The sequence below is a fragment of the Oncorhynchus kisutch genome, linkage group LG27 (genome assembly GCF_002021735.2).
Source record: "Oncorhynchus kisutch isolate 150728-3 linkage group LG27, Okis_V2, whole genome shotgun sequence".
Classification (NCBI taxonomy): domain Eukaryota; kingdom Metazoa; phylum Chordata; class Actinopteri; order Salmoniformes; family Salmonidae; genus Oncorhynchus; species Oncorhynchus kisutch.
The window spans coordinates 9,540,316-9,758,974 of NC_034200.2; the positions used below are offsets into that span (position 1 = coordinate 9,540,316).

A 218,659-nucleotide genomic window follows, 5' to 3' on the forward strand; every position below is an offset into this window, starting at 1 on the left:
CAACTCTCTCTACAAACACTAACTCTCTCTACAAACACTAACTCTCTCTACAAACACTAACTCTCTCTACAAACACTAACTCTCTCTACAAACACTAACTCTCTCTACAAACACTAACTCTCTCTACAAACACTAACTCTCTCTACAAACACTAACTCTCTCTACAAACACTAACTCTCTCTACAAACACTAACTCTCTCTACAAACACTAACTCTCTCTACAAACACTAACTCTCTCTACAAACACTAACTCTCTCTACAAACACTAACTCTCTCTACAAACACTAACTCTCTCTACAAACACCAACTCTCTCTACAAACACCAACTCTCTCTACAAACACCAACTCTCTCTACAAACACTAACTCTCTCTACAAACACCAACTCTCTCTACAAACACTAACTCTCTCTACAAACACTAACTCTCTCTACAAACACTAACTCTCTCTACAAACACTAACTCTCTCTACAAACACTAACTCTCTCTACAAACACTAACTCTCTCTACAAACACTAACTCTCAAAACACGGCAAACCCGACTCAATATCTAATCATTCTGTCACAACACTAGCACATGTTTTCTGTCCAAGAGGAGCATATAGTCAATCATAGCACAACGACTTTCAAAATACTAACAGTTGATGGCATTGCGAAAACTGCAACTGTTTCCTTTTACTGTAAACCACTCTACAGTTTTTGGGTTGAGTGTCGTATGTGTGCATTTTTGGCAACATACTATCTAAAAGTGAATGAGTCATATTTACTTCATAGAATGTACAGTACAATTTTTTTTTGTAAGTGACGGAATTGCTGCCTTAAAAGCTTTATTAGCAACATAAAATTGCTGCCAGTGATCAACAACACATCCAACATACATGGCCTTTGGTTCCAAATGTGTACAAAATAAAACACAATTATAGTAAAAACAAGGCACAGAAGGGAAAAAAACACAAAAATGCAGTCCTGCTCTAATCTATACCATCTTCAGCAGTCTCGTCCACGTCACATCTTATGTCGTCTCTCGCTATGCACCTTGGATAGAGACGCTTGTCATGCCTTACCCACCCCTGGCAGTCTTCAGCTGAGATGTCTCTGCACCTTGGATAGAGACGCTTAGCAGGCTTTACCCACCCCTGGCAGTCTTCAGCTGAGATGTCTCTGCACCTTGGATAGAAACGCTTGTCATGCTTTACCCACCCCTGGCAGTCTTCAGCTGAGATGTCTCTGCACCTTGGATAGAGACGCTTGTCATGCTTTACCCACCCTGGCAGTCTTCAGCTGAGATGTCTCTGCACCTTGGATAGAGACGCTTGTCATGCTTTTACCCACCCCTGGCAGTCTTCAGCTGAGATGTCTCTGCACCTTGGATAGAGACGCTTGTCATGCTTTTACCCACCCCTGGCAGTCTTCAGCTGAGATGTCTCTGCACCTTGGATAGAGACGCTTGGCAGGCTTTACCCACCCCTGGCAGTCTTCAGCTGAGATGTCTCTGCACTTTGGATAGAAACGCTTGTCATGCCTTATCCACCCCTGACAGTCTTCAGCTGAGATGTCTATGCACCTTGGATAGAAATGCTTAGCAGGCTTTACCCACCCTGGCAGTCTTCAGCTGAGATGTCTCTGCACCTTGGATAGAGACTCTTGGCAGACTTTACCCACCCCTGGCAGTCTTCAGCTGAGATGTCTCTGCACCTTGGATAGAGACGCTTGGCAGGCTTTACCCACCCCTGGCAGTCTTCAGCTGAGATGTCTCTGCACCTTGGATAGAAACGCTTGTCATGCCTTATCCACCCCTGGCAGTCTTCAGCTGAGATGTCTCTGCACTTTGGATAGAAACGCTTGTCATGCCTTATCCACCCCTGACAGTCTTCAGCTGAGATGTCTATGCACCTTGGATAGAGACGCTTGGCAGGCTTTACCCACCCCTGGCAGTCTTCAGCTGAGATGTCTCTGCACCTTGGATAGAAACGCTTGTCATGCCTTACCCACCCCTGGCAGTCTTCAGCTGAGATGTCTCTGCACCTTGGATAGAAACGCTTGTCATGCCTTACCCACCCCTGGCAGTCTTCAGCTGAGATGTCTCTGCACCTTGGATAGAAACGCTTGTCATGCCTTATCCACCCCTGGCAGTCTTCAGCTGAGATGTCTCTGCACTTTGGATAGAAACGCTTGTCATGCCTTATCCACCCCTGACAGTCTTCAGCTGAGATGTCTATGCACCTTGGATAGAGACGCTTGGCAGGCTTTACCCACCCCTGGCAGTCTTCAGCTGAGATGTCTCTGCACCTTGGATAGAAACGCTTGTCATGCCTTACCCACCCCTGGCAGTCTTCAGCTGAGATGTCTCTGCACCTTGGATACAGACGCTTGGCAGGCTTTACCCACCCCTGGCAGTCTTCAGCTGAGATGTCTCTGCACCTTGGATAGAAACGCTTGTCATGCCTTACCCACCCCTGGCAGTCTTCAGCTGAGATGTCTCTGCACCTTGGATAGAGACGCTTAGCAGGCTTTACCCACCCCTGGCAGTCTTCAGCTGAGATGTCTCTGCACCTTGGATAGTAACGCTTGTCATGCCTTATCCACCCCTGGCAGTCTTCAGCTGAGATGTCTCTGCACCTTGGATAGAAACGCTTGTCATGCCTTATCCACCCCTGGCAGTCTTCAGCTGAGATGTCTCTGCACCTTGGATAGAGACGCTTGTCATGCTTTACCCACCCCTGGCAGTCTTCAGCTGAGATGTCTCTGCACCTTGGATAGAGACGCTTGTCATGCTTTTACCCACCCCTGGCAGTCTTCAGCTGAGATGTCTCTGCACCTTGGATAGAGACGCTTGGCAGGCTTTACCCACCCCTGGCAGTCTTCAGCTGAGATGTCTCTGCACCTTGGATAGAAATGCTTAGCAGGCTTTACCCACCCCTGGCAGTCTTCAGCTGAGATGTCTCTGCACCTTGGATAGAGACGCTTGTCATGCTTTACCCACCCTGGCAGTCTTCAGCTGAGATGTCTCTGCACCTTGGATAGAGACGCTTGGCAGGCTTTACCCACCCCTGGCAGTCTTCAGCTGAGATGTCTCTGCACCTTGGATAGTAACGCTTGTCATGCCTTATCCACCCCTGGCAGTCTTCAGCTGAGATGTCTCTGCACCTTGGATAGAAACGCTTGTCATGCCTTATCCACCCCTGGCAGTCTTCAGCTGAGATGTCTCTGCACCTTGGATAGAAACGCTTGTCATGCTTTACCCACCCTGGCAGTCTTCAGCTGAGATGTCACTGCACCTTGGATAGAAACGCTTGTCATGCCTTACCCACCCCTGGCAGTCTTCAGCTGAGATGTCACTGCACCTTGGATAGAGACGCTTGTCATGCCTTACCCACCCCTGGCAGTCTTCAGCTGAGATGTCACTGCACCTTGGATAGAGACGCTTGTCATGCCTTACCCACCCCTGGCAGTCTTCAGCTGAGATGTCACTGCACCTTGGATAGAGACGCTTGTCATGCCTTACCCACCCCTGGCAGTCTTCAGCTGAGATGTCACTGCACCTTGGATAGAGACGCTTGTCATGCCTTACCCACCCCTGGCAGTCTTCAGCTGAGATGTCTCTGCAGCCGGCTTCCATTGCATCCAGGAGGGACATTTGGTCATGTGGCCGATGATCATACACTTTCCACCTCCAGGTAGAAAAACATTCCTCAATGGGGTTGAGGAAAGGCGAGTAGGGGGGGAGGAAAAGGGAAACCATTTTTGGATGGGCTGCAGACCAGTTTGTGATTGGTGGAATGCTACATTGTCCCATGCAATCATAAATGCCCTCATGTTTCCTCCCAGCTGTTCTCTTTCTGCTTCTGGCACCAGTTGTTGGTGCAGGTCATCTAAAAACAAAAGGCACTCAGTGTTGTAGGGACCAATCTGGCATTTCTGCAGGACCAAACCAGCACTCGAGATTGCAGCACACATTGTGATGTTTGACCGGGCACATTAACTTTTCCAATTAACTTTTCCCGATGACGTTTCTTCCCCACCTATGTGTTTTTGAAAGGTTAAACCCTGCTTCGTCTACATAAATGATTTAATGTGGGGTCTGATTAGCCTCCAACTCCATGATTCTGAAAGAAATCAAACACTATGTGTCAATTATTTTCAGTGTGTCCTACTATATGTGCTGTAACCCATGTTTACATGTAGAGTAGAATAGTGTAAAACTCACTATAGAACAAGACATATTGGATGGACACCATACCTGGACATATTGGTGCCGGAGTTACTGAACCCACTCACTGTCCCTTTCAAAAGGAACTGTGTACAACTGTTTCATTCCAACTCTGTGCTTGGTCAGAGTCTGAGCGATGGGAGCCTGATGCTTTCCACACTGTGAAATACCAGGTTGTCCTCTACAATTCTGGTCTGAATTTCTCTCAGTTTTAATTGCATTGTCAGCAATGACCAATCCTACAATGGCATGCTCTTGGTTTTCACTGATGAGCTTTCCTCTTCTCCCCCAGAGAGAGAAAGACGTTGCGTCCTTTAGAGGAACAAATACAACATATGTATTTGCATTGGGACTGGTGGCCTACAGTTACTGTGGGACATAGCAACAGTAATGATAGAAGAAGCCTTTGTGAAATGCATTACTTACCTGTTGGTTTGCTGAAAATGCTGGATAATGGAAGCCAAGGTTGACCATCTGAGATTGGGCTGGACTCTTTCACCAGCCTCTCTCAGTGATAGACCCATGATTGCATGGGTCCAGTATTAGGCTGGACTTTTTCACCAGCCTCTTCTCAGTGATAGACCATAGTATTAGGCTGGACTTTTTCACCAGCCTCTTCTCAGTGATAGACCATAGTATTAGGCTGGACTTTTTCACCAGCCTCTCTCAGTGATAGACCATAGTATTAGGCTGGACTTTTTCACCAGCCTCTCTCAGTGATAGACCATAGTATTAGGCTGGACTTTTTCACCAGTCTCTCTCAGTGATAGAACACGGTTTATCACAGGGTCCATGATGGTGGCTCTTATTTCATCAGTGACAACAGCTCTTACTCTCCTTTGAACACCACCACACATTCTTACACCTCTCCCCCTACCTCTCCTTCTCCCTTGTCCTGGTCCGACTACTCCTTTTCCTGGTCCAGCTACTCCTCTGCCTGGTCCAGTTACTCCTCTGCCTGGTCCAGCTACTCCTCTCCCTGGTCCAGCTACTCCTCTCCCTGGTCCAACTACCCCTCTCCCTGGTCCAGCTACTCCTCTGCCTGGTCCAACTACTCCTATCCCTGGTCCAGCTACTCCTCTGCCTGGTCCAACTACTCCTATCCCTGGTCGAACTACCCCTCTCCCTGGTCCAGCTACTCCTCTCCCTGGTCCAACTACTCCTCTCCCTGGTCCAGCTACTCCTCTGCCTGGTCCAACTACTCCTATCCCTGGTCCTGCTACTCCTCTCCCTGGTCCAGTTACTCCTCTGCCTGGTCCAGCTACTCCTCTCCCTGGTCCAACTACCCCTCTCCCTGGTCCAGTTACTCCTCTGCCTGGTCCAGCTACTCCTCTCCCTGGTCGAACTACCCCTCTCCCTGGTCCAGCTACTCCTCTGCCTGGTCCAACTACTTCTATCCCTGGTCCAGCTACTCCTCTCCCTGGTCCAGCTAATAAATCCAAAGAGTCCCCTTTTTACTGTGTATGTCCATGTAATTGAGAGAACTTCAACATCTGGCTATGTCTTCGATTGAGATTAGAATCAACTGTGGTTGGTCTATTTTACACAACTTACAGTAAATCAGCTTTTTCTCAATGTTTCAATTATCTGTTCATTCAAAAATGCTTATCAGCTGTTTCAGTATAGCTTTTGAGCTGCTGTTTGTTGCAGAAGTAGAGGCTTTATATTATATTTAAGGTTTTGAACACTATGTCTTCATTTCTGGCATGCTGTGTTCAAGCATTTGTAATTAAGACAAGAAAGATCCATCATTTTGGCATTGCGTAAGCTTGTATGTTAAGAAAATGTAAGCATTTTAGAAACCTGTTGCATATTCTGTGAAAACAACATAAATTGCGTTGATGATATGGTCCACAACAGACAGATGTTGTGCTAATTGTGTTTAGAGTTTTGAAATGTGACTACAGATTATAGAAAAGGATGTTAGCGATTGTAAAAAACTGTAAAGGGGTGTTGTATCACCACGAGCTGCCAGAACAGCTTCAAAAGTGCCTTGGCATAGAGTCTACAAGTAGACATAAACCATACCAGGAGAATGCACCCCACATCATAACATATACTTTGTATCCCTTGTTAACTCAAGTGTTTCCTTTATTTTGGCAGTTACCTGTATGCCTATGGGGCTATGCATGCAGAATACACCTGGAATACACCTGGTTTATTATTCGTTTTCCCAAACTACATTATTTTGGGTGTGACCAGGTTAATTGATCAATTGATCTGAATAGCGGTCAGTGAGGTAGTGGTCTAATTTCATGCTCACATTTCAAACCCGTGCAATAAACGGTATCATTACATCACCCATGGAATGCTCAAACCGTGGAATGTTGTCACGAGATTACTACAGCTAAATTAACACACGGCACGCCCCAACCTTTAGCACAAAAAGACAGATGGGACACACTACACTAGACTAGTGGGTTTGATGCAATCGTCTCAAATTGCACCAGCTTTTTTATTTAATGTATTATTATATTATTATTATTACTTATTTTCATTTATCAGTCCAAGTCGAAGTGAATTTATTGAACAATAAAATATTAAATGTCTTAAGAGGAAAATACAGTCTATTCCTGAGCATCATTGCCTTTTTATAGTGTATCAAAGCATACTTCTTGGCTTTACTCAGCCAGGACCGGATTAAGAAATCATAGGCCCTTCATCTTGGCAATAGCCTATCTCAAAATGAGCTACTTTGAAAAATAGTGCTGCTGTTAGCTACAAATTGGGAGGTGTTGAGAAAAAAATGGTTTCTATTAGTTCCACAGACAGATTAGTCTTCTGATTTCTAAACTGTACATGCAAATATAAATAAATCTACAATACGAGAACCGACAGCCCCAGTCAACCATAGAAATATAATCCATAGATGGCACTTTCCATTCAAATCAGGACTGGCATCCATTGCTACTGTACCCATTAGTTTAACAGTCAAATTGCCAGGGTAAGAGGTTACAAAACCTTTTTATGGATTATAAATCTATGGCCACAAGGAACAAGCTGTAGCCTATATTTGGTGTGTATACTGCCCAAACTGCAGCCTTGCTGACTGTAGGCATACAGGTAACTGCCAAAATAAAGGAAACACTTGAGTAAACAAGGGATACAATGTATATGTTATGATGTGGGGTGCATTCTCCTGGCATGGTATATGTCTACTTGTAGAATCTATGCCAAGGCACTTTGAAGCTGTTCTGGCAGCTCGTGGTGGCGCAACACCATTTTAAGACACTTTATTTTGGTGTTTCCTTAATTTTGGCAGATACATGTATGTGCTTGTGATACAATTTATTCCACAGTTTTCATAAACTATTGATCATCTGTTGCTAAATGTTGCACTCTGCTGTATTTTGAACATTGAGAGCGGGCTCCTGTAGTTGGATAAAAAAAACAATTATACATTTAAATGTTTTTATTTTTGTTTATTTAATTTTTTTGCCTCTTGGGCCGTCTACTGGCTTGGGCCCAGCCCGACGTCAACCAATAATTTAATGGCCTGTAGGTTCTCTCTGAGACTGAAACTGGAAACTGGAAACCCTGAAGCAATAATCCAATAATTAGCCTAATCCAAATGCTGTAATCCTATACATTGTGAAGGCCAACTAAATATTCTGTTTCCTAGATTGTCTATAGGGCCTCATATCAAATTCCAAGTTTTTCACATCCCATTGTTCACCAGGTGAATAAAAATCATAACCAAATTTGAAACACTGTGTGTAAACTTTCCCCCTTTCCGCTGATCTGACATCAGTTTAACACGGACTCTCTCACTCTCTCTCTCAGACATCAATGTAGTGCGCTGCCAACGCACAGCTCTCTGCGTCCTCCCCCAACAGGACGGGTAGCCTATCCTCATCAGAGAGGTCATTTGAAACCTTGAATAAAGGTTTCACATTTAGGGAAATTACACTCTCTAATTGTTTTATATTTTTTTAAACATTTTGTCAGGAAATGCAGCTGTCTCAGGTTCTGCTGTGGTCCCGTGGTTGCACAGCCTTTCCTCTAGAGGGAGCCATGTTTTCATGTGTCTACTCTTCTCAATGGCAAGGCTGTGCTCGCTGAGCCTGTACTTTGTCAAGGTTTTTTTAAGGTTTTGATCAAGAACCATGTTCAAATAGTTTGCCAAGGTGTACTGTCATTTTAGAGCCAGATAGCACTGCATTTTGCTTTGTGCTTGTGTTTCCCAATAAGTAATGTAGATTTGTTTTGATTTTGATGTCATTTGGTTAATTCTGATTGATTGGATGTTCTGGCCCTGAGACTTCAATGTGTTAGTAGAACAGGTTTGTGAACTCAGCTGGATGAGGGGACTCTTTTCTCTGCTCAGCTCAGCTCTTGGCATTGCATTGCGCTGTATTTTAGATGTTTCCAAAACTTAATTGCTCTTTTTTAAAATATTTTTTTACTAGTGGATATTGGCCTAATTCTGTCCTGCATGCATTGTTTGTAGTTTTTGTCGTGGCGAATTGTTTCAAAATATAACACTTACAAGAACTTGTGAATTCAATATAGGCTTTTAATACAAACATACAGTATCAGAAGCCGAGCTGGTCCGCAGAACAACTCCCTTCCCTAAGCTCTGGCTCTGTATTTATACACATACAACATATGAGTCCATCTCACATGGAAATGAAGTTACTTCCCTCAATCCATCTGCCACCATTATCTTTCTATCTGTGCTTCCTGCTTGTTCACGCCCAATAACGCCCATATCGGCTTTCAGTTAAGATATAATGGTGGCAGGACCTCTTCATGTCCCAAAAATAATACATGCCCATCTTATCCTATGGGCCCCTTATGTTTAGCTTGGTGTGTTCTCTGGTATGTCTGTCCTTATTAGGACTCGTAGACTATGTGTCTCTTCTAACATTCCTTCAGCATCTTCATGTCCTAAAAATAATATATGTACCATGTCTATAGTCCATCAGTTGGTCATTTGGCTGACCCCCTCCTTTGTGTGTCCCTCTGACCTCGGTATGTCCAGCTGTCCTATGCACTCATGGCCTTGCTTTGGTTTCCTGTCCTCTACAATAGACAATGCATTTTACCCTAAACATTTATGCATTTTATGGCTTTGGCCATTACGTCTGTTATTTTTTTGTTTCCTGTTTTTACCAGAATGGCAAATGCACTCTAAGTGTGTCCTCTTCCCCTTGTGGTCTAATGTACACCTTTGCTCTACAGTATTACGTTTATCCCTATATGTACCGTTTGCTCCCACATTTTCCTCTGGACATGTAGGATAATCTTACAGAACTCTGCATGCAGGGTTTCAATGGGGTCCCATTAGGTGAAATCTTGTTTTGCAAGTGTGCCTACGGGGAGTAGGTCTGAGACACTGCCAGTACAACAATCTCTCCCTCAATGTCAGCAAGGCCATGGAGCTGATCGTGGACTACAGGAAAAAGCAAGGGAAGCACATCCAGGATCTTAATACCAGGCAATGTCTAAGGAAGGTCCAGAAAATTGCCACATATTTCAGCCACCCAAGCCATGGACTGTTCTCTGTGCTACCGTCAGGCAAGCAGTAATAGAGCATCAAGTCTCAGACCAAGGGGCAATTAGACTGTCGAATTGCTAATCAATGGCCACCCGGAGTCCTGGATTATCTGTATATCTGTAGACTATATCCCACCATATACACTGCTGCTACTATCCTTTAACCCTGCGTACATGTGAATATCTACATCAATTACCACGTATCCCTGCATATTGTTATGGTATTGGTACACCTTGTACACTGAGTATACAAAACATTAAGAACACCTGCTCTTCCCATCACTTAGACTGACCAGGTGAATCCAGGTGAAAGCCATGATCCCTTATTGATGTCACTTGTAAATCCACTTCGATCACTGTAGATGAAGGGGAGGAGACAAGTTAAAGAAGGATTTTTAAGCCTTGAGACAATTGAGACATGACTTATACTAGAGGTCGACCGATTTCTCTGTGTATATCAATGATGTTGCTCTTGCTGCGGGCGATTCCCTGATCCACCTCTACGCAGACGACACCATTCTATATACTTTCGGCCCGTCTTTGGACACTGTGCTATCTAACCTCCAAACAAGCTTCAATGCCATACAACACTCCTTCCGTGGCCTCCAACTGCTCTGCAGGTGCAGGCAGCGACCGGTTGAAAAGCATGCATTTGGTTTTACTAGCGTTTAAGAGCAGTTTTCATAACAATCGTAAATCGGTATTTTTGGGAGCCGATTTGCCGATTAAAAAAAAGTTTTAATTTGTATTTTTTATACCTTTATTTAACTAGGCAAGTCAGTTAAGAACACATTCTTATTTTCAATGACGGCCTAGGAACGGTGGGTTAACTGCCTTGTTCAGGTGCAGAGCGACAGATTTTCACCTTGTCAGCTGGGGGTTCCAATCTTGCAACCTTACAGTTAACTAGTCCAACGCAATAACGACTTGCCTCTCTCTCGTTGCACTCCACAAGGAGACTGCCTGTTACACAAATGCAGTAAGCCAAGGTAAGTTGCTAGCTAGCATTAAACTTATCTTATAAAAAACAATCAATCATAATCACTAGTTAACTGCACATGGTTGATGATATTACCAGATATTATCTAGCGTGTCCTGCGTTGCATATAATCTGACTGAGCATACAAGCATACAAGTGTCTAAGTATCTGACTGAGCGGTGGTAGGCAGAGGTGTAAACATTTGTTCAAACAGCACTTTTGTGCGTTTTGTCAGCAGCTCTTCGTTGTGCGTCAAGCATTGCGCTGTTTATGACTTCAAGCCTATCAACTCCCGAGATGAGGCTGGTGTAACCGAAGTGAAATGGCTAGCTAGTTAGCGCGCGCTAATAGCGTTTCAAACGTCTCTCGCTCTGAGCCTTGGGGTGGTTGTTTCCCTTGCTCTGCATGGGTAAAGCTGCTTCGATGGTGGCTGTTGTCGTTGTGTTGCTGGTTCGAGCCCAGGGAGGAGCGAGGAGAGGGACAGAAGCTAAACTGTTACACTGGCAATACTAAAGTGCCTATAAGAACATCCAATAGTCAACGGTTAATGAAATACAAATGGTATATCAAATCAAATCAAATTTATTTATATAGTCCTTCGTACATCAGCTGATATCTCAAAGTGCTGTACAGAAACCCAGCCTAAAACCCCAAACAGCAAGCAATGCAGGTGTAGAAGCACGGTGGCTAGGAAAAACTCCCTAGAAAGGCCAATACCTAGGAAGAAACCTAGAGAGGAACCAGGCTATGTGGGGTGGCCAGTCCTCTTCTGGCTGTGCCGGGTGGAGATTATAACAGAACATGGCCAAGATGTTCAAATGTTCATAAATGACCAGCATGGTCGAATAATAATAAGGCAGAACAGTTGAAACTGGAGCAGCAGCACAGTCAGGTGGAAGTTGAAACTGGAGCAGCAGCATGGCCAGGTGGACTGGGGACAGCAAGGAGTCATCATGTCAGGTAGTCCTGGGGCATGGTCCTAGGGCTCAGGTCAGTTGAAACTGGAACAGCAGCATGGCCAGGTGGACTGGGGTCAGCAAGGAGTCATCATGTCAGGTAGTCCTGGGGCATGGTCCTAGGGCTCAGGTCCTCCGAGAGAGAGAAAGAAAGAGAGAAGGAGAGAATTAGAGAACGCACACTTAGATTCACACAGGACACCGAATAGGACAGGAGAAGTACTCCAGATATAACAAACTGACCCCAGCCCCCCGACACATAAACTACTGCAGCATAAATACTGGAGGCTGAGACGTATAGAGGGAAATAGTCCTATAATTCCTATAATAACTACAACCTAAAACTTCTTACCAGGGAATATTGAAGACTCATGTTAAAAGGAACCACCAGCTTTCATATGTTCTCATGTTCTGAGCAAGGAACTGAAACGTTAGCTTTCTTACATAGCACATATTGCTCTTTTACTTTCTTCTCCAACACTTTGATTTTGCATTATTTAAACCAAATTGAACATGTTTCATTATTTACTTGAGGCTAAATTGATTTTATTGATGTACTATACAGTATTAAGTTAAAATAAGTGTTCATTCATTATTGTTGTAATTGTCATTATTACAAATACATTTTATAAAAATCGTCCGATTAATCGGCATCGGCTTTTTTGGTCCTCCAATAATCGGCATCGGTATCGGCGTTGAAAAATCATAATCGGTCGCCCTCTAGCTTAGACCATTTCAGAATGTGAAATAGAAAGACAAAAGATTTAAGTGCCTTTGAACACGGTTTGGTAGTAGATGCCAGGCACACAAATTTATGTGAAGAACTGCAACGCTGCTGGGTTTTTCACGCTCAACAGTTTCCAGTGTGTATCAAGAATGGTCCACCATCCAAAGAACATCCAGCTATTCATTGGAGTCAACATGGGCCAGCATTCCTGTGGAACACTTTCAACATCTTATAGAGTCCCTGCCCCGACAAATTAAGTCTGTTATGAGGGCAAAATGGAGAGGTCCAACTCAATATGAGAAGGTGTTCCTAATGCTTGGTATTGCGTCATTCTTGTGTTTTATTTCTCATGTTTTTGTAGTTTTTTTCTTCTTCTTCTAACGCTGCATCATTGGGAAAGAGCTTGTAAGTAAACATTTCACTGTAAGGTCCACACCAGTTGTATTCGGAGCATGTGATAAATCAAATTTGATTTGATGAATAAAAGATTAATTGGTTGCTCCTTGATAATACAGATGAGTACACCCTACTGGACAAAAAGCTTACAGCTTCTGGCATTTCCAGGCGGTCTCCAAGTACTAACCGGGCCCGTCCCTGCTTAGCTGAGATCAGACATATTCAGGCTGGTGTGGTCGTAAGCAGGGCCGGATTAATGCAGAGGTTTACCGGGGCTGTACAGAAACCCAGCCTAAAACCCCAAACAGCAAGCAATGCAGGTGTAGAAGCACGGGCACAGGCTCATGGGTGGCCTAAGAGGCAGCAAAACATTTCTTTTTTTAATTACAGAAATATATGACGTTGCCCTCTTTGGGTAAAGCAAGCCCCATCCCCCTCTCCCTGCCTCCTTCAACTAGGCTGCTGTGGTCAGAGAGGTCGTACATTCCAGGAAGATCCTGCCTCATGGCCACACAGTATAGAGAGTGAAGTTTCATAGAGAACAATGGAATTTCTTCCACTTGAGGTCCGAAAAACATTTATGTTCCGGAGAAGGTCTAAAAGTTCGGTGAAGAATCCAGCTACGAACTGGTCCGTTTTTTACATTTTGGTGAGGCTCATGGGAGACGGTGCGGCCACATTACCATAACGCTGTTTATTTAATAGCCTCAGATATGAGGTTTACATCTAATTGTTGTATAAGATGAATGAGTCAGAATGATACTGTTTGTAAAATTGTGTAATGTGATTTTGGACTTTTTAATGAAGGAAACTCCAATTCCCTTTTGAATGGAACTAAATCAGAGGACCGCCCATGAGCACAGTTATGGTCGGGCATCCTGGGACAGGCCCTTTTCTGCAACTCCTACCTAAAACCCCAACTTTGAGAAATTCTCACTAGACCATGTTTTTCTCCATTACGAAAGGACAAAGGTTGCAGACCATTGCTGAATCTTTTAACCATACCACGTGGTTAAACTCTTAGACTATCGATACCGACAGAATAAGAACAAGTCTTTGATATTAATTACTAGTCTGTAGCTAGGAATTCGGTATCATTGAACGTGAAGAACGACAACCGCCGAGACATCGATTCTACAACAACATGAATGAATGTCACTCTGAACTATCCACGAGAGAGAGAGAGAGAGAGAGAGAGAGAGAGAGAGAGAGAGAGAGAGAGAGAGAACAGAAACTCTCCAACAGAAACTAACTTTTCAACACGATCAAGACGACACACTGAGCGTAAATATATTGATTGATTGCAATTGTTCCATAACGAGTGAGCGTTCATGTGCAAAGGATTAGCATTTCAATTGTTCTAATTATCAACTGTGCGTTGTCTTCTCAGTCGACCCCCACTTCCCTTTTGTACAACAAGTCGCCATGCCGGTTTAGCCCACTAGGGGCACATTCCCCTATCATTTCTTGTAACCATATTTACTTTGTTTGTTTCTTTATGCATTTCTGTGAATTACTTAGTGAGTAAATAAATGATTTAAGGCAATTGATGTATGGATGACTCATAGTGAAGACTGAGTTTGTGCAGATAACCAACAATTTACGACGTTTGGAATGAGACTAACGTGAGGTAAAGTAAATAATTCATTCATTCGAAGACTAATTGATCAGATATAAAATATCTGAAAAGTTATATTAGGAATTTATAACTTTGTAATCGGAATATTTTCCTTGGTGCCCCGACTTCCTAGTTACTTACAGTTACATGTTTAATCGCATAATACTAATTACAGAGAATCTTTGATAAAAACTAAGTCTTCAATTTAATGATAGTAAAGACACGACAGTGTACATGTATTTGATTTTTTACTGCAAACGCCAAACACAGGAAGACTCAGGATCCCACTCTCACTGAGTGTAGACAGCCTGCTGCTGCTGCTCTGCTAATCATCAGATGAGCGGAGGAGATTAGTTAGGCGGTCCACATGGGTAACTGGGGGGCGCTGCTTTAAAAAAAAAACGGCATAATAAATCAATGTGACTGGTCAATTGTGTGAGTCGGGGGCTGGGCCCAAGATTCTAAAAAATAAACGCAATTTTTTTTTATCCAACAGCAGAATCCCACTCTCAATTTTATAAATATATCAGAGAGGATAATTTAGCCACAGACGATCGAAGGTTTATAGAAAAAAATAACAGTGGATTAAGACTTATCCCAAGTATATACAGGTATCTGCCAAAATTAAGGAAACACCAACATATAGAATTTTAAAAGGGTGTTGTGCCACCACAAGCTGCCAGAACAGCTTTAATGCTTCTTGGCATAGATTCTACAAGTAGACATAAACCATGCCAGGAGAATGCACTCCACACCATAACATATACTTTGTATCCCTTGTTTACTCAAGTGTTTCCTTTATTTTGGCAGTTACCTGTATGCCTACAGTCAGGAAGGCCGCAGTTTGGGCAGTATGCGCACCAAATATAGGCTACAGCTTGTTCCTTGGGGCCATATACATATAATCCATAGTAAGGTTTTGTAACCTCTTACCCTGGCAATTTCACTGTTGAACTCATGGGTACACTAGCAATGTATAACAGTTCTGACTTGAATGGGAACTGCCATCTATGAATTATATATCTATGGTTGGTTGCGGATGTCTGTTTGCCTTTTGCAGATAAAAAAAACAGTACAGTTTGCAAAGCAAATGCCTACTGCTGACAAGAGAAGCCTAATCTGTCTGTAAAACCAATAAAAACATTTCTTTCTCAATAACTCTCAATCTGTAGGTAATCTGTAGCTCATTTTGAGATTGGCTATTGCCAATACGAGGGGCCTATGATTTCTTAATCTGGCCCTGTTCGTAAACCAAGAAGTATGCTTTCGTACACTATAAAAAGGTGATGATGAAGCTCAGAAAATATTATGACATTTAACATTTGATTGTTTAATAAATTAACTTTGACTGGGACATGGACTGAAAAATAGCCTACACTGAACTAGACAAGGACATTTCCTGAAGAAAATATGTGTGCTTGCTTGTCTTGAACAGAATTTTATGTTGATTGAATCTATGCAAATCCAATCCATGAGGGGCCTCTGGCTTTCTCATCCAATGGATTTTGAGAAAGAGTTGAGGCCCACGGATGAGGTGGGGGTAAGATGGCGGGTAGGAAAAAAAGGAGAAAAGTGGAACATATAAGTAAATATGGGAATGGTGGATCACACAGAAGACCTACAGAAGGAAATTGGAAGAGCTATAGAAGGAAATTGAACAAGAGTGAGTTAACTGTGGTGGCAGGTGCAGTGTTTTGGAGAGAATGGATCCTTGCCTTCTGGCTGATCCATATGTGGTATCAGGTTGGGTAAAGAAGAGACTGGGGAATGTTGGATCTGTGAAAGTGACTCGTAGTGAAATCGTGTAGATTTGTTGCGTCTTTGTCATCCAGAGGGAGCGTGTGCCACACACCACTTGACCGGGGACAAGAATTGTGACGTTTTTTTCCTTTCCAGAGCAGGGCGCCATTGCAAGGAGTGATAACTGGAATGGTGAGGTGTTGAAGAAGATCAACTGAAGTTGAAGATTCCCTGTGACGATTGTCTGTGACGCTCATCATTTGGTGTGACGCAGAGAGAGCGTGGTGAAACAGAGAACACACTATACTACTGACTTCTGATGAAGTCAGGATGTGTCAGTTATCCTTTGATACCTTTTACTCCAAATCCATTAGTGTTTAAGGTGTCAAGCGTATGGTCATGTGGCAGCAGTGTGTAGGAGGGAGATTCCTAGATGTGAGAAGTGTTTAGGAGGACATGTGACAAAGGAATGTGTAGTATCGGTGGAAAATGTAGTACTTAGGTGGACATGATTTTACTGCAGAAGTCAGTTAGCATTTGCATTTTTAAAAATGTTTATCCTCAAGCTAGGGAGAGGCGAAGGTCGAGTCACGCGTCCTCCAAAACATGACCCGCAAAACAGCGCTTCTTAACAACCGCTCACTTAACCTGGAAGCCAGTCGAACCAATGTGAGGAAACACCACCACGAGTCCCTAGAGGACGCTGAGCAAAGTAAAGCCCTCCTGGCCAAACCCTCTCCTCACCCGGACAATTGTGCACCGCCCTATGGGACTCCCGGTCACAGCCGATAATGACATAGCCTGGGATCGAACCCCAGGCTGTAATGACACTGCAACACTGAAGTACAGATGAGGCCAAAGTAGTGGAATGATGTTGAGGTTTTAATGGGTGCAAGGATGGTTGGCAGCGCAATTTTTTTGATGAATTCAAACTACGGAATAGTAGGCTGATACATAGCCAATACAGAAGGTGGCGACATGCACCTATGTCGTACTAAATTCTCCAAAATATTAAATATAAATGCAGAGGACACTATTTCCGTATTTTAGGGCCCATAATGCAATCAGGAAATTGGTGTGGCTTCACATTGTTTCCAGATTTGAATGAAATGGAGGAAATATGCAGTCGAAGTACGAGAGTGGATACAAATTCATTGCTTTAACTAATTATGACAAATGTTAAGAAAATATTGAGCAATGTAATAAAGTAATGACTTTTCAAATAAGTTACCTTATTCAGTTATGTTGGCTGACAATTTGTTAGCTACCCTGTCCTTACGAACCACATAGCGTATCATTACAGCAGTATGTTGTTAGCTAGCTACCTAACGTTATAGTTGACTACTTATACATTACATTTGCCAGTATATTAACTATATGTTATCTAACTAACTACACAACGTTTATTGACTTGATTAATCACGCCATTGTTAGCTTAGCTGGACACTAGGGTGCTTTCCTAAATTCGCTCTGGCTATCTACTCCGATTTCAGAGCACTCTCGTCTGAGTACCAGAGCGCAGAACAATGAATTAACGTTAGCTAGTAATTTGTTACGCTAGCAAGAGGTTGCATAGCAACAACATCAACTTCCGACGAAGTGTGAGGACGCTCAACTGAAAGGATACCGTACGTTTACAGTATACTACAATTAACTAATAGTATGTAGTTTTATACTCATTAAATATGTAGTATGGGTATTCGAACACAGCTACTGTCTCGCCCCAGCCTCCCTCCTACTGTGTTAGTGGGGGGCGACCCGTAGACTTTGTCCTTCGCCCCCGCCTTTCGGGCACGGGTTTTCTCTGGTGCATAGCAGGTGGAAGCGACACTGTGTGCAAGCTAGCAGCCTGCTGTGCTAGCGGGAGGTGGGGGCGACAGATAGACAGGCCTTCCTGGCTGGCCAGACTACATAGAGATCAAAGACCAGGAGCAGATCCAGGGCCTGACGAGAGCCTGCCAGCTAGCCAGACAAATACTGTTGCTGGCTGGACGCAGATGTTCCTGTGATATAGTGAGATAGAGTAAGACATTCCACGTTAATAACATCCTTGTTTTCATCTCTGACCCCAGGTTGGCATGACGACAGAGGAGATAGATTTCATCGTCCACCAGGAGACGATTCGTCACAACGCATACCCTTCTCCTCCTGAGATATGGGGGTTTCCCCAAATCAGTCTGCACCTCGTCAATAACGTGGTCTGCCATGGCATACCTGACACCCGGCAACTACAAGATGGAGACATTATCAACGTTGATTTGACCTTGAGTTTTATCCCTCTTATGCACAATCCACATTCCTGATCCTCCTCCCCCATTCATCAGGTCTATCTGGAGGGTTACCATGGTGACACCTCCTAGACATTCCTGATAGGCTGTGTGGACGAGGTTGGGCAAAAGCTAGCAGAGACAGCCAAGAAGTGTAGAGACGAGGCTATCGCTGCCTGTAAACCTGGGGCTCCACTGTGTGTTATAGGAAACACTATCAGATACACACACACAGGATTGTGTAATCTACTGTCCCTACAGTGGTATAACCCACTCCAATGGTTTCCATGCCATGTCCCTACTTTATTGGACATGGCATAGGCTCCTACTTCCATGGCCACCCAGTCATTTTGCACCACGGTAAGTACAACACAGCAACAGTTTTCTGTGGTTCACCTACTCTATGTTGGACAAATCCGAAATATCTCTTTCATCAGACAGCTAATGACAATGATATGACCATGGGTGAAGGGATGTCTTTCACTATAGGTCAGTCACATTTCCTATGTATATCAGTGTGTATTGATGTCAACTTTAGTGAGTGTGTGTGTGTTAACGTTGCAAAATATCCTAATTGACATTTCACTTTTTTGTCTGACAAAATATTTGGAAACAATATAATAATATAATTTATTTGGACTAGGACTTTTCAATTCATGAAATCAAATTGATTACAATCAGAGGAGCACATTATTTGCTATGATTGACATCATCATAAGATTATCCTGTGTTAACGTTGTTAGGACTGCAAGGTTTGCAGAGTATCGTACGTCTATTGGGCTGATTATGTCATGATGGGATGTTATTGATGCTGTGTTTGGCTTCATAATATTTTCTGATAATCTCTAATGACATCATCCTCCAGCTCTACATTGTTAGCGACTTATTTTGTACTCGTTCTTGTTCAATTAGGAACCATGTCCTATTTATATCACTGAGGAGACTGATTCTACTGACGTGATGTATTTTAATGGGATCGGGTAGGATTTTGTCAGTCAAGGCCTTTTTCTACTTACCCAGAGTCCGATTAAGTCATAGGTACTACAGTAGCGTTAGCGCAAATGCTAACTAGTATTAGCACATTGACTGGAAGTCTAGCTGTTCCAATAGACTGCCAGTCATTGCACTGGCGCTAGTTAGTAACTTCCTTCAAACTGCATGCAGGGATATAAAAATGGTATCCATGAGTACATCTGACTCTGGGTAAGTAGAAAAAGGGGTTGATTGCCAAAATCTTGCACTATCCCTTTAAAACCTCTTCAGGATCTTACCCCCCCCCCCCTTTTTTTTAGCACCTAAAATGACATACCCAAATCTAATTGCCTGTAGCTCAGGACCTGAAGCAAGGATAGGCATATTCTTGATACCATTTGAAAGGAAACACTTTAAAGTGTGTGGACATGTGAAATTAATATCGGAGAATATAAACACATTTGATCTGTTCCATCATCTTTGAAATGCAAGAAATGAGCCGAATTCATCAATTGATACATCTTCAAGTACATAACTATAGAGAACATACAATATGCTATTGTAATATTTTTTTTTAGTTTACACCCTCCCAGGAATGTCATACATGATGGATAATTAGATTCCCTACAGAAAAGACACTAACCTTCACACATTTAGTTGTGTGGGTGGAGTGGGTGTGGGGCCAGAGAAAACAGGGGTTCAAACTGTAGTTCCTACATTTGAATATAAAAATGGATTTATCAAACAAAACTATGCTACATTTGATATCTGGGACCCTCAGGATGACAAATCAGAGCAAGGTTACTGAATGGAAGTACATTATTTACCTTCAGAGGTGAATGTATCAAACCAATTGCCATGGTAAAAGCGTTTTGATGTGCACTCTCCTCAAACAACAGCATGGTATATTTTCACTGTAATAGCTACTGTTAATTGGACAGTGCAGTTAGATTAACAATCATTTGAAGCTTTCTGCCCATATAAGACATGTCTATGTCCTGGACAGTTTGCTGTTACTTACAACGTCATTCTAGTCACATTAGCGCACGTTAACAGCAAACATCCTGGTTTAGGGACACCGATCCCGTAGAGGATAAATTCCATAGGCTACATTCTTCCTTTCTGTACAACATGGCACATTTGTTACACAATATTGAATCTCAACAATGTTAATCTCAAACGTGTAGGAATTCATTGAAATAAACTAGTCAAAACATTGGAGTACAACATACACATACAGCTTTTCCCTTTTGCAGGTTTTCAGTATCTTTGGTCCCGTAAATTGACCCCACATCATCTGTAGGACTAGATTGCTGATGTAGTACGGGATTCAGCTGGGAGAGTGCCACAGTCAGATGAGTACCAAGAGTAGTTACTGTAAAATGACGGGGCACTTGTGTTCGGAGGCATAAAGTCCCACTCTTTGCTTATCTCTGTAATCCTGTGATTCTGGGGGCCCCAGTGCACCGCTGTTGGTCGAGGAGAGCTGCTGGACCGAGTGGAGTCACAGGGGGTCTCCTGCTGTCCTGGTGGCATCTGCCCGTTTCTCCACAGCTTCTTCAACTTGGAGCGACGGTTCTGGAACCAGATCTTCACCTGGGAGAGGAGTAGACATGCAGGGAGAGGAGTAGACATGCAGGGAGAGGAGTAGACATGCAGGAAGAGGAGTAGACATGCAGGGAGAGGAGTAGACATGCAGAAGTATAGGGGATGTTTGAAATTCCCATCATATGTACAAGCGCACTGCTACCTCCAGTCAAGTACCTTACATCTCCAGCAAGGATATTACACTTATATACAGTGCACCTACAGTTTACATACACTTAGGTTGGAGTCATTAAAACTCGTTTTTCAACCACTCCACAAATTTCTTGTTAACATACTATAGTTTTGGCAAGTCGGCATCTACTTTGTACATGACATAAGTCGGAGGTGAACCTGTGGATGTATTTTTTAGGCCTACCTTCAAACTCTGTGCCTCTTTGCTTGACATCATGGGAAAATCAAAAGAAATCAGCCAAGACCTCAGAAAAAAATTGTAGACCTTAACAGGTCTGGTTCATCGTTGGGAGCAATTTCCAAACGCCTGAAGGTACCACGTTCATCTGTACAAACAATAGTATGCAAGTGTAAACACCATGGGACCACGCAGCCGTCATACCGCTCAGGAAGGAAATGCGTTGTCTCCTAGAGATGAACGTACTTTGGTGTGCGAAAAGTGCAAATCAATCCCAAACTGCCTTAAAAAAGCCAGATTACGGTTTGCAACTGCAGATGGGGACAAAAATCATACTTTTTGGAGAAATGTCCTCCGGTCTGATTAAACAAAAATAGAACTGTTTGGCCATAATGACCATCGTTATGTTTGGAGGAAAAAGGGGGAGGGCGTGCAAGCCGAAGAACACCATCCCAAACGTGAAGCATGGGGGTGGCGGCATCATGTTGTGGGGGTGCTTTGCTGCAGGAGGGACTGGTGCACTTCACACAATAGATGGCGTCATGAGGAAGGGAAATGATGTGGATATATTGAAGCAACATCTCAAGACATCAGTCAGGATGTTAAAGCTTGACTCCAAGCATACTTCCAAAGTTGTGGCAAAATGACTTCAGGGCAACAAAGTCAAGGTATTGGAGTGGCCATCACAAAGCCCTGACCTCAATCCCACAGAAAATGTGTGGGCAGAACTGAAAAAGCATGTGCGAGCAAGGAGGCCTACAAACCTGACTCAGTTACATCAGCTCTGTCAGGAGGAATGGGCTAAAATTCACCCGACTTATTGTGGGAAGCATTTGGAAGGCTACCCGAAACGTTTGACCCAAGTTAAACAATTTAAAGGCAATGCTACCAAATATGAATTGAGTGTATGTAAAAGTCAGACCCACTGGGAATGTGATGAAAGAAATAAAAGCTGAAATAAATAATTCTCTCTACTATTATTCTGACATTTCACATTCTTACAATAAAGTGGTGATCCTAACTGACCTAAAACAGGTAATTTTTTACTAGGATTAAATGTTAGGAATTGTGAAAAACTGAGTTAAATGTACTTGGCTAAGGTGTATGTAAACTTCCGACTTCAACTGTATGAAATATATTTAACTTAATTAATATAATGCTATTTAAAATCCTCCATCATGGTCAGAAAATTAACATAGCGCACCTGTGTTTGTGTGAGTCCCAGTGACGCGGCGATCTCCGCGCGTTCAGGTAGCGCCAGATACTGCCTAATTCGGAATCTGCTCTGGAGCACACACAGCTGCAGGCTGGAGTAGATTGTTCTAGGCGTCCGGGCTTTCTTTGGATTTCCCTTTACCATTCTGACTTCTGTCTCCTTCTCTTTCTCTGAGAAAATGTGTATGATCATTAGCAGGCTTGTCATTAATCTTGGTTAACCCAGAACTAAAATGTTGTGTTATTTGGTCTGTTCACGGGAGGTAAGCCTATCATTGATTTACACAATATAGCCTGTGCACTAGGTTTAAAACAAAACCTGGCATAAAGAACCAACACAATGTTTCTGAAAAGTACAGAAATTGCCACATCATAGGCTACTAAAAGGGAAAGTATAGGCTAGTCATAAAAGGAAAGTTTTGGCTTTGGCTTTCTGACTGTTCTGCCCTCTCCACTTAATTTACTGCTGCCTTGCTCTCACTTGTGGATGTGCATAATTGTGCTTAATTGCTTGTTATTGATTTATCCACATTTTGGAGCAGACAGTGTAATTTAATGATCAATATGTATCATTCTGACATCTGGATCCTTCTCATCTTTCTGTGAGAAAGAACAAATAGCTTTATGTTCATCTTCTACAAAGGAGTGTATTGCCCATTAGCTGTCAGGTTTGGATGTGCCTGTGCGTAATTGATGCATACAAACTTGGGAGCAGAAAACTGTGAAATTCAGTGATCATGGGCACATCTACACTGGAATAAACAGGTTCGATTATACAATAGATATGAATCACGTTACGCACCTGTGTCCGTGGTGAGAGAGGAAGAGCCCGTATATGATCCATAACAATCATATGAGGTTGGGAACCCAAACTCATAAATCTCGGGACTGTAGTGAGCGTTATTCCCATTATAACCACCGGGAAGAAACGAATTGACTTCAAACTCGAGCTGATGCAGTTGGTTAGGGAAGAAATTGCCCCCTGTAGCAGTTGAAATCGGTAAGGTTGGATATTCCTGTGATTCGTGCATGCTGTAGGGAGTTGATTGCATAGCTGTGGCAACAGTCTAAAGTTATGGCACCATATCCCTATGCAAACCTGTGCGAAGTCCTCCAGGGAGAATTCTATTCAAAATGTTGTTCTCCAATGTTCAAGTCTCCATTGATTGCCTCTCATTCATAAATTGATCAGATTGCCCAAAGTTATTGTGATAGCCCGAATTGTAAATAATAAGTCAACCGCTCTTCTGTTTTTAGTCCATACTGTAGCCTATATGTGGTTGAGTGGTGTCATCTTCTGGTATCCAGGAAAACGGAATGAATCTGCTCCTCTGGATGAGACAGTCTGTGGTATGAATAGTCTGGTGTGACATGAACCGGGAGACGGGTGGGCAAGAAGCCAAAGAAAAATCTCCTTGACCTTGTGCACCTTGTCTTCAAAACCCTTATAATACAGTCATATATTGACAAATGTTTTATATTTATTCTTTTTTTTTATGGGGGGGGGGGGGGGGGATGGACAACGTTAACCTTTTCACGCAAATAATGTTGAAGGCTTTGGATAATTGTAGCGCACTCTCTGCTCCAACTCACCTTCAGATGGGCAGGAGGTGACGGCGGCATCTGGCGGTCTTCGTGTGATACTGCTACAAGCCGCCAAACACTTCGCCACCCTGTACACACTTGATAATTACCGATGGCGCCAAACAACCATTACAGCTGACTGAGATGACAGGGGGTATATTTACACTCTGTGTGTGCCCACCACACATCGTCTTACCACCTACTCGACTGTAAATACAAAACATTAGCAAGAGCTTCTTAATATTGAGTTGCACCCCCTTTCACCCCCAAGAACAGCCTCCATTCGTTGGGTCATGGACTCTACAAGGTGTCGAAAGAGTTCCGCAGGGATGCTGGCCCATGTTGACTCCAATGCTTCCCACAGTTGTGTCAAGTTGGCTGGATGTCCTTTGGGTGATGGACCATTCTCGATACACACGGGAAACTGTTGAGCGTGGAAAAACCCAGTGTTGCAGTTCTTGACACACTCAAACCGGTGTGCATGGCACCTACTACCATACTCAGTTCAAAATCACTCACATACTTTGTCTTGCCCATTCACCATCTGAATGGCACACATACACAATGTCTCAAAGCTTAAAAGTCCTTCTTTAACCTGTTTCCTCCCCTTCATCTACACTCATTGAAGTGGATTTAACAAGCGACATCAATAAGGGATCATAGCTTTCACCTGGTCAGTCTATGTCATGGAAAAAGCAGGTGTTCTTAATTTTGTGTATACTCTGTGTGTAAATCATGATCAACAGCAGCAACAGCAAGTGTGGCATAGACTAGGCTGGGCTGCATCTCAATAGTCTAAAGTGGCTTCCTCTTCTTCATCTGCCTTGATCTGAAAACACAGGCTAAGTGAAAGCAACAAGGTGGATGCCCACCAGGAATTGATCATCACCTGTCTAGTTCCAGGTCATTGCCTTCACATCAGTGTTGAGTCATGAGGATGCATGTAGGACTACTGTACCTGTTAAGGCACGTAACTGGCCAGTAGATGGCACTGCACTGCTATTTATGCTCAGTCCACTGAGTGTGAAGAAGTGACATTGACAACTGTGTGTGTGCCACAGCTTCTACCAACATGTCAGGATCTTGGCATGTGGTCGTGCACTCACCATATTTCCACAGGGCCGCCGGTTCAAACCCAGCTCTGGCTGTTCCCTTAGTCGCTACAGTGTGTTGTTTAGGAAAAGAAACACAAACATGAAGTTTACTGCTACTATATTATCAAAGCAAAGTTGTGTAAGCCAAACGTATGTTTCAAATCAAACTTTACAGTTACCCAGAAACACCAAGAATCTATTGCAGGGCAAATTCCTGGAATAGTTGAGAGGCTGTGGGTGCATCCTTCATCCTTCTGTTCTCTGTTCTGGTCCCAGGTGGCTTTGATAAAGCATTAGAAGTGTGTTCAGAGACTATCCAACCAGAGCTTACTGTAGTGCTGAATAACAGATCAGAGATCATCTTACCATACACACACATACATATACACTGAGTGTACAAAACATTAAGTAGACCTTCCTAATATTGAGTTGCACCCCCCTCCCTTTGCTGTCAGAACAACCTCAATTAGTCGGGCCATGAACACTACAAGGTGTCGAAAGCGTTCCACAGGGATGATGGCCCATGTTGACTGCAATGCTTCTCACAGTTGTGTCAAGTTGGCTGGATGTCCTTTGGGTGGTGGACCATTCTTCATACACATGGGAAACTGTTGAGTGTGAAAACCTCAGCAGCGTTGCAGTTCTTGACACAAACCGGTGCGCCTGGCACCTACTATCATACCCTGTTCAAAGGCACTTAATATTTGATCTTGCCCATCCACCCTCTGAATGGCACACATACACAATCCATGTCTCAGTTGTCCCAAGGTTTAAAAGTCCTTCTTTAACTGGTCTCCTCCCCTTCATCTACACTGATTGAAGTGGATTTAAGAAATTACATCAATAATGGATCATAGATTTCACCTGAATTCACCTGGTCTGTCTAGGTCATGGAAAGAGCACGTGTTCTTAATATTGTGTGCGTGTGTGTGTGTGTGTGCGTGTGACAACCCTTACAGTATGTTTACAGTATCCTGAGAGTGGAGTATGTTGTGTACATTAGCTCCACTTTGAGGGAATTGTACCCAGGCTTACTGCAGACAAAAGATTTGACCAATTCACTTCTGGTGTGTGTATCTAGTGCCAGTCATGAGTGCATGTGTGTTCTTATGCTTCTGTCAGTGTGCCAGCTACATAGGTGTGTTCTTCCTGTGGGAAAGACTGGATCAAATAAAGGAGTTATTCTGCTTGTTTGTTCTCGCTGTGCAGGTTCACTCATCTCTATATCGTAGGAATCTGGTCCATGCTCAGTTATCTGTAAATGAAGGGATTTTTTAGATCCGATTATGACATTACCTAAGCAGTGCCTGGCTAAGGAGAAGCAGAGTTCCCTTCTGCTGAAAAGATAGGACGCACAAGTATAGTGAATGAGTGTGTAAATAATATTAAGACACATCAGATGTTTCAGCATTGTCTCAACTAATGTTTTTTTCCTAACTTGTCAGATTTTGTAAAGCTTGTTGAAACAGTGTAAAACAAACGTCTTTTTTTAAATTTTATTTATTTTTTACAATTTGTTTCTTGGTTTTCACAACATTCAATAAATCTGTCATGTGAGGTTCAATAATTCAATTTTACAAGCACAGCAAATGTAACTAGAAACATTCAGCATACAGATACATCACACGGACATATTATACCATACAATAACACCTGCATAGACAGTACATACCAACACACCATTCTAGATGTCACCTCAGATCACACACCATATGCACAACAATAAAAACAAACTTCCTTAACAGAACAATTTGGCAAACTTTAACATAGTATGTGGTTTTTGGGGAGAACACACACCACAACGTTTTCATTTTCAACATTTTCTTCTGGTCAACTGTTTTCCTCAGTAATGTGCGGTATGTTATCTCGTTTGGATAAGACAACAGGGTGGGGTTTTCTACTTCGCTGTATTTCTCAGAGAGTAATAGTCGTGTCCCTGTACAGTCAGTTCCTGTGAATAAGTTAGGTAAATAAAAAGGTTGCTGTGCTGCATCTGGCAGACTTGTGGATCGAGGTTTGGACTGTGACACGCAGCGCTACGGTGTTGCGCTCAGAATCACTGGCCCGCCAGGGGAATAAACCCGTCAACATGATGCGTCTCTGGTGAGGACAGGAGCCAAAGCTCAGCCATCGTGTTTGAGGAGAATTGTGTGTTTGTGTCGACCTGTGAGGGGGAGAGAGGTGAGAGAGAAAGGGTGAGATGGACAGGGAGGAGTAGGGTTGGGTTTGGCTGGGATGACTTGAGGGAGGAACGTTGATTTTTTGGGGGGAGAAATAGGGAAGGGTTAGGGTGGGTTTTGGGAGGGAGAGGGAGGAGTAACTGCAGGGTAAGGGAGGGGCGGGGTGAGGTTTTGGATTGCGATTAGTGGAATTCTTTCTTTCTCCCTGTTTTTCTCTCGCTCTGCATGTTGGAACAGATTCTCTCCTCTGCGCTGTTTTCTCTCTGGCCCCTTTTTCTTCATGTTTCAGGGGGCTGTAAACCAAGGGAAGGACAAACACACACTGTGAGATTCAAATCACCTTTAATTTGTCACACACTCCGAATACAACAGGTGTAGACTTTACTGTGAAATGCTGACTTTACGAGCCCTTCCCCAACCATGCAGAGTTAGAAAGTAAGGAATAAAAAAGGAGATAGTAACACAAAGTAACAACAACGAGACTATATACAAGGAGTACCAGCACTGATTCAATATGCAGGGGAACGAGGTAGTTGAGGTAATTGTACATGTGGGTAGGGGTAAAAGGTGACTCGGCAATCAGAATAGGTAATAAACAGGGTAGCAGCAGTGTATGTGAAGAGTGGGAAAGTGCATCTGTGTGAGTGTGTGTGGTGTCAATAGGCATGTGTGTGTTGGAGTGTCAGTGTAGCATGTGTGGGTAGTGAGTTCGCATAGAGCCAGTGTAAGAGAGTCAGTGCAAAATATAAAAGGCAGTCAATACAAATAGTCTGTGTGGCCATTTGATGAACTGTTCTTATGGCTTGGGGGTAGAAGCTGTTCTGGAGCCTTTTGGTCCCAGATCCTCAGCGATGTGGACACTGATTAAGTCCATGCTCCCGACACACTCCACTTCAGCCCTGTCGATGTGAATGGAGGCGTACTTGCCCCTCCTTTTCCTGTATTCCACGATCACCTCCTTTGATTTGCTGACGTTGAGGGAGGGTCTGTTGTCCTGGCAACACACTGCCAGGTCTCTGACCTCCTCCCTATAGGCTGTCTTATCATCGTCGGTGATCAGGCCACCTACCACCGTTGTGTCATCTGCAAACTTAATGATGATGTTGGAGTCGTGCGCGGCCAAGCAGTCGTGGGTGAACAGGGAGGAGGGTGGAGGAGGGTCAACGTGGTGGATGTGTTGTTGTCTACCCTCACCACCTGGGGGCGGCCCACCAGGAAGTCGAGGATCCAGAGATTCACAAGAACTTTGGGGCGTGCCAGTCATTGCTCAAGTGTGGAGAAGTGTTTACTCAAGGTGGGTCAAGACCAGTTCGTCTAGGGTCACAGTCTAGTACTAGGTTATGATTTTGTCCTTAGTTGGGTCACAACCTTGGGGTACAGTTGTTGTTATGAGCTCATCACCGACTCCACTGGCCCACTCGGTAGTATGGGTAAGCATATGTTGTTCTCACACCCTGGAATGAATGTACAGTTGTGCATAAGCTCTGGGCATTCTGCATACTGCATGTCTAAGCTCCATATGATCCATATGACAGACCCTGGACACGTGTGTCTAAGCTCCAAATGACAGGGGGAGGATTAACAGAGGAAGTTCCCCGCCTCAGTGGGCAGACACAGCTGCTCTGGGCAGACACAGCTGCTCTGGGCAGGAGGAGGCACACAGTTCTCCCTACATGGAGGGGCACCAGCTATAGAATTAGGACCAAATAGAACAGACATTCCAATTCAAATGCAATGTTCTACTGTGGCAAACTCGATCCAAACATTAAGGCAGAGGCCATTTATGCGAGGGAGATCTATCTCTAATTTCATAGGGAAGAACTCAAAACATAAATGGTTACATGTCCCTTATAGAGTGGGAGGTGATAATACAATCATATTGTTTACACAACAGTTACTTGATACAAGCAACAGTTCCAGAACACAATGGCCTTGTGTAAGGGTGCAGACATAACAGGAGCCTATGAAAGGCATAACGTCACAGTCCATCGAAGAACAATAGCGCAAGAAGTTATAACGGCTCACCAACAGCAGTTCCACAATACGTGGAAAGGCTGTGTTACTGTGCATTTAGGACGATGTTAGTTATATACATTATCTTTCTGTGGGACCAGGTTAACTTAACTCTACAGTCTTTTCGTTCAAATGGGGACAAGGAGGATTAAGTGTAAAAAAACAACACATATGCTCACATGCGGAAACGCACACACTCCCACATGGTAGGCGGTGTGAGGAATGCAGGTTATATGAACATCATGTGTGACCGTCTGCTTGGGATTAGCTTGTCTTACTAGAGGGGGGTCTGTCCACCCCCCCCCCCCCCCCCCCCGTCCGTCCGTCCGTTCAAGATAGAGATCGTTCTCTACTCATCAGCAAATGTTGCAGACAATAAATATACCAGACACTCACAGTCCAAGTGTGCATAGGATTTATGTGTGTCTGAGTATGTGTTAGTCAACCTGTGAAATCACACCTACCTGGGACTGCCCTGCCCTAGACCTCAGGAATCCTTGGTCTCCATGGTGACTCGTGGAATCCTTGGTCGTGGCCGTGTCTGGACATTCCAAGGGACTTGTGCGGGAAGGTACAGATTAAAAACCTGAGAGAGAGAGAGCGAGAGAGAGAGATGTAGACAGGCTGTAGACAGGATGTAGGGTGTGGCGGTTGATGGGATAAGCTCTCCATCCAAGTCAGAACATACCATAGCGAGGACACACCTCCCTGACCTGACTATGTTAAGAGTGCAGAACCTGTGGGCAAGTTGAGGCAGGTGTGAGGGTCTGACAAGTCAACCGACACACATTCACTCATCCCTCTGTCAGAACACACTCACACCCACACACTCGCTCCAGGAAGGCACACATGCACAGTCACAGCCAAGGGGAGCATCCAGGTCATTACCTGTAAAAACATGAGGAGGTGACCAGTGTGTGTGTTTGTGTGAACATGTGTTTGTGTGTGTGTGTATGAAGAGGAGACCAGCGGAATCAGGTTGACTGTTGCTACCCATAACATTTAGCCTGCAAAGAGCCCGTCTCTAAGGGGTGTGTCCAGACCACAGGCTTTGTCATGGGATCCTTTGAAGTGAGAGCATTGTCATTAGTAAACTCAGTGAAAGTAAGTTACTGTAAGTTCCTTAAAGCGGCACTGCAGTCAAAAGCGTGTTTTCCTGTTTTTACATTTCTACATTATGAGGTCAAAATAACACTCGGAAATTGTGAAAATGATGATAATGCTATTTTTGTGTAAGAGCTGATTGAAAATAAATCCTGTAATTTCAGCCTGTTCAGGTGGGATGGAGTTTTTGGCCAAGATGATGCCATAACAATCTGATCGGATTATTCTGACCAATGACCAGTCATCTTTTATTTGCATATGTATCCTCTTACTTTTAAGGGGTAAGCGGGGTAGGCTCCTAGAGTCTAAATGACCCTATCCGCCAATAAGGTTTGTGAATTTAAATAAATAAATGTGTATCAACACGCCCACATTTCAATAGCAAAAGGAGGCTCAGGGAAATACATTTGGAGTAATTTTAATGAAATATACACACACAGTGATTTGTCAGACATAGCATAGCATAGCATTTTCACAATTATTTTAAAATAAGTAAATAATAATAAAATAAAAAAGACTGCATGTGGGCTTTAATACTAGAACTTATCATTACTCATTGGGTATCTATTATTACATGTTTTACTTTTCATTATTTCTCTATTTTCTTTCTCTCTACATTGTTGGGAAGGGCCCGTAAGTAAGTATTTCACTGTTAGTCTGCACCTTGTTTACGAAGCATGTGACTAAAACACTTTTATTTGACTCCCTTCAAACTAATTAACAGTCATTCTGACTGCAACATTTCTAACAGTGTAATTAATATATTTCATATATCGCAAAAATAATTATTTGGTTGTGTGTGGTCGAAGGAATAATCCGTAGAGCTCCGAGGGAGGATTGTGTCGAGGCACAGATCTGTGGAAGGGTACCAAAAAATGTCTGCAGCGTTGAAGGTCTCCAAGAACGGTGGCCTCCGTCATTCTTAAATGGAAGAAGTTTGGAACTTCCTAGTGCTGGCTGCCCAGCTAAACTGAGCAATCGGGGGAGAAGGGCCTTGGTCACTGAGGTGACCAAGAACCCAATGGTAACTCTGACAGAGCTCCATAGTTCCTCTGTGGAGATGGGAGAACCTTCCAGAAGGATAACAATCTCTGCAGCACTCCACCAATCAGGCCTTTATGGTAGAGTGGCCAGACGGAAGCCATTCCTCAGTAAAAGGCACATGACAGTCTGCTTGGAGTTTGCCAAAAGGCACCTAAAGGACTCTCAAACCATGAGAAACAAGATTCTCTGCTCTGATGAAACCAGGATTGTCTCTTTGGCTTGAATGCCAAATGTTATGTCTGGAGGAAACCCGGCAACATCTCTAAAATCAAATCAAATCAAATCAAATTTATTTATATAGCCCTTCGTACATCAGCTGATATCTCAAAGTGCTGTACAGAAACCCAGCCTAAAACCCCAAACAGCAAGCAATGCAGGTGTAGAAGCACGGTGGCTAGGACAAACTCCCTAGAAAAGGCCAATACCTAGGAAGAAACCTAGAGAGGAACCAGGCTATGTGGGGTGGCCAGTCCTCTTCTGGCTGTGCCGGGTGGAGATTATAACAGAACATGGCCAAGATGTTCAATGTTCATAAATGACCAGCATGGTCGAATAATAATAAGGCAGAACAGTTGAAACTAGAGCAGCAGCACAGTCAGGTGGAAGTTGAAACTGGAGCAGCAGCATGGCCAGGTAGACTGGGGACAGCAAGGAGTCATCATGTCAGGTAGTCCTGGGGCATGGTCCTAGGGCTCAGGTCAGTTGAAACTGGAACAGCAGCATGGCCAGGTGGACTGGGGACAGCAAGGAGTCATCATGTCAGGTAGTCCTGGGGCATGGTCCTAGGGCTCAGGTCCTCCGAGAGAGAGAAAGAAAGAGAGAAGGAGAGAATTAGAGAACGCACACTTAGATTCACACAGGACACCGAATAGGACAGGAGAAGTACTCCAGATATAACAAACTGACCCCAGCCCCCCGACACATAAACTACTGCAGCATAAATACTGGAGGCTGAGACAGGAGGGGTCAGGAGACACTGTGGCCCCATCCGAGGACACCCCCGGACAGGGCCAAACAGGAAGGATATAACCCCACCCACTTTGCCAAAGCACAGCCCCCACACCACTAGAGGGATATCTTCAACCACCAACTTACCATCCTGAGACAAGGCTGAGTATAGCCCACAAAGATCTCCGCCACGGCACAACCCAAGGGGGGGGGCGCCAACCCAGACAGGATGACCACAACAGTGAATCAACCCACTCAGGTGACGCACCCCCTCCAGGGACGGCATGAGAGAGCCCCAGCAAGCCAGTGACTCAGCCCCTGTAATAGGGTTAGAGGCAGAGAATCCCAGTGGAAAGAGGGGAACCGGCCAGGCAGAGACAGCAAGGGCGGTTCGTTGCTCCAGAGCCTTTCCGTTCACCTTCCCACTCCTGGGCCAGACTACACTCAATCATATGACCCACTGAAGAGATGAGTCTTCAGTAAAGACTTAAAGGTTGAGACCGAGTTTGCGTCTCTGACATGGGTAGGCAGACCGTTCCATAAAAATGGAGCTCTATAGGAGAAAGCCCTGCCTCCAGCTGTTTGCTTAGAAATTCTAGGGACAATTAGGAGGCCTGCGTCTTGTGACCATAGCGTACGTATAGGTATGTACGGCAGGACCAAATCAGAGAGATAGGTAGGAGCAAGCCCATGTAATGCTTTGTAGGTTAGCAGTAAAACCTTGAAATCAGCCCTTGCTTTGACAGGAAGCCAGTGTAGAGAGGCTAGCACTGGAGTAATATGATCAAATTTTTTGGTTCTAGTCAGGATTCTAGCAGCCGTATTTAGCACTAACTGAAGTTTATTTAGTGCTTTATCCGGGTAGCCGGAAAATAGAGCATTGCAGTAGTCTAACCTAGAAGTGACAAAAGCATGGATTAATTTTTCTGCATCATTTTTGGACAGAAAGTTTAAGATTTTTGCAATGTTACGTAGATGGAAAAAAGCTGTCCTCGAAATGGTCTTGATATGTTCTTCAAAAGAGAGATCAGGGTCCAGAGTAACGCCGAGGTCCTTCACAGTTTTATTTGAGACGACTGTACAAACATTAAGATTAATTGTCAGATTCAACAGAAGATCTCTTTGTTTCTTGGGACCTAGAACAAGCATCTCTGTTTTGTCCGAGTTTAATAGTAGAAAGTTTGCAGCCATCCACTTCCTTATGTCTGAAACACATGCTTCTAGCGAGGGCAATTTTGGGGCTTCACCATGTTTCATTGAAATGTACAGCTGTGTGTCTCTACGGTGAAGCATGGTGGTGGCAGCATCATGTCTGGAGGAAACCCGGCAACATCTCTACGATGAAGCATGGTGGTGGCAGCATCATGTCTGGAGGAAACCCGGAAACATCTCTACATTGAAGCATGGTGGTGGCAGCATCATGCTGTGGGGATGTTTTTCAGTGGCAGGGAATGGGAGACTAGTCAGGATTGAAGGAAAGATGAAAGGAGCAAAGTACAGAGAGATCCTTGATGAAAACGTGCTCCATAGCACTCAGGACCTCAGACTGGGGTGAATGTTCACCTTCCAACAGGACAACGACCCTAAGCACACAGCCAAGACAACACAGGAGTGGCTTCGGGACGAGTCTCTGAATGTCCTTGAGTGGCCCAGACTTGAACCCAATCAAACGTCTCTGGTGAGACCTGAAAATAGCTGTGCAGCGATGCTCCCCATCCAACCTGGCAGAACTTAAGAGCATCTGCAGAGAAGAATGGAAGAAACTCCCCAAATGCAGGTATGCCAAGCTTGTAGTGTCATACCCAAGAAGACTCAAGGCTGTAGTCACTGCCAAAGGTGCTACAACAAAGTACTGAGTAAAGGGTCTGAATACTTATGTAAATGTAATATTTCTGTTTTTTATTTTGAATACATTTGCAAAAAAAATGTTTTTGCTTTGTCATTATGGGGTATTGTGTGTAGATTTATGAGGGGGGAGGGGACTATTTATTACATTTTAGGCTCTAATGTAACAAAATGTGGAAAAAGTCAAGGGGTCTGAATGCACTGTGTCGATATGACAGCAGTCAATTATTGTCAGTGTTTGCTGCTCTGTACAAACGATTGCGTGACATGGTTTCTCCAAAGAAAGGTAGACTAGGCTATCCCATACATTTTGTGCTGACCATTGTCACCGACTTGTTCTATCCAAATGATGCTGTCCCATCCTCGCTCCTGTCTCACCACTTCATTTGGTGCCGAGTGCCTCAGAGGTCTAAGGCACTGTATCTCAGTGCTGGAGGCGTCACTACAGACACCCTGGTTCGAATCCAGCTGTATCACAACCGACCGTGATTGGGAGCCCCATAGGGTGGCGCACAATTGGCCTAGCGTTGTCCGGGTTTGGCCGATGTAGGAAGTCATTGTAAATAAGAATTAGTTCTTAAACTGACTTGCCTAGTTAAATAAAGGTTCAATTAAAAAAAAAATGTAAATGGTGGTAGCCCGGTTCAGCTTTTTTGTGCAATAGGCCTCAAAGGTGTAGGCTATGGCTCAGAATCAGAAGAATAATCATCAGAAAGGTCCTGATTCATTTCTTCCCCACCATCTGTGTCATTTTCATTCAGATTTTGTCAATTACGCTCTCACTGTGTGCTCCAAGTAGACTAGTGTAGGCTGATAAAACTTGGACTGCTGTTCTTCATTCACAATTGGGGATTACATAATTGTGCATCATTCGCCTCCGCTCACTCAAGACACTCATCAAGTTAATTTATCTCATCTGTTGTTATATGTGTGACATTTATTTTGGTAGGCCTCTAGTTTAGGTTCAGTTTTGAGACAATTATCGGGGGTATTATCAACTGGGCACAGCACTTTAATGTCAGGAGAAAGCAGGCTCTACTGTCAGGAGAAGGAGCGGAGCAGGCTCTACTGTCAGGAGGAGCGGAGCAGGCTCTACTGTCAGGAGAAGGAGCGGAGCAGGCTCTACTGTCAGGAGAAGGAGCGGAGCAGGCTCTACTGTCAGGAGGAGCGGAGCAGGCTCTACTGTCAGGAGAAGGAGCGGAGCAGGCTCTACTGTCAGGAGAAGGAGCGGAGCAGGCTCTACTGTCAGGAGAGGGAGCGGAGCAGGCTCTACTGTCAGGAGAAGGAGCGGAGCAGGCTCTACTGTCAGGAGAAGGAGCGGAGCAGGCTCTACTGTCAGGAGAAGGAGCGGAGCAGGCTCTACTGTCAGGAGAAGGAGCGGAGCAGGCTCTACTGTCAGGAGAAGGAGCGGAGCAGGCTCTACTGTCAGGAGAAGGAGCGGAGCAGGCTCTACTGTCAGAAGGATGAGCAAAATCATTCAAAAAAGTACATGCCCTCCTTAAACTGTTGATAACTCCAGTTCTGTTTTTAATATTACAATTCTAGCAACGGCAGTGTGTTATGTAGACTTATTTGGGAAAATCAAGGACAGAGGGGGCATGACTTAAAAAACAGCAGAGTAATAAAACAATTAAATTCATGTTAAGACAGGAGGCTGGGGTTATTACAGGGTGTGGTTAGAGACAGAGAAGATTTACGCCTGGCAAAACAAGTCATAGTGATAGATTTAAGAAGGGTTGGGGACACAGCAAGTAAGGAAGTATGTGGATGAGGAAACAAATATCATATACACATACATATGTTCAGCCTCACACAAACACATATGCGCATAGGCACACACACGCACATGCACGCACACACACACACAAATGTTACCGGGCCCTAATTGGTGCTCGTTGAGGCACATTTCTCACTGTCACATGATGCTAATGTACAGTTAACCCTCAGGAATGCAGGCAGTGTGTGTGTGTGCGTCTGTGTGTGTTTGTGTGCGCATATGTGTGTAGGGCTGCGTGTAAAGTAGAATCGCCTGACCAGAATGAAGGGAAGCTCCTGTCTTAAAGTAACTGTCCAGTTAAAAGCTCATATTCTGTTTGCGCATAACTAAATAATGTTGTTGACTCGTCCTTTACTTGTTGTGGCCAGAGCATTAATTAGAGAAGAAACTGAGTAAAACCCCATCAAACAAACCGTTTAAGAAAACAAATGAAATTTGCTTGGATAATGACATCATCCTCTTTTGCCAAAACAGGCCCGAATGTGATTGGCCCATCAGCTTTTTACTTTTTTTTAATACAAATTCTCAGGTGGGAAGAAGGATTCTTCTCGAGACTAGAGGAGACTCAAGCTCAGCAGTGCAGACTCACTACACACAATCAAGCTAGCTAGCAAGCCAATCAATCCACAGCTGGTGTTAGCAATAAAGACTAAGCCTATGCAACGACTATCTTGCCAGTTACTTCTATTTCAAAATATGTGATTTGTAAGAGTGGCCTGCTGGCTGTTTGGAAGCAGTCAGCTAACGTTAGCATGCTAACATTAGCTATTGCTGCTAGCTGGCTAACCAACAAGAAAACATGTCAGATCCTCCAGACAACAACCATCTCGCCATTCCCTTCTATTTGAAACCCTTTGTTTCTAGCCTAGCTAAAAGTGTTATGTCAAGAAAAACCTTAAGTTATTGACTGATATACAGCAGGTAGCAGCAGTAGCTAGCTAGGTAGCTTCACGGCTAGCTAGTTATGTAGCTAACAACACAGAAATTCGGAATATAGTGACAAAGTTCAGAAACAACTCATGCTAGTGAAGTAATCAGTCTGTTTAACATGATTTTTGAATGACCTCATCTCTGTACTCTATACATACAATTATCTGTAAGGTCCCTCAGTCGAGCAGTGAATTTCAAACACAGATTTATCCACAAAGACCAGGGAGGTTTTTCAATGCCTCGCAAAGAAGAGCAGCTATTGGTAGATGGGTAAAAATAGAACAAGCAGACATTGAATCCCTTTGAGCATGGTGAAGTTATAAATTACACTTTGGATGTTGTATCAATAAACCCAGTCACTACAAAGATGCAGGCGTCCTTCCTAACTCAGTTGCCAGAGAGGAAGGAAACCGCAGCTGTAATCGCTGCCAAAGGTAATTCTAGCATGTATTGACTCAGGGGTGTGAATACTTATTTCATTTTCAATAAATTAGCAAAAATTTCTACAAACATGTTTTCACTTGGTCATTATGGGTTATTGTGTGTACTGTAGATGGGTGAAGAAAAAAACGTATTAATCAATTTTGTAATACAACAATAATACAACAATATGTGGAATAAGTCAAGGGGTATAAATACTTGCTGAAGGCAGTGTTATGCTGTTATAGTAAAGTGCTCTAGTAGTTCCATCGTGCGTCCTGAATCCATCCATACTATTTGACTTGGTGCAGCCAGGCTCAGGCAGTCTGCCCCAGTGCCCTCACTTGGGAACTAATTTCAATATCTAACTGTATGTGCATCTCATTGGCTGAGCTGTCAAATATATATTTTGTTACCAGTACACGCCCAAACCACTCTGTTGTTTCCTAACAGGCCATGCATGGCCAAGAGAAAAGCTGCTTTTTAATATCCTTAATTTAAAAAATTTGGAAGGACATCTATTTCATTCATATTGTAATTCATTTTAGGTCATCTAAAATCTACAACACTGGACAGATACTTTAAATCACTGGAACTAGGCATATTAACTTTCATCTTCCACTTTTAGATGCTTCTTCCCATCAAAGTTTTGTCCCAACTGCCTAAATGAAAAAGAATAGAATAGAATGCAAGTGAAGTAAAGTTGTAGCTCTGTCTGTCAGATATGACCTGTGTCCTAAGGTAAAAAAAAAACACAAGTCTCAGCTGTATTGCTGGAGGTGTGTGTCAGTGTGTGTGTCTCTGTGTGTGTGTGTGTGTATAGTTTGAGGCCACACTTAATGTCTTTGATCTTTTCAGACTCTCTTTGCCTAACTATTTTGTCTGTTCCTCTCAGGCACAACACAATCCTTGGACAATGCCTCGTCTCTCTGCAGAGCGGACTGGGGAGAACCGGTTTGACAACTTCTTAAAAAGAGAACAGTCTTTAAACTGGGCCCCCTCTTTCTCCATGTGTGTGTGTGTGTGTGGGCTGAGCCTCCAGTGGGAGCTGTAGAGAGGCATGACTTAGGGCAAGATCAGATAAGTGTGCGAGAGAGGAATACATTTGGGACAAGCATACTATTACCCAGCAGAACACATCACACGCACGCACGCACACCACAGACAGACACATATACACACACACACACACACACCACAGACAGACACATATACACACACACACCACAGACAGACATCACTGGCGGTCGGTGCCGTTTAAAATTGATTATTTATATTTCATGAGCATGGCCTCATTCCTATTGCAGCATATTGGATGACTGTCATTCATATTCCATTCACCCAGCTCAATGTAACATCGATAGGTTAATGCACAAATTTTCCCTGTACCCATCATGAGGTTGCTACAACCTAGCCGATGAATGAACGTTTACAACGTACTGTAGGTGCACAGGTCGAAATAATTTTGAGTAATCAAAGTGACAGGCATTGACACATTCGATACCGCCTTGCACTCTAGCTGATCTAGAGTGTAATCATTAGTCCAACATTTGCAAATTAGAGTTTCTATTGAACATTTTCAGTTATGTTTATCCCCATTTTGTTCCGTTTGCTTCCGTTTAAGAAATACGTTTGTCAGCAGAATCGGCGGATTGAATACACCCCGATCACACACAAACAAAGTTCACTTTCATTGCAGCCACATAAAAAACCTGATCACTTCGCTCACTTTGCTAGTATACACAGTATAATTCCTTCTCGCAACTATCTACTCGCTATCTACTCGCTTGCGGACCTTGAGCAGGCAAATAAAACTTTCCAAGCCAAACAATCATACTGCAAACCGCTACACTATCAGTTTTGCACATCGAGAGACTGACATTTTTTCCCATTCCTCCTTGCAAAACAGCTTGAGCTCAGTGAGGTTGGATGGAGAGCATTTGTGAACAGCAGTTTTCAGTTCTTTCCACAGATTCTCGATTGGATTCAGGTCTGGACTTTGACTTGGCCATTCTATCACCTGGATATGTTTATTTTTGAACCATTCCATTGTAGATTTTGCTTTATGTTTTGGATCATTGTCTTGTTGGAAGACAAATCTCCGTCCCAGTCTCAGGTCTTTTGCAGACTCCATCAGGTTTTCTTCCAGAATGGTCCTGTATTTGGCTCCATCCATCTTCCCATCAATTTTAACCATCTTCCCTGTCCCTGCTGAAGAAAAGCAGGCCCAAACCATGATGCTGCCACCACCATGTTTGACAGTGGGGATAGTGTGTTCAGGGTGATGAGCTGTATTGCTTTTACGCCAAACATAACGTTTTGCATTGTTGCCAAAAAGTTCAATTTTGGTTTCATCTGACCAGAGCACCTTCTTCCACATGTTTGGTGTGTCTCCCAGGTGGCTTGTGGCAAACTTTAAACAACACTTTTTATGGATATCTTTAAGAAATGGCTTTCTTCTTGCCACTCTTCCATAAAGGCCAGATTTGTGCAATATACGACTAATTGTTGTCCTATGGACAGAGTCTCCCACCTCAGCTGTAGATCTCTGCAGTTCATCCAGAGTGATCATGGGCCTCTTGGCTGCATCTCTGATCAGTCTTCTCCTTGTATGAGCTGAAAGTTTAGAGGGACGGCCAGGTCTTGGTAGATTTGCAGTGGTCTGATACTCCTTCCATTTCAATATTATCGCTTGCACAGTGCTCCTTGGGATGTTTAAAGCTTGGGAAATCTCTTTCGCAAGGCACTGTATGTCAAACAAAACACTTTTAGACTTTTACTCAAGTATTATTTTACTCAGTGACTTTCACTTTTACTTGAGTAATTTTTTATCACGGTATCTTCACTTTTACTCAAGTAGGACACCCGGGTACTTTTTCCACCACTGCCAAAAGATTACCTTGACTTGGAAGAGTTCCAGTGTTGGATAGCCATAGCCAGCTAGCTAACATAGCATTCCTCTCCTTTTGAGCCGGGTGTTTGAATAGGCTAAACTAGCTAACTGCATTCAACAAGCTAAGTGAAAGTGAAAGTTTTAAAAAATACTACCAATTATAGCGATCTCTATCTTTCTCTCAATCTCTCTCTATCTCTCGCTCTCTCTTTCTCTCTCTTGCTTCTTAATTTAGGAAGAAATGAATTTGTTCAAAACTGTTGTCTTTCTCTCTCTTTGAATCAACTACTCACCACATTTTATGCACTGCAGTCGTAACTAGCTGTAGCTTATGCTTTCAGTACTAGATTCATTCTCTGATCCATTGATTAGGTGGAAAACATGTCAGTTAATGCTGCAAGAGTTCTGATAGGTTGGAGGACTTCCTCCGGAAGTTATCATAATTACTGTGTAAGTCTATGGAAGAGGCTGAGAACCAGGAGCCTCCTAGGTTTTGTATTGAAGTCAATATACCAAGAGGAGGACAAAAGCTAGTTGTCCTCCGGCTACACCATGGTGTTACCCTATAGAGTGCTGCCGAGGCTACTGTAGACCTTCATTGCAAAACAATGTTTTAATAAATTATTTGGTGACATTAGAATGTATTTAGTATAGTTTTATCTAAAAAGGATAACTTTTTTAATATTTCACTATTTTAATTTTTATGAAATTGAGGAGGATGGTCATCCCCTTCCTCCTTTGAGGAGCCTCCACTGATACACACACCACAGACAGACACACACATCTCACAGACAGACACACACACACCACAGACTGACACACACATCTCACAGACAGACACACACACCACAGGGACTGTAAAATATGTGTCATAATGGTATATACAACTGTTCCATAAACAGAAACATATTAAAGCTGCAATATGTAACTTTTTATGCGTCCCGACCAAATTCACATAGATCTGTCCTTCTCATTGAAAGCAAGTCTAAGAAGCGGTAGATCTGTTCTATGTGCGCTATTACTATGCTTTCCGATCTTAAGTTTCGTTTTGTGTCTTTTACTTTCGGTATTGTTCACCAGTTTCAAACAGCTGAAAATACTATATTTTTGCTTATGGAAAATATATTTCACAGCGGTTTAGATTGTACAATGATTCTCTACACTGTACTTGCTTGTTTTGTCACATAAACTGAAATTAGGCAAACTAATTAGAAGTTTAGAAACCAGGAAATGACGGAGCGATTTCTGCATTGTGCACCTTCAACCATTTTAGAGCTGGTTGTCAAACATGTGTCTCAAAGGCTTTTTTTGCCATTCAATGGACCCTCAGGGCAAGTCCTTTCCTAGAGACATCCACTTGCAATTTAGCAGCCTAAAACAGGGAAATAGCCATATATTATGAGGGTTGTGTATTAGAAGTCCAGTGTGTAAACAGACATCTAAGCCAGACTTTGATAAATGATGTCCGTTTGACTGGCTCTGTCTGGCTCTGTCAGAGGAAGTACTTCTGAACAACAATAGCCTCACAGTACAGTGAGTGTGTGTGTACCTGTGTGTGTACCTGTGTGTGTGTGTGTGTGTGTGTGTGTGTGTGTGTGTGTGTGTGTGTGTGTGTGTGTGTGTGTGTGTGTGTGTGTGTGTGTGTGTGTGTGTGTAGTTGAGCCCGACACTGGAGTTCCATGGACAATAACACAGGGAAGGAAGCCCTCTCCGTGGTACCAGGATGAATAGGGAATGGGGGAAATTCCAAAGGCTCAGAACCTTCACACGCTTCAAGGTTTCTGTGCTCTGGAATCTATTGTTAACAAAAATTAGCTTCGTGTGTGTGTGTGTGTGTGTGTGTGTGTGTGTGTGTGTGTGTGTGTGCACCATTGTGCAGTAATACTTCTGTGCCATGGGTCCCCTCTGCCACATATCTCACTCTGAGGGAATGCTCACACACAAAGCGGGCACATTTCTTTGTTCCTACTGCCAGTTGTTGAGTCATAGCCTGTTGAGCAATTGTGTGCAGCCTTCAGTGTAGTGTCTGAATGTGTGTGTGTGTCTGCGTGTGTGTGCGTGTGTGTTTGCATGTGTGTGTGTGTGTGCATGTGTGTGCATGTTGGTGTGTGTGTTTGCGTGCGTGTGTGTGTGTGTGCGTGCATGCATGAGTGCTGTGTGTGTGTTTGTGTGTGTGTGTTTGCGCGTGTGTGCCTACTAAGGGCTGGGACGTTGTTAGTATATTTTTTGCATAAATAACACTCGCACAACTCAACAGGTCCAGACCAGAGTGTGAGACTGAGAGATGGCAGAGACAGTAACTACCTGAATTACGTCATCAATCACATACTATCTTAAAGGACAATTCAACCCTAAAACTATCTTTTGGTATTTGTTTCATTAGTCCATTGTTGATATTGCCCCAAAATATTTTGCATGTCAGCAATCAAGTTTTCAAGATATGTAACTTACAAAATACAGAAATATAGCCGGTATGATGCATTTTGCATCATATGTTGCAAAACCCGTATATGAGAGAGAGAGAGTAATATAGTAAGATTTTAGGAATGTCTTGTTCCTGAATTAGAGGAACTGTCAATTCTCTTATCAATGAAATAGAGAGGCAGTTAAATGTGCTTTATCAGTACATGCAGGTCTGAAATTTCATAGTTTGTTCCTGTGGTAATGTGTCAGACTGGCAGTTATAGGAGTGAATATCAGTTATATTATTTAGTGGAGACAGGTACATGTAGCCACCAATGACCTGCATCTGTCAGTAGAGGAATGCATAATGCCTGCTCTCCCTTTCTCAGATTACCTGTCACACGTTCTCTGTTCTTAGTGATCCGAAACATACAGTTGAAGTTGGAAGTTTACATACACCTTAGCCAAATACATTTAAACTCCGTTTTTCACAATTCCTGACATTTATAAAAATAAAAAAGTAAAAATTCCCTGTCTTAGGTCAGTTAGGATCACCACTTTATTTTAAGAATGTGAAATGGCAGAATAATAGTGGAGAGAATGATTTATTTCAGCTTTTATTTCTTTCATCACATTCCCAGTGGGTCAGAAGTTTACATACACTCAATTAGTATTTGATAGCATTGCCTTTAAAGTTAAATTGTTTAACTTGGGTCAAATGTTTCGGGGTAGCCTTCCACAAGCTTCCCACAATAAGTTGGGTGAATTTCGCCCCATTCCACCTGCCAGAGCTGGTGTAACTGAGTCAGGTTTGTAGGCCTCCTTGCTCGCACACGCTTTTTCAGTTCTGCCCACACATTTTCTATAGGATTGAGGTCAGGGCTTTATGATGGCCACTCCAATACCTTGACTTTTTTGTCCTTAAGCGATTTTGCCACAGCTTTGGAAGTATGCATGAGGTCATTGTTCATTTGGAAGACCCATTTGCAACCAAGTTTTAACTTACTGACTGATGTCTTGATATGTTGCTTCAATATATCCACATAATTTTCCTACCTCATGATTTCATCTATTTTGTGAAGTGCACCAGTCCCTCCTGCAGCAAAGCACAGCCCACAACATGATGCTGCCACCCCCGTGTTTCACGGTTGGGATGGTGTTCTTCGTCTTGCAAGCCTCCCCATTTTTCCTCCAAACATAACGATGGTCATTATGGCCAAACAGTTCTTTTTTTGTTTCACCAGACCAGAGGACATTTTTCCAAAAAGTATGCTCTTTGTCCCCATGTGCAGTTGCAAACCGTAGTCTGGCTTTTTTTATGACGGTTTTGGAGCAATGGCTTCTTAATTGCTGAGCGGCCTTTCAGGTTATGTCGACCGACATAGGACTCGTTTTACTGTGGATATAGATACTTTTGTACCTGTCTCCTCCTGCATCTTCACTAGATCCTTTGCTATTGTTCTAGGATTGATTTGCACTTTTCTCACCAAAGTACGTTCATCTCTAGGAGACAGAACATGTCTCCTTCCTGAGCGGTATGATGGCTGCGTGGTCCCATGGTGTTTATACTTGCGTACTATTGTTTGTACAGATGAACGTGATACCTTTAGGCATTTGGAAATTGCTCCCAAGGATGAACCAGACTTGTGGAGGTCTACAATTTCTTTTTCTGAGGTCTTGGCTGATTTCTTTTGATTTTCCCATGATATCAAGCAAAGAGGCACTGAGTTTGAATGTAGGCCTTGAAATACATCCACAGGTACACCTCCAATTGACCCAAATGATGTAATTTAGCCTATCAGAAGCTTCTAAAGCCATGACATATTTTTCTGGAATTTTCCAAGCTGTTTAAAGGCACAGTCAACTTAGTGTTTGCAAACTTCTGACGCACTGGAATTGTGATACAGTGAATTACAAGTGAAATAATCTGTCTGTAAACAATTGTTGGAAAAATGACTTATGTCATGCAACAAGTAGATATCCTAACCGACTTGCCAAAACTATAGATTGTTAACAAGAAATATGTGGAGTGGTTGAAAAACATGTTTTAATGACTCCAACCTAAGTGTATGTAAACTTCCCACTTCAACTGTAGCTGTATAATCCCCCAAACACACACTCACGTACACACACCACATGCACACACACACACTCCCGTACACTCTCTCATACACCAACAAGCTCTCACAGTCTTACTGCAGATTCCGAAATTTGTCCATAAAAGCCACATTTTTACGCTAGTTTGCAGCGAGCATAGCATGTTGTGCTGTCACGAGACAGTCATTCAGCCCTGAAGCACAGTAAATATCCCCTCTGAACCTGTCTCATTTTGGTTGACTTACGTAAGACTGTGTTGTCCTGTTTAACCATGCTGTCCTGTCTTCAGGTTGTTAGTGTTATGCTGGGTGACAGAGCAAGGAGGCATCAATTACTCCTTAATGACTGTAATCAATACACCACTAATCAGTAGGATCTGCTTGCTCACGTAGGTGCTGTGTGTGTGTGTTTTTGCGTGCGTGCGTGCATGAGTGTGTGTGTGTTTGCGTGCGTGCATGAGTGTGTGTGTGTGTGTTTGTATGCGTGCAGGAGTGTGTGTGTGTGTGTTTGCGTGCATGCATGAGTGTGTGTGTGTGTGTGTTTGCGTGCATGCATGAGTGTGTGTGTGTGTGTGTGTGTTTGCATGCGTGCATGAGTGTGTGTGTGTGTGTTTGCGTGCATGCATGAGTGTGTGTGTGTGTGTGTGTGTGCGTGCGTGCGTGCGTGCGTGCGTGAGTGTGTGTGTGTGTGTGTCAAACACTGCTTTTGTATGTTGCCACTGCTTTCATATGATGTCATGTTTATGTCATAGGATTTAAACCTATATTGAGAACTGGGATATTGTAAATCAAATGTTGTAAATCAATGTTGTAGATATTGTAAATCAATATTGTAAGTCAAATGGCATCCCTTGGGAGATGCCTCATCAATAATGATCTGTCCTTGTTTTATAATGAAGGTACATTTATGCATACATCTTTTCCCAATACAAGTCCTCTGTCGTTCTGTTCAACACAATGACATGGGGAATTGCTACTGTTGTCCTTCTGTATTCCTCCTGTCCCGTTCAGACATGCCAATATGGCCTCCCCGTTTAATCCTCTGTACCCAAGGGAGAGACGAGGTCAGAGGTCACTGTTCTACTAAAGCCCCTCAGAGTTATGGGAAATTGAGTCATTGATCAGAAAGATGATCTTCCTAACTCTGTGGTACCCCAGCGTATGCATGCACACACTACATATTGATGATCTGCTGTGGCTATCTCAGTGTGTTGAGTCAGATGTCTACAGTAGAGGGCTGAGTCAGCAGTATTGACTGTATGGACCAATCCTGTCTGTCCCTGTATTAACCCCTACTGTCTGTGTCTAGACTCTATGCTGACGAAGATGGCGCTAGGCAGCTCTGCTTCTAGCTCCTAAGCAACTTTGCAGTATTTTGGGGGGAGGGGTGTTATTTCTTACATTATTAGCCCAGAAAGTCTTTTGTGTTATTACATACAGCTGGAAATAACTTTGGGAATACAGAGTGGTGGTAACTCTCCAGCATTCCGACCAGAAATATGACTTTCCCAAATTGGATCCTTTGTTCGTAACCCCCCAGGGCAATTGAACTTATCCTAGAGGCTGCTCCAAGACACTGCGGGTGAGAAGAGGTATTCGGAGTGGACTTCTAGTCCAACTCAAGGGGTGGCACACCATCCACCACTTCCGAGTATATTAATTGCTAATGTTCAGTCCCTGGACAATAAAGTAGACGAGCTCAGGGCAAGGATCTCCTTCCAGAGAGACATCAGGGACTGTAACATACTCTGTTTCACGGAATCATGGCTCTGATATATTGTATCTGGGGATATTACCAAAGGAAATTTGAGGAAAACACTAAGTTCTATGTAAACATTGCCTGTAGTACTAGCTCTTCAAAAACTCTCGACCATTGTTACTCTCCCTTCCGGGATGGCTACAAGGCCCTCCAACGCCCTACCGTCTGCAAATCAGATCATGACTCCATTCTGCTCCTATAGTAAGCAACTCAAACAGGAAGTACCTGTGCGAAAGTCTATTCAACGCTGGAATCCGTGCTTCAAGGTTGATTTGATCACGTGTACTAGGATATGTTCCGGGTTGCCTCTGAGAATTACATTGACATATACACAGACATGGTGACTTGAGTTCATCAGGAAGTGTATAGGGGATGTTGTTCCCGCTGTGACTATTAAAACCTACCCAAACCTAAAACCTTGGATAGATGGCAGCATTCTTGCGAAACTGAAAGTGTGAACCACCGCATTTAACCACGGCAAGGTGCCTGGGAATATGGTTGAATACAAACAGTACAGTTACAGTACGCAATCAAACAGGAAAAACGTCAGTACAGAGACAAAGTGGAGTCGCAATTCAACGGCTCAGAGACGTATGTGACAGGAACTCCAGACAATTACAGATTACAAAGGGAAAACCAGACACGTTGCAGACACCGACAAGCATTTGAATGATTTGACGTCATTTTATCTGTGGCCAATGACCTTAAGCCTTCTTGGATGGGCACTTCTAATGTAACTCTATGGCAGAACCCAAGGGGCTTGAATTTTCAAGCTCTCCCTGTAGATTTTGCAGTGACGTAGTGTCCCCATGAGTGACAGAACACTGAGCCAATCACGGTGCAACTAGAGAACATTACCAACCCCAACGCTCCATATTTTTCGCTGGCTGCCCCACCACCACAGAAAGTACTGAGCTAGGCTGAAACACCTGCATTTTGGAGCTGCCTTACTCAAGAAAGCAAAAAAAAAGAGACCATGTTTGTATGCAGCTTTATTAACTCAATTAACTAATGATTATTTATTGCTAAACAGATGGGGCTCCTCTGTTCAAGATGTCCACCATTGTTCGTTGTACCCGAAGAAAGCAAAGGTAACTGAACTAAATGACTATCACTCCGTAGAACTCACTTCTTTCATCATTAAGTGCTTTGAGAGACTAGTTAAGGATCATATCACCTCCACCATACCTGACACCCTAGACCCACTTCAATTTGCATACCGCCCCAATAGCTCCACAGATGATGCAATTGCCATCGCACTGCACACTGCCCTATCCCATCTGGACAAGAGGAATACCTATGTAATACTATGTAAGAATACTGTTCATTGACTACAGCTCAGCCTTCAACACCATAGTACCCTCCAAGCTCATCATTCAGCTCAAGGCCCTGGGTCTGAACCCCGCCCTGTGCAATTGGGTCCTGGACTTGCCGACGGGCCGCCCCCAGATGGTGAAGATAGGAAACAACACCTCCACTACGCTGATGCTCAACACAGGGGCCCCACAAGGGTGCATGCTCAGCCCACTCCTGTACTCCCTGTTCACCTTATGACTGCATGGCCACGCACGCCTCCAACTCAATCATCAAGTTTGCAGACGACACAACATTGGTAGGCCTGATCACCAGCAATGACGAGACAGCCTACCGAGAGGAGGTGAGGGCCCTGTCGAAGTGGTGCCAGGAAAATAACCTCTCCCTCAATGTCAATGTCAACTTCTCCTGAAGTCGTGGACTTCAGGAGACAGCAGAGGGATCTCGCCACTATCCACATCGATGGGACCACAGTGGAGAAGGTGAAAAGCTTAAAGTTCCTTGGCGTACACATCACTGACAATCTAGAAGGTGGTCCACCCACACAGACAGTGTGGTGAAGAAGGGGAACAGCACCTCTTAAACATCAGGAGGCTGAAGAAATTCGGATTGGCCCCTAAGACCCTCACAAACTTTTACAGATGCACAATTGAGAGCATCCTGTTGGGCTGTATCTCCACCTGGTACGGCAACTGCCCCACTCGCAACCGCAGGGCTCTCCAGAGGGTGGTGCGGTCTGCCCAACGCATCACCGGGGGCACACTGCCTGGCCTCCAGGACACCTACAGTACCCAATGTTACAGGAAGGCTAAAAAGATCATCAAGGCCATCGACCACCCGAGCCACGGCATGTTCACCCTGCTATCATTCAGAAGTCGAGGTCAGTACAGGTGTATCAAAGCCGGGACCGAGAGACTAAAAAGCAGGTTCTATCTCAAGGCCGTCAGATTGTTAAATAGCTATCAATAGCCGGCACCTACCTGGTTACTCAACCCTGCACCTTAGAGGTTGCTACCCTATCTACATAGGCATGGAATCACTGGTCACTTTAACAATGGAACACTAGTAACTTTAGAATGGAACGCTAGTCACTTCATAATGGAACAATAGGCACGCTCTCTGTAGTCTATGTGAGCAAGACCTTTAAACAGGTCAACATTCACAAGGCTGTGGGGCCAGATGGATTACCAGGATGGGTACTCAGAGTATGTGTGGACCAACTGGCAAGAGTCTTCACTGACATTTTAAACTTCTCCCTGACCGAGTCTGTAATACCTATATGTTTCAAGCAGACCACCATAGTCCCTGTGCCCAAGAAAGCGAAGGTAACCTGCCTCAATGACTACCACCCTGTAGCTCTGACTTCGGTAGGCTTGAAGTGCTTTGAAAGCTGGTCATGGCTCACATCAAACACCATCATCCCAGAAACCTTAGACCTGCTACAAATCGCATACCGCCCCAACAGATCCACAGATGACGCAATCTCAATCGCACTCCACACTGCCCTTTCAACACCATAGTGCCCACAAAGCTCATCACTAAGCTAAGGACTCTGGGGACTAAACACCTCGCTCTGCAACTAGATCCTGGACTTTCTGATGGGCCGCCCCAAGGCGGTAATATTGATATGTTAATTAATTCCATTCTTTTACTTTTAGATTTGTGTGTATTGTTGTGAATTGTTAGATACTACTGCACTGTTGGAGCTCGGAACACACGCATTTCGCTACACACACAATAGCATCTGCTAAATACATGTATGTGACCAATAAAATTGGATTTGATTGAAATATAGCCTAGGAGGTGATGGATGGACAAGCTGTGTGTGTGTGTGTATGTGTGTGTGTGTGTGTGTGTGTGTGTGTGTGTGTGTGTGTGTGTGTGTGTGTGTGTGTGTGTGTGTGTGTGTGTGTGTGTGTGTGTGCGCGTGCGTGCGCATACATATGTGTGTGATGCTGAATCAGCTCACTGTGTTAAAATGGTGCCCTCCAGCAGCTTTTTCCTGCTGTTTTATACAAAGACAGACCTTGATAACACACGGATCTGTCTATGTGGCGCTGCAGGTAAGTGCACTCAGGGCTGGGGCCGGGCCGAGTCGGGGCAGGCCTTCTAAAGGTGTGTGTGTGTGTGAGTGAGAGAGTGTGCGTGGAATGTGCCTCAGGGGCTGTTTTTACTCCACACACTGCAGCCGTTGGGGATGAGGGAGCGGAGAGAGTATAGAAACAATTATTGGGACAGATCCGGTATGTTTCTCAATTCCATATAATCTTGCATAACTTTTGAATTGTCCCTCTAGGAAATGGATAGACGGAAATATGAAACAACAGCAATGAAAAACAATTTAAAAAATGCACAAACACATTGGTGTGTTTGTGTCTAGACAAAATGTGTGTCCTACACTATCAGCGAAGGGCAGAGCGGGAGGAGTGGAAATGAGGTAGAGGAATAGAAGATTGGAAGAGGTGGAGATTGGGGGATGAGGCAGACGGTTTAACTTTGAGATCTTGGAGTGCTAGCGCCACGTGGGTAGGGAATGTAGATACTGTGTGCTTGGGCGTGTTTTCACATGTTTAAGTCTGTCTGTGTGTGTGTGTGTGTGTGTGTGTGTGTGTGTGCACACTGATTGCCATACTCCTCACAGCGTACACGAAACCTCAGCGAATGTATTCTTATAGTCACTGGATCTCCCTTTCTGTCTACTGCAAGGCAGGGAGGAAGTGATGAGAGGGGAGTGTGTCATATAGACTGGAGAGATAAAAATGAGTACATTTCCTCCTAGAACAACGAAAGAGAGAGAGAGGTGAAAATCTTCTCTCTCATTCTCTCTCTCTCTCTCTGTGTGTGTTACATTAGAGGTGTATTACGTCGATAAATAACATGTTAGTGGTGTGAGTTCTCTGTCACTGTCTCGCTGTAGTTGTTACTCCGATTCTCCCCCAGTTAGATTTCTGTCAGTTCACCAGAGACAGACGAACACGCACGCATACATCCACATACCAGGCCCACTGGTCTCAGAACAGCAGGCCTGAGAATGAGCTGTTTTTATTGAATACTACCAGCCTGACCCAACCCAGGGGCATGACATCACTTACTTTATAAAACATGCAGCTTCTTATCAGTGGTTCCATCGACTCCTGGTTCTTTCCTCTTTACTACAGGGTGACACATTATTACTGTACAAGGTGCAGCTGGCTGCAAATGACACCTGCCACTCTCTCTCTGGTCGCAAAGATCCAGTCAGGTCAGATCAGTGATTGATTGATTCAAGGAGGGGAGGAAGGAAATTCAAACTATTTCGACTTTGTTATAGATGCTACTAGCAGTGGCTCATATTAGATTCACTTTTGCAATCATTTTCAGTTTCCTGCAGCAGTTTGAGTGGAGAAGACGGAAGGCGTGGAAAGCAGATAATTACAGTACTTACAGTAGGAGAGCATAAATCAACTGATATTTAGATCCTCCCGTTCTCTCCCCCAATTATCTCCCTGTTACTATATCATTCTCTCCCACTCTTTCTCGCTCTCTCCCTCCTCTCCGACTCTTCCTCTCTCTGTCTCTGGTATGTGGACAGTCAGTCTGCTCTCTGGGGCGAGGACAAAGCCTGCTGCTGTGTTCTGAGGACAGAACAGGCACTGGGTCAGTGTTTCATGGAATGCCCTCAAAGTGAATGTATGTGTGTGTGTGTGTGCCTGTGTGTGTGTGTGTGTGCCTGTGTGTGCGCGTGTGTGATTGTGTGTGTGTGTGTGTGCCTGTGTGTGTGTGATTGTGTGTGTGTGTGTGTGTGTGTGATTGTGTGTGTGTGTGATTGTGTGTGTGTGTGTGTGTGTGCTTGTGTGTGTGTGTGCTGCCCTCAAAGCAAAGGGCAGAAGTACAGTCTCTCCCACTCTGACTCATAGGGAGAGTGAGTCACAACGCCGGAGCACACAGAGACCAGTTATGCCACTGCAATGCCTGAGATGACCGACAAGGAGTCAGATCATGGCACTTTAAACAACACAATGATCTTTCCTTCATTCCGATGCCTCACATTGTCTGCTTATGCCATGTCCGTAGAAGTAAATAACGCCAAAGGGAGATCGTGCTCTATTAGTGTGTATCTCTCTCACCCTCTCTTTCTCTTGCCCAATTACCAGCTGACCCCTAGGCTAACCCCTATGCCCATATGCACTTGTGCGGATCTGAGGGTATAAGAAATATGTTAATAGTGCCTACAAGGGGTCAGGGCTATAGGGGTCGATTTTTGTATGAGGCGCCAGTCTGTCTACGATCCTTGAGGTCACCACTGTGGTAGAAAACCCCCTCAGAAGGTAGTCCGATCTCAATATGCGAAAGCTTTCTTCGAACATGCATGGGAAAGCAATTCAGCGCGCTCTTTGTTCTCACAGACATTTTTATACCAAATGAGGGTGTTTCCCATGCCCTTTGAATGAGTCTGGTATGTCTGCTTATCACCACAGATAGTAGGCCTAGAGAAATACAAATCAGACCAAGGACAGGTCCACTCCCACACTGGGCACACACTGGTTGAATCAACGTTGTTTCCATGTCATTTCAATTCAATTGCATTAAACCAACATGGAATGGACATTGAAATGACGTCGGTGCTTTGTGGGCATGGTCTGTAACTGTAGCTGATCAGTAGGCTATGTATCAGAAGTTGTTAAACCATTGAGATCCAATACATTACATTGAGTTCTAAGATATACACCGAGTATACAAAACATTAAAAACACCTGCTCTTTCCAGGTGAAAACAATATCAATTGCTGGTTGAATCCACTTCAATCAATGTTGATGGAAGGGGAGGAGACAGGTTAAAGAAGGATTTTTAAGCCTTGAGACAATTGAGACATGGGATTGTGTATGTGTGCCATTCAGAGGGTGAATGAGCAAGACAAAAAGATTGAAGTGCCTTTGAACAGGGTGTGGTAGTAGGTGCCAGGTGCACCGGTTTGTGTGAAGAACTGCACGCTGCTGTTTTTTTCACGCTCAACAGTTTCCTGTGTGTATCAAGAATGGTCCACCACCCAATGGACATCCAGCCAACTTGACACAACTGTGGGAAGCATTGGAGTCAATATGGGCCAGCAGCCATGTGGAACACTTTTGACACCTTGTAGAGTCCATGACCCAAAAAATTTAGTCTGTTCTGAATGCAGAAAGGGGGTGCAACTCAATATTAATGTTTGGTTTACTCAGTATATTTCTTTGGGGTTAACTGACCACCAGCCTCTCTCCAGCCATGAGGCAGTGTGAGTCATCATGCCATTGTCTCTAAGTTCCCCTGGCATCACACACCAGGGCCTAGACCTGGTATCACAGGGAAATAGAATGGGATGTGTGTGTGTATGTGTGTGTTTCCTCTCCAAGGAGCCGTGAAGATCTGGAATGTTTTAGCCAGGTTTGCTGGTGCCAACCTGGTGCCCAAACTGTCTATTTTCCCCTGAACTCTTTTAGTTATCCACTCTATCAGATATCAGTCAAAAGTGATAACATCTGCCTCCCACTCTGCCTCTCACTCTCACTCTCACTCTCACTCTCACTCTCACTCTCACTCTCACTCTCACTCTCACCATCCTTTCACATAGGGCCCAGAGAGAGAGAGAGAGAGTGAGAGAGAGAGAGAGAGAGAGAGAGAGGGAGCGAGAGAGAGAGAGGGAGCGAGAGAGAGAGAGAGAGCGAGAGAGAGAGAGTGTGTGCATGTTGTGTTATTGACCTGCTGACTCCAGACACACACTTTACATCCAGTATTACCATACTGGGAATGGAGCCATGGCAACCCTTCCTGGTATGACACTGATTATTCAAATGCTGATGCGACTCTCTGGTGATGAGGCCTTGCAAACAGATGTGGTGTGTGTGTGAAAAAAATCACATCCTGTATCAGTTGTTAGGACTATATCTTGCCTCTGACTGTGGAATCATACAATTTGAATTTTGTTATATTCATTATAATTCGACAAAGGGACTGTGAGTTATTTATAATGAGGGTTACATGGAGAAAATCTGAAATGAAAATGGATGGCCCTCCCTTCAGAAAAATATATTTTTACCCGACCCTCCCTGAACGCTAGTTAAAAAAACAAGTGACCCTCCCCTATACAACACAATAATAATGAAAACATGAAGTGGATATCAGAGAACATGCCTAACATTTACCCTCACTCCTAGGACAGACCACAGCCTTAAATATACCGTTTTAGAAACGGTTCTTGGTTTTGCAAGCGTTACATGGCAAAGTAGCCTGAAGGTTGTGGATTCACAGATCACCATGGACAAGGGTAGGCGTGAAAAGATCTCCATTGTAATAAAATAACTGAATGAATCTATCATCTTATTTGCGCTCTGAGAAAAAAAAATTGCCTTTTGTATACACATTTCATGCAATTCCACATCCTTTTACACGACTGGAGACGAGCAGAATTTTCTTTTAATACCACAACAGAGCAAGACAACGAATGAGCGCATGCTGCAGCATCAGACACCCTTTGATTTCGATACAGACTACTGTTACTAAAGAGAATAGTCTAAGGTCGGGAACAGAGCTCAAGTTGTCTATCAACTGTAACAATTGAGCGCAACGGAACCAGTTACTACTGAAGTACCTGATCGTCAATGAATTGGAGAAATGCCATTTCATTTTTAACACAGCAGCTGCACATCATCAGGTAGGCCCATATGCACTTTTTTTTATTTGGGGGGGGACTATCATTTTATAAATTATTCAATTTTATTCCATGATATTGTTGTTACAAAATAGATTTGTGTTGACTGGGATTGGGGCATGGGAATATAAGAGCATCTGCTAGGGTAAATTAACATACTAGGCATGCATAGCTCACCACATGATCCTCAAACCACAGGCTGGCCGAACTCGTGTTTCTAAAAGTGAATTCAAAGGCACTGAAGGACTGTATAGTCTAATATGGCATTTTCCATTTCCTTATTGTTGAATTCCAAGAAATTATTACATTTTATTTTTATACACCCTAAATGCGAAATGTATAGGCATGTCGTTAAAGTGCTGTTATTGATGTGTTGTTGAAATGCTGAGAGCTCCTGCCAGCCTGTAGCTTGTCACAAATGATTCACAATGTATTTTTTAAATGGCAGGCTATAGCCTTGAAATAATAATAATATAGCCTAAATCATTCATTTTTGTTCCTTCTTAGGCTAGGTGGCTCGCTCCTGACTCATTTGGAGTTACTGTGTTGTCTTTTATCTCAATCTCTTCATTCAAAAACTCAATCATGGACACTCTTAGTGACAGTTGTGGCTGTTTTGTGTGATGTATTGTTGTCTCTACCTTCTTGCCCTTTGTGCTGTTGTTTGTGCCCAATAATGTTTGTACCATGTTTTGTGCTGCTACCATGTTGTCATGTTGTGTTGCTTCTGTGTTGTCAAGTGTTGCTGTCTTGCTATGTAGTTGTCTTAGGTCTCTCTTTTTTAAATCCCAGCCCCTGTCCACGCAGGAGGCCTTATGGTAGGCCGTCATTCTAAATAAGAATTTGTTCTTAACTGACTTGCTTAGTTAAATAAAGGTTAAATGAAAACAAATCAAATTAAAGCTTGTTGAAATGTTGAACCTCAATTAAAAAGTGACAGAATTTCCATGTAAAGTCTCTGAAGCCTCTGAATGCCATAGTGACAAACCAAATATATCCCATATGCATCAGAGCCACGTCTTTCCCCGGCATTTTACAGCTTGTTTCTAGCATAAAGCATTGCGGACTAAAGCGTTATTATAGATCGCTTTAAATAATCAGGTCCATCAATTTTGTTTCAAAATCTTAAGCTAACAATGCTTTTTGCCATTTTCTTTAACAAAAAAACACAATTCCCTAACATACCCCCTCAATTCGAGCCCTGCTGGTTATAACTTAACACAACAAGCCATTTACTGACACTGAGATATTTAAGGAGTGCATGGTGACTGATGGAGTTGGCTGACAGTCTATGGATGGTAGACTATCATTTAGTCTGTCAAACAAGTAAGTCTACCTCGTATTTTTTTGAAAAGGAAGAAATAGGCTCCAACACAAAGCCCTCTTGTTGTAAATAGCCTCAAGTCAAAATCAAATGAAGACTGTTTATATTAATTAGGCCTTCTGGAATTAGCCTACTTTCAGCACCAATGAGCTGTCCACCTCCGTGGCTGCTACTCTATAGTGATGTGAGTTATGTAAATGACTTGAATATGGCTTATTATCAATAACTTTTATAAATAGCTTCGTTTTGGCCGACAAAAAAACACATTGTTTTCATTCAAATCCATTATTGCAGTAGCAAGCTTACTACCGGGTGCTCCTTCTCTTCACTCTCTCCCAACATACAGGACAAATAAAACACTATTTTAAGGAAGAAGCCTTTGACTCGGCCCCTGAAGTACCACCTTACCACCGTACACAGCACAGCCATTGGTCAGGCAGCACAAAAGGGTTTCACATAAGCAAGAGCAGGGCAGGACAGGGCTTATGATTGGAATAGCCCTACCATTACACAGTGTAATGGGGCTCCTGAGTGGCTCAGCGGTCTAAGGCACTGCATCTCAGTGCTAGAGGTGTCACAATCCTGTGCTTCTCCTATAATTGCTCTTTTAGGCCTAGGCCTATACAAATACTAAACCCTCCCCCTGGCTAAAATGTTCAAAGCATGACCCTCCTCCATTTTCCTCTGGGTAACAATTGTGTAAACCACTCCCCAACTACAATTGTACAGCTTTTTTCTCACGTTGAAAGTAGACTTGCTTCTTCTGTATGTTGCTCAACACCTGAGGTAAGAGAACAGATAGGGAGGGAGGGAAAGTGGGGATGTAGGAGGGGCGCGGTACGAGTTTCAAGTGTGCAACATCCCACCCAAAGCCCGAGAGAGCCAGCATAAAGTCAGACAACACTTCACTCGTTCGTGAGTTCCATACCCCGGAACAAACAGGCTGCGTTACCGGGAGAAATAACGGTGTTCATTTTCAGTCACACAGAATTAAACCATTTTCGCCGCGATGGGGTTGAGATTTATACAATGTATCTCATATCTTTCGCTTCTCCTTCACCTGGAATGGACGCACGTATCGGCTTTCAACCTGGACACAGAAAACGTCATTGAAAAGAAAGGAGAGCCCGGGAGCCTTTTCGGCTTCTCTCTGGCTATGCATTGGCAATTAAATCCGTTGGATAAAAGAATGTAAGTCTCCTTATTTTTTTTATTTATTTTTTTTCCGTTTAAGTTGCGGATTTAACCGCTAACAGGTTGTTGCTACTGTAGCCTAGTGTTATTACTTCAAAGGCTCGCAGGTTCATCGCAAAAGTTTATCGTCTCAACATAATTGTTCCCTTCATTCGGGAATCATTTTCATTAGTTAATTAACTCCGATTTCCGGTTGTTTTGGTCTTGACATTTCGTTAACGTTTCAGATCGGCATGTTTTTGTAACGGGTTAATTATGGGTGAGTTTTACAGCTTTTGCTGCCCTTTGCAGGCTCGTTCCTGTCCGTGCGCGGCTCCAATGTCATTATAGGTCATGAATTTGGCAACAAACAAAAAAGTCTCATGATTCCAAACCACTTACTCTGCTCTATAGATGTATACTAGCTCCGGGTAGAAATAGACCTTTGGGGAATTTTCACTTGGCCACAGATCTTGTTAGGATAATTGTATTTATGGTTCTCAGCATCCTATTATTATTTGCATCACTCGTGTCATGTGCACCTCATGCCGTGTGTCCTCAAAGTAGAGTAAAGCCAGCCTATACTGTAGATGGCGAATGTCATTGTCGCTTGGGTCAAATACTGTAAAAGTTAGCCTTGTCACTAGGCTATGGGCGTGGCAAGCTGCAGGGACTGTGCCATTGTGTTAGTCAGGGTCGCAGTAGCGTTAGATGGTGTGAAAGCAAATATTTAAAAACATTTTATTTGTTTATTATTTAACCTTTTTATTTAACTAGGTAGTATAGCCATATACTGTCCATCATTGTCTTTAACCTCAAACCAGCTGAGCTTAACATTTCCAGACAGTCTAGTTGACTAGAAGATAACTGCTTTTGGCCAAGTGAAATAGACCATGGGAAATAGAAGTGACACCCTTCTCTAGTCTTACCATTAATCTCCTGCCTAATTTCACCCTGCTCCTTGTAGCACAGCAGGACTATCCCTCATCTGCCCTCAACACTCTGGTTAACTACTGACTTAGGATCAGATGTCTGCACCCCAGACCCCATTCTATACATCATGTGCTCAATAACTATACTTATTCTAGACCTGTTGTTATGGACGACGAGTCATTGGAATGGAGTTGTGTTTAGAATAGATTCTACCCTTCTAAACAAGGTGTGGAATGTAATGGGTTGAAGTCATTATAGAGTCTTAGGTCTGTAACTTTCTGTAATGGTCGGGCCTTCTTAGTTCTGACCTGTACTTGTCTGAACACACACACACACACACACACACACACAATTTGATGTACCAGTTTTTGTCTGTGTCTATATTAGAGGCACGTGGTCGTCAGCCCTGTGAACAGTCAGGCGGTAGAGACAGAAAGAAACACGTTCTAGTTCAGATTAGGGTTGAGATTTCATACCCTGAGATTCCCTCAATGAGTTCTCTCATGTAGAAAACCTGACAGATGTTTATACAGGGATCAAAAATGGCTTTGGAATTGAATCCATGTACAGTGCATTCGGAAAGTATTCAGAACCCTTGACATTTTCCACATTTTGTTACGTTACAGCCTTATTCTAAAATGGATTGATTAGTTTTTTTCCCCTCATCAATCTACACACAATACCCTGTAATAACAAAGCGAGAACAGGTTTTCAGATTTTTATTTACATAAGTATTCAGACCCTTTGCTATGAGACTTAAAATTGAGCTCAGGTGCTTCCTGTTTCCATTGATAATCCTGTGGTAAATTCAATTGATTGGACATGATTTAGAAAGGCACACACCTGTCTATATCAGGTCCCACAGTTGACAGTGCATGTCGGAGCAAAAACCAAGCCATGAGGTCGAAGGAATTGTCCGTAGAGCTCCGAGACAGGATTGTGTCGAGGCACAGATCTGGGGAAGGGTACCAAACATTTTCTGAAGCATTGAAGGTCCCCAAGAACACAGTGGCCTCCATCAATCTTTAATGGAAGAAGTTTTGAACCACCAAGACTCTCCCTAGAGCTGGCCGACCGGGCCAAACTGAGCAATCGGGGGAGAAGGGCCTTGGTCAGGGAGGTGACCAAGAACCCGATGGTCCCTCTGAAAGAGCTCCAGAGTTCCTCTGTGGAGTTGGGAGAACCTTCCAGAAGAACAACCATCTCTGCAGCACTCGACCAATGAGGCCTTTATGGTAGAGTAGCCAGACGGAAGCCACTCCTCAGTTAAAGACACATGATAGCCCGCTTGGAGTTTGCCAAAAGGCACCATGAGAAACAAGAAAGTGTGAAGTCTGGAAGAAACCTGGCACCATCCCTACAGTGAAGAATGGTGGTGGCACTATCATGCTGTGGGGATGTTTTTCAGCGGCAGGGACTGGGAGACTAGTCAGGATCGAGTGAAAGATGAACGGAGCAAAGTACAGAGAGATCCTTGATGAGAACATGCTCCAGAGTGCTCAGGACCTCAGATTAGGGTGAAGGTTCACTTTCCAACAGGACAATGACCGTAAGCACACAGCCAAGACAACGCAGGAGTGGCTTCGGGACAAGTCTCTGAATGTCTTTGACTGACCCAGCCAGAGCCCGGTTTTGAACCCAATCAAACATCTCTGGAGATACCTGAAAATAGCTGTGCAGCAACGCTCCCCATCGAAACGGACAGAGCTCGAGAGGATCTGCAAAGAAGAATGGGAGAACCTCCCCAAATACAGGTGTGCCAAGCTTGTAGTGTCATACCCAAGAAGACTTGATGCTGTAATCGCTGCCAACGGTTCTTCAACAAAGTACTGAGTAAAGGGTCTGAATGCTGATATAAATGTTATGTTTCAGTTTTTATTTGTATTTTTATACATTTGCAAACATTTCTAAAAAGCTGTTTTTGCTTTGTCATTATGGGGTATTGTGATGTCATTATGGGGTATTGTGATGTCATTATGGGGTATTGTGATGTCATTATGGGGTATTGTGATGTCATTATGGGGTATTGTGATGTCATTATGGGGTATTGTGATGTCATTATGGGGTATTGTGTGTAGATTGGGGAGGGAAAATAAGCCTGTAACCTAACAAAATGTGGGAAAAAGTCAAGGGGTCTGAGTACTTTCCGAATCCACTGTACCTTTCAGGAACACAGACTCTAAAAGCCTGTTTCTGTTCCATATGCCCTCAGGACATGTCTCTCATTAACACTGAATCAGCAGGTCTGAGTCATACGTCCCCAAATCCTAACCTAAATTATGGGCATATGGAATTATGGGCCTTAGACATCAGTGCATGCATGAACAGCCAAGTGATAGTGTGTGGGCGCATCTGTACAGCGTCGCAGAGTATGTGTGTGCCTCTTTAGCAGTGAGAGGTATGTGTTTGCCTCTTCAGCAGTGAGAGTTGTGTGTGTGTGTGGTTGTGGTGTTAAAGTGGTGACTGATGCAGTGTAGTCTGTGTATTAGAACCTATGAGGCCTTCCTGGTCTTTTGTTACTGTTTCCGCGTGAGTCGGCACATTGTTGGTAACAAACTGTACGCACGCGCAAACTCACACATACTGTGTACACAGGCACGCATGCACACACACACACACACACACACACACACACACACACACACACACACACACACACACACACACACACACACACACACACACACACACACACACACACACACACACACACACACACACACACACACACACACACAGACATGCACACACTGCACTGCAGGAGTTGAAATCCACAATGGTAACCGTTGACTGACCTTGGGCGAGTGGATTCTTCAGTGTACAGGACACTAAACTTGGCAGCCATACGTCATCATGATATACACAGTATGTAATGCTGCCAGAGGCTACACTTCTTACCTGCCTACCTCAGTAGATCAGGATTCCAGACTGTCTGTGCTGTCTGGGGGGTGTTTCCGGGGAATCTAGAGTGTGTGTGTGTGTGTGTGTGAAAGGTGAGTCATACGTCTGTGCCACGCCTGAACAGTTGCTCCCGTTCCGCCAAACAGAGCCCGTGCCTCACAGGTGTGTGTGTTTTGTGTGCACGTTTTTTTGTTGATACCTGCAGGCAATGGAGGGATCTGTTTGGCACGGGTCTGTGGGGGGTGGGGTCAGGTGTGTCTGTGTGTCTCACGTACACGCTGAAGAGCAAGGGGTTGTGTGCGTGTGGGTTAGGTCCCAAAGTCGGTCACAACTGCAGAGAGTTGGCGCTTCTCTCTGTGTGGGAGAAAGTATTCAAGTGTCACAGAGAGAAGGAGAGAGGAGGGAAGGAGGGAAGGAGGGAAGGAGGGAAGGAGGGAAGGAGGGAAGGGGGGAAGGAGGGAAGGGGGGAAGGAGGGAAGGAGGGAAGGAGGGAAGGCTGTGACAAAGAGACTGAGGTAGAAGTAGAGAGAGCGTCTTAGTGAAAGTGTATGGGAGAGGTACAACGCGTGTGTGGGAGAGAGAGAGAGAGAGAATCCATTCCAGCATGGGGTGTAGAGCTGTGAGGTTCCTATGTGCGACAGATCTTTGATCTCTCAGATCCTGGATAGATAGGAGATGGATTTTAGTGGGAAGGTTAGGGTTAGAGTTCAAAGGTTTGTTCAGAGTCCTGGGAAAAAAAGTGCTAAATGTATGCAATATTTTATTGCTACATTTTTTGTTGTTGTTGGACTACGTTACATGTACAGCATGTGAAAAAATGAACACGTGCACACGCACACACGCACACACACACACACACACCTCTCCCCCAAACACACCTCTGTCTGCCTGTTCTCTCCTGCCTGCAGGCTGATCCAGGTTAGCTCAGGTTAGCCAACATCAAAGCTGAGGAGTGGTGGAGGGATGTCTGGAGGAATGCTGACAGCATAAATCACCTTTTACAGCTGGGCACCAAATACACACAGTCGGTCAGTTACTCAACCCACGCTGTCTGTCTCCCACACCGACCTGGTACCAAATGGAAGAAAACGGACTGAAACAGGGAGGGAATACCTGAACTTGTCCAATAAGAAGCACAAAGTGCTTTGTTACGGTGTACTCTCATTAACACAACCCTGGTTTTATATCAGTCCTGGCAAGGAGCGTAGAGAACTTGGCGTTAAAATGAGTTCTGGAATTCATTAGGGTTCTGTAAAATGTTCTGGGATCCATTTAGAACTGAAATGTTCTGAAAGTTTCACTGATGTTGATCCATAGTTGCTTGGTAACAAGATGTGGTGGTGCATATAGTTCCTCGATTTGGTGTTTCTCTGTTTCTTTCGGCTGTAAGCTGTTTGGCCTCATTGTGTGTTTGTGAAAAGAGAGAGAGAGAATGGCGGTTTCTACTGTTTCCCTTTGCTATGTTGTTTGTTCATACACACACACAGCTTTATTTTTTGGGGAGTAAAAACGTTTGAAGCCTTAAAAAGTCCTATTTTTCCAAACCCTACCCCTAAACCTTAACCTAACGCGCACGCACACACACACTGGATGTTTATCTTTGTCCTTCCTGTGGATTTTATTCTCTACTTCCTGTACATGTGGTGAATGATTGGAGAAGCAGCTGTGTCGTTAGCCATTATCAGTAGAACAATACACACTCCCTCTCTTCACACTCCCTGTCTCCCTCTCACACACTCCCTGTTTTACTACCAGTGGCAGGCTACTGGGTAATGGGCCTCGCACGCGTTACATTGCCCAGACATCAATAAACAATTGAGACCACGTACAATTCAAACATTTAAACATTCATATACTTTTACTGCAGCCACTGTGTATACATGGGTAATATATCTATGTAGTTATAAACCATGATGTGCCGCGCAGCGTAGTCTGAGGAGTAGGTCCAAGTTGTTCCTAACCACTGATGCAGGGTGAGCTCTTTTCTCATCCCCTAATGTTTTAGGGTAGGATTTTGAGGAGGGTAATGTGATCCTAGACCTGTGGTTAAGTGGCAACTTGTACCTTGAGTGTAGTCTGAACCCAAGGAACCACAGGGTTCACCAAACTACCGTGTGGGCGTGGCTAAGGGGATGCCTCTTTCTTCCGCCTATTCTCCTGACTTCCTGTTAGTGTATGTATAGCAGGGGGCAACACGAAGGATGCTCATTGTTCTCAGATCAGTGTTGGAGCAGTCGTTTAATTACCTGGGCACGATTCCATTCATTTATTTTCACTCACACCCTTCTATTCTCCCCCTCCCTCCACATGTTCTCTCCACTCTGGGAAATCTCCACTGAGGCCCAGAGGAGTCAGCACCCACATGACTCTCCCGCTCTCTTTTTCCTGTCTCAATTCAAATTCAATTCGAGGGGCTTTATTGGCATGGGAAACATATGTGTACGAGCAAGTGAAGTAGATCATCAACAAAATGTTTTGTCCCCAGTCAACTTAAGAGGAACCAGTGAGTTTCTGTCAGCTCTTGGCTGAGAGACCAGACATCATGGTGTCATGCTACACACACAGAACAGTTATAGCAGGCCTCTTATTAATGTGCACGCACACTTTTCCAACTTATATGAGTTTGTTAAAGAAACTAGCTCAAGCCCAATGCCTAGGCTTTAAAGACGGATGTTTTAGTACAAAAGCATTAGCAAGGTTTAGCAGGACATACCCTCAACGTCAGTCCTTCGTTCCACATATTGGGGAAGTTGCCAGAGCTGAGGAGGATGTTAACGAGTTTAAGTATAGCCAATTGGAGTATGTGGTCAGTATTTATGATCATTTCATTGAGGATACCGTCAACACTACAGGCCTTTTGGGGTTGGAGGGTTCGTATTTTGTCATGTAGTTCATTCAATGTGATTGGAGAGTCCAGTGGGTTCTGGTAGAAACCGTAAAGACAGGAGTCTTTAATAGTTGATTATAAGATTTATATTTGGTCTTGTATATGTTTTTGCTGTTTGTTCTTTGTTTTAGAGCCAAAAAGGAGAAGTGGTTTATCCATAGATTTCCGTTTTGCATAGATAACTCTTCATGTTGTTTGTTTAACCATTCGTGTTTTCCAATTTTCCCAGAAGTGGTTCGATTCTATGGATTCTTCAATTACATTGAGCAGATTTCTGACCTGCTGTTCCTTCTTTTTCCGTAGTGTATTTCTGTATTGTTTTAGTGATTCACCATACTGAAGGCATAGACACAGGTTTTCTGGGTCTCTATGTTTCTGGTTAGACAGGTTTCTCAATTTCTTTCTTAGGTTTTTGCATTCTTCGTTAAACCATTTGTCATTGTTGTTCATTTTCTTTGGTTGTTGAAATGGTTTGATTTGTTAGGGAAGCTGAGAGGTCAAATATACTGTTTAGATTTTCTACTGTCAAGTTTATACCTTCACTATTACAATGAAACCTTTTGTCCAGGAAATTGTCAAGAAGGGATTGAATTTGTTTTTGCCTAATTGTTTTTTGGTAGATTTCCACACTATTTTCCTTCCATCTATAGCATTTCTTAATATTATTCAGTTCCTTTGGCTTTGATGCCTCATGATTGAGCATAGCTCTGTTCAAGCAGAGTGATCTCTCTCCTATCTCTGTCTTTCTCGCTCTTAATGAGTTAATCACATTAAAGGCCCCTTGACCCCAAACACACCTCTGTTCACCCACATTGGTATGAATACGAGTTGTGTTCAAAACAGGTGGGGTTTTCTTAATCTCATCGAGTACTTAAACCATAGAAATCAATCTAGTATGGCTTTTTAAAAACCTTTTGATGTAAGGATGAGAGTTTTTCAAGGTCAAGTTCAAGTGCATTGAGACCCACATAGCAATCAATGCAAACTGAAATCCATGAACATGACAAATGGCCTATCCCAAAATCACAACAAGGTTTACAAATAGATACAAGGTAAAACAGGCCTGCGCTAAAACCATGTGATTTGTACGACAAGGCATTAAGCATTTCTATGCATTGAACTCCTTACAAAGCTTCAGTTCATTTCATGACTGACGATTGTCACCAAGAACACACACACACACACACACACACACACACACACACACACACACACACACACACACACACACACACACACACACACACACACACACACACACACACACACACAGCCTCAGTGATGGGGAACTTCGATATGCTGCTGTGGGAAACCTTGAGTAATACATCGTGGGTACTGGGGTGTGGTGGCTGTGACCCCTCTCTAAGAGCCCCACTTGTCTGTGGTTCCATAAAGACATCCAGTGAGTGTGGCCCCTCCCTGGAGTGTGTGTGTATGTCCACTCTTGAGTGTGCATGTGTGTGTCTCCATTCCACTTTTTCTTGTGTGTGTGCCCACCCTTTGTGGATGAATGTTATCGCTGAGTCGCAGTTCTGTCCAATCATGAAAGTGCTCTTTGTCTGAGGGGTGCTGGGGAGGGAGGGGGCAGATCATGGGAACAGCAGTTTGATTGAGTGCGTGCATGTGTGTGTGTGTGTGTGTGTGAGACACTCTCTGATGTTCTCTGTTGAAAGGGAGATGCTGTGTGACTCAGGGGGAAAGTGAGGGGGGAGTGCCGAGGGCTGCTGACAGGCTGGTTAAGATTATCGCAGGTGTCAAAGTGTAGGACTCCACATTGGCCCTGATCTACTCACCGACTGTAGCTTCCTCTTATAATAATGGGTGTATGGTGGTGGTTTGAATGATGACCGCTTTGTAAAATGTGGATCGGACATGGACAGGGAGTGATGTGTGTACCAGTCATGTTGTAATATTTCTGTCTGTGTGTGTGTGTTTCCTGTATTCAAACATGGCCTTGTGGTGTGTGTTACAGGTTGCTGGTTGGTGCTCCAAGGGCCAAAGCTCTGAGAGGTCAGAAGGCAAAGATCACAGGAGGACTCTACAACTGCGACACCGCTTCCACTTCCTCAAGCTGTAGCCGAGTGCAGTTCGACAACGATGGTGAGCTCACCTCTAAACACACGCACACACGCATTTTCGGTCGTTGTCTGTCCACACAAGTCCTTATAAGGGGATCGTCTGCTAGCAATCACTAGATATTCAGCAGTTGATCAAGATTTTATGATTTTTGTGTGTGCAGAGGACGTGAACACCGAGAGTAAGGAGAACCAATGGATGGGTGTAACAGTAAACAGCCAGGGGCCGGGAGGAAAGATTGTGGTAAGTGTGTGCGCGTGCTCGCCTGCGTGTGTGTGTGCGTGCACATGAGTGCGTGCGTTTAAATTATTGACCTGACTGACAGCTCTGTTAACCAATTCTCTCTCTCTCTCTCTCTCTCTCTCTCTCTCGCTCTCTCTCTCTCGCGCTCTCTCTCTCTCGCGCTCTCTCTCTCTCTCTCCAGACGTGTGCCCACCGCTACCAGCGGCGTCTGTTTGTGAACACAGCCCAGGAGTCACGTGACATCACAGGGCGGTGTTACGTGCTGAGCCAGGACCTGACCATCGGTACCGAGTCTGATGAGGATGGAGGAAACTGGAGGTTCTGTGAGGGGCGGGCACGCGGCCATGAGAGGTTTGGTTCATGCCAACAGGGTCTGTCTGCCACCTTCACTAGGGACTACCACTACCTGGTATTTGGTGCCCCTGGAGCGTACAACTGGAAAGGTGGGTGGAGAGCGGGAGTGTGTATGTCTAAAATCAAACACTTGTCATTTATCTGAAAGGATCAGATTGGTGTCGACAGTACGGGAAACGCCTACCAGAGGGGTAGATGGACCATGTTGCTTACACCTATCTCATCCTTTCGGCTCAGGGGCTAGAGGTCGGGGTTAGGGGATAAGGTCAGGGTTAGGCCAGGGTCAGGGTTAGGTAGATTAGATTAGCCCAGTCTACATGGCCCCTTCCTCCTTCGTCAGCTGATGTTCGAATCTATGAACTGCTGTGACCTCTAGTGGTAGCAAAACCACACTGATAAAACATATTTTTTTTAGATTAGGGTCATGTCATCGTGTACATAACTTCCCCCCCCCCCCAAAAGAATTCAGCTCATGATGTTCCATGTTTTCAAGTTACTATTTTTCCATTCATTATTTGCTTGTGTTGAGATGTTACTCCTCGTCTTATCATCTCCATGTTCCCCTTCACTTCCTCACCCCCCCCCCCCCCATCCCCCCATCCCTCCAGGGGTGGTGAGAGTAGAGCAGAAGAACAACACTCTGTTGGAGATGGGCTTCTATGACGACGGGCCCTATGAGGTGGGCGATGAGAACCGGTTAGACCCAGACCTGGTCCCCGTGCCCGCTAACAGTTACTTGGGTAGGTACATCTAAACTCTTTCGTCCCTCGTTCCTCTCTCTCGCCCTCCTGTCTGTGGGTCCAGGTGTGCTCTTCACCACCACCGTGTCCAGCTCCAGTGTTGAAACAGTTTGTGTACAAGTCACTTCCTCCTCAGATTGCTATGGAGACCGACGTAACGGGCCAATAGCTACTTAGGTTTGTATGACTTCCTGCGCGATGACATCATGCTCTCCATAACCAATCGAATGACTCTGTGCACTAGTTATCATCATGGGTGGTGAATGTTGTGCTCGTCATGAGGATCAGCCTGAGCTGGGTGTTATGTCGATTTTTAAAATGTTTATATTTTTATTGAACCTTATTTAACTAGACAAGTCAGTTGAGAACACGTTCTTATTTACAATGACGTCGAGGTGATCTATAAATCACCTCAACCTCCAACCAACTGGGCTTGAACATGTCCACATGATAGAGAGAACAGTGAATCTGTTCTAGCTTTGGCCCGAGTGCGGCATATGGATGAGATCATTCATGTTTTGGGAATGTTTTGGGAATGAGTCGGTGTACACTGACTCATTGATTGATTGATTGATTAAATATGTCTCTCCTATCAGGCTTCTCTCTGGACTCGGGGAAGGCCATCACTAAGAAGGGTCAGCTGACCGTGGTCGCCGGTGCGCCGAGAGCCAATCACAGCGGGGCAGTGGTGTTGCTAAAGAAGGAGACCGAAGCGTCCACCATGTTGTCACCAGAGCACATCCTGGAAGGGGAGGGGCTGGCCTCATCGTTCGGCTACGACCTCGCTGTGGTGGATCTGACCGGCGACGGGTACGTCTCGCTTGTCTCTCGTTCTTTCTCCCGATCGTCAACGAGGCAAATCTATACGCTGCCCTTCCCATGCCCACCTTCCCGTCATAAGCAGTTTCTCTCCACGTGGGAGGATGTCATTTGGTTCAAGCCTCTCGGATGATCTTGGAGTTGAGGCGACTAGTTCCGTGCTGAGACGATCTCTCTCTGTCCCCCCCGAGTCATTTCTTGCTCCCTCTCGGTCTCTCTGGCTCTAGGTGGGAGGACATCGTGGTGGGAGCCCCGCAGTTTTTTGAGAAGGACGGGGAGGTAGGCGGAGCCATTTATGTCTACGTTAACAAGGGCGGAGACTGGAGTAAGGTCACGCCCACCAGGATAGACGGACCTCGGGACTCCATGTTTGGACTGGCCGTAGAAAACCTGGGAGATCTCAACCTTGACGGCTATCAGGGTAAGGGGCGCGTGTGTGTGTTGATAAATCTGTCTTTGCCTTTGTGTGTGTGTGTGTGTGTAGACGGTGTGTAATCCTGACTCTCTCTCTCTCTGCCAGACATCGCTGTGGGAGCACCCTATTATGACAGTGGGTCAGGGAAGGTGTTCATCTACCACGGCTCAGCTCAGGGCATCAACATCAAACCGGCGCAGGTGTTGTCAGGGGTGCCATCGGAGACAAAGCTGTTTGGTTATTCTCTAGCTGGTAACATGGACTTGGACAGGAACTCGTACCCTGACCTGGCCGTAGGATCTCTCTCCGACTCTGTGTTCGTCTACAGGTAACCATGGCAATCAGTCATCTACCCCACAATGTTTTGTTTGTGCATTTCTACATTCCATTTGTTAATACCTTCTTTTTTGGGGGCCACTTTCTTGACCTTTAAACCTTTGACCCTGTGACGTCACTCCAGGACTCGGCCGGTCATTAGCATCCAGAAGGTTGTCAAGACAACCCCAAAGGAGATCGATCTGACTAAGAAAAACTGTGGCAACAGCATCTGGTGAGTGTGCTGTTTATCTGCAGAATATGGACAATGAGAAACCATTTAAGCCATATTCATAAATACAAATGACTTGATGTGTTTCCAGCTTGGAGGTAGAAGCCTGCTTCTCCTACACCGCCAACCCAAAATCCTACAGCCCCAGACTGAGTAAGACAACACCTTTTGTGTTATGATTTCTTCAGTAGGCTTTTTCGGCCTTAGATCAGTATGCAATAGTAACTGTCCCTCTCTTTCTCTACCTCTCTCTCTGCTCTCTTCCCCTCTCTCTCTCGTTCGCTCTCCCCTCCTCAGCGGTGGCGTACTCCTTTGAGGCGGAGGCGGAGCGTCGGAAGAAGGGTCTCCCTCCCAGAGTGACCTTCTCCACACGTTCCAGCGACGACAACGACTACCAGTCCACCGGTGTTCTCATCCTCAGTGGGCAGGGCAAGAAGGAGTGTATCACCGCCAGACTCACACTACAGGTACTAGATCCCAACTCGCACGACTCGTGACACTGCTAACAGTAAGAAAGAGGAACGGGTAGCAAGAGGGGAAGGAAGAGATCGATATCTCAAGACGGTCTTTCACCAACCTTGCGGGTAAAATATGGACAAGAATCCATCTCCTCTACCTTTGCCAGTGATATACCAGTGATATACCACGTATCTCTTATCTGTACTCTGTGTGTCTGTCACCTACAGGAGAACATTAAGGACAAGCTCAGGGGAATCCCCGTCGACGTTACCGTGGAGATAAAGAACTCCAAAAGGAAAAGAAGAGCGCTCCCAGAACTCCCGCCCATCCTCGACTCCAACGAGCCTATAACGGCCCGCGCTGAGGTGACCAATAACAACCGTAACATTGGCCAGCTTCGGATCGGCCTATGTGACAAGAGTTTTGCAACCGTGGCCTGCTATAAAGCCTGTTCCCTCTGGTCTAGTGTGAGTCTGTCTGATCGGCATGCTGTTCCCTGTGTGTGTAGGTGAGCTTCCTGAAGGAGGGCTGTGGCAGTGATAATGTGTGTCAGAGCAACGTACAGCTCCAGCATCGCTTCTGCTACAGAGAGCCCAACAAGGACGTCTTCCATCCACTACCTGTGTGAGTAGAACACATTAACCTGTCACTAACCAACACCTGGGTGAATGGAATCAACGCTGACATAATCTGCCGGTGTCCTTGCAGGGAGGATGGGGTGCCGGTAGTCTCCCTTAGCGACCAGAAGGACATCGCCCTGGAGATCACGGTGACCAACCAGAATGGAGACGATGCCCATGAGGCGGCGTTGGTTGCCTCCTTCCCCCCCTCGCTCTCCTACTCTGCCTCCCGCTCTGCACCCAACGCGGTAAGTGACACCTCTCCTCTTCTGTCACACGCCCTCTCTCGCTCCTTCCCCTCTTCCGTTCTTCAGACCGGTTACCGAGTTGTGACTGGCTGTTTTGTCGATTGCAGGACAAGCAGGTGATCTGTGTGACCAATACGAACGGCTCTCAGGCAGACTGTGAGCTGGGGAACCCCTTCAAGCGAGGCTCAGAGGTGAGAGACGCCGAGGCCGATCACCATCACCAGATAAAAGGGCGTGCGCCCGCTGACGTATCCGTCTGTGTGTTTTAGGCGACGTTCTACATCATCCTGAGCACAGCAGGCATCTCTCTGAACACCACAGAGCTGGAGATAGACCTGAAGCTGGAGACGTGAGTATACGCTGCCCGCCTCCCTCTGCGATGAGATACTGCACGGCTACATTTGACCAACGGTGCTGATTTGACCTCTGACCTTTCAGAACGAGTGACCAGCAAAACGTGGCCAGAGTCAAGGCCAAGGCCAAAGTGGTGATCGAGCTGCTGCTGTCCCTCACAGGGTACAACGATATGATTTGCCAGTTGCTTACTTTAATGTGCTTCCATGTGCTTTTACACGTGGCAACCAAATGGGTTGTCGCACCTCCTAGCATCGGAGCGTGATCATGACGATGTTTGTGTTCACATTGTGTTTCTTGTTTTCCCAGAGTGGCCAAGCCCTCCCAGGTCTACTTTACTGGAGAGGTCAAAGGTGAGAGCGCCATGCATTCCGAAGGAGACATCGGCAGCCCCATCGAGTACGAGTTCAGGGTAAGCCTATTTGTTTGCTTCTTTTCCGGAATAATGACATCATTATCAAACGGGTGCATTTGTATTTCACTATAAACTGAACTCACCTGACCTTTGACTGCCTTTTGATTGACAGGTGATTAACCTGGGGAAGCCCCTGAAGACATACGGCAGCGCCGCCCTGATTGTCAATTGGCCAAAGGAGACGGTGGAGGGGAAGTGGCTCCTGTACCTCATGAAGATCGACTCCAGAGGTCTGGAACAGATCACCTGCTCCCCTGAGAGAGAGATCAACTCACTCGCCGTCAAAGAGGTTAGGAAACACTGCAGTGGTCAAACTCCAATCTCCTTGGACCTTTCTGGTCCCAAAGCAAACAAACTGACGGTCCCAGAACCTCTGTTGTTCTCACCAAGGGAATTTTTGTTCCGAATAATCTTCTGTCACACTCTGTTTAGGAGCCGAGCAGCACCCGGAGAAGACGAGCCGTAGTGGAGACAGACAAACCTCAGGAGGGAACCATCGCACGGCTGACTGACAAGAGGAAATACACTACTTTGGTAACACAACCTTCTCTCCCAGTAGCTCAACGTTTAAATGTGTTATTAGTCGTATACGAGCTCAACTGTAACGTGTGTGTGTGTGTTACAGTCGTGTGAGGACGGGGCAAAGTGTGTGGAGATTCGCTGCCCTCTTCAGGGCCTGGACAGTAATGCAGTCATCCTGCTCAGATCTCGCCTCTGGAACAGCACATTCCTGGAGGTAAGACACGCATCTCCCTCTGCTATTTGACTGCACCTCCCTCTGCTATTTGACTGCACCTCCCTCTGCTATTTGACTACACCTCCCTCTGCTATTTGACTGCAACTCCCTCTGCTATTTGACTGCACCTCGTGTTCCTGTCCACGCTCACCTCCCTCTGCTATTTGACTGCACCTCTCTCTGCAATTTTACTGCACCTCCCTCTGCTATTTGACTGCACCTCGTGTTCCTGTCCACTCTCACCTCCCTCTGCTATTTGACTGCACCTCCCTCTGCTATTTGACTGCACCGTGTGTTCCTGTCCACACTCACCTCCCTCTGCTATTTGACTGCACCTCCCTCTGCAATTTTACTGCACCTCCCTCTGCTATTTGACTGCACCTCGTGTTCCTGTCCACTCTCACCTCCCTCTGCTATTTGACTGCACCGTGTGTTCCTGTCCACACTCACCTCCCTCTGCTATTTGACTGCACCTCCCTCTGCTATTTGACTGCACCTCGTGTTCCTGTCCACGCTCACCTCCCTCTGCTATTTGACTGCACCTCCCTCTGCAATTTTACTGCACCTCCCTCTGCTATTTGACTGCACCTCGTGTTCCTGTCCACTCTCACCTCCCTCTGCTATTTGACTGCACCTCCCTCTGCTATTTGACTGCACCGTGTGTTCCTGTCCACACTCACCTCCCTCTGCTATTTGACTGCACCTCCCTCTGCTATTTGACTGCACCTCGTGTTCCTGTCCACTCTCACCTCCCTCTGCTATTTGACTGCACCTCCCTCTGCTATTTGACTGCACCGTGTGTTCCTGTCCACGCTCACCTCCCTCTGCTATTTGACTGCACCTCCATCTGCTATTTGACTGCACCGTGTGTTCCTGTCCACTCTCACCTCCCTCTGCTATTTGACTGCACCTCCCTCTGCTATTTGACTGCACCGTGTATTCCTGTCCACGCTCACCTCCCTCTGCTATTTGACTGCACTTCCCTCTGCTATTTGACTGCACCGTGTGTTCCTGTCCACGCTCACCTCCCTCTGCTATTTGACTGCACCTCCCTCTGCTATTTGACTGCACCTCATGTTCCTGTCCACACTCACCTCCCTCTGCTATTTGACTGCACCTCGTGTTCCTGTCCACGCTCACCTCCCTCTGCTATTTGACTGCACCTCCCTCTGCTATTTGACTGCACCTCCCTCTGCTATTTGACTGCACCTCCCTCTGCTATTTGACTGCACCTCCCTCTGCTATTTGACTGCACCTCCCTCTGCTATTTGACTGCACCTCCCTCTGCTATTTGACTGCACCTTGTGTTCCTGTCCACTCTCACCTCCCTCTGTGTTTCCCAACAGGAGTACTCCAAGCTGAACTATCTGGACGTGATCGTGAAAGCCTCTCTCAGAGTGGACGGAGCAGCCAAAAACATGGTCCTGAGGAACGCAGAGACACAGGTACTTGGCCAGTTTCACATTTCGAACACACAAAACCCCACATTTCCCTTTCTGTTGACTTTCTATTGATGTTGTCTTTTCTCAGGTGAGAGTGACGGTGTTCCCAGAGCGTCGTGTGGCTCAGTACGGAGGACTCCCATGGTGGATCATCCTGGTAGCCATCTTGTTAGGGCTGCTGCTGCTCGGCCTGCTGGTCTTCCTGCTGTGGAAGGTAAGACTAGAAGAGCCCGGATAAATGGCACTGTTCACAGTATATACAGTATGAATACACACTCTCACACACACACACACACACACACACTAATGCAATTGCTTCTCTTTAGTGCGGTTTCTTCGGGAAAAAGAAAGAGGATGTGCCACCCTCTGACAAAGAGAGATTGACGTCTTCTGACGCGTAAAAGAGGGCGAGACGCTGTCTCTGGGGTAAACGCATCTATACCCACCTATACATGCCCGGGGGCACAGAGGATGGGACGGAGACAGTGGCAGACTAACTATCGCTGGAGGGGGGAAACGCTTTCGCTAATGAACGAGCAAAGTAAAGGGGCTCAGAGCTACGAAATCAAATGCAATGGCTATGACGAGGGAACGGATGGAACGGAATGTTACAGGGCTCCGCTGACAGGTTGCTGTAGAAAAGCACTTTAGTTTCTGCTTGGAAATGGCCTTCTTTCGAACTGTTGTTGTTGAGTTATGGACGGTTTACATGCATGGCCATGTGGGATGAATGCTTACTTTGGTTGAAAAATCATTATGCCATATGAACTGTTCTCCTATCGCTCCAAAGACCTTCTGGGTTGGTCCTTGCCGTCTTCATCTCTCTCCGTCTCTGGTTTCTGCTTCTGTGGTTGCCATTGGAACTTCAAGCACTTCCTGTCTGAAGGCTCTGAAGTGGTTCTCTCTCGGCCTTGGTTTATAGGGGCGTTGCTACATCACAGCTTTCTGCATGTCGGACCACCGATGGCTCTGTATCGACTCCTACTGTTCAAGAGCCTCACTCACATCTCTGCCCTTAAAGGGATAGCACACCCCAAAATCAAACATTGTTTAGACTTTTCATAGTTTGATGTGAGGGTGAGCTATTCCTTTCATGTTGTTGAGAGGCTCCAAACTGCTCGTTACTGATTTTCTATGTGCTGTTTTTTTTGTGTGTGTTTGTTGCCGCCAACAGTGTGGGTTTTTCAGACGCTCCAAGTACGACGACAGCGTTCCCAGTTATAATGCGGTGCGGATACAAAAAGAGGAGAAAGACCAACTGGGAAGCCTGGAAAAGAAAGCCTGGATAACGAGCTGGAGTGAGAACGAGAGTTACTCTTAACAATGGTGGAACACTGGAAGCTCCCGTTCCCACAGACATTGATCTGACGATTCCAAGGCCCCCCGCGCCACAGTGTGGACACACTAAAACAAATGTAGGAAAAAAATACTATTTGTAGAAATGCTTTATTTGTGTACTTTAAGGACAGATGGCGACGATACAGTACAACAGCAGGTTAGATAAGGTGAAATAACACTTCATCAAATTGTCCCTTTTTGGGGATCAATTAAGTAGTACCTTGTCTGATTGAAATTTATCTTGATAGTGACATCCATGTTGATCACTGGACAGAAAGAGAAGATTTGTGTGTGTTGTTTTAACATTTTGGGTCAAGAATCCCAGCGGTCTCTCTTTCAAAGCTCTGGACATTGTTTTGTAAATGTACACTTACGGAACAGGCTAGAGTGTTTTATATGTTTTGTATATTTTGAAGAATGTGTATTTATTGTATGAGGAGAATGTTACCTACAAAGTACTCCACTGGCCAAATCAGTTTTCTGGAGTTTTTCTTTCCTCCAAGATATGGAAGGATGGATGCCTCAAATCACAAATCATCTCAAAGCCATTTGGGTGTAAGGACAGTTAGACAAATTTCTCATGTTTAACTGGGGCCATTTTTCATCAAGTTATATCAGGAGCTAATCAACAGCTTTCCCATTCAATCGTTCTAGATTATTTATATCCATGTACTAACGTCACCATCCATAACTGCTCAGAGAGAACGTTGTGAACGTTTAAGTATTCGATTGTTGAGATGGACCAGTGAAGCAGAGTGAGTGAGTGGAGAAACTACATATTGTGGTTCTTCTAATCGGTCACGTTAAAATCAGTGTTCATTTCAAGGAAGTGAAGAAATTCAGCATTCTTTTGTTGAAGAAGTATTTAAAAACAGGGCCCATTCAATGACTTTAATGTGGAGGATTTGTCCAGTGACAGCTGTTGACAATGTAAAGTAAAAGTGTGAAAAATTGCCATGATTTGCTAAATAAATGTTTTTACATCCTGTACAAATTCACATCCATCTTTTTTCTTTCATACACTTTGTTACTTTTATTACATCATGGAAATGAAATTTGAACCTAAATGTTAAAATGCGGTCTTTACAGTCAGAAGTTAAGTCTATGATTGAAACATGATTTATTAACGCATGTAAAACATTCACAGCTTAAAATACAATATAGTGCTTAAAATGTCATCAGCTGTACAACATGCATATAGAAACGTCTATACATAGCAACAAAACACTTAAAATAAATAAAGTATATTTCCCCAGTCGCGGTGAGCCTAATAGAAGTAGGACTTCTCAGATAAAAAGTTGTGATTGAAGATCGTTTAGGGGTCAGAGTGCAGACTTCAGCAGAGTGACTCTGTTCTGACCTTTTTACCACCACATCTGTCCTCCCTTCCCGCCTTCTCCCTCGTCTCCTTTCCTTCACTCTCCTTGCTCCTCTTCTCCCTTTCCTTTTCCTCTCTCTCCATTCCCTTCACTCTCTCCTTCTCCCTCGTCTCCTTTCCTTCACTCTCCTTGCTCCTCTTCTCCCTTTCCTTTTCCTCTCTCTCCATTCCCTTCACTCTCTCCTTCTCCAGAGTCTTCCTCATCTCCTTCAGCCTTCTCCTCAGAGCAGCACGGTCACTCTGACTGCACACCCCCAGAGCCTAGAGAAAGAAAGGGGGGTGGGGGGGGACTTTACTTTATGTGAAACTATGGGCTGATCCATATGGAATGAAATCATTCATCTAAGGGGCGCGTCACAATACTCTTCACTAGCTCCCGTTCCTAGCTGGTCACTGATCAGGGAAGCCCATTCAGTCCTTTCATTTATCAGAACACTGAAGACAGAAGGTGAGGAGAGGATGATGTCTAACAGTATTAAGACATAGCCCTCGACTCCCTGTAGAACAAACCTACTTTGAGTTTGTTGTTGTCCAGATTGAGGAGTTGCAGCCCATCCACACCATTGGCTGTGAACTTGGCTGCATATTGGTCCATGCTAATGCCAATCAACCACAGACAGACCTGCTGATTGGTCCATTGGTCCAGGGGTCGGCTTTGCCATTGATTATCGTTACCAACTAGGACAGAGTCACCGTCCAGAGTCTACAGAGAGGGACAGACAGATGGACAGATAGTTTGACAAAACCAAAACAGTTAAAACAAACACCTTAACAACCCAGAATGTGATGGAATATTTGGGGGGGGAAGTAAACCACAATCCAGCCATATGAGCCGAGGAGAAAACAATCAGGGAATGGTAGAAAACTAGAGCAGAAATCAGGTCAGAGAGAGAAGGGCGATAAAGACAGAAGTGGAGAGAGGATGGAGTGAGAAATAGAGGGAGACCATGTGAGAGACGGAGAGACGCACCTCTGAGGAGGAGAAGGTGAGAGTTTGAGAGCGCCCAGAGAGAGACAAATCTGATAGCATCCCTGACAGGAGAGCAGAGCTGGTACTCCCTGCGTCTGCAACACTCAGTCTCTAGAATGAGCAAAGACATGTGACTCACACACAACCAACTGCACATAGTCAAGAGCGAGTACAGTACAAAATTAAAGGCCCCAGGTGAAATAAGCATGCAAAAATTCATAAGCCACATACACTATTGAGTTGGACAAGTGCTTTGAGCCAAAATGAAATGTGAAGTCCAGGGTAGTCGGAGATGAAAGCCCAGGTGTGCGAATGCGCGCCTCCCCTCTCACCTGGCAGTCTCTACTGCCCCCGGTGGTCATGTAGGGTAGACTGCTGCTGGAGACCGACCTAAGCTTCTCTCTCTCCCTCTTCAGCCTCTCCCGCCCTCGCTCCCCGAACCAGGAGAAGGGCAGGCAGGAGGGCATGGAAGTGACAGAGCCTGAGGGAGATACACCACTGCTGGGGTTATCTACCAGGTCACCACACGAACCCCTGGGGACAGAGAAAGACAACACAACACTCAAATAGAGGGACGGCAGAAATAGTTGAAAGAAGAAATGTAATGTGTGTGTAAATAGAAATTGCTGTACATGGTGTGTGTATAGTATTGACTGGACCCCGTTTTCTCTGCTAGTTCCCTAGTGTGTATACTATTTGTTTTACCTGTGGTCCAGGGACCTTCTCTCGTCCTTCTCCTTCTCACTCTTCCTGCCTCTGCTGAGGGACTTGCGGAGGCTGCTAGAGGGCAGAAGAACAGAGGTTAGAGGACAAGGTGGAACTATTACCACATTTCCCATACATGCACTACATGACCAAAAGGACATCGCCCTGGAGATCACGGTGACCAACCAGAATGGAGACGATGCCCATGAGGCGGCGTTGGTTGCCTCCTTCCCCCCCTCGCTCTCCTACTCTGCCTCCCGCTCTGCACCCAACGCGGTAAGTGACACCTCTCCTCTTCTGTCACACGCCCTCTCTCGCTCCTTCCCCTCTTCCGTTCTTCAGACCGGTTACCGAGTTGTGACTGGCTGTTTTGTCGATTGCAGGACAAGCAGGTGATCTGTGTGACCAATACGAACGGCTCTCAGGCAGACTGTGAGCTGGGGAACCCCTTCAAGCGAGGCTCAGAGGTGAGAGACGCCGAGGCCGATCACCATCACCAGATAAAAGGGCGTGCGCCCGCTGACGTATCCGTCTGTGTGTTTTAGGCGACGTTCTACATCATCCTGAGCACAGCAGGCATCTCTCTGAACACCACAGAGCTGGAGATAGACCTGAAGCTGGAGACGTGAGTATACGCTGCCCGCCTCCCTCTGCGATGAGATACTGCACGGCTACATTTGACCAACGGTGCTGATTTGACCTCTGACCTTTCAGAACGAGTGACCAGCAAAACGTGGCCAGAGTCAAGGCCAAGGCCAAAGTGGTGATCGAGCTGCTGCTGTCCCTCACAGGGTACAACGATATGATTTGCCAGTTGCTTACTTTAATGTGCTTCCATGTGCTTTTACACGTGGCAACCAAATGGGTTGTCGCACCTCCCAGCATCGGAGCGTGATCATGACGATGTTTGTGTTCACATTGTGTTTCTTGTTTTCCCAGAGTGGCCAAGCCCTCCCAGGTCTACTTTACTGGAGAGGTCAAAGGTGAGAGCGCCATGCATTCCGAAGGAGACATCGGCAGCCCCATCGAGTACGAGTTCAGGGTAAGCCTATTTGTTTGCTTCTTTTCCGGAATAATGACATCATTATCAAACGGGTGCATTTGTATTTCACTATAAACTGAACTCACCTGACCTTTGACTGCCTTTTGATTGACAGGTGATTAACCTGGGGAAGCCCCTGAAGACATACGGCAGCGCCGCCCTGATTGTCAATTGGCCAAAGGAGACGGTGGAGGGGAAGTGGCTCCTGTACCTCATGAAGATCGACTCCAGAGGTCTGGAACAGATCACCTGCTCCCCTGAGAGAGAGATCAACTCACTCGCCGTCAAAGAGGTTAGGAAACACTGCAGTGGTCAAACTCCAATCTCCTTGGACCTTTCTGGTCCCAAAGCAAACAAACTGACGGTCCCAGAACCTCTGTTGTTCTCACCAAGGGAATTTTTGTTCCGAATAATCTTCTGTCACACTCTGTTTAGGAGCCGAGCAGCACCCGGAGAAGACGAGCCGTAGTGGAGACAGACAAACCTCAGGAGGGAACCATCGCACGGCTGACTGACAAGAGGAAATACACTACTTTGGTAACACAACCTTCTCTCCCAGTAGCTCAACGTTTAAATGTGTTATTAGTCGTATACGAGCTCAACTGTAACGTGTGTGTGTGTGTTACAGTCGTGTGAGGACGGGGCAAAGTGTGTGGAGATTCGCTGCCCTCTTCAGGGCCTGGACAGTAATGCAGTCATCCTGCTCAGATCTCGCCTCTGGAACAGCACATTCCTGGAGGTAAGACACGCATCTCCCTCTGCTATTTGACTGCACCTCCCTCTGCTATTTGACTGCACCTCCCTCTGCTATTTGACTACACCTCCCTCTGCTATTTGACTGCAACTCCCTCTGCTATTTGACTGCACCTCGTGTTCCTGTCCACGCTCACCTCCCTCTGCTATTTGACTGCACCTCCCTCTGCAATTTTACTGCACCTCCCTCTGCAATTTGACTGCACCTCGTGTTCCTGTCCACTCTCACCTCCCTCTGCTATTTGACTGCACCTCCCTCTGCTATTTGACTGCACCGTGTGTTCCTGTCCACACTCACCTCCCTCTGCTATTTGACTGCACCTCCCTCTGCAATTTTACTGCACCTCCCTCTGCTATTTGACTGCACCTCGTGTTCCTGTCCACTCTCACCTCCCTCTGCTATTTGACTGCACCGTGTGTTCCTGTCCACACTCACCTCCCTCTGCTATTTGACTGCACCTCCCTCTGCTATTTGACTGCACCTCGTGTTCCTGTCCACGCTCACCTCCCTCTGCTATTTGACTGCACCTCCCTCTGCAATTTTACTGCACCTCCCTCTGCTATTTGACTGCACCTCGTGTTCCTGTCCACTCTCACCTCCCTCTGCTATTTGACTGCACCTCCCTCTGCTATTTGACTGCACCGTGTGTTCCTGTCCACACTCACCTCCCTCTGCTATTTGACTGCACCTCCCTCTGCTATTTGACTGCACCTCGTGTTCCTGTCCACTCTCACCTCCCTCTGCTATTTGACTGCACCTCCCTCTGCTATTTGACTGCACCGTGTGTTCCTGTCCACGCTCACCTCCCTCTGCTATTTGACTGCACCTCCATCTGCTATTTGACTGCACCGTGTGTTCCTGTCCACTCTCACCTCCCTCTGCTATTTGACTGCACCTCCCTCTGCTATTTGACTGCACCGTGTATTCCTGTCCACGCTCACCTCCCTCTGCTATTTGACTGCACTTCCCTCTGCTATTTGACTGCACCGTGTGTTCCTGTCCACGCTCACCTCCCTCTGCTATTTGACTGCACCTCCCTCTGCTATTTGACTGCACCTCATGTTCCTGTCCACACTCACCTCCCTCTGCTATTTGACTGCACCTCGTGTTCCTGTCCACGCTCACCTCCCTCTGCTATTTGACTGCACCTCCCTCTGCTATTTGACTGCACCTCCCTCTGCTATTTGACTGCACCTCCCTCTGCTATTTGACTGCACCTCCCTCTGCTATTTGACTGCACCTCCCTCTGCTATTTGACTGCACCTCCCTCTGCTATTTGACTGCACCTCCCTCTGCTATTTGACTGCACCTTGTGTTCCTGTCCACTCTCACCTCCCTCTGTGTTTCCCAACAGGAGTACTCCAAGCTGAACTATCTGGACGTGATCGTGAAAGCCTCTCTCAGAGTGGACGGAGCAGCCAAAAACATGGTCCTGAGGAACGCAGAGACACAGGTACTTGGCCAGTTTCACATTTCGAACACACAAAACCCCACATTTCCCTTTCTGTTGACTTTCTATTGATGTTGTCTTTTCTCAGGTGAGAGTGACGGTGTTCCCAGAGCGTCGTGTGGCTCAGTACGGAGGACTCCCATGGTGGATCATCCTGGTAGCCATCTTGTTAGGGCTGCTGCTGCTCGGCCTGCTGGTCTTCCTGCTGTGGAAGGTAAGACTAGAAGAGCCCGGATAAATGGCACTGTTCACAGTATATACAGTATGAATACACACTCTCACACACACACACACACACACACACACACTAATGCAATTGCTTCTCTTTAGTGCGGTTTCTTCGGGAAAAAGAAAGAGGATGTGCCACCCTCTGACAAAGAGAGATTGACGTCTTCTGACGCGTAAAAGAGGGCGAGACGCTGTCTCTGGGGTAAACGCATCTATACCCACCTATACATGCCCGGGGGCACAGAGGATGGGACGGAGACAGTGGCAGACTAACTATCGCTGGAGGGGGGAAACGCTTTCGCTAATGAACGAGCAAAGTAAAGGGGCTCAGAGCTACGAAATCAAATGCAATGGCTATGACGAGGGAACGGATGGAACGGAATGTTACAGGGCTCCGCTGACAGGTTGCTGTAGAAAAGCACTTTAGTTTCTGCTTGGAAATGGCCTTCTTTCGAACTGTTGTTGTTGAGTTATGGACGGTTTACATGCATGGCCATGTGGGATGAATGCTTACTTTGGTTGAAAAATCATTATGCCATATGAACTGTTCTCCTATCGCTCCAAAGACCTTCTGGGTTGGTCCTTGCCGTCTTCATCTCTCTCCGTCTCTGGTTTCTGCTTCTGTGGTTGCCATTGGAACTTCAAGCACTTCCTGTCTGAAGGCTCTGAAGTGGTTCTCTCTCAGCCTTGGTTTATAGGGGCGTTGCTACATCACAGCTTTCTGCATGTCGGACCACCGATGGCTCTGTATCGCCTCCTACTGTTCAAGAGCCTCACTCACATCTCTGCCCTTAAAGGGATAGCACACCCCAAAATCAAACATTGTTTAGACTTTTCATAGTTTGATGTGAGGGTGAGCTATTCCTTTCATGTTGTTGAGAGGCTCCAAACTGCTCGTTACTGATTTTCTATGTGCTGTTTTTTTTGTGTGTGTTTGTTGCCGCCAACAGTGTGGGTTTTTCAGACGCTCCAAGTACGACGACAGCGTTCCCAGTTATAATGCGGTGCGGATACAAAAAGAGGAGAAAGACCAACTGGGAAGCCTGGAAAAGAAAGCCTGGATAACGAGCTGGAGTGAGAACGAGAGTTACTCTTAACAATGGTGGAACACTGGAAGCTCCCGTTCCCACAGACATTGATCTGACGATTCCAAGGCCACCGCGCCACAGTGTGGACACACTAAAACAAATGTAGGAAAAAAATACTATTTGTAGAAATGCTTTATTTGTGTACTTTAAGGACAGATGGCGACGATACAGTACAACAGCAGGTTAGATAAGGTGAAATAACACTTCATCAAATTGTCCCTTTTTGGGGATCAATTAAGTAGTACCTTGTCTGATTGAAATTTATCTTGATAGTGACATCCATGTTGATCACTGGACAGAAAGAGAAGATTTGTGTGTGTTGTTTTAACATTTTGGGTCAAGAATCCCAGCGGTCTCTCTTTCAAAGCTCTGGACATTGTTTTGTAAATGTACACTTACGGAACAGGCTAGAGTGTTTTATATGTTTTGTATATTTTGAAGAATGTGTATTTATTGTATGAGGAGAATGTTACCTACAAAGTACTCCACTGGCCAAATCAGTTTTCTGGAGTTTTTTTTTCCTCCAAGATATGGAAGGATGGATGCCTCAAATCACAAATCATCTCAAAGCCATTTGGGTGTAAGGACAGTTAGACAAATTTCTCATGTTTAACTGGGGCCATTTTTCATCAAGTTATATCAGGAGCTAATCAACAGCTTTCCCATTCAATCGTTCTAGATTATTTATATCCATGTACTAACGTCACCATCCATAACTGCTCAGAGAGAACGTTGTGAACGTTTAAGTATTCGATTGTTGAGATGGACCAGTGAAGCAGAGTGAGTGAGTGGAGAAACTACATATTGTGGTTCTTCTAATCGGTCACGTTAAAATCAGTGTTCATTTCAAGGAAGTGAAGAAATTCAGCATTCTTTTGTTGAAGAAGTATTTAAAAACAGGGCCCATTCAATGACTTTAAAGTAAAAGTGTGAAAAATTGCCATGATTTGCTTAAATAAATGTTTTTACATCCTGTACAAATTCACATCCATCTTTTTTCTTTCATACACTTTGTTACTTTTATTACATCATGGAAATGAAATTTGAACCTAAATGTTAAAATGCGGTCTTTACAGTCAGAAGTTAAGTCTATGATTGAAACATGATTTATTAACGCATGTAAAACATTCACAGCTTAAAATACAATATAGTGCTTAAAATGTCATCAGCTGTACAACATGCATATAGAAACGTCTATACATAGCAACAAAACACTTAAAATAAATAAAGTATATTTCCCCAGTCGCGGTGAGCCTAATAGAAGTAGGACTTCTCAGATAAAAAGTTGTGATTGAAGATCGTTTAGGGGTCAGAGTGCAGACTTCAGCAGAGTGACTCTGTTCTGACCTTTTTACCACCACATCTGTCCTCCCTTCCCGCCTTCTCCCTCGTCTCCTTTCCTTCACTCTCCTTGCTCCTCTTCTCCCTTTCCTTTTCCTCTCTCTCCATTCCCTTCACTCTCTCCTTCTCCCTCGTCTCCTTTCCTTCACTCTCCTTGCTCCTCTTCTCCCTTTCCTTTTCCTCTCTCTCCATTCCCTTCACTCTCTCCTTCTCCAGAGTCTTCCTCATCTCCTTCAGCCTTCTCCTCAGAGCAGCACGGTCACTCTGACTGCACACCCCCAGAGCCTAGAGAAAGAAAGGGGGGTGGGGGGGGACTTTACTTTATGTGAAACTATGGGCTGATCCATATGGAATGAAATCATTCATCTAAGGGGCGCGTCACAATACTCTTCACTAGCTCCCGTTCCTAGCTGGTCACTGATCAGGGAAGCCCATTCAGTCCTTTCATTTATCAGAACACTGAAGACAGAAGGTGAGGAGAGGATGATGTCTAACAGTATTAAGACATAGCCCTCGACTCCCTGTAGAACAAACCTACTTTGAGTTTGTTGTTGTCCAGATTGAGGAGTTGCAGCCCATCCACACCATTGGCTGTGAACTTGGCTGCATATTGGTCCATGCTAATGCCAATCAACCACAGACAGACCTGCTGATTGGTCCATTGGTCCAGGGGTCGGCTTTGCCATTGATTATCGTTACCAACTAGGACAGAGTCACCGTCCAGAGTCTACAGAGAGGGACAGACAGATGGACAGATAGTTTGACAAAACCAAAACAGTTAAAACAAACACCTTAACAACCCAGAATGTGATGGAATATTTGGGGGGGGAAGTAAACCACAATCCAGCCATATGAGCCGAGGAGAAAACAATCAGGGAATGGTAGAAAACTAGAGCAGAAATCAGGTCAGAGAGAGAAGGGCGATAAAGACAGAAGTGGAGAGAGGATGGAGTGAGAAATAGAGGGAGACCATGTGAGAGACGGAGAGACGCACCTCTGAGGAGGAGAAGGTGAGAGTTTGAGAGCGCCCAGAGAGAGACAAATCTGATAGCATCCCTGACAGGAGAGCAGAGCTGGTACTCCCTGCGTCTGCAACACTCAGTCTCTAGAATGAGCAAAGACATGTGACTCACACACAACCAACTGCACATAGTCAAGAGCGAGTACAGTACAAAATTAAAGGCCCCAGGTGAAATAAGCATGCAAAAATTCATAAGCCACATACACTATTGAGTTGGACAAGTGCTTTGAGCCAAAATGAAATGTGAAGTCCAGGGTAGTCGGAGATGAAAGCCCAGGTGTGCGAATGCGCGCCTCCCCTCTCACCTGGCAGTCTCTACTGCCCCCGGTGGTCATGTAGGGTAGACTGCTGCTGGAGACCGACCTAAGCTTCTCTCTCTCCCTCTTCAGCCTCTCCCGCCCTCGCTCCCCGAACCAGGAGAAGGGCAGGCAGGAGGGCATGGAAGTGACAGAGCCTGAGGGAGATACACCACTGCTGGGGTTATCTACCAGGTCACCACACGAACCCCTGGGGACAGAGAAAGACAACACAACACTCAAATAGAGGGACGGCAGAAATAGTTGAAAGAAGAAATGTAATGTGTGTGTAAATAGAAATTGCTGTACATGGTGTGTGTATAGTATTGACTGGACCCCGTTTTCTCTGCTAGTTCCCTAGTGTGTATACTATTTGTTTTACCTGTGGTCCAGGGACCTTCTCTCGTCCTTCTCCTTCTCACTCTTCCTGCCTCTGCTGAGGGACTTGCGGAGGCTGCTAGAGGGCAGAAGAACAGAGGTTAGAGGACAAGGTGGAACTATTACCACATTTCCCATACATGCACTACATGACCAAAAGCATGTGGACACCTGCACGTCGAACATCTCATTCATCCCCCCCCCCCCCCCCCCCCATTGCCGCTTATAACAGCCTCCACTCTTCTGGGAAGGCTTTCCACTAGATGTTGGAACATTACTGCAGGGACTTGCTTCCATTCAGCCACAAGAGCATTAGTGAGGTCAGGCACTGATTTTTTAGGGCGATTAGGCGAGGTAAGGCACTGACTCTGTCCTCGAACCTCTCTGGCTCACAGTCAGCATTCCAATTCATCCCAACGGTGTTCGATGGGGTTGAGGTCAGGGCTCTGTGCAGGCTAGTGAAGTTGTTTCATACAGATCTCGACAAACCATTTCTGTATGGACATCGCTTTGTGCACAGGGGTCCTGTTCTGTGAGCTTGTGTGGCCTACCACTTCGCGGCTGAGCCGTTGTTGCTCCTAGACATTTCCACTTCACAATAACAGCACTTACAGTTGATTTGGGCAACTCTGGCAGGGCAGAAATTTGACAAACTGACTTGTTGGAAAGGTGGTATCCTATGACGGTGCCACGTTGAAAGTCACCGAGGTCTTCAGTAAGGCTATTCTACTGCACATGTTTGTCTATGGAGATTGCATGCCGGTGTGCTCGATTTTATACACCTGTCAGCAACGGGTGTGGCTGAAATAGCAGAATCCACAAATTTGAAGGGGTGTCCACATACTTTTGTATGTATAGTGTATCTTATCTGCTCAGAAGTGCCTAGGGGAAAGAGGTTGGTTTGAGAATGAGCTTGCTGTACACTACAACTACACGGGGATCTGGTGAGCAACCTACCTGAAGTCAGGGAATCTTCTCTTTGATTTGTGTGTGGCAGAGGAGTTGTCCTCATTTGAGGGAGACTGGTCTGGCTGGGGGGTGAGGAGAGAGGATGGGGGATGGGACTGGGGGGTGAGGAGAGAGGATGGGGGATGGGACTGGGGGGTGAGGGCAGACAGAGAGGTGGTGCTGGAGTGGACAAGGTCACCTCCTGCCGAGAATGAACGTCCCACCTCTCGGGGTGTGCTCGCAGTCAGAGATTGGCTCTTCCCGTCACAGGCCTGAATCTGGTCTTCCTCCCCCTACAGGGAGTGATAGAACATTCAGTATGTCAATGGAATGTGTGTGGGGTATGTGTGTGATAAATATATTTATCTGACCGGTCTCCTGAAGGACTCTCTGAGTTTGTCTCGTGAGGGAGGGTGTCTCTTGGTTTTCTGGGCGAGCTGTGCTCTGGCCCTGTGAGCGCTCGTGTCCAGCCGACCCGTTTCAGGCACAGCAATGCTCCAGTCTGCACCTGATACAAACACACAGTCTGAGAGGCTCAATACACAAAGACACACACATGCTCGCACACACAGACACATGCTACCCGAGGGGCAGTGTCTTACTTGAGGTAAATGAGGTGTCCAGCGATTGGTTGTCAATCTCAGGGACCGCCTCCCCTCGCTCCAGGGGACCAATCTGAACAGAGGAAAAGAAAACACTTCTCACTCAGGTAGTAGCTGTACACAATAGTTTACGTCATCTCCTCCAGTCTCACCTGTCTCTGTAGTCTATCCACGGTATCTCTGTGTCTCCTCTCGGTCTCCTCCATCTCTCGCTGCAGCTCCTCCTCTCTCCTCTCACTCTCCTTCTCTCTGCACAGGGACAGAAGGAGCATCAGACAAGGAGAGAAATATACTTTCTAAACAGGCAGTGAAAGTTCCTAATTGGCTCACAGGGGCATTATTTTCACTGTGGACTACATTACCCAGAGCTCACCTGTGTTGGAATTCCCTCAGCAGTCTCTTGGCCTTGCTGTATTTGACCTCTAGGCTGTCGAATTGGCTCTGAGTGTCAGCCAATCGCTGGTTCACAATCCTGCACAGAGCCTGGGCCTCCTGCCAGTACCTAGAAAAACAATCACATTCTCCCTCATCATCATCATAATCAGCATTTATATCACCGCCGTCATCATTTTCCATCGCCATCACACTAAATGAGTGACTGGTAGATCAGTGTAATTGATGATTACTTCTCTAGTTGGTCAGCCTTCTCCTCTCCCTCCTGGACACTCTGCTCCAGCTCATCCTGACGACTCTCCCACAAGGCCCGCTGCTCCTCACAAACCCTCAGCTGGAGGACAAACAGGTGGGTAACCAGTTCCCTAGCCCCATACCATGAACCCCATTCATCTAGCCCTCATCCCTAGACACTCCCCTGGAGACACATCCCCTACCCACTCTACTAAGCACCCAGAAAAAAAACAATCCACTTCAGCCACGTTCCAACACCTTGAAGACGCAGCCTTCCTTTTTCCTAAATAATCACTAAATGGAACAATGCCACCGGTAAAAAGGGCCTACTACATTAGATCGCTTTAACCAATGCTGTCATGTCAGATCTGATCAGTGAAAACACAGGGAAGACGGACAAGAAGAAAGTCTATTTTCAAGGTTATTGGAACATGGCACCTGTACTAATAACTCAGACTGTAGACAGGGACGTCTCATAGAGAGCTAAATGAGTCTGTTCTGAGAGGGAGGAAGTGTGTGTGTGTGTGTGTTAGCATGCGTTTTGACAGTCTCGTCAGTGTGACCTACCTTCTCCTGGGCTAGGCAGAGTTGGTCTGATCTGGTCCTGAGCTTTAATTGGAGCTGAGGCGAGACCAGTACACACTTGAAAACACTTCACACAACACAATGCAACATAATAACACTTAACACTAACGCCTATCAGAGTCCCTCAGATCTCCAGACACTAGCATCTGTTCTGGGACCAGGAACATAATGCTTTCTGAGGGGGTAACAGAGTATGTTTTCACCAGAGTGCGCGCGCACACACAAAATATTGGACTTCAACACATCTGACTGACACACCTGTTTGTATTTAAGGCAGAGCTGGGCTGAGTCCAGGCTGGTAAGGTCTTCCTCTTCCTCCTCTTCCTCCTCTGTAAGGAGATCTTCCTCTCTCTCATCCACTGTGGTCAACCCCAGAGCGCCATCATCACCTCCATTTAGCAACTGAGATGCATAAAACGCCCACACACAGGTACAACCAATAAGGAATGCTTATATAGAGGGCCTTCAGAAAGTGTTCACACCCCTGGACCTTTTACACATTTTGTTGTTACAGCCTGATTTTTAAATGGATTAAATTGAGATGTCGTGTCACTGGTCAACACAAAATACCCCATAATGTCAAAGTGGAATTATGTTTTTTATTTTTTTTAAATTGTAATTGCAAATGAAACTCTGAAATATCGAGAGTCAATATGTAATCAATCCCTTTGTTATGGCAAGCCTAAATAAGGATAGGAGTAAAAATGTACTTAAGTCACATAAGTTGCATGGACTCACTGTGTGCAATAATAGTGTTTAACATCATTTTCCAATGACTACCTCATCTCTGTACCCCACACAATTATCTGTAAGGTCCCTTAGTCGAGCAGTGAATTTCAAAACACATTCAACCACCATTCAAGTCCAGCGAGGTTTTCCAATGCCTCACAAAGAAGGGTACCTATTGGTAGATTATATATATATATATATATATTTTTTTTTACCCTTTGAGCATGGTGAAGTTATTAATTACACTTTGGCTGGTGTATCAATACACCCAGTCACTATAAAGATACAGGCGGCAATCCTAACTCAGCTGCCAGAAAGGAAGGAAACCACTCAGGGATTTCACCCTTGAGGCCAACGGTGACTTTAAAACAGTTACAGAGTTTAATGGCTGTGATAGGAGAAAATGGCAGATGGATCAACAGCATTGTAAATTACTCAAAAATACTAAGCTAAATGACATAATGAAAAGAAGGATGCCTGTACAGATTTTTTCTTCCAAAAAATGCATCCTGTTTTTAATAAGGCACTAAAGAAAAAAACATTAAAAAATACAAAGCGTTATGTTTGGGGCAAATCCAACACGACCACTCTTCATATTTACAAGCATGGTGGTGGCTGCATCATGTTATGGGTATGCTTGTCATCGGCAAGGACTAGCAAGTTTTGTTGGATAAAAATAAACAGAATAGAGCCAAGCACAGGCAAAATCATAAACGAAAACCTGGTTCAGTCTGCTTTCCAACAGACACTGGGAGACAAATCCATCTTTCAGCAGGACAATAACCCAAAAGACAAGGCCAAATATACACTGGAGTTGTTTACCAATGTTCTTGAGTGGCCTAGTTAAAGTTGACTTAAATTGTCTGTCTAGCAAAACAGTTGAACATTTCTGTCTAGCAGAAACTTGACAGAGCTTGAAGAATTTAAGAATAATGTGCAAATATTGTACAACCCAGGTGTGCAAAGCTCTTAGAGACTTATCCGGAAAGATTCACAGCTGTATTCGCTGCCAAAGTTGATTCTAACACGTATCGACATAGGGGGTTGATTACTTATCTAATCAAGATGTACACTACATGACCAAAAGAATGTGGACACTTGCACATCAAAAAATCTAATTCCAAAATCATGGGCATTAATATGGAGTTGGTCCCCCTTTGCTGTTATAACAGCCTCCACTCTTCTGGGAAGGCTTTCCACAAGAGCATTAGTGAGGTTCGTGCACTGATATTGGGTGATTAAGCTTGGTTCAATTGGGTTGAGCTCAGGGCTCTGTGCAGGCCAGTCAAGTTCTTCCACACCAATTGACAAACCATTTCTGTATGGACCTCACTTTGTGCATGGGGGCATTGTCATGCTGAAACAGGAAAGGGCCTTCCCCAAACTGTTGCCACAAAGTTGGAAGCACAGAATCGTCTAGAAGGTCAATGTATGCTGTAGTGTTAAGATGGCCCTTCACTGGAACTTAGGGGCCTAGCACAAACCCTGAAACTTGACAAACTGACTTGTTGAAAAGGTGGCATCCTATGATGGTGCCACATTGAAAGTCACCAAGCTGTTCAGTAAGGCCATTCTACAACCAATGTTTGTCTATGGAGATTGCTTGGCTGTGTGCTCGATTTTATACACCTGTCAGCAACGGGTTTGGCTGAGATAGCCGAACCCACTAATTTGATGGGGTGTCCAAATACTTTTGTATATATAGTGTATTAGTGTTTTGTGTAGATCATGGACAAAAAACATTTTTTTTAAAAATCCATTTGAATCCCACTTTGTAACAACAAAATGTGGAAAAAGTAAAGGGGTGTGGATACTTTCTGAAGGCTCTGTACATACAGTCTCACACCTACCTCCACTGTAGGTGGTCTCTTGTCCTGCTCCATGTACATACAGTCTCACACCTACCTCCACTGTAGGTGGTCTCTTGTCCTGCTCCATGTATACACAGTCTCACACCTACCTCCACTGTAGGTGGTCTCTTGTCCTGCTCCATATACATACAGTCTCACACCTACCTCCACTGTAGGTGGTCTCTTGTCCTGCTCCATGTACATACAGTCTCACACCTACCTCCACTGTAGGTGGTCTCTTGTCCTGCTCCATGTACATACAGTCTCACACCTACCTCCACTGTAGGTGGTCTCTTGTCCTGCTCCATGTATACACAGTCTCACACCTACCTCCACTGTAGGTGGTCTTTTGTCCTGCTCCATGTATACACAGTCTCACACCTACCTCCACTGTAGGTGGTCTCTTGTCCTGCTCCATATACATACAGTCTCACACCTACCTCCACTGTAGGTGGTCTCTTGTCCTGCTCCATGTACATACAGTCTCACACCTACCTCCACTGTAGGTGGTCTCTTGTCCTGCTCCATGTATACACAGTCTCACACCTACCTCCACTGTAGGTGGTCTCTTGTCCTGCTCCATGTACATACAGTCTCACACCTACCTCCACTGTAGGTGGTCTCTTGTCCTGCTCCATGTACATACAGTCTCACACCTACCTCCACTGTAGGTGGTCTCTTGTCCTGCTCCATGTATACACAGTCTCACACCTACCTCCACTGTAGGTGGTCTCTTGTCCTGCTCCATGTACATACAGTCTCACACCTACCTCCACTGTAGGTGGTCTCTTGTCCTGCTCCATGTATACACAGTCTCACACCTACCTCCACTGTAGGTGGTCTCTTGTCCTGCTCCATATACATACAGTCTCACACCTACCTCCACTGTAGGTGGTCTCTTGTCCTGCTCCATGTACATACAGTCTCACACCTACCTCCACTGTAGGTGGTCTCTTGTCCTGCTCCATGTACATACAGTCTCACACCTACCTCCACTGTAGGTGGTCTCTTGTCCTGCTCCATGTATACACAGTCTCACACCTACCTCCACTGTAGGTGGTCTTTTGTCCTGCTCCATGTATACACAGTCTCACACCTACCTCCACTGTAGGTGGTCTCTTGTCCTGCTCCATATACATACAGTCTCACACCTACCTCCACTGTAGGTGGTCTCTTGTCCTGCTCCATGTACATACAGTCTCACACCTACCTCCACTGTAGGTGGTCTCTTGTCCTGCTCCATGTATACACAGTCTCACACCTACCTCCACTGTAGGTGGTCTCTTGTCCTGCTCCATGTACATACAGTCTCACACCTACCTCCACTGTAGGTGGTCTCTTGTCCTGCTCCATGTACATACAGTCTCACACCTACCTCCACTGTAGGTGGTCTCTTGTCCTGCTCCATATACATACAGTCTCACACCTACCTCCACTGTAGGTGGTCTCTTGTCCTGCTCCATGTACATACAGTCTCACACCTACCTCCACTGTAGGTGGTCTCTTGTCCTGCTCCATGTATACACAGTCTCACACCTACCTCCACTGTAGGTGGTCTCTTGTCCTGCTCCATGTACATACAGTCTCACACCTACCTCCACTGTAGGTGGTCTCTTGTCCTGCTCCATGTACATACAGTCTCACACCTACCTCCACTGTAGGTGGTCTCTTGTCCTGCTCCATGTATACACAGTCTCACACCTACCTCCACTGTAGGTGGTCTCTTGTCCTGCTCCATGTACATACAGTCTCACACCTACCTCCACTGTAGGTGGTCTCTTGTCCTGCTCCATGTATACACAGTCTCACACCTACCTCCACTGTAGGTGGTCTCTTGTCCTGCTCCAGACTCTGAGTGATCAGACGAGCCACCTCACTCTCCTCCCCCTGCTTCTCCCGGCCTATCAAAAACCTGCAGTGAGAAACAATGACAAATCCTCAGCCTGTGTGTGTATGTATGTATGTATGTATGTATGTATGTATGTATGTATGTATGTATGTATGTATGTATGTATGTATGTATATATATATATAATATATATATACACACCTGACAGTGCCAATGGTTTTCTTCAGCATAGTGGCAGCAAACAGCTGTGTGACTCCGACCAGACTGACCCCATCCACCTCCACTATCTGGTCATTCACCTGGACACTGACACACACAGAGAGATACACAGATCTAGGATCAGCTCACATCTTACCATTAGAAAGGCATCATTAACCTTAGATCAGATTCTCACCGTCCATCCAGTTGTGTAGCTCCGTTCTCTGTGATGGTCTTAACGAAGATGCCCAGCTTCTCCAGCCCCTGGTCAGCCCCTACCCCCATCCCTATTATACTGATACCCAGACCCTCATCTCCTACAGACAGGGGAGTTCGACAAAAAAAAAGAGTAGGTGTAAAAACAAAAGGAGAGAGAGAGATGGGCTGATAAAGGGTGTGAGAGAGAAGGAGAGAGGAATATAAAAAGGAATGGAAGAGGTAAAGGATAGAGGGAGAGAGATAGAGGAGAGAGGGGACCAACCCTTCTCTATCTGGACAGGGAAGAGGTCCATCTTGTCCACTCTCTTCTCCAGTTCATACTCAGCAGAGGCAGACACAGGGTCAACGTCATCGTTACGCCTGTCATAGTCCGCATTAGAGTAGGTAAGGAACACCTGAGAGTACACACACACAATTACATCTTTCATAGTCAAGTTTAGTGTGTGTGTATGCCAGTCTTTGGTTTTCTGGGTCCCCCAGATTGTCTACCCGCTCTCTGCCAGCTGGATCTATTGATACCACACCATAGTGTTTATGTTGTCAGATCCTCCAATATGACTGGGGTGTGAGATGGAAACACAAGCTGTAGCAGACGCTTCGTCTTAACACACTAAGCTTCACGCACACACACACACACACACACACACACACACACACACACACACACACACACACACACACACACACACACACGCAATGTTGAGTCATTGCAAATCCATGTACCGCAGTTCAATCTCAGAGGCAGGGAACGTCTTAGACAAGATGGTCCTCAAAACAGTTAAGAGACTTCATTTGCCAGTAATTAAATCCTAAATACACACTGACCTGGTGAAATGTGTGCCAACAGTGTCATACTCAGTAAGGCTCTCGGAAGACTTGGCAGCTACAGGGGCTGAGATGTCTGGGAGATTTTAGATCCCGACTGGAATCTCTCACACTTAAAATACTCATGTGGAGTCACATACAGTAGGGTAGTTGGATGTTCTATACTGTATTCGAGTCATGGCTCATGCTATACAACTACTGCTGTACACACCTTTTCTATTCATATACTGTTCATACACACCATTGTTATATACAGTACCAGTCAAAAGTTTGGACACACCTACTCATTCAAGGGTTCTTCTTTATTTAAAAAAAAAACTATTTTCTACATTGTGGAACAATAGTGAAGACATCAAACCTATGAAATAACACGTGGAATCATGTAGTAACCAAAAAAGGTTAAATCAAAATATATTTTAAAATACACCCTTTGCACTCTCTTGGTAAATTCTTGCTACAAGCTTGGCACACCTGTATTTTCTCCCATTCATCTCTGCAGATCTTCTCAACTCTGTCAGGTTGGATGGGGAGCGTCACTGCACAGCTAGTTTCAGGTCTTTCCAGAGATGTTCGATAGGGTCACTGGGTCACTCAAGGACATTCAGAGACTTGTCCCAAGCCACTCCTGCGTTGTCTTGGCTGTGTGCTTAGGGTTGTTGTCCTGTTGGAAGGTGAACCTTTGCCCCAGTCTGAGGTCCTGAGCGCTCTGGAGCAGGTTTTCAACAAGGATCACTCTGTACTTGCTCCGTTCATCTTTCCCTTGATCGTGACTAGTCTCCCAGTCCCTGCTGCTGAAGAACATCCCCACAGCATGATGCTGCCACCACCATGCTTCACCGTAGGGATGGTGCCAGGTTTTCTCCAGACATGATGCTTGGCATTCAGGCCAAAGAGTTGATAGAACAGAGAATGGTTGAAATCAGACAAGAGAATCTTGTTTCTCATGGTCTGAGTTCTTTAGGTGCTTTTTGGCAAACTCCAAGCGGGCTGTCATGTGCCATTTACTGAGGAGTGGCTTCCATCTGGCAACTACTATAAAGGCCTGATTGGTGGAGTGCTGCAGAGATTGTTGTCCTTCTGGAAGGTTCTTCCATCTCCAGAGAGTAATTCTGGAGCTCTGTCAGAGACCATCGGGTTCTTGGTCACCTCCCTCACCAAGGCCCTTCTCCATCGATTGCTCAGTTTGGCCAGGAGGCCAGCTCTAGGAAGAGTGGTTGGTGGTTTCTTGGTGGTTGGTGGTTTCAAACATCTTCCATTTATGATGGAGGACACTGTGTTCTTGGGGACCTTCAACTCTGCAGAAATGTTTTGGTACCCTTCCCCAGATCTGTGCCTCGACACAATCCTGTCTCGGAGCACTGCGGACAGTTCCTTCAACCTCATGGGGGCGAAGGTTCACCTTCGAACATGACTTTGATCTTAAGCACACAGCCATGACAATGCAGGATTTGCTTTGAGACAAGTCTCTCAATGTCCTTGAGTGGCCCAGCCAGAGCCCGGACTTGAACCCAATCTAACATCTCTGGAGAGACCTGAAAATAGCTGTGCAGCAATACTCCCCATACAACCTGACAGAGCTTGGGAGGATCTGCAGAGAGGAATGGGAGAAACCTCCCAAATACAGGTGTGCCAAGCTTGTAGCGTCATACTCAAGAAGACTCGAGGCTGTAATTGCTGCCAAAGGTGCTTCAACAAAGCACTGAGTAAAAGTTCTGAATACTTACGTAATTTTGTTGTTGTACATTTGCAAAATTTTGAAAACCTGTTTTTATGGAGGTATTGTGTGTAGATTAATGAGGGAAACAACTATTTAATCCATGTTAGAATAAGGCTGTAACATAATAAAATGTGGAAAAAGTCGAGAGATCTAAATACTTCACGAATGCACTGCATTTCTTCATTCCTTTCTTTTCAGATGACGTGTGTAATGTTTGGTATTGCTACAGTAGGTATTATTGCTGCACTGTTGGAGGTCGAAACGCAAGCATTTAGCTGCCCCTGTGATAACATCTGCAAATCTGTGTACACAAGCAATAAACGTCGACTTGTTCTTACATCACTGCTGTTCTGAACTGAATACCTGACGGAGCATGAGCTCTTGCCTGTGTCTCCTCCACCTGATGGGTTATAAATATGTCTGTACGGTTCAAATGATTCTCTGTCTATTCATAAACCCTTCAGTGATTCTACCCATGCTTTTCATTTTACCACAACTAAGGGATTGAGCCATACGTACACTCTGAATCAAAATCTGGTACCCCTTTATCAAACCCAATTGGGTGAGTGAGTTTTTGTGGTGTTCTTCTAACAATGCGATTTGGTGTGGCGTGGGTGGGGGTTTACCTTGATTGGTGCTGTAGAGAATTTGACCTTCCTTGTCTTAGCAGAATCCTCATTATCCTCATGAGGAAGACCGGGAATCTCATCATATTCAGTAGAGAGCTGCTCCTCTGGATCTGGGGTCAGACATCTTGCGGAGTCCCGTTCCCTGTCTTTCGCGAAGGCCTCATTCTCAATCTCAAGGATGATGGCAGATCCATTCTCCTCCTCTCCTCTCTCGGCGCACCCATTCCCTTCGTCCTCATCCTTCACATCCACTCTCCATCTGCACTTCCTCTCCTCTTCCTCTCTCACTTCCTCCTTTACCCTGAAGTCTATCCCTCTATCCTCTCTTGCCTCCAATCCGGCCTCCTCGTTCCCTTCCTCCTCTCTGCTCTCATCACACATGCTTCCTCTCGCCTCAACTTTCTCCTGCTCTCCTGGCTCATCTCTTTCTTCCGTCCCTACCTTCTCGTTCTCCATCTCACTCTTTCCTGTCATCCCCTCTTCTCTAAACTGTCTGCTTTCTTCCGCCATCTGCCCCTCGCTCCATTCCATCTCCTGCTGGTACATGTCTCTCCCTGATTCCTTCTCTCTCACCTCAGAACTGTCATGGAATCCCTCCACACACTCTCTCAACGAGGGTTCAACCATTCTGATTTCTACTGGAGGTTCAACCGTTCTCCGTTCCACCATTTTAGGTTGCACTGTCGGTTCAACCATTCTCTGTTCTACCATTCTAGGCTCCACTCTGGATTCTTCAAACACATTATCTACCAGGTTAAACACATTATCCATCAGGTTATTCACATTGCTCTCCTCCCGCTTGCTTTCCTCTTTCTTCGTGTTCTCCTCTTCTTCCTTTAAGGTGTCCTCATCCTCCTCTCCCTCGTTCCCTTCGCTCTCAGACGACTCGTTCTTCACCTCCACTAGCTCCGCCCTCACAATCCTAGGCCCTGACTCCTCTGTGGGGGTCAAATGGTCACCAGGGGTCATGTAAAGCTCACTAGGGTCATTCCCCTCAGACAAAGTCCTGTTGTCAGCATTAGGACTACTAGGGCCATAGAAATCAGTCTGGTCAGAACAGGGGGAGACTAGGGTGAGAGGACTAGGAGAGTCATAAGAATGGGATGGAGGCTGAGAGTGGGGGGTGCTGGGTGCTGGGCTAGGTGGGTTGAATACATGGGAGCACACAGAGTCCTCACACACACTCTCATCTAACACACTTCCACCACACACACTGCTGCTGTCTGAGGGGTCAGCTGTAGGACTTGGGCCATCAGGGGAAAAAGTCTCACTGGAGTGACCATTAACTGGGTGAATGTGTGTAGACAAGCTGGTGTCCAGTGATGAAGTGTGTGTGTGGAGTTCTACGTTGGATAGAGAAATGTGTGTGTGTACGTTGATGGGTTTTCTGTCCTCCCTCTCTTTCCTCCTCTCCCCCTCTCCTTCACTTTCTGACGTGGATGTCAGCTCATCTCTTTCTGACCTGCTCCTTGCTCTCCCCACGTCCCTGTCCTCCCCCCTCCCATCCACAGACCCCCTGCTATCTCTGTCGGGGCTGATCTTTAAACTTTGACCCCCGCTGACCGTCTCGAACAGCTTCCGGGTCACAGAGAACTTTTGAGCTAGAGCCGCTCTATCTATCTCTATCTCCTCGGCCTTGGACGGTTTATCTAGCATAGATGATTCTACACTGGACATGCTGGTCACACTGCTCCGGACAGAGCTGTAGCTGAGAGGGCATTTGGGTAGGGCCTGAGACAAGGGGTGGATGAGGTGCTGTTGGCTGTCCATCTGCAGGAAGATGTTGTCTCTGATCTTGGTCCCTCTAGGACTGAGGGTCCTACCCCTAGAACACTCACCAGGGCCACTGGCACTGCTGGTCCTGGTGTGAGGGACTGCCATGGGGCCAGGTGAAGGGATAGAGAGGCCCAGGGAAGTAGGTCTCGGCCTGGTCACAGTGTCCAAGGAGTATTTGATGGAGTGGAGGTCAGACTTGTAGGCGTTCCTGTGGGGGGAGGCGCTCCGGCCTTTATTGTTCGTCCGCATCATCTGGGGCTGGAGGCTGGTGGAGCGGTATGAAGCTCAATGAAGGTGTCAAGTTTGCATGTCTCCCTTATTCGATAGGGTTAGAAGGTACCGCTCTGTTTCCAAACAAGTTAAGCTTTAGGACTCCGTCCACTGTCTACAGAAAAACACACTAGGAGAGAGACATGAGTCAGTTAACAACAGAGGAAATTACAATCATGGAATGGCAGTGGTGCTTCTATATTTCATATCACATTTTTATTTAATGTTTGTTTTTCATAGTCTACTTCCAACTAGGCCTACCTACTAATAACACTTCTGCCCATGCGCAATTAGCCTGGGGAAGAGGTTAACTACTTACTAGCAATCATAACAAGACATGTAAAACAAAGTAATAAAACGATAATTAGCCTACAGTCGGGTACTGTTCGTTAACTTCAATCTTATAACCCGAAAATAATATGGTCCTATTGGTTCTTACCTGTTTGCAAAGCTGAAATACAACAACAACGCATTCATTCAAAAGCAGGTCAATTTGATTCACATCGCTATTCAAGTTGAACAGCACTTATATGAACCAGTATTATCCCTGCGTCCACGGCTTTACAAACGCCGATTGAATTGTCCAGGGTTCATTGTCGAAATGCCAAACTTTGCAAATCCCCACACCTTGCGCCGACAACGCGCGCGCCCTTTACTTACCACCTGGCGCGCTGCCAGAGACCATCAAGCGAAAGTGCGCGTGCACGAAAGACTGCTCTCATATCATGTTCAGGTTGCTAGATTTCTCTGCCTCTCCAGTCCTGTCTCCATCCCATAGAAACGTCTTTGAGAAGGATTTTGCCTGGCATAAGCCTGTGCTCTCAGTATGCTAACAGAGGACAGATGGCGGCTCATGTCACTAACTACTGAAAGTGGATTATCGCACTGTAATCCTGTGTAAACTACCTCAGTGTGAACACTGACAATCATAGAGAGAGAGAAAGAAAGAGAGGGTGGGTGATGATAATGAATGTAACCCACACTAGGGAGATAGTCTCTTGGGGTTAATGATAGGCCTAATAATTATTTTATTATGCTAATAATGAACCATAGCAGCCCAAATGAGGAGCCCTTCTAATGACTGGTAGTATACCACAGTGGCCTGTATAGGGTATTCAGTCTAAGCATGCATCAGTATGCTGTTTGTCCTGTTTGGTTGGTTGATACCCACAACAGAGTAATTGGCTGTCCAGACTCTTAGCCATGTTGTTAGCGGCAGAGGTGACTTAAGGGGAAATGAACTGAACAACGCAATATATAATGTGCTGGTCCCACTAATTAGACAAAGAGAGGCACCCTGGCTGATTGCTTTGCTGCTGAGCACATGGAGAATTCAAGTGGAGACAGCTATTAGCCTATCAATCAAACTATTAGTCAATCAATAAATCAATTCCCGTCGGACTGCATATTAGTTCCCCAAGTGGTATCCACTTCCACGTTGAAAAGTACTGTACAGTAAAGTATATTCACCATTCACAAAAGGAGCTTAAAATTGAGCAGCTTACCTGTAGCCAACCAGCCCTGCCTCTCCTCCTGGCTGGCAGAGAAGAGTGGAACAGAGCAGACTGGGCTATAGAGTATTGGGGCTATGGTGAGTTGTGACCTGGATATGGACCATTCTCCCAGGTGGCACTGGGACCTAGATGATATAAATATCGCCCAATCATACAACTACTGTACAGCGGGGGGGGGGGGGGCAGAGAGGGATAATGGGGGGAGAAGGATAGAGGAAGAGGAGTGAGAGAGAACTGACTTTGCTGGTAAGTTCTTTGAGAAAAAATGTACTTCCCACAACTGTGATATGCGATTGTCTCACTTAGCTATCTGAAGATGAATGGAAGTCCCTCTGGATAAGAAAGTTTGCTAAATGACTCAAATGTAAATGTAAGGAGTGAGAGGAATCAAAGTGAGAGAGTGTGAGGTGGGGGAGAGGAGTGAGAGAGAGGGAGGTGGAGAAGACTAACGAGGAGAAAGAAAGACTCAAAATGAGGGATAGAGAAGCATTGTTCTCCACAATCCCATTCAGACTGCCATTGAGAGATATAGGATGGGAAGATACAGTGAAACGAAGACGATTCGTATTGGTTCATGACCTTATGCAAATCTGCCCCCAGTTTGCTTCCTTCTGCCCTAACTGTTTCCAGGCCAACTTTGATCTCAGATAAACCAGGAGGGGAAGCCAACAATAATAACAGCAGTGTGTGTGCAGTGTGAGGCTGAGTTTTGGCAGCCAATTGTGACCCAGATGGATATCAATAGATGGCCATATTGAGAGTTTATCACATCCACCAGGGGTCACACAGTTGAGATTATTTTATCAGCAGAACATTCAAAAACACTATTTATTATGGCTTATTATGGCAAACACACAATCACTTATCATTGCTTGGGGTCTATGGCTCTGAGACACGTACAGCAACATTGCCATCTACTGTTTAGAAGTGCACCTGCTTTAAAAAATGTAAAAAAGGGTTCCAAAAGGGTTCTTCAGCTGTCCCCATGGAAGAACCCTTTGAAGAACCCTCTGTGGAAAGGGTTATGAATGGAACCCAAAAGGGTTCTACCTGGCTGGAAAGGGTCATCTGAAAAACCCTTTCGATTCTAGACAGAACCTTCTTCTAAGAGTGTAGGCACTCCTAGATCTGAAATGATTGTATACCTAAAGGTGTAAATACAAAGGGTACAATTCCACCCAGCCTATCAGAAGGCAAGGTGAAGTCATTTAACATATTGCTTAAATATCTTGTGTTTATTGGGTAGGGGTTGGGATACAACATTCCTCTCTCTCTCATCTAGTCTGTCTGTCACATACACATGTGACGTATGCGGTTCACACAGTCCCCCTCTCTGCCATATTAATGTCCTGCAGCCTTGGCTTCCTGTGATGTTGAAGAGGACACATTAATTACACTGGGTTAAACCTCTTCTTCAGACAGCTGGCACTCTAACCACACACACACACACACACACTTCTTCCTCAACAGGTACCCTACGGGGATTCTGATACCTCTCACTAGTATGGGAATCCCAGCTAACATATTCTGTTCATGTGTGTGTTTTCCCCTCATCCCTGCACACAGCATCACTTCCCTTGTCGCCCTCCTCTCTTCTTCTTTCATCAGTGGACATCAACAACCCCTCTCTCTCCTTCCCCTCCCTCCTGGAGACTGCACTGCAGGCCAGTGGAGAGCTCTCCCTCCCTCTCTTTCTCCCATCCCTCCTGGAGACTGCACTGCAGGCCAGTGGAGAGCTCTCCCTCCCTCTCTTTCTCCCATCCCTCTCATGTCCTTTTACCCCTCTTCCCACCCTTTTCTCTCCGTCTCCATTTACCACCCTGTTTCTCTCCTCCCTCTTTCTCCCTCTCTTTCTAGTTCTGTTACAAGGAAGTAAAATTTGTGCCTGAAATGACACAACTACTGGGCCAATAAAGGTATTTTTTGAATGTAAAAAATCTCTCACTCTCCACGTGCCTGTAGGGAGTATCTTTTAGCGCTTGCTGAAGCTCAAACACTTCCTGTTCCCCCCCCCCCCCCCCCCCTCCTGCTGCAGTGGCACCAGTTGTCGTGGTGACAGCCTATCACAGCTGTATCTCTCCTGTTCTATCTCTCCTGTTCTACTGAACAGAAGATGCTTGACACAAAATAGAATGACGGTTAATTGTTCATTTGGATCCCCATAAGATTTTGCAGAAGCAACAGCTGCTCTTCCACAAAACATTTACAAGTAACAAACACTGACAGACAAGGACAGTCACACACATGTTAAATCCAATGATGTACAAACAATAAAACAAAATACAAACAACACAACAGCAAAATGATGTATGTGTGTGTTAGTGTGCCTGTGTGTGTGCTTGTGTAGAATTCAATTTTCATTTCTGTTCATTCTCTTTCTATAACTCTGTGTTCCATTCATTATTTCTCCAAATTCTTTATTTAATAGTGTTCGGTGTGCAATATCTTGAAAAGTATACTGTTCATAAAAACACATTGTCTGTTCCACTTCACTTGTCATTCTATCTGCTGATTATGCTGTTGAGTGATTGATTCTTGACCTCTGGGGAGGCCCTAACGATCTGATGGTTGATTGATTTTTCTTTCTACTCCTCCTCCTCTCTCCCTCTTCTTTCCTCAGTTCTAGTCTGAAAGGAGAGAATACGTGCAGACAACATCCAGTCATTATGCCTATTATAAACACATACAGGGAGAGGTTTGGTCAAGGACCTGCATCCTTCACAAATCTCTTACACTTTTCAGAAAAAAATATTTTCTAAAACTTTTTTAAAATTATCAACCCAAATGTTTATTTTTTATTTTTTTATTATAGCCAATTATTCAGCAAATAACTTTCACTCGTCTTGTTAATGCTGACTGGGAAGAGTTAGCCCATTGACTAACTACCTTTAACGTCTATTCATGAAGGTATCTTCTGGCCGGGGGAGTTTTGTTAAGGGCCCCGACGCTCGTTCTTAACGTTAAATTTTGATTTGAACATGCAACGCTTGCAGTACGGTTTTGGAAACATAAGGAATGTATTTTTCAGTGAGGAATACTACACAGATATTACACAAGATACGGCAGTACGAGAAGATGACAGATAGTACACAAGATATTACAGTACGAGAAGATGAACTATAGTGTTCCCACACGGCCATATCTTCATGTTACAGCACTTGTTTTACGTTAGACAGACAAAAGACAAGAGGTGACCACCTGTGCTAACTAGCTATCTAGCGTGCTCAAACACCAGTGTGTACTAAGCGTAACTGGGGAAAAAGTGTAGCAAGAGTGTAGTTCGTCGGCTGAAGGCACACAGCGGCACAGATCTGTGTAAACCCGCTGCAGTAAGTGTATATTTTTTTAATTTGAACTATTCTATCTGCGAAAGATAAGTTCCATATGTTTCGAAAACTGTATCACAAGTGACGATTATTGATGTTTCAAAATGTTAAACCTGTGTCAGGATTGTAGATCACATGGTCCCACCGGTAAGGAGTGCTTATAGCTGAGAACTCTTGGGATAGGGAGTTGTTGTTACGACATTGTAAATATACATAAATATTACATTTGTAATGTCTTTATTGTTTTGAAACTTCTGTATGTGTAATGTTTACTGTTCATTTTTATTGTTTATTTCACATTTGCATATTATCTACCTCACTTGTTTTGGCAATGTTAACACATGTTTTCCCATGCCAATAAAGCCCCTTGAATTGAATTGAGAGGGCAAAATGCCTTGGTTTCTTGAGAGCACGGGTTGGGTACACTCTTAGAAAACAGGGTACATTTGGGTTCTTCAGTCAAAATGTCAAAACCTTTTCCAGAAAATGTTAAAATCCTCTAGAGATAGAACCTCAGGAGTTCTAGCTATAATTCAAAAAACAACTGCCATGTTTATCAAGCATGATGACGACTCAAGAAAACAGTTTCAAATAAGCACACATTCTGAAGCCATAATCACATGACAAACTATAAGCTAGATAAATACAGTTGTTTGAACTTCATAGGCTACCATTTTGTTAGCTAGCGAGGAAAAAGCCACCTCTAATTAGCCATTTTACAAGCTAGGCAACTGGTCTTACAAATAAATATGAATTTGAATGATTGAATATGCCAAATAGAGCTACAGTCGCAGCCTGACGTTCACAACTCATTGTATCTTTTTTATTTCAGTGGGGAGTCAGAGGCAGAGGATCCCTCTTCCTGCTGCTGTTTATAACAACAATGGTTCTCAACTGGTTTTGTCTCGGGACCCAAATTGAACCAGATTGTCTCGGGAGGCCTATACATGTGATTTAGTCTTCATTCTTGCAGATATAAGATTGACTCATGTTTTGGCTCCTCTGTTTTTTTCCTCTCAGAAACCAGCCAGACAATATCCCATACAATAACAGTAGGCCAGCTGTTCCATGAAGAAGGCATAAACCCTCTGAAGGTTGGCACCAAGATTGATGTGGGCTGTACCTAAACTGTTTGGGTTTGAGTCTGCACGACTGTAAGGACCATACGATCTCAAAACTATGTTGGTATTCTTTTGTGCATTATATTATCTTCTTAGCTAGTACTATTACTATTTTATAGTAGTAGGCTAGCCTAGCCATAATTCATAAATATATGGAACACATTTGGTTCAGTAGGTGAAGAAGAACCCTTTGGGATTCTATTTGGTTCAGTGAAGAAGATGCACTAGGGTTCTGGTCAAATGGTTCTAATATAGAACTTTTAGGGCTGCCATATATACATCAAATTCATAGGACCCTTTTTCGGTTCTACTTCTAACCTTTTTTTTCTAAAAGGCTAGGGGCATGTTGTCAAACCTCAATCTATGAGAGGAGAGCCAGTGCGCGAGCGCGAGCTCAGTTTATTAACGGCGCCGCACCGATAACCACGCTGAAGCCGCCCTCCTGTAGCATCTCCCGGTTTCTCAATCACACCCCAGTTCTCGGGAAAGATGGTCGCGGTGGAAACATCCCCTAACTCGTCTCCTTCGGCTGAATGGGTCGGCTGTCTGGATAAAAGGTGCGTAGAAAACATCCCATCCTCTCGGTCATGGCATCCTCGTGGCAGTCTAAACGCCTGGAAAAACACCCCCCAACGAATTCGTGTTCGATTCATTCATCAGCGTCAACGTGACAAATCGTAATCGGCCATCTCTGCATGCGTGGGTGAGTGAGAGATGTGTTATTGCGTATCAGACGTCATTGACATCTTCATCTATTCGGTCGCGGTACAAATCAAAGCCAATTTCTAGGCTACTATTCGTTGTGGCTTTAACGTTACCCTTGTGTGTTTGTCCATTTTGGTAGTCGTCGACAAAGGCGTTGTAAGGTTGATGGTCTTCTGGTTCACTGGTTTATCCTCTTCACCACCGCAACGGTGTCACATTTTATTGCCAACGCTGCCTACACGCATAAGTCAGGTTATGCGTTAGATTTAGACAGAACTTCACAGTAGCATGTGCAGATTTTATTAGCCTACAAAGAATAGTGTATAGGCTTGGTTTATTTCGGGCGTGAAGCAAGCACGCGCCAGTCCAGTCTCCCCTTTGAAGAGTCATTTGTCAGCCAGCTGCCTATGTGGACTGTCTGCTGCCAGCCATTCAACACACACACCAAAGGAGGTGGGTGGCATCGTAATTGGGGAGGACGGGCTCATAGTAATGACTGGGATAAATGTAATGGCAATCACTCATCAAACACACTAATCTTCCATGGTATTTGTATTATTTTCCAGAGAATGCATTGACCCTCTAGTTGGTCATCCCTTTTATACCGTGGCTATAATTGAACACATTTACTGCTAAAAATGTGTTCAACATCCACTGAAGTAGCTAGCAAGTTTTAGCTAGCAAGTTTACTACACTGAACAAAAATAAACGCAACATATAAACTGATGGCCCCATTGTTTCATGAGCTGAAATAAAATCTACCAGAAATATTCCATTCGCACAAAAAGATAATCTCTCAAATTATATGCACAAATTTGATTACATCCCTGTTCTCCTTTGCTAAGATAATTCATCCACCTGACAGGTGTGGCATATCAAGACGCTGATTAAACTGTATGATCATTACACAGGTACACCTTGTCCTCTGGACAATAAAAATACACTCTAAACGGTGCAGTTTTGTGACACAACACAATGCCACAGATTTTTTTGAGTTTTGAGGGAGCGTGCAATTGGCATGCTGACTGCAGGAATGTCCATCAGAGCTGTTGCCAGATAATTGAATGTTAATTTCTCTACCATAATCCACCTTCAGTTAAATTATAGAGAATTTGACAGTATGTCCAACTGGTCTCACAACCGCAGACCATGTGTCAACCATGCCAGCCCAGGACCTCCACATCCGGTTTCTCCAACTGTGGGATCGTCTGAGACCAGCCACCCGGACAGCTGATGAAACTGTGGGTTTGCACAACTGAAGAATTTCTACACAAATGGTCAGAAACCATCTCAGGGAAGCTCCTCTGCGTGCTCGTCGCCCTCATCAGGGTCTTGACCCGACTGCATTCCAGCGTCGTAAACAACTTCCGTGGGAAAACTCTCCCCTTCGATGGCCACTGGCATTGCAGACAAGTGTTTATGGCGTTGTGTGGGTGAGCGGTTTGCTAATGTCAACGGTGTGAACAGAGTGCCCGATGGTGGCGGTGGGGTTATGGTATGGGCAGGCAAAAGCTTGAGACAACGAACACAATTGCATTTTATCGATGGCAATTTGAATGCATAGAGATACCATGAGATCCTTAAGCCCATTGTCATGCCATTCATCCGCCACCATCACCTCATGTTTTAGCGTTTTAGCATCGTGCCTAAGAACAGCCCTTAGCCGTGGTATATTGGCCATATACCACACGCGTGCCTTATTGCTTAATTATAACACTCACAGCTTTCCAAGAAAACAGACATTTTGTGTCTTTACATATATTTTAGAGGCTATTTAAAACCTCTGTAAACTGTATTTATAATTATGACAATATTTTAGGTTGACCTAAACTATTAGATGGACAAACTACTAATGCCATCACCTATGCCACCATTCATTTTAATTAGACTTGTTTGGATTACTCCCTGACTACAGCCTTATTCTAAAATTGATTAAATCGTTCCCCCCTCAATCTACACACAATACCCCATAATGACAAAGCAAAACCAGGTTTAGAAATTTCAGCAAAAAAAATATCCGATTTACATAAGTATTCAGACCCTTTACTCAGTACTTTGTTGAAGCAAACCTCTCAATCCTCTATGTCAGGTTGGATGGGGAGCGTTGCTGCAGAGCTATTGTCCTGAAGCCACACTTGCGTTGTCTGGGCTGGGCGCTGAGAGTTGTTGTCCTGTTGGACATTGAACCCAGTCTGAGGTCCTGAGTGCTCTGGAGCAGATTTTCATCAAGGATCTCTTTGTACTTTGCGCCGTTCGTCTTTGCCTCGATCCTGACAAGTCTCCCAGTCCCTGCCACTGAAAAACATCTCCATAGCATGATGCTGTCACAAACCATGCTGGTTTCCTCCAGACGTGACGCTTGGCTATCAGGTCAAAAAGTTTCATCTTGATTTCATCAGTCCATAGAATCTTTTTTGCTCATGGTCTGAAAGTCTTGAGGTGCCTTTTGGCAAACTCTAAGCGGGCTGTCATGTGCCTTTTACTGAGGAGTGGTTTCCGTCTGGCCACGCTACCATAAAGGCCTGATTGGTGGAGTGCTACAGAGATAGTTGTCCTTCTGGAAGGTTCTCCCATTTCCAGAGGAACTCTAGAGCTCTGTCTGAGTGACTATTGGGTTCTTGGTCTCCTCCCTAACCAAGGCCCTCCTCCCCCGATTGCTCAGTTTGGCTTGGCCGACCAGCTCTAGGAAGAGTCTTGTTGGTTCCAAACTTCTTCCATTTAAGAAGATCCACAGTGTTCTTGGGGATCTTCAATTCTGCAGAAATCTTTTGGTACCCTTCCCCAGATCTGTGCCTCAGCACAATCCTGTCTCGGAGCTCTACGGACAATTACTTCGACCTCATGGCTTGGTTTACTCTGGCAACCAAACCAAGCCATGCTCTGGCATGCACTGTCAACTATGGGACCTTATATAGACAGGTGTGTGCCTTTCCAAATCATGTCCAATCAAGTGAATTTACCACAGGCGGACTCCAATCAAGTTGTAGAAACATCTCAAGGATAATCAATGGAAACAGGATGCACCTGAACTCAATTTCGAGTCTCATAGCAAAGGTTCTGAATACTTCTGTAAATAGGGTGTCTGTTTTAATATTTTTTTGAAATGTGCAAAATAAATGAAAACCCTGTTTCTGCTTTGTCATTATGGAGTATTGTGTGTAGATTTCTGCGTAGGCACCGTATAATAGGATCTCTGGTCAGAGTATAGAATACTGTACTATCCATTAGAAAAGCTGGGGAGTGTTTTGATGTTGATGTTTGATGTTTTAAATTCCATCTGTATGGATGGAGGATAAAATAAAGAACCCATTTAATCTATGCTGTGCTCGCGCACATCGCAACATTCCATTCCTATATCTATCCTCATTATAATGACACATCCACAGGTAACCATTGGCAACTTGAGCTCATTGCTCTCTCTTTCTCGCTCTCTCCATTCTGTGTGATGCAGTGAGAAGAAGAGATGTTTCTAATGGGCATAATGAGCCGTCCTCCTAAGAGTAAAGTGCCATCCTTTCCTTGGAATGCTGACAGGGGATTTGGTCAGTGTAGCTGAAGGAAAGGAAGCCATGTTAGGAGGCTGAGATGCAGCCTATCTGCATCTCTCCTGGTGGTGGAGATAAGGTTACAGTGGACACGCTGGACGCACGCACGCGCAAACACATGCGCAGGCACACACAGTGTACAAATCAATAAGCCCAGGCAGCAATGCTAAATCAGCTGTTTGTTACCGACAGCTACTTTAAGTGTGTGTGTTAGTGGTGCGCTGGTCAGCTGTTTGTAACACCCACACTCTCCTGCAATTGCTAATAACCCATCCACAACCGCCCGACTATCTGATCAAGTGAACATTTGATGCCTGCACCTAGCCCTAAACCGCTAACATAGAAAATGTGCTGTAGGCTACAGTCAGAGATGCCGGAAATGTTTTTTGACGGGGTGCCAGATTTTTTGTTGTTGCTAAATATAGATATTTCTGCTATACAGTGCATTCGAAAGTATTCAGACCCCTTCCCTTTTCCCACATTTTGATATATTACAGGCTTATTCTAAAATGGATTAAATGGCCAGAGCCTGGACTTGCACCCAATCGAACATCTCTGGAGAGACCTGAAAATAGCTGTGCAGGGATGTTCCCCATATAACCTGACAGAGCTTGAGAGAATCTGCAGAGACGAATGGGAGAAACTCCCCAAATACAGGTGTGCCAAGCTTGCAGCGTGATACCCAAGAAGATTTGAGGCTGTAATCACTGCCAAAGGTGCTTCAACAAAGTACTGAGTAAAGGGTCTGAGTACTTATGTAATTAAGGTTTCTGTTTTTTATTTTGAATACATTTGCAAACATTTCTAAAAACCTGTTTTTGCTTTGTCATTATGGGGTATTGTGTGTGTATATTGATGAGAACAAAAAACTATTTAATCCATTTTGGAATAACAAAATGTGGAAAAAGTCAAGGGGTCTGAATACTTTCTGAATGCACTAATAATTTCCGACATTTTGGTAGGCTAGTTGTTAGTCACCTTGTCTAATTAGGTCTACATGCAGCTTCTCTTCTTTCATTATATGTTGCCCTACAAGACTAAATAAACCCTTTCTCATCAGAATGTCTTAAATCAATAGAATGAATGCTTCAGTCTACTTGACAACGGTCAAGTTCTGTCATCTCCGCTTCTTTCGCGGTGCAAAGATGTTTACTGTAGGGACCGGGAATAAAATGCAATAGGCCTAACTCAATCCCCCCAAAAAGGGAAATATTATCCGCGCAAAATTTCCAAATAACATCAGTTTGACCAGTTGTATGGAAATAGAAAGCTATGAAAATGACCTAACATGTTTCAAATAAGATTTCAGTTTGGCTTGGATGCATATTTTATGTTGTGTTTGCAATACTATCAGCTGTTATGATGCTGATAAAGAAGGCACCTCTACAGACGGTATCCAACTTCACATTTGCATTCTCTCAAGATGCCGAAATAAATAAATAAAATGTCTCCACTCCTGTTCCCAAGTCAACATTTTACCTACATTCGGTGTATAATTTTACTGCAAGAAATGCCTTGCAGGAGTTAATATTAAGGCTATGTGAGAGGTTATAGACCTACTGTCAGTGTCCAGGTTTACAATGAACCCATCTGAACAGTAGGCAGTTCCCTTGATGTGCCGTAGGCCTATATGAAGTCCCTATCTTGTGGCGGTCGACTTTGTATATGTCACGACTTCAGCCGATGTCGGTCCCTCTCCTTGTTCGGGCGGTGTTCGGCGGTCGACGTCACCGACCTTCTAGCCATCACTGATCCATTTTTCATTTTCCATTGGCTTTGTCTTGTCTTCCTTCACACCTGGTTCCAATCCCATCAATTACATGTGGTGTATTTAACCCTCTGTTTCCCATCATGTCCTTGTCGGAGATAGTTTGATTGTATTATGTGTTGGTGCGCGACGGGTTCTTGTACCCACTTTTATTTATTTGTCATTTTGGTTTTGGAGTTAAACGACTCCATTTTACCAAGTTCGATTCTCCTGTGCCTGACCTCCCTGCCACCTACACACACGACATTACAGTATAGTGCCTGACAATCACCAAGTTCTCTAAAACAACATTGGAGACGGCTTATGGTAGAGAAATTAACATTCTATGCTCTGGAAACAGCTCTGTTGGACATTCCAGTAGTCAACATGCCAATTGCAAAATCAAATCAGATGTATTTATATAGCCCTTCGTACATCAGCTGATATCTCAAAGTGCTGTACAGAAACCCAGCCTAAAACCCCAAACAGCAAGCAATGCAGGTGTAGAAGCACAGTGGCTAGGAAAAACTCCCTAGAAAGGCCAAAACCTAGGAAGAAACCTAGAGAGGAACCAGGCTATGTGGGTTTGCCAGTCCTCTTCTGGCTGTGCCGGGTGGAGATTATAACAGAACATGGCCAAGATGTTCAAATGTTCATAAATGACCAGCATGGTCAAATAATAATAATCACAGGCAGAACAGTTGAAACTGGAGCAGCAGCACGGCCAGGTGGACTGGGGACAGCAAGGATTCATCATGTCAGGTAGTCCCGAGGCATGGTCCTAGGGCTCAGGTCCTCCGAGAGAGAGAAAGAAAGAGATAATTAGAGAGAGCATATTAAAATTCACACAGGACACCGGATAGGACAGGAGAAGTACTCCAGATATAACAAACTGACCCTAGCCCCCCGACACATAAACTACTGCAGCATAAATACTGGAGGCTGAGACAGGAGGGGTCAGGAGACACTGTGGCCCCATCCGATGACACCCCCGGACAGGGCCAAACAGGAAGGATATAACCCCACCCACTTTGCCAAAGCACAGCCCCCACACCACTAGAGGGATATCTTCAACCACCAACTTACCATCCTGAGACAAGGCCGAGTAAAGCCCACAAAGATCTCCGCCACGGCACAACCCAAGGGGGGGCGCCAACCCAGAAAGGAAGATCACATCAGTGACTAAACCCACTCAAAATGACGCACCCCTTCTAGGGACGGTATGAAAGAGCCCTAGTAAGCCAGCGACTCAGCCCCTGTAATAGGGTTAGAGGCAGAGAATCCCAGTGGAAAGAGGGGAATCGGCCAGGCAGAGACAGCAAGGGCAGTTCGTTGCTCCAGTGCCTTTCCGTTCACCTTCACACTCTTGGGCCAAACTACACTCAATCATATGACCCACTGAAGAGATGAGTCTTCAGTAAAGACTTAAAGGTTGAGACCGAGTTTGTGTCTCTCTCATGGGTAGGCAGACCATTCCATAAAAAATTACCTCTATAGGAGAAAGCCTTGCCTCCAGCTGTTTGCTTAGAAATTCTAGGGACAATTAGGAGGCCTGCGTCTTGTGACCGTAGCGTACGTGTAGGTATGTACGGCAGGACCAAATCAGAGAGATAGGTAGGAGCAAGCCCATGTAATGCTTTGTAGGTTAGCAGTAAAACCTTGAAATCAGCCCTTACCTTGACAGGAAGCCAGTGTAGGGAGGCTAGCACTGGAGTAATATGATCACATTTTTGGGTTCTAGTCAGGATTCTAGCAGCCGTATTTAGCACTAACTGAAGTTTATTTCGTGCTTTATCCGGGTAGCCGGAAAGTAGAGCATTGCAGTAGTCTAACCTAGAAGTGATTAATTTTTCTGCATCATTTTTGGACAGAAAGTTTCTGATGTTTGCAATGTTACGTAGATGGAAAAAAGCTGTCCTTGAAACAGTCTTGATATGTTCTTCAAAAGAGAGATCAGGGTCCAGAGTAACGCCGAGGTCCTTCACAGTTTTATTTGAGACGACTGTACAACCATTAAGATTGATTGTCAGATTCAACAGAAGACCTCATTGTTTCTTGGGACCTAGAACAAGCTTTGTTTTGTCCGAGTTTAAAAGTAGAACGTTTGCAGCCATCCACTTCCTTATGTCTGAAACGCAATTTTTGGCCTTCACCATGTTTCATTGAAATGTACAGCTGTGTGTCATCCGCATAGCAGCCGAAAGTTAACATTATGTTTTCGAATGACATCCCCAAGAGGTAAAATATATAGTGAAAACAATAGTGGTCCTAAAACGGAACCTTGAGGAACATCAACATTTACAGTTGATTTGTCAGAGGACAAACCATTCACAGAGACAAACTGATATCTTTCCGACAGATAAGATCTAAACCAGGCCAGAACTTGTCTGTGTAAACCAATTTGGGTTTCCAATCTCTCCAAAAGAATGTGGTGATCGATGGTATCAAAAGCAGCACTAAGGTCTAGGAGCACGAGGACAGATGCAGAGCCTCGGTCTGATGCAATTAAAAGGTCATTTACCAAGTGCAGTCTCAGTGCTATGATGGGGTTTAAAACCAGACTGAAGCATTTCGTATATTTTTGAGAGAAATGGAAGATTCGATATAGGCCGATAATTTTTTATATTTTCTGGGTCAAGGTTTGGCTTTTTCAAGAGAGGCTTTACTACTGCCACTTTTAGTGAGTTTGGTACACATCCGGTGGATAGAGAGCCGTTTATTATGTTCAACATCACACATAACATACACATAACATAGCATAACACACACATAACATAGCTGGTACTGCTATTAGCCTATCCTCTTTTTCCACTTCACCAAATTTTTCCAAATCATACATTTTCTGGCCCTCCCTTCTATTTATTTGAAACTCCGTTTTGCAGCTTTTCTCATATTAAGTTAAAACACTCTACAATCTAAGCCGGGGGGTTCTACTAAGCTATGTGGAATTTATTTAAGAAGGCCATACCAAGGATCATTTAGCTATTAGATTTTTTAATTTTATGACCCCTTGAAGGATCAAAAAATATTTGATACATTTAATTTGGCCTTATTGCTATTAGCCCATACAAACGCTTTGAATAATCGATTTATTACATGTAACAGATGGTTCCCCCAAAAAATCGAAGGGAAGTTTGTTCTGAAGTGTCTGTCCTATATCTGAGAAATATATGAAAGATCAGGAAACATAAACTCAGCAAAAAAAAGAAACGTCCTCTCACTGTCAACTGCGTTTTATTTTCAGCAAACCTAACATGTGTAAATATTTATATGAACATAGAAAGATTCAACAACTGAGACATAAACTGAACAAGTTCCACAGACATGTGACTAACAGAAATGTAATAATGTGTCCATGAACAAAGGCGGGGTCAAAATCAAATGTAACAGTCAGTATCTGGTGTGGCCACCAGCTGCATTAAGTACTGCAGTGCATCTCCTCCTCATTCACTGCACCAGATTTGCCAGTTCTTGCTGTGAGATGTTACCGCACTCTTCCACCAAGGCACCTGCAAGATCCCGGACATTTCTGGGGGGAATGGGAGCCCTCACCCTCTGATCCAACAGGTCCCAGACGTGCTCAATGGGATTGAGATCCGGGCTCTTCGCTGGCCATGGCAGAACATTGACATTTCTGTCTTGCAGGAAATCACGCACAGAAAAAGCAGTAATGCTGGTGGCATTGTCATGCTGGAGGGTCATGTCAGGATGAGCCTGCAGGAAGGGTACCACATGAGGGAGGAGGATGTCTTCCCTGTAACGCACAGCGTTGAGATTGCCTGCAATGACAACAAGCTCAGTCCGATGATGCTGTGACACACCGCCCCAGACCATGACGGACCCTCCACCTCCAAATCGAACCTCGGTGTAACGCTCATTCCTTTGATGATAAGCGCAGACAAAACTGCGACTTGTCAGTGAAGAGCACTTTTTGCCAGTCCTGTCTGGTCCAGCAACGGTGGGTTTGTGCCCATAGGTGACGTTGTTGCCAGTGATGTCTGGTGAGGGCGTGCCTTACAACAGGCTTACAAGCCCTCAGTCCTCTCTCAGCCTATTGTGGACAGTCTCAGCACTGATGGAGGGATTGTGCGTTCTTTGTGTAACTCGGGCAGTTGTTGTTGCCATCCTGTACCTGTCCCGCAGGTGTGATGTGCGGATCTGCCGATCCTGTGCGGATGTTACACGTGGTCTCCCTGTAGTGCTATCTTTGGCATCTCACTGTAAGGACATTGCAATTTATTGCCCTGGCCACATCTGCAGTCCTCATGCCTCCTTGCAGCATGCCTAAGGCACATTCATGCAGATGAGCAGGGACACTGGGCATCTTCCTTTTGGTGTTTTTCAGAGTCAGGGCACTAAAGAGGCCTTTCTACTAACTTTTCATAACTGTGACCTTAATTGTCTACCGTCTGTAAGCTGTTAACGATTGTTCCAGAGGTGCATGTTCATTAATTGTTTATGGTTCATTGAACATGCATGTAAAACAGTGTTTAAACCCTTTACAATGAAGATCTGTGAAGTTATTTTGATTTTTACGAATTTTCTTTAAAAGACAGTGTCCTGAAAAAGGGACGTTTTTTGTTGTTTCTGAGTGTGTGTGTGTGTGTGTGTGTGTGTGTGTGTGTGTGTGTGTGTGTGTGTGTGTGTGTGTGTGTGTGTGTGTGTATATATATATTGAAGTCGGAACTTGACATACAGTTGGAACTTGACATATATTTCAACTCAGTTTTTCACAATTCCTGACACTTACTCCTAGTAAACATTCCCTGTATTAGGTCAGTTAGGATCAGTGCTTTATTTGAAGAATGTGAAATGTCAGAATAATAGTAGAGGGATTTATTTCAGCTTTTATTTATTAAACAGTTTACATACACTTAGTGTAACTTGGGTCAAACGGTTCTGGTAGCCTTCCACAAGCTTCCCACAATAAGTTAGGTGAATTTTGGCCCATTCCTCCTGACAGAGCTGGTGTAACTGAGTCAGGTTTGTAGGCCTCCTTGCTCGCACACGCTTTTTCAGCTCTGCCCACAAATTGTCTGTAGGATTTGAGGCCAGGGCTTTGTGATGGCCACTCCAATACCTTGACTTTGTTGTCCTTAAGCCATTTTGCCATAACTTTGGAAGTATGCTTAGGGTCATTGTCCATTTGGAAGACCCATTTGCGTCCAAGCTTTAACTTCCTGACTGATGTCTTGAGATGTTGCTTTAATATATGCCACCTATTTTGTGAAGTGCACCACTTCCTCCTCCCCCCGTGCTTCACGGTTGGAATGGTGTTCTTCGGCTTGCAAGCATCCCCATTTTTCCTCCAAACATAACGATGGTAATGATGGTCAAACAGTTATATTTTTGTTTCATCAGACCAGAGGACATTTCTCCAAAAAGTACGATCTTTGTCCCCATGTGCAGTTGCAAACCGTAGTCTGGCTTTTTTATTGCGGTTTTGGAGCAGTGGCTTCTTCCTTGCTGAGCGGCCTTTCAGGTTACGTCGATATAGAACTCAGTTTTACTGTGGATATAGATACTTTTGTACCTGTTTCCTCCAGCATGTGGCTGACTAAATACTTTTTTGCCCCACTGTAATTCAATCTTTAAAGTTTCTTCAAGTGCAGTCGCAAAAACCATCAAGCGCTATGATGAAATTGGCTCTCATGAGGACCGCCACAGGAAAAGACGACCCAGAGTTACCTCTGCTGCAGAGGATAAGTTCATTAGAGTTAACTGCACCTCCGATTGCAGCCCAAAAATTCTAAACAGAGTTCAAGTAACAGACACATCTCAACATCAAATGTTCAGAGGAGACTGCTTGAATCAGGCCTTCATGGTCAAATTGCTATTAAGAAACCACTACTAATTGACACCCATAATAAGAAGAGACTTGCTTGGGCCAAGAAACACGAGCAATGGACATAAGACTGGTTTTTGCAAATTTGAGATTCTTGGTTCCAACCACTGTGTCTTTGTGAGACGCAGATTAGGTGAACGGATGATCTCCACGTGTGGTTCCCACCGTGAAGCATGGAGGAGGTGTGATGGTGTGTGGGTGCTTTGTTGGTGACACTCTGTGATTTATTTAGAATTCAAGGCACGTTTAACCTGCATGGCTACTGCAGCGATACGCTATCCCATCTGGTTTGCGCTTAGTCTCACTATCATTTGTTTTTCAACAGCACAATGCCCAAAACACACCTCCAGGCTGTGTAATGACTATTTGACCAAGCATGAGAGTGGAGTGCTGCATTAGATGACCTGGCCTCCACAATCACCCAACCTCAACCCAATTGAGGTGGGTTGCAATGAGATGGTCCATGGAGTGAAGGAATATCAGCCAACAAGTGCTCAGCATATGTGGAAAAGCATTCCTCGTGAAGCTGGTTGAGAGAATGCCAAGATTGTGCAAAGCTGTCATCAAGGCAAAGGGTGGCTACTTTGAAGAATATAAAATATATTTTGATTTGTTTAATACTTTTTTTTGGTTACTACATGATTCCATATGTGTTATTTCATAGTTTTGATGTCTTCACTATTTTTCTGCAATATAGTAAAAATAAAGAAAAACCCTTGAATGAGTAGGTGTGCCAAAACTTTTGACTGGTACTCTATATACAGTTCCCCATATCTGACTTCAGACCAGTCCCAAGATGCTTGGGGTTGTAGAGCAAAATGGAGAACACTCTTGTTCGTGAGAGTCTCATCTTTTGATGGAGGGATCAATTTGGGGACTGCAGGTGATGCGGTTATGAGTCATCCCACTCATCACGTGTGTGTGTGTGTGTGTGTGTGTGTGTGTGTGTGTGTGTGTGTGTGTGTGTGTGTGTGTGTGTGTGTGTGTGTGTGTGTGTGTGTGTGTGTGTGTGTGTGTGGATGATAATATGTGTAGGCTTTTACATGAAATCTGATCTGACCTCAGTTATTAACAGGCTTTAAGTTTCACTTCATTAGAGTAGAACTGATCTGTAATACAGAAGGTGACAGTGCTTGACAGAAACACAATACAACATCAATGGAGGTGAAAACATGATATTTATCTCAGATTGCTTCATCCATTTTGGACTGTTAAATAAATGATCTACTGATCTACCCATTGATTCATGAATGTCACGTGTGCTCCCTCCGGCATCTAGGTCGCCAGGCTCGTTATGGCACACACCTGTCACCATCGTTACGCGCACCTGCGCGTATACAGACTCACCTGGACTCCATTACCTCCCTGATTACTTTCCCTATACATTTCACTCCCTTTGGTTCCTTCCCCAGGCGTCGTTGTTTCAGTTTCATGTCTGTTCGTATTTTGTATTTTGTTGTGTTTATTTATTAAAACACTCACTCCCTGAACTTGCTTCTTGACTCTCAGCGCACATCATTACAATGAAGGATATAACTTATACAGTGCATTCGGAAAGTATTCAGACCCCTTGACTTTTTCCACATTTTGTTTCGTTACAGCCATATTCTAAAATAGATTAAATTGTTCCCCCCCCTCATTAATCTACACCCAATAGCCCATACTGACAAAGCAAAAACAGGTTTTTAGACATTTTTGCCAATGTATTAAAAATTTAAAACTGAAACCTTATTTACATAAGTATTCAGATCCTTTGCTATGAGACTTAAATTGAGCTCCGGTGCATCCTGTTTCCATTGATCATCCTTGATGCTTCTACAACTTGATTGGAGTCTACCTGTGGTAAATTCAATTGACTGGAAATTATTTGGAAAGGCACACACCTGTCTATATAAGCTCCAAGACAGGATTGTCTTGCACAGATCTGGAGAAGGGCACAAAAAATGTCTGCAGCATTGAAGGTCCACAAGAACACAGTGGTCTCCTCATTCTTAAGTGTAAAAAGTTTGGAACCACCAAGACTCTTCCTAGAGCTGGCCGCCTGGCCAAACTGAGGAATCGGGGAAGAAGGGCCTTGGTCAGGGAAGTGACCAAGAACCCGATAGTCACTCTGACAGAGCTCTAGAGTTCCTCTGGAAATGGGAGACCCTTCCATAAGGACAACCATCTGCAGCACTCCACCAATCAGGCCTTTATGGTAGCTTGGCCAGACGGAAGCCACTCCTCAGTAAAAGGCACATGACAGCCCGCTTGGAGTTTGCCAAAAGGCACCTAAAGGACTCTCCGAGCATGAGAAACAAGATTCTCTGGTCTGATAAAACCAAGATTGAACTATTTGGCCTGAATGCCAAGCGTCAAGTCTGGAGAAACCTGGCACCATCCCTACGGCGAAGCATGGTGGTGGCAGCAACATGCTGTAGGGTTGCTTTTCAGTGGCAGGTAGACTAGTCAGGATCGAGGGAAAGATAAACAGAGAAAAGTACAGACAGATCCTTGATGAAAACCTACTCCAGAGCGCTCAGGACCTCAGATCGGGGAGAAGGTTTATCTTCTAACAGGACATCACTAAGCACACAGCCAAGACAAAGCAGGATTGACTTCGGGACAAGTCTCCGAGTGTCCTTGAGAGGCCCAGCCAGAGCCCGGACTTGAACCCGATAGAACATCTCTGGAGAATCATGAAAATACCTGTGCAGCGACGCTCCCCATCCAACCTGACAGAGCTTGAGATGATTTGTAGAGAAGAATGGGAGAAACTCCCCAATTACAAGTGTGCCAAGAAGACTCGAGGTTGTAATCACTGCCAATGGTTCTTCAGCAAAGTACTGAGTAAAGGGTCTATTTCAGTTTTTTTATTAGTCATTATTATCAATCAGTCCTTATATCCATAGCTCTGTCTGAGTTTGAGTGGTTACATTTATCCAGCCCCATCGCTCAGTTGTTTACCGAAACAGTGGCGTGGAGGCCATTTGATTGTTGGAACTGCACATTTCCTCTTAAGTGCAGCTCCTGCTTGTAAAAAAAAATATTTAAATGGCACTAGCTACATTTGGTTGAAATGATCAAAATAGAAAACTATTAGTTTGGAAAACCAAAGTATATATTTTGATACGGTAATGAACAGAGACTTTGGAACTCTTGTGCTGTAGTATACAGTAAGAGAAGCTTCTAGAGCTCTCTGGTCTCTCCTGTCCTCTCTCATCTGTACCACTGCAGGAATAGGTCAGCCATCTCTCACTGTGGCTCAGCTTTAGTCAGAGGTGTGTGTGTGTGTGTGTCATAATGGTTTAGCTGTAAAATGAGGTGGAGAACTGAGATCACTGTAGACATAGAGGGAGAGGGATAATATAAAGAAGAGATGAGAGGGTAACAGGAGAATGAATCATGTGACTTACAGGTGGACGGTGGCGTGAGCTGCTCTCAGACCACATCAGCGTTTGGAAAGAAAATCTTTCTGATGATGCTAGAGAGAGAGGGGTGCAAGAGAGAGAGATTGTAGAAGACAGTTGGACAGATGGGAGGTGATCTGTCTGTCACCTGTATTCTCTTTGTCTTCTAGACATCTGGGTCAATGCAGAGGAACATTCAAAAGGTTGGGTTGCTCTTGTATGATGCTTTGACCGTTCCACCTGTCTAACAGATTAACCCTACAGTGGCAGAGATATATGGAATGATGAGGATGAAGGGGAGGGGGAGAAAAAAGGAGGAGGACCAGGGAGATGAGTCAGAGTGGACAGGAGAGGAGCAATGAGGAATCAGAGATAACAACAACCTCGGGGCTGTGGCCTTCAGGCAGAATGTGTCTTCGGCCAGGTCTTGTCCCGCTATCAGACAAATGTTATTGTACAGAAAAGGTCTGAGGAAAAAAGGAGAATTCTGAATGGAGCAGGCAGGTCACCCGAGATACAAGTCTGTATTAAACGTCCATCTATGTCTGAGGATGACGGGAGATGATGTGGAAACCGTCCATTAGGGGCAACAGTGAGTGCTGTTACCGTCAAGTAGGTTTCTGTAAGCATCTACTTTCCCAAACCTTAACCCATACCGTAACCATTTGGAGTCAATGCCTAAACGTAACCTTAAACATGTTGAAATTTTACGTTTGAGAAACATGGATGAACGTCTAATTGTAATGCGAGACTGTGAGAGCTTGTTGGTATGAAGAAGGATGGATGGAAAGAAAATAAGGTAGATTTGTGGCATGAAATAACCAAGGGCTAGGAGAGAGGAAGTGAAGGGGAGAGATAGAAAGCCTAGTATTTGTATGAGCAGGTCTATGTATTTGCCCTTCAGTAGGCTACTCACACTCACCATTGAGTCACCAGTGTCAGAGAAGAGCTGTAGGTCATAGGGTTTGAATGGTGGCTCACCATCTACGGCCAAACGTGTGTGTGTGTGTGTGTGTGAGAGAGAGAGCTGGTGAAAGAGGGATGGGAGAGAGAAAGCGATGTGAACAGACACCGAGTTTCTCTGTATGATTGTCTCAGCAGTGTTTCAACACATCAGAGACCTGTGTCTTTTAAGCTTACATCAGAGGTGTGTGTGTGTGTGTTTGTTTAAGTGTCTCAGAAATAGCAGTATTAATGGGCTCTTACATCCACACTGCAGGGGGTCTCAAGCTCAAAACGCCTACAGCTATTCACAGTCACAGAGAACAGAACAGCAGAGAAACACAGAACAAAGCACACACACACACACACACACTTACATCCCCAATCTCTCTCTGTAGGCCTGCGGAGCGTTCTGGAGAGGATGTGGATATTATTCTGACCAGACTTAAAGGGGTTAAAGCCTTCCAGAGGTTCCACCCCTCCCTGCTGCTGCAGATCTGCTCCTGTGCCTTCTACGAATACCTGGAGAAAGGCATCACCTGGAAGTATACGCACACACACACACACTCTCACACACTGACACACTCACTCAGTGGTATGAACCCCTGGGTATAGGCCTCCCCTGTACTTCATTGGCTTTCAGCTCTACTATGACTCGTCACTATACTGTTGACCGTTTTATGAAGGCTTATAAGCTGTTATGTGATGGTGGTATGCTCTGTGCAGTGTTCCGCCAGGGTGACATCGGGACCAGCTGGTATGCTGTTCTGTCTGGCTCTCTGGACGTCAAGGTGTCGGAAACAGCCAACCACCAGGTAAATCAGGCATGCTTGATACATTTGACTACAGCTCTATTCGGGGTTCCTCCTCTCTCGAAAGTTATGTTTTCCCTCCAGAGTTCTCTGTGCTGTTCGTCTCGTGTTGCACCGTGTGTAGTCCCATTACAGCCTTGACGAATGTTTCGGATTGCATTGCCTACAATGCTCCCATGTTAAAATATGCACGCTGGGCTAGCAGCTAGCGCGCTCCGATTTTAGCTCTGAGCAAAGCTGCTGCCTCTCAAACGCTCCTCTGAGGATTGAGCTAGTTACTGTGTGGAGGGTTCAGAGATGCTATAGTGAGACCGAGCGACGGACGGACAGAATAGATAGAGCGTGCAGGATTGGTTGTTAAAATTTAAGATGGAACAAAATGTCCAGTTACAAGTCCCTGTACCCGTTTGCCATGTTCATGTCTATGGGCGTAGCCTGGCCTAGTTCTGATGGCCGTTTCTGAAATGTCATTTGGGACAGTAGGAAGATGTTAAGTCCCCTCCTATCATATTAGACATGAGGGAGAGAGTGTGTGCACACGTGCAGGAAAGTAAGTATGTGTGTGCATGTGACTGTGCTTGTGTGTGTATGTGTGTGTGTGTGTGTGTGTGTGTGTGTGCATGTGCCTGTGCTTGTGTGTGTCTGCATGTGACTGTGTGTGTGTGACCTTGTCTGAGTGGTCAGATTATGGTCTTCCCTGAGGTGAGTTCTTAACGAGAAAATCCACCCGAGAACCCTTCACACGTGAATATATGAAAATATGGTAATCAGTCCGCTCTCTCACAGAGAGACCGCGTTCAAATTTTCCACTGTATCTGGGTCACTATCTGGCCATGCTAGAAAGGACAGAAGAACAACATGTTAAATGTGGCCATGCTAGACAGGAATCTAGAACAACACGTTCTAACCACTAGTATGATTTGAACTACTAGCCTTATAACATTGACCCTTAGGCTACGTTTACACAGATATTCCAATTCTGATATTTTTCCACTAATTGGTCTTTTGACCAGTCAGATCAGCTCTTTTGCCAATAATTTGCCTCTGTAAACACAGCCAAGATAAGAAGTGGGTCTGGATTGAACAAGCTTCTGTCTCTGTGCAAGGCTGCATTTACATAGTTCTGATCTTTTGACCAATTACAGGCAAAAGATCTGATCTGATTGGTCAAAAGACCAATTAGTGGCACAAATATCAGATTGGGGCTACCTGTGTAAATGCAGTCTAGCTATCCTCAGTGCTGATGTTTGTTCTTACTCTAGAAATGAATTGCCTTTTTGTGGACAAAGATTTATTGACTTGAATAGCGTTGAGTGTAACTGAATCACATAAGTTCATGAAATTGAGTGTGTTCTGCCTGTGTGTGTCTAGGATGCTGTCGCTATCTGCACGCTGGGAATCGGGACGGCGTTTGGAGAGTCGATTCTGGATAATACTCCTCGCCACGCCACCATCGTCAGCAGAGAGACCAGCGAATTGCTCCGCATTGAACAGAGAGAGTTCAAGAGCCTATGGGAGGTGAGAGAGAGGAAGAGAGAAACACACAATTCAAATTCTGAAGTGGTTCATGCTCTGGCCACAAGATGGCTGTCCACTGTTAATACCAGGCCTCCAGTACAGTCCTGTTTGTGAGCTTGTGGAACCTGCTGTCATTTTCACTGCCTGGGGGCATTGGGATGATACATGCTACAACTGAACCAGTCATCATGTGTGTGAATGTTTTTGAGCATGGGGGGGGGCTTTAAAGTGTCCAGTAGTTGATAGGGAGAGAGGAGGAGTAGGATGTGGGGGAAGTATAGCACTAGTGGGTGTTTTTGTCTCTGTGCTAAGTGCACTCTCCCCCTGGCTGTCTTTCTTCAGCTCTCCCTCTCTCAGCTCTTTCTCTTCTCTGGTGTCTATTTTAGGAGTCTAGAGATAGATCAGAGAGAGCGTGTCTGAGGCTGTAGCTCTTACAATGGACATAAAAACCTCAGTGTTTTGATCTTATGTCAAGTGTGTGTGTGTGTGTTTGTGTGTGTGTTTGACACAGGAAGAGATTAGGATTCATACAGTGTAACAGTGTGAGATATTAGCCTTGGTGCCAGTCTCTTACTGCTGCCATTGTCTTGAAGTAGCATATCACGCTGGTTAAAGGAGAGGAAACCACAAAGTGTCTGAAAGCTAGATCTGTCATAACACCTCCCCAGGGCCAGGTCACACTGACTGAGAGTCACACCATTTGACAGATGATACAATAGTATTACTACAGGGGCCCAGAGACATGGCTGGACAGGGCCACCACTATTAACCGATATACTATTCATCTCAACCCCACACAGTCACCCCAGGGTGTGTCAACTTCTGTCTTGTGGAATAAGAGGCGGCAGAGGAAAGGTTAGCCATTCACGTAATGATAAATGTAATAATTATTTGATATTTGTTACAGTACTTTTTCAGTGCTATTTACTTGAGAACATGTTTCTTAGAATTTACACACTAGATAATGGCGCCGGAGGCAAGCAACACCGAAGCCTGCATTAGAGCACCAGCTGTTCCGGACAATTGTGCAATCACGCTCTCCGTAGCCGATGTGAGCAAGACCTTTAAACATGTAAAAATTCACAAGGCCGCAGGGCCAGATGGTTACCAGGATGTGTACTCAGAGCATGCGTGGACCAACTGGCAAGTGTCTTCACTGATATTTTCAAGCACTCCCTGACCAAGTCTGTAATACCTACATGTTTCAAGCAGACCACCATAGTCCCTGTGCCCAAGATCAAGTCAAGAAAGCGAAGGTAATCTACCTAAATGACTACCACCCCGTACGACTCATGTCGGTAGCCATGAAATTCTTTGAAAGGCTGGTCATGGCTCACATCAACACCGTCATCCCGGAAACCCTAGAGCCACTTCAATTTGCCTAACACCCCAACAGATCCACAAATGATCTGCCACTCTGATCCTGAACACGGGGGCCCCTCACGGGTGTGTGCTTAGTCCCCTCCTGTACTCCCTTTTCACCCACCATCACGTGGCCAAGCACGACTCCAACACGACACAAGAGTGGTAGGCCTGATCACTGACAATGATGAGACAGCCTATAGGGAAGAGGTCAGAGACACTGCCAGGACAACAACCTCTCTCTCTCAACGTGAGCAAGACAAAGGATCTGATCATGGACTACAGGAAAAGGAGGGCCATAACACTCCCCCATTCACATCGATGGGGCTGTAGTGGAGCGGGTCGAGAGTTTCAGGTTCCTTGGTGTCCACATCACCAACAAACTATCATGGTCCGAACACACCAAGACAGTGTTGAAGCGGGCACGACAATGCCTTTTCCCCCTCAGGAGACTGAAAAGATTTGGCATGGCTCCCCAGTTCTACAGCTGCACCATCGAGAGCATCCTGACCGGTTGCATCACCGCCTGGTAAGGCAACTGCTTGGCATCAAAAACCAAGATGGCGCAGCAGTCGGACGTCTTGTCGTGTCGTGTCCCTTGTATATATCGTTTTTTTTTTCTCTTTAACATATTTTCCTTCGCATATCTTTTAAAACATTTTGCTAAACCTCAACTTCTAAATACTCTCCTGCAACCCGCCTCACCCAATGTTGCTATTTTTTCTGAAGTATTTATATTTATATTTACTTCGGATCCGGATCCCCTCAACTGAAGCTAGCCAGCTAACTACCAGCTATCAGTCAGCAAACCATTGCTAGTGGTCTTCAGCTAACCGGTCATCAGCTAACCTTTAGCTCGGAAGCCAGCCAGTTTTTAACCTGGATAATACTCGCCAGTCCAGCTTCCCTGCCCCATCCACCGCTGCCCCCTGGACACTGATCACTTGGCTACATAGCTGATGCATGCTGGACTGTCCATTAATCACGGTACTCCATTCTGCTTGTTTATGTTTTATCTGTCGGCCCCAGCCGCACTCAGGCTCTGTGTGTAGTTAATCCGACCCTCCCTGCCTAGTCAACGCCATTTTACCTGCTGTTGTTGTGCTAGCTGATTAGCTGTTGTTGTCTCACCTACTGTTTTAGCTACTGTTTTAGCTAGCTCTCCCAATTCAACACCTGTGATTACTGTATGCCTCGCTGTATGTCTCTCTCAAATGTCAATATGCCTTGTATACTGTAGTTCAGGTTAGTTATAATTGTTTTAGTTTACAATGGAGCCCCTAGTTCCACTCTTCATACCCCTGATACCTCCTTTGTCCCACCTCCCACACATGCGGTGACCTCACCCATTACAACCAGCATGTCCAGTGATACACTACCTCTCTCATCATCACCCAGTGCCTGGGCTTACCTCCGCTGTACCCGCACCCCACCATACCCCTGTCTGCGCATTATGCCCTGAATATATTCTACCATGCCCAGAAATCTGCTCCTTTTATTCTCTGTCCCCAACGCTCTAGGTGACCAGTTTTGATAGCCTTTAGCCGCACCCTCATTCTACTCCTCCTCTGTTCCGCGGGTGATGTGGAGGTAAACCCAGGCCCTGCATGTCCCTAGGCACCCTCATTTGTTGACTTCTGTGATCAAAAAAGCCTTGGTTTCATGCATGTCAACATCAGAAGCCTCCTCCCTAAGTTTGTTTTACTCACTGCTTTAGCACACTCTGCTAACCCTGATGTCCTTGCCGTGTCTGAATCCTGGGTCAGGAAGGCCACCAAAAATTCTGAGATTTCCATACCAAACTATAACATTTTCCGTCAAGATAGAACTGCCAAAGGGGGAGGAGTTGCAGTTTACTGCAGAGACTGACTGCCCTCGACCAGCACAAAACTGCCCTCGACCAGCACAAAAATATCCTGTGGCGGACTGCAATAGCATCGAATAGTCCCCGCGATATGCAACTGTTCGTTGAAGTCAGGAACCAATACACGCAGTCTGTCAGGAAAGCTAAGGCCAGCTTCTTCAGGCAGAAGTTTGCATCCTGTAGCTCCAACTCCAAAAAGTTCTGGGACACTGTGAAGTCCATGGAGAACAAGAGCACCTCCTCCCAGCTGCCCACTGCACTGAGGCTAGGTAACACGGTCACCACCGATAAATCCATGATTATCGAAAACTTCAACAAGCATTTCTCAACAGCTGGTCATGCCTTCCGCCTGGCTACTCCAACCTCGGCCAACAGCTCCGCCCCCCCCGCAGCTACTCGCCCAAGCCTCTCCAGGTTCTCCTTTACCCAAATCCAGATAGCAGATGTTCTGAAAGAGCTGGGCTCGTACAAATCAGCTGGGCTTGACAATCTGGACCCTCTATTTCTGAAACTATCCGCCGCCATTGTCGCAACCCCTATTACCAGACTGTTCAACCTCTCTTTCATATCGTCTGAGATCCCCAAGGATTGGAAAGCTGCCGCAGTCATCCCCCTCTTCAAAGGGGGAGACACCCTGGACCCAAACTGTTACAGACCTATATCCATCCTGCCCTGCCTATCTAAGGTCTTCGAAAGCCAAGTCAACAAACAGGTCACTGACCATCTCGAATCCCACCGTACCTTCTCCGCTGTGCAATCTGGTTTCCGAGCCGGTCACAGGTGCACCTCTGCCACGCTCAAGGTACTAAACGATATCATAACCGCCATCGATAAAAGACAGTACTGTGCAGCCGTCTTCATCGACCTTGCCAAGGCTTTCGACTCTGTCATTCACCATATTCTTATCGGCAGACTCAGTAGCCTCGGATTTTCGGATGACTGCCTTGCCTGGTTCACCAATTACTTTGCAGACAGAGTTCAGTGTGTCAAATCGGAGGGCATGCTGTCCGGTCCTCTGGCAGTCTCTATGGGGGTGCCACAGGGTTCAATCCTCGGGCCGACTCTTTTCTCTGTATATATCAATGATGTTGCTCTTGCTGCGGGCAATTCCCTGATCCACCTCTACGCAGACGACACCATTCTATATACTTCCGGCCCGTCCTTGGACACTGTGCTATCTAACCTCCAAACGAGCTTCAATGCCATACAGCACTCCTTCCGTGGCCTCCAACTGGTCTTAAACGCTTGTAAAACCAAATGCATGCTTTTCAACCGTTCGCTGCCTGCACCCGCACGCCTGACCAGCATCACCACCCTGGATGGTTCCGACCTTGAATATGTGGACATCTATAAGTACCTAGGTGTCTGGCTAGACTGTAAACTCTCCTTCCAGACTCATATCAAACATCTCCAATCGAAAATCAAATCAAGAGTCGGCTTTCTATTCCGCAACAAAGCCTCCTTCACTCACGCCGCCAAACTTACCCTAGTAAAACTGACTATCCTACCGATCCTCGACTTCGGCGATGTCATCTACAAAATTGCTTCCAACACTCTACTCAGCAAACTGGATGCAGTTTATCACAGTGCCATCCGTTTTGTCACTAAAGCACCTTATACCACCCACCACTGCGACTTGTATGCTCTAGTCGGCTGGCCCTCGCTACATATTCGTCGCCAGACCCACTGGCTCCAGGTCATCTACAAGTCCATGCTAGGTAAAGCTCCGCCTTATCTCAGTTCACTGGTCACGATGGCAACACCCATCCGTAGCACGCGCTCCAGCAGGTGCATCTCACTGATCATCCCTAAAGCCAACACCTCATTTGGCCGCCTTTCGTTCCAGTTCTCTGCTGCCTGTGACTGGAACGAATTGCAAAAATCGCTGAAGTTGGAGACCTTTATCTCCTTCACCAACTTCAAACATCTGCTATCTGAGCAGCTAACCGATCGCTGCAGCTGTACATAGTCTATCGGTAAATAGCCCACCCATTTTTACCTACCTCATCCCCATACTGTTTTTAATTATTTACTTTTCTGCTCTTTTGCACACCAATATATCTACCTGTACATGACCATCTGATCATTTATCACTCCAGTGTTAATCTGCAAAATTGTAATTATTCGCCTACCTCCTCATGCCTTTTGCACACAATGTATATAGACTCCCCTTTTTTTCTACTGTGTTATTGACTTGTTAATTGTTTACTCCATGTGTAACTCTGTGTTGTCTGTTCACACTGCTATGCTTTATCTTGGCCAGGTCGCAGTTGCAAATGAGAACTTGTTCTTAACTAGCCTACCTGGTTAAATAAAGGTGAAATAAAAATAATTTACAAAAATAAGGCACTACAGAGGGTAGTGCTTACAGCCCAGTATATCACCGCGGCCAAGCTTCCTGCCATCCAGGACCTATATACTAGGCGTTGTTAGACGAAGGCCCAAAAATGTTACAAAGACTATGGTCATCCGAGTCAAAATGTTCTCTCTGCTACTGCGTGGGAAATGGTACCAGAGTGCCAAGTCTAGGACCAAAAGGATCCTTAACAGCTACAACCCCCAAGCCATAAGACTGCTGAACAATTAATCAAATGGCCTCCCTTTGTTTTTACACTGCTGCTACTCGCTGTTTATTATCTGCAGTATGCATAGTCACTTTACCCCTACCAAAATGTACAAATTACCTCGAATAACCTGTACCCCCCCCCCCACATTGACTCAGTACACACTTGAAGTCGGAAGTTTATATACACCTTAGACAAATACATTTAAACTCAGTTTTTCACAATTGCTGACATTTAATCCTAGTAAAATTCCCTATCTCAGTTAGGATCACCACTTTATTTTAAGAATGTGAAATGTCAGAATAAAAGTAGAGACAATGTTTTATTTCTTTCATCACATTCCCAGTGGGTCAGAAGTTTACATACACTCAATTAGTATTTGGTAGCATTACCTTTAAATTGTTTAACTTGGATCAAATATTTCAGGTAGCCTTCAACAAGCTTCCCACAATAAGTTGGGTGAATTTTGGCCCATTCTTCCTGACGGAGCTGGTGTAACTGAGTCAGGTTTGTAGGCCTCCTTGCTCGCACACATTTTTTCAGTTCTGCCCACAAATGTTCTATAGGGTTGAGGTCAGGTTTTGTGATGGCCACTCCAATGTCATAACTTTGCCATAACTTTGGAGGCATGCTTGAGGTCATTGTCCATTTGGAAGACCCATTTGAGACCAAGCTTTAACTTCCTGACTGATGTCTGTAGATGTTGCTTCAATATATCCACCAAATGTTCTTTTCTCATGATGCCATCTATTTTGTGAAGTGCACCAGTCCCTCGTGCAGCAAAGCACCCCCACAATATGATGCTGCCACCCCCGTGCTTCATGGTTGGGATGGTGTTCTTCGGCTTGTAAGCCTCCCCCTTTCCCTCCAAACATAACGATGGTCATAATAGCCAAACAGTTCTATTTTTGTTTGTGTTTTTTGTTTAATCAGAACAGAGAACATTTCACCAAAAAAGTACAATCTTTGTCCCCATATGCAGTTGCAAAACCGTAGGCTGGCTTTTTTTATGGCGGTTTTGGATCAGTGGCTTCTTCCTTGCTGAGTGGCCTTTCAGGTTATGTCGATGTAGGACTCGTTTTACTGTGGATATAGATACTTTTGTACCCGTTTCTTCACAAGGCACTGAGTTTGAAGGTAGGCCTTGAAATACATCAACAGGTACACACCCAATTGACATCAATTAGCCCATCAGAAGCTAATTTTATCAGAAGCTAATTTTCTGGAATTTTCCAAGCTGTTTAAAGGGACAGTCAACAGAGTGCATGTAAACTTCTGACCTACTGGAATTGTGATACTGTGAATTATATGTGAAATAATCTGTCTGGAATTATCTGGAAAAATGACTTGCCAAAAAGACCGACTTGCCAAAACTATAGTTTGTTAACAAGAAATTTGTGGAGTGGTTGAAAATGGAGTTTTAATGACTCCAACCTAAGTGTATGTAAACTTCTGACTTCAACTGTATATAGCGTTGTTATTGTCGTTTTCTTTTATTTGTTACTTTAGTTTCTTAACTCTGTTTTATTTTAAACTGCGTTGTTGGCTAAGGGCTTGTAAGTAAGCATTTCACGGTAAGGTATTCGGCACATGTGACAAATACATTTGATTTGAATGGTCTTTGCCTAATAATTACAATATAGTAACATTTTGGTTTCTTTGGGATTCTCTGAAACAAATGCTTTCTGTCTATCGTTCTTCCGTCTCTCTCTCACACACTCACACTCTCTCTCACACTCTCTCTCTCACACACACACTCTCCCCCTTTCTCTCGCTCTCTGAAAAGCTGTGATTGTCGTGGCAACCTCTGCTTGGTCGGGCGCTTGGCTCATTTAGAGAGACGCTAAGAACTGGAGCGCTGTTTCAAAGAGGACTGAGTGTGTGTGTGTGTGAGAGGAGACCTCTGGGGTAGTCCTGTGTGATGTGGATTACAGGAGCCGTGGGCACCTCTTAGGGGATCTTCCCAGCCGTAGAGCTTAGAGAAGACCCTGGGTGAGTTTAGTTGTGTGTGTGTGTGTGTGTATTCATTCATGACTTGATAGAAAATACAAACACCCGGTAAAGTCTGTTATGATTTTGGTGCAGGTGTGATTAATCAGCTGATTGTTGGTTGTGTATGTGTGTGTGTGTGTGTCAGCAGGTTCCTGAATGTTAAAGGGCCTCTCTTCCTGTGTGTGTGTGTGTGTGTGTGTGTTTTGGCAGACTCCTGAAGGCATGGGCTTGCCTGGTAATGACTTAAGAGACGTTAGAGTTCAGAATGACATAATACCGGAGAACGTTTGTAAGTTTATCCATGTGTGTGTTGCGCAATCAGGCAGGGTTAAGGAAATCAAGCAATCTGCAATATTTGTCTTGAAACATGGATATGAACACAAGAGCGAGTGTGGCTGATATAGGGCTGTTACGGTGACCGTCTTACCTCCACACCGGCAGCCACGAGTCATGACCGCAGTCACATTCCACATGACCGTTGAGTCACAGTAGCCAGGCTTCTCCAAAACTGTCCTCTGGTGCCGCGGCTGGTCATTAGTCCCCAACAAACTTGCTAACCGGCCTATTTATTGCCTTACCACCCCACGCCATTTGCACACACTGTATATGGACTTTTTATATTGTGTTATTGACTGTATGTTTGTTTATTCCATGTGTAACTCTGTTGTTGTTTGTGTCGAACTGCTTTGCTTTATCTTGGCCAGGTCGCAGTTGTAAATGAGAACTTGTTCTCAACTGGCCTACCTGGTTAAATAAAGGTGAAATAAAAAAAATATATATATATTAAAAAGAGGAGGATTCCATCAGCTTTCTATAGGCTAGGCCAACTATATTTATTTCTCAACTTTACTCATATTAAACACATTGCTTCGCTTTACAACTAGAGTAGCCGACCTGACTGGCATGAAAATGAACTGTGGGTGACGTATTTTTGATGGTCCATTCTAAATCAAAACACATTTCACACGTATATGTAAAGACAAGATTAAAATGATGATGACAATATTAATAATAATTATAGTTTCACTTGTGAATGATGCCCAGCGTGTGCAGTCTAAGGCAAGAAAAAGCACATGCGTTTTTTTTGCGAATTTTTCTAATCATAGTCACGTGCATCAGTTAGCCTTGCCCATAGGCCTATATGTTTTGATAAGATTTCTCTCACAATTGAATTGGCCAAATAACTCCAAGCCTATAGGCCTATGACCCCTGGAACAGGGTTGGAGACCCCATAGCCTACAGAGCTTTGTGAAATGTGTTCTTAGAAGCACATTTTGTGCAATCACGTGTTGAAAAAGGTGTGTGCTCAGCCCTGTCCTGTACTTCCTGTTCACCCATGACTGCGTGGCCACGCACATCTCCAACTCAAACGTCAAGTTTGCAGACCACACAACAGTGGTAGGCCTGATTACAAACAACAACGAAATAACCTATAGGGAGGAGGTGAGGGCCCTGGCGGAGTGGTGCCAGGAAACCAACGTCTCAACATCAACAAAACGAAGGAGCTAATCGTGGACTTCAAGAGACAGAAGAAAGAGCACTTGCCCATCACATTGACGGGGCCGCAGTGGAAAGGGTGAAAAGCTTCAAGTTTCTCGGTGTGCACATCACTGACAATCTGAAATATTCTATGCACACAGACCGTGTGGTGAAGAAGGTGCAAGACAAAGGAGATGATCATGGACTACAGGAAAAGGAGGGCCGTAACACTCCCCCATTCACATCGATGTGGCTGTAGTGGAGCAGAATCCCAAAATCTTGCTTGGCCCCTAAGACCCTCATGAACTTCTACAGATGCACCATTGAGAGCATCCTGTTGAGCTGTATCACCACCTGGTACGGTAACTGCGCCGTCCACAACCGCAGGGCTCTCCAGAGAGTGCGGTCAGCCCAACACATTAACGGGGGCACACTGCCTGCCCTCCAGGACACCTACAGGGCCCGGTGTCACAGGAAGGCCGAGAAGACCATTAAGGACCTCAGCCACCCACTTCATATGTATATGCTGTATTCTAGCCAAGGCTCATCCTATAATACTGCTGTACACACTTTTTATATTCATATACTGTCCGTACTGTCTATGCACACAATCATACATTATTTATATATATATGTGTGTGTGTGTGTGTGTGTGTCAGAGTCGTGTGTGTATAGGTGGCAGGGAAGTCAGGCGCAGGAGAATCAAACTTAATAAAATGGAGTTGTTTCATGATTGTAAATAAAACATAACTCCAAAACCATGAATACAATAAAACTAAGTGGGTACGAGGACCCGTCGCGCACCAATACAAACAACATGAATACTAAAAACAACAAACAATCTCTGACAAAGACATGAGGGGAAACAGAGGGTTAAATACACAACAGGTAATGAATGGGATTGAAACCAGGTATGTAGGAAGACAAGACAAAACCAATGGAAAATGAAAAATGGATCAATAATGGCTAGAAGACCGGTGACGTCGACCGCCGAGCACCGCCTGAACAAGGAGAGGCTTTGACTTTGGGCAGAAGTCTTGACACTGTGTGTGTGTCACATTCTGACCTTAGTTCTTTTGTTATGTCTTTGTTTTAGTATGGTCAGGGTGTGAGTTGGGTGGGTAGTCTATGTTCTTTTTTCTATGTTGTGGATTTGTGTTTGGCCTGGTATGGTTCTCAATCAGAGGCAGGTGTCGTTCGTTGTCTCTGATTGAGAATCATACTTAGGTAGCCTTTTCCCACCTGTGTGGTGTGGGTGATTGTTTTCTGTTATGTGTAGGTCACTTTACAGAACTGTTTCGTTGCGTTCTCCTTTGTTATTTTGTTTAGTGTTCTCTGTTTATTAAATATAATGATGAACACTTACCACGCTGCGCTTTGGTCCTCACCTCATTCCAACGACGAGCGTTACAGTGTGTTTAGATATAGAGAGATAGATAGATACAGTTGAAGTCAGAAGTTTACATACACTTAGGTTGGAGTCATTAAAACTCATTTTTCAACCACTCCACAAATGTTTTGTTAACAAACTATAGTTTTGGCAAGTTGGTAAGGACATCTACTGTGTGCATGAAAAAGTACTTTTTCCAACAATAGTTTACAGACAGGTTATTTCACTTATAATTCACTGTATCACAAATCCAGTACGTCAGAAGTTTACATACACTAAGTTGACTGTGCCTTTAAAGAGCTTGGAAAATCCCAGAAAATGATGTCATGGCTTTAGAAGCTTCTGATAGGCTAATTGACATAATTTGAGTCAATTGGGGGTGTACCTGTGGATGTATTTCAAGGCCTACCTTCAAACTCGGTGTCTCTTTGCTTGACCTCATGGGAAAATCTAAATAAATCAGCCAAGATCTCAGAAAATAAATTGTAGACCTCCCCTAGTCTGTTTCATCCTTGGGAGCAATTTCCAAACGCCTGAAGGTACCACGTTCATCTGTACAAACAATAGTACACAAGTATAAACACCATGGGACCACGCAGCCGTCAAACCGCTCAGGAAGGAGATGCGATCTGTCTCTTAGAGATGTGCAAATCAATCCCAGAACAACAGCAAAGAACTTTGAAGATACTGGAGGAAACGGGTACAAAAGTATCTATATCCTCAGTAAAACGAGTCCTATATCAACATAACCTGAAAGGCTGTTCAGAAAGGAAAAAGCCACTGCTCCTAAACCGCCATAAAAAAGCCAGACTACGGTTTGCAACTGCACATGGGGACAAAGATCATACTTTTTGGAAAAATGTCCTCTGGTCTGATGAAACAAAATAGAACTGTTTGACCATAATGACCATTGTTATGTTTGGAGGAAAAATGGGGAGGCTTGCAAGCCGAAGAATACCATCCCAACCGTGATGCACGGGGGTGGCAGCATCATGTTGTGGGGGTGCTTTGCTGCAGGAGGAGCTGGTGCACTTCACAAAATAGATGGCATCATGAGGACGGAAAATTATGTGGATATATTGAAGCAACATCTCAAGACATCAGTCAGGAAGTTAAAGCTTGGTTGCAAATGTGTCTTCCAAATGGACAATGACCCCAAGCACACTTCCAAAGTTGTGGCAAAATGGCTTAAGGACAACAAAGTCAAGGTATTGGAGTGGCCATCACAATGCCCTGACCTCAATCCTAGAGAACATTTGTGGGCAGTACTGAAAAAGCATGTATGAGCCAGAAGGCCTACAAACCTGACTCAGTTACACCAGCTCTGTCAGGAGGAATGGGACACAATTCACCCAATTTATGGAAGCTTGTGGCAGGCTACCCGAAACGTTTGAACCAAGTTAAACAATTTAAAGGCAAAGCTACCAAATACTAATTGAGTGACCCACTGGGAATGTGATGAAAGAAATAAAAGCTGAAATGTATTATTCTTTCTACTATTATTCTGACATTTCACATTCATAAAGTGGTGATACTAACTGACCTAAGACAGGGAATTTATACTAGGTTTAAATTTCAGGAATTATGAAAAACTAAGTTTAAATGTATTTGGCTAAGTTGTATGTAAACTTCCGACTTCAACTGTAGATTGATGGCTGTGTGTGTGTGACCAAAAATATGTATTTGAGTGTTGACTGGCCACTATTTGAAAGAGGATCCCAGCTTTCTCATGCTGCTATATTTTAAAGTTAAGCACATGAATCCGCTTTACAACCAGGCTACCTATCTGGCATATGTAAAATAATGCCATGGGAATTATAAGCAAATTTTGTCTGCTAAATGAACTAGTGTAGCCCACAGCCATATGGCTTAGCCAGATCATGGCCTAACATAAGGACAACAGAATATGCTATGCTATTCTACTGAAATACGCAAGATTTTTCTTCATATCATGTTGTTGTTTCTTTAGACCTGCCTAAAAGAAATAATGGATTTATTGTGACGGTGTCGGATATATTATATGGATTTATTGCACATTTTAAAGTTTAGATGTTCCAAAGGTTCGCATCAGTGGCTTATAGTCTATGTGTGGAAGGCCCGAGATGCTAAACGTGTTTTATGTTAATTAACGGGCGATTACCACGAGACCGACAGTTATTTGCATGACAGTTACCGACTGACAAAAATGAATGGCGGCAGCAGCCCTAGGCACTAACACACACTTGCTGAACACTCCACTGCACTCTGTTGTCCTTGCTGTACTCATTGACCCTGATTAGAATACAGCCTCGTGCATGTGTGTGTTTGTTAGGTCATTTGAGATGTTCCACATGTAAAAGGTCCCTAGGTGACAACGGGGCTTTGTTTTGAGGGAAGGTTGTAGGCTGTGTGTGCCGGCGTACGTGCGCGTGCTCGTTCGAAAGGGGAAAGGGAAGGGGGGGGGGGGGGATACCTAGTCAGTTGTACAACTGAATGCCTTCAGTAAGGGGGGGGAGGCGGCTGCCTTAATGGAATGTGTGGGTAAGGGGGGGTGGAGCTACTCAGGGTCATATATTGATCTAATGACCAGAGCGTGGCTTTTTTGGCATTTTATTTGGATCCCCATTAGCTGTTGCAGTGGCGGTAGCTACTCTTCCTGGGTTCCGCACGAAACATAAAACATGACAAAATACATAACACTAATAGACGAGAACGCCAAGGCAAATGTAAAATAAGAAAAATACAACTTAAGGTCCTGTACTGCATACACATACAACATCATTCATATACAAGCATATACATACAACATATTCATATACATACAGCGTGTACATACACATGTGTTGTTGTGAAGTGGTGAGTAAGGCTCTAGAGCCCTGTTCAGATGAATGGTAATGGAGGGTCAGACAGATGAGGTGAGTGTGTGTGTGTGTGTTTATCGATTACGATGACTAAGCCTGCGTGCGTTGTGTTGTAGAAGTACCGTCAGTGTATGGCTGGACTTCTGGCCCCTCCATATGGAGCCATGGAGAGTGGATCCAACAATGATCGTGAGTAACTACAATGCAGTTGACTGTATAATCTAAAGATAGCATATTACACATATCACCATGGTGATAACTCTGTCTCCCTTCTCCCTCAGGGCTGGCAGACAAAGACAGTCTAGGTTCCAATACTCTCAGCCTCATGAACAAGTCTCTCAACAAGGTAAGATGGGCCCGTGTCAATGTTATACCGTGACGGTAATATCCCTTATCGTGCTCAACTAAACCCAAACTACTGTCTTTTAAAATCTGTATACAGTGTAAGACTTTAAGCTGCGGTGTGTGTGTGTGTGTGTATTCTAAAAGTGTTCACACAACCAAACACGCGGGCACACACACACACACACACACCGCTACCTCTGTAGTTATGCTAATGAAAGGTAATTCATGTACACGGAACAAAAGGTACCATCTGCCCAATTATGATGCCCTCTTTTGTAGTTCTGAGCTGTGGCAGAAGTAGCTCTCTGTGTGGGTGTGATTTGGGTTTTTCTCCTATTTTCTCACCTTTCATTCATGGCTCCACCATCGCAGACAGCAGTTGTGTGGTTGCTATGGAAACTGGGAGTGTTACGATAGGTTGGTTGTGATTCACGTCTTAGCGGGTATATAGTAAATGTGAGGGGGATGGGCGGGGCTTTTGTTGCCAGGGGCATGAAATGAAAGCCCCTTGGATTTCTCAGCACATCCTTTAAATGATTAAAACCTGGAGGCTGAGACTCTCACTATGATTGTTACTGTCTAGCTAGTGCTGACGGAATTATGGTGTTCCTGTGTGACGTCTCTAGGTTCAGTCAGAGAAGCTGCAGCGAGGGGGGAAGGTGATGCGGAACGCCATCCTCTCCAGAGCACCCCACATGATCAGAGACAGGAAGTACCACCTCAAGACATACAGGTGTGGGTGTACGTGTGCATGTGTTTCAATGGCGTGCGGTCAAGGTCGGTGGCTGGGTGAGCACGGGCTGTTATGAAAGCCAGATTCACTCAAATAAACCTTGATGAAGCCCAAGTTCCCCATGCAACAGATAGCTCCAACAACCAGAGTAACACAGACTATTAACCCGAAATGGACAAAAATGGTCACCAAATGTAAATACCATTGTAACCAAGATACACAAGCGATAGCTCTGATGGTGGTATATCTCATATCAGCCGAGAAAAGGGCACACTGCTCAGCTCCGCTCAAGCCATAGATCGATGTGGTTTCCAGAGTTACATCTGATAGGTGGCACCAAAAACGACTCAAAACGTCAGTGTCATCAAAACAATAAATCAAATGCATTGAAAGGGATTCTATTCTCATGAAGTAGCCTCACCCTCAACAGCAGCCTAACCCTTAAATTGTAAAGGAAAATGCACTTAGGCCTACCTTTACTTTGAAACAAAGTCAGTTCGTCTGGCGAACCTCTCGGTGACAGCGTTGGGGAATTCCCAGCAGAACTCCATGTCCATTACTTGACTTTTCTGCCTTCGTGGTTGTAGTGTAGTTGGTCGCATTCGTCTTGCAGAAGCCAAGGCTCGGGTCTGAATTGAATGGCGGGAGAAGCCCCTTTCCCACTACGGCCACAAAGCAAAAGTGAATGTAGGGATGTCAAACGTTCAGCCCCTATGGACGCTCTAGTCTAGTGTGCCTGGTTAAATTGTGCTTATGAGCATTTTCAAGTAGGGAGAAATAGATGGAAGTGTGTGAGTGTGATACAATTACTATCATTATATATTAAAATATTGACATATTGAATTATGTAATTATGCTAATTCCCCTATGGTGGACAGAACGTGTTACTACATTACAAATGTTTTTACCACACAAGAATGACAGGAAATACACATCATTTTTACCCCATATTGGTGATGTTAGTATTAGAGTTTATAGTCATCGCGATCTTACAAAATCAATTGCTTAAAACCGGTCAATATCTTTGGTATCTTACAAGTGTTTTTGTCGTCCGCGCCAGTCCGTAGTGGGACTTGAAACGTAGCTGTCATTTTCAGACCATTGTGGCTCAAATTCATGGATTTGAGGGTTGTTATCATTCAAATGAAAGTCAACCCCTGTCGTTATTTAGGATTGGCCATTTACCTAAATCATTTTCTCACAGATACTGTGTAAATGGACAAATGGGGATGACAAGTTGTCATCTATCAACACATACATTTAGTATACCGAAGTTTATTGAGGTTTTTCTGATAGAAGAGGGCCAAACGGTTATTGCCCCAGTTCCATTTTTATTGCCCCAGTTCCTTGAATTGTCCAATTCACACACTTATCAAGAGAACATCCCTGGTCATCCCTACTGCATCTGATCTGGCAGACTCACTAAACAGAGAACATCCCTGGTCCTCCCTACTGCATCTGATCTGGCAGACTCACTAAACACAAATGCGTCATTTGTAAATTATGTCTGAGTGTTGGAGTGTAACCCTGGCTAGCAGTTAACTTAAAAAAATACAATTGTGCTATCTGGTTTGCTTAATATAAGGAATTTGAAATGATTTATACTTTTACTTTTGATACTTAAGTACATTTTAGCAATTCCATTTACCTTTCATACTTTATTTTACTTGAGTCATTTTTTTAAGGTATCTTTACTTTTACTCAAGTATGACAACTGAGTACTTTTTACATCGCTGCCAAGTGGACAGGACAGTGGAGTCAGGGAAATCGAAAGAGAGCATAACCACATACGTCAGCAGCTTCATTAGGAAACGTATTGGCGACGTTGTCCCCACAGTAAAGGTTTGCTTCTTCCCCAATCAAAAATCCCTGGATTAACACTGAGGTTGGCGCTAAGCTAAAAGAACAGGGCTACCGCACACAGGGCAGACAACCCTGAGGCTATGGCTGAGGACAGGAACAAGTAAAAGCAGTCTCGCTATGACCTCCGCAGAGTCATCAAACGAGCAAAAGGACAATATTGGAATAAGGCAATCATATTACACAGGCATGTGAAATGGGCTTACAGTCCATTACGGGTTACAAAGGAAGACCCATCCGTGATCTGCCCAACGATGCCTCTCTACCAGACTAACTCGATGCATTTCATGCACGCTTCGACAATAACAACACTGTGCCATGCGTGAGGGCCGACCCAGAGGACTGGATGATTTCCCAAGGCCGCGGGGACAGACGTTATTCCTGGGTGCGGTTCTCAGAGTATGCGCATAATACCTGGCAGGCATATTGTCCTTTTCACCCTCTTCTTGTCCCAGTCTTTAATCCCCATATGAGGAATACATATGTGAGAGTGCTGTTCATTAAATGCAGCTCGACGTTCAACACCATTGTCCCCTCCAAGCTCGTCAACAAGCGTAGGACACTGGGACTGAACACCTCCTTCTGCAACTGGATCCAATACTTCCTGGTGGACCGACCCCATGTGGTGAGGGTAGGCAACATCACCTCTGCCACACTGACCCTTGATTTGACTGGATAGTATGTGACAATAGATATTGCGTTGTCAGTGGATCTGTTGGGGCAGTATGGAAATTAGAGTGGGTCTGGGATGATGATGTTGATGTAGGCCATGACCAACCTTTCAAAGCATTTCATGGATACAGATGTAAGTGCTATGGGGTGATAGTCATTCAGACAGGTGAGCTTGGCTATCTTGGTCGCAGGGACTATGGTGGTCTTCTTGAAACTTTGTAGGTATTACCTTAAGAGGTTGAAATGTAATTGAAGACATGTAAGTGCCAGCTGGTACTCATCCTGGTAATCCATCTGGCCCTGCAGCCTTATGAATGTTAATCTGTTTAGAGGTCTTACTCACATCGGCAACGGAGAGTGTGATCACACAGTCACCAGGAACAGCTAGTGCTCTCACGCATGGTTCAGTGTGGCTTGCGCCTTAAGCAAGCATAGAAGGCATTCAGCTTGTCTGGTAGGCTCGCGTCACTGGGCAGCTCATGGTTGGGTTTCCCTTTGTAATCCGTGATAGTTTGTAAGGCCGGATACATCCAACGAGAGTCAAAGCCAGTGTAGTAGGATTCGATCTTAGTCCTGTATTGTCGCTTTGCTTCTTCGATGGTTCAACGGATGGCGTAGCAGGTTTGTGTCCTGCTCCTTGAAAGTGTCAACTCTAGCCTTTAGTTCAGTGTGGATGTTTTGCCTGTAATCCATGGATTCTGGTTGGATTATGCTTCCATGGCACTTATTAATGAAGCCGGTGACTGATGTGGTAAACTCCTGGACCATATTCCAGTCTGTGCTAACGAAACAGTCATGTAGCTTAGCCTCCGCTTCATTGGACCACACCCGTATTGAGTGCATCACTGGTACTTCATGTTTGAGTTTTTGCTTGTAAACAGTAATCCGGAGGATAAGGTTATGGTCAGATTTGCCAAATGGAGGGCAAAGGAGAGCTTTGAAGGCGTCTCAGTGTGTGGAGTAAATGTGATCTAGAGTTTTTTTCCCGTCCCTTGTTGCACAGGTGACATGCTTGTAGAAATTCGGTAAATCGAATTTCAGTTTCCATGCGTTAAAATCACCGGCCATTGGGAACGCCGTCTCTGGGTGAGCATTTTCTTGTTTGCTTATGGAGGTAAATACATACACAACTCAGGCGAGCAGAACCTCGAGACTTCTTTAGTATTAGAGATTGCGCACCAGCTGTTAATAAAGAGACACACACCACCTGTAACGGTTCTCTTGGGGTGAAGTAGAGGCGGACCAAAACGCAGCGTGGTTATATTGATTCATGTTTAGTAAAAACAGATAAACACGAACACTACAAAACAATTAACGTGGAAAACCAAAAACAGCCCTGTCTGGTGCAAAACACAGAGACAGGAACAATCACCCACAAACACACAGTGAAACCCAGGCTACTTAAGTATGATTCTCAATCAGAGACAACTAATGACACCTGCCTCTGATTGAGAACCATACTAGGCCGAAACATAGAAATACCCAAAACCTAGAAAAACAAACATAGATTGCCCACCCAACTCACGCCCTGACCATACTAAATAAATACAAAAACAAAGGAAATAAAGGTCAGAACGTGACAGTACCCCCCCCCCCCCCAAAGGTGCGGACTCCGGCCGCAAAACCTTAACCTATAGGGGAGGGTCTGGGTGGGCGTCTGTCCGCGGTGGCGGCTCTGGCGCGGGACGCGGACCCCACTTCACCATTGTCTGAGTCCGCCTCATTGTCCGCCTCCGTGGCTTCCTAACCATGGCAACTCTTCTCAATGGACAGAGGGGTGGAAGCTCGGGACAGAGGGGCGGAAGCTCGGTTCAGAGGGGCAGGGGCTCTGGTGCCTCTGGGCTGAGGGGCTCTGGCAGCAGCGGGAGACTCCGGCAGCAGCGCCGGACAGGCGGGAGACTCCGGCAGCAGCGCCGGACAGGCGGGAGACTCCGGCAGCAGCGCCGGACAGGCGGGAGACTCCGGCAGCAGCGCCGGACAGGCGGGAGACTCCGGCAGCAGCGCCGGACAGGCGGGAGACTGCGGCAGCAGCGCCGGACAGGCGGGAGACTGCGGCAGCAGCGCCGGACAGACAGGACCACCTGCAGGGAGGAGACAGAGAGACAGCCTGGTGCGTGGGGCTGCCACAGGAACCACCAGGCTGGGGAGACCTTCAGGAGGCTTGGTGTTAGGAGGAGGCACCTGAAGGACCGGGCTGTGGGGGAGCACTGGAGCTCTGGTGCGCAACCTTGGCACCACTTCCCCAGGCTGGACAACTACTCTAGAGTGCAGGCACAGGTTGAACCGGGCTGTGGGTAAGCACGGGAGATCTAGTGCTTACTACACGCACCTCTCCCTTAGGCTCCACTCCCACATTTGCCCGGCACGAGCGGAGCGCAGGCAGAGGACGCACTGCACCCTCCCAGCGCCCCGGAGACACAGTACGCAGAGCCGGCGCAGGATACCCTGGACCAAAACTGCGCACCGGCGACCAGACACGCTGAGCAGGCACCACTTTCGGGGGGGCTGCCCTATAGCGCACCGGGCTATGGGCACGTACTGGTGACACCGTGCGCTTAACCGCATAACACGGTGCCTGACCAGTAATGCGCTGCTTATAATAAGCACGAGGAGTGAGCTCAGGTCTGCTTACCTGGCTTAGTACCACACCTCGTCTGCCCCCCCCCCCCCCCCTCGTCTGCCTCTCGTACCTGTCGCACTGCCGTACTGCCTCCTCATATCGCCGCCACTGAGCTTTCGCTGCCTCCAGCTCTGCTTTGGGGTGGCGATATTCCCCAGCCTGTGCACAGGGGCCCTCTCCGTTCAGTATCTCCTCCCATGTCCAGGAGTCCTGTGATGCTGGCCGCTGTTGTTGCTGCTGCTGCTGTCGTCGCTGTCAGGAACAATCACCCACAAACACACAGTGAAACCCAGGCTACCTAAGTATGATTCTCAATCAGAGACAACTAATGACACCTGCCTCTGATTGAGAACCATACTAGGCCGAAACATAGAAATACCCAAAACCTAGAAAAACAAACATAGACTGCCCACCCAACTCACGCCCTGACCATACTAAATAAATACAAAACAAAGGAAATAAAGGTCAGAACGTGACACCACCCTCCTTACGCTTATCCCGACACTTATCCCGACACACTATCTCGAAAAACGAGATAGTTGTATATTATGCATGTCCTTATTAAGCCAAGTTTCTGAGAAACATAGGGTATTACAGTTCTTCAGGTCCCGTTGATAGGATAGTCTCGAACAGAGCTTGTCCAGTTTGTTCTCCAGTGATTTTTATATATTCGCCAATAGAACAGAAGGTAGAGGCGGTTTATTTACTCGTTGCCGCAGTTCCATCAGGGTGCCCGTACGTCAGCCTCTATATCGCCTCCATATCGTCTCTTTCTCTTCCGAGTGTCGAGGATTAGGGCCCCGTCCAGGGTGAGCAGTATGTCCTGCGCCGACGTCCCGTTGAAGTAGACATCTTTATCTAAATCAAGTTTAGTGATCGCTATATGTACAAAAAAAGTCAGTCAGCGCAACAGAATATACCTTCGAAACATGGCGCTGTGCTTCGTGCATATATTATAACAACATTTTGTGCCTTTTGTTGTTCATTTTGGTGTTCAGCTGTTTTTTTTCTCTCCAATTGTTCGCTCCCACATAAAAAATACACGAGGCAAGTTGAAGTTTGGTAGCTGAAGTCTAAGCCTCTTCGTTGGGGATTGGTCAACTGTAAGGGTGGGAACTATGAATGGGATTTTTCAATTAAGTGTTTGTTAGCGCCAGCTGCTTGGCTGGCTAGCTAGACTAGCAGCATAGGCTTACTCATGCAGAGAAAGCAAGCCAACCAACTGACCTAAAGACCTGTACAACTCTTTAATCAAAAAGCATAAGAAAACCGAAGTAAAAGGTTTGGTAGCAAGGCCCAGCTAGCTAGCTATTGTTAACACACAGGGAGTATGCGAGCACAGTCGTGTGCTTACGCCTTGCCGAGTTCTGCTAGGAGTTCTGCTAGAACCGAGTTCTGCTAGAACCTAGTCTGCAGTCGCCCTCCCCCGGTGATGGCAAAAAGCAGATGTTTCTGGTTTTCAGGGATACCGTATTTTCAACCAAACTTACATTTCCCCTAAAGAAAGAAAAAAGTAAACACCTGCTACGTTAGCTTAGCAGTGGCCTTAAGTGCTTGTGCACATACATACAGTACAGTATGCATGCTTGTGTTACTTTATTGTCACGCTGTGTGTGTGTGTGTGTTTGTCTTGCAGGCAGTGTTGTGTAGGTACAGAGCTGGTAGACTGGCTGGTGCAACAGAGTACCTGTGTACACACTCGCTCTCATGCTGTAGGGATGTGGCAGGCTCTGCTGGAGGAGGGAGTACTGAACCACGGTGAGACTACACTGCCCTCTGCTGGACACAGCACTTTCAAAGTTCTTTAACCAGTTCATGACATATAGGGAGAATCTCAATTGCATTCCCTCCTCACATCCTCTCTTCTCGACCTCCTTCTCAAAACCCATTGGATGAAAAAGTTAGTTCTCTCCCCTTGGACTTTTTCCAGCTTTCCCACTATGTTGGGTCAGTGATTTACTGACCGTGTGTGTGTGTGTGTGTGTGTGTGTGTGTGTGTGCCTCCTCCCAGTGGACCAAGAGTTGGGTTTCCAGGACAAGTACCTGTTCTACCGTTTCCTTGACGACGAGGAGGAGGACACCCCGTTGCCTAGCGAGGAGGAGAAGAGAGAGAGTGAGGAAGAGCTTCCTGAGACCATCCTCTTCCTTGCCCAGATAGGACCTGACGCCCTGCTGCGCATGATCCTCCGCAAACCGTCAGTACCACACACAGACACACACACACACACACACACACGCTAAACACTCAAACATGCGTTTGATCTAATAAATTGAATTTGAAATGTCATGTAAATCTCCTCTCTCTCTCTGTGTCTCTCTAGTCCTGGTCAGAGGACAGGTGATGATCTGGAGATCATCTATGATGAGCTGCTTCACATCAAGGCCTTATCCCACCTCTCCAACACTGTGAGTCTTATCCCACCTCTCCAACACTGTGAGTCTAGACTCTTTTCATTTCGGCAAAGCCATGTTGCTCTGACGAGCTCATAGTAGTAGTCCCAAATGCTAAAATGAACTGTCTTTATTTCTTTTGCAGGTGAAGAGGGAGCTGGCCAGTGTTCTGATATTTGAGTCCCACGCCACTGCAGGAACCGTGTGTAAGTCCTGCTCTCACGTCCATACTGTGTGTGTGTGTGTTTTAGGGACACACGTTAAGTTGTCACTTCTCCTTCCAGTGTTTAACCAGGGTGAGGAGGGCACATCCTGGTACATCATCCAGAAGGGCTCTGTCAATGTGGTCATCTACGGCAAGGTAGGACTTGTGTGTGTTCATGTATTTTTGTCTGGAAATATTTTCACATGATTTATGGGCCTACACCAGATGATACTTAGAAAACTGGTTCTGACCAACAATAATGCTGCTACATACAACAGCTGGCTTGTATACCCCTGGGGAGACCCGTGTCACAGTTTTGGAAAGTCGTCACAGTGAATGACTAGTTTAAGGGTCTCAGATTACACACACACACACACACACACAGTTCCATTGGTCAGAATATTCATTCATGCGAGCACTTCTCTAGCTGTCTGAATCGTCTGTTTTTTAACCGTGTGTGTTTCTCACCAGGGTGTGGTGTGTACCCTGCACGAGGGAGATGACTTTGGGAAGCTGGCACTGGTGACAGACTCCGCTCGAGCTGCCTCCATCGTCCTCAGAGAAGACAACTGTCACTTCCTCCGAGTGGACAAGGAAGACTTCAACAGGATACTCAGGGTAGAGTTTAATACTGTACCAAATATTTGTTTTATAAACTAACCCAAGACAGACCACAGCCTGTCGTTTCCAGTGGGAGCAGATTCATCATAGTGGGCAGAACAAGAAAGGCGTTGGGCAGAGCCAAGCACGAGCTAGTCAGACCCTCATGGCGTGTTCTATGTGTTTTGCATATTTCCATTAGGAATAACTAAATGTGCCCTTGCACTCCTAAACAACTAAATGTTTTGGGTACAAAACTACAAAACTTGGTCCACTCTGTTTGCAGTTTTGGGAACAGAAAACTGAATTGAGATCAAATGTTTCATTGATGAGAAAATGAGTCATCAACCTTTTTGGTGGTGAGTGGAAATGCCAACTGGATGCTCCAGATTTATACGTCCGGTCTAGTTGTTCTGTGACTGTACTGTTTGCTACAGTGTGCAATACTGGACCGTACTGTCATTGACTTTAGGACGTGGAGGCGAATACAGTGCGCCTGAAGGAGCATGAGCAGGCTGTGCTGGTCCTGGAGAAGAGTCCCAGAGCCTCTACTCTGGGAAACATCAAGTACACTGTGATGTCTGGAACCCCTGAGAAGATCCTAGACCACTTCCTGGAGACCATGAGGATGGACACACACCACGCTGACCCAGGTACACACACACACCTAGCTTCCACACAACCAGGTAGAGATACACTGTGAGTTGGCAGGGTTGAGGGGCCGGTACAGGACTGGATGATGGGTTGGTGGATATGAATGAATATCTGTTTTCTAATATTATTCCCTTTCTTCCTCTTTTCTCTTTATCTCTTTTTCTCTCCCCCCTCCCCTCCTCTCAGATCCTGCGGTAGATGACTTTGTCCTCATGCACTGTGTCTTCATGCCTAACAGCCAGTTCTGCCAGCTGCTCATGGCACAATATCCTTTTTCTCCTTCCAACTCTCTTCTCTTTCACTCCATTCTTCTCTCCTCTCGTTTTCTCCCTCTCCTTGTTTCTCTTTCCAACTCTCTTCTCTTTCACTCCATTCTTCTCTCCTCTCGTTTTCTCCCTCTCCTTGTTTCTCTTTCCAACTCTCTTCTCTTTCACTCCATTCTTCTCTCCTTTCGTTTTCTCCCTCTCCTTGTTTCTCTTTCCAACTCTCTTCTCTTTCACTCCATTCTTCTCTCCTCTCGTTTTCTCCCTCTCCTTGTTTCTCTTTCCAACTCTCTTCTCTTTCACTCCATTCTTCTCTCCTCTCGTTTTCTTCCTCTCCTTGATTCTCTTTCCAACTCTCTTCTCTTTCACTCCATTCTTCCCTCCTCTCGTTTTCTCCCTCTCCTTGTTTCTCATTCCAACTCTCTTCTCTTTCACTCCATTCTTCCCTCCTCTCGTTTTCTCCCTCTCCTTGTTTCTCTTTCCAACTCTCTTCTCTTTCACTCCATTCTTCTCTCCTCTCGTTTTCTCCCTCTCCTTGTTTCTTTCCAACTCTCTTCTCTTTCACTCCATTCTTCCCTCCTCTCTTTTTCTCCCTCTCCTTGTTTCTCTTTCCAACTCTCTTCTCTTTCACTCCATTTTTCTCTCCTCTCGTTTTCTCCCTCTCCTTGTTTCTCTTTCCCTCCCATTTCTCTTCTTGGCATATTCAGTAGGCTACATATAGGTTACAGTAATGTTATACATTGCCCTTTTGTCTCGGGGCTCCCGAGTGGTGCAGCGGTCTAAGGCGCTGCATCCCAGTGCTTGAGGCGTCACTACAGACACCCTTGTTCGAATCCAGGCTGTATTACAACCGGCTGTGATTGGGAGTGCCATTGGGCGGCACACAATTGGCCCAGCATTGTCCGGGTTTGGCTGGTGTAGTTAGTTATTGTAAATAAGAATTTGTTCTTAACTAACTTGCCTAGTTAAATATGGTAGTAGGTGCCAGGTGCACCGGTTTGTGTCAAGAACTGCAACGCTGTTGTGTTTTTCACACTCAGCAGTTTCCTGTCTGTATCAAGAATGGTCCACCACCCAAAGGACATCCAGCTAACTTCACACAGCTGTGGCAAGCATTGGAGTCAACACGGCTAGCATCCCTGTGGAACGCTTTCGAGCATCCTTGTAGACTCCATGCCCCCGAAGAATTGAGGCTGTTCTGAGGGCAAAGGGAGAGGGGTGCAACTCAATATTAGGAAGGTGTTTCTAATGTGTGGGTACACTCACTGTAGTTGTGCTATATCTTTAACCCTGTGTGTACCTACCATGCGGTGGCTCCCCCGGGCTCGGAGCAGGAGAGGTTGGAGTACGCTGTGACCTCTAAAAGACGAGTCCTCAATCTGGCCCTGCGCTGGGCGGCAGTACACGCACACCATCTACAGGAGGAGCAAGCAGCACTCACATTCCTGGAGGTACACACACACACACACACACCCACACACACACACCTGAGGATTTGTCTAAGTCTGTGTGTTTTTCTCTGTAGGAGCTATATGGGAGTGTGTCCAGTGACTCACGGATCCTCAGAGCTCTGAAAGACTTTGTACCCGACTTGGAGAAGGTCGTCAAACTACAGTATGTAAACCCTGACCTCTAACCCCAAACCTTGTTTGTTTAGCAACAAAACCGAAGCGTGCGTAAAACAGACGGGGTTGGCTTAGATTGTTGACAGCATGTCAACGATATTTAGTCTCCAAATGTTTATTGAAAAATGAAATACATTTGCACAATGTGCACGTGTTGTCTCAAAGGCATCGTTACAGTTGTTGGTTAGCTAGCTAGCGAGTTTTAGCCATATTAGCATTGACATGAAATCAGTCAAAACACCTCAAAACAAGACATGATATCAAGAACAAGCTGAAACGAGCTGAAATGAGTCACTTACGATTCCCCACGTGGCAGCGTCTTGTCGTTGTTGCCAGGAATCACGACAACACACAGGTTCCTGCCCCATTGAAGCGCGCGCTTTGTTTTTGTGACGTCGGCAAATCCATCCATATCAAGACATTAATACATACACGTCTCTTCTCTTGTTTCTGTTCTTCAGATCAGAAGAGGCCAAATTGAAAAAGGTACACACAGACTATGTTTGCTGGTGGTGTCTGTGTGTGTGTGTGTCTGTAAAAGTGTGTGATGTGTCATTTTTATCTCTGTGGCCTGTTTCAGCAGAAGGTCCTTCTTAGAGAGTTCAGCAACGGAGACGAGAGACTAGCGAAGAAACAACCCATCAGGAACTGTGACGAAAGTGAGTGTGTGTTTGTGTAAAAGAATGCGTCTTTCTGCACATTTTTATGAAAAACATGTTAAAAACATGTGTGTGTGTGTAGTCCTGTTGAAGGTGTACTGCAGTGACCATACCTATACCACCATCCGGGTTGCCGTGGCAGCCACAGGGAGAGAGGTGACCAGTGCTGTGGCTGACAAACTGGCCTCAAACGATGACCTACTATTGGTCCACCTCAGCTCCGCAGGCGGTGAGGAGCCAATCACATCTAACTTCATTCATAGTGAACAAAAAATATAAATGCAACATGCAACAATTTCAGCGATTTTACTGAGTTCATATAAGGAAATCAGTCAATTAAAATCAATAAATTGGGCCCAAATCTATGGATTTCACATGACTGGGCTGGGGCGCAGCCATGGGTGGGCCTGGGAGGGTATAGGCCCACCCACTGGGGAGACAGTGGGCCAATCAGAAGGAAAAAAATCCCCACAAAAGGGCTTTATTACAGACAGAAATACTCAGACCATTCCACAAGTGAAGAAGCCGGATGTGGAGGTCCTGGGCTGGTGTGGTTACACATGGTCTGCGGTTGTGAGGCAGGTTGGACATACTGCCAAATTCTCTAAAACGATGTTGGAGGCAGCTTATGGTAGAGAAATTAACATTAAATTCTCTGGCAACAGCTCTGGTGGACATTCTTGCAGTCCGCATGCCAATTGCACACTCCCTGAAAACTTGAGACATCTGTGGCATTGTGTTGTGTGACAAAACTGCACATTTTAGAGTGGCCTGTGGCTGTCCACAGCTCAAGGTGCACCTGTGTAATGATCATGCTGTTTAATCAGATTCTTGATATGCCTCATCTGTCAGGTAGATTGATTATCCTGGCAAAGTAGAAATGCTCACTAACTGGGATGTAAACAAATTACTGCACAGCATTTGAGAGAAATGTGTTTTTGTACCTACCATGCGGTGGTTCCCCTGGGTTCCTAGGCCGTCATTGAAAATAAGAACTTGTTCTTACCTGACTTGCCTAGTTAAATAAAGGTAAAATAAATAAATAAAAATTCTGGGATCATTTATTCCAGCTCACGAAACATGGGACCAACACTTTACATGTTTAATATTTTGGTTCAGTATACGTATCATTTATTACTGTCATTTTATATTCCAACGTGTGTGTTCTCCTGTACAGAGAAGCAGATGCTGAAGCCCAATGATGTGTCCGTATTCTCCACTCTGAGCATCAACGGGCGTATGTTCGCCTGTCCCAGGGACCAGCTGAATGCTCTGGTGAGAGAGAATGGGGACTAGAAATATGGCATATGTTGTATTTGAGCCACAACTATACAGTACATCAGGGAGCATCAACTAGATTCAGCCGTGGGCCGATTTTAAAAAATAAATAAAAAAAATATTGTTTTATTCTGGAGCGGATGGTCACTTGGCCAGAACATTGACCGCAAGAAGCCCAAACAGATATAATATATAAAACATAATCATTTCAATCCTTGCTTACATTTGTATACGATCACATATACAGTACTTCTCTATTATGCGTGGGAATACTTTGGAACAGATTTACAAAATGAACATCACTTGGAGCTGATTTGCTGGTGTTTTTAACAGTATTATATGTCCAACAATTAAATTTAATAATTTGCTCAGAACTTGAGGGGTCAAATAAAGTCACCGGCGTGCCAAATTCGGGCCTGCGGGCCACCAGTTGGGGAACCCTGCTTAACATCATAGTGTCGTGTAGACAATAACCTAATGTGTTTGTGTGTGTGTCAGACCCCGCTCCCAGACCAGGAGGGGCCCTCAGCGGGGTCCATGTCCAGTTTTGAACTGATGAGTTCGAAAGACCTGGCCTACCAGATGACCCTGTATGACTGGGAACTCTTCAGCTGCGTGCACGAGGTAGACACACACACACACACACACACACCCTTTCTGAGACGAGAGAACCAACCTGCTCTATTTCTTTGTGTACACCTGAACTCTATAATATGTGTCCCGTCTCCTCCCTGCTGCAGCATGAGCTGTTGTACCACACGTTTGGCCGTCAGAGCTTCAGGAGAACCACCGCCAACCTGGACCTCTTCTTACGCAGGTCTGATTTTGAATCGAACATGATTTCGAAGTAACTTCTATGACATTGTTTTCCCTAGGCAGGTTGTTGGTACATGTTACAGTGTGTTATTTGACCCTCGTGGGATTGTGTGGTCGGGGTCAGGTTCAACCAGGTGCAGCTGTGGGTTGTGACAGAGGTGTGTCTGTGTGGTCAGCTCAGCAAACGGGTTCAGCTGCTCAAGAAGTTCATCAAGATCGCTGCTCAGTGAGTGTTGCGCATGCGAAACAATCAAACACTCACTCGTTCTGTAGATGCGCGCGCTTCGTAGAGAGTTGATGGTACGGAAAACGCTGCTTCAGTCTCTCACTGAAATTGTTGATGTTGCTTCCTCCAGCTGCCGGGAGTTTAAGAATCTGAACTCGTTCTTTGCCATCATCATGGGTATGAGCAACCCTGCAGTCAGCCGACTCACCCAGACCTGGGAGGTGAACCATGACTACTACTATAGTGTTAATCTACGGCCAAATTACAGCTTCTCTATTCGTCCACTAAACACTAAAGCCATTAAACCTTTCTCTTTCTGTTGGCAGAAACTCCCCAGCAAGTTCAAGAAGTTCTACGCTGAATTTGAAAGCATGATGGTGAGTTGCTCTTCAAAGACCAATTTCCATTTGACCCCTAAGTGGACAATAAAGTTATTGACCTTTTGAACCGTGGTGTGTGTGTGTGTGTGTGTGTGTGTGTGTGTGTGTGTGTTAACAGGACCCGTCCAGGAACCACCGGGCCTACCGGCTGACCGTCACCAAAATTGAGCCGCCAATCATACCCTTCATGCCCCTCCTCCTCAAAGGTAAGCCCCGGTTACGATCAGTAGGCAAGCAACGGACAACCGTATTCAAACGGAGATCGAGGTGAGAAAGTGAACTCCTCTGTTTCAAACTGTGCTTTTTCTGTTCTCTTCCCAGACATGACTTTCAGTCACGAGGGCAACAAGACGTTCATAGACAACATGGTCAACTTTGAGAAGATAGTGAGTACATACACAGGCATTCATAAGATGCTTATAAACTCTTCATTCCACTTGAATGCTGTAGTCATAGAATTAGGTTTTTAGTATCAACAGCCTTCATAGAACATTAATACAACTTATATATGACATGTGACCACTGGTTTACCCCCCCCCCCCCCCCCTCCCCAGTGGTTCTGTGGGGGCCCAACAGAACCACTGGGGGGGGAGGTTACGCCACTACATGTAACACTGCTTGTTGTTGTGATTTCCAGCGGATGATAGCAAACACCATCCGGGCAGTGAGACACTGCAGGAGTCAGCCGTTCAGTAAGTCTCTGATCTGTCACTAACAAGTGACCCTTTCAACTGGACCCATAACAATAGGCATTAATAATACAACTCTCTCTCTGCCTCTCAGACCCTGAGGTGTGTCAGCCCAATAAGAACCACGCGGAGGTGAGGGGTTACGTCAGAAAGCTGTGTGTGATTGACAACCAGCGGACCCTGACAACGCTCTCCTATAGGCTGGAGCCCCGCAGGACCTGAGCCCGCCCACCATCACGGTAGTTACATGTAGAGATCACAGGTAACCTTCATCACTGTGACATGGCTTCATCGGGCTGCTATGACTTCATCTGGAAAACTCAGACCTCTGACATCACATGGAATTCTTAGCCCTGTATGACATCACACAGAACCATCAGCCTTTGCGACATCACATAGAAGAGCGATGATTAGAGATCCGAGACTCTTGTTAAGTGTAAGGTTACTGTACATCTAGATAGAAAACTGAAAGTACTTAAAGTGACTGAAAAAAAAATAGATTTGAGGTCTTTTTGAGTGATTATCAGTATCCCTTACTGATAATGTGAAAGCAGATGTGAAAAATATGAAGAAAGTATATTGTACCAGTTTCACAAATACCAAGATATTTTACATAGTGTTATAGAGAAGCAAAACCCCTAGCATTGTTAAGCATCGTTCTGAAATCTGTCCTCAAATTCTTGCGTTAAAGCACAACTCATGTAGCATATTGTTATTTCTGTTTAATCAGTCATCCTTCTCAGTTGTGTTCTCGTCATGTACTTTTGTATATGTAGATACAGTATATTTGACTTGTGTCTCTTGTTTTACCTCAGGACCTCATTATGATGTCAGTGTGTTGAGTGTCTAGTCTGTCTGATCTTTAAATAAACAATGATTTAATATAATGTTCAAAACATTTGATACTGGCGGTGGTTATTGCTGATTTGGTCACTGTTTTTGTCCGTGAAAGTGATGTCACCCTCTCTGTCCCCAGTTGATGATGTCGTTCCTGGTTGGCCGTGTCACCATGGTCATTCCAGACTGGTGATGTGACTGTCCCCCTCATTCCTGGTGTATGTGGTGGGAGTGTGTTTTTAGTTGCTGAGTGAGTAAGAGATAGGGTTGGTTGTCAGGCTAGAGAATAATCGTTCTCTAGCCCTGTGTCTGACGTGTGTGTGTGTGTGTCTGACGTGTGTGCGCGTGTGTGTGTCTGACCTGTGTGTGTGTGTGTGTGTCTGACCTGTGTGTGTGTGGGTCTGACCCCCTTGTGTGTTCTGACCTGTGTGTGTGTGTTTTGTATAGAAGCAATGATCCCATGCATTCTCTGGATGCCAGCAGCCTTATTTGACCTGACAGCAAGAGGTCACACACAGAGCATCCACCCGTACATACACTGGGAAAGACGAGAACAGGCAGGCGAGCAGAATGTGATTAACGCACACTCACACACTCTAATCTCTCGCTTTCTTTCTCGATCCAAGTGTGTGTGTTCTGTAGTCTCACCACAGGGTGTCGCCTCAGCACCTGGCCTGACCGAGGGAGTGAATGAGCTCTTACTACATTTACAGAGAGGCTCTCTGCGGTCTCTCTTTTCATTCTCTCGCTCCCGGAGTCCATTCTGCTATCGGGTGTGTGTGATCAAACGTGTTCTCCCTCCTACCTTTTCTCTCTTTCTCTCCGTTCCGTATCTCTCAGTTTGCTCTGTTTACTCAGAGCGGCTGTCGTCGAGTGTGTGTGCGCGCCAGTATGCCATGTCGTCTCTGAATTCGTCGTTTGTCCAGATAAAACATGAGGACCTGCGGTTCTATGAGAACTGTGGAGGGGGCAGCTTTGGGAGTGTCTACCGAGCACACTGGATATCTCAGGATAAAGAGGTCGCTGTGAAGAAACTACTCAAGATCGAGACTGAGGTAAGACACACACACACGCACAGTCTCACACACACACACACACACACACACACACACGCACACCCTCAAGCGATTTGGTATGCCTTTCCTCCATGCCAGCCGTTTTGATTTGAGAGCTCTCCTGTTTTCTCTCCAGTTGCCTGTGTGTTGATCTTGGTTTCAACATACTTCTCCTCTTCCTCTCATTGTGGAGTACAGTATTGGTTTATAACACAGGCTACTCCCATTGTGTGAGATAAGGTATAGGCTAGCTGTCTCTTAGGTGTGTGTATTTTAACCTCTTGTGTAAATACTAAAGTTCAGTGATTCCTGACCAAATTCTGGGTGATGGATATGGCCCTCCTTTTCTTTTTCCCCCGTTGGCCCTCCCAATGAACAAAACACTCTATCCTGCCACATCCCAGTCTGAAGTTGTGACCCAGTATAAATTGGTTCCCGACCCGGCAGAAAACCATGTTGTGGGTTATAGTGACCTGGCCTGGCAGTGACACTGTCACTGACTTCTTCCCTCGAGGGCTGAATAACTGTTAGTATATATATATGCTGGCTGGGGTGCTGCCGATCACATGCCCACGCACAAAAACTGAAAAACAGACACGTATGAGAAACTCTAGCGTTGATGTTAGATTTTTTTTTAAACACAAAAAAACCGTCTGGATCCTGTCAGATGATCGTCCTTCATGACTATCCAGTAAGGGGCTGATTTTACAAGTTGTTTTGTGTTCGAGACGTGGCCTGTTAGAGATTGCGTGTTTGCCGTGTCGTCGTTGTGTTCCTAGGTGCTCTGACCCGAACCTTTTTAGTGTGAAGAAGTTCATACACTGCACAGACGCGGAGCAGAAGGGACTTTTCTGTACAACCCTCAGCTTAAATCAAATGTAACATTACGCATGTCGTAGAATTAAGAGTTAGACACTGCAATTTAGTAGGACTTCTACTTTTTATTACATTTTTTATTATTTCACCTTTATTTAACCAGGTAGGCTAGTTGAGAACAAGTTCTCATTTACAACTGCGACCTGGCCAAGATAAAGCATAGCAGTGTGAACAGACAACAACACAGACTTACACATGGAATAAACAAACATACAGTCAATAACAGTAGGAAAAGTCTATATACAGTGTGTGCAAATGAGGTAGGATAAGGGAGGTAAGGCAATAAATAGGCCATGTTGGTGAAGTAATTACAATATAGCAATTAAAAACTGGAGTGATAGATGTGCAGAAGATGAATGTGCAAGGAGAGATAGCGGGGTGCAAAGGAGCAAGATAAATAAATAAATACAGTGTGGGGGATGAGGTAGTTGGATGGGCTATTTACAGATGGGCTATGTACAGGTGCAGTGATCTGTGACCTGCTCTGACAGCTGGTGCTTAAAGTTAGTGAGGGAGGTAAGAGTCTCCAGCTTCAGTGATTTTTGATGTTCGTTCCAGTCATTGGCAGCAGAGAACTGGAAGGAAAGGCGGCCAAATTAGTAATTGGCTTTTGGGGTGACCAGTGAAATATACCTGCTGGAATGCGTGCTACGGGTGGGTGATGCTATGGTGACCAGTGAACTGAGATAAGGCGAGGCTTTAACTAGCAAAGACTTGTAGATGACCTGTAGCCAGTGGGTTTGTCGACGAGTATGAAGTCAGGGCCATCCAACGAGAGCGTACAGGTCGCAGTGGTGGGTAGTGCTCTTACTGTAAGTTAAATACTGTGCATACATTCTCACTCTCTCTCCTCCCTATCAACTCTTCACCCCCCCCCCTCTCTCTCCAGGCTGAGATACTGAGTAGCCTCAGTCATAAGAACATTATTCAGTTCTATGGCGCCGTACTGGAGTCCCCCAACTATGGCATCGTCACAGGTCAGTGTGTGTGTGTGTTTCCTTATACACATTCTGATGGACATGGAACCGCAGGTCTAGGATCAACATTTAGGTTACTGAGTGTGTGTGTGTGTGCTGAGTTTCCTGGCAGGACATTTGTAACTTAACCCAGGATGTTTTTATGTGTGTTCACTCCATGTGGTCATATGGTTGATATCAGCTCTGTGACAGCACTGCCCATATGACTTACAAAACACACTACCCAGTGTGTGTGTGTGTGTGTGTGTGTATGAGCCTGATGTGCTAAGCTGTGTTTGACGTTTCTCAAGTCGTTGTGATAAATGAGTTCAGGTTGTGAGTGACAGGAGGCTGCAGAAAGAACCCTGTTCTCTCTGTGTGTGTGTGTGTGTGTGTGTGTGTGTGTGTGTGTGTGTGTGTGTGTGTGTGTGTGTGTGTGTGTGTGTGTGTGTGTGTGTGTGTGTGTGTTTATTATGCACTACACGGTGCTGTATATTTCATGTAAACTGTCCTTGGGTTTTAGAGACATTATGTTAGACACACTCCAGTTATTATTTAGCTTTTCCTGTCGAAAAACAATATCCTAAGTATAAATACAGTAATATATACACAGTAATAAATACAGTAATATAAATACAGTAAAATATACACACTTAAGGGTAAAAAAAGAAGAAGTTTTGAAAAATATATATATGTTTTTAAACAACTGCAATCTTCAAGGAGATGGTCTGGTGTGATGTCATCGTTCTCCATCTCGCTTGAGGAACAATAGAGAACATAACAGGAAGGGTCCACCAAAGAGAGAGGCCGATGACATCACGTTCTCTCCAGTCGGAGAACCCTGGGTTATAGTGTGTTGTGATCTCCTCTTTCAGAGTATGCGGGCGGAGGTTCTCTGTATGAGTACCTCTCCAGTGAACAGAGTGAGGAGATGGACATGGAACAAATCATGACCTGGGCCATGGAGATAGCCAAAGGTAAGGCTAGAGAGATAGATCGACCCATGTTTTATGTTCTCCCGTACCTAGAGAAACCTTAGCATGCTAATTAAGCCCTTTGGTACAGTTCTGTCTTCCCTAAAGGCAATAGGGGGCATATTCTCATCTGATGTGAGGATCAGTGACTTGTTTGGAGACTGGTAGCCATTGTTTAGCCGAGTTGTTAACAGTCTGCTGGTCTGTTATTGGTTCGTGGCTGAGGATGTTTAATGTTTCTGTCCAATAGGAATGCACTATCTTCACTCGGAAGCCCCAGTCAAAGTCATTCACAGAGACCTCAAGTCGCGAAACGGTAACCAAATGCACACGCACTCCGCAACCAAACGTATATCTACCCACCAGGACATCCAACATTGCACACACTACTGCTGCTAATTAATCATTTTCAGACGTGAACTAATGGCTATAGCTTCATACAAAAATCACAAGAACCCCCCCCCCACTTGTGAACTCACTCAACTCTTTGTGTCTCAATACAGTGGTGCTGACTGCAGACAAAGTGCTCAAGGTACAGTAGGGATAACTAACAATTATTGTATGCTCCACCCATCCATCCTTGATTATTTTGAAACCAAGTGTCCCAATGCTGTCTCTCTCCCCGGTCTGTTGTCAGATCTGTGATTTTGGAGCGTCTAAGTTCCAGTCCCACACCACCCACATGACAGTGGTGGGCACCTTCCCCTGGATGGCCCCAGAAGTCATACAGAGCCTACCTGTGTCAGAGACCTGTGATACCTACTCCTACGGCGTGGTGTGTGCGCGGGAGGGGAAGCATCTAATATGTTCTATGTCAAGTGGCTTTTCAGGAGAATATGTCCTATATCATTGTGTGTGTGTGTGTGTGTGTGTCTGTGTGTGTGTGTGTGTGTGTGTGTGTGTGTGTGTGTGTGTGTGTGTGTGTGTGTGTGTGTGTGTGTGTGTGTGTGTGTGTGTTACCAGGTGCTATGGGAGATGCTGACACGGGAGGTTCCATTTAAAGGCTTCGAGGGGCTGCAGGTGGCTTGGCTGGTGGTGGAGAAACAAGAGGTACACACACTCATTCTCACACACACACACATGCCCAAAGACACATTGTTCTGATTTAGGATTAGTTGAGAGCTTCAAAGGGGCTCAGTTTCACTCATAAAATAAAAGACGGTCATATGCACTACCGAACATAAAACAAACACGCAAGCACTGAACGAGCAACACGCACAGAGCTGGAGTAACAACGTGATTCTCTCATGCTTTCCGCTGTGAGGAGGGTAAGGGGTATTTTTAGGGTTGATGTCAGCTCTCTGCTCTTGTAAGGCATGGATACTCTGCTGTGGAGCTAGGCCAGGACCTGTAGTTTTACTGTGTGTGTGTGTGTGTGTGTGTGTGTGTTTGGGCGGGTTATACTCCATGCTTAATTTGTAAATCGGAAGGTGCAGTAACTAAAAGTGTATGGGGGGGGGGGGGGGGGGGGGGGGGGGGGCTCTGAATTACCGGAACGCATGATAACAAATGACCTTTATGATACAGCATTGCTGTTAAACAATGCTATTCACTCAATAGTCCTATTTGGAAGTATATATTTTGCTAGCCTACAGACAGATTAGTCTTCTCGTTTCATTTGCTTTCCAACCTGTGTTTTCCCACAATTGTATCTGAAATATTGTGAAAGGCCTGTTTTGTCTGCATGCTGTTCACTGACAGATTTGCAGTGCGTTCCCGACTGTAGGCTATGCCTTGTTATTGGGCTGCACACAATCCACAGCCAGGCTTTTCATATTTTTTTTAATAAGCTATTGATCGGCTGTGGCTAAATTATAGACCTACTCTTGGTGTTGTATTCTGATTTATTTCAGTGGATCTCACGCTAGTTGCGTGAGAGATTCAGGCCCGCTTCTGTCTCTCACCACCGCAAACGGCCATGATTTGGTCTGTCTCTAGGCTACCATGTTGCTCAAACCATCAACCCGGGCCGACCCAACGCCAATCACTTCTTGGAATATCAGGCATGTTTTCACATAAAGTTTTTTTTTAGGTGGCCGGAGAATTACAGAGAAGGCAACTCCAATTAACACTGGTTGTTTTTATTGGAGTTTTAACATTGCAAATAGCGAAAATGATTCTTCATGCCAGGAGAGGTACCAGATCTGGGCAAATAGGTTCCCGGAATGAAAACAGTCCAAAACTGAGAAGTGCCAGATCATGTTCCTCAAATGAAGCCCTGGTTATACTGTGTGTTTGTGCGTGCGCAAGTGTGGAAGGGGCTTCGAACTGTGTCTGTATTCCAGTAATAGTGTGCTGCCCTGTCACCCATAGAGATCTGAGAACATGACTCCTGAGTATCCCAGCGTGCTTTTGGATGAGGTCCAATAGTAGGCCCTAAATAACCAGAGAGAGAGGGGGGGGGGGGGGGGGGGGGGGGGTGACTATTATACTAACCGTTACTGAGAGAGATTTATTTCCGTTTTAAACCCTCCCCAGAGTAAACTGTTTCCATATCCCCCTGCCCTTCTCAGTGGATGTATCCTGTAACCCTGGTCCAACCCTGGTCCTCCAGTAACCCCCCAACAGTGGACCGTTTCATTGTAGTCCTTGACAAACACACCACATTCAACTCTTTGAGAGCTTGATGATTATTTGACTAGTTGAATCAGGTGTTACAATAAAAAGGTATATACTGCTGGGGGTACTGGAAACGCTGCTATAACCTGTTACTATGTACTGCCCCTCCCCACCCCCCTGCCTCTTACTGGAATGTAAAGACACAGTTAGCATGATGCTGTAACTGATGGGTCACTGGTTAATCTCCCTGCTGATCAGGGACTGTGTCCCCTCTAAGACAACATTTTAAATGGGGGAGCTGCCACATTTCTTACTTCATATTGTGAGTGTGTTCCTATGAATGTAAGATTCCTCTGAGTGTATGTGTGTGTGTGTGTGTGTGTGTGTGTGTGTGTGTGTGTGTGTGTGTTCCAGAGGCTGACCATCCCCACCAGTTGTCCGCCTAGCTTCGCTGACCTGATGAAGAAGTGCTGGCAGGCCGAACCAAAGGTGAGAGGGCAAAGGTCAGGGTTACCACACAATCTCCATATCTGGCTCTGGAGACTCCAAATCCTGCACACCCGATACACTGAGTGTATAAAACATTAGGAACACCCTCCTAATATTGAGTTCCACCCCTTTTTGCCCTCAGAACAGCTTCAATTCATCGGGGCATGGACTCTACAAGGTGTTGAAAGCGTTCCACAGGGATGCTGGCCCATGTTGACTCCAATGCTTCCCACAGTTATATTGAGTTGGCTGGATGTCCTTTGGGTGGTGGACCATTATTGATACACAGGGAAACTGTTGAGCATAAAAACCCAGCAATGTTGCAGTTCTTGACACACTCAAACTGGTGCGCCTGACACCTACCATACCCTGTTCAAAGGCACTTCAATCTTTTGCCTTGCCCATTCAACCTCTGAATGGCACACATACACAATCCATGTCTCAGTTGTCTCAAGGCTTAGAAATCCTTCTTTAACCTGTCTCCTCCCCTTCATCTACACTGATTGAAGTGGATTTAATAGGGGACATCAATAAGGGATCATAGATTTCACCTGGATTCAAACGGTCAGTCCATATCATGGAAAGAGCAGTGTTGTTCTCCAGGGCCAGAGTTGGACACCCCAGCAGCTGGTCTTGAACTTAAGACCCTGTGCTCTAAAGGCTAGCTCATTATGAACTGTTACAGATGCCTGAACAGTCGATAAAGTCCTAATGTGCTAACTTGGCAGTGGTCATACTACAATTAAATTTGAGGCATATCTGAAAGATATCAAAAGTGTGTGTGTGTGTGTGTGTGTTTTCTAGGAGCGTCCAGTGTTTAAGCAGGTGTTGGGGACTCTGGAGACCATGTCTAAAGACAGCAGACTACCAGAACAGTGTAACTCCTTCCTACACAACAAGGACCAGTGGAGGTACTATTAACATTCGTGTGTGTGGGACTCTGTTTCAAACGTGTGTGTGTGTGTGTGTGTAATGTATGTGATATGCAGGTGGTACAGTAAGCACAGTCTGGATTGTTTAAGCTCCATCTTTCTGCAGCCAGACACAGGACAAAGAGCAGCTCTCACTGTATACACTCACAACCTAACAAGAGGCCCCAGTGTGTGTGTGTGTGTGTGTGTGTGTCTCAGGAGAGAAGCTGAATGCATGACCCTGCTGGCTCGATGGCTTTAGTCTATAATAAGACTCTGGAAGCTATCCATGTAGGAGATTCCTCTACTTAGCCTGTTTCCACCAGAGAGAGAGTTCACAAAAGAAGCATATAGGGGGGCAGCTAGAAGCCAAGTATGGGAAAAACAGGGGAGGAGGCGCTGTGTAGAGAGACGCAGAAATGTAAAGAGCGCACTTGAAATGTAAAAACTGAGCAGGAGAGAAGAGGGACCGAAGAGAGACGAGGAGGAGGAGGGTGGGGGGGTGACAGATTCTGTTTGTGTTTGACATGAGTGTGGCAAGCTAATCAATTATGAGGGAGGTATGGAGAATGGGTGGAAAGATCTGGGTGAGAGAGAGAGAGAGAGAGGGAGGGAGGGGGAATCGAGGGGAAAAGGGAGGGTTAGTGATCGAGGGAGGGGAAACATTGAGGGCTTTAAGAGGTGGAGAGAAGTAGGGATAGAGGGAGAGGTAAAGAAGTGGGACTGGGGCTTGGAGAGGGGGAGGAGTTTAAAGAGAGGGAAAAGTTTAGGGGGAGGGAGATATGTCCTTGCGTCAGATGTCTGTGTTTATTTAGGTGCTGTGAGAGCTGCTGGTGCTTGCGTGTGTGAGCGAGAGGGAGGAAGAACATTCCATTAATGGCCCTTCAAATCATAGACTAAACAGTGCCACATGCTGGATTAAACAGGCAGTACTAGACAACTGCTAGGTTTCAGATTCCAGGGCTTCCGAAACAGAAACTAGATCCCCGTACTGCTTACCTTGATAATAGTTTACTAAGCCACTGCCCCCAGATTCCAACATGAGCATTGATGACCAGATATCAATGGAAGTGAAGGGACATGGGCATACGAGTAACAGTAGGTCTCCTCTCTGTAGGTGTGAGATAGATGCCACGTTGGAGAGGTTGCGGAGGCTGGAGAGAGACCTGAGTAGCAAAGAGAAGGAGCTGGAGGAGAGAGAGCTGAGGCTGAGACTGTGGGAGGAGAGACTGATGGAGAGGTCCAATGTCACCCCTGTGAGTAGTCTACATGTTTGGCCGGGTTTCAAAGACCATGACGCTTTGTTCATGAACATTTTCTATTTGTTTTACAACCTTGTGCGATTTAAATGTTAGAAACAGTCATGTTGAATGGTGTCAAAGCCCCGCATCCCTAGAGTAACGATGAATTCATAAAGAGTGGTGAGGGATGACATCTGAGTTGTGTTCAACTGCCCCGTCCCCCCCGTCACCATCTCTTTCTCTCTTTCAGTTCTTCTCCCCCATAGCATCAGGCATCAGCTCGGAGTCGTTCTTCCGTTCTCAATCTCAGGAGTCCAACAGCGCCAAGATATCCTGCCTTATCAGAACCCTCAGCAACGGAGAGAGGGAGAGGGGTGTGGAGGGAGGGATAGACAGGGGGATAGGGGGGTTCCAGTCCATGATTAGGGGCTTCTCAAGCAGTCTTGGGGAGACGGATGGGGATGGAGGGATAGAGGTAACCTGGGGGGAGAGAGAGAAGGAGAGGGGGACGGAGGGAGGGATAGAAGGGGGTCGGCTGGAGCTAGGGGAAGGGGGTCGGCTGCAAATCATGCTAAAGGGCTTCCAGGGTGGGATTGGAGAGATAGATGGGGAGACTGAGAGGGAAGAGAGGGGATGGGGGGAGACTGGGAGACAAGAGGGATGGAGGGAGGTAACAAAGGAGGAGAGGGTGGTGGAGGGAGGGAGTATGGAGGGAGGGAGGATACAGTCCATGTTTAGGGAGCTGAGTGGGGGGAGTATGGTTGGGTTTGGGGATATGCTCTCTCTGGATGATATTGGGGGGATAGAGAGGATAGGGGACATGGATATGAATATGAACATGGGGGAGATATGTGACCTTGGGGGGGTAGGGGTCAGGGGTGACATGGCTAATGTTGGGGTCATAAGTCATAAGGTCAGGAGTGAGTTAGGGGTCAGAGGTCAGGGGGTGAGGTCGGGGGTACAGGTGAGCATGCGGACCACATCCAATCAGAACTCTTCTAAGACCTGTAGCGTGCGACATGGAACCAAAATCAATATGGCCGCCGCGGCGCTGGACATGAACATGATGGACCTGGGCTGGTCTGACGACGACAGTGACTAGGGGAACACACAAACACAATTGTATTTTTTAAATTGAAGCCAAATGTATACACGCCCCTGTGTGTGAGGACTGTGGGGCATAATAGTGAAGAATTATGAGCAGTGTGGATTTCCTGCTGCTAACTGTCATGTTGTTCTGGGCCCGGTTTCCCAAAAGCATCATAATAAGCTCATTGTTTAACCAAGTTCATCGTTAGAACTATGGGATCCTATGCTTGTAATGATGAACTTAGCCTGAAGCTGTTTTTGGGGGGAAATCGTGCCCATTGAAGCTTTTAAAGTGACATGTAAATGATGTGCCATATTAACAAGTGTTACATAGACCATAGAGCACTTGAACACCACTCATTAGTTGAGGCTAGGCCTAGGTAAAGGGTACCATCCAATGTTTTCTGCTTTTCGACTTGTACACTTGTTAGACGATACAGTTGATTTGTTCAAAATACTAAGCTTTGAATTAATGGGTTCTTACTGTGATCAAATGTGTGAAACTATTTTGCAGCTTGTACTGTATTGTTTTTCAATAAATTCAGAAAAAGTACAGATTTTCATTTTTATTTCTATTCTTACTAAGTCATATGAATAAAATGTCCAAATGCTTTATACATTTTCATATAGCTTTCAGGTGCTAAAACAGTACTATACAAATGTATTTTATATTTCAATAGCAACATCAAACCTGGTTTGAGGGATTATGTAGTAACACATACATGTATTTTTACATAAAATACCTTCTCTCACACTTAGCAACATAATGCAGAAAATACACACCCTACAAATAGCTAATGGAAAAACAACCTTGCTTCTTTCCAGCCAGTACCCACTTGGCTGGTCTCCCTCCTCACCCCCTAACCCTTACCTCTAAACACTGAGCAGCAGGGCCACCTCAGTCAGTACCCACTTGGCTGGTCTCCCTCCTCACCCCCTAACCCTTACCTCTAAACACTGAGCAGCAGGGCCACCCCAGTCAGTACCCACTTGGCTGGTCTCCCTCCTCACCCCCTAACCCTTACCTCTAAACACTGAGTAGCAGGGCCACCCCAGTCAGTACCCACTTGGCTGGTCTCCCTCCTCACCCCCTAACCCTTACCTCTAAACACTGAGCAGCAGGGCCACCCCAGCCAGTACCCACTTGGCTGGTCTCTCTCTGGTCTTGAGGCTGAAGGTCCAGACATAAGTGGTTCCTCTCAGCTTGGTCTTGTACAGGGGACACTCGTAGATGTTACGCGTCTCCTGTCTGTCGTTCGGTACTGCTCGGACTGAGATGACTGGCATGGAGGGGGTTAACTCCTTCAGACGAGCCTCCGCGATCACCCCACCCTGAGTGTCCCATCTTGCACCTGGGGGAGAAAGAGGGGAAGGGTGAAGATAAATGAACTAGGATGTAGGTGTTCATGAGAAGGGGAGACGAGTGTATACCTTCCATGTATAGTCCATATACGTATACTCCCTCTCTGGCTGGCTGGTTGAACTCTTCCTTAAATTTCTTAGTCACATCCACAGTCAGGTTCATCTTATCTAACGGCCACTCATTCTTACGAGCCAGAGACTGCATCACCGCTGGAGGTGAGAGAGGGAAATTGAGGAAATCATTCCACTGAACAGAGAATACCAACGAGGCAACTGACATTCACACCATAAGTCGGTAATATAATTAGAAGTGGGTTGGGTATGTTGTTTCTAGGGGGATGTGTGTGTGTATGTTGCCTGTTAAGAAGGACTGTGGGTTAAAGAGTCCAGACAGCCAGATGACGGTGGGAAGAGCCAGGTCCTGTGTCCAGCTGTCCAGCTCTCTACAGCGCAGCAACACGTCATTATACCTGGTAAACACACATGCACACACACACACATAGCAACACATCATCTTACGTACACGTTGGGGCAGTGGGAGAGTACACCCAATGACTCACCACTGGGCAAGGCTGTAAGTGGAGGGGTAGGCCAGTTTGGTCCAGGTGTCTGGGACGTTATCAAAGAACAGAGCTGCCTGGATCTGCTCCATCTCTGAGGAGATTGCCAGCTCACCCTGAACAGAGAAAAACACAGCGCTGTCATGAGCCAAAACTACCCATTCGCCCTTATGTCTTCCATCAGTCCTAGTCTAATTTACCAGCTGATCATGGGTTCCCGAGTGGCGCAGCAGTCTAAGGCACTGCATCTCAGTGCAAGAGGCATCACTACAGTAACCTGGTTAGAATCCAGGCTGTATCACCGTGATTGGGAGTCCTTAGGGCTGCGCACAATTGCCCAGTGTCGTCCGCGTTTGGCCGGCGTAGGCCATCATTGTGAATAAGAATTTGTTCTTATCTGACTTGCCTAGTTAAATGAAGGTTAAATATAAATACATTTTTTTTAAACCTAGCCCCTAACCCACCTTCAGCCCCAGGTCCAGCTCCTTCAGGGAGCGTCGTATCTCGTAGATGAGCGTGTTCATACGCTCACACTCCTGGAAGCAGACCAGGATGTATGGTGATCTCTCAGCTGTCTTAGACGTGATGTCTGACATGTTGTACTCTTCTGGAAGCTTCTCCAACACCTCGTCTAGGATGGTCTTCACCTGCAGAGAGGATGAGAGATGAGTGTGTGTGGGGTCCAGTGTATGTGTGTGTTTTTAAATGTGTGTGTCTGGTATGTGTGTGTGTGTGTGTGTGTGTGTGTGTGTGTGTGTGTGTGTGTGTGTGTGTGTGTGTGTGTGTGTGTGTGTGTGTGTGTGTGTGTGTGTGTGTGTGTGTGTGTGTGTGTGCGTGCGTGCGTGTTTAAATGTGTGTGTGCGTGTGTGTTTAAATGTGTGTGTGTCTCTCATATACCTTCTCCTCTACGGTCTGTGAAGCCCCCTCTCCCATCACAGAGTCAGGTGACTGCAGCTCCAGCAGTGTGTGGAAGAGGTTATCAGAGGTCACCGTCAGAAACTCTATCTCTGCGTTGGGGTGTAGCCCATAATGCACCGGGCTCTCATGGGGCAGCATCTCATCTATGTAACCATGGTAACCCTGGTAGTCCAAGTTGGAGGGAACCACAAAGCCCGGAGCCAGTGCCAACTTCCTATCAGACTGGTGGAAAGGGTGTCGGTTTCTTTGTAACATTATCATCACACACACACACACACACACACACACACACACACACACACACACACACACACACACACACACACACACACACACACACACACACACACACACACACACACACACACACCTGGTTGGGCTGCATGTATTCCTCCAGGTAGGTTCTACAGAGTCTTCTGTCCCAGTCGTCTGTGATGTGACCTCCGTACATGATCTCTCCAAACAGATAGCGCAAGTCCTCCCATGGCACCTGAACACACACACACACGCCAAATACATGAACAATGACTCAACATCAACATCATCAATCATCATCACTATCACCATCCTGATCCATATAACACGGTAAACAGTGACCTGTGAGTTGGCCTCCAGGTAGTTGTAGAGCACATTGACAGAGATGGTGAGGTCTCCAGTGTTAAAGGGGTATTTCCTGTTCCAACCCTGAGGACCGAACTTGCGCCTCTCAGCCACACAGGCATGAAAATAACACAGAGAGAACAGGATGGTCTTAAACTCCTGCTCTCTACTGCACTGATCCAATATATCCTAGAGAGAGAGAAAGAGAGAGAGATATTTGAGTTTGTGAGATATTGATAATATTTTGGGACAGCAATTAGGGATGGGGAGGTACTTGAATTTTCAAACCGAGCTTAGTCTAGTATTGGATCAACTGTTGTATGATTTTTTTATTTCTTTTAAAAAAACACTTTGAAATGTAGCTGTACAAGCTATGATCTGAGCTACTGCTGGTTCTTATGTTGCGATTTACCTGAAAAGGCAATTTAGCCTACTTTTATAGCGCATTTTAAGCTATCCCTCCAGTCAGTCCTGACATAGAAGTAGGTCTGTATGCTCCCCACTTCAAATAGCGATAATAGGCGCGCAAATATTCTTCCACAGGCTAAATGCGCATTATTGGAGTAGATCGCTAAAGGGAATTTACTAACGCACAATTTAGGGGGAAAAATAGTCTGCTGATGAAAGAGATAAGCGGGAGCCTGACAGAGCTGCCAATATAATTTGACAGACCATTGACATCCATGCAAAACACTCGCCAGATACATGTTATTCAGCCACTGAGGACAGAAATGTAACGCCGTGACGTAACCTCACTCAGAGGTTATTTCGTTTTCAATTTATTGAGCTAGGCTGTATCAAATACGAGGCAAATTCTATCAGGGGAACATCAGACTTTATTTATTTGTTTATTACTTTATTTTTGCCCACATCAAACTTATAATCTTTCACAAAATCGCCTCTATGACATACTTCTTTATTACGACGTGGAAACTCGATTTCAGAACCTTGGACAATTCTGATGTTCACAACCATAACAGCCTTGAACTCAAAGCACTGGACAACCCGTCTTTACCTTTCAATTAACAAAGTAAATGTAGAAATATCTTTATAACTTTTTCACATATCAACTTGAAATCAGTCCCAAATGGAACTCTGTTTCCTATATAAAGCACTGCTTTTGACCAGACCCCTTTGGGCCATGGTCAAAAGCAGTGCACTTTATAGGGAATAGGTTGCCATTTCAGAGACAGCCAGAGCTGAGCTAGCTAGGCCAACTGAGCTGATGCCATGCATTTCATTTTGCTAATATTGAAGCATGTTGTTTTCCACAGGCACTATTGACCATGGGAACCGTAATGTCTATCTCGCTCCGCAAGAAGGCAGTCCTCTTCAAAGATGGGCCGGACACTGTGGGCCACTTGATGGAAGTCCAGACCGGTAAGAGCGCAAAAGACAAGACTCTGAAGCGTTACTCACCATGGAGGCGGATTGTGAAGAAGAAGAGCTCCAAGAAGGTGCAGGCCCACGAGAACACCAACCAAAACAACATTGCCCATCTGAGTAATGAGAACCTGGAGAAGTCTCAGTCCTTCTCCAACCTGTCCACCCTCACCCTGGAGAAGTCTCAGTCCTGTGACAAGCTGTCCACCCAGGACCAAGGCACTCCAGCCATCTCCAACAGCGTCGCCTCGTTGGTCGAGAAGGCCCCCTTACCCAACTCAAACATGGCCCCCGACACGCCCCAGATGGTGACTGTCCAGGACCTCGAAACTCCCAGGAGGCTGGTGATGGTCCACGCTACAACCGGCGAGCTGCTGCGCTGTCTGGGTGAGTTCCTGTGCCGGCGCTGCTACCGGCTCCAGGACATGTCTTCCATGGACCCGGTGCTGTGGCTGCGGGTGGTGGACCGTTATCTGCTGGACAACTGCTATCAGAGCCAGAGCTGCATCAATCCGGCCGCTGTGGTCTTCCTCTACATGCTGTGCCGCGAGGCGGTTTCCTCCGAGGTGGCCACCTTGCACGAGCTACATGCCGTGCTGCTCACCTGCCTCTATACGACCTGCTCCTACATGGGCAATGAGATCGCCTACCCCCTGAAACCCTTCCTGGTGGACACCTGCAGGCAGACCTTCTGGATCCGCTGCATGACCATCACCAAGCTGATGAGTGTCAAGATGCTCCAGATGAACACAGACCCTAACTTCTTCTGCCAGGTGTTTGCTGACCTGAAGAATGAGAGCCAGAAGGAGGAGAAGAAGAGCCGCCTGCTCAGCGGTGTGTACAGCACTCAGTGAGGGACATAGGGTATAGGGGCCAGGGGAGGGCGGGTGCCAACTACAGTCTGACATTTCAAAATGGGAGGGAGGATGATTGGTTGAGGGAGGGGAAGAGGGTGAGCTTTGATGGGAAAGATGATTTATAGATTTTAAGGGTTAATGTGAGGTTAAATTTGACTTGAACGAGAACACAAATCGGTAGCTATGAATGTGTGGAGGACTGAGGCGTTAGCTTACGATCTACTATACCAGCTGACTGTCTGATGTGTGCACTTCCTACCACTGGAGGGAAGGAGGCACCCTTGAGTGACTGGGCTAGTGCTCACATCACACTGAGGCTGCAGCCCACCAACCTATTGTTCTGACTGTGGGAGATGTGCACTTCCTACCACGGGAGGGAAGGAGGCACCCTTGAGTGACTGGACTAGTGCTCAGATCATGGTTGAACTGACAAGCTGCGACCCTGGTGCTTTAGACAGTGAAGTGAACACCAATGTTCCCCCTCAGCACGAAACGGGACAGTACTGGGGGACAGGGGTTTGTTTGAGGACCATTGGTTCTGATGAATTTGAACAAACAGTATGACTGTTTTGAAATAAAATGCTTTAAGTAATTTCTTAAAATCATCACATGTTGTGTCCTTATTATTTTACAAATATATATTTTCCTTGTCATTTTGAGATCTTGGTGGAGATAATACTTTACGAGTGGTGGAAAAAGAACCCAATTGTCATACTTGAGTAAAAGTAAAGATACTTAATAGGAAATAATGACTCAAGTAAAAGTGAAAGTCACCCAGTAAAATATTACTTGAGTACAAGTCTAAAGGTATCTAGTTTTAAATGTACTTAAGTATCAAAAGGGAAAGCAAAGGCTATATATCAAATTCCTTATATTATGCAGATGTTCTTGTTTTGATTTATTTATGGAAAGCCAGGGGCACAGTCTAACAATATTTTACAAACCAGATCAGAGGCAGTAGGGATGAGTTCTCTTAATAAGTGTATGAATTTGACTGTTTTGCTGTCCTGCCTGAGCATTGGAAATGTAAGGAGCACATCTTTTCTTTCTGAATGTTGTCAAGTAGAAGTAAAAGTAAAAAAATATATACATTCTCAAGTAAAGTACCAGTAACCATGGGAACAAGAGTTTTTCAGTGTGTGTGTCATGTTCATGCAGATTTACAGTGATATTTACACTACAAAATCAGTTGTCTTAGTGTTACCCAGAGAACAGGATGGTCTTAAATGCCTGCTCTCTACTGCACTGACCCAATATCTTCTACAGACAGACACACACAGGGAGAGAGATTTGAGTTTGTGAGATATTGATAATATATTGGGACAGCAATTAGGGATGGGGAGGTACAGTGGGGCAAAAAAGTATTTAGTCAGCCACCAATTGTGCAAGTTCTCCCACTTAAAAAGATGAGAGAGGCCTGTAATTTTCATCATAGGTACACTTCAACTATGACAGACAAAATGAGAGAAAAAAATCCAGAAAATCACATTGTAGGATTTTTTATGAATTTATTTGCAATTATGGTGGAAAATAAGCATTTGGTCAATAAAATAGTTTATCTCAATACTTTGTTATATACCCTTTGTTGGCAATGACAGAGGTCAAACGATTTCTGTAAGTCTTCACAAGGTTTCCACACACTGTTGCTGGTATTTTGGCCCATTCCTCCATGCAGATCTCCTCTAGAGCAGTGATGTTTTGGGGCTGTTCCTGGGCAACACGGACTGTCAACTCCCTCCAAAGATTTTATATGGGGTTGAGATCTGGAGACTGGCTAGGCCACTCCAGGACCTTGAAATGCTTCTTACGAAGCCACTCCTTCGTTGCCCGGGCGGTGTGTTTAGGATCATTGTCATGCTGAAAGACCCAGTCACGTTTCATCTTCAATGCCCTTGCTGATGGAAGGAGGTTTTCAATCAAAATCTCACGATACATGGCCCCATTCATTCTTTCCTTTACACGGATCAGTCGTCCTGGTCCCTTTGCAGAAAAACAGCCCCAAAGCATGATGTTTCCACCCCCATGCTTCACAGTAGGTATGGTGTTCTTTGGATGCAACTCGGCATTCTTTGTCTTTCAAACACGACGATTTGAGTTTTTACCAAAAGGTTATATTTTGGTTTCATCTGACCATATGACATTCTCCCAATTTTCTTCTGGATCATCCAAATGCTCTCTAGCAAACCTCAGACGGGCCTGGACATGTACTGGCTTAAGCAGGGGGACACGTCTGGCACTGCAGGATTTGAGTCCCTGGCGGTGTAGTGTGTTACTGATGGTAGGCTTTGTTACTTTGGTCCCAGCTCTCTGCAGGTCATTCACTAGATCCCCCCCCCCCCCCCCCCCCCCGTGTGGTTCTGGGATTTTTGCTCACCGTTCTTGTGATCATTTTGACCCCACGGGGTGAGATCTTGCGTGGAGCCCCAGATCGAAGGAGATTATCAGTGGTCTTGTATGTCTTCCATTTCCTAATAATTGCTCCCACAGTTGATTTCTTCAAACCAAGCTGCTTACCTATTGCAGATTCAGTCTTCCCAGCCTGGGTCTACAATTTTGTTTCTGGTGTCCTTTGACAGCTCTTTGGTCTTGGCCATAGTGGAGTTTGGAGTGTGACTGTTTGAGGTTGTGGACAGGTGTCTTTTATACTGATAACAAGTTCAAACAGGTGCCATTAATACAGGTAACGAGTGGAGGACAGAGGAGCCTCTTAAAGAAGAAGTTACAGGTCTGTGAGAGCCAGAAATCTTGCTTGTTTGTAGGTGATCAAATACTTATTTTCCACCATGATTTGCAAATAAATTCATTAAAAATCCTACAATGTGATTATCTGGATTTTCTTTTCTCATTTTGTCCGTCATAGTTGAAGTGTACCTATGATGAAAATTACAGGCCTCTCTCATCTTTTTAAGTGGGAGAAGTTGCACAATTGGTGTCTGACTAAATACTTATTTGCCCCACTGTACTTGAATATTCAAACCGAGCTTAGTCTAGTATTGGATCAACTGTTGTATGATTTTTAAAAATTCTAAAAAAAACGTTTGAATGAAGTTGTATAAGCTTTTATTTCAGCTACTGCTGGTTCTTATGTTGCTTTTTACATGAAAATGCAATTTAGCGTACTTTTATAGCGCATTTTAAACTAGACCTCCAGTCAGTCCTGACATAGAAGTAGGTCTGTATGCTCCCCACTTCAAATAGCGATTATAGGCGCGCAAATATTCGTCCACAGGCTAAATGCGCATTATTGGAGTAGATCGCTAAAGTGAATTTACTAACGCACAATTTAGGGGGAAAAATAGTCTGCTGATGAAAGAGATAAGCGGGAGCCTGACAGAGCTGCCAATATAATTTGACAGACCATTGACATCCATGCAAAACACTCGCCAGATACATGTTATTCAGCCACTGAGGACAGAAATGTAACGCCGTGACGTAACCTCACTCAGAATTTATTTTGTTTTCAATTTATTGAGCTAGGCTGTATCAAATATGAGGCAAATTCTATCAGGGGAACATCAGACTTTATTTATTTGTTTATTACTTTATTTTTGCCCACATCAAACTTATAATCTTTCACAAAATCGCCTCTATGACATACTTCTTTATTACGACGTGGAAACTCGATTTCAGAACCTTGGACAATTCTGAGGTTCACAACCAGAACAGCCTTGAACTCAAAGCACTGGACAACCCGTCTTTACCTTTCAATTAACAAAGTAAATGTAGAAATATCTTTATAACTTTTTCACATATCAACTTGAAATCAGTGAGTAATATTTTTGTTTCGCTTTGGAATGTTATATTGCTCATGTTTATGAACACAGAGCACTAATGTCTATGCTTAATACTGTGATTTAGAATCGGTCCCAAATGGAACTCTGTTTCCTATATAAAGCACTGCTTTTGACCAGACCCCTTTGGGCCATGGTCAAAAGCAGTGCACTTTATAGGGAATAGGTTGCCATTTCAGAGACAGCCAGAGCTGAGCTAGCTAGGCCAACTGAACTGATGCCATGCATTTCATTTTGCTAATATTGAAGCATGTTGTTTTCCACAGGCACTATTGACCATGGGAACCGTAATGTCTATCTCGCTCCGCAAGAAGGCAGTCCTCTTCAAAGATGGGCCGGACACTGTGGGCCACTTGATGGAAGTCCAGACCGGTAAGAGCGCAAAAGACAAGACTCTGAAGCGTTACTCACCATGGAGGCGGATTATGAAGAAGAAGAGCTCCAAGAAGGTGCAGGCCCACGAGAACACCAACCAAAACAACATTGCCCATCTGAGTAATGAGAACCTGGAGAAGTCTCAGTCCTTCTCCAACCTGTCCACCCTCACCCTTGAGAAGTCTCAGTCCTGTGACAAGCTGTCCACCCAGGACCAAGGCACTCCAGCCATCTCCAACAGCTCCAACAGCGTCGCCTCGTTGGTCGAGAAGGCCCCCTTACCCAACTCAAACATGGCCCCCGACACGCCCCAGATGGTGACTGTCCAGGACCTCGACACTCCCAGGAGGCTGGTGATGGTCCACGCTACAACCAGCGAGCTGCTGCGCTGTCTGGGTGAGTTCCTGTGCCGGCGCTGCTACCGGCTCCAGGACATGTCTTCCATGGACCCGGTGCTGTGGCTGCGGGTGGTGGACCGTTATCTGCTGGACAACTGCTATCAGAGCCAGAGCTGCATCAATCCGGCCGCTGTGGTCTTCCTCTACATGCTGTGCCGCGAGGCGGTTTCCTCCGAGGTGGCCACCTTGCACGAGCTACATGCCGTGCTGCTCACCTGCCTCTATACGACCTGCTCCTACATGGGCAATGAGATCGCCTACCCCCTGAAACCCTTCCTGGTGGACACCTGCAGGCAGACCTTCTGGATCCGCTGCATGACCATCACCAAGCTGATGAGTGTCAAGATGCTCCAGATGAACACAGACCCTAACTTCTTCTGCCAGGTGTTTGCTGACCTGAAGAACGAGAGCCAGAAGGAGGAGAAGAAGAGCCGCCTGCTCAGCGGTGTGTACGGCACTCAGTGAGGGACATAGGGTATAGGGGCCAGGGGAGGGCGGGTGCCAACTACAGTCTGACATTTCAAAATGGGAGGGAGGATGATTGGTTGAGGGAGGGGAAGAGGGTGAGCTTTGATGGGAAAGATGATTTATAGATTTTAAGGGTTAATGTGAGGGTAAATTTGACTTGAACGAGAACACAAATCGGTAGCTATGAATGTGTGGAGGACTGAGGCGTTAGCTTACGATCTACTATACCAGCTGACTGTCTGATGTGTGCACTTCCTACCACTGGAGGGAAGGAGGCACCCTTGAGTGACTGGGCTAGTGCTCACATCACACTGAGGCTGCAGCCCACCAGCCTATTGTTCTGACTGTGGGAGATGTGCACTTCCTACCACGGGAGGGAAGGAGGCACCCTTGAGTGACTGGACTAGTGCTCAGATCATGGTTGAACTGACAAGCTGCGACCCTGGTGCTTTAGACAGTGAAGTGAACACCAATGTTCCCCCTCAGCACGAAACGGGACAGTACTGGGGGACAGGGGTTTGTTTGAGGACCATTGGTTCTGATGAATTTGAACAAACAGTATGACTGTTTTGAAATAAAATGCTTTAAATAATTTCTTAAAATCATCACATGTTGTGTCCTTATTATTTTACAAATATATATTTTCCTTGTCATTTTGAGATCTTGGTGGAGATAATACTTTACGAGTGGTGGAAAAAGAACCCAATTGTCATACTTGAGTAAAAGTAAAGATACTTAATAGGAAATAATGACTCAAGTAAAAGTGAAAGTCACCCAGTAAAATATTACTTGAGTACAAGTCTAAAGGTATCTAGTTTTAAATGTACTTAAGTATCAAAAGGGAAAGCAAAGGCTATATATCAAATTCCTTATATTATGCAGATGTTCTTGTTTTGATTTATTTATGGAAAGCCAGGGGCACAGTCTAACAATATTTTACAAACCAGATCAGAGGCAGTAGGGATGAGTTCTCTTAATAAGTGTATGAATTTGACTGTTTTGCTGTCCTGCCTGAGCATTGGAAATGTAAGGAGCACATCTTTTCTTTCTGAATGTTGTCAAGTAGAGGGTAAAATTTAAAAAATATATACATTCTCAAGTAAAGTACCAGTAACCATGGGAACAAGAGTTTTTCAGTGTGTGTGTCATGTTCATGCAGATTTACAGTGATATTTACACTACAAAATCAGTTGTCTTAGTGTTACCCAGAGAACAGGATGGTCTTAAATGCCTGCTCTCTACTGCACTGACCCAATATCTCCTACAGACAGACACACACAGGGAGAGAGATTTGAGTTTGTGAGATATTGATAATATATTGGGACAGCAATTAGGGATGGGGAGGTACAGTGGGGCAAAAAAGTATTTAGTCAGCCACCAATTGTGCAAGTTCTCCCACTTAAAAAGATGAGAGAGGCCTGTAATTTTCATCATAGGTACACTTCAACTATGACAGACAAAATGAGAAAAAAAATCCAGAAAATCACATTGTAGGATTTTTAATGAATTTATTTGCAATTATGGTGGAAAATAAGCATTTGGTCAATAAAATAGTTTATCTCAATACTTTGTTATATACCCTTTGTTGGCAATGACAGAGGTCAAACGATTTCTGTAAGTCTTCACAAGGTTTCCACACACTGTTGCTGGTATTTTGGCCCATTCCTCCATGCAGATCTCCTCTAGAGCAGTGATGTTTTAGGGCTGTTCCTGGGCAACACGGACTGTCAACTCCCTCCAAAGATTTTATATGGGGTTGAGATCTGGAGACTGGCTAGGCCACTCCAGGACCTTGAAATGCTTCTTACGAAGCCACTCCTTCGTTGCCCGGGCGGTGTGTTTAGGATCATTGTCATGCTGAAAGACCCAGTCACGTTCCATCTTCAATGCCCTTGCTGACGGAAGGAGGTTTTCAATCAAAATCTCACGATACATGGCCCCATTCATTCTTTCCTTTACACGGATCAGTCGTCCTGGTCCCTTTGCAGAAAAACAGCCCCAAAGCATGATGTTTCCACCCCCATGCTTCACAGTAGGTATGGTGTTCTTTGGATGCAACTCGGCATTCTTTGTCTTTCAAACACGACGATTTGAGTTTTTACCAAAAGGTTATATTTTGGTTTCATCTGACCATATGACATTCTCCCAATTTTCTTCTGGATCATCCAAATGCTCTCTAGCAAACCTCAGACGGGCCTGGACATGTACTGGCTTAAGCAGGGGGACACGTCTGGCACTGCAGGATTTGAGTCCCTGGCGGTGTAGTGTGTTACTGATGGTAGGCTTTGTTACTTTGGTCCCAGCTCTCTGCAGGTCATTCACTAGATCCCCCCCCCCGTGTGGTTCTGGGATTTTTGCTCACCGTTCTTGTGATCATTTTGACCCCACGGGGTGAGATCTTGCGTGGAGCCCCAGATCGAAGGAGATTATCAGTGGTCTTGTATGTCTTCCATTTCCTAATAATTGCTCCCACAGTTGATTTCTTCAAACCAAGCTGCTTACCTATTGCAGATTCAGTCTTCCCAGCCTGGGTCTACAATTTTGTTTCTGGTGTCCTTTGACAGCTCTTTGGTCTTGGCCATAGTGGAGTTTGGAGTGTGACTGTTTGAGGTTGTGGACAGGTGTCTTTTATACTGATAACAAGTTCAAACAGGTGCCATTAATACAGGTAACGAGTGGAGGACAGAGGAGCCTCTTAAAGAAGAAGTTACAGGTCTGTGAGAGCCAGAAATCTTGCTTGTTTGTAGGTGATCAAATACTTATTTTCCACCATGATTTGCAAATAAATTCATTAAAAATCCTACAATGTGATTATCTGGATTTTCTTTTCTCATTTTGTCCGTCATAGTTGAAGTGTACCTATGATGAAAATTACAGGCCTCTCTCACCTTTTTAAGTGGGAGAAGTTGCACAATTGGTGTCTGACTAAATACTTATTTGCCCCACTGTACTTGAATATTCAAACCGAGCTTAGTCTAGTATTGGATCAACTGTTGTATGATTTTTAAAAATTCTAAAAAAAAACGTTTGAATGAAGTTGTATAAGCTTTTATTTCAGCTACTGCTGGTTCTTATGTTGCTTTTTACATGAAAATGCAATTTAGCGTACTTTTATAGCGCATTTTAAACTAGACCTCCAGTCAGTCCTGACATAGAAGTAGGTCTGTATGCTCCCCACTTCAAATAGCGATTATAGGCGCGCAAATATTCGCCCACAGGCTAAATGCGCATTATTGGAGTAGATCGCTAAAGTGAATTTACTAACGCACAATTTAGGGGGAAAAATAGTCTGCTGATGAAAGAGATAAGCGGGAGCCTGACAGAGCTGCCAATATAATTTGACAGACCATTGACATCCATGCAAAACACTCGCCAGATACATGTTATTCAGCCACTGAGGACAGAAATGTAACGCCGTGACGTAACCTCACTCAGAATTTATTTTGTTTTCAATTTATTGAGCTAGGCTGTATCAAATATGAGGCAAATTCTATCAGGGGAACATCAGACTTTATTTATTTGTTTATTACTTTATTTTTGCCCACATCAAACTTATAATCTTTCACAAAATCGCCTCTATGACATACTTCTTTATTACGACGTGGAAACTCGATTTCAGAACCTTGGACAATTCTGAGGTTCACAACCATAACAGCCTTGAACTCAAAGCACTGGACAACCCGTCTTTACCTTTCAATTAACAAAGTAAATGTAGAAATATCTTTATAACTTTTTCACATATCAACTTGAAATCAGTGAGTAATATTTTTGTTTCGCTTTGGAATGTTATATTGCTCATGTTTATGAACACAGAGCACTAATGTCTATGCTTAATACTGTGATTTAGAATCGGTCCCAAATGGAACTCTGTTTCCTATATAAAGCACTGCTTTTGACCAGACCCCTTTGGGCCATGGTCAAAAGCAGTGCACTTTATAGGGAATAGGTTGCCATTTCAGAGACAGCCAGAGCTGAGCTAGCTAGGCCAACTGAACTGATGCCATGCATTTCATTTTGCTAATATTGAAGCATGTTGTTTTCCACAGGCACTATTGACCATGGGAACCGTAATGTCTATCTCGCTCCGCAAGAAGGCAGTCCTCTTCAAAGATGGGCCGGACACTGTGGGCCACTTGATGGAAGTCCAGACCGGTAAGAGCGCAAAAGACAAGACTCTGAAGCGTTACTCACCATGGAGGCGGATTATGAAGAAGAAGAGCTCCAAGAAGGTGCAGGCCCACGAGAACACCAACCAAAACAACATTGCCCATCTGAGTAATGAGAACCTGGAGAAGTCTCAGTCCTTCTCCAACCTGTCCACCCTCACCCTTGAGAAGTCTCAGTCCTGTGACAAGCTGTCCACCCAGGACCAAGGCACTCCAGCCATCTCCAACAGCTCCAACAGCGTCGCCTCGTTGGTCGAGAAGGCCCCCTTACCCAACTCAAACATGGCCCCCGACACGCCCCAGATGGTGACTGTCCAGGACCTCGACACTCCCAGGAGGCTGGTGATGGTCCACGCTACAACCAGCGAGCTGCTGCGCTGTCTGGGTGAGTTCCTGTGCCGGCGCTGCTACCGGCTCCAGGACATGTCTTCCATGGACCCGGTGCTGTGGCTGCGGGTGGTGGACCGTTATCTGCTGGACAACTGCTATCAGAGCCAGAGCTGCATCAATCCGGCCGCTGTGGTCTTCCTCTACATGCTGTGCCGCGAGGCGGTTTCCTCCGAGGTGGCCACCTTGCACGAGCTACATGCCGTGCTGCTCACCTGCCTCTATACGACCTGCTCCTACATGGGCAATGAGATCGCCTACCCCCTGAAACCCTTCCTGGTGGACACCTGCAGGCAGACCTTCTGGATCCGCTGCATGACCATCACCAAGCTGATGAGTGTCAAGATGCTCCAGATGAACACAGACCCTAACTTCTTCTGCCAGGTGTTTGCTGACCTGAAGAACGAGAGCCAGAAGGAGGAGAAGAAGAGCCGCCTGCTCAGCGGTGTGTACGGCACTCAGTGAGGGACATAGGGTATAGGGGCCAGGGGAGGGCGGGTGCCAACTACAGTCTGACATTTCAAAATGGGAGGGAGGATGATTGGTTGAGGGAGGGGAAGAGGGTGAGCTTTGATGGGAAAGATGATTTATAGATTTTAAGGGTTAATGTGAGGGTAAATTTGACTTGAACGAGAACACAAATCGGTAGCTATGAATGTGTGGAGGACTGAGGCGTTAGCTTACGATCTACTATACCAGCTGACTGTCTGATGTGTGCACTTCCTACCACTGGAGGGAAGGAGGCACCCTTGAGTGACTGGGCTAGTGCTCACATCACACTGAGGCTGCAGCCCACCAGCCTATTGTTCTGACTGTGGGAGATGTGCACTTCCTACCACGGGAGGGAAGGAGGCACCCTTGAGTGACTGGACTAGTGCTCAGATCATGGTTGAACTGACAAGCTGCGACCCTGGTGCTTTAGACAGTGAAGTGAACACCAATGTTCCCCCTCAGCACGAAACGGGACAGTACTGGGGGACAGGGGTTTGTTTGAGGACCATTGGTTCTGATGAATTTGAACAAACAGTATGACTGTTTTGAAATAAAATGCTTTAAATAATTTCTTAAAATCATCACATGTTGTGTCCTTATTATTTTACAAATATATATTTTCCTTGTCATTTTGAGATCTTGGTGGAGATAATACTTTACGAGTGGTGGAAAAAGAACCCAATTGTCATACTTGAGTAAAAGTAAAGATACTTAATAGGAAATAATGACTCAAGTAAAAGTGAAAGTCACCCAGTAAAATATTACTTGAGTACAAGTCTAAAGGTATCTAGTTTTAAATGTACTTAAGTATCAAAAGGGAAAGCAAAGGCTATATATCAAATTCCTTATATTATGCAGATGTTCTTGTTTTGATTTATTTATGGAAAGCCAGGGGCACAGTCTAACAATATTTTACAAACCAGATCAGAGGCAGTAGGGATGAGTTCTCTTAATAAGTGTATGAATTTGACTGTTTTGCTGTCCTGCCTGAGCATTGGAAATGTAAGGAGCACATCTTTTCTTTCTGAATGTTGTCAAGTAGAGGGTAAAATTTAAAAAATATATACATTCTCAAGTAAAGTACCAGTAACCATGGGAACAAGAGTTTTTCAGTGTGTGTGTCATGTTCATGCAGATTTACAGTGATATTTACACTACAAAATCAGTTGTCTTAGTGTTACCCAGAGAACAGGATGGTCTTAAATGCCTGCTCTCTACTGCACTGACCCAATATCTCCTACAGACAGACACACACAGGGAGAGAGATTTGAGTTTGTGAGATATTGATAATATATTGGGACAGCAATTAGGGATGGGGAGGTACAGTGGGGCAAAAAAGTATTTAGTCAGCCACCAATTGTGCAAGTTCTCCCACTTAAAAAGATGAGAGAGGCCTGTAATTTTCATCATAGGTACACTTCAACTATGACAGACAAAATGAGAAAAAAAATCCAGAAAATCACATTGTAGGATTTTTAATGAATTTATTTGCAATTATGGTGGAAAATAAGCATTTGGTCAATAAAATAGTTTATCTCAATACTTTGTTATATACCCTTTGTTGGCAATGACAGAGGTCAAACGATTTCTGTAAGTCTTCACAAGGTTTCCACACACTGTTGCTGGTATTTTGGCCCATTCCTCCATGCAGATCTCCTCTAGAGCAGTGATGTTTTAGGGCTGTTCCTGGGCAACACGGACTGTCAACTCCCTCCAAAGATTTTATATGGGGTTGAGATCTGGAGACTGGCTAGGCCACTCCAGGACCTTGAAATGCTTCTTACGAAGCCACTCCTTCGTTGCCCGGGCGGTGTGTTTAGGATCATTGTCATGCTGAAAGACCCAGTCACGTTCCATCTTCAATGCCCTTGCTGACGGAAGGAGGTTTTCAATCAAAATCTCACGATACATGGCCCCATTCATTCTTTCCTTTACACGGATCAGTCGTCCTGGTCCCTTTGCAGAAAAACAGCCCCAAAGCATGATGTTTCCACCCCCATGCTTCACAGTAGGTATGGTGTTCTTTGGATGCAACTCGGCATTCTTTGTCTTTCAAACACGACGATTTGAGTTTTTACCAAAAGGTTATATTTTGGTTTCATCTGACCATATGACATTCTCCCAATTTTCTTCTGGATCATCCAAATGCTCTCTAGCAAACCTCAGACGGGCCTGGACATGTACTGGCTTAAGCAGGGGGACACGTCTGGCACTGCAGGATTTGAGTCCCTGGCGGTGTAGTGTGTTACTGATGGTAGGCTTTGTTACTTTGGTCCCAGCTCTCTGCAGGTCATTCACTAGATCCCCCCCCCCGTGTGGTTCTGGGATTTTTGCTCACCGTTCTTGTGATCATTTTGACCCCACGGGGTGAGATCTTGCGTGGAGCCCCAGATCGAAGGAGATTATCAGTGGTCTTGTATGTCTTCCATTTCCTAATAATTGCTCCCACAGTTGATTTCTTCAAACCAAGCTGCTTACCTATTGCAGATTCAGTCTTCCCAGCCTGGGTCTACAATTTTGTTTCTGGTGTCCTTTGACAGCTCTTTGGTCTTGGCCATAGTGGAGTTTGGAGTGTGACTGTTTGAGGTTGTGGACAGGTGTCTTTTATACTGATAACAAGTTCAAACAGGTGCCATTAATACAGGTAACGAGTGGAGGACAGAGGAGCCTCTTAAAGAAGAAGTTACAGGTCTGTGAGAGCCAGAAATCTTGCTTGTTTGTAGGTGATCAAATACTTATTTTCCACCATGATTTGCAAATAAATTCATTAAAAATCCTACAATGTGATTATCTGGATTTTCTTTTCTCATTTTGTCCGTCATAGTTGAAGTGTACCTATGATGAAAATTACAGGCCTCTCTCACCTTTTTAAGTGGGAGAAGTTGCACAATTGGTGTCTGACTAAATACTTATTTGCCCCACTGTACTTGAATATTCAAACCGAGCTTAGTCTAGTATTGGATCAACTGTTGTATGATTTTTAAAAATTCTAAAAAAAAACGTTTGAATGAAGTTGTATAAGCTTTTATTTCAGCTACTGCTGGTTCTTATGTTGCTTTTTACATGAAAATGCAATTTAGCGTACTTTTATAGCGCATTTTAAACTAGACCTCCAGTCAGTCCTGACATAGAAGTAGGTCTGTATGCTCCCCACTTCAAATAGCGATTATAGGCGCGCAAATATTCGCCCACAGGCTAAATGCGCATTATTGGAGTAGATCGCTAAAGTGAATTTACTAACGCACAATTTAGGGGGAAAAATAGTCTGCTGATGAAAGAGATAAGCGGGAGCCTGACAGAGCTGCCAATATAATTTGACAGACCATTGACATCCATGCAAAACACTCGCCAGATACATGTTATTCAGCCACTGAGGACAGAAATGTAACGCCGTGACGTAACCTCACTCAGAATTTATTTTGTTTTCAATTTATTGAGCTAGGCTGTATCAAATATGAGGCAAATTCTATCAGGGGAACATCAGACTTTATTTATTTGTTTATTACTTTATTTTTGCCCACATCAAACTTATAATCTTTCACAAAATCGCCTCTATGACATACTTCTTTATTACGACGTGGAAACTCGATTTCAGAACCTTGGACAATTCTGAGGTTCACAACCATAACAGCCTTGAACTCAAAGCACTGGACAACCCGTCTTTACCTTTCAATTAACAAAGTAAATGTAGAAATATCTTTATAACTTTTTCACATATCAACTTGAAATCAGTGAGTAATATTTTTGTTTCGCTTTGGAATGTTATATTGCTCATGTTTATGAACACAGAGCACTAATGTCTATGCTTAATACTGTGATTTAGAATCGGTCCCAAATGGAACTCTGTTTCCTATATAAAGCACTGCTTTTGACCAGACCCCTTTGGGCCATGGTCAAAAGCAGTGCACTTTATAGGGAATAGGTTGCCATTTCAGAGACAGCCAGAGCTGAGCTAGCTAGGCCAACTGAACTGATGCCATGCATTTCATTTTGCTAATATTGAAGCATGTTGTTTTCCACAGGCACTATTGACCATGGGAACCGTAATGTCTATCTCGCTCCGCAAGAAGGCAGTCCTCTTCAAAGATGGGCCGGACACTGTGGGCCACTTGATGGAAGTCCAGACCGGTAAGAGCGCAAAAGACAAGACTCTGAAGCGTTACTCACCATGGAGGCGGATTATGAAGAAGAAGAGCTCCAAGAAGGTGCAGGCCCACGAGAACACCAACCAAAACAACATTGCCCATCTGAGTAATGAGAACCTGGAGAAGTCTCAGTCCTTCTCCAACCTGTCCACCCTCACCCTTGAGAAGTCTCAGTCCTGTGACAAGCTGTCCACCCAGGACCAAGGCACTCCAGCCATCTCCAACAGCTCCAACAGCGTCGCCTCGTTGGTCGAGAAGGCCCCCTTACCCAACTCAAACATGGCCCCCGACACGCCCCAGATGGTGACTGTCCAGGACCTCGACACTCCCAGGAGGCTGGTGATGGTCCACGCTACAACCAGCGAGCTGCTGCGCTGTCTGGGTGAGTTCCTGTGCCGGCGCTGCTACCGGCTCCAGGACATGTCTTCCATGGACCCGGTGCTGTGGCTGCGGGTGGTGGACCGTTATCTGCTGGACAACTGCTATCAGAGCCAGAGCTGCATCAATCCGGCCGCTGTGGTCTTCCTCTACATGCTGTGCCGCGAGGCGGTTTCCTCCGAGGTGGCCACCTTGCACGAGCTACATGCCGTGCTGCTCACCTGCCTCTATACGACCTGCTCCTACATGGGCAATGAGATCGCCTACCCCCTGAAACCCTTCCTGGTGGACACCTGCAGGCAGACCTTCTGGATCCGCTGCATGACCATCACCAAGCTGATGAGTGTCAAGATGCTCCAGATGAACACAGACCCTAACTTCTTCTGCCAGGTGTTTGCTGACCTGAAGAACGAGAGCCAGAAGGAGGAGAAGAAGAGCCGCCTGCTCAGCGGTGTGTACGGCACTCAGTGAGGGACATAGGGTATAGGGGCCAGGGGAGGGCGGGTGCCAACTACAGTCTGACATTTCAAAATGGGAGGGAGGATGATTGGTTGAGGGAGGGGAAGAGGGTGAGCTTTGATGGGAAAGATGATTTATAGATTTTAAGGGTTAATGTGAGGGTAAATTTGACTTGAACGAGAACACAAATCGGTAGCTATGAATGTGTGGAGGACTGAGGCGTTAGCTTACGATCTACTATACCAGCTGACTGTCTGATGTGTGCACTTCCTACCACTGGAGGGAAGGAGGCACCCTTGAGTGACTGGGCTAGTGCTCACATCACACTGAGGCTGCAGCCCACCAGCCTATTGTTCTGACTGTGGGAGATGTGCACTTCCTACCACGGGAGGGAAGGAGGCACCCTTGAGTGACTGGACTAGTGCTCAGATCATGGTTGAACTGACAAGCTGCGACCCTGGTGCTTTAGACAGTGAAGTGAACACCAATGTTCCCCCTCAGCACGAAACGGGACAGTACTGGGGGACAGGGGTTTGTTTGAGGACCATTGGTTCTGATGAATTTGAACAAACAGTATGACTGTTTTGAAATAAAATGCTTTAAATAATTTCTTAAAATCATCACATGTTGTGTCCTTATTATTTTACAAATATATATTTTCCTTGTCATTTTGAGATCTTGGTGGAGATAATACTTTACGAGTGGTGGAAAAAGAACCCAATTGTCATACTTGAGTAAAAGTAAAGATACTTAATAGGAAATAATGACTCAAGTAAAAGTGAAAGTCACCCAGTAAAATATTACTTGAGTACAAGTCTAAAGGTATCTAGTTTTAAATGTACTTAAGTATCAAAAGGGAAAGCAAAGGCTATATATCAAATTCCTTATATTATGCAGATGTTCTTGTTTTGATTTATTTATGGAAAGCCAGGGGCACAGTCTAACAATATTTTACAAACCAGATCAGAGGCAGTAGGGATGAGTTCTCTTAATAAATGTATGAATTTGACCGTTTTTCTGTCCTGCCTGAGCAATCGATGTCGCGATGGTATAAAGGGTCGGGAGAGAGGCGCAGGAATGTGTAATAGGGGTTTTAGTTTACCCAAATTACGGCGTGCGTTGTAAAGGCCAAACAAACACGTTCCAAAACACACGCTAGAAATACAAAACAAAAGAGTCAGGAGTACCTTGAATAAATAACAGACTCTCACAATGATTAAAACACGGGACTAGACCTGTAATCATTTCTTCAATCCACAATGGCACGAAATCCCAAAACACACAGCACAGGTACTCACACGCACCAACGGACATTGTAACAATAATCGACAGGACACTGGTAAACCAAGGACACACTTATTCAAATATGAATCACTTGGAATAGGGGTCAGGTATGCGTAGTGAATGTTCCGGAGGGATCCGTGACATTCAAAATGTCACGAGCACATATTTTCTTTCGGATCGTAGTCAAGTAAAAGTTTAAAAAATATATAAATATTCAAGTAAAGTACGGATACTCCAAAGTAGTACTTTAAAGTATTTTTACTTAGTTACTTAACACCGCTGTAGTTTTTCTAATGATTAGTAAATGGATTATAAATGTATATATTAACATCTAATAAATTATCCAGTAATCAATTTGAAAGTTTAGTAAATAACTATATATAGCTTGCTAACATTTACAAATGTACAAACAACAATTAGTAAATAGTGAACAAACTGTTTATAAATGATCTATTACTGGATGTTGTTATGAAGCGAGAATCAAACATTTGATTTCAATTGCCCATCCCTAACACCAATGGACAGACAGACATGCACACACACATTCCTTTACCTGGTCAAAGTTGTCCAGAGCAGCGTGGAGGTTGGCATGCATGCCAGTGGGAGGCTCGTTAGTGATCTTGATGGCATTCTCCAGGATGCCCTGAGTCAGGAGAGGAGAACAAACACACTTTTCAATTAGGAAAACACACAGTGTTATTATAAATGCATGTGTGTGTGTGTGTGTGTGTGTGTGTGTGTGTGTGTGTGTGTGTGTGTGTGTGTGTGTGTGTGTGTGTGTGTGTGTGTGTGTGTGTGTGTGTGTGTGTTTACCTGAGGGATGATGTGCTCCTGTGGTGTAGGGGCAGGCTCAGCACTCATAAACACTCTGTAGTCCTGGTGACTGCCCTCACAGCAGCGTTCCAGAAGCTTCTCCAACGACCCCAGCCAGCGAGCCACCAGGTGGATATTCTGACAGAGATACATGAATGAATGGATTGATTGATGAACAGATGTTTGCGTGAACAAACTAATACATTGATGAATGAAACAGTGAATGGATGGATGCAATGATGAATGAAGGATTGAACTATATCTTATGCACAGTATATAGCAAGATTGCCATACCTGTAGGATGACCCAGTGTCCCTCCTTAGCAGCCATCTCCATGGCAACCTCAGCCACAGCCTCCTGGCCCTGACCCAAAGACACATTGTGGAGCTTCCCCAGGTCTATGGTGAATCCTAACTTCCTGCCTGTTACCATGGGAACAAGAGTTTCTCAGTGTGTGTGTCATGTTCATTCAGATTTACAGTGATATTTACATTACAAAATCAGTTGTCTTAGTGTTACCCAGTGACTCCACGTCTTTGAGAGGGTCTACTCCGGGAGACAGGATGAAGAAGACAGGCGAGGCGGGTCCACTCTCTCTGAAGGACTTAGCAAACTCGGTCTTCCTCCTCTCTGTATACTTCACCCCTAACTTCTCCTCCACAAAGTTTCTACACACAGAAAGAGAGAGGGAGATAGAGATAGAGTGAGAGGGGGGGTATGGGGAGGGAGAATGATCGTCATTATAATTTGCCAGAGACATATGAAAGATTGGGGTGGAGGGAAAGAGGAGAGGTAGAGGAGAGGGAGAGAAGAGAGAGGGAGAGGAGAGGAGAGGGAGAGGATAGAGAGAGAAGAGGAGAGTGAGGAGAGGGAGAGAAGATGAGAGGGAGAGAAGAAGGAGAGGAGAGGGAGTGAAGAGGAGAGGGAGAGAAGAAGGAGAGGAGAGGGAGAGGAGAGGTAGAGAACAGTAGAGGGAGAGTAGAGGGAGAGGAGGGAGAGAAGAGGAGAGGTAGAGAAGAGGAGAGGGAGAGAAGAGGAGAGACTAGGAGAGGGAGAGAAGAGGAGAGGTAGAGAAGAGGAGAGGGAGAGGAGAGGAGAGAAGAGGGAGAGGAGAGGGAGAGAAGAGGAGAGGTAGAGAATAGGTAGAGAAGAGGGAGAGGGAGAGGGAGAGGGAGAGGGAGAGGGAGAGGGAGAGGGAGAGGGAGAGGAGAGGGAGAGGGAGAGGAGAGGGAGAGGAGAGGGAGAGAAGAGGAGAGGGAGAGAAGAGGGAGAGAAGAGGAGAGGGAGAGAAGAGGAGAGGGAGAGGAGAGGGAGAGAAGAGGAGAGGGAGAGAAGAGGAGAGGAGAGAAGAGGAGAGGGAGAGGAGAGGGAGAGAAGAGGAGAGGGAGAGGAGAGGGAGAGAAAGCGGCAGTAAGGAGTAAAAAAGGACAGGAGATGAGAGGGAGAGAAGAAGGAGAGGAGAGGGAGTGAAGAGGAGAGGGAGAGAAGAAGGAGAGGAGAGGGAGAGGAGAGGTAGAGAACAGTAGAGGGAGAGTAGAGGGAGAGGAGGGAGAGAAGAGGAGAGGTAGAGAAGAGGAGAGGGAGAGAAGAGGAGAGACTAGGAGAGGGAGAGAAGAGGAGAGGTAGAGAAGAGGAGAGGGAGAGGAGAGGAGAGAAGAGGGAGAGGAGAGGGAGAGAAGAGGAGAGGTAGAGAATAGGTAGAGAAGAGGGAGAGGGAGAGGGAGAGGGAGAGGGAGAGGGAGAGGGAGAGGGAGAGGGAGAGGGAGAGGGAGAGGGAGAGAGGGAGAGGAGAGGGAGAGGGAGAGGAGAGGGAGAGGAGAGGGAGAGAAGAGGAGAGGGAGAGAAGAGGGAGAGAAGAGGAGAGGGAGAGAAGAGGAGAGGGAGAGGAGAGGGAGAGAAGAGGAGAGGGAGAGAAGAGGAGAGGGAGAGAAGAGGAGAGGGAGAGGAGAGGGAGAGAAGAGGAGAGGGAGAGGAGAGGGAGAGAAAGCGGCAGTAAGGAGTAAAAAAGGACAGGAGGCCAGCTAAGGTACATTGTATGTCCCTCAACTATCCACTGTGTGTTGGGAGGTGGTGGGTATTGTTGGCGTGCGGTCACCTGACAGCGTAAGTCATCCTATCAGGTCTCAGGGCTCTCATCATAATGAGTTTCTGCAGGGAACTTTTTGCTTTCCACTCCTGAGGAAACTTCTCTTTCTCCGGACACTCGGACTCTACCACCTTTTTCCAGCGTTTAGGGGAGCCCTCGATGTCCCGGTCCAAACCACGAAACTCATCAGTGAAACTCATTGTCTAGAGGAGAAGAGGGGAAATACATGTTTGTAAGTGTGTGTGTGTGTGTGTTTGTGTTTGATACTGTGTGTGTGTACCTTGATGGCGCTCCAGGCCTGGTTGGAGAGGAAGTCTACAGGACAGATGTAGCTGTGGTCGATGTTGAAGCGGAGCAGGAAGTCTAGTTCTCGTACGTCTATCTCCTTACTCATCAGTAACAACTGGGGAACAGGGAACACACTATTAGAACTAACACACAGACACACACAGAGAGACTCCCCCCCCCCCCGCCCCCACAGACACACCTGGAAGGCGAGTTGAGCGGTGAAGGTGAGTTTGTCTCTCTCAAACAGGCCTCTACTGATGTAGTTGAAGGTGGAGTAGGTGATGCCGTCAATTAGAGTGTTGACTCTGCTCCTCACGTCCTCACACACCTCTGCCTGCTCCACCGCCTTGTGGAACACCACGTTAAACGCCTACAGGGAGGGAGACAGTGAAAGACAAAGACAAGCCTAGAGAAGCTAGAACGCTGTAATCTGGTCGTTAACTGGTCTGTACTGGTCCATTTGGACAGGTCTTGATTTACCTGTAGAAATAAAGGTTAAATGAAATAAAAAGTGCTGTTGGTAACCTTGAGGCTGAACTGGTACATGGGGTTGATCTTGTTGAGGTCGTTCATGATGAAGTAGAGCAGAGAGGATCTGACTGCTACGGGGCGGTAGTGTTCTCTGGCCTCGTTGATCTTCACCTCGTTCACCTTCGCCTCCAGAACCTACGTCCCAAAACAGCATATTAGCAATCAGGACCAAGCGATTTGGCTATGCAGTCTGTCTAAGTTCTCTTCCTTTATCCTTAAACCTCTGTCTCACCTTCATCTCGATCTCCGCGGCCGTGTGTTTGGTGGTCTCTAGTTTCTCCACCAGGACGTTGTCTCCTAGGAAGTTGCTCTCAGCAGCAGAGAGACGGCCCCAGCAGCTCGTCTTCCAACAGCTTCAGCTCTATCTTGAACAGGTTCTGCTGCTTGGTCAGGTCACTCTGCAACCGCGACACAACCGTTATGCAACCACAACACAACTGTTATACAACCACAACACAACCGTTATACAACTGTTATACAACCACAACACAACACAACCGTTATACAACCACAACACAACACAACCGTTATACAACCACAACACAACACAACCGTTATACAACCACAATACAACACAACCGTTATACAACCACAACACAACCGTTATACAACTGTTATACAACCACAACACAACACAACCGTTATACAGCTGTTATGCAACCACAACACAACCGTTATACAACCACAACACAACCGTTATACAACTGTTATACAACCACAACACAACACAACCGTTATACAACCGTTATGCAACCACAACACAACCGTTATACAACCACAACACAACCGTTATACAGCTGTTATGCAACCACAATACAACACAACCGTTATACAGCTGTTATGCAACCACAACACAACACAACCGTTATACAGCTGTTATACAACCACAACACAACACAACCGTTATACAGCTGTTATGCAACCACAACACAACACAACCGTTATACAACCGTCATACAACCACAATACAACCGCAACATAACAAACAAACTTTACTCAAATAAATCATTTCGCAACATGTGGGTGGCGCCGGGAATCAAACCCACGACCCTGGTGTTACAAACACCCTACTCTCTGTCTGAGCTATACAAGACCACGACTATGCAGGAACCGAACACAACCAAACTTCAAGTGTCATTTTGTGACCATGTGAGGTCAAGAAGGAAGAGGCTAAGAGAGCCAGGAAGGACAGGGGACATAGCCATCTATCCCACCTTGAGGTGCTCGAGGTCGGGCCTCTCCAGATTGACCACCTGAGCCAGCAGCTGGTCCTCCAGGCCGTCTCTTGTAACAGTGAAGTTGATGAGGGTGGTCTGTGCCTGGATCTCAGGCTTATAGTGGGGGTTAGCCAGCTTAGTGTGGAGGATCAGCCTGAACGCTGGGTGGAAGAAACACTCTTTATCCCCCACCTTTATACAACTGGGAGAGAGAGGGAGAGAGGAGGAGTGTGCATTACCTGCCTTTTTTGATGATGATGTGGTGTGTGTGTGTGTGTGTGTGTGTATGTTACCTGCCCTTCTTGATCGTGTGTCGTCCCAGTAGAGGGTCTATGACAGGGTCGATGGACTCCTCCAGATTCTCTATGAGGACAGTGTCTCCAGTCACAACAGCCTGCTCTATCACATCCACATACCTGGGGAAATGGGCTTTAGGTAGAACACATCAAACATACCTGAAGAGAGAGCAAGCTTAACAGATACATCTATTAGGGAGATCCATTCAGGAGAGGGGAGAGTAGGATGGAGGGATGACACAGAGGAGAGGAGAGCAATCTCACCCTTTCTCTCCCAGGCTGACCACCTTGAGACTGTTGCCATAACGAATCTTGATCCACTTGATGCCCTGCAGTTGGGGGTCAATAAGCAGTGGCCAGCGTTCACCTGGGCGCACACAAAGGAGGAACATGTTACAATTGCAATACGTTTACAGATGTAGGATCTTAATTTGAGCCAGTTTGCTACAGCATAATCCTGCGGCAACAGGATATGTGAGTTAACATAATTCATGGACATTTCTGTAAGGGAGAATCAAGTCTGAAATTTCTAAGTGGAAATTACAAACTTCAGAAGCCCTGTTAAACCTCAAATTGCAGGAATTTTCTCCTGCCACCGTGTGATCAAATTAAGATCTTACATCTGTAGCATGGACATAAAGGTGTAGAAAGTGTAAAACATTCTCTACGCTCACAGTTGGTGAGGATGGTGGCGTTCTGAGTGGACATCTTGTCTCCCGGCAACCCCTCGTTGTTCCACTGAGCCACGGTAGCATCATCAGTCAGCATACATACTGGATCTAACCCCTCCGTCATGGGGATGGGGATCTGAGAGGGGGAGGAGACGAGAGGAGGAGAGGTGTGTTAGCATACCCACTGGATCTAACCCCTCTGTCATGGGGATGGGGATCTGAGAGAGGGAGGAGACGAGAGGAGGAGAGGTGTGTTAGCATACACACTGGATCTAACCCCTCTGTCATGGAGATGGGGATCTGAGAGAGGGAGGAGACGAGAGGAGGAGAGGTGTGTTAGCATACACACTGGATCTAACCCCTCTGTCATGGGGATGGGGATCTGAGAGAGGGAGGAGACGAGAGGAGGAGAGGTGTGTTAGCATACACACTGGATCTAACCCCTCCGTCATGGGGATGGGGATCTGAGAGAGGGAGGAGACGAGAGGAGGAGAGGTGTGTTAGCATACACACTGGATCTAACCCCTCTGTCATGGGGATGTTGATCTGAGAGAGGGAGGAGATGAGAGGAGGAGAGGTGTGTTAGCATACACACTGGATCTAACCCCTCCGTCATGGGGATGGGGATCTGAGAGAGGGAGGAGACGAGAGGAGGAGAGGTGTGTTAGCATACACACTGGATCTAACCCCTCTGTCATGGGGATGGGGATCTGAGAGAGGGAGGAGATGAGAGGAGGAGAGGTGTGTTAGCATACACACTGGATCTAACCCCTCTGTCATGGGGATGGGGATCTGAGAGGGGGAGGGGAATAGGAGAGGGGGAGCATAAGAGATGAGAGGAGAGAAGGACCTTCTGGCCACGTAGGAAGGGCATCCAGAGGTTCTCCAGTAGTTCTCTGCGGTACTTCTTAGAGAAGGATCCGGCGTAGGAGATGAAGGCTGCAGTCAGCAGAATGTCTCCACACAGAGTCTCCTCCTGTTCATGGTACCCGGCTACAGAGTGGCCCCAACGCACATTCTCCGACTGAAACACACACATTATCCACCAGTGGATAAAACGTACTGTTAATGTTTGGAAACTTTCCAAAGTAGCATGACAACAAACTAACCGAGCTGTTATTGGTCAGCCAGCTCCTTACCTCGAGTCCTTTGACGAGGCGATTGGCCAGTTCGATGGTTTTGTTGGTGTGATTGACCTCGTCCTGACAGCGAAGCTTCTCAGAGGTCGCCTTCTCAAACGCAGCAGTCAGGGTTTCCAGACTACAGTCCAACTCCTACACAGGCGCACACACGGACGCAGACACACACAGTTAAGGGAAATGTGGGAGGGAGAGAGAGAGAGAGAGAGAGAGAGAGAGGAGAGAGAGAGAGAGAGAGAGAGAGAGAGAGAGAGAGAGACAGAGACAGAGACAGAGACAGAGACAGAGACAGAGACAGAGACAGAGACAGAGAGAGAGAGAGAGAGAGAGAGAGAGAGAGATCGAGATCGAGATCGAGATCGAGAGAGACACCCACAGCTAGTTTCTTCCTAATGGCTTCTAGTTTGTCTGCGGCCTCAGCCAGGTCAGCATTAGCCTGAGACAGACACAGCTTCTTCACCTCCACCTCACAGAACACCTGGGGAGGAAACAAGCACGCTCACAAATACACATTCCATAACATCAGTTTAACTTGCAAACATCCACAAGGGTAATACAGTATCTTAAAAGACGTGTGTGGGTGTGGTAGCCAACCTCAGGCTATTAGGTGAGAGAGATACTTACATACATCTATGTACAGCAGTAGGAGAGAAAGGAAAAAGAACAATGTGAGAAAAAGATGACACAAGCTAAAGAACATTATTCTTCCATAGCGTTGACCAGGTGCTGCATATGAAATGAACCAGAGGTAAGACTGCATTTGGTCATTATACATGCAGTCACAGCTGAAGAAGGAAGTTGACATACACTTAGGTTGGAGTCATTAAAACTCGTTTTTCAACCACTTCACAAATATCTTGATTTGGCAAGTCGGTTAGGACATCTACTTTGTGCGCGACACAAGTCATTTTTACAACAATTGTTAACAGACAGATTATTTCACTTATAATTCACAGTATCACAATTCCAGTGGGTCAGAAGTTTACATACACTAAGTTGACTGTGCCTTTAAACAGCTTGGAAAATTCCAGAAAATTATGTCCTGGCTTTAGAAACTTCTGATAGGCTAATTGACATCATTTGGGTCAATTGGAGGCGTACCTGTGGATGTATTTCAAGGCCTACCTTCAAAGTCAGTGCCTCTTTGCTTGACATCATGGGAAAATCAAAAGAAACCAGCCAAGACCCCAGAAAAAAAGTCTGGTTCATCCTTGGGAGCAATTTCCAAATGAATGAAGGTACCACGTTCATCTGTACAAACAACAGTACGCAAGTATAAACACCCCGGGACCACGCAGTCGTCATACCGCTCAGGAAGGAGACGCATTCTGTCTCCTAGAGAGGAACGTACTAAATGCAAATAAATCCCAGAACAACAGCAAAGGACCTTGTGAAGATGCTGGAGGAAACAGGTACAAAAGTATCTATATCCACAGTTAAACAAGTCCTATATCGACATAATATGAAAGGTCGTTCAGCAAGGAAGAAGCCACTGCTCCAAAACCTCCGTAAAAAAGCCAGACTATGGTTTGCAACTGCACATGGGGACAAAGATCGTACTTTTTGGAGAAATGTCCTCTGGTCTGATGAAACAAAAATAGAACTGTTTGACCAAAATTACCATAGTTATGTTTGGAGGAAAAAGGAGGAGGCTTGCAAGCCGAAGAACACCATCCCAACCGTGAAGCACAGGGATGGCAGCATCATGTTGTGGGGGTGCTTTGCTGCAGGAGGGACTGGTGCACTTCACAAAATAGATGGCACCATGAGGAAGAAAATGATGTGGATATATTGAAGCAACATCTCAAGACATCAGCCAGGAAGTTAAAGCTTGGTCCCAAATGGGTCTTCCAAATGGACAATGACCCCAAGCATACTTCCAAAGTTGTGGCAAAATGACTTAAGGACAACAAAGTCAAGGTACTGGAGTGGCCATCACAAAGCCCTGACCTCAATCCTATAGAACATTTGTGGGCAGAACTGAAAAAGCATGTGCAAGCAAGGAGGCGTACAAACCTGTCTCAGTTACACCAGCTCTGTCAGGAGTAACTTATTGTGGGAAGCTTGTGGAAGGCTACCCAAAACGTTTGACCCAAGTTAAACAATTTAAAGGCAATGCTACCAAATATTAATTGAGTGTATGTAAACTTCTGACCCACTGGGAATGTGATGAAAGAAATAAAAGCTGAAATAAAATATTCTCTCCACTATTACTCTGACATTTCACATTCTTAAAATAAAGTGCTGATCCTAACTGACCTAAAACAGGGAATTTTTACGAGGATTAAATGTCAGGCATTGTGAAATGCTGATTTGAAATGTATTTGGCTAAGGTGTATGTAAACTTCTGACTTCAACTGTACGTGTTCAGTTTCTGTGTGTGCATCTATATACAGTATGGTGTATCAGAGTATGTGTGGTGTATACAGTATGGTGTATTAGTGTGTGTGTGTTGTATACAGTATTGTGTATTAGTGTGTGTGTGTGTTGTGTATACAGTACAGTGTATTAGTGTGTGTGGTGTATACAGTATTGTGTATTAGTGTGTGTGGAGGGTATACAGTATTGTGTATTTGTGTGTGGGGTGTATACAGTATCTTGTATTAGTGTGTGTGTAGGGTGTATACAGTATTGTGTTTTAGTGGGTGTGGAGTGTATACAGCATTGTGTATTAGTGTGTGTGTAGGGTGTATACAGTATTGTGTATTAGTGTGTGTGTAGGGTGTATACAGTATTGTGTATTAGTGTGTGTGGGGTGTATACAGCATTGTGTATTAGTGTGTGTGGAGTGTATACAGTATCTTGTAAATAGTGTGTGTGTAGGGTGTATACAGTATTGTGTATTAGTGTGTGTGTAGGGTGTATACAGTATTGTGTATTAGTGTGTGTGGGGTGTATACAGTATTGTGTATTAGTGTGTGTGTGTGTGTGTGTGGGGTGTATACAGTATATTGTATTAGTGTGTGTGTAGGGTGTATACAGTATTGTGTATTAGTGTGTGTGTAGGGTGTATACAGTATATTGTATTAGTGCGTGTAGGGTGTATACAGTATTGTGTTTTAGTGTGTGTGGAGTGTATACAGTATTGTGTATTAGTGTGTGTGGAGTGTATACAGTATTGTGTATTACTGTGTGGGGTGTATACAGTATTGTGTATTACTGTGTGTAGGGTGTATACAGTATTGTGTATTAGTGTGTGTGTAGGGTGTATACAGTATTGTGTATTAGTGTGTGTGGGGTGTATACAGCATTGTGTATTAGTGTGTGTGGAGTGTATACAGTATCTTGTAAATAGTGTGTGTGTAGGGTGTATACAGTATTGTGTATTAGTGTGTGTGTAGGGTGTATACAGTATTGTGTATTAGTGTGTGTGTAGGGTGTATACAGTATTGTGTATTAGTGTGTGTGGGGTGTATACAGCATTGTGTATTAGTGTGTGTGGAGTGTATACAGTATCTTGTAAATAGTGTGTGTGTAGGGTGTATACAGTATTGTGTATTAGTGTGTGTGTAGGGTGTATACAGTATTGTGTATTAGTGTGTGTGGGGTGTATACAGTATTGTGTATTAGTGTGTGTGTGTGTGTGTGTGGGGTGTATACAGTATATTGTATTAGTGTGTGTGTAGGGTGTATACAGTATTGTGTATTAGTGTGTGTGTAGGGTGTATACAGTATATTGTATTAGTGCGTGTAGGGTGTATACAGTATTGTGTTTTAGTGTGTGTGGAGTGTATACAGTATTGTGTATTAGTGTGTGTGGAGTGTATACAGTATTGTGTATTACTGTGTGGGGTGTATACAGTATTGTGTATTACTGTGTGTAGGGTGTATACAGTATTGTGTATTAGTGTGTGTAGGGTGTATACAGAATTGTGTATTAGTGTGTGTGTAGGGTGTATACAGTATTGTGTATTAGTGTGTGTGGAGTGTATACAGTATTGTGTATTAGTGTGTGTGGAGTGTATACAGTATTGTGTATTACTGTGTGGGGTGTATACAGTATTGTGTATTACTGTGTGGGGTGTATACAGTATTGTGTATTAGTGTGTGGGGTGTATACAGTGTTGTGTATTACTGTGTGGGGTGTATACAGTGTTGTGTATTACTGTGTGGGGTGTATACAGTATTGTGTATTACTGTGTGGGGTGTATACAGTATTGTGTATTAGTGTGTGTGGAGTGTATACAGTATTGTGTATTACTGTGTGGGGTGTATACAGTATTGTGTATTACTGTGTGGGGTGTATACAGTATTGTGTATTAGTGTGTGTGGAGTGTATACAGTATTGTGTATTACTGTGTGGGGTGTATACAGTATTGTGTATTACTGTGTGGGGTGTATACAGTATTGTGTATTAGTGTGTTGGGTGTATACAGTATTGTGTATTACTGTGTGGGGTGTATACAGTGTTGTGTATTACTGTGTGGGGTGTATACAGTATTGTGTATTAGTGTATGGGGTGTATACAGTATTGTGTATTAGTGTGTGTGGAGTGTATACAGTATTGTGTATTACTGTGTGGGGTGTATACAGTATTGTGTATTACTGTGTGGGGTGTATAGAGTATTGTGTATTAGTGTGTGTGTAGGGTGTATACAGTAGTGTGTATTAGTGTGTGTGGAGTGTATACAGTATTGTGTATTACTGTGTGGGGTGTATACAGTGTTGTGTATTACTGTGTGGGGTGTATACAGTATTGTGTATTACTGTGTGGGGTGTATACAGTATTGTGTATTACTGTGTGGGGTGTATACAGTATTGTGTATTAGTGTGTGTGGAGTATATACAGTATTGTGTATTACTGTGTGGGGTGTATACAGTGTTGTGTATTACTGTGTGGGGTGTATACAGTATTGTGTATTACTGTGTGGGGTGTATACAGTGTTGTGTATTAGTGTGTGGGGTGTATACAGTATTGTGTATTAGTGTGTGGGGTGTATACAGTATTGTGTATTACTGTGTGGGGTGTATACAGTGTTGTGTATTACTGTGTGGGGTGTATACAGTATTGTGTATTACTGTGTGGGGTGTATACAGTATTGTGTATTAGTGTGTGTGGAGTGTATACAGTATTGTGTATTACTGTGTGGGGTGTATACAGTATTGTGTATTACTGTGTGGGGTGTATACAGTATTGTGTATTAGTGTGTGTGGAGTGTATACATTATTGTGTATTACTGTGTGGGGTGTATACAGTATTGTGTATTAGTGTGTGTGGAGTGTATACAGTATTGTGTATTACTGTGTGGGGTGTATACAGTATTGTGTATTACTGTGTGGGGTGTATACAGTATTGTGTATTAGTGTGTGTGGAGTGTATACAGTATTGTGTATTACTGTGTGGGGTGTATACAGTATTGTGTATTACTGTGTGGGGTGTATACAGTATTGTGTATTAGTGTGTGTGTAGGGTGTATACAGTATTGTGTATTAGTGTGTGTGGAGTGTATACAGTATTGTGTATTAGTGTGTGTGGAGTGTATACAGTATTGTGTATTACTGTGTGGGGTGTATACAGTGTTGTGTATTACTGTGTGGGGTGTATACAGTATTGTGTATTACTGTGTGGGGTGTATACAGTATTGTGTATTACTGTGTGGGGTGTATACAGTACTGTGTATTAGTGTGTGTGGAGTGTATACAGTATTGTGTATTACTGTGTGGGGTGTATACAGTGTTGTGCATTACTGTGTGGGGTGTATACAGTATTGTGTATTACTGTGTGGGGTGTATACAGTATTGTGTATTACTGTGTGGGGTGTATACAGTATTGTGTATTACTGTGTGGGGTGTATACAGTATTGTGTATTAGTGTGTTGGGTGTATACAGTATTGTGTATTACTGTGTGGGGTGTATACAGTATTGTGTATTAGTGTATGGGGTGTATACAGTATTGTGTATTACTGTGTGGGGTGTATACAGTATTGTGTATTAGTGTGTGGGGTGTATACAGTATTGTGTATTAGTGTGTGTGGAGTGTACCTCGTGGAAGCGTATGATGTTGAGGACCCAGGCACAGAGACCGGCGGCGGCGGATGATTTGAGTCTGACAAACTCAGGGTTAAACTCTGGGTCACTGAGGTACTCATCTCTCACGCACCTCACTGTCGATTCCGGGATGTGTTCCTTGTCAAAGTTCACCAACGCCTGTAGGAAGTCATCCACCTGGGCATAGACACACACATGGACATGCACACTCTGAAACACTCTGGAACACTCTGAAACACTGCCATTAACACGAAGTGACACAGACACACGAATGGCAAGACAGACAAACTGTCACCTATGGGATATATGCTCCTTACACACATGGTCACACAGACAAGACAAGACAAGACACACCAAGACTGACCTTGCTCATGACTACTTTCGCTGCCTTCCAGCTGCGGTCTTTGGGTAATTTACCATGAGGAGCCAGTAGCACCATGACAGCAGCAGACACGTTAGTCACTATGGCTGGGGGGTTAGGGAACGTCTTCAACTCTGTCAGGTTCAGCTAGTGGGAGGACACACATATTATTAGGAATCGCATGATATAAATGAAACAACGTCCTGTATTAAAGGTCCAATATATCTCCATATCAAATCATTTCTGGGTAGCAATTAAGTCAAATTCAAAAAGGCACTCGTACATCTGAGCTATCTTTGTTGCAGGTGCATGGTAACAATTGAATAACATGAGAAAAAAATAAGGAACCTGCAAACTGCTCTTGCTAGTATGACTGCTCTTAGTTAAGCTTTACGTATTGGCCTCAGGGCCTTCGTCTTGAGGCTTTTAGTTGTTTAACGGGTAGCAATTATGTACCTTATTGCTATTGTTTTAAATTAAAATGGTACAAAAAATGCTTATTAGCAAAGAGCAATTTCTCAAGCTAGAATTTTGCTAGGACTGTCAGGGAGTGGTCTAACTGGGGAGGGGAAAAATGAAAATGAGCCGCTATTGGAAGAGAGGTTTGGAATTCTCTTTCTTATTGGTCTATTAACTCAGTTACCTGGTGATGTCACCAGGCAGGCCAATACTCCCTTCCAACACAACAGGCTGACATTTCAGGCAGTCTTTTCAAACAGTGTGTTGAGTGTGTTGAGGGCTGCGTTAGCTGCCTGTAGAGCTGTGTGTTACCCTGTTGAGTGTGTTGAGGGCTGCGTCAGCTGCCTGTAGAGCTGTGTGTTACCCAGTTGAGGGCTGCGTCAGCTGCCTGTAGAGCTGTGTGTTACCCTGTTGCGGGCTGCGTCAGCTGCCTGTAGAGCTGTGTGTTACCCTGTTGAGGGCTGCGTCAGCTGCCTGTAGAGCTGTGTGTTACCCTGTTGAGGGCTGCGTCAGCTGCCTGTAGAGCTGTGTGTTACCCTGTTGAGGGCTGCGTCAGCTGCCTGTAGAGCTGTGTGTTACCCTGTTGAGTGTGTTGAGGGCTGCGTCAGCTGCCTGTAGAGCTGTGTGTTACCCTGTTGAGGGCTGCGTCAGCTGCTTGTAGAGCTGTGAGTTACCCTGTTGAGGGCTGCGTCAGCTGCCTGTAGAGCTGTGTGTTACCCTGTTGAGTGTGTTGAGGGCTGTGTCAGCTGCCTGTAGAGCTGTGTGTTACACTGTTGAGTGTGGTGAGGGCTGCGTCAGCTGCCTGTAGAGCTGTGTGTTACCCTGTTGAGTGTGTTGAGGGCTGCGTCAGCTGCCTGTAGAGCTGTGTGTTACCCTGTTGAGTGTGTTGAGGGCTGCGTCAGCTGCCTGTAGAGCTGTGTGTTACCCTGTTGAGGGCTGCGTCAGCTGCTTGTAGAGCTGTGTGTTACCCTGTTGAGGGCTGCGTCAGCTGCCTGTAGAGCTGTGTGTTACCCTGTTGAGTGTGTTGAGGGCTGCGTCAGCTGCTTGTAGAGCTGTGTGTTACCCTGTTGAGGGCTGCGTCAGCTGCCTGTAGAGCTGTGTGTTACCCTGTTGAGTGTGTTGAGGGCTGCGTCAGCTGCCTGTAGAGCTGTGTGTTACCCTGTTGAGGGCTGCGTCAGCTGCTTGTAGAGCTGTGTGTTACCCTGTTGAGGGCTGCGTCAGCTGCCTGTAGAGCTGTGTGTTACCCCGTTGAGTGTGTTGAGGGCTGCGTCAGCTGCCTGTAGAGCTGTGTGTTACCCTGTTGAGGGCTGCGTCAGCTGCTTGTAGAGCTGTGTGTTACCCTGTTGAGGGCTGCGTCAGCTGCCTGTAGAGCTGTGTGTTACCCTGTTGAGGGCTGCGTCAGCTGCCTGTAGAGCTGTGTGTTACCCTGTTGAGTGTGTTGAGGGCTGCGTCAGCTGCCTGTAGAGCTGTGTGTTACCCTGTTGAGGGCTGCGTCAGCTGCCTGTAGAGCTGTGTGTTACCCTGTAGAGTGTGTTGAGGGCTGCGTCAGCTGCCTGTAGAGCTGTGTGTTACCCTGTTGAGGGCTGCGTCAGCTGCTTGTAGAGCTGTGTGTTACCCTGTTGAGGGCTGCGTCAGCTGCCTGTAGAGCTGTGTGTTACCCTGTTGAGTGTGTTGAGGGCTGCGTCAGCTGCTTGTAGAGCTGTGTGTTACCCTGTTGAGGGCTGCGTCAGCTGCCTGTAGAGCTGTGTGTTACCCTGTTGAGGGCTGCGTCAGCTGCTTGTAGAGCTGTGTGTTACCCTGTTGAGGGCTGCGTCAGCTGCCTGTAGAGCTGTGTGTTACCCTGTTGAGTGTGTTGAGGGCTGCGTCAGCTGCCTGTAGAGCTGTGTGTTACCCTGTTGAGGGCTGCGTCAGCTGCTTGTAGAGCTGTGTGTTACCCTGTTGAGGGCTGCGTCAGCTGCCTGTAGAGCTGTGTGTTACCCCGTTGAGTGTGTTGAGGGCTGCGTCAGCTGCCTGTAGAGCTGTGTGTTACCCTGTTGAGGGCTGCGTCAGCTGCTTGTAGAGCTGTGTGTTACCCTGTTGAGGGCTGCGTCAGCTGCCTGTAGAGCTGTGTGTTACCCTGTTGAGGGCTGCGTCAGCTGCCTGTAGAGCTGTGTGTTACCCTGTTGAGTGTGTTGAGGGCTGCGTCAGCTGCCTGTAGAGCTGTGTGTTACCCTGTTGAGGGCTGCGTCAGCTGCCTGTAGAGCTGTGTGTTACACTGTTGAGTGTGTTGAGGGCTGCGTCAGCTGCCTGTAGAGCTGTGTGTTACCCTGTTGAGGGCTGCGTCAGCTGCTTGTAGAGCTGTGTGTTACCCTGTTGAGTGTGTTGAGGGCTGCGTCAGCTGCCTGTAGAGCTGTGTTACCCTGTTGAGGGCTGCGTCAGCTGCCTGTAGAGCTGTGTGTTACCCTGTTGAGGGCTGCGTCAGCTGCTTGTAAGAGCTGTGTGTTACCCTGTTGAGGGCTGCGTCAGCTGCCTGTAGAGCTGTGTGTTACCCTGTTGAGGGCTGCGTCAGCTGCCTGTAGAGCTGTGTGTTACCCTGTTGAGTGTGTTGAGGGCTGCGTTAGCTGCCTGTAGAGCTGTGTGTTACCCTGTTGAGGGCTGCGTCAGCTGCCTGTAGAGCTGTGTGTTACCCTGTTGAAGGCTGCGTCAGCTGCCTGTAGAGCTGTGTGTTACTCTGTTGAGGGCTGCGTCAGCTGCCTGTAGAGCTGTGTGTTACCCTGTTGAGGGCTGTGTCAGCTGCCTGTAGAGCTGTGTGTTACCCTGTTGAGTGTGTTGAGGGCTGCGTCAGCTGCCTGTAGAGCTGTGTGTTACCCTGTTGAGGGCTGCGTCAGCTGCCTGTAGAGCTGTGTGTTACCCTGTTGAGGGCTGTGTCAGCTGCCTGTAGAGCTGTGTGTTACCCTGTTGAGTGTGTTGAGGGCTGCGTCAGCTGCCTGTAGAGCTGTGTGTTACCCTGTTGAGTGTGTTGAGGGCTGCGTCAGCTACCTGTAGAGCTGTGTGTTACCCTGTTGAGGGCTGCGTCAGCTGCCTGTAGAGCTGTGTGTTACCCTGTTGAGGGCTGCGTCAGCTGCCTGTAGAGCTGTGTGTTACCCTGTTGAGGGCTGCGTCAGCTGCCTGTAGAGCTGTGTGTTACCCTGTTGAGTGTGTTGAGGGCTGCGTCAGCTACCTGTAGAGCTGTGTGTTACCCTGTTGAGGGCTGCGTCAGCTGCCTGTAGAGCTGTGTGTTACCCTGTTGAGGGCTGCGTCAGCTTCCTGTAAGGCTGTGTGTTACCCTGTTGAGTGTGTTGAGGGCTGCGTCAGCTGCCTGTAAGGCAGGTTCAGCCTTCGCCAGGTCCTCTTCACTCTGCTGTTGCTGTGTGGTCACCTCAGCCTGGATGGTTCCTACCTAAAGGACAACAACACACAGCACCAAGAACTAAACACTTATACATTGCACATTTCAACTTAGAAATGTCACAACAAAATGGTAATTACCTAATAATTACTACCAATACCATTTCGATTTCAGAGGATTCCTTGAAACTGATCAAGGCTCACGTGCTCACTCTTACCCTCTGTTCCTCCGCGTCTGCCACAGTCCTCTCCTGGTTGAGTTTGTCTGTCTGCTGGCCGATCTTAGAGATGAGAGCCTCTGTGTCTGTGTTCCTCTGCCACAGCTCTACTTCCTGGACTGCTAACTTAGCCTTAAGATCCTCCACCTGAGAAGGGGGAAGTGGATATGGATGGAGGGTCGGTAGAGAGATGGCTCAGAGAGCGAGAGAGAGAGAGAGAGAGAGAGAGAGAGAGAGAGAAGAGGCGAAGGGGGGGGGGGGTCTATGAGTTTGACTGACCTGTGAGGCCGTGGTCTGTAGTTTCTGCAGGCCGTTTTCCAGTCTCTCCATCTTCTGAGTGAGCTCTCTGCGTTTTGTCCCCAGTAGGTTACCGTACAGCTTCATAAACTCTAGGAAGCTCTTGGGAGTGGTGTAGTTGAAGTGCTTCTCGTTCTGCTGGTACTTCACACTCACCTGGAACACATTTAGACAATAAAGTACTTTCAATTTTATATTCAAATGATCTGTCACTTGATTTATATAACTATGATGACCCACTCAACTGTCACTGAAATTAAGTCCTTTATGTTAAATTAAAGTTAAATTATTTCTCAGCCTCTCACCTCGTTAACACTGGTGTGGGCGTAGGAGATAAACTCACTGATGGACGCACGGACATCCGGCTAGAGAGGTTAGAGAGAAAACATGGATATGCAAACAAATGACTGTTCTCCATATATATCATCCACTGTCTATGTGATTGTGATGTGTCGTCAGACTGGTGTTAACCTCCAGATCAGGTATCTTCTCTATGAAGGTGGTGCTGACAGACTGAAGGGCCAGCTGAGGCCAGGAGTGGAACCAGTCTATGGCCGTACAGTTGACCAGGGCCGGGAACTTACGAGCACGGGTACGCAGGGTGAACCCTACCGGGGAAAAACACAGGACCACCTGTAGTGAGGTGGAGGGAAGGGGGGGGGGGAGAGGGAAAATAGGAGAGAGAAAAATCAACTATTTGTCACTGTTGACATTTCCCTCTTCAGGAAATAAATTGTGCATACTTTGTTGTAAACGTAGCACACAGTTTCCACCTTCCACCTATTACATTTCCTGTTATAGAGCGGACTTTAATGGATTGATCTCATTTATCCCAGTAGACAGACCTTGAGCTGCCTCCGTATCCTCTCGATGAAGAAGGCCCAGCAGTTGTCTCTGTTGTCAATCAGGCCCAGTCCTCTTAGCTCCATACGGATGGACGTCACGATCATATCCACTTCCTCCTCACTGAACAGGTCTGGGATGTCCCCTAGGAGATAGGGCACACACAAGCATACTAACACACTGGCTAGGGGTTGCCTCACGATCATGTCCACTATTTCCTTACAGATCAGGTTTGGGATGTCCCCTAGGAGACAGGGCACATGATGCCCGCATGTCGTTGATGGTTGAGGTGCGGTGTTGGTGCGTACCTGATGCCAGCATGTCGTTGATAGTTGAGGTGTGGTGTTGGTGTTGGTGCGTACCTGATGCCAGCATGTCATTGATAGTTGAGGTGTGTGTCACGAATATTACCGAAGGTGACTCCCCTTCTTGTTCGGGTGGCGCTCGGCGGTCGTCGTCGCCGGTCTACTAGCTATCGCCGATCCGTTGTTCTGTGTTCCTTTGGTTTTGTCTGATTGGTATCACCTGTTTCTTGTTTGGTTGTTAGGGGAGGGTTATATATAGTTCGTTCAGCCCGCTTCTGTTTCGTGCGGGCTTGTCAGTCTGTTTTGTTGTTTGAGTGTATTTTTGTTTGTATTTGGGTTTCACGCTGTCCGTTTATATTTCTGATCATTTGTTTTCCCACTTTTGGTTCATGTTATGTTTCCGGGACATTAAAGCGTGTTTTTTCCCACATCTTTTGCTCTCTGTGCCTGACTCCACACCTCCTCACTCATTTCTCGTAACAGTGTGGTCTTGGTGCATACCTGATGCCAGCATGTCGTTGATAGTTGAGGTGTTGTGTTGGTGTTGGTGCGTACCTGATGCCAGCATGTCGTTGATAGTTGAGGTGCGGTGTTGGTGTTGGTGTTGGTGCATACCTGATGCCAGCATGTCGTTGATAGTTGAGGTGTGGTGTTGGTGCGTACCTGATGCCAGCATGTCGTTGATGGTTGAGGTGCGGTGTTGGTGTTGGTGCATACCTGATGCCAGCATGTCGTTGATAGTTGAGGTGTGGTGTTGGTGCGTACCTGATGCCAGCATGTCGTTGATGGTTGAGGTGCGGTGTTGGTGTTGGTGTGTACCTGATGCCAGCATGTCGTTGATAGTTGAGGTGTGGTGTTGGTGCGTACCTGATGCCAGCATGTCGTTGATGGTTAAGGTGCGGTGTTGGTGTTGGTGCGTACCTGATGCCAGCATGTCGTTGATAGTTGAGGTGTGGTGTTGGTGCATACCTGATGCCAGCATGTCGTTGATAGTTGAGGTGTTGGTGTTGGTGCGTACCTGATGCCAGCATGTCGTTGATAGTTGAGGTGCGGTGTTGGTGTTGGTGCGTATCTGATGCCACTATGCCGTTGATAGTTGAGGTGTTGTGTTGGTGCGTACCTGATGCCAGCATGTCGTTGATAGTTGAGGTGTTGGTGTTGGTGCGTACCTGATGCCAGCATGTCGTTGATGGTTGAGGTGTTGGTGTTGGTGCGTACCTGATGCCAGCATGTCGTTGATAGTTGAGGTGTGGTGTTGGTGCGTACCTGATGCCAGCATGTCGTTGATGGTTGAGGTGCGGTGTTGGTGTTGGTGCGTACCTGATGCCAGCATGTCGTTGATAGTTGAGGTGTGGTGTTGGTGCGTACCCGATGCCAGCATGTCGTTGATGGTTAAGGTGCGGTGTTGGTGTTGGTGCGTACCTGATGCCAGCATGTCGTTGATAGTTGAGGTGTGGTGTTGGTGCATACCTGATGCCAGCATGTCGTTGATAGTTGAGGTGTTGGTGTTGGTGCGTACCTGATGCCAGCATGTCGTTGATAGTTGAGGTGCGGTGTTGGTGTTGGTGCGTACCTGATGCCATCATGTCATTGATAGTTGAGGTGTGGTGTTGGTGCGTACCTGATGCCAGCATGTCGTTGATAGTTGAGGTGCTGTGTTGGTGTTGGTGCGTACCTGATGCCAGCATGTCTTTGATAGTTGAGGTGTTGTGTTGGTGCGTACCTGATGCCAGCATGTCGTTGATAGTTGAGGTGTTGGTGTTGGTGCGTACCTGATGCCAGCATGTCGTTGATGGTTGAGGTGTTGGTGTTGGTGCGTACCTGATGCCAGCATGTCGTTGATAGTTGAGGTGTGGTGTTGGTGCGTACCTGATGCCAGCATGTCGTTGATGGTTGAGGTGCGGTGTTGGTGTTGGTGCGTACCTGATGCCAGCATGTCGTTGATAGTTGAGGTGTGGTGTTGGTGCGTACCTGATGCCAGCATGTCGTTGATAGTTGAGGTGTTGGTGATGGTGCGTACCTGATGCCAGCATGTCGTTGATAGTTGAGGTGCGGTGTTGGTGTTGGTGCGTACCTGATGCCATCATGTCATTGATAGTTGAGGTGTGGTGTTGGTGCGTACCTGTTGCCAGCATGTCGTTGATAGTTGAGGTGCTGTGTTGGTGTTGGTGGGTATCTGATGCCACTATGCCGTTGATAGTTGAGGTGTTGTGTTGGTGCGTACCTGATGCCAGCATGTCGTTGATAGTTGAGGTGTGGTGTTGGTGCGTACCTGATGCCAGCATGTCGTTGATGGTTAAGGTGCGGTGTTGGTGTTGGTGCGTACCTGATGCCAGCATGTCGTTGATAGTTGAGGTGTGGTGTTGGTGCATACCTGATGCCAGCATGTCGTTGATGGTTGAGGTGCGGTGTTGGTGTTGGTGTTGGTGCGTACCTGATGCCAGCATGTCGTTGATAGTTGAGGTGTGGTGTTGGTGCATACCTGATGCCAGCATGTCGTTGATGGTTGAGGTGCGGTGTTGGTGTTGGTGTTGCTGCGTACCTGATGCCAGCATGTCGTTGATAGTTGAGGTGTGGTGTTGGTGCGTACCTGATACCAGCATGTCATTGATAGTTGAGGTGTGGTGTTGGTGTTGGTGCGTACCTGATGCCAGCATGTCGTTGATGGTTGAGGTGCGGTGTTGGTGCGTACCTGATGCCAGCATGTCGTTGATAGTTGAGGTGCTGTGTTGGTGTTGGTGTGTATCTGATGCCACTATGCCGTTGATAGTTGAGGTGTTGTGTTGGTGTTGGTGCGTATCTGATGCCACTATGCCATTGATAGTTGAGGTGTTGTGTTGGTGCGTACCTGATGCCAGCATGTCGTTGATAGTTGAGGTGTTGGTGTTGGTGTGTACCTGATGCCAGCATGTCGTTGATGGTTGAGGTGTTGGTGTTGGTGCGTACCTGATGCCAGCATGTCGTTGATAGTTGAGGTGTGGTGTTGGTGCGTACCTGATGCCAGCATGTCGTTGATGGTTGAGGTGCGGTGTTGGTGTTGGTGCGTACCTGATGCCAGCATGTCGTTGATAGTTGAGGTGTGGTGTTGGTGCGTACCTGATGCCAGCATGTCGTTGATGGTTAAGGTGCGGTGTTGGTGCGTACCTGATGCCAGCATGTCGTTGATAGTTGAGGTGTGGTGTTGGTGCATACCTGATGCCAGCATGTCGTTGATAGTTGAGGTGTTGGTGTTGGTGCGTACCTGATGCCAGCATGTCGTTGATAGTTGAGGTGCGGTGTTGGTGTTGGTGCGTATCTGATGCCAGCATGCCGTTGATAGTTGAGGTGTTGTGTTGGTGCGTACCTGATGCCAGCATGTCGTTGATAGTTGAGGTGTTGGTGTTGGTGCGTACCTGATGCCAGCATGTCGTTGATGGTTGAGGTGTTGGTGTTGGTGCGTACCTGATGCCAGCATGTCGTTGATAGTTGAGGTGTGGTGTTGGTGCGTACCTGATGCCAGCATGTCGTTGACGGTTGAGGTGCGGTGTTGATGTTGGTGCGTACCTGATGCCAGCATGTCGTTGATAGTTGAGGTGTGGTGTTGGTGCGTACCTGATGCCAGCATGTCGTTGATGGTTAAGGTGCGGTGTTGGTGTTGGTGCGTACCTGATGCCAGCATGTCGTTGATAGTTAAGGTGTGGTGTTGGTGCATACCTGATGCCAGCATGTCGTTGATAGTTGAGGTGTTGGTGTTGGTGCGTACCTGATGCCAGCATGTCGTTGATGGTTGAGGTGCGGTGTTGGTGTTGGTGCGTACCTGATGCCAGCATGTCATTGATAGTTGAGGTGTGGTGTTGGTGTTGGTGCGTACCTGATGCCAGCATGTCGTTGATGGTTGAGGTGCGGTGTTGGTGCATACCTGATGCCAGCATGTCGTTGATGGTTGAGGTGTGGGGTTGGTGCGTACCTGATGCCAGCATGTCGTTGATGGTTGAGGTGTGGTGTGGTGTAGGTGCGTACCTGATGCCACATTCTGGTCTTATAGATTAGACATAACATAGTAAACGTAAATCCGAGACACTGAAATTAGTACGATACGTTATGTTACGTTTGGTGTGGTTACAAAAGACAGAAGGTTACTTAAGGCCAAAAAAAAGAAGGGTGGTTGGTCGGGGTGGATGTGTTTGCGTATAACGCAAATGTCTAGCAACCCAAAGGTTGCGAGTTCTAATCTCATCACGGGCATCATTTTAGATAATTAGCAACTACCCACTACTTTTGAGTTACTTTGCAACTATGTACTACTTTCTAGTTACTTTGTGACTACTTACTAGTTTTTAGTTACTTTGCAACTACGTACTACTTTTTAGCTACTTTGCAACTACTTGGCATGGTAGCTACCCTTCCCCTAACCTTAACCCTGGCTTTAACTTTTAACCACTAGCCTAGCTTAACTTAGCCACTGAGCCACTTAGCTAACGTTAGGCGCCTAGCCACATAGCTAACATTAGACACAGCAAAATGGAATTCAGAACACATCGTGCATTTTACAAACAAATTAAATATTGCACATTTGCAATTCGTTACATATCACACGAAATGGATGACGGACATCCAGAAATGAATACATACCATACATGTCATCATTTTTGTGTCCCGGATTTACATTTACTATGTTACCCCTGAGTCCAGGTTAGATGCCAGCATGTCTTTGAATGGTTGAGATGTGGTGTTGGTGCGTACCTGACGCCAGCATGTCGTTGATGAGGACCAGGAAGCGTTCGTCTGGGATCTGGGCATCTGTGTGGAGGAAGACTGTCCCAATATTCTTCACCCCCACCTTGATGTACAGCGCTGCTATATCACTCTACAGAGAGAGAGCGAGGGAGCGAGGGAGAGAGGGAGGGGGGGAGATGAGGGAAGGGGGGGATTTGTGTAGATGAGCAGGATCTAGCTATCTAGAGCTCTTGCTTTCAACCTTCCAGAAATTCTGTTGTATTTAGCCGTTATTTGGTCGATAGTCCGTACCCGTAGGTCATGTATCCCGTAGCCCTTCCTCAGTGTAATCTGGAACACCTCCAGGGTACTGAGGAAGGCAGCGAGGCGACACAGACTCTGCTTCCCACTGCCTCCCACCCCCACCAGCAGAGCATTACCATGGGGGGCCTCCAGGATACGACTGATACGACACCTGGACACAGACATATCAACTTGGTGTGAGTGTGTGCTTATTTCAGTGTGATATGAGAGATTGTATGTGCATTACCCTGTAGTCTACAGCAGGAAAATAAGCAAAGTAAGCGTGTGTGTGTGTGTGTGTGAGTGGCACACCGAGCAGAGTGAGGTTAGTGATTGGCTGAGCGAGTGGAGATTGTGACAGACAGGGCAGTGTGTGTGTGTGTGACTCTCACACATGCTGCATTGCCTCCTCAAAGAGCACCAGGTTCATGACAGCATGCAGCTCGTTGTAGTGTTCCAGAGCATCAGTCAGGGTCTTCTGGAGCTTTTCCCAGTCTGATGCCTGGTGGTACCTGGGCTCCCCCACCCCATGGGCAAAGTGACAGTACACCAGGGGCTGGTGGATGAAACTAGACTCATCTATACCCTGCACAGAGAGGGGGGAGAGGAGGGAGAGAGCGTGAGAGCAGGAAAAAAGAGAAAGCCAGAGGGAGAACTTGAACAGAACAGTAGATCACTTACAGTAAGTGTACAGTGCATTCGGGAAGTATTCAGACTCCTTGACCTTTTCCACATTTTGTTACATTACAGCCTTATTCTAAAATGGATTAAATCGTTTTCCCTCCTCATCAATCTACACACAATACCCCATAATGACCAGTGGCGACCTGTCATTCAGGGAAGTTTGGGCAGAGCCCCACAATTTTGGGGAGGGGCTTTCCTGTTTTGCATGTTATCTTGGCATTAATACGTGTCACATATCAGTTTGCAAACAATGTAAAAAAAAATGAAGATATATCGATGAGTTAATAAAGCCACATACAAACATGGTCTCTTTTTTGTTTTCTTGAGTAAGGCAGTTTCAAAACGCAGGTGCTTCAGCCTAGCTCAGTGCTTTCTGTGGTGGTGGGGCCAATCAGCAGAAAATACGGAGCATTGCGCTGTGATTGGCTCAGTGCTCTGTCACTTATGGGGACACTACGTCACCACAAAGTCTAAAGGTAAAGCTAGAAAATTCAAGCCCCTTGGGTGCTGCCATAGAGTTACATTAGAAGTGCCCATCCAAGAAGGCTCAAGGTCATTGGCCACAAATAAAATGTCAAATCACATATATCTACAGTAGCTTTGAATGGACTGATCATGTCAACATCATCACTTTCAAAACTTAGCGAGCAGTCATCTTCCAGAATCAAGTCGACAATCTACTGGCAAATCCTTTTTAATCCTTATCATATGAAGAGAAATAATGACGAGAAATTATAGATAAAATGTATCGGTGCTCATCGGCCATTGTACATATAGATTGCTCACCAGGTTGGAAATCTCAAATTCAGCAATGAGTGGTTTGGAAGGAATCAGTGGCTAACTGCAAGGATTGCAAAGCAATCATCAGCCTGCTATTCAGTGGAGTGGCTGTGTGGTCCCAAGTCTAAGATTAAGGGTCTCTTTTCCTAGTTAAAAATTATAAACATTCAACATTGGCCATTCTGTCAATGAAGCATGAATTGTGCCCTGCTCAAAACAACTGTTAACTCGGAACTGCAACATCTGTTTTAAAGAGTTCAAGACAACTGGGAACTTGGGAAAAACGAGCTACGACTGGGAAAATAAGTTTTGAACATTCATCCAACTCGGAATTCGGGCCTCCTTTCTAGAGCTATGACCCGAAGATCACTGATGTCATCATTATTCAACCTTTTTTTGAGTTCCCAGTTGTCTTGAAAGCACCGTACATCCAGAGAATGCCAGACTCTGATGACAAAATTTGCACACAGTGGACCGCCGCGCCACCTTCCTGTTCAAGTGAGCACAGCACAACAAGGTGAGTCCAAAAATGTATTGTATGCTGCTGCATAAATGGTGTAATATGCCAGGGAGATATGTATACTGTAGCTAAGAAAGTAACACTAAGTGTATGTTGTGTAGTAAGCTGTTAGAAGCCCATAGGCCTCACCCTAATAATTTGGTCTATTTTCACCTCTTAATTCCGCCTACTGTTGTGACTTTGTGGTGCACATGTAGCCTATAACCTGTTTTTGAGAAATGTAATCATTGATATTGTAAGAGCGTTCATTGTCTGCTTATATGCCCCCTTTATTTATCCTACGGTTCTGACTTGGTGTACAGGAACCCTGTAAGAACGGCCCATGTTTTGAAATCTGTTGCTGTATATTTCAAAAGTGCTGAACAAATAGTTATATTGACCACGTCCATACTAGCTCGCTCATTAATGTCTTAATCAAAATTACGGATTGCCTCTTATCTACTTGTCGTTACCCTTATGCCATAGCGTGTACATCTCAATTGTCAGTAGAAACCATGTTTGTTTAAGCAAGACAGCCATATCAGCTATGTTTTTTTAAAGGCAGTACATGAGGCTGAATGAACTGTTTCGCTGTCAGGTGTAGCAGTGGTAAGGTGTTGGGACTGCTGTTGTTGGGACATCTTTATGTAGGCCCGAATAGTTTGTGGGCACAGTTTGTCACTGTTTTAGTGAAATTCATATATTGTTTAGTGTTGTGTAGTGGCTTTGCTAGCATGCATCCCACTTTTTTTTTGCTCCACCAAGATTTACATGCTAAAATCGCCACTGATAATGACAATGCAAAAAAAAAGATTTTTTTGCAAATATATAAAACATTTAACTGAAATATCACATTTATTCAGACCCTTTACTCAGTACTTAGTCATTACGAGGTTGTGCAGATTGATTTAAACTATTTTAGAAAAGGGCTGGAACGTGACAAAATGTGGAAAAAGTGAAGGGGTCTGAATACTTCCCGAATGCACTGGATGTGTAAAGGCCATATGGATCACTTTACTATAAGCAATTTCAGAGAGACACAATATGTAAATATGAGTGAATGAAGTAAAGAGAGTAGCAAGTCGTATGTCAAGCAGTCTTGTTTGTAACAACCCCATCAGATGGCTGCCACATGTCTTTCACCTCAAAGTATCTCTTGCCAGTGTCCAGTAGAATCTTGCTGAAGAGTTCCACATCCTTCTCCTCCATCAGTTTGTCAGAGTAAACCCGGGACGACTCATGGAGCCACAGATGGACAAGGTCTATGGGGTAACGCACACAATCTGGCAGGGCAAACAGAATACCCTACACAGAGAGGGAGACGTAGATAAAGAGCGAGAGATAGAGAGGCATAGATCCATATTGATGAAGATTGATGATGACGATGATGTTTTTTCAATGTGTGTGTGTGTGCTACCTGGAAGATGTTGGAGAGGTCCCTCAGGTTGAAGATATAGTGAAAGCGTATGGCCGTGGGGAGGAAGTTCTGACTGACCTTCTGATGGAGACAGATGGCTGCCTGCAGGAGGAGAAAGGCAAAAATGGATGGAGGGGGGGAGGAGGAAAGTAGATTGATTGACAGACAGACAGACTGAAAGAGACACAAGACAGACTGGCAGACAGGTAGACAGACAGGCAGGCAGATAATCAGATAGACAGACAGACAGACAGACTGACGCATACCTGTATTAGTGTTCCTACAGAGCGCGAGACGCCATAGCTGAAGCCCCCCTGGAGGAAATGGGCTGACAGGATGCTAGTGAAGATGGTGGCTAGCGCCTCAGCGCTAGGGAAATGAACTGCAAACACTGAGAAATGCCTCTGAGAGAGAAAGCGAGGAGAGAGAGGTTAGCCTGTGTGTGTGTTGCTGTTGTCTAGAGTCGACTGTATATGTGTGTTACCTGTAGTCTGGGGTTGACTGAGAAGCTCCCTGCTGTAGGGTTCATACAGGTGATGTACTGACAGTTATGGATCTCTTTCAGCACCAGCCTCTGTCTGTCGTACCTGAAAGACCACATAAACACGCACATACTCACACACTAGCAGTTATAGTTCATGCAATGATGTTTGAGTGTGCGTGCGTGCGTGCGTGTATGTATGTGTGTGTCCTCTCACCAGTGGCTGTAGTCCAGGTGCTGGCGTATGAGTGTGTGTGGCTGGACAGTACCATACACATCCACCTCAGGCATGTTGAGGTCATCTATGAAGTAGATGAGTTTCTTGGTTCCAGGAGGAGCATAGTTACGCCCTGCCTTCTTCTCTAGAGGCTTCTCTAACACACCTGCAGTGCACACACACACACACACACATCACATTATGCCACTATAGGCAGCAGAATTATAGCCGTTCAGGTGGGCGTTCTACTACGCTAACATACGGAATTGTTTTAAAATGGTCGGACCATGGATACTTCTGCTGTTTGGTTTTGAATGGTAGGACCCCTGTACTGTAGGTATAAAAAGCCAAATATATAAAAACATATATTTGATTAAACATTGAATTTGGTCTTACTGGTTCTAGCCCATAGAAACATATGAATAACATATATATATATAGATATATATTTTGATTCACCCAACGCTCTAACCACCAGGCTACCTGTCACCCCATTCATACATGGCAAATCAGAGTAAAACATGTATCAAAAGGAAGTGTTTTGAAGTGTCTGTCCTATATCTGAGAGATAAGAAATGATCATCTATTTTTACTCGTATTTTGGGGGGGGGGCACATACTACTTCCATGCACGGTGCATTCGGAAAGTATTCAGACCCCCCGGACTTTTCCACATTTTGTTACGTTCCAGCCTTATTCTAAATGGATTATATATATGTATATATATATATATATATATATATATATATTTTATCAACCTCAATCTACACACAATATCCCATAATGTCAAAGCAAAAAAAGGTTTGTAGAAATGTTTGCAAAAACCTGAAATATCACATTTAAGTCCTGGATGGCAGGAAGCTTGGTCCCAGTGATGTAATGCGCCATATGCACTACCAGTAGCCATACCAGGCAAACAGTGGAACTGTTTGAGGATCTGGGGACCCATGACAAGTCTTTTCAGTCTCCTGACGGGGAATAGGTTTTGTCATGCCCTCTTCATGACTGTCTTGGTGTGCTTGGACCATGTTAGTTTGTTGGTGATGTGGAAACCAAGGAACTTGAAGCTCTCAACCTGCTCCACTACGGCCCAGTCGATGAGATTGGGGGCGTGCTCGGTCCTCCTTTTCCTGTAGTCCACAATCGTCTCCTTAGTCTTGATCACGTTGAGGGAGAGGTTGTTTTCCTGGCACCACATGGCCAGGTCTCTGACCTCCTCCCTATATGCTGTCTCGCTGTTGTTGGTGATCAGGCCTACCACTGTTGTGTCATCAGCAAACTTAAATGATGGTGTTGGAGTTGTGCCTGGCCGTGCAGTTATGAGTGAATGAGTTAGTACATGAGGGGACTGAGCACGTACCCCTGAGGGGCCCCCATGTTAAGGATCAGTGTGGCAGATATGTTGTTACCTACCATTACCACATGAGGGCGGCCCATCAGGAAGTTCAGAATCCAGGTGCAGAGGGAGGTGTTCAGTCCCAGGGTCCTTAGCTTAGTGATGAGCTTTGAGGTCACTATGGTGTTGAACGCTGAGCTGTAGTCAATGAACAGCATTCTCACATAGGTGTTCCATTTGTCCAGGTGTGAAAGGGCAGTGTGGAGTGCAATAGAGATTGCATCATCTGTGGATCTGTTGGGGCGGTATGTAAATTGGAGTGGGATAATGGTGTCGATGTGAGCCATTACCAGCCTTTCAAAGCCCTTCATGGCTACAGACGTGAGTGCTACGGGTCAGTAGTCACTTAGGCAGGTTACCATAGTGTTCTTGGGCACAGGGACTATGGTGGTCGGCTTGAAACATGTTGGTATTACAGACTCAGACATGGAGAGGTTGAAAATGGCAGTGAAGAAACTTGCCAGTTGGTCAGCGCATGTAATCCATCGACTCGATGCTTAAACGGATGTATTTTGATGGGGATTTTTGTTTTATGCTAATTGGATTTTTGGACATCAACTCTAGGGGCTTTTAAATATCATATCCATTAAAATATGGCACACTAGAATCACCAGTGAAGTACGAGGGCTGATACTGAATCAGTTCTTGAGGGCAGAGATTGGTATAACTCCAACTACGGCATACAGTGGCGGACAATGGCCACTGGTGACTCACGCTGTAGCATAGCCGACTTCCTGATGGGCCGCCCTCATGTGGTAATCCCTGGGTTGCCCTCCAATAAGTGGGTCTAGTAATTGAAATGGAACCAGGCCGGTATAACTCCAACTACGGCATACAGTGGCGGACAATGGCCACTGGTGACTCACGCTGTAGCATAGCCGAGGTGGTGTAGTAGTTGAAGGGGACTTTAGCCACCATGTAGTCCTCCTGTAGCTTGGTTACTTTATCAGAGACCAGGATGGTCTTCCCTACTCCAGCGTTCCCCACCAACATCACAGGCTTGCCTCTCTGCAGCAGCAGGTCTATGAAGTACGTCAGACAGATGGTCTCTGCCGAATGGACTAGCACCGTCTGGAAACACACACACACACACACACACGTGTCAGAAATAGACATGCAGACATTACATACACTCACGTCACAAATTCACACGCACACACACACACACACACACATGTACATACTGCAGTTACGAAAGGCACACCAGTGAAACTTAGTCAGTCAGAACACATTCTCATGCAGAGAGATTTAGAATAAGTACACTTCTCTAAAGGGAGCCTAAACAAGTACAGACCTGTAAGGGGACATCAGGCTCCAGCTCAAACCGGGGCGTCCTCTCAATCCAGGGACTGAACTTCTTAGTGTCGGAGTCTATGAAGTAGTCGAACACTGTGCCCTGCGAGGGGAACTTCACCGCTCTCATCTCCTTCGACCACCAGCGACTGAACTCGGCGCGATAGTCGATCAACTGGAAAAGACAATGAATGAGCAGATAAATATTAGCTGAGGTAGAGTTACATGGGTTGCTGGCACTGACACACACACACACACACACACACACGGAACACAAACACTCACGTGGTCCTGGAACAGAGCTCCTCCAAAGGCCCAGACGCAGGCGAAGACAAAGTAGATCTCATAGAGTTCCCTGGGAGAGTCAGGAGGAGTGTTGTCTTCTGTCAGCAGGCAGTCCAACAAGGAACAGAGCGTCTGATTGGACAACAGACAGAAAACACAGTGTCTGATTGGACAGCAGACAGAGAACACAGTGTCTGATTGGACAGCAGACAGAGAACACAGTGTCTGATTGGACAGCAGACAGAGAACACAGTGTCTGATTGGACAACGGACAGATAACACTGTGTCTGATTGGACAGCAGACAGAGAACACAGTGTCTGATTGGACAGCAGACAGAGAACACAGTGTCTGATTGGACAGCAGACAGAGAACACAGTATCGGATTGGACAGCAGACAGAGAACACAGTGTCTGATTGGACAACGGACAGATAACAGAGTGTCTGATTGGACAACGGACAGAGAACACAGTGTCTGATTGGAGAGCAGACAGAGAACACAGTGTCTGATTGGACAGCAGACAGAGAACACAGTGTCTGATTGGACAGCAGACAGAGAACAGAGTGTCTGATTGGACAGTGAACACAGTGTCTGATTGGACAGCAGACAGAGAACAGAGTGTCTGATTGGACAGCGGACAGAGAACACAGTGTCTGATTGGACAGCAGACAGAGAACACAGTGTCTGATTGGACAACGGACAGAGAACACAGTGTCTGATTGGACAGCAGCGTGTGTGTTACCTGCACCATGCTGTTCTCAGGTATAGGAGTGATGGTCTTGAGGTTACAGCGGACCTGCTCCAGGCAGTAGGGGACATACTTGTCAAACAGGATGGTCAAGTTGGCTCGCTCTGATTGGGCCAGCCTGGTGTCAATCCAACTTGTCACGTACCTGAGGGCCAGAATACATTGTGAGAGTGGGCATTCATACGTGTGTGTGTGAGTGCGTGTCCCTGCATGGGTGTGTGTACTGACGAGCTCCAGCCCAGGTCTTGTGGATTGACGTATAGTATCCCGGCGCGGGAGACTGTGGCTGGGGTTGCCGCTCTCAAATGGCTGATCTCAAAAAGCAGACGCATGGAGGAAGATAGACTGATACGCTCATTACTGGCCAAGGTTAACACCTAGAGAGAGAGCGAGAGAGAGAGATCGGGGGAGAGAGAGAAAGAGAGGGGAGAGAGTAATCAGCACCATAAAAGAAAGACATGGGGAGAGAGAGGTGGCAGTGAGAGAGCAGTCAGCACCGGCAGATAGAGAGAAAGAGAAAGGAACGAGACAGGGAGACACATACACACACACACACACGTACCTTGTTGTCATCCATGACAGTGTTGAGGGATTCTATCCACATGGGGTCTATGTCTCCATCCAGAACAATCCACTTGGGCCCGTCATGGCCCACCTGTCGTGTCAGCTCCCTCATAGTGGAGGAGAACAGGCCTAAAATGACAAAAATAAATGTAATCAACATTGACCAAACCAGCAAGTCAGCAAGTCTCCACACTGTCTGTGTGTGTGTGTATGTGTATGTGTGTGTGTGTGTGTGTGTGTGCAGACCACAGACCGTCCTTCCATTCTCTGGTAGCAGGGTGTAGATAGCCAAACAGTTCGTCTGTGGTCACAGCTTTAGGGTTGATGTCGTGCCACACAGGCTTCATCCTCAGATTAGCATACGTTCTGTGGAGGGTCTTCAAAATCTGTCCAACCACAAATGACCACACGTTAAAAACCTCAAAGACATAACGTTGACGTACGAAATGCTTTGGAGTTACATAGAGGACCTTTTAATATGGTTTGTGTGAATGTGTTTGTTAGTGAGTCTACCTGGCTCTTCCCCGTCCCAGGTCCCCCTACTACAAACACTGAGTGTCTGACAGCCAGCAGCTCCTCCAACTGAGTCACCTAGTGAGAAAAGGGGGGAGGGGGGAGTTAAGGCAAACAGTGTGCAGACGGTACATTTCATTTCATTGCTATACCTTGAGTATAAAGTTTTCCTCCGGCTGCAGGTGCAGTTCGCTGACTGACTGTCGTACAGCTGTCTCCAGCTCTGGGTCTCTCTTCCTGGGGACATCCAGCTGGGGAAACAGGTCACTGATCAGACCCAGGAATATAGGGACGTCACTGGTCACTATTTTGGGAAGGTTAAAGTCCCTCAACGATCGCATCAGGACCTATAGAGACAAACAGGAATATAGGGACATACTGTATCAGGATCTATAGAGGCAGACAGGAATATACGGACATACTGCATCAGGATCTATAGAGACAGACAAGAATATAGGGACATCTTGAAGACCTATAGAGACAGACAGAAAGATAGGGACATCTTGAAGACCTATAGACCCAGACAGAAATATAGGGACATCATGAAGACCTATAAAGACAGTTGGGAATATAGGGACATATTCTATCAGGACCTATAGAGACAGACAGGAATATAGGGACATACTGTATCAGGATCTATAGAGACAGACAGGAATATAGGGACATACTGTATCAGGATCTATAGAGACAGACAGGAATATAGGGACATACTGTATCAGGATCTATAGAGACAGACAGGAATATAGGGACATACTGTATCAGGATCTATAGAGACAGACAGGAATATAGGGACATATTCTATCAGGATCTATAGAGACAGACGGGA

General features: G+C 45.4%; 10 protein-coding genes, 1 long non-coding RNA gene and 1 pseudogene across 14 annotated transcripts; 8 read left to right on the forward strand and 4 right to left on the reverse strand.

Annotated features, from left to right (window-relative positions):
* The first annotated feature begins 15,880 nt into the window (after positions 1-15,880).
* LOC109871489 (methionine aminopeptidase 1D, mitochondrial-like) lies at positions 15,881-18,967 on the forward strand (annotated as a pseudogene).
* Positions 18,968-20,691: 1,724 nt separating this feature from the next.
* Positions 20,692-24,156, reverse strand: LOC109871490 (homeobox protein Dlx2b-like). The gene is made up of 5 exons (XM_020462388.2): positions 24,127-24,156; positions 23,336-23,600; positions 22,523-22,704; positions 20,782-20,957; positions 20,692-20,695 (listed from the first exon to the last, which is right to left on the reverse strand). Exons 1-5 carry the CDS (start codon positions 24,154-24,156, stop codon positions 20,692-20,694), a joined length of 657 nt encoding a protein of 218 aa, XP_020317977.2.
* Positions 24,157-26,575: 2,419 nt separating this feature from the next.
* Positions 26,576-30,062, reverse strand: LOC116357779 (uncharacterized). Its single transcript, XR_004205718.1, has 2 exons — positions 29,869-30,062; positions 26,576-27,684 (listed from the first exon to the last, which is right to left on the reverse strand). It is a non-coding gene; the product is annotated as an uncharacterized LOC116357779 (long non-coding RNA).
* Positions 30,063-56,675: 26,613 nt separating this feature from the next.
* On the forward strand, positions 56,676-75,623 carry LOC109871786 (integrin alpha-6). Of its 2 annotated transcripts, XM_020462782.2 has the most exons (25): positions 56,676-57,116; positions 65,792-65,919; positions 66,059-66,138; positions 66,320-66,581; positions 67,101-67,232; positions 67,829-68,042; positions 68,279-68,472; positions 68,572-68,794; positions 68,927-69,016; positions 69,105-69,166; positions 69,311-69,480; positions 69,700-69,837; positions 69,981-70,096; positions 70,181-70,340; positions 70,448-70,531; positions 70,610-70,689; positions 70,779-70,856; positions 71,004-71,106; positions 71,222-71,398; positions 71,542-71,643; positions 71,735-71,845; positions 73,192-73,290; positions 73,376-73,501; positions 73,614-73,713; positions 74,462-75,623. In XM_020462782.2, exons 1-24 carry the CDS (start codon positions 56,935-56,937, stop codon positions 73,686-73,688), a joined length of 3,186 nt encoding a protein of 1,061 aa, XP_020318371.1. In that variant the 5' UTR covers positions 56,676-56,934; the 3' UTR covers positions 73,689-73,713; positions 74,462-75,623. The 2 variants fall into 2 exon arrangements, with proteins under 2 accessions (XP_020318371.1, XP_020318370.1); XM_020462781.2 differs by lacking the exon at positions 73,614-73,713 and having other exon boundaries at positions 56,677-57,116.
* A 180-nt stretch (positions 75,624-75,803) lies between these two features.
* Positions 75,804-98,740, reverse strand: LOC109871491 (neurabin-1). Its single transcript, XM_031806391.1, has 27 exons — positions 98,540-98,740; positions 96,052-98,230; positions 93,146-93,278; positions 92,861-92,981; positions 92,668-92,772; positions 92,433-92,529; positions 88,297-88,440; positions 88,021-88,074; positions 87,453-87,553; positions 87,200-87,328; positions 86,979-87,075; positions 86,827-86,899; positions 86,596-86,732; positions 86,234-86,517; positions 85,281-85,355; positions 84,908-85,109; positions 84,576-84,686; positions 84,120-84,308; positions 83,729-83,866; positions 80,807-80,906; positions 78,845-78,977; positions 77,679-77,843; positions 77,306-77,507; positions 76,974-77,084; positions 76,518-76,706; positions 76,125-76,264; positions 75,804-75,807 (listed from the first exon to the last, which is right to left on the reverse strand). The coding sequence occupies exons 2-27, from the start codon at positions 98,080-98,082 to the stop codon at positions 75,804-75,806; spliced, it is 5,265 nt and encodes a 1,754-aa protein (XP_031662251.1). The 5' UTR covers positions 98,083-98,230; positions 98,540-98,740.
* Positions 98,741-104,454: 5,714 nt separating this feature from the next.
* Positions 104,455-152,969, forward strand: LOC109872094 (rap guanine nucleotide exchange factor 4). Of its 3 annotated transcripts, none has more exons than XM_031806790.1 (30): positions 104,457-104,618; positions 120,633-120,775; positions 120,961-121,049; positions 122,418-122,564; positions 136,172-136,244; positions 136,337-136,401; positions 137,027-137,133; positions 143,922-144,043; positions 144,297-144,480; positions 144,607-144,691; positions 144,822-144,882; positions 144,961-145,037; positions 145,353-145,499; positions 145,954-146,134; positions 146,322-146,400; positions 147,699-147,849; positions 147,924-148,012; positions 148,485-148,509; positions 148,607-148,682; positions 148,765-148,911; positions 149,860-149,957; positions 150,459-150,584; positions 150,701-150,777; positions 150,901-151,002; positions 151,133-151,223; positions 151,329-151,379; positions 151,501-151,588; positions 151,704-151,768; positions 152,020-152,074; positions 152,166-152,967. In XM_031806790.1, exons 1-30 carry the CDS (start codon positions 104,551-104,553, stop codon positions 152,291-152,293), a joined length of 2,997 nt encoding a protein of 998 aa, XP_031662650.1. In that variant the 5' UTR covers positions 104,457-104,550; the 3' UTR covers positions 152,294-152,967. The 3 variants fall into 3 exon arrangements, 2 of the variants coding, with proteins under 2 accessions (XP_031662650.1, XP_020318791.1); XM_020463202.2 differs by having other exon boundaries at positions 104,458-104,618; positions 148,604-148,682; positions 152,166-152,969; XR_004205771.1 differs by lacking the exons at positions 145,954-146,134; positions 146,322-146,400; positions 147,699-147,849; ... (12 more) ...; positions 152,020-152,074; positions 152,166-152,967 and having other exon boundaries at positions 104,455-104,618; positions 144,607-144,719; positions 145,353-145,392.
* Positions 152,970-153,254: 285 nt separating this feature from the next.
* Positions 153,255-163,615, forward strand: LOC109871492 (protein kinase shaggy). The gene is made up of 11 exons (XM_031806791.1): positions 153,255-153,963; positions 155,729-155,816; positions 156,671-156,772; positions 157,020-157,085; positions 157,273-157,301; positions 157,407-157,544; positions 157,733-157,819; positions 159,743-159,817; positions 160,622-160,728; positions 161,846-161,984; positions 162,220-163,615. Exons 1-11 carry the CDS (start codon positions 153,361-153,363, stop codon positions 163,069-163,071), a joined length of 2,286 nt encoding a protein of 761 aa, XP_031662651.1. The 5' UTR covers positions 153,255-153,360; the 3' UTR covers positions 163,072-163,615.
* LOC109866973 (dynein heavy chain 11, axonemal-like) lies at positions 163,610-189,179 on the reverse strand. The gene is made up of 17 exons (XM_031806792.1): positions 189,032-189,179; positions 188,794-188,934; positions 188,468-188,638; positions 188,261-188,383; positions 187,990-188,183; positions 186,414-186,562; positions 186,189-186,316; positions 185,895-186,032; positions 185,635-185,724; positions 166,496-166,687; positions 166,269-166,388; positions 165,878-166,120; positions 165,445-165,627; positions 164,981-165,096; positions 164,778-164,890; positions 164,490-164,630; positions 163,610-164,410 (listed from the first exon to the last, which is right to left on the reverse strand). Exons 1-17 carry the CDS (start codon positions 189,035-189,037, stop codon positions 164,163-164,165), a joined length of 2,496 nt encoding a protein of 831 aa, XP_031662652.1. The 5' UTR covers positions 189,038-189,179; the 3' UTR covers positions 163,610-164,162.
* Positions 167,777-168,735, forward strand: LOC109871494 (cyclin-dependent kinase 5 activator 1-like). Its single transcript, XM_031806987.1, has one exon. It carries the CDS (start codon positions 167,785-167,787, stop codon positions 168,733-168,735), a length of 951 nt encoding a protein of 316 aa, XP_031662847.1. The 5' UTR covers positions 167,777-167,784.
* Positions 172,800-173,800, forward strand: LOC109888313 (cyclin-dependent kinase 5 activator 1-like). Its single transcript, XM_020479491.2, has one exon. It carries the CDS (start codon positions 172,808-172,810, stop codon positions 173,765-173,767), a length of 960 nt encoding a protein of 319 aa, XP_020335080.2. The 5' UTR covers positions 172,800-172,807; the 3' UTR covers positions 173,768-173,800.
* LOC109888314 (cyclin-dependent kinase 5 activator 1-like) lies at positions 177,821-178,821 on the forward strand. The gene has a single exon (XM_031806793.1). The coding sequence runs from the start codon at positions 177,829-177,831 to the stop codon at positions 178,786-178,788; it is 960 nt and encodes a 319-aa protein (XP_031662653.1). The 5' UTR covers positions 177,821-177,828; the 3' UTR covers positions 178,789-178,821.
* LOC116357796 (cyclin-dependent kinase 5 activator 1-like) lies at positions 182,842-183,842 on the forward strand. The gene has a single exon (XM_031806794.1). It carries the CDS (start codon positions 182,850-182,852, stop codon positions 183,807-183,809), a length of 960 nt encoding a protein of 319 aa, XP_031662654.1. The 5' UTR covers positions 182,842-182,849; the 3' UTR covers positions 183,810-183,842.
* Positions 189,180-218,659: the final 29,480 nt, after the last annotated feature.

Excerpts from the sequence above, each read along its gene's own strand:
- LOC109871490 (XM_020462388.2), bottom strand. The coding sequence starts at position 24,156 with ATGCCGCCGTCACCTCCTGCCCATCTGAAG. Across the intron at positions 23,601-24,126 it reads CACCTCCTGCCCATCTGAAG|ACTGTTGCCACAGCTATGCA; the intron begins GTGAGTTGGAGC and ends CCATAACTTTAG. Across the intron at positions 20,958-22,522 it reads TGGGACTCACACAAACACAG|GTGAAGATCTGGTTCCAGAA; the intron begins GTGCGCTATGTT and ends CTCCTCTCCCAG.
- LOC109871786 (XM_020462781.2), top strand. The coding sequence starts at position 56,935 with ATGGGGTTGAGATTTATACAATGTATCTCATATCTTTCGCTTCTCCTT. Across the intron at positions 67,233-67,828 it reads GCCCGCTAACAGTTACTTGG|GCTTCTCTCTGGACTCGGGG; the intron begins GTAGGTACATCT and ends CTCTCCTATCAG. Across the intron at positions 73,502-74,461 it reads TGGTCTTCCTGCTGTGGAAG|TGTGGGTTTTTCAGACGCTC; the intron begins GTAAGACTAGAA and ends TGCCGCCAACAG.
- LOC109871491 (XM_031806391.1), bottom strand. The coding sequence starts at position 98,082 with ATGATGCGGACGAACAATAAAGGCCGGAGCGCCTCCCCCCACAGGAAC. Across the intron at positions 92,773-92,860 it reads GCTACACAACTGGATGGACG|TGTCCAGGTGAATGACCAGA; the intron begins GTGAGAATCTGA and ends TGTGTGTGTCAG. Across the intron at positions 86,733-86,826 it reads GGACACCTCATTTACCTCAA|GTGCAGACTGGAGCATTGCT; the intron begins GTAAGACACTGC and ends TGTTTGTATCAG.
- LOC109872094 (XM_020463202.2), top strand. The coding sequence starts at position 104,551 with ATGGTCGCGGTGGAAACATCCCCTAACTCGTCTCCTTCGGCTGAATGG. Across the intron at positions 137,134-143,921 it reads TACCACCTCAAGACATACAG|GCAGTGTTGTGTAGGTACAG; the intron begins GTGTGGGTGTAC and ends TTTGTCTTGCAG. Across the intron at positions 151,589-151,703 it reads CATGCCCCTCCTCCTCAAAG|ACATGACTTTCAGTCACGAG; the intron begins GTAAGCCCCGGT and ends TTCTCTTCCCAG.
- LOC109871492 (XM_031806791.1), top strand. The coding sequence starts at position 153,361 with ATGATCCCATGCATTCTCTGGATGCCAGCAGCCTTATTTGACCTGACA. Across the intron at positions 159,818-160,621 it reads GCTGGCAGGCCGAACCAAAG|GAGCGTCCAGTGTTTAAGCA; the intron begins GTGAGAGGGCAA and ends TGTGTTTTCTAG. Across the intron at positions 161,985-162,219 it reads AGAGGTCCAATGTCACCCCT|TTCTTCTCCCCCATAGCATC; the intron begins GTGAGTAGTCTA and ends TCTCTCTTTCAG.
- LOC109871494 (XM_031806987.1), top strand. The coding sequence starts at position 167,785 with ATGGGAACCGTAATGTCTATCTCGCTCCGCAAGAAGGCAGTCCTCTTC.
- LOC109888313 (XM_020479491.2), top strand. The coding sequence starts at position 172,808 with ATGGGAACCGTAATGTCTATCTCGCTCCGCAAGAAGGCAGTCCTCTTC.
- LOC109888314 (XM_031806793.1), top strand. The coding sequence starts at position 177,829 with ATGGGAACCGTAATGTCTATCTCGCTCCGCAAGAAGGCAGTCCTCTTC.
- LOC116357796 (XM_031806794.1), top strand. The coding sequence starts at position 182,850 with ATGGGAACCGTAATGTCTATCTCGCTCCGCAAGAAGGCAGTCCTCTTC.
- LOC109866973 (XM_031806792.1), bottom strand. Across the intron at positions 164,891-164,980 it reads ACTTACAGCCTTGCCCAGTG|GTATAATGACGTGTTGCTGC; the intron begins GTGAGTCATTGG and ends TGTGTTTACCAG. Across the intron at positions 164,411-164,489 it reads ATATGGACTATACATGGAAG|GTGCAAGATGGGACACTCAG; the intron begins GTATACACTCGT and ends TTTCTCCCCCAG.